The sequence below is a fragment of the Pseudonaja textilis genome, chromosome 14, assembly GCF_049901715.1.
Source record: "Pseudonaja textilis isolate UNSWEBS1 chromosome 14, rPseTex1.2, whole genome shotgun sequence".
Taxonomy (NCBI): Eukaryota; Metazoa; Chordata; class Lepidosauria; order Squamata; family Elapidae; genus Pseudonaja; species Pseudonaja textilis.
In genome coordinates, this window is record NC_142003.1 from 4,164,750 (window position 1) to 4,398,825 (window position 234,076).

General features: G+C 44.1%; 8 protein-coding genes across 32 annotated transcripts; 3 read left to right on the forward strand and 5 right to left on the reverse strand.

Moving 5' to 3' along the window:
- Positions 1 to 4,671: 4,671 nt before the first annotated feature.
- TNFRSF13B (TNF receptor superfamily member 13B) lies at positions 4,672 to 13,625 on the reverse strand. Its single transcript, XM_026704311.2, has 5 exons — positions 13,531 to 13,625; positions 8,308 to 8,451; positions 7,179 to 7,295; positions 5,890 to 6,117; positions 4,672 to 5,757 (listed from the first exon to the last, which is right to left on the reverse strand). The coding sequence occupies exons 2-5, from the start codon at positions 8,411 to 8,413 to the stop codon at positions 5,486 to 5,488; spliced, it is 723 nt and encodes a 240-aa protein (XP_026560096.1). The 5' UTR covers positions 8,414 to 8,451; positions 13,531 to 13,625; the 3' UTR covers positions 4,672 to 5,485.
- An 8,851-nt stretch (positions 13,626 to 22,476) lies between these two features.
- LOC113439006 (cytochrome P450 2W1) lies at positions 22,477 to 37,094 on the reverse strand. The gene is made up of 9 exons (XM_026704640.2): positions 36,817 to 37,094; positions 34,064 to 34,226; positions 33,120 to 33,269; positions 31,944 to 32,101; positions 30,550 to 30,723; positions 29,131 to 29,272; positions 26,614 to 26,798; positions 25,688 to 25,829; positions 22,477 to 25,273 (listed from the first exon to the last, which is right to left on the reverse strand). The coding sequence occupies exons 1-9, from the start codon at positions 37,015 to 37,017 to the stop codon at positions 25,083 to 25,085; spliced, it is 1,506 nt and encodes a 501-aa protein (XP_026560425.1). The 5' UTR covers positions 37,018 to 37,094; the 3' UTR covers positions 22,477 to 25,082.
- Positions 37,095 to 47,456: 10,362 nt separating this feature from the next.
- On the forward strand, positions 47,457 to 50,717 carry COX19 (cytochrome c oxidase assembly factor COX19). Its single transcript, XM_087942020.1, has 3 exons — positions 47,457 to 47,656; positions 49,251 to 49,362; positions 50,291 to 50,717. The coding sequence occupies exons 1-3, from the start codon at positions 47,578 to 47,580 to the stop codon at positions 50,391 to 50,393; spliced, it is 294 nt and encodes a 97-aa protein (XP_087798146.1). The 5' UTR covers positions 47,457 to 47,577; the 3' UTR covers positions 50,394 to 50,717.
- A 3,901-nt stretch (positions 50,718 to 54,618) lies between these two features.
- On the forward strand, positions 54,619 to 78,293 carry ADAP1 (ArfGAP with dual PH domains 1). Its single transcript, XM_087942021.1, has 11 exons — positions 54,619 to 55,163; positions 60,103 to 60,233; positions 62,550 to 62,641; positions 63,216 to 63,298; positions 66,961 to 67,073; positions 69,220 to 69,366; positions 70,393 to 70,476; positions 70,946 to 71,008; positions 73,421 to 73,492; positions 74,997 to 75,225; positions 75,931 to 78,293. Exons 1-11 carry the CDS (start codon positions 55,079 to 55,081, stop codon positions 75,957 to 75,959), a joined length of 1,128 nt encoding a protein of 375 aa, XP_087798147.1. The 5' UTR covers positions 54,619 to 55,078; the 3' UTR covers positions 75,960 to 78,293.
- Positions 78,294 to 81,443: 3,150 nt separating this feature from the next.
- Positions 81,444 to 96,847, reverse strand: GET4 (guided entry of tail-anchored proteins factor 4). Of its 2 annotated transcripts, XM_087942024.1 has the most exons (10): positions 96,604 to 96,847; positions 93,967 to 94,068; positions 88,920 to 88,998; positions 87,540 to 87,621; positions 87,246 to 87,395; positions 86,345 to 86,483; positions 85,415 to 85,555; positions 85,201 to 85,276; positions 84,135 to 84,207; positions 81,444 to 83,082 (listed from the first exon to the last, which is right to left on the reverse strand). In XM_087942024.1, exons 3-10 carry the CDS (start codon positions 88,992 to 88,994, stop codon positions 82,994 to 82,996), a joined length of 825 nt encoding a protein of 274 aa, XP_087798150.1. In that variant the 5' UTR covers positions 88,995 to 88,998; positions 93,967 to 94,068; positions 96,604 to 96,847; the 3' UTR covers positions 81,444 to 82,993. The 2 variants fall into 2 exon arrangements, with proteins under 2 accessions (XP_087798150.1, XP_087798149.1); XM_087942023.1 differs by lacking the exon at positions 93,967 to 94,068.
- A 1,132-nt stretch (positions 96,848 to 97,979) lies between these two features.
- On the reverse strand, positions 97,980 to 131,280 carry SUN1 (Sad1 and UNC84 domain containing 1). 23 transcript variants are annotated; one of them, XM_026723730.2, is made up of 23 exons: positions 126,264 to 126,469; positions 119,700 to 119,796; positions 118,348 to 118,539; positions 117,017 to 117,207; positions 116,001 to 116,027; positions 115,717 to 115,911; positions 114,986 to 115,108; positions 113,336 to 113,419; positions 112,372 to 112,482; positions 110,713 to 110,811; positions 108,508 to 108,601; positions 108,098 to 108,156; positions 107,789 to 107,934; positions 106,930 to 107,166; positions 106,313 to 106,396; positions 106,055 to 106,098; positions 105,290 to 105,428; positions 104,753 to 105,007; positions 103,405 to 103,489; positions 102,577 to 102,692; positions 101,825 to 101,992; positions 100,521 to 100,613; positions 97,980 to 100,032 (listed from the first exon to the last, which is right to left on the reverse strand). In XM_026723730.2, exons 2-23 carry the CDS (start codon positions 119,774 to 119,776, stop codon positions 99,919 to 99,921), a joined length of 2,733 nt encoding a protein of 910 aa, XP_026579515.1. In that variant the 5' UTR covers positions 119,777 to 119,796; positions 126,264 to 126,469; the 3' UTR covers positions 97,980 to 99,918. The 23 variants fall into 23 exon arrangements, with proteins under 23 accessions (XP_026579515.1, XP_026579514.1, XP_087798153.1 ...); XM_026723729.2 differs by having other exon boundaries at positions 119,700 to 119,821; XM_087942027.1 differs by having other exon boundaries at positions 126,152 to 126,469.
- Positions 131,281 to 133,481: 2,201 nt separating this feature from the next.
- Positions 133,482 to 160,382, reverse strand: DNAAF5 (dynein axonemal assembly factor 5). Its single transcript, XM_026704305.2, has 13 exons — positions 159,679 to 160,382; positions 158,247 to 158,431; positions 157,962 to 158,086; positions 157,242 to 157,357; positions 154,372 to 154,604; positions 151,249 to 151,461; positions 150,164 to 150,307; positions 146,236 to 146,404; positions 145,065 to 145,212; positions 139,707 to 139,857; positions 135,474 to 135,621; positions 134,718 to 134,909; positions 133,482 to 133,749 (listed from the first exon to the last, which is right to left on the reverse strand). Exons 1-13 carry the CDS (start codon positions 160,223 to 160,225, stop codon positions 133,604 to 133,606), a joined length of 2,517 nt encoding a protein of 838 aa, XP_026560090.1. The 5' UTR covers positions 160,226 to 160,382; the 3' UTR covers positions 133,482 to 133,603.
- Positions 160,383 to 162,612: 2,230 nt separating this feature from the next.
- Positions 162,613 to 224,297, forward strand: PRKAR1B (protein kinase cAMP-dependent type I regulatory subunit beta). 2 transcript variants are annotated; one of them, XM_087942042.1, is made up of 11 exons: positions 162,613 to 162,993; positions 164,376 to 164,591; positions 175,984 to 176,154; positions 177,325 to 177,416; positions 190,070 to 190,131; positions 191,251 to 191,297; positions 200,113 to 200,271; positions 207,328 to 207,388; positions 208,128 to 208,249; positions 221,731 to 221,812; positions 223,017 to 224,297. In XM_087942042.1, the coding sequence occupies exons 2-11, from the start codon at positions 164,403 to 164,405 to the stop codon at positions 223,187 to 223,189; spliced, it is 1,158 nt and encodes a 385-aa protein (XP_087798168.1). In that variant the 5' UTR covers positions 162,613 to 162,993; positions 164,376 to 164,402; the 3' UTR covers positions 223,190 to 224,297. The 2 variants fall into 2 exon arrangements, with proteins under 2 accessions (XP_087798168.1, XP_087798169.1); XM_087942043.1 differs by lacking the exon at positions 162,613 to 162,993 and adding an exon at positions 163,371 to 163,495.
- Positions 224,298 to 234,076: the final 9,779 nt, after the last annotated feature.

Here is a 234,076-nt window from a genome sequence, read left to right on the forward strand (position 1 = left end):
GTACTTTTGTTCGTTTTCCGCCCATAAGAATGAAATTCATAATTGCAACCATCAGTAAAATGAATGAATTGGCATGTTTATACTGTAAAAAAAAAAGTAGTCTTGATTATTTTTTTGTGGTTGGGGGAGCGGGTGGGTGGTTTGGATGTCAATAAGGCTGATCTCTGGGGTGGAGGGGCTTGTTGGGGGGCGATTGTTTTCCCCATCTTCCCTTTCCAAAGAAATATTGCCCTCCTGAGACCCTTGGCGTTGAGAAACGTGCCATCTGCCACTTTTGAGGGCTGGGTGCTGTTTTTTGAAACCAGACTCTTCCTAAGCAAAAGACTTCCTACCAACTCTGCTTTTATTGGTCTCTTAGTTCTCTCTCTCCCATTCATCTCTCCCTCTCTCTGTATACAAAGCCTTCTGGCTTTGTCCTTTCTTCCTGGAAAATGGGAGCATGTTTGCTTTTGTTTTTTGTTTGTCAGAAATACATTTATTTTCTCACTTTCTCTCTCCCCTCTGCTGTCTAGAGACGGCCAAAGCCCATATGGGCTGTATATTTTATCAAGAGGCGGGGGCCACGCTTTATTTGTCACTCACGAAGAAAATTGCTTCTTTGCCTTGTTAAAAAGAAGAAAAATAAATAAATAAAACCCCCTTCAGGCTGCACCACTTAACGTGTGTGCGGCCAATAACCGCAGGGAAGTGGTTTTGTCACACCTCTTTTATCTGTACAAAACAAGTTTACCTTTCTGTGTGGAGGAAGGACATGAAGAATTAAAAGATCCACCCGTGACTTGAATACCAGCTGGATTTCTGCTCAGCTAACAAAAGCTGCCTTTTAATATCTATATATCTCTATCTATCTATCTATCTATCTATCTATCTATCTATCTATCTATCTATCTATCTATCTATCTATCTATCTATCTATCTATCTATCTATCTATCTATCTGTCTGTCTGTCTGTCTGTCTGTCTGTCTTTCTATCTATCTATCTATCTATCTATCTATCTATCTATCTATCTATCTATCTATCTATCTATCTATCTATCTATCTATCTATCTATCCTCTGCCTTTAAACTAAGCAAGTCTCACCGCTTTTTCAAAGCTCCTTATGTCCTAGGAGTCTACTGGGTATTCTAGAGATGGCCGACCCAGTCTGGTAATTTTCCACCAGTTAAAGAGTCAAGAGAATATACTGATTTTGAGACAATTCATAACGTGCAGAATTTAACCCTTGTCAAAACATTTGTCTGGTTGCAGAGAGCTCAACTTGGGCTTCCTGTAGGCTGTTCAGAGGCCTTTAGATGTCCCCCTGCCATTCAAGGCAGACACTGCTTAAGGTTCATTATTTTTTAGCATAAAAACAAGGATATAACGGTGAACAGTGTTTAGTGACCGTTCAAAGTTACAACGGCACTGAAAAAAGTGACGCCTGTTTTGACCACGTGATCAAAATTCAGGCGCTTGGCAACTGACCTGTATTTATGACCATTGCTGCATCCCAGAGTCATGTGAGCACTTTTTGTAATCTGACAAGCAGTCAGCCAAATTCACTTAACCAGGTTACCAACTTAACTGCAGTGATTCACTTAACAACGCTGGCAAGAAAAGGCAGTAAAATGGGTCAAAACTCACGTAACAAATATCTCACTTAGCAACAGAACATTTCTGGCTCAATTGTCATAAACTGAGGACTGCCTGTAATTCTCATAACATGCCTCTTCTCCTCCCCCTTCCCCCGGGGCAGTGTGGCCTGCTCAGAAAATTTATCATGGTGAATGAGAGGAAATTCAAAATTACGATGGTGGATCTACTACCACCCTGCGGGAATATTAATTGAGAAATTTTGTGGAACACGGACAACGTGCTCACGAGGGTAGCTGGATAATCCTATAATCTTACCCTTGTCTTGCATCTATTCTAGATCGCTCTCCAGAATCTTTATTGGTTGGTCAAGATAAATTTAAAACCAGTATTTACATGGAATAAAACAGCAATTTGCTAACAGCGAGCCAATGTGGCCACATTATAGCTGCAGATGAAGCAGGCGTTGTGAGTGTGATGATTGTTATCTCCCTGTTTCCTTTTAAATAATGTAAGTGTGCGAGGAAGAGGAGCTGGCCTTTTCTGCTTCATGACCCCGAAATTCAAAATTCTTTCTCAAATGGAATTATGGCACCCTCTTGTGGCTGAACTCCGAGTAATGCTATCTTTTCTCTCTACCTCCCAAACCCATTTCCTTTTTAATGTTAGATGCCAAAAAAAAGAGGAAAAAATATTTTTAAGAAGTAGTTATTATAACTGTTAACCCTTTTTTGTTTTTTGGGGGACAAAAGGGCTTGATAGGTAAGCTTTCTGGAACAGATTTAAAAAAAACAAAATGTCCATTAAAAAGAAATTTCCATCAATATATGGACCCAGATTTAGGGCATTTTGATCCAGAGTGCTCCCAAGTTACTAATCAAATTAAAATTCAGATCATATAATTGTTGTTCATAATCTCTTGGCCTAAAACTGAAACATGTTTGTCCATAGCTGTTTACAGTGTTTGTGTATATTTTCTCTGCTTTTTGTAATTTAATCTTGGAATAGGTTTATTTGGACCGTTATTTTCCTCTGTGTTAATGTTAGAATTGGTCACTATTATTCTTCCTTGGTTTTAATTATGCAGTGGCTTTTTAAATAGTCTATATAATTTTATTGAAATGTTGAAAAGAAGATAAAAATTTAGCACAAACTACAAAAAAAAAGGAACACAAATAATCCAAGAAAAAAGTTGAAGAAAACCAGAGAAGAAAGGAAGAAAATGCAAAGAAGTGGCTTCCAATAATCTTCAGAGCAGTTATATTTTAAGCTCACTCTTTTCTTTCAATAATCTATGCAGCCTGGTCATCAGAGCTCTAAATCATAAATCATTTGTATGCAAAACCTCCATGAGATTTTTCTAGGCACCAATCAGATGGTTGTCTTCTTCTCTAATGAAAGCAGCTAATTCATCCATCTCAACAAGAGCGATCAGTTTTACCAACTTTCTAATTATTTTTATCTATTAGTCCTAAAAGGAAAAGCATGTCTGGGTCACTTCGAAACCCATGTCGCTTTCTTGCTTTCTATGGATTTCAGTGCTTCTAATTTTGCTTTTCCGTGTAAGAAGATACATTGGATTTGCTCTCTTCCATTCTTTCGGCTTTCTCCTCTTCTCTCTTTTCTCTCACCTCTCCTTTTCCTCCTTTTCTCCTTTCCCATTCTCTCTTCCCTTCCCTTCTTCCCTCCCCTTCGCCTTCTTCCTTCCTCTCCCTTCCCTTTCTTCCTCCCTTCTCTTCCCCTTCTTCCTTCGTCCCCCTCCCCTTTCCATCCTCCTCTTCCTCCCTCCTTTCCCTCCCTTCCTCCTCCTTCCCCTCCCTCTCCTTCCCTTCTTATCATTTGAAGGCAATTCCAGAAACGTAGTTTGGACAATTCTGGCTTTGCTGCATCCTTGTCATCCTTTTCCCGCGATGCTGTCACAGAAGTGCTAAAGAAAGCAATTGGCTCACACGGAGGGGCAGAGCTTGTGCTGTGGTTGCTAGGTAACCAGAGGAAGGCCTGTTTGTGGGTGGGTGGGTGGTGGACTCTGAATTAAATAGCATCTCGATCATTTTGATGTTACTTGCTGTGGGAGGGAGGTTGGGTATGTCTTTACTTTGACCAGTGGCCGACATTATTCATTCATCTGAAGATTTCAGCCAAAGACACATCATGTATTGTAACTGGGCTGTGATCAGTCTGCAGCCATAAGATCCCATTGATCTCATTTGCTTTTTCAAAGCTCTCTGTGTGCTGTGGCTTAGAGCCAAGCCGTCCTTAAAATGTGGCCCTTGGAGATAGTCCCACTTTCCCCTGGTGGGTCTCCCATCACCATCTTGGTCAGGAAAAGATCCTTCTCAATCCTGAGATCCTAAATCTAGAACCTTGGGGGTGGAGTTGCTATAATTATTGATTTTCTCAGTGGTAGATCTCTTTAAATCTTTTTCATCCTTCCCGGGACAAAAAGGCGGCGGCGGGGGGGTAAGTGGAATTCTACCTTTTCCTTGACGAAGTAAAAGATTTCGAAAAGGAAGCTGACTAACAGATGCCTGGTTAAGAAGGCTCTTGGGTCATTTTTGACGGATAGGCGGAGAGGACAAACGAAATGCAACTCCGTGTAATAGGTTTGCTTAAGTTGCCAGCGATCATTACCCACTTGTGAACAGCATTTTCCTCTGAAAAACGTGGAGTAAGAAGGAGCAATGCATGCTCAACCCTTCTGAATTTGTCAGCGTCAAGTCATTGAGACAGTTTTCCAGGATGGAAACGTCAAATATGAAGAGAGAATAAGTACTTTTTTCTTCCCTTCAAATCACATCGTATGGTGTAGGTAGGGTCTGCTTGAGAGGGGTGGGGGGGCTGGACTAGATGACCTACAGGGTCCCTTCCGATTCTCTTAATCTCTATCCATCTACCCTTTTCCAGGAATCCATTTGGGGGACTTCCAAAGGCTTAAAATACTGCATTCAAGCTCTTACTTTTGTGTCTGCTCTCTACCGCCTTTAGAAAGCAAGAGGCTTTTGCAACAATTCTTAGTTCTTAACGTCTAAAAAAAAATGAGATAAACAGAGGAAAAAGAATTGGACCATAGAAATACCGCCTCCCCGGAGATCTTCCTCTCAATAGTTTATTGAAAATACCAGGAAAGGGCATACGTGTACACGCAAACAACCATTCGTTTAAGCAAACATACCCCCCAAAAATAAAGTGAACAAATACAGCAGAAAATAGCTAGCGAGACAAATTGCAGCATACAGGTAGTTCTGCTCTTACAACAGCTCCATTTAGTGACCGAAGTTACAACGTCACTGAAAAAAAGTGACTTAGGGACCATTTTTCACACACTGAATGACCATCGCAGCCTCCCCATGGTCACAGGATCAAAATTTCAGCCGCTTGGCAACGGAGTCACATTTATGGTGGTTGCCGTGTCTCCTGGGTGTGTCATGAGATCCGCTTTCACGACCTGACGAGCAAAATCGACGGGGGGAAAGAGCCAAGTTCACTTAAGGACCGTGTTGACTAAGTGAAGAACTGCCGCGAGCGATTCGCTTAACGATGGCGAGAAAGATCGTCGAAAAGGGGGCAAAGCTCACTTAGCAACTGTCTCACTAAGCAACTGAAAATTTGGCCTCCGTTGTAAGTCGAGGACTACCTATATAATGTTTTTTTTTTTCCCTCGAGGACTTTTTTTTTTATTTTTAAGCATTTTTATGTTGGACCGTTCACCAGGAACTGGGAATTTTATGCCCACGAGTGAACAATCTGGCAAAGATTAAAAAATAAAAATAAAAAAATATCACCGCTCGGTTTCCCTGTAAGGTGAGCCCTTACCGTTCTAGACCTCAACAATGCAAGCAGCTTTTGGTGGGGAGGGGGATGTCGTGCTCCTGTTCTCCCCCCCTCCCCCACACCCCCTCCGCTGTTTATGGCTTAGCTCAACGGCATCTTTTCTTGGGAAGGAGAACATATAATTTGGAAGCGGCCGTCTTCGACGGAAGGAAGTACCGTCCCGCCCTGGACAGCGGCGGCAGCAGCAGCATCGTCTTCAGCCAGCATCTCTATCTGGTATGGGCTTGGGCAGGCTCGTGTCTCCTGGATGGCAGGGCTCACTTCGGGGAAACAGAAGCCACAGGTTTCCACAGGGTCTGGAGTTTGGTTGCCGCCGGAGTCGCTTCCGAAACTTCCCACTTCCATGAGACCATCTGGAGGGCGGGAAAAGGAAAAAAAATAACAACAACATGATTTTGATACTCCTCCTTTGAGCCTGTTTGCAAGCACCCGAGGAAGGGCTGTTGCTTCAACTGGAATAAGGGTGGGGAAAAAAAGGTGTGTACCTTTGGGGAGATCTCCCTTTTTATGGCAAGATGCTGAGCCGGCTCGACAAAACCTCTCGTCCCCTCTTTTTTGAAAGTAAATCCAAATCAACAGCAAGGAGAAAACCAGGATGCAAAGGGAGAAGACCAGAGCCAGATATAGCAGCACCTGTTGTTCATAAGTAGCATCCAGTTTTTGCTGCAGGGGCTGGAGAGCAGCCGGGGTTGGTAAAGTGGCAGGAAGGGACCCTGGGAGTCAAATGGAGCGGAGAGAGAGAACGAAGAGTTAATCGAGGTTTTATCCCACAGCCCGACTTATTTCAGGACCAATTCCGATGTGTGGCCTCCGGATTTGATCTTTGGATGGAAATGGATATCTGGGGGATTGTGTGGTTCCTGGTGCTCTCTGAGCCGGGTAGTTTTCTTGCAGGCGTTTCATTACCAAACTAGGTAACATCATCAGTGCTAGAAGGGGGTGGGGATTGTAGAGAGGAGGAGGAGGAGGAGGAGGACTAGAGATCCTTGGTGTTCTCTGACTTGGTTGTTTTCTTGCACATGTTTCATGCCCCACGAGGCAACATCATCAGCGCTAGGAGGGGAGCGGGGTTGCTACAAGCCGCCTTCTAGCATTGATAATGTCACTTATTTGGGTCATGAAACGTCCGCAAGAAAAACAAGCTCAGACAGCTACCAAGAACTCCACAGCTCAACCCTGAGTTGCAAATATTTTCCTGGGGAACTTAACTTTCTGAGCTGGCTACCCAAGCAAAGGTTCGCGATGGCAGACGGTGACAGGATTTGCATTCCAACAATGCTTTTCTTTCATCCATAACCAGAAAATTAAATCAAAACCAAACACAGTGAAGTAAATAAATGCAATAAATCACCCACAGAATGTAACACTCCCTTCTTCATGACTATATGAATGAAGCATGATAATGTGTTGGATGTCCACCAGGAACTGGGAATGTAATGCCCACGAGTAAACAATCTGGCAAAGATTTTTTTAAAAGTCCCTGCTGGGTTTCCTTGTGGCGTGTGAAAAATAATAATAATAATAATAATCCTCAAGAAATGCAAAGGATTTGCCTCTCAGGAGGTGACCCCATGTTTCATCCCTGGGCGCAAGTTTTGTGACCGATTTTTCTGCCCATTACGGAGGGTAACGTTACTAAACTGGGGGGGCTGGTGGGGAAGATCTCTGGGTGTGCTTTGCATTCCGGGGTGGGGAAGAAGAAAAAAAAAAGGAGGAAAATTGAACCCTCCAGATCCAGCTGGCTGTTTTGAAAGGCTCCGCTTTCAGCTCTTACTTCTGCAGAAAGGCGCGCATTGTTTGGGGTGCTGACCGCAGATGCTGAAGCATTTGACGCATTCTCTCAGGAGCTGGTCGTAGTAGGAGCCCTCTTGCTTGCTGCACTCCAAGGAGCCTAAAAGTAAAACGAAAGAGTTTGTGCAAATGGGAGACGCACCTGCCCGCCTCTCTCTCTTCTCCACCCACCAAGGGACCATCCAATCGTTGGCTGTCCTACAGCTCATTGGCTATCCCATCCCGTAGCCATGGAAACAGCAGCATCCTAATGCGGCAAAAGGGGATGTGACTTCCCTCCCTTTCCATCTCCTGCATCCTTGAACATCTCTGGCTTGTCGGGGGGTGGCAGAACGTTCTTCCAGCTGTTGGTCAAGGATGGCTGCTAAGCTCTGGAGGCTGGCAAAGGGTGGGTAGTGGTCACAGCGCTTTAGAGCAGAGGATGTCCGACTTTGGCAACTTCAAGACTTGTGGACTTCAACACCCAGGATTCTGGGAATCGAGGTCCATAGGTCTCGAAGTGGCCAAGGTTGGACCTCTCTTCTTTGGAGCATGAAAGCCAATTCAGGAAACAATTTGGGAGTCGGGGCTGTAAAATAGATCTTTCCTTATTTGGCTTTCCAGCAACCCACCTTCTGCAGATGTGCAAAGGAAGTAGTTCTAGCACCAACAGAAGTCCACTTCATACATCCCTACCTCACTAAGTACCACCCACAGTCATCCAAGTGCTGTAGAGCAGAAAAGCAGGTTCTCCATGGGTTGCTGAACGTCAAATTCCCACCAACCTTATGGCAGCATGGCTAATGGTCTGTGATGCTGAGAAGTGGGATTTAGCAACATCTAACCAGCCATACACTGACCATCCTTGATCAGAACCTGGCTACCGTTAAACTTCGATCGACCTCCTCCAGAAAACACCTGGAGGTCAATGGGTTGAAGAAGGAGTCTTGCTAAAGCATTGAGTGGCATGGTCATCCTGCTGGAGCTGACCAACCACATCTGCAGCACTTCTACTGGTGCTGGAAGGGCCCCAGTTCTACCATGATTCGTGGACTGTTTGCAGGACCAAAGTGGTTGAACAATACAACGATTTCACAGTGGGAAACCATAGAACTTCATTTTCAGATGCTTACTACAGACATCGGCGCATCCTTGGAACTTGAGTGGCTGACAAGCATATTTGCACGACACACAGTTACCCAGAAGGCCATCCCAATACTGGTCCTTCGAACACTGCATGATCCGTTGAAAATGCACGTCTGAATCCAGGGCGGTCTCTAAAAACAGAACAACAGGTTGCAGGAAAAGAAGTCTGGTAGAGTTGGCTACCTAGAATCAGAGAGCTGGAAGGGGCTCTGGGAGATCTTCTAATCCAGCCCTTTGCCCAAGGCAAGGAGTCCTTATACCACCCCAGACAAATGGTTGTCCAGTCTATTTTTGAAAACCCCTGGTGACGGAGCACGCACAACTCCAGGAGGTGAGTCCTTCTACCGATATAATTGTTCTCACTGTAGGAAAATTCTCCTTAGTTTCAGGTTGGATCTCCCTCTCATTAGCTCCCACCTGTTGCTTTTTGTCTTTCAGGTGTTTTGGAGAATATAGCAATAGCACTTAGACTTATATACCGCTTTATAGTGCTTTACAGCCCTCTCTATGCAGCTTACAGAGTCAGAATAGAGTACTTCTTTTATTGGCCAAGTATGATTGGACACACAAGGAATTTGCCTTAGTGCAGATGCTCTCAGTGTACATAAAAGAAAAGATACACTCATCAAGAGTCAAGAATCATCAGGTACAACACTTAATGATAGTCATAGGGTAGAATAGAATAGAATAGAATAGAATAGAATAGAATAGAATAGAATAGAATAGAATAGAATAGAATAGAATAGAATAGAATTCTTTATTGGCCAAGTGTGATTGGACACACAAGGAATTTGCCTTGGTGCAAATGCTCTCAGTGTACATAAAAGAAAAGATACACTCATCAAGAGTCAAGAATCATCAGGTACAACACTTAATGATAGTCATAGGGTAGAATAGAATAGAATAGAATAGAATAGAATAGAATAGAATAGAATAGAATAGAATAGAATTCTTTATTGGCCAAGTGTGATTGGACACACAAGGAATTTGTCTTGGTGTAAATACTTTCAGTGTAAAAGAAAAGATAGTCAAGAGTCAAGAATCATCAGGTACAACACTTAACGATAGTCCTAGGGTACAATCAACAATCAAATCCTACTAGGAAACAGTCCATATAAATCGGAAGGATACAAGCGACAAAGTTACAGTCCTACAGTCACAAGTGGGAGGGGATGAGTGATAAGAGGTGATGGGAAGATTAACAGTAATAGTAATGCACACTTTATAAATCATTGTAAACAGCCTCTTGCCCCCAACAATCTGGCTCCTCATTTTACCCACCTTGGAAGGATGGAAGGTTGAATCAACTGGTGGGATTTGAACTGCCAACTTGTAGGCAGCTGGCTGCAGCAGAAGTAACTTGCAGTACTGCACTCTAACCACTGTGCCACAGAGGCTCCCTTCTCTTTTGACAGTTTTCCCACTCCTGATTTCTACCTCTACTGTCCAACCATTTATAAAACAAGCCTCATGTTCGAAAATACTTTGTAACTTCTTTATGTCAATTCATAAAATATTTCTATGATCTTGTTAGAGTTGCCCACAGAAAGGGACTGGGGAGCAGTGCAGCAGTTTGCAAAACTGAAAGTGCATTCCATCAATGTTTTTCAAAGATAGTTTCTAGGTGACCGAAGTTTCTGCCACACAAAATTCTAACTGGGGAACATGATTGATGACTCTGGGATATGGATGTGTCCCACTGAATTATATGAATTATGATACACCCAGGGGATGGTGGGAAAACCAGGGTCAAGGGTGACAGTGAATGATGTGCCTCAGAGTTGGCTACACCCAGGCAGCGCCGGCATGTTTACTCCTAATAAATCCTTTTGAAGTTCTGGAAATTTGGCTCAAGACTCATGATTTAAAAGATTTTTCTTTTACTTTTAATGTCAATCTATCTATCCATTTCTGCACAATCTCTCTCTCTATATATTTAAATTACCTCATCTCCTGGGCCTCTTTTTTGTATCATGGCGACCAGAATTGGATGAAGTTATTCCAAGTTATTCCTCACTACTGCAATATAGAGCGGTGCTATCACAAATATGGTTTCTTTTTCTCCCCTGCAGTGTTGTGTGTATTCAATTCATGTGGGGCATGACTCATGCGTTGTGCAACTGTGGTTTATTCAATAAACCACAGCCAAAGAAATGGTGACTTAAGAGGACCATGTTAACGCTCCAAGATGGAGAAATTTAAGGTAACTTTACATCAAAGACTCTAAAGATCATCCATAGAAGCTGATGCATTTATGTCTGGTTCATACATCACTCCAAGGTGTGGTTTGTTTTAACCGGGTTGTGTTGCACGAGTCAGAATGGCCCGGTTCGTCCGCAAAAGCTTTGTACACCATGCTTTGGAAACTGTAATGGCTGACCCGCCTGCAATGACTCAACAAAACTGACACCGCAACTTAAGCAAAAGCAAAGTACAAGTTGCACAGTGTTGTGTGCGATTCCACCATCTTTACGTTTTCTCCACATGGAACTTTTATGTTCTCGCAACCTCAGCTGCGTAGAAATAAACTGGCTGTAATTGACATTAGAAAAATCAAACTGCGCGGAAAAAGCCCTGCGAAAACCAACTGAGATATTTTTTTTAAAAAAAGCGTCCTCCCATTTTCGGCAGGCTGATGGGCCGGTGATGGGCACAAGTAGAAAATTCCAAAGTTTTGCCGTCTTTGGACTTAATTGGAAGATGGATGTTGCAGGTTGAATGCAGCAATTGCCTGAAAGAATTGCAGCATACTCCTCCTGTAATTTTTAAAAACACGAAGCTTTCTGCGACTCTGATGGGTCCCTTCTTCGGGCAAAATGCCCAGGTTAGAAAATATAACTGGAGATAATGTTTTTTAGGGGATATGCGAAAGATAAACATGTCAGTGAAGGCTGCGAATCCAAGCTCTTAAAAGAAGAAGCTTGTATTCCAGCTCTTCTAAACCTTTTTTCCCCCCTGCTCATTTATTGGATTAAAACCTGTCTTTTCTCATTTCCCTCTACTTGGCTTCCTTTCCAGAGGGCAAGAAATTATGGAATGGAAAATAATCAAGGAGAGAAGCAACCTAGAACTAAGGAGAAATTTCTTGACCGTGAGAACGATTAACCAACTTGCCTCCAGAGGTTGTAAGTAAGTGCTCCGTTCACTGGAGGCTTTCAAAAAGAGACCGGAACAACCTTTCGTCTGAAATGGCTTTTAGGGTCTCCTGCTTGAGCAGGGGGGGTTGGACTAGAAGACCTCCAAGGTCCCCTTCCAACTCTGTTATTATGTTATTTATTTATTTATTTTAAAACCAGAAGGTGAGCAATTGAGGGAGCTTGGTGCCTCTAGGTCAACAAAGAGAAGGACAAGGGAAGACATGATGATTTCTTCCAATATTTTGAAGGGCTGTCAGAACAAGAAGGGACCTACCTGTTCTGCAAAGCCCCTGAGGACAGGAAAAGAAAGCAACGGATGGAAGATTATCAAAGACAGATCCAACCTAGAACAAAGAGAAATTTCTTTCTTCAGACGTTGCGTGTGCTCCATCACTGGAGGTTTTCAAGAAGACCTTGGACAGCCATTTGTCCAGAATGATATAGGGACTCCTGTTTGAGCAGGGAGTTGGACTAGAAGACCTCCAAGGTCTCTTCCAACTCTGGTATTCTATATTATTACTTTCTAGATCAGTCCTTTCCGGAGGAGGAGGAGGAGGAGGAGGAGGAGGAGGAGGAGGAGGAGGAGGAGGAGGAGGAGGAGGAGGAGGAGGAGGAGGAGGAGGAGGAGGAGGAGGAGGAGAAGAAGAAGAAGAAGAAGAAGAAGAAGAAGAAGAAGAAGAAGAAGAAGAAGAAGAAGAAGAAGAAGAAGAAGAAGAAGAAGAAGAAGAAGAAGAAGAAGAAGAAGAAGAAGAAGAAGAAGAAGAAGAAGAAGAAGAAAAGAGGCCAGAGAAAGGGAGATGGCAGAAGGGTTAAGGGCCTCTGCCCTACCCAGTCCTGGAGGACACCTGCAGCTGGGTTGTGTATCAGAAGAAAACACCAAGGTTGAAAAACAATTATGGAAAGTGGAGTTTCAGAAAAGACTAGAAAATAACTTAGTAGCTACAGTTGGGAGACTGAACTGAGATTATTTGCATTTGCTGCAGAATATTCCTGGAGGCACTTGCCTCAACACTGAGAGAGAGAGAAAAGAGAAATAGGCATGTTCTTAGGAACCATGAAAACCAACTTTTTAAAATTCCTTAGCAATTCTTTTTGTATCAACCTGCAGGGCTCATTCTTTGAAGCCTTTTAGCAAAAAAAGTAGAAAAATAGCAGACCCTCCTGAGGCAGATACAACTTCGAAAAGACAAGACAAAACAAGAAATGAAAAAAAAAATGGAGGAGGTGTGCAAATATGTTATTCACTGGCTTTTTAAAAAGAGGCCGTTCTTTAAAAAAAAAAAAAGAAATCTGTTACCATTGTCAAATCTCACAATCGAACCTCAATATTTCGGCAATCGATATTTTGGCAATTCTCCCTGAGTTCGTAAAGGTAGGTTGATTTCGTTATTTTGGCACATCATGGCGCCTAGACAAGATTGCCCAACCTTCACTCTTACTGGGCTTTCAAGACTATTATGAACGAAGGCAGGATTACTACACACACACACACACACACACACACACACACACACACACACATATCTAAGTTGGGCGGCCATTTTAAGAAAATAAATAATACCAATGTAAAATAGAGCCAAGCCAGAGATATTGCATCCAACCCACACCAATGATTTAAGGCAGTGCTCAACTCAACTGAACCAACTCAACTCAATCCATGCACCTGGCAGCTTTCAGCGGTTTAAACTTCTCCAGACTTTGAACCTGGAGAGCAAAGCCCACCATAACAACATCTACTGTTTGTTTCCATTGCAAGCTACTTTTTAGAAAACAATTTGACTTCCGACCAGCTGGAATTCTGCATTCCAGAAAGGAAATGTGAGTGGGCCTTCAGAGAAAACCTCAATGTGATTTGATTCCACGCGCCCTTAAATTGAATTAAAACATAAACCCTGAAATTATTCCCCATACATTTCATCATTTCCCCCTTTGGTCATATTTAAATTTACAATTGAGTAGCAACTTTTGTATGCCATCTGAGGCTGGACCCAAAGTTTCTGGAGGCCATCTATGATTTCTGAAGGGGTGAAATGATATCTTTTTGATTTAAAAGAAAATCAGGTTTTTACTTACATTTTCCCCCTTGCTGCTGAACCGAGCTGAATTTCTCTTTGCTGATGGTCATCTCCTTCATGTCATCTCGATGTGTCCCTGATCCTTACTTCTGGGGTTTATTATGAGTCCTTCATTTGATTAGAGTCTCTCTGTGTATTTCCTGGGGATTTCCCCTCCTAAGCTTTTGATGCAAACCAACTCAACAAAATCCGAACCAGAAGGAGGTCCTTCTCTGAGTCTCCCTCCCAAGGGACCCTCAAAAACTCAACTTCAGTCATTTTTTAACCTCTCTTTTTCCAGAAAAAGATTATTCAGTTTGCTTTGTAAATTTCAACTGGGTGTTGTTGTGGAAGATGCCACCTCAGACTTACCCAGAACTTTTGAGAATGAGGAAATTCTTCTGGGGTGGGTCTTTTACTGCTACCCCCTCATTGTTTTTCCTGATAGATGATTTTACTCTGGAAGATAGGTCATCATCTCTTTCAAGACCAATGTCTCAGTCCTTCAGCCAGGGCGGTGGCCTTGATGCGACAGGAGAGAATCTTGTTCGCTTCCGACCCAAAGATTCTAATTTCATGTTGCCTCCCTCGGCGTCTTTTGGAAAGGATCAGCAATGAAGGGAAACTAATCAAGGAAAGAACCAACTTAGAACTAAGGAAGAATTTCCTGACAGTTAGAACAACTGAAGCATTGGGACGACTTCTCTCCAGAAGTTCTGTGCGCTCTCCAACACTGGAGTTTTTAAAGAAGAGATCGGACAACCATTTGTCTGCAATGAGGATGTAGGGTTTCTTGCTTGAGCAAGGGGTTGGACTAGAAGACCTCCAAGGTTCCTTCCAACTCTGTTATCCTGTCCTTGACAAATTTAGGTGGTTGTTTCTGTCCATGGGGACTATTATTTGGAGCACAAACAAGAAGATTAGACAGACATTTTTATCTTTTCCCCCAAAGTCTAAGGGTTAATCTCAAGTTTAGGACCATCTTCAAATCTAAAACTCCACCAGATACTCTGGTGCTAGGTCTAATTTAAATACTGTATATTTAAATATTGTATATTGCATACTTGTACAACCAATAGTGGTGTTCAAATGGCCTTACATTCTAAACCTTGTTCTCGGCTAGAGTTTGAATTGTCTATGGAGGTGCTCAGTCATACATCAGGTCTTTCTTTGAAGACGTTTCGCTTCTCCTCCAAGAAGCTTCTCCTCTGAAGAAGCTACTTGGAGGAGAAGCGAAATGTCCTCCAAGAAAAACCAGAAAGTCCAGTTGCCTCTTGAAAAATAGATTTGGATTGGCTCTCGACTTGATTTTGGGTTGTTGCCCTTCTTGTGACAGTGGATTCTCCATTTGAACCATAACCCTAACCTTTGCAGAGCTGTCAGTCATATCTCACTTGCCACCTCTGGCGTGCTGGAGATGCACTTCTTCATTTTCTAGCTTTCTGTGTCAGTGGCTTCGAGCTGGAATTTACCCAGGGGCTGCAAAACCAAGAACCCCACTTTCTGTACTGTCCACAGGGAGAAGAATATCCTACCCACCCCTCAAATGGATGGAAGGCGTTTTTTTAAATGGAAAAGTACCTTCGATATGCCTGTTTCTTTCTTAGACACGTCAGCCATGGACAATCCTGAATAGGATTCACACCTCCCATGACATCTGTCAGGACTTTTTGTATGAATCCTCCTCTCAGTGTGAGTGTGGGGTCCCTTGTCAAAATATAGACCATGTTGTGACCAGCTGTAAGCTGAGGACATAGTAAAAACAAAAATCCAGTATCTGATTTTTTTTAAATATAAGTGATGCTGCGCATCAGTGGCTAGATGGTATTCAAACTTCCTCACGTTTATTTCTTATTGTGTTTTACTAATCTAGGTGAAATGTTAATATATATTGCTGGTCCATCTATGCTGTGCCATACGCTAAATAAATAATCTTAAAGGAGCACAGCCTTAAACCACTTTGTTTGACTTCTCTTTTGTGCTAGTTGGTTTGCGGGCAGTGGATAAACCACAGCTAGTCCTTGAATTACAACCACAATTGTGCTCAGAATTTATGTCGTTAAATAAGACATTTGTTAACCTCACTTAACAAAGAGAAATTTTGTTTGTTTACCATCTTTCTTGCCTCTGTTGTTAAGCGAATCCCTGCCGGTGATCAGTTAGCAACCTGGGTTGTTGAGTGAATCCAGCTTCCCCGTTGACTTAGCTCATCTGGAGGTCCCCAAAAGAGAATGACGTGAGCTTGGGATACCACAGCAGTCATAAGTACAAACCCGTTGCCAAGCATCCGAATTTTGATCACATGGGGATGCTGCAAAGGTCGTAACTATGAAAAACGGTTGTATGCAGAGGTGGTAATCAGCTGGTAGCAGAGAACCGGTAGCGGAAATTTTGAGTAGTTCGGGGAATCAGCCAATCCCACCTCTGACTGGCCCCGCCTCCATCTATTCCCCGCCTCCCATTGAGTCCCAGCTGATTGGCTGGGTCTTCTTTGCTTGCCCTGCACAGGAGAACGGAGCTGGAAAGCAGGTTATTGGGGTGGGGATGGGAATGGGATTTTGCAGTATCTTTTCCCCACCACGCCCACCACGCCCACAGAACTGGTAGTAAAAAAAATTTGAATCCCACTGTCAACTAAAAAGAGACTCCTTTGGTCTTTTTAGCTGCCAGAAAAGGGGGAGTGGGGGAAAACATTCCTTAAGTGCCTAGATAATCACCCTGGCAGCCCAAAGTTGTCGGAGTGCAAGAATATTACTGGAGAGCATGATTGAAGACTCTTGGCTATGGGTGTGTCCCATTGGAGAATATACATCCGGGAGGGTGGGGAGAAGGCCAGGGTCAAGGGGGAAATGAATGATGCATTTTAGTATCGGCTGCATCTAGCTAACACTTCAAATAAACCAATTTTCTTTTCTCTGAGATGAGGCTAGAGACTTATGATTTGAGTGGGGGTGGATTTGTTGGGAGTCCTGACACCCACCACTGGCTGTAAGTCATCTTTTTCAGTGCCCATCATAACTTTGGACGGTCACTAAACGAACTGTTGTACGTCGACGGCTACTTGTGCTCCCAGCTGTGGGGCAATGGGTAGAAGGACTCACCCTTGGGGTTATGAAACTATCATCTGCTTCAGGAGAGACTCGCAAGAGTCAATTTTCTCTGTTTTGAAGTTCATCTACTTGAAAGTAGCAGGTTTGTGTTTTTGGCACAAAGCGGGCATCTGTTGTTTCTCCTGGTCCTTGCAGTCAACAAGCTGAGATCTGGTGCTCCTACTAACTTTCCCCAAGCCAGACCGGTTGTCTTCTTGCCTTCTTCTGGCCACCAACACCAAAACTGGGGAGAATGGGTGGCTAAAATGCAACGTACGTGGCAAGCACAGATCGGATGCAGCTACTGAAGTTCAGGGAGGATTTTAGGATGAGTGTCAGATTTAGAAATGCCTTTTTTCGAGATGAATCAAGTCGATTCCTCCCAGTGGCATCTATTGTTCAGTATTAGAACAATGAACCAGTGGAACAACTTGCCTCCAGAAGTTGTGGATGCTCCAACATTCGAGGTTTTAAAGAAGAGTCTGGACAGTCATTTGTCTGAAATGGTCTAGGGTTTCCTGCCTGAGCAAGGGGTTGGACTAGAAGACCTCCAAAGTCCCTTCCTTCTATTCTATTCTATTCTATTCCTGTATTTCTACACTACTCTACTCTACTCAACTCTACTCTACTCTACTCTACTCTACTCTACTCTAATTCTACTCTATATTTTTATTCTATTCTATTCTACTCCATTTTCTATTCCATTCCATTTATATCTATTCTATTCTATTCTATTCTATTCTATTCTATTCTATTCTATTCTATTCTATTCTATTCTATTCTATTCTCTGTTCTATTCTATTCTATTCTATATTCCATTCCATTCCTAGCACAGTTCCTTGCCCACAGTGCAGAAATGATGTATTTTCGTCTTATTCTAGGATGTTTTTTTGGATTTTCTAGTCTAGCCTCCCTTTTAACTAAACGAAAATTTGAACGCTTGGCAACTGACTTGTATTTATGGCGGTGTCCCGGGGTCACACATTCCGCTTTTGCGACCTTCTGACAAGCCCAATCTACGGGGGAGCCAGATTCACTTAAGAACTGGGTTACCAACTTAACAATGGAAGTGATTCACTTAACAACGGTGGCAAGAGAACGCGTCAAATGGTGCAAAAATTTACGTAATGGACAGCTCAGCCACAGAAAACGGGCTCAATTGTGGTTGTAAGTCAAGGACTACCTATAATTGTGAGGGAAGAGGAATTCTCGTTGGCCTGTTTAACACCGCACGTTCGGTAGTATTTTCTTAAATCTGAGCTGCTAAATCCCCCCTCCCTTTCCTTTGAAGTTACAGTGACTCATGCTTTTTTTTTCCTTTTTCTTTTCTGATTTATGTAATCAACCAGAATCTGTTTCCCCTTTAAAGAAAACCTGGGCCGGTTTTGATTTAACTGGCTCCAATTTGCATGTCAAATAAAAACACGTTCGGTTTCTGATTTTTGTTTTCGGCCAGGCATCAGTGTGTGTGTGGAATCCTGGACCATTTTGGAAAGGAGCTTTTTCTCCTTTTCGGGAGAGAAATTAAAAAATCAGTCCAGGTTTTTGAAAAACAAAATAAAATAAAGGTTTTTTTGTTTAAAAACCATCAATGAATCTGAGCTGTCGGATTGGACCCAGAGCACCTTGGTTAGTGGAACAAACTTTTTTAGACACGTTGTTGCTCTTGATGAGTCAGTGTATTATCGCAAGCTGTTGTGGTTCACTGGCAGCAGGTGTGGATGGTTGAGGTCTCGGAGAGCGAGAACTCCAACAAGGGTCCTGCGTGTGATGCAGGGATGGGGCCAGGACCATCAGGGAGTGGAGTGCTGCCTTCGGAGATGGTGGAGGCTGGCAGCAGTGAGGAACAGTTCCCTGAGGAGCCTGTGCCCAGTGCCTGTGTGTGCAGGGCTGCTTGAAGGAAAGAGCAACTGCAGCAGCATGGGTGACTCAGGAGTAAGGCTGTAAGGTAATGGCCCCTCCCTTCAGAAATAAAAGCCAGCTGAGAAACCGGAGTTCTTTGCAGGAAGCAAAAAAGTTTTTGCACTCAAGCCTTGTGGACGTTCAGAATATCTGAGTTGGTGTTTGGAGACTCTCTGATTTATTGTTTAGGAATTTTATCTGTTGTTTTTTTGCAACCTTGCAAAAACTTGGCAAGGCTCTTTCTTGTCGGAGCTAATTAGTTGCAAACAGCCTTTTATCTGTGAAGAAACAGGATTCGTGAATGAAAGAGTAAAAGGCTGTGCTGTTACCTTTGTCTTGTGTTTACTCTCTTGGAACCATTCAAGGCCTTGATTTGCAAAACAGTTTCCCCTTTTTAAAAGTTTGCTTCCCTGGGGGTGGGAGCAGGAGGAGACTTTTGGTGTTTTTTTAAAAAAATATCTTGGCAATAGTTTGAATATAGGTAATCCTTGGCTCACAACCATTCATTCAGTTTAATGATCAATTACAACAGACCTGTAAAAAGGGACTTATGCCTTATTTTTCACACTTACAACCATTGCAGCTTTCCCATCGTCACAAGATCAAAATTCAGGTGCTTGGCAACCGTCTCGTATTTATGACGGTTGCAATGTCCTGCGGTCACGTGATTTCCTTTCACGACCTTCCCAGCTGGCTTCTGACAAGTCGACGGGGGGACGAAGCCAGACTCGTTTAACAAACGTAGGATTCACTTAACATCCGCAGAGATCTGCTTAACAACTGTGGCCAAACAAGGATGTAAAATGGGGGCACAACTCCCTTTATAACTGTCCCGCTTAGCAACGGGAAATTTGGGGCTCCAGACACTCAGATGGAGTGAAGACACTCAGATGGAAAGAAACTTGTTCTGTGTCATTGGCTAAGTTGTTTGTTCTCTTCTCCAATTGTTGCTGCAAAATCAGGTTTCAGTGATACGTTTTGAAAAAAGAAAGAGAGAGGTTTTGCTGGGCAGCTGAGCTGGGTTCCTTGATGGATTTACAGTCCAAGAATTGTTAAGCACGTCATCGTACATCGTTGGAGTTTCCCTCACCCTCATAAGGAAACCAATCCCAAAAGAGCTTCTTGCTAACTGTAGTAGAGAAGATTGCAAAAGCAGCCGTTTGCTACCTAAGTACTGTAAACCTTGCATTGTTGTAACTAGGAGTTGTGGAATAAGCTATAGTAGCTTGCTTCATCCAATGAGGTTTACAAAATATAAGACAGTTGAATTTAGATACTGCCTTAAGCTGAAACTGAAGAGACTGCCTTCTGGTTTAGTGTTTGACGTTGAATGTTGCATGGTGCATGTCTCAGTTCAACTAGCTCTATGTTACTTACACTGATGGACAATAGTTCTCCAAGGAATCAAAAGAAGTCTTCTCCAGCCTTACCTGGGGATGCTGGAGATTATAAAACAGGCACCCTCTGATTAAGCTATAGGTTCTCCTTACAGGTAAATATGAAGTTTCCAGTCTCCCCATCCTAAACAAAGGCCTGATTTCACCAAGAATTTAGGAAACTATTTGGTACCAAACCAGACTCCATTGCACGAAATGCCACTTTCATTGCATGGCACTTGAGACGGACACTCCATCAGTAGAATTGTCCATTCAGATGAAAGGCCTAAAACGTTTACAAGATCTAGTGCAGTGGTTTGGTGCAGGGAATTCTGCAAGCTGAAGTCCACGCATCTTAAAAGTGAAGAAGGTTGCTCTATTGCCTTGGGCTGAAGACAGGAACCAACTGTTGGAAACAGAACCGATGTCCCCAAAATTGCTAAAGTAACTCAGGAACAATCGGTCCCATTTTTTATTTTTTATTTTTTGCAAATATCCGAACCCTTCCTGTGTATTTGCCAGTGGTCATTTCAGGCATGATCCCCAAAGCTTCAGTGGTATTGTACTGGGCATTTCATCTCAGATAATAGAATATTCTCGGGGACAATCCACCACCGACCCAGCCCACTTCCTCCCGAGCACTTGCAGAGACACAAAGCTTCGGCATGAGAAAAACTGAGCATTTTCTGATTCAACCAAAGAAGGCAATCAGCCGTGTCAGGGAAGCCGGAGACTCTAAAAATTGTCACCTGAAACCCCCAGAGTATTGAGATGGCCCTCCAGGGGAGGCTGGAACGGAAATTCCTGTGGCTGAAATTCAACAGGAGGAGGAGGAGGAGGAGGAGGAGGTGGTCTGTAGGGGGCGTGCATAAGCGCACCAACGTGCCTACTGTCCCTGTCCTATTGTTTCTTTTTATTTTTCTTATATGTATCCATTTCATGTAGTCATAACTAAGTTTATACTTATACCTGTTATCTTATCATCGCTTGACAAAATAAATAAAATAAAGAAGGAAGAAAGAAGGAAGGAGAAGAGGAAGAAGAAGAAGAAGAAGAAGAAGAAGAAGAAGAAGAAGAAGAAGAAGAAGAAGAAGAAGAAGAAGAAGAAGAGGAGGAGGAGGAGGAGGAGGAGGAGGAGGAGGAGGAGGAGGAGGAGGAGGAGGAGGAGGAGGAGGAGGAGGAGGAGGAGGAGAGGAAAGAGAAGAAGAAGAGGAAAAGGAAAAGGAAAAGGGAGAGAGAAAGAGAAAGAGAAAAAGAAAAAGAGGAGGGGGAGAGGAAGAAAGAAGAAAAAGAAGAGGTGGAAGAGAGAGGAAGAGAGGAGGAAGAAAGAAGAAGACAGGAGGAAAGAAGAAGAAGAAGAAGAAGAAGAAGAAGAAGAAGAAGAAGAAGAAGAAGAAGAAGAAGAAGAAGAAGAAGAAGAAGAAGAAGAAGAAGAAGAAGGAGGAGGAGGAGGAGGAGGAGGAGGAGGAGGAGGAGGAGGAGGAGGAGGAGGAGGAGGAGGAGAGGAAAGAGAAGAAGAAGAGGAAAAGGAAAAGGGAGAGAGAAAGAGAGAAAAAGAAAAAGAGGAGGGGGAGAGGAAGAAAGAAGAAAAAGACGAGGTGGAGGAGAGAAGAAGAGAGGAGGAAGAAAGAAGACAGGAGGAAAGAAGAAGAAGAAAGAAGAAAAAGAAGAGAAGGGAGAGATGCAGGAGGAGGAGACAAAAATCTGTTTTCTACCTTTGTTCCAGTTCTCAAAATCATTTACAAGAATTTGTCTCTGCTACTAGCAGAAAGGCATTTTGGAAAGGCGTTTGCAAGAAGAAAACTATACCTGTATACTATATACATTTGCTTGGGGCTGTTCTGTTCTGACTGCACTGGTCAATCAGGGACGGTCCCTAACGAGACAGAATTAAGTTCGTAAGTTAAATGAGAAAAGTTTGTCATGGATTCCAAAGAATGTAAGAAGTCCCCAAGGACTGGATCAGGCCTGAGATCTCACTAGCCTAACTTTTAGGGTCACGCCCAGGTATGCTGGAAAAAGAGGCAGGTGTTAGGTCATCCATCCTTGCAGATGCAATCCAGAAAGGCTGACTAAGGAATTCTGGGAGTTGAAGTCCACATCTCTTCGAATGGTTTTAAGGTTGAAAACACTGCTCTGCTGTGTAATGTTGTTTCCTAAAGCAAGGGTCTTCCAACTTGGCATGTTTAAGACTGGCGGACTTCAACTCCTAGAATTCCTGAGCTAACATGACTGGAGGAAGAATTCTGGGAGTTGAAGTCCACCCGTCATAAAGCTGTCAAGTTTGAAGACCCCTGTCCTAAAGTCAACCCTACTAGGCACAAAGACTAAGAAACCAGTGACCTGTAGATCAGGATGAGTTTTATCGGATCAAGTTGAAGAATTTTGCAGGTCTGGATCTCTTTTCCTTTCCCTCTGTTTATCCTGGGATGAACAAGAGAGGGGCTCGACTGAACTATTTTCACAAATGTGTTTCTGGCTCTCTGGCCCTGCTTATCTGATCACTGCCTTGAGAGTAGCTGTTCCTCCTGTCTCTCAAGGCCATTCCCTCTACCCCTAGTAAGTTCCGGAGTGAAATGATGGTCCAAACCTCTGTTTACCTGCAGGAGGAAAGTAAAACTTTATTTCCTTTCCTGGAAACTAGCTGAGGAGGGAAGCAACTTGGAATTAAGGAGAAACTTCCTGACAGTGAATCAACCAGTGGAACAGAAGTTGCCTCCAGAAGTCAATCAATCTTCAATCAGAATAGAGCTGAAAGGAACCTTGGAGGTCTTCTAGTCCAGTGATTGCCAACCAGTGGGTCAGGGACCACTGGTGGTCCAAGAGAAAATGTTGGTGATCCACAGAGAAATGTCACCCCCAAAGCAGTTAATCTAGGCTGTGCAGGAACACAAGGCTTGCGTCGCTTGCATTGCGAACACCACGAGGTAGTGAGGGGAGGGGGAGAAAGGGCGGAGGGGGGAGGACTTGCCCCACTCACCCCACGTGCTGGCCTGGCCACTGGGCTGCTTCTTTCCGCTTCTTCCTTCTGCTTTTGGCTGCGCGCAAGGAAAGCAGCAAAAGTCTTTCTTTCTCTCCCCCAAATTTCACCAGAAATGAGTCTTTGGGACCCTGCGAGGCCTCCTGCTCCAAGAGGCTGCGCCGGCAAAGACTCATTTCTGGCAGAGTTTGGGGGAGAGAAAGAAAGACTTCTGCTGCTTCTGCTGCTTTCCTTGCATGAAGGCAAAAGTCTCTCTCTCTCCCCCCCTGCCCCACCCCTGAGAATGGAGCTGGAGATGGTATCCTGTGATCCTAAATAAAGAATGATCGGTCGGGAGGAAAACGGGGTGTGGAATTTTCCTGCAGACTTTTTGGGGGGGTTTTCCACAGGGTCTCTGGTCCCCTCTGGATTTAAAATTATGAGTTTGGTGGCCCTTGAGGTCCAAAAGGTTGGCGACCCCTGTTCTAGTCCAACCCCCTCCTCAGGCAGGAAAGCCTATGCCATCACAAAAAATGGTTGTCCAATTTTTTCTTTAAAAGCTCCTGTGATGAAGCACCTACAACTTCTGGAGCCGTTCCATTGATGAATTCTTCTAACTTTTGCCTTGCATGGTATCCTATAACACTTCTTCCCATCCTGACTTAGCTGGGTGTCTTCCCATATCTCTACCTGATATAGAGCATTGCTGATGCTTTTTCATCCACTGCAACCTGCAAGGTGCTTCCTTCCATCAAGGAAGAATGGATGGAAACTGATCAAGGAGTGAGATTCAACCTGGAAATACGGAGAAACTTTCTGACAGTGAGAACAATCAACCCATGGAACACAAGTTGCCTTCAGAAGTTGTGGGAGCACCATCACTTGAGGCTTTCAAGAAGAGATTGGACTGCCATTTGTCAGAAATGGTGTAGGGTCTCCCGCTTGGGCGGGGGGGGTTGGACTAGATGACCTACAAGGTCCCTTCCAACTCTGATTATCTGTTATCTGTTTGGTTGCTCCAACCAGGAAGCAGAAAACAAAACCATGAATAAGAACCCAGGCGGAGAGAGAGATGAATTGATTTGAAAGGTTGCCCGGATTATACCAATTCATCAAAAAGCAACGTGTGGACGCCTCTGACGAAAAGCCTGGGTTTTGAAGCAGCGCTGAGGTGCTGTACCAGGTGTCAAATGGAGAGGATGAGCTAGCAGTAAAAGTCAGGTGAGGCTTCAAAAAAGAAAAAAAAAGATTTGCTATGATGCAGACCAGCCATGGAGAGGCAGTCGAGGCGCTGAATTAGAAACGGAAGAAGAGGAAGAGGCCGCAGAGGCAAGAAAAGCCGGTTTTGATTAAAACAGCAGCTGCCAAAAACAAGCCAACACAGTTCTAGGCTGCATCAGGAGAGGCATAGAATCAAGATCACGTGAAGTGTTAATACCGATTTATAAGGTCTTGGTAATAAGGCCACACTTGGAATGCTGCATCCAGTTTTGGTCGCCATGGTGCAAAAAAGAGGTTGAGACTCTAGAAAAAGTGCAGAGAAGAGCGACCAGGATGATGAGGGGACTGGAGGCTAAACCATACGACGGACGGTTGCAGGAACTGGGCCTGGCTAGTCTAGGGAGAGAAGGACCAGGGGAGACAGGATAGCGGTCTTCCACTATTTGAGGGGCTGCCACAGAGAGGAGAGGGGGTGTCAAGCTATTTTCCAAAGCACCCGAAGGCCAGACAAGGAATGAAGGATGGAAACTGATCCAGGAGAGAAGCAACTTAGAACTAAGGAGAAATTTCCTGACTATTAGAACAATTAATATAGTGGAACAACTTGCCTCCAGAAGTTGTAAATGCTCTAACATTGGAAGTTTGTAAGAAGAGATTGAACAACCTTTTGTCTGAAGTGGTGTAGGTTTATCTTTCCTAGGCAGGGGGTTGGACTAGAAGACCTCTAAGGTCCCTTCCAACTCTGTTACTCTGTTCTAAAAGCAGTAAATCTTCTGTCCTCCCAAGATAAAAGCTTCACAGAGGAAGCAGGCCCTGGCTGGAGAATTCTGGGAGTCGAAGTCTGCACCTTTGAAAAGTTGTCGAACTGAGAACTACTGCCCTAACATGTATATAATATAAGTGTACAGATACAGATGACCACGTACACACACACACAGCTATACACCCAAAGAGCATGCACAGAAAGAATGCATAGCCTGTAGGAGCGTCCTTTCCCCTCCTTTCGTCTCATGTGACGTATTCTTCACTCCCGGAGGATGGCCCAGGTCTGCTGTGGTTGTGGTCTTAGGGTGAAGGTCGTCTTAGGGACGTTCAGGTCCAAATCTGTTTCGGTAAGCCCAGGCGGAGGCCGGAAAGTGAACTTCTGCAGCAGGCCGGTGAAGAAGAGAAACAGCTCCATTTTGGCCAGGCTTTCGCCGATGCAGTTCCTGCGTCCTGTTGAAAGAGAGAGAGAGAGGAAGAAAAAGGAGGAGAAGGAGGAGAAGAGGAAGTGGAAGAGGAAGGAGGAGGAGGATGAAGAGGAAGAGGGAGAAGAAAGAGGAAGAAGGTGGTGGAGGAGGGAAAGAGGAAGGAGGAGGAGGATGAAGAGGAAGAAGGAGAAGGAGGAGGGAGGGGAGGAAGAGGAAGGAGAAGGAAGAGGAAGAAGGTGGAGGAGGAGGAGGCGAAGAGGAAGAAGAAGGAGAAGAGGGAAGGGTTGGAGCTTCCAAACTGGGAAAAGGTGTTCTGAAGCGTTTCCCAACCTGTGCAGGAAAACCTGTCGGTGGAAGGAGGTCTTCTTCACCGCAGTTATTGCCATGTAGGACCTGGGCCTTTCCCAACACCCAAAGTCTCCAAGGAGGCCTGAGTTACCTAAAGAGTAGGGCACGAAGGCGTCCTTCTTGACGAAATTCCCACTGGGATCCAGGAAGTGGCTGGGGTTGAATTCGTGGGGGGTTTCCCATTGGCTCTGGTCAAGCAGGACCGAAGTCAGCGATGGGATGACCATGGTTCCCTGGAAGGAGAAGATGAGAACGGGAGCCTCAAAGCTGCCTCTAATCTTTCTTCAGCTGGTGGGCGTGGGGGTCACCTGGGGTTAAGACTGACTTGTGGGCACCACAAATATGGATCCCTTAGTAGGGATCCATCTATTTTGAAGAACGCCGGCTGGGGAAAGTTAAGTAGACCTCCTTCCTCCCAAATGGGATTTTAGGGATTAATGATGAGCCAATAAATAATTCTATTCTATTCTATTCTATTCTATTCTATTCTATTCTATTCTATTCTATTCTATTCTATTCTATTCTATTCTATTCTACTCTACTCTACTCTACTCTACTCTAATAACCCTATGACTATATTAAGTGTTGTACCTGATGATTCTTGACTTTTGATGAATGTATCTTTTCTTTTATGTACACTGAGAGCATTTGCACCGAGACAAATTCCTTGTGGGTCCAGTCACACTTGGCCAATAAAAGAATTCTATCTACCTTCTATCTATCTCATCAAAATTCGGACGCTTGGCAACCGGCTCATATTTAAAGTGGTTGCATTTTTCCAGGGTCATGCAATTCCCTTTTGCGACTTTCCAACAAGGAAGCCAGATACATCATGACCATGCTATTAACCTAACAACCATCGCATTTTGCTTAACGACCGCATCAAGAAAGGTCGTAAAACAGGGCAAAACTCACTTCCCCCACGTCTCACTTAGCTGCAGAAATTTTGGACTCCATGGGGGGTGGGGGGGTGATAAGTGAGGAGTCCCTGTGCCTGTGGGGGGGGGGGGCAGTTACCTTGGGGAGGAAGTAGCCTCGGAAATGGGTGTCCACCGAGGTGCTTCGTGGGACGTGGGGCAGGAGGGTGATGAAACGCTGCACTTCGTGGATCACTGCGTTGGTGAAAGGCATGTGGCGCCGGTCTTCGTAAGTGGCCCAGTGGCCCGGCTTCACTATTCGCCCGAGCTCCTCCTGGACCTTCTCTGAAGCCAGCCCAGCAAAAAAAGAAAAAAGAAAAAAAAGGAAAAACCAGAGGTGGTGAATTCAGCTGGTTCTGACCGGTTTTGGAGAAGCGGTTGTGGAAATTTTGAGTAGCTTGGAGAACGGGCAAATACCGCTGCCAACTCATAAAACATTCCTAGGCATGTTTTAGTAGTTGCCATAGAAAAAGGGGAAGGACAGAGGTGGTATATTCAGCAGGTTCTGACCAGTGAGAACCGGTAGTGGAAATTTTGAGTAGTTCAGAGAACCGGCAAATCCCACCTCTGACTGGAGATTTTACAGTATCCTTCCCCTGCCACGCCCACCAAGCCACGCCCACAGGTAGTAAATTTTTTCGAATCCCACCACTGGCGGGGCGGGAGGAGAAAGGACATCTAGAAGAGCAGAGCATCAGTTTGGAAGCGGAAGTACATTCCAACTCTTATCTTTAAAAGATAGTAACTAAAATACCAGAGCTTTTGCCCACGGGAATATGTTTAATTGGAGAATGTGATTGATGACACCCAGCCCACATACGTGCTCAGTTGGAGAATGTGATTTATGAGACACTCGGGGGGGGGAAGGAAACAGGGTCACAGGGGACTGTAAATGACATAGGCCAGAGTTGGCTTCATAACAGGGCAGGGCCAGTATGTCGCCTCTAATAAATCGTTTGAAGTTTTTTGAAGTTGGGCTCGAGAATCATGATTTAATTAGGGTGATTGCTGGAATCTGGCCAATCCCACTTCTGACTGGCCCCGCCAACCCCATCTCTTCTCTGCCTCCCATTAAGTCCCAGATGATCAGCTGGGTCTTCTTTTGTTGCCCTGCCCAGGAGAACGGAGCTGGAAAACAGGTTAGCGGGGTGGGGAGGGAATGGGATTTTGCAGTAACCTTCCCCTGCCAGGTCCACCAAGCCACGCCCACCAAGCCACACCATACCCACCAAGCCACGCCCACAGAACCGGTAGTAAAAAATGTTTGAATCCCACCACTGGGAAAAGCAAACACCGTCTGCGGCAAAGCCAATCTGTCCGTTTCAATTTCACGCCATTCCTCCTCGTCCTCATTCATCCACACTTAATTCCAGCCCATTTCTACATGATTTTGTTCTCTCTCTCTCTCTCTCTCTCTTTTTTTTAAGTCTCAGCCACAAGCCGCCCCTGTTTTAATATCTTCCTGTACTCGTGTTTTGCTTGTCATGCGAATTCCCTTTGATAGAATGCATGTTCTATTCTAAGTGTTTTGGTACCCCCTTTTTTCTTAAGTTAGTCTTTTGTTTTTTAATGCAGAGGTTTGGAGCTATGAGAAGTCTTGTAAAACTTCTGAAAGTTTCACTTCTCACAGGCAAAGATGTTTTGGTTCAAAAACTGGTGTAGAAAGTGTTACCTGGTTAAGTTCTTATTAAAGCCAGTTTCTTGGTTGCTGTAATCATCTTTCCCTTTCCTTTCCTTTCCTTTCTTTCTTTCCTTTCCTTTCCTTCTATCCTTTCTTTCCTTTCTTTCCCTTCTTTCCTTTCCTCCTTTCCTTTCCTTCTTTCCTTTCCTCCTTTCCTTTCCTTTCCTTCTTTCCTTTCCTTTCCTTTCCTTTCCTTTCCTTTCCTTCTTTCCTTTCTTTTCTTTTCTTTCCTTTCCTTCTTTCCTTTCCTCCTTCCCTTCCCTTCCCTTTCCTTTCCTTCTTTCTTCCTTTCCTTTCCTTTCCTTTCCTTTCCTTTCCTTTCCTTTCCTTTCCTTTCCTTTCCTTTCCTTCCCTTCCCTTCCCTTCCCTTCCCTTTCCTTTCCTTTCCTTTCCTTCTATCCTTTCCTTTCTTTTCCTTCGTTCCTTTCCTCCTTTCCTTTCTTTTCCTTCTTTCCTTTCCTCCTTTCCTTTCCTTTCCTTTCCTTTCCTTTCCTTTCCTTTCCTTTCCTTTCCTTTCCTTTCCTTTCCTTTCTGTTCCCTTCCTTTCCCTTTCCTTCTTTCCTTTCCCCTTCCCTTCCCTTCCCTTCCCTTCCCTTTCCTTTCCTCCCTCCCTCTTAAGAGATCTTCCCTTCCCCTCCGTCCCTCCTTTTTTTTTTGCTTGCTTGCTTCCCCCAATCCATTCTCTTCCACTAAATTTGCAGCTAGACAGCCCTTCTCTAATTTCCTAAGACAGACCCCATGAAATTTCCTGTCCCTTTTTTTGTCTCTCGTCTTTTGGAGTTTATCACTCATCTTTTGACCCAAACAAGCCCCGAGAATTGAACCCCTGGACTTGGTGGGAATCCTCACCATACTACCCTTGAACCTATGCATACTAGAAGAGTGGAAACCAACAACAACCACCGCAACCCACAACAACAGAAAGCAACAACTCACTTTGCATCTCCGGATATCTCATGGCCAGCAGGACAGCCCACTGCAGAGTTGTGGCTGTGGTCTCGGTCCCAGCCATGACGAGATCCAGAATGGACGCAATTAAATTATCTTCATGGAAAAGGTTCTGTTTTTTGTTCCTGTCCTAGACAAAAGGGCACAAGGTAGAGGATGAGAAGACAGAGGAGGGGGACATGATGGATGTTATGGATGCAAAACCTCTGGAAGTTTTAAAAAAAGATGTTGGACAACCCTTTGTCTGAAGTGGTGTAGGGTTTCCTGCCTAGGCAAGGAGTTGGTCTAGAAGACCTCCGAGGTCCCTTCCAACTCTGCTCTTCTGTTCTATTTCAAACAAACAGATGTTCAATCTCTTTTTGGAAACCTCCAGTGATGGAGCACCCACAATGTCTGGTGGCGAGCCATTCCACTGGTTAATTGTCTTCACTGTCAGGAAATTCCTCCTTAAGTTCTAAGTTGCTTCTCTCCTTGATTAGTTTCCTTCTGTTGCTTCTTGTCCTGCCCTCAAGGAGCTTCGGAGAATAATTTGACTCCCTCTTCTCTCTGACAGCCCCTCAAATATTGAAAAACCACTATCATATCCCACCCCCCATGCCCTCCTGTTGTCAGATTAGATATTCCGAGCTCCAACAAAGAGAAGCTGTTGGGTCTACCTCTGTTTTCCTCTGTCGTTCAGACCAGGGGTCGCCAACCTTTTGGACCTCAGGGACCACCAAAGAATGATTTTAAATCCCACGGACCAAAGACCCTGGGAAAATCCCCCCAAAAAGTCTGCAGGAAAATTCCCCATCCCAGTTTCCTACCAATTGATCATTCTTTATTTGGGATCACAGGATACCGTCTCCAGCTCCGTTCTTTGGGGGTGGGAGAAAGAGAGAGAGAGAGAGACTTTTGGCTTCATGCAAGGAAAGCAGCAGAAGCTGCAGAAGTCTTTCTTTCTCTCCCCCAAACTCCGCCAGAAATGAGTCGTTGTGAGAAAGAAGCAGCCAGGTGGCCAGGCAAGGTGCGTGGGACAAGTGCGGCAAGTTCCCCCCTCCCCCTTTTCTCCCCTCCCCCTTTTCCCCCCTCCCCTCACTACCTCATGTTGTTCACAATGCAAGCGACACAAGCCTTGTGCACCCACAGACCACGTGGGCAGTGCAGCCTTGTGTTCCCACGCAGCCTGGATTAATTGCTTTGGGTGTGACATTTCTCTGCGGACCACCAAAATTTTCTCGCGGACCACCAGTGGTCCCCAGCCCACTGGTTGGCGACCACTGGCTCAGACGTATGAGGTCAATCAATCTAAGATGGTAGTCACCCTGGGCGATGCACCTAATGTGGCCTCCAACTTGATTTTTTGGGGGATGGCATCCAGCTGCTCACACCCTGCTTGTAAGCTTTGTTAGTTGTGCCAGAGCACACCTGTTCCTGCTTGAAGACCAAAGCTTCTGTGTAGCTCCTGAAGCTGTTGGCATTGAGATCTTGTCTGCTGCTCCTGATATAATCTCTGATAATCACTCGGACCTCTTCGATCTTCTGAAGCAAAGTCTTGTGAACGCTGAAGAGAAATCCCAGGAACGGATAGAAGTTGAACAGCTAGTCGGGATCAAAGGAGAGGAGAGAAATATAAGAAAGGAGAAACACGATACATCTTTGCTTGCCAAATATCCAACTAGAGAAAGGCACTCAAACGCCGGAGGCCTTCAAGAAGAGATTGGAGGCCACCTGTCAGAAATAGTGTAGAGCAGGGGTCTTCAAACTTGACAGCTTTAAAAGTCTTGTGGACTTAACTCCCAGAATTCCTCCTCCAGTCATGTTAGCTCAGGAATTCTGGGAGCTGAAGTCCACAAGACTTAAACCTGGCCGAGTTTGAAGACCCTTGGTGTAGAGTATCCTACTTGGGCAGGGGGTTGGGCTAGATGACCTACAAGGTCCCTTCCAACTCTGTTAATCTAAAGAGATCTTTAAGATCCAGAATTTGCAGATGCCAGACTTTGGCTGAATGTAACTCATTCCAATAATACTTTTTTCCTAACTTTTTCTAGTTTTTTTCCCCCTTATTATTCTTGTGTTTTGCTTTTCACTCCATTCAGTAGGTGGCCCTTGCGTTCTCCATTCTCTTTCACGATCAATCAATCTCCCCCAAATATTCTTTCATGCACAACATTTAAAGCAATTTATTCCCCCTCGAAACAAATAGGAACAGTGGGGTGAAGAGACGGAGTGGGGGGAGAAAAGTCCAGAAGATTTGGGAGAAGTCTTTATTGGTAATAGCTGAAAGGAAAGCCTCTGAAGTGAATAACTTGCTTGCTTTAAATTGGCCCAAGAATTTCATCTTTGTAGTTCGGCAAAGGGACGTAGCCGTTGGCCAATTTCCATGGTGCAATCACAGCCATCCTTTTGAATGTGTTAAATTTGTTGGAGAAGAGAAAGGAACTCCGGGGGCATGTCAGGACTCCATCATGCACCCCCATTCAAATCGTAAGTCTCTAGCCACATCTCTCAAGAGTTAAAAAGATTGATTTATTAGGAGTTTACATGTTGGTGTTCCCTGGTTGCAGCCGACACTAAAATACACCATTCATTTCCCCCTTGATCCTGGTCTCCCCCCCTGGATTCTCCAATGGGACACTTCCATAGCCAAGAGTCATCAATCATGCTCTCCAGTAATATTCTTGCGTGCCAACAGCTTTGGGCTGCCAAGGCGATGATCTGAGGCATTTAAGGAATGCACTGATTTCCCCCATTCTCTTTTCTGCTGGCAACTAAAAAGACCAAAGAATATTTTTATTTTTTTTAGTTGACAACCCGCTTACGTGTAAAGCAGGAGAGCCAAGGAGACACATCACTTCGTCGATGAGTCTTAGAAGGGTGAGAAAAATCGGGTTGCTGTACTCAAAGCGTTCCCCAAACAGCAGAACAAAAGTGATGTTGGTTGCAGCGGCGTTGAACGTTCGCAGGTCAAAAGGTTTGCCTTCAGGGTAAAAGAGAGGATAACAGGTATCAGTGGAAACAGTTGTGGGGGTTCCAACACTAGAAGTTTTTTTTAAGATGAGATTGGACAACCGTTTCTCTGAAACAGTTTATTAGGTTTAGTTTAGTTTAGTCTACTTTATTGTCATGGCACCTCGTACAACGAAATCAAATACCATCTTCAGTGCACATCATGACCATGAAAATAAACACAAACACACACCCCTCACATTCTATACATTGAGTTGAAAACTCCTGGTATTGCATGAATATCGCACTATACAGTAGAATTCAATAGAGCTCCTGCCCTGGGATAGAAGCTGGTTTTCAGCCTATTTGTCCTTGTTTTTATTATTCTGTATCATCTGCCAGATGGTAATAGTTCAAAAACAAGGGTTTCCAGGATGAGATGGATCTTTGAGAATGTTTTGAGTTTAATTTTGCAGCTGCCAATCTGATACACACAAAAGTGTTGACATTTTAGGGCACTCTGAGAAATGTATACAGCTTCCCTCTGCCTGGACATTTTTCCATTATCTCATGACCTGTAAGGTTCAATTCTCACCACTTGTTAAGGATTTGGGGCCTGTTTTGTAAAGAGACACCTGTAAGCCCACCCATCACCACTGAAGAGCCCCACCTATTCTCCAGTTGACATAAAAGCACCATTAGATACCAGAATTATAAAAGCTTTGCTCTGACAACTTAGAATGGTATTTCCCAACCTTGGCACAGCCTTCAGACATGTGGACTTCAACTCCCAGAATTCCCCATGCTGTCTGGAGAATTCTGGGAGTTGAAGTCCACCCATCTTAAAGTTGCCAAGTTTGAGAAACACTGTCCAAGAAGACAACATGAATTGTTTCTAAGAAATAGCTGCGTTGCAGACATTCCGGTAACTATTCCTCTTGCATCAATAACTCTTGTTAAAGAAGACTGTGGGATTTGTGCCTGGAACAAGGATTTACTTTTGTGAGGTCTTAGATGCAGCTGAATAGTTCTCCCTTTCCTGAGCTCACCTTGGAAAGAGTTAATATTCTCTATCAGAAAACTGAGCTCTTCGTGGATGCATTCCTCAATGTGTTTTTTCCCCATCCCAAGGTTGCGCATGGTGGACACCGTAAATCTTCGGGTAGTCCTCCATAGCTCTCCGGTGGAGAAGAAAACCCCTGTTGGGGAAGACAGAAGATACAATTGAAGAAGAGTTGTTTATATTCCAAGATTACTGTCCAGGGCAAAAGATCAGGACCACCCATTACGTGGCAGCATGGAAGAATTATTCAAGATAAATAAACCTTGAATCTGCTATACACATGAATCTGGTCAACTAGAGTTCAACACTAAATTGGCACCAGATAAGGACCGATGGAATTCAAGAGTAGTTGGACTGTGATCACTTGCAGCAACTTAAGGACTCTAGGCTGATGACATGCTTAACTCCACCCCCAGTTCTGCCTACTCTTCTCCTACAGCTACCTTCTATTGCCATGGAGTTTAAGAGATTCAAGCATTCAAACTCCACAGACACTTGCAAGAAAATAACTCAGCTCTTGAGAGCAGCAAGGACCCCACCAAGTCCACAAGGAGGAGGGAGAAATTTCAGGTGAGAAGTCGACCAAGGTACACCTTGGATACAAGCCATTCAAGTGCAAGAGTAGCCAGGAAATTGGGATTCTCCACTTATTGATCAAAACTATAACTCCCAGGAGCTGGAACCCAGCTCAGCTACAGTTGGAAAATGCCCACCGGTGGTCCCTGGCCCATCCCTGGCCCACCACTAAGAGATGAAGTAAGAGATGAGAAGCACACTTGTGCATGCTACTTTCCTGGGAAGGGAAGGGGGTGTTGTACCCCTTTTAGATGTTAGCGATAGCAGCAGCTGTAAACTGAGCTTAATGTGTTGCTTATTTTAACAGAGTCTAGGCTAGTTTTCCTTTTGGAGGGTGGGGGGGCGAGCATTTACCGTTCCCATGCTGAATTTGCTCAAATATAGGTATGGAAGGCCTGTCCACAAATTCGTCGGTGAAGTTCACAAGAGCATCTTTCACTGCTTCGTAGCCTGTCAACACCACCACTTTCTTGAACCCGAAGTGGAAAGTAAAGACAGGTCCGTATTTTTTCGCAAGCTGAAAGAGAGCCAACGGAAATAGAATGATCGTGTCAAAAGGAAGCAAAAGGAAGTCCCAACAGTCATCGGGGCCTTGGGTACAACCCCGAACCAACTGGATCACCACGTGAACACCCGTCGGCATTGACCGAATCCCCACCAGTCAATTGCAAAAGGCAGCTTTGCTTGGAACAGCTTACATCCTTCGACAATAGCTGTAACACCATCAAACATGCACATCTGTTTATCCCAGTTCCTTGGGAAGAAGTGGGTAGACAAAAATACCAAGAATCCACTTTAAACATCTGTCTGGCTGTGAGACCAACCCGGATAAGATGTTTATTGATTACTCTGCACATATCTTAGGGGGTCATTTTTAAAGATGGGGCCACAAATACAATACTCAGAAATTAGGAAACAGCAGTTTCACCATGATGGCCAGATCTGTCTTTGGGTTTATCAACAGTTAGAGTTTACTTTATTGAGTAACCTTTGGGATATATCAAAGTGCAGGGTTCCAGACACAAATTATTACTAAAATCTGATAAAAACAATTTAAAATGGAATTGGAATAAAATATGATTTAAAACAAAATTGGAATAAAATATGATTTAAAACAAAATTGGAATAAAATATGATTTAAAACAAAATTGGAATAAAATATGATTTAAAACAAAATTGGAATAAAATACAATAATTTAAAATATAGGTAAATAAAATACGATAAAATTATATTTTGGTGTCACCCCTACAATCTACCAAATAAGGGTCTATCAAATAAAACCCAGAAGGATTTCACAGAATCTTGGATGCTTTGGCCTAATTTGAGACAGATTTGCAAGGTTTATTATCCAATGGCAACTGGAGGCAGAAATTAGCTTTTTCAAATTCTGACTAATTAAAGGCACTCAATTCACCAGCCTTGGGGGCCAACAAATACATTTATTTACTCCCATTGCGGTTTATGAAAGGGGCTTAAATATGCAATGCCTGTTCAAGGCCAACTCTCTGGGTTGTGTGCGAGAGTGTGTTTGTGTGTGTGTGTGTATCTCTGTGTGTAATGCACACAGGTCCACATGCTTGCAAAAGCCACACCCTTTCCAACCACTTTCAGAAGTCAATACTGGGAGGCTTGTAATTTACTCCCTTTAGGGTGACTGCCCTGCCTTGAGTAGCTGAACTTTAGAACAATACTGATTATTCGATTCCAGCTCCCGGGCATGATATCCACTCCTTCTTCTTAAGAGCAAACAGGTTTTCTTGGGTTAATAAATATATATTATCACATCCCACGGTGGCATTATCAGAGTCAGCCAATAACCACCCCCATCTAACATTGATAGACCAAGAAGCTGAGCTCAAAAGAGATTTATCTGTTGCTCTGGCAGCCCTTCCAGCCTAAAAAAAATACCTCTGTGTGTGTCTTGGCACTCTATAAAGGTCGTAGACTACAACTCCCATCCTAACCTGCCATCAAAGTCAGTAGAATTGTGTGCAAAGTATATTGACCCAGACAATGCACTGTCCACCAAGCACTTTTGGATGTTAAAGAAAAAACCCTAAATAAAATTATATATATATATAGTCAGTAGAATTGGAACGAGCGCGATTGCAATTGGGAAGCAAGAGAAGAATTCTCTGCATTTATGTCAAGCCGAATTGTATTCATTGCTATTTCTACCGGCAGAATTTGCATCTTTCGCATTAACGGTTTCTCACATGGAAATTGTGGTGCCCTCCTAACAAACAAACAAAGATCCTCATGTGTAAATCCCAAGAATGCAAGCAAGGCATTCATTTTTAAGGAATTTCCAAGTCAAGAGTCGAAGGAAATGCACACAGATATGCACGGACAAAACCACCTGTTTTGTTCTGCATCAAGCAAAGCTTGACGAATAGCTCAAATAAACATCGAACAAACCTAGATAAAATTTACATTCTGCATTCTGGCAGGGTACCATGGAACCCACTAGTTTTAAACTTGGCATCCTGGGGGAAAAAAAAAGATCTTAGCATCCTAACAAGGGGAAACTCTTAAATGTGCAACGGGGAGCCTGTCAGCCTTCTTTCTTTCTTTCTTTCTTTCTTTCTTTCTTTCTTTCTTTCTTTCTTTCTTTCTTTCTTTCTTTCTTTTCTTTCTTTCTTTCTTTCTTTCTTTCTCTCTCTCTCTCTCTCTCTTTCTTTTTCTTTCTTTCTTTCTTTTTCTTTCTCTCTCTCTCTCTCTTTCTTTCTTTCTCTCTCTCTCTTTCTTTTTCTTTCTTTCTTTCTTTCTTTCTATTTCTTTCTTTCTATTTCTTTCTCTCTATTTCTTTCTCTCTCTCTCTCTCTTTCTTTCTTTCTTTCTCTCTCTCTTTCTTTCTGTCTTTCTTTTTTCTTTCTCTCTCTCTCTCTCTCTCTCTCTTTCCTTCCTTCCTTCCTTCCTTCCTTCCTTCCTTCCTTCCTTCCTTCCTTCCTTCCTTCCTTCCTTCCTTCCTTCCTTCCTTCCTTCCTTCCATCCTTCCTTCCTTCCTTCTTTCTCTCTTTCTTCCTTACTTTCTTTCTTTCTCTCTCTCTGTCTCTGTCTCTGTCTCTGTCTCTCTTTCTCTCTCTCTCCCCCACCTCTCTCATACCTTCAGCAAGGACTTGTCCTGCCTTTTAAAATCGAGCAAGTGCAGGTTTCCGATGACGGGAAGCGGCACAGGGCCTGGCGGCAACTTTAAAGATGATTTTCGGAAGAGAGCCAGGAAATAGGAGGATGCGAAAAGCAGCAGGAAAAGTAGCAGGACGAGAGAAGAGGCGGGGAGAGAAAAAAGGGAATTCAGCAGAGCCATTTGGAAAAAAAGAAGAAATGAAACGTTGGCTCAGGTGTGGCTGAAAGGAACCTGGGCATCGGCTGGCTCGTTTGCTCAACCCCTTTGCCAGCGCTAAAGCTTTATAAGTCGGGCGGCAGAAATGTGAAGAGAAAGACAGTTAAACCCCACCCACTTCTGCAGAATGTAGTTTAAGCAGTTTGGGATTGGAGGATAAAAGCAGTTTTAAGTTACCAGCCCCGTGGGTCAAGCAGGTAAAACAATCATCAAAACTATCCTTTTGAACCCAATCCGGTTTTGGGATCGAATTCAGGAGGCAAAGGATTATTTTCCGCAAATGGGGGCATGTGATGGAGATACGGTGAGTGGAACAACCTGATAGTATCCATCAGCCAAGAACGCTGGGTACAACCGATTGGCCAGTGAGCAACACTTCTTCAGGTCTTCCTCTAGCTAACCTTGGTTTCACACCTCCATAATGGTCGGTGGTCCCCGTGAAAGTCCTACAAGGGCTTTTGGGACACCGTTCTTTGAAAGATTATCTTTTCTCATCTCCTCAACTCAGCAGACCAGGGAGGAAGTAATGAAGTCATGTTAGTTCAGGGATTCTGGGAGTCGAGGTCCACATGTCTTAAATTTGCCAAGTTTGAAGACCCTTGATCTAGAGCAGGGGTCGCCAACCTTTTGGACCTCAGGGACCACCAAACTCATCATTTTAAATCCAGAGGGGACCAGAGACCCTGGGAAAATCCCCCCCAAAAAAGTCTGCAGTGAAATTCCCTACCCCGTTTTCCTGACGATCGATCGTTCTTTATTTGGGATCGCAGGATACCGTCTCCAGCTCCGTTCTCAGGGGAGAAAGAGAGAGAGAGAGAGACTTTGGGCTTCATGCAAGGAAAACAGCAGAAGCCGCAGAAGTCTTTCTTTCTCTCCCCCAAACTCCACCAGAAATGAGTCCTTGCCGGCACAGCCTCTTGGAGCAGGAGGCCTTGCAGGGTCCCAAAGACTCATTTCTGGCGGAGTTTGGGGGAGAGAAAGAAAGACTTTTGCTGCTTTCCTTGCGCGCAGCCAAAAGCAGAAGAAGAAAGAAGCGGAAAGAAGCAGCCCGGTGACCAGGCAAGGTACATGGGGCGAGTGGGGCAAGTCTCCCCCGCCCTCTCCCCACTCTCCTCACTACCTCGTGTTGTTTGCAGTGCAAGCGAAGCAAGCCTTGTGTTCCCACGCAACCCGGATTAATTGCTTTGGGGTTGATATTTCTCTGCGGACCACCAAAATTTTATTGCGGACCACCAGTGGTGCCCAGCTCACAAATTGGCGACCACTGGACTAGTGTGACCAAGACGAAGGACCTTCTCTGTGGTGGTTCCCTCCTTGTGGAACATCATCCCTGCAGAAATAAAATTGACCTCATCTTGACATCCTTTCTCATTCTGACGACATAGTCCTGGTGGCCCCAGGTTGATACGGGGACCCATCAAGTAATTGGTTTGATTGTCATCCCTGGGGAGCGTGTGTTCTGACCCAAACCTTGTTCCAAGGAAACAAACACCAAACAGAGGTAACAGCACAACCTTTAAATGCTTCTCTACGAATTCTGTTCATACATGGTTAAAAGGCTGTTTCAAACTAATTGTCTCTGATAAGAACGAGCCTTGCCAAGATTGTGCAAGGCTGCCATGAACACCAGATAAAATTACTAAGAAATATTTGAAACAGAAAGAGTCTCCAAACAGAAACCAAGATATTCCAAACCTCCACAAGCTTGAGTGCAAAAACGTCTTTGCTTCCTGCAAAGAACTCCGGTTTCTCAGCTGGCTTTTATCTCTTAAGGGAGGCGACATTACCTTGCAGCCTTACTCCCGAGTTGCTTGTGCTGCTGCAGCTGCTCTTTCCTTCGAGCAGCCCTGCGCGTATGCGCACTGAGCACAGGCTCCTCGGGGAACTCTTCCACACTGCTGCCAGCCTCCACCATCTCTGAAGGCCGCACTCCACTCCCTGATGGTCCTGGCCCCATTCCTGCATCACACGCAGGCCCCTCATCTGAGTCCTCGTTCTCCGAGACCTCAGCCATCTGCACCTGCTGCTGGCGAACCACAACAGCGTGTGGGAATTCAATGAGTTTTATATTTGGGTTTTTACTTCTGTCAGTTGCCCAAGTCTCCGTGAGTGTATTGGGCGGTTATATAAATATTCCTAATGAATACAAATAAAATAAATAATGGATTATATTGGGTATCAATGATACTATGGGTTCTCACAAACCTGGGTGACATTTCACTGAAAACAAGTCTCAACCCTTCAACTTAATATTTCTGTCGAGTTTCTTCCCCTGGCAGGTGAGCTGCAGCCTCTGACTTCTCCTCTGCAGTAGGTGCTCCAACCAGGTAGAATATATTTCTTTGTGATGCTTGACTGGAAATGTTTCATCAAGAATTGAAAGCCGAGGGCAGAACCTCCCCCAACCACCATGTCTGTCCCGCTTGCAGTTCTCTGAAGAATGCAGACCTACCAAATTCCTGGCTTTGTATATATATTTTCTTTCAAAGTCTGGAATCATTCATCAGCAGTTCCCCAAAATTCCATCTTGGGGTTACCAAAGGAACATTGAACCATAAGGTTGGTATTGCACAAGGCAAAGGAAAATAGACTCGACATAGACCAGGCCCAACTCAGGCAGATTTTCTTCCAAATTCTCTTCTCTCTTGAAAGGGGCAAAAGAGAGAGTAAATTCTCATGGAGTTATGGAATGTTAGGGATGGAAAGGACCATGGAATTCAACCCCCCTGGCTAAAACAGGAGTCCTTATTGCATCATGAACAATTAGTTGTCTGATCTTTTCTTGAAAACCTCCATCGTTTGTCAAATAACAGAATAACAGAGTTGGAAGGGAACTTGGAGGTCTTCTAGTCCAACCCCTTGCTCAAGCAGAAGTCCCCATACCTTTCTGGACAAACCAAAACCAAAACTTCTTTGCAGTAGCATTAGCTGATGATGAACCAACCATCTCTCTGTGTGTCTCTCTGTGTCTCTGTCTGTCTCACTCTGTTTTTGTCTTTGTCTGTCTCTGTCTCTGTTTCTCTCTCTCTCTGTCTGTCTGTGTATGTGTTTTTGTTTCTGTCTTTGTCTCTCTCTCTCTCTCTCTGTGTGTCTCTCTCTCTCTTTCTCTGTCTCTCTGTGTGTCTGTCTGTCTGTCTCTGTCTCTGTCTCTCTCTCTCTCTCTCTGTCTCTGTGTGTGTGTGTCTCTCTCTCTGTGTCTCTCTGTTTCTGTCTTTGTCTCTGTCTCTGTCTCTCTGTGTCTTTGTTTCTGTCTTTGTCTGTCTCTGTGTCTCTGTCTCTGTCTTTCTCTCTCTCTCTCTCTGGCTGGCTGTGTCTCTCTGTTTCTGTCTTTGTCTCTCTGTCTCTCTCTGTGTCTCTCTCTGTGTCTCTCTCTGTCTCTATGTGTTTCTCTCTCTGTCTCTGTCTCTGTGTCTCTGTCTCTCTCTGTTTCTCTCTGTCTCTGTCTCTCTCTGTCTCTCTGTCTCTCTCTCTCTCTCTGTATCCCTGTCTCTCTCTGTCTGTCTCTGTGTCTCTGTCTGTCTGCCTGCCTGCCTGTCTGTCTGTTTTTCTCTCTCTCTCTCTCCCAGGCTGACTTGACATGTATTATCCCAAAGGATTATCGCTGCACTGAGACACACCTCAAGGTCCCCAAAGGTATGTGTGCCATTGCCCACCGAGGTTGGCCCTCTGCCCACTATTGACAGCATGTTTTCCATTGTGAGCTGAAACTATGTTGTATAAAAGTCACCGCTTGCTGAGAGCAGGGGTGGGAATGACCCGGTGACGCAGGTTGCTTCTCCAGAAGACGCTTCTGTTGGCTTCGACCTTCTGCCTCGCAAGTCTACGTGCTTCTCTGGTCGAACACAGCCAAGATATGATTTTGATTTTTTTCCCAGGTGATGCCTTTCTTCCATCCAAGCACGTGTAAGAGCTTTCAAAATTGGTCTTCTGCTGAGAAATGTTCCCCGCACTCTCTTTATATTCCATAACTGGCTGGGGAATTCTGGGAACAGAAGTCCACAGGACTTAAAGTTGCCAAGGTTCGGTGGCCTGATTTAAACTTTTCCTCTTCCTCCTCTTCTTCCTCCTCCTCCTCCTCTCCAATAACCCCAATCCCTTCTAACACTGATGATGTTGGGTAGTTGGGTCATGAAAGGTTTAGAAAAAAACAAGCAAGCTCAGAGAACGCCAAGGACTCCACAATTATTCTTCTTCTCGTTCTCGTTCTCCTTCTTCTTCTATGCTCTTTAGCGGATAAGAAGATGCTCCAGAGAGTTATAAACACAGCACAAAAAAATCATCGGTTGCTCTCTTTTTTCTTTGGAAGAGATTGCGAAGACCAGACTCCTCTCTAGAGCACTAAAAATCTCCACAGACCATTTTCATCCCGGACATTCATATTTTGAACTGTTACCACCAGGGAGACGTTATAGGTGTCTTAAAATGAGGACTGTTATAGGTGTCTAAAAATAGATTGAGAAACAGTTTCTTTTCCAAGGCAGTAATTGTCTTGAATCAAACAGGGCATTTGTGATTTAGCCCTATTATTATTATTACTATTATTGTTTTAATTTTTAAAATGCTGTAGTGTGATTGTGATGTGGTGTTTGGTGCACTGTGCTGGAGTAACTTTCAAATGTCATTGTATTTGTGGAATGCAGTGATAATAAAGGTATTCTATTCTATTCTACCTTCTCCTCCTCCTCTTCCTCCTCCTCCTCCTCCTCTCTACAAATCCCACTCATTTCTAGCATTGATGATGTTACCTAGTTGGGTAATGAAATGCTTAGTACAAAACATCCAAGCTCAGAGAGAACCAAGGACACCACAATTCATTCTTTCTTTCTTTCTTTCTTTCTTTCTTTCTTTCTTTCTTTCTTTCTTTCTTTCTTTCTTTCTTTCTTTCTTTCTTTCTTTCTTTCTTTCTTTCTTTCTTTCTTCTTTCTTTCTTCCTTCCTTCCTTCCTTCTTTCTTCCTTCCTCTGTCCTTCCTTCCTTCTTCTTCTTCTTCTTCTTCTTCTTCTTCTTCTTCTTCTTCTTCTTCTTCTTCTTCTTCTTCTTCTTCTTCTTCTTCTTCTTCTTCTTCTTCTTCTTCTTCTTCTTCTTCTTCTCCTCCTCCTCCTCCTCCTCCTCCTCCTCCTCCTCCCTCCTCCTCCTCCTCCTCTTTTTCTCTCCTTCTCCTTCTCTTTTAATAGAACAGCGCATTGCAAATACAGTTACAGGGGTACAGTTCCCCCCCGCCCTCAGCTGGATACAGTAAAATAATTTGCTTGTTTTAAAAACATCTTAGCAATCTTATTTTTCAACACTGGTTCCTCCGCTCATGATGGGAAAGCTGGTGCATCTCACCCAAGGAATTAATAATACCTGTCAGCGACATACCTGGTTCCTGCCTGAAGGCAGGTCAGCTCAGAAGATGAAGGATGTGCCTTGTGTCTTAGCCCACAAGTACAACTTGACAGCCAAGCGTTCCTGTGATTAGTGCTTTACTTTTAAGCCTAAAAATGTGGGCTGGCTTAGGCGTGTGTATTGTAAACCATTTTTAAAGACAACTCTTAAAAGCCAAGAGATTAATCTCATTCAAACCCAAGCCATTAAAGCATTGCTCTCCTGTCAAACACCAGTGGGGTGAAGCTGCAGGTGTACGGCAAAAAAAAATAAATGAGGAAAAAGTTAATGCCTTTTCTTCTTCTTTCCATCCATGATAGGGGTTTTTTCTTCATGGGGCTTTTGTGTTCAAGGTTTTTATGCCCTGGGATTTGTCTTCTAGGCGTTTTTCTTGTCACCACAAAGGTTAATATTTGCCTGGGGCCCTGTGGAAAAAATAAAAAAAAGGCTTACCACACCCCCCTTTTATGTCGCTCGCTCCTAATGGTAACCATTGTTGGGATTTTTATCTGGTGAGGTTTTCTGGCTCCGGCGGTCGATTGATGAGACTTTATGAAAAAAAATTTAAAAAAAAATCTTTGGGCGTTTTTATCGTGCTGATAAGCAATAAAAATAAAGTGCTCTTGGAGGGATCCACGAAGCTGGAAGAGGGTGGCTGAACGCAGCTCTCCAATTGCAAACTGTTTTTGGCAAACCTGCTTTTTAAAAGAAAAATTCTAAAGTGGACTAAAATATATTGTTTTGTAAGGAATAAAGAAGTCACAGAGCTAGTGTGATAGATAGGAAGGAAGGAAGGAAGGAAGGAAGGAAGGAAGGAAGGAAGGAAGGAAGGAAGGAAGGAAGGAAGGAGGGAAGGAAGGAAAAGACAATAGACTGATGAAAGATAGATGATAGTGTGATGACCCAGGGCGTGGCACAAAGGCAACACAGTCATATAAGTAAGAAGAGTCCCTTTAGTACCTTCAACTTTGCCACCAATGTCCAAGTTACCTTCGGCTGGAGAAAAAACTCTCCCAAGAACAGTCTTTAAGTGGAGGAAATTCAGTCTGAAAACAAAGTACATATGAACTGTAAATAAAAATCCACACAAACCACGCTGCATCAATTAACAGGGCAGGATAAGGAATTGCAGACTTGAAAGGCCAACAAAAGACACACAGTTGGGAAGACTCCAGGAACCCAGATAAGCCTTGACCATAAAAGATAACTCACGATTTGCTCCCAACAAGTTGCTGTGCGCAGCTTCCCTTTTTAAACCCTGTGTTCCCAGCTGCAGCTAATGAAGGTAATCAGGGCCCTTTCCTCCCCCGTGAGCCACGCAACTCACATTGCTCCCTTCTCCATTCCTCCCTGCGGTGCCCTAGGATGAAGAGCGGGTGGGCCTGGGTCTTCCTCTGAACTCTCTCTCCCTTGTTCTACCTCTCCCTTTCTTTGCCCAGCTAGACTTTGCCCTGCCCCCGTTTCTTCCACACCCAACGGAGCCACACTCACACTTCCTGTCAGCTGCTCGGCCTCCCCCTCCGAATCAGACTCCGACAGGGGCATGACAGATAGATATAGATGGATTGATGATAGACAGACAAACAGACTCTTATCACACAAGCACCAAATATTAATGACAATTTTAGGCAAGTCGTCTATTCCAAGAGAGAGGAAAATAGCAAGAGATTGGTGACAATTTCTCAGTTTTGTGTGTGATTTCATCCAGTTTTCATTCCTGGCCTGTGAGTCAGCTCGTAATTCTGGAGACAATTAGCCCTATCCAAGATTCCCCCACCTTTAACGTCCTCCAAATGATTATCCTGAAAAAATACCGTTCATCAGACGTTTTCATTGAGTTCCTCTGGTGCATTATTAAATTAGCAAAAACAGAGATTAACGTCCAGAGAGTGCCAAAGATCAGATTGCATTCCTTCATGTCTCTGCAAATTACTAAGATTAGGGATTAAGTCTGTCAGGGCTCGCTCGATGCTGACCACTTCCCGTCTACTCATATTTATATATATTTATGTAACATATTTGTGTGCTCAATTTTGTTTAACTCTGGCTTTACGCAACTCACAATTCCATGGGGCTGAGAGACCAAGACAAAGCAAGGTTGAAGCCACCCATGGATGTAGCTCCTATAAACCCTCACCATTTGTGGTGTGGCTTATGGAAGTTGGAGTGAACCAACATCTGAAGAACCTACCTCTGGAGTGGAAGTGTTACACTCTGTCTTTTGAACCAGTTTGGTCTAGTGGTTAAGACACCGGGTTAGAAATCAGGAGACGGTGAGTTCAGGTCCTGCCTTAGCCCTCAAATCACCAGCTAAGTGATTGTGGGCCAATCACCAGGGGATGGTGAGTTCTAGTCCCACCTTAACCATCAAAGCCAGTTGGATGACTTTGAAACAATCACCAGGCAATGGTGAATTCTAGTTCTGCTTTAGGCATAAAAGCCAGCTGGGTGACTTTGGGACAAACACCAGGCAATGGTGAGTTCTAGTCCTGTTTTAGGCATGAAAGCCAATTGGATGACTTTGGGACAAACACCAGGTGATGGTGAGTTCTAGTCCTGCCTTAGGCATGAAGGTTGGCTGGGTGACTTGGCCAGTCCTTCTCTCAGCCCAGAGCACCTCACAAGGTTGTTGTTGTGGGGAAAAACAAGATGAACATGTTTGCCATCTTATTTGTAAAACTAATAAAGGTGGGATACAAATTAATACATAAAACCAAAGCCCAATGCTCTAAATTATTATTTATTTGCATCACCAGTGGCTGGGGAAGATGGGAATTGTCGCTCAGCCCTTCCACTTGCCCAAAAGCATTTGGTTTGACCCCCCCCCCTCTTTCTGCCTTCTTGCAACGGTTTTAAGTGCATTTCAATACACTTTGGAGAATCATCCAAGGACCTTGTTTCAGATGGCATGGCTAGTCTAGTGAAGAGAAGGATCAGGGGAGACAGGAGAGCATCTTCCAATATTTGAGGGGCTGCCACAGAGAGGAGGAAGGGGTCAAGCTATTCTCCAAGCCACCTGAAGGCCAGACAAGGAACAATGGATGGAAACTGAACAAGGATTCAACCTGAAAATAAGGAGAAACTTTTTGACAGTGAGAACAATCAACCCATGGAACAGAAGTTGCCCTCGGAAGTTGTGGGAGCACCATCACTTGAGACTTTCAAGAAGCGACCAGACTGCCATCTGTCAGAAATGGTGTAGGGTCTCCCACTTGGGGGGGCGGGGGTTGGGCTAGATGACCTACAAGTTCCCTTCCAACTCTGTTAATTTGCAAGATGTCCAGCTTGAAGTTGGGTGGAACATCTAGAGCGGAAAATATTTCTCCTGGTCTCATATTCTCCTTTTGCCACAGCTCAGCTCACGTGTCGAGGAAAACAAGTTGGATCAAGAGGTTTTGTTTGCGTTACCACCAAGAGTCATGTATTCACAATCCGGGCAAAGCCTATTTTTCACGCTCCCTGCCACAACATAATACAGATTCATATTTCCAGCCAGTGGTTATATAACCATCCAGGTGTTCTTTCCCACTTACAATCGCAAGAGGCAGAGTAAGGAAGCTACCAGAAGCACAAACTGAGCACGGCCATAAGAGAAGGTTTTATTTCTTGTGGTCATGCCAACGAAACGGGTTTTTAACTCGCTATTGTTTCTCTGTTAACTGTCACGGAGACGAAAAAGAAATATTCCCACTCTTAAAAATCATTACAGGCAGTCTTCGACTCACGATCAAACCCAAAATTTCCATTGCTATGTGAGACAGTTGTTGAGTGGCAACTCATTTGACCTTTCTTGGCCCAGTCATTAAGTGAAGCAGTGCAGCTGTCAAATTAGGAACACGGTTGTTAATGAACCTGGCTTCCCCATGGAATTTTGGCTTGTCAGGTTTGCAAAAAGGGAGTCATGTGGACACTACAACTGTCGTAAATGAGTCAATTGCCAAGTGGCTGAATTTTGATCACGTGACCTTGAGGAGGCTGTAATGGTTGTTAAGTGTGAAAAATGGTCATAAGTCGCTTTTATCATTGCCACTGTAACTTTGAAGTCACTAAAGAGAACTACTTGTACTTATAAAATAATAATAATAATACCACCAGGTTCCAGGTCAACCCAGCCTTCTTCCGAGGTGGGTAAAATGAGGACCCAGATTGTTGGGGGCAAGAGGCTGACTCTGTAAACCACTTAGAGAGGGCTGTAAAAGCACTGTGAAGCGGTATATAAGTCTAAGTGCTAGTGCTATTAACGGTGGCCTAATAGCCAGAGGGGACATATAAATTAATAAATCAAATGTAAAAATAAATGGGTGGCATATAAATTTATATATATATGTGTGTGTGTGTGTGTGTGTGTATAAGATAAATATAGCTAGCTAGATAATAGTTATGAATAGATCTATAGATGGATAAATACAGTAGATAAAGATAGAAACACAATAGAGATATATGATAGGGATGATATATGATACATACAGATGAATAAAGACACAGATAATAGATGATAAACAGGATAGATGATAAATGATATAGATGATGGACAGAAAAGATGATTGACAGATGATAGATGATAGGTAGACAGATGATAAATAGATGATAGACATAGATAGATGATAGCTAAGGGGCACCCAATATTGCAACCAGCACCCAAGAATCCAAGCCAGGGGAGGATTTAAAAGGGTGTATTACAAAATGACACCCACTCCCCAGGTCCAACATCTGGGCAGGGAATCCCAGCCCTTGTCCTGCTCACATTTAGGTCTGAAACCTGGAATGTTAGGAAATGGGGGAAACCCTGTTAATCGTGGCTTGTTGCACACACACACACACACAAAAGCTTCCTTCCAGGGAAAGCCCATCTTTGCCCGACAGACTCCTTGGGCCAAAGGTGCAAGCAAGGATTTAGGAGCATCTTTGCTTAACCCCACCCCATCGTGGTTTGCCCGGCCAGCCCGGGTTTTCTTTTGGCTGCAACCAGCGTTCTCTGCGCACGCGGCAGGTGGCGCCGCCAGCGTTCCAAAGGGGCGGGGCTGAGCGTTTCCCGATCGATTCGCTCGGTTTTCCCCTCGTCTGGCCTAGCTCGGCGCTCCCTCATTCCGGAAGTGGGGGAGAACCGCGATCGTAGGCAGCGTCGGGCCTCGTCCCGCCGGTTCGTCCGTCTTCGGTCATGTCCACCATGGTTTTCGGGGCGAAAAGCTTCAAGCCGAGGGCGCCTGACAAGGGCGCCTTCCCCTTGGATCATTTTGGTGAGGGGGGTGGGTGGGTTTGGGGGGGAAAGTGCGCATGCGCGGCTCTTCAAAAGCGCGATTCCGCCCAGAGACTCTGTCCCGGCGATGAGAACTCCCACCATAGACATGGCAAAAGCTAGAGCGTCGCCACCTTCTCTCTAATACAGGGTTTCTTGGTGGTTTTAAAGCGGGTGGACTTCAAGTCCTGTCAGCCATGTTGGCTGATGGCTTCTGGGAGTTGAAGTCCATACACATTTAAAGGGGCCACGTTTGAAAAAAATTACTACATGTAGTCCTCGACTTACAACAGTTTGCTCAGTGACTGGAGGTACAACGGCACTGAAAAACGTGACTTACGACTGTTTCATTATTCCCCTATGGTCACGTGGTTTATATTCGGAGGCTCAACAGCCGACTCACATTTATGACGGTTGCAGCATCCTGGGGTCACGTTTTGCGACCTTCTGACAAGCAAAATCAAAGGGGAAACCAGATTCACTTAACAACCGTGTGACTAATTTAACAACTGCAGTGATTCATTTCACCGCTGCGGCAAGAAAGGCCGTAAAATGGGGGGGAAATTCACTTCACATCTGTCTCACTTAGCAACAATAACATTGGGCTCAATTGCGGTCGTAAGTTAAGGACTACCTGTATTTTAGACCAGGAGTCTCCAAATTTGGCCAACTTTAAGACTTGTGGACTTCAACTCCCAGAATTCCTCAGCCAGCAAAACTGGCTGAGGGATTCTGGGAGTTGAAGTCCACAAGTCTTAAAGTTGCCAAGGTTGGAGACCCCTATAAAATTTAGACTATAGGGAGATTTCCTTCTTTTTCCCTAACAGAAACTCCAGCTCTGTGAGACCCCTGAATATTTTCCTTCTGATGCTTTGGGACTACACCTTCCATAACCCCCAGCCTAAAGATGGCTGAAGATAAGCACCGAGCTTGCAAATCCCCCCTACATATCGGATCCAATGAGACTTTCTCCTGAATAAATCCATTCCAAAACTGGACGCAGCCACTTATGTGAATCACTTTCAACAATCGTTGGCCTGCGAATTGCCTGTCAGACTGCAACTCCCATTATCCCCAGCCGGCGCTGGCCAGCAGGGATGAGAGCAGCTGCAGGAAAACCAGGCGCGGGTTTGCCAATTGCATTGCAAAACAGAGTCAAAAATTTGCATCTCGGGATGAGCCACCATGTAATTTGGGGTGAATGTTTTTAGTAAGCCATAGTTTGTGAAAGAATTAGGATTAGAACAGAAGAGAATGCAGAATAAGGCAATTACAATACTATTAGGCAATTTCTCCTTAGTTCTAAATTGCTTCTCTCCTGGATTATTTATCTGTTGCTTCTTGTCCTGCCTTCAGGAGCTTTGCAGAATAGCTTGACTCCCTCTACTTTGGGGCAACCCTTGAGATATTGGAAGACTGCTATCATGTCACCCCGTGTCCTTCTTTTCATCCTAGAACTTTCATCCTTTTTCCAGACTCCTCGTCCTGTCTTTGGCATACGCTGTTCTTTTTGGGGTACTCTAATTTCAGGCATATTTTACTTTTTTTTCTTCTAAACGAAAGCTGTTTTGTTTTGGTTTTTTTTTTTTGTGCAGGAGAATGTACGCTCTTCAAAGAAAAATTCATGAAGTGTCTGCAGGCAAATAACTTCGAGAACGGATTGTGCAGACTGGAGTCGAAAGAATACCTAGAATGCCGGATGGAGAGGTGAGCTGAAGTTAATGGATGTTTGGCTCGCCCTGCATGAGTCCAGATTGGCTAAATTAGCTCTTTAGACGTCTCTGATCTGTGCAATCTCAAGACAGGAAGGCAATTTCTCTCTTTCTTTCCTTCCTTCCTTCCTTCCTTCCTTCCTTCCTTCCTTCCTTCCTTCCTTCCTTCCTTCCTCTCTCTCTCTCTCTTCTTTCCTTCTTTTCCTTCCTTCCTTCCTTCCTTCCTTCCTTCCTTCCTTCCTTCCTTCCTTCCTTCCTTCCTTCCTTCCTTCCTTCCTTCCTTCCTTCCTTCCTTCCTTCCTTCCTTCCTTCCTTCCTGCCCTCCCTCCCTTCCTTCCTCCCTCCCTCTCTTTCTCTCTCTCTCTCTCTCTTTCACACACACTTACTTTTGTCCTCTGGGGAAAATAAAGCTACTTCTTCTCCAAGCGGCCTAGAGTTAATGTGAGTTTTATTGGCACGTACAATACATTTAATAAATACCGTAATAATAATAATATAAAAAGCCAACATTGCTTTAAGAAAAAGGTTAACGCTCTTAAGCAAGGGTATTTTGTTGTTGTATAGTTGCTGTCTTGTGAATCATTGCCTGCCAATGGTTAAATATATTTTTATTCACAGCAGAAACAGAAATGTACCAATTAAAAGTAAATGCTGGGGTTTGTAGGAAGCTAAATTCTCTTGTCCTGCACCATGTGCAAGAGCCTTCTTTATATATTCTAGAATTTATCGTATCCACACACAGAGATACACACAGAGAGCACTTGATATAATCCTTTGGGGCATGTGTGTGTGTGTGTGTGTGTGTGTGTGTGTGTGTGATTGCTTTTAGAGAGATTAAATTATTCAACAATGGAAACGAACATGGCTAAATGTGCAGCCTTGAAGCCTTAACGATTTATTCCCTCTTGTTTGATTTCTTCAAGGGAACTGATGGCCAAAGAACCCCTGGAAAAACTGGGTTTTAAGGACCTTAAGGAAGAGAAACCCAAAGACCAACCTGAGACAGTGCGACAAAATCCCTCCTGACCCTCAATTTTGACCCCAGAATCTGCAGCCATCTACCTATCTACATCTACATGTATATATATCGTACGTGGTCTCGTTTGCGTTTTGTTTTAAGAGATTCTCGAAAAAGGTCACAGAAACTTAGCAAATGGCGGATTTGTAGGCATTCACTCCAGAAGTGAAGGATGGTGAGGTTTGTTTTCCAGCTGTTTCCATAGTTTGGGGATGTTTCTTTTCCCCCCTTAAAAGAAAAGGAGAAAAGACACGAGATGCCTTTGGATAGAATGTTTGGACTTGGGTTTGAAAACTGATATTAGAACATTAAATTCAGAAGTTGGGCTGTTAGATTTTTTTGTCCCTCTGAACTGAGTTTTTATTCAAGGTTTAGCCTTCATTTTTCTCTGTCCTCCTGTGAGGAATTTTAGCCATGCAGGATTCTGGCTGCAACAGGACGTGTATGAGTGTGCTTGGGGGCGACCGGCTTGGTTAGCAGCTGTTCACAGTCATGACGTTGGGGAAAACGTGAATTTGCAACCAATTCCTTCCATCGATAACCTTCACAGTACAGCAAAAATGGGGAAAGCTGAAAGGGGTCAGAATCTTTTCAGACCCACGGGCCAGGCATTCTGAAACTATGCAGAAACTATCTCTTGGTTGTTCTTGGGGAAAACAAACCACCTTTTCTTGTTCTGAAAACGATTATGCGGAGAATTCCGCTCCAGGCAGTCGCAGAACCCGACAACGGTGGGAAGAATCCGGGCGTCACAATGGCTCCCTTTGACCAAGGATGTCTTGCTTTGCCGCAGCCTGGATAATAAATGAGGAGAAATACTTAAAAGCCCATCCACCCCACCCCATCCTAGGTCAATCAGAGGAGGGGAGGGACAAAAATCCAGAGGCTCGCCCTGTCTCTTTTTGCTATCGCTCAAGTACAAGACCAAAGGAAAAGGCAAAAGGAATTGGCATTGCACCCGATTGGTTTCCCACCCAGCCTCCCAAAAAGGACCAAACCTCTGCCCCCTCCTCTGCTTCCCCCCCTCCCTCTAGTGCAGCAACCAGGAAGAAATGAGAAGCCAGCCTCAACCAGTCCAATGTGGTTGTATTATCCAAATTGGGGGTGTTTAAGGTTTGTTGAAAGACAACCGAAGTCTCCTTGTGATTTTGTGTGTGTGTGTGTGTGTGTGTGAAGAACCTGTCTTTATGTTCATGCATTTTGTTGTGCATTTAATGTTGTAAGCTGCCCAGAGATGTACACAGCTGCCCGGCTCTCAACAATAGGCGACTCTGGGCAGCTTACAACATTAAAAAAAAAAAATCTACGATGTAAAATCCCTACAACAACAATGGGTTGAGCTGGCTATTGTGACTACAGCGGGACTAGAACTCACAGTCTTTGGTGATCCGGCCAAAGTCACCAGTTGGCTTTCATGCCTAAGGTGGAACTAGAACATACAGTCTCCTGGTGATTGGCCCAAAGTCACCCAGTTAATTTCTGTGCCTAAGGCAGAACTAGAACTCACAGTCTCCTGGTGATTGGCCCAAAGTCATCCTGTTGGTTTCTGTGCCTAAGGCAGAACTAGAACTCACAATCTCCTGGTGATTGGCCCAAAGTCACCCTGTTAATTTCTGTGCCTAAGGCAGAACTAGAACTCACAATCTCCTGGTGATTGGCCCAAAGTCACCCAGTTAATTTCTGTGCCTAAGGCAGAACTAGAACTCACAATCTCCTGGTGATTGGCCCAAAGTCATCCTGTTGGTTTCTGTGCCTAAGGCAGAACTAGAACTCACAGTCTCTTGGTGATTGGCCCAAAGTCACCCTGTTGGTTTCTGTGCCTAAGGCAGAACTAGAACTCACAGTCTCCTGGTGATCAACTCAAGGTCACCCAGCCAGGTTTCATGCCTAAGGCGGGCCTGGAACTCAAAAATCTCCCGCTTTCTAGCCTGGCGCCTTAATCACTAGACCAAACCAGCTTCATTGTAATATTAATTAAATTAATAGATTCATTTTCTAGCGGGAGAGATGCTGATGGGGAAGCAGGAAAAAGGGATGAACTCATTTTGAATCATGCTGTCTTTGCCGCCAAGCCAGTTCAGAGAGAAACGCAATGATGCAAGTGAGGGCACCAGGGACACTCCTGAAGTAGGAAAAAGCCGATGGCGCTACTACTCTGTGTATCTTGGATCGATTTCAGCTGCTCTCTTTCTCTCTTCCTGATCGTTACGCTCCCCGCTCCAATGTGATGGATTTCCCATAAGTTTGCAACAATGGGAAGATCCATTCTTTTACGGATTTAGCTCTCCTGCAACTCATTTACCCAACCAAACCTGAATTTGCAAAGGTTTAAAAGGAGTCTTTGGTTACTTTACATTATGCATGTGAAATGGTTTTCCTACATAAAACTCTACACCAGTTTTATTTTATCGGTTGACTCATTTTATTATGGCTCCTGCCACTCAGCCTCAATCAGGACAGGGCAGATTGTTCAGTATTATTCAATAAATATTGCTCAATAAATACTGTTCAATAAATACTGTTCAATAAGTCCGATTGGTCAGTCCCGTGGGCGGGGGGAGAAATCATTTAAAAGCCCCACTCATTCTTTTATGCCGCAGAATCTGCTATTCTGTCAAAGATCGAATCTCCTTCCGTAGAACTTCAGTTGGCTCAGAAGCATTTCGTTAAAAAAAACAACGAATTTCAATCACATTCTTTTTAAGGCAGCGCAATAATGTGCCTTTAAAAAAAAAACCAAACCAACCCTTCAGAACAAGCCAGTCAGGTTAGACCGTTCGGAAAAGTCACTTAACCTGCAGACGTGGGGTGTGGTTGTGTATGTGTGTGTGTGTGTGTGTGAAATGTAGGTCAAAACACAAGAGCCACGTGTATCAAACGCCATTGAGGGAAGGCGAATTAAAAATAGAAGAAAACGTGGAGTTAAATGTAGGAGACTCACTTGGAGCTGAGTCCCATTAACAGCTTGTGTGCCCTAGTTGGGTTTGGTTTTCTACCTTCTCACTCCCGTTCCTTTCCTGCCAGTTCCTTTTAGGTTAAAAGTCTGTCGAGATTCTCAGCCATACTGATCGTGGTTGTCCCAAAGGTGCTTTTTTCAGGAGGCAACTGGACTCCCTTCCTTTTGAAGACGTTTCACTTCTCATCCAAGAAGCTTCTTCGGCTCTGAGTGGGGAGTCGAAGGATTTACATTCCTTGCAGGCAGAGCTGGTCGTTTGCATCCTTTTAGAAGGTCGTTAAGATAAACCTCCAAGTGGCCTCAACGACTCTCTAAAAAGGATGCAAACGACTAGCTCTGCCTGCAAGGAATGGAAATCCTTCGACTCCCCACCATCCACTCAGAGCCGAAGAAGCTTCTTGGATGAGAAGTGAAAAGAAAAAACAAAGCAGTTTTTTGCCCCTGAAAAAACTTTCTTTTATGTTTGCAAAGCCTGGGAATGGGTGGGTGGGTGCAGGAGTGAGATTCTATAGAAAATATATGCATAATGGATGGATGGATGGATAGATAGATAGATAGATAGATAGATAGTTGGATAAATAGATAGATAGATATAGATAGATATTGATTAGATATAGATATATATAGATAGATATATAGATATATACAGAGATATATAGATATACATACACACTCTATCTATCATCTATCTATCCATCCATCCATCCATCCATACACACACACACACACCACATATACACACACACATACATACACACATACATACATATAATAGCTATATATCTATATCTCTTTCCATTTCTCTCTCTCTCTCTCTCTCTTTAACATATGTATTAAAGGTGTCTTCTTTCTATTGAAAATATATACATAATTTTTCTCCAGTGCCTGGATTGCTAAACCCGGCTCCCCATCACCCCAAACCATGGCTTGCGTTCCCCCTAGTTGATCACCTGCCGGGCTCATGGGGGGCGGGGGTTATGAATGTTGGGGCGGGGGCGGCGGCCAGGTCCTCCCCTTCCCAACCCTGCTGGACTCCGCTGAAAGACCGGCACGTCCTTTCCTTCCTTCCTTCCTTTCTTTTTTTTCCGGGAGGGAAAAGGCGCAGGAGCCCCCCCACCGCCCCCTCTCTCTCTCTCTCCAGCGGGCGACCTTGGCAACCTGGCGCGCCGCGTCTCACCTGGGCAGCCAGGCGGCGGCCCGGTCGATCTCCGCGGCGGCCAGCAGGGGTCGCGCTCGTGCCGGGCTCGGAATAGGTGCGCGCCTGGCCGGGAGGCGGCGGCGGGGGGGCGGCGCGCGCGGGGGGGCGCCAGGATCGGAGAGTTTCGGAGTTGGTTGGCTTTGCTCTCTTGGCTGACTGGCTCCGCTTCGGGGCCGGAGAGGCCTGCGGAACCTCCCCCCCGCGCCGCCCCCCCTCCCCGGGCGGGGATGCTGACTGAGCCGCCGTCCGGCCTCGGGAAGCCCCTCCTGGCCCTCCCCTCCGGCTCCCCAGGGCCCCTGGAGGAGGGTGGGGGGTCTCCCTGAATGAAGCAGCCCCCCCCCAGCCCCCAGCCCAGGCGGCGGTGGCGGCGGCGGGGAGGCGGCCGGGAGACCCGGCGCTGCTAGGGGCCGAGGGGCGAAGAGGGCAGGGCGGAGGAGAGGGAGAGGTCGCCTCGGACGCCCCCCTCCCCTCCCTCCCTCCTTCCCCGGGACGTCCTCCCCCCCATCCCAATTCCTCCCCCCCCCCACCCTCTCCCCACCATGGCGAAGGAGAGGAACAAAACGGCGCTGCTGGAATTGCTGCAAAGCGACGGGAACGGCCGGTGCGCCGATTGCCAGGCCAGCGGTGAGTGACATATGGGGAGGGGTCCTGGGGTCCTTTTGAGGGGTGGGTGGGAGAGGACTGGGGGGGAGAGGGGCGTCAACTAACCCCCTTCCCGGCTCCGGCAGGTGCAGGGCTCCCGGGACCTCCTTTGCCTGCCAGGGAGGGAGGTTTCTCCCCCTCCCTCTCCTCTCTGGGGTGGAATGGATGGGGTTGGGGGCGGCTGGCGGGCTGCGTGGTCTACTTCTCCCTCCCTCCCCCCCGAGCAGTGGCGCAGGGTTTGGGGAGTGCTTTAGGGAGGGGAGGGCTTCCTCTCCTTCGCCGGCCTCAATTTTCCCATCCGCTGCTTCTGGGCTCACTTTGCGGGGAAGGGACGGGCGGGGGGAGAAGAAAGAGGAAGCGTTGGGCGCGGCGGGCGTGGGGTGTTGGGGGAGAAGGGGGTCCCAAGGAGGGAGGGAGGGGGAGAGAGTGAGAAAAAGAGAGAAAGAGAGAGAGAAAGAGAGAGAGATGGGAGAAGGAGGGAGGGACAGAAGGAGAGAGAGAGAGAGAGAGAGAGAGAGAGAAAGAGAGAGAGAGAGATGGGAGAGGGAGGGAGGGAGAGAAGGAGAGAGAGAGAGAGAAAGAGAGAGAGAGAAAGAGAGAGAGAAAGAGAGAGAGAGAGAAAGAGATGGGAGAAGGAGGGAGGGACAGAAGGAGAGAGAGAGAGGGAAAGAGAAAGAGAAAGAGAGAGAGAGAGATGGGGAAGGGAGGGAGGGAGAGAAGGAGAGAGAGAGAGAGAAAGAGATAGAGAGAAAGAGAGAGAGAGAGAAAGAGAGATGGGAGAAGGAGGGAGGGACAGAAGGAGAGAGAGAGAGGGAAAGAGAAAGAAAGAGAGAGAGAGAGAGATGGGAAAGGGAGGGAGGGAGAGAAGGAGAGAGAGAGAAAGAGAGAAAAGAGAAAGAGATGGGAGAAGGAGGGAGGGACAGAAGGAGAGAGAGAAAGAAAGAGAGAAAGAGAGATAGAAGGAAAGAGAGATAGAGAAAGAGAGAGAGAGAGATGGGAGAGGGAGGGAGGGAGAGAAGGAGAGAGAGAGAGAGAGAAAGAGATAGAGAGAAAGAGAGAGAGAAAGAGAGAGAGAGAGAAAGAGATGGGAGAAGGAGGGAGGGACAGAAGGAGAGAGAGAGAGGGAAAGAGAAAGAGAAAGAGAGAGAGAGATGGGGAAGGGAGGGAGGGAGAGAAGGAGAGAGAAAGAGAGATAGAAAGAGATAGAAAGAGAGAGAGAGAGAGATGGGAGAAGGAGGGAGGGACAGAAGGAGAGAGAGAAAGAAAGAGAGATAGAAGGAAAGAGAGAGAGAGAGAGAGAGAGATGGGAGAGGGAGGGAGGGAGAGGAGGAGAGAGAGAGAGATGGATGACGGGGTGCAAAGCATGGGTTGCCTCCCCCTCCCACGAAAAGCAGGGGACCCCACCCTCCCTAAATCCTGAAGGGGGTTCAAAGTGTGGGTGTGTGAGAAAGACCCTCCCCTGGATTTCTCCCCGCGACCAACTCAGCCAAAGTTGCCAACGGAGGCAGGGAAATCGGGGGGGCTCCCTGTGCGCTTCTCGGGGTGCCTTTCCCAGCAACTCGGCTGGCAAGAGATGGGCAGGTGAAACTCTTCCAACGCCCCCTCCCCTCCTCTTCTGGCTGCCTCCTCCCCTCTCAAATCCAGGGAAGATCCTGGGACCCCCACCACCCCTCCAAAAGGGAAGGTTTACTTCCTCCTCCCCCAGAAGGAAAAGAAGAGACCGGCCTGCTCCCCCTCCCTCCTCCCCGCATGGGGACCCCTCCCCATTTTCTCTCTCTCTTTTGCCCCCCTTTCTCCAGCTGACGTAACCAGCGGTGATGTCATCGCCCATGCCAAGCGAGGGGCTCGCCCCGCTGCAAACTGCAGTGCAGATCAGCGGCGGGGATGCCGGCTTGGGCTGGGCGCCGAGGGGGCTGGCTCAGGGTTTTTTTGGGGTGGGGTGGGGTGGGTTGGGGAGAAAGGAGCAGAAGGGGCTTGGCTGGAGTTCTTCTGGCCCTAAATTGACCGTTACAGCTGGGTCTGGTCAGCTAGCTGGCTTGGTTTGGGTGGGGTGGGAAAGCCAGCCTCGCCTTTGGCACACACAGCCGAGGTTGGGGGGGGGGCGAGAGGAGAGACCTTGAGGGGGGCATGTGTCCCCTCCCCACTTTGGAATCCCCTTAAATGGGGGTGATGCGCTGGGTGCAACGCCCCCCTTCTTGTAGGGAGCTGCTTCTTGGAAAGGCAAGGGTGCGGTTTCTTTTCTCTCTCCCTGGATAAAGTGGGTTGGGAAATAGCTTTGGGGCTGCTTCTGTATTCTCTTTCTTCCCCACTTTTTTTTTTGGGGGGGTGGGGAAGGGGGAATTCAGCCCCCAATGCAGCCGGTAGGGATTGTTACTCTGATGCCCCCACCTTTTTGGTCCGCTTTGTAGTAAATGTGCCAAGGAAGGTCTTTTTTTTCGAAATGCCAAATAGTGTATCGGACGCTTTTCTGTCTCCCTGAACACACGCACTCAAGCATGGATTTATTGCACATTGCATTTATTGTTCTTTTAGGGGATGATATATAATTAATATAGAGAGAGATATAGATATAGATACAGATATATATAAAGCAAAATATCACTCATGCTTCATCACAAAAGCTCTAGAACTGTAAAGCCTACAAACTTGAAATTTGGCAGGTAGGTTTCGAGGTGCTCCCTAAGAAAGGATTTTTCAAAATGACCATCAGAGCTTTTAGAGTATTTCCTATATTATTATTATTATTATTATTATTATTATTATTATTATTATTATTATTATTATTATTATTATCATGTTCTGATGCTAAGGTGTTCTATTCCCCCTCCCCACCTGAAAAGAAATCTGTTCCAAATGCAAAACACAAGCAGAGGACTTTCAGTTTCACAACAGCAAGCAGCTTTAGTACAGAACAGTTGAGCTAAGCCACGCCCAGGCTCCTTGCTGTCTCCTTCTTGCTCACACAGCAAATACTGTTTCAGTTTCCAAACATCCCTCAACTCTCTCTCGATATAAAATAAACACATTACTACATGGATAATCAGTTTGCTGGTGATGGCAGCTTAGGCACTTCAGAGGGGAATTGATTCTTTGCGCAGAATCCTAAGGTCTAGAATCATGCTTTCATTTTAGGAAACTTGGGAACTTGGCATATTTTTTGGCATGTCAAAAGGAAGAAAGGAAGAAAAGGAAGGAAGGAAGGAAGGAAGGAAGGAAGGAAGGAAAGAAAGAAAGAAAGAAAGAAAGAAAGAAAGAAAGAAAGAAAGAAAGAAAGAAAGAAAGAAAGAAAGAAAGAAAGAAAGAAAGAAAGAAATAAAAGATCCTGGGTTTTAATCTTAGCATTCCCAGGAAATGGGAGTAAAAACCAAGGAAATATCTTCTTTTATTATGGAGCATGGCTCTTCATGTTTACAACCCAAATCCTTCCACTGATGAATTTTTGCAGGGCGTAGAACATTTTCCTTTAGTGACCGCAACTGGGACAGGCAATTCCATTGCTAAGCAAAGCAGTTGCTAAGTGAAACTATTAGACAGCGCTTGTGATCTAATCCCAGCTGCCCTGCCTGCCAGGGTCGTATTAAATGTGTGGATTAGTTGTCAAGTACTTTTAAAATCCCTGTCATAATCGCAAGTGGCCGCTTAAATGAGGCAGTCACTAAACAAGGACTGTCCCTTCCTGTATCTCATTTCCCACAGCTGCCACTTCCTGGAAACCTCATATATCTTAATAAGGACACCACAATTCCTAGACTCTTATTCAGAATCAAAGCATCTGTTCTAAAGTGTGATACAAGTGTGATTCTTGACTTATGACCACAGTTGAGTCCAACATTTCAACGCTGGGAATTATGTTCATTCCCAGCCCGTAATGAGTCCCAAACAGCCCCTCGAGATAAGCACCTACCTTTCTCTCCTTTGAATGGCTGCCGACAACAAAAGTGCCAAATTAACTGTAAAAAGCCAAATGGAGTATAAAGCCCACATAGAGCTTCAAGGTTTAATCCAAACAGAGCGAACAAAGTTGCTTCCTGCAAAGGTTCCTGTCCCTTTGCACATCCTTTATGTCTTATGGGAGGGCTAATCACCTCCCAGCCTTACTCCCAAGTCGCCCCTTTTGTTTTAGCTGCTCTTGCCTTCTAGCAGCTCTGTGCATACGCAAACTGGGAACAGGCTCCCCTTGTTCTTCTGCCTTGCTGCTGCCAGACTCCAAAGGCTCCGGAGTCAGCACCTCACTCCCAGATGGTCCTGGCCCCATCTCTGCATCGGACACAGGACCCTCCTCCCTGACTGGTCCCCGTTCTTCCCCACTGTCCCAATTCCTTTGCTGAATGCACAGGCTGCCGGCGTACCACAACACGAACTACAGGCAGTGGGCAGAGTCAGCCTGCAATGCTGCAACCCCTGTGCCACCATGGCTCGTAATTAATCCCTAAAATCCCATTTGGATGGGAGGAAGTCTACTTAACTTTCTCCAGCCTGGGTTCTTCAAAATAGATGGATGCCCCAACCCGATGATCCCTACTAAGGGATCATCGTATTTGTGGTGCCTACAATTCCCTAGACTCCCGGACTGGCCCGTGTTCCTCCCTGCTGTCTGACTCTGCTGCCAGCTCCACAGGCTACTGGCAGACTATAACAGCTAAATGAACAAGTTGTAAGTTGAAGACTACCTGGATTGGACGGGTGTGTACATGACAGCAGGGCGGTTGGAAACCCCGATCAAAACGGCTGATTGTGATCTGAGCATCACCTTGGGTGTGACAATAACTTCGCAGTGATATCATATATATTACATGCTGCTCTCGTAAAACCGCCTAACCCAAATTTCCCCTCTCTCAGCGCTAGGCGTTTTTCCCCCTCACGCCTGACTCACACGCTGCTGCGATGCTTGCTTTCTTCCCTCCCATGTTTGTCTCCGCAGATCCGGACTGGGCTTCCCACACGCTGGGGGTCTTCATTTGCTTAAACTGCTCGGGGATCCATCGCAACATCCCCCAGATCAGCAAGGTGAAATCCGTCCGTATGGATGAATGGGACTCGGCGCAAATTGAGGTAACGGATTGCTGGAAGATGAGATAGATCAGATCAACGTTAGGGCTGCGTTTTACGGTGGGCACACGTTGAAAATGAAATGCTGTTGCCTGCTCTCAAAAGAAAGTATATATCAACCCATAAACAACACACAAATACACAAGCTATACAAATACACACCTCTCTATATCTCTATCTCATCTCACAGATATAGATGAGATCTCTAATATTTATCATCTATCATCCACCATCTATTTGTCTGTCTATATCTATCTATATATCTATTTATCTATTTATCTATCTATCTATCTATCTATCTATCTATCTATCTATCTATCTATCTATTATTATCGATCATCTATATGTCTATCATTTCTTTGTACCTATCTCTATCATCATCTTTCTCTTTTTTAATAATTTTATTAATGAACAACAAACAGAAAAAAACATTAAAAACAATAAACATGGTGCATACATAACAAAAAATACAAATTTACATGTATACATAAATATTAATCATCTTTGCTAGAGTTACTCCTTTTTTTTCAACCAGTATTAAAACTTCTCCCAAATTCTGTAATAATCAAATTCAGTCTTATCTTTTAATTCTTGAGTTATTCTATTCATTTCAGCGCATGACCAAAGTTTTCTAATTATTTCCATCTCTTCTGGCATATCATTTCCTTTCCATCTTTGGGCAAGAGCTAGTCTCGCAGATCATCATCTTTCTCTATCATCATCATTATCTACCATCTATCAATCTGTCTGTCTATCATTTCTTTCTATCTATATCTATCATCTATCTCTATCAGCTACTATCTATCTATCTATCTATCTATCTATCTATCTATCTATCTATATCTATCTATCTATCTATCTATCATCTATAGAATAGAAAGAATAGAGTAGAATAGAATTCTTTATTGGCCAAGTGTGATTGGATACACAAGGAATTTGTCTTGGTGCAAATGCTCTCAGTGTACATAAAAGAAAAGACACATTCATGAAAAATCATAAGGTACAACACTTAATAATAGTCATAGGGGAGAAAGAGAAGAAGAGGAGGAGGAAGAAGAATAATAATGAATGAATTCTTTATTGGCCAAGTATGGTTGGACTCACAAGGAATTTGTCTTGGTGCAAATGCTCTCAGTGTACATAAAAGAAAAGATCCATTCGTCAAGAATCATCAGGTACAACACTTAATAAAAGTCATAGGATACAATAAACAATCAAATCATACAAGGAAATAATAAAAAAAATGTTCAGATACAAGCAACAAGGTTACAGTCCTAGAGTCATAAGTGGGAGGGGATGGGTGAAAGGAAGGATGGGAAGATTATTAGTAATAGTAGTGCAGACTTAGTAAATAGTTGGACAGTGTTGAGGGAATTATTTGTATAGCAGAGGGATGGCGTTCGGGGAAAAACTATTCTTGTATCTAGTTGTTCTGGTCTATCTGTCTATCATCTATCTATCTATCTATCTATCTATCTATCTATCTATCTATCTATCTATCTATCATCATCATAATCTTCTATCTATCTATCTATCTATCTATCTATCTATCTATCTATCTATCATCTATCTCACTGTCCATCTTGAATACGTAAGTGGTAAGAGGAAACGTGAGAGTTGATACTATATGGAACAAAACTGGAACAAAAGAAAGCAGAGAGGTCCCTTAAATCTGTGGCCCCTCCAATTTTTGGGAAGTGGAGACCAGTTCTGTGGAGTGGAGCTTTTCCCATGGATGGGTGGGGGTTTCATGTGCTGAACCCCATAAATGGGGCTTCGTTTGTTTGTGTGGCCCGGTTTCTGGCATGCCGGAGGCTGGGGACCCTTGCCTTAAATCATTGCTCGAGATGGCTAATGGGTTGATCAACTGATTTGAAGGGATCTTGCAGCAAAATCTTACCGGGTGAGAAATGCCACTGTTGGCCCTGTCTGCGATCCCAACTTCAGTTGGTCCTTGACTAACAACCATCGTTTAGCGACCCAAGCCATGCGATCAACATTTGGCTTCCGACAAAGTCAACAGGGAAAGCTGGGTTCACTCAAGGACCCCATGATTCACTTAATAACTTCAGTGGTTTGCTTAACCACTCTGGCAAGAAAGGTTGTAAAAATCAGGCGTGACTCACATAACCACCACCGTGCTTTGCAATGGAAATTCTGGTCGTAAATTGAGCATTACCTTTATATGCTGAATCTAAACAGATCATCGGATAGATCTATAATCGGAAGGGATTATAGATTGTCTTTGATTGTTTTGGGTCAAGTGAATGAATTAATAATAGACTTTCAAAATATATATCTATATCTATTTACTTGCAGTTCATGGCTTCCACAGGGAATATTGTCTCCAAAGCTAAATATGAATCCAAAATCCCACCATTTTATTATAAGCCAACTTTTCAAGACTGCCTGTAAGTATCCACCTTTTTGCTCAAGCATTTTGAGGATAAGTATTTTCCAGGCACGCCAGAGTAACTATAATCTTCATCCTGCTGGCTGGGTTGAGCTGATTTAAAAAAAAAAAAAACACCTGCAATGAAATTGGATCAATTGAAAACTCTTAAAAAGTCATAATCTGTATTGGATTATTTTTTCAGCTCTTGGATGTTACTGATGAAAACAATAGCTGTTTTGCTTTTGTTGTTGTTGTTTTAGATAATGATTGCATTATCTGTTGTCACGAACAACACTTCCAGGGTTAAACTCGTTTGTAGAAAAAGAGGAATACATGTTTATGTGTGAACGGAAACTAGACATGAATCACGGAATTCATCGCATGTTGATTGAGTTTATAATGCTACGTTCATAAAATGGGACAAAACTCACTTAACTGCCTTGTTTAGCATCGGAAATTTGGGGCTTAATTGTGGTCATAAGCTGAGGATTGTCTGTATTGCTGGAGGATATTGTTTTGGGTAGAAAAAAAATCATCATTGCAGTGCTTTTTAAATCAATCCTTTTTCTGGTTTTCTTTCTTTTTGTCAGACTGTTACGAGAACAATGGATCAGGGCTAAATACGAAAGGGAAGAATTCATTTTCACTGAGAAACAAGAGCCTTACTCTGCAGGTAATGGAGAAATATTTTTTTGTAGGTATGAATCTAAATGTTTGCTGTTCAAAGTTCTTATTGACTTAAGCCTCTGGGGGAGGCGGGGGAAAACTTTTGTCATATTTACTTCCACTTTTAAGCATAGTTCTGTGTTTGGTCCGAAACGGAGTTACTGATTACAGTGTTCAAGGATTATATTGAATCCTGATTTTACATATCAGTTTGTTCGCACTTGACCAGTTAAATCTGGGATTCTCAACCTGTTCATTTTGACCTCTGGCTTGTGTTCCAGTTATGTTGGTTCGTGATGCTTTTGCCATACAGGTGTGCAAAAGAGACTTCTGTTTCCTAAAAGAAAAAAGAAGAAGGGGAAAGTACACCTTTCGCACTTACTAAAGAGTAATTTTGATTTATTTTTAGCTGGCCAAACAGGATGTGGACCACTTGTTTAGAAGGAAGCCACTATTGGTTTGAGCTCAGGGCAGTCTTAAAATTAGTAAGACACGTATTCATTTGGAAACTGATTGTTTCTTTTGTTTCATTCTACCTGTGAATGTTTTAAGAGATTGGCCTGTGTGTATGGAGGAAATAAATTACAGGTATGGTGAGAGTGGCTAACATAAACTTAAGTCAGACTTAAAAGTTAAGAAGACTAGTTTGTTCTAGTGGTTAAGACACCAGACAAGGAAGCTGGAAACGGTGAGTTCTAGTCTCACCTTAGATATGAGAGCCAGCTGGATGACTTTGGACCTATCACCAGGAGACTGTGAGTTCTAGTCCTGCCTTAGATATGGAAAACAGCTGGGTGACTTTGGGCCAATCACTAGGAGACCGGGAGTTCTAGTCTTGCCTTAGCCACGAAAGCCACCTGGGTGACTTTGGGCCAATCACTAGTACACTGGGAATTCTAGTTCCACTTTGGATACAAAAGCCACCTGGGTGACTTTGGGCCAGTCTGTCCGTCTCAGCCCTGCCCACCTCACAGGTTTCTTTCTTCTTGTGGGGGAAAAGAAGAGAAGGAAGATGTGTGGGATATAAAAGGCAGGATGTAAATAAATAAATAGAATTAACACAGACACTCCTTTTTGGAAATGCCAATCACAAATCCCGTTGGGACAAAATACAAGGTTTTCTGATGCCTGAGAAATACTGGTTACAGGTCAGCATAACAAAAATCGCAAAGCACCAGGAAGTATTTGCTTCTAATAAATTTTATTGTAAGGCAATAAGCTTTCATCAGCTGTGGTTTTCTGACTTTCTTCCTCCTGCCAATGTGTACTAACCAGAATTTCAATGGGACGGGCTATAATTTTGCTTTGGGGGGGTAGACGTTAATAGAATTATAGAATAACAGAGTTGGAAGGGACCTTGGAGGTCTTCTAGTCCAACCCCTCCTGCTCGGGCAGGAAAACTTATTACCGTTTCGGACAGATGGTGGTCTAATTGCTTCTTAAAAAACTTCCAGTGTTGGAGTTCCTACTAGCCTGCCTTTGATTTGCAGCTCCAACAGGCAAGCTGTTTGCTTCCTGATTCCTTGGGGCTGGCAACGGTGTGCAGAAAATGAGAAACGCTGGCACCCCTTCCTTACAAGGACAAGCAAGAGACTCTTGCAGGAGGGGGAGAGCGAGGAGGAGGGGAAATGTTAGCTAGAGAACAGCCGGAGCAGCAGAAGTTATAATATGACGAATGAGTGGACGCCGAAAGAGTGTCACAACACACAGGCAACGTGGCTTCGTAAATCACCGGACAATCTGGGGGCTGTTTGGTTTCACTGCCCATCCCTGCCTTTGAGGACGACTTGGTTCCCCCCAAAACAAGCCACGATGGTCAGACATACCAGGATTTAAGGCTTTTGAAGAAGCCCAATTTGTGAAGATGGTCCTCCCAGAGATTTTGGCCAAGAGGACTTTCCTGAATTCTTCTAACTCAAGGACTAGAAGTGGGTGATGTTCTAGAGATGATTGATTATGTCTCCCATTATCGAAAACCATCGGTCGTGTCAGGTGGGGACCATGGGAACTGGAGTCCAACAATGTCTGAAGAGCGAGAAGATCCCTAGCATTTTTTTGAAGGGAAGAAATGGAATCCCCAGCCTTTGGAGACACCGGTCACTTCGAATTAAAGGCTTCCTGAAAGGTGGGATTTCAGAAGTGAGTTGTGGGTTCTCCCAAGAGGCTGTCATGGACATCACAGCATTGATGGAACTGTCTAGAAGATCCAGGCTGAGGTGTAGAAGCTTCAGAGAAGATGTTTGGTGCTCATGATGTGGAACACAAAAGCTACACAAGGCCCTCTTTTCTTCTTGACTCCGAGGAAAATGCATAAAATAAGCCTCTTTCATGCCTGGCCCTCAAATCTTTCCTTCTGTGCAGAGCTCAACAATAGCATTGTTGTTAATAAAACAGTGGGTGTGTGGTGGAAACGGTACAGCTGAGACCGTGATGGTTGCAAAGCTGGGGTCATGGGTAAGAAGGCGGTTTTTTGGGGGGAGTGGGGGCAACACCCAACAGCTTTCACGGTGTCCTTGAGAGAACTTTGGCATTTTTTACTCCTCATTGTCTCAAGATGGAACATACAAACTCTTGTTTTCCTCCTCAGTTGCACTAAGGAGCTTGGGAGTCGATCCATCTGTCCTTCCTTCCGAAGGAGACTAAAAAGCAAATTATGGAGAGACCAGTGCAGAGATGAAGGAAGCCCTGTAGAAATGGTGTCCATGATAAAAACAGAGAAGAGAACATTGAGCTATGTTCTCACCAACGTGAGACTCGAGGGTGGGTTGAAATGGAACCAAGAAGAAACAAGGGAGAAGCTTGAAGGCATCTTAAAACATGAACGTGGATACAAAAGGAGGTGTGGGTTTCTGACCCAAATCTCCAAGATCGTTTAAGGACGAGGAAAAGTTGAGGTTGCCAGGAATTGTGGCCAAATTCAGGTGTTATTTTTTTTTCTTTGTTTTACAAGATGGATCTTTTTCTCAAGTAGGAATGTAATTTTCTTGGCAAGGAGTTGAACCATTTCAACTGGGTTTTGCAGGAGCATCGAAACTAGTATCACATATATAGTTCTAGACATTTGGGATATTGAAATTATGGTAGAATAATGAGTACTTTAAAAAAATAATAATATGCACATGACTTAATAGGGGATAACAAATACATGGTGAAAAGAAATGTTATTTATGCTTAAATGAATGGAAACAAATGAGAAAGAATTATAAAGAGATAATCATATTGTTGTAGTTGGAAGATTAGGATTTTATGTATATACTTATTTGTATTATCATTATTAGCATTGTTTAAAAAGGACATTGACCTAGTCAATGTACTGTCCACAAAATATGTATGATGTGAAAGGAAAACTGTAAATAAAGCATGAATTATTAAAAAAAAACCCACTAGTATCTTAGATTTTAAACAGGTCCTGAGGTCCCAACTAAAATACTTCTATGTCATATGAACAGATCCCCAGAAATGATACTTGGAATTCCTTCTTAGCACTTTCTTTATTGTTGTTGCCTACAGACTTGCCAGACTAAAACAGAAGATGGATTTTTTTTATTTCCACCAGGAGATTCTGGATGAATGTTCACAAAGGAACAATCTAAGTTTCATCTTCTTTTTTACAAAGTAATCATCTGTTTCCTGTAGAAAACATTGCTGTTTTTTGCTGTTTCTCCACAGGCTACCGGGAAGGATATCTGTGGAAGAGGGGACGTGATAATGGGCAGTTTCTGAGCAGAAAATTTGTCCTTTCAGAACGGGAAGGAGCCCTGAAATACTACAACAAAAATGATGTAAGAGTGATGGTAGTGGTTGGTGGTAGAGTAGGTCCTCTTTTGAAGAATGGGCCATAAGATAACCTGCCCGGTCTCTTGTTTGTAGATTTTAATCTATATATATAAAAGTGAAATACCACTCACGCATCATCATAAAATCTCCAGAACCATAAAGCCTACAAACTTGAAATTTGGCATGTATGTTCCTCCTGGCTTCTAGGGGCTCACTGAGAAAGGATTTTGTGAAATGACCATCAGAGCATTAGTATTTAGTATTTTATTATTATTAACACACTTTGATGCTGAGGAATTCTACTCCATCCCACCGGAAAAGAAATCTCCTCCAAATGCAAAATACAAGCAGAGGAGTTTCGGTTTCAATTTTAGTTTCAGTTTCAAAGCAGCAACTAGCTTTAGTTCAGAACAGTTGAGCTAAGTCCCACTCAGGCTCCTTGCTGTCTCCATCTTGCTCACATAGCAAATACTGTTTCAGTTTCTAAACAGCCTCACACACTGACAGGATGCTAGCCAAATGAATACCGATGGATGCTGGTAGGCAGAGGCAGTTTTTTTTTTCACTTATTGTCCTCCCCGCAAACTAAGCCCCACCACATAGTTTCGTAGTGAAGCATGGGAATCGAGTTAGTTAATGATATGGTACATTACATTCTGGGAGAACATGAGAATAAGACTGTGTTCCTAAGTTCTCACGGGCCTTGTACTAACTTGGGAGTGAGTTAATGGTTCAATCTGTTGAAGGAACACCAAAAAGAGATCCGCAGATCCTATCAGCTAACCCCAAAGAAACTAAATTTAGCCCCCAACAAAACCAATCACACACAGCTTCAATCACTTGACCCCCTCAGTTGGGTTACCGAATCCCAGATCCATTTTGCCGTACCATGCTTCCTTCCCAAGCTGCACACTCGGTGGGAGAGGACAACCACTTCAGATAGAAGGAGAATACCAGATTTCTGATGGTAGGTGTGGAAGATTGGCGTTCTCACCATGTTGGGTTGAGCTGAAGGAGGTTGGGATGACGGTAGCATTGTTTGTGGTAGGAGCTCAGTTGTTCTGGCGTTGAACCTGGTCATCATCATCTTCCAAGACTTGGTGGATTTGGTAGGACTTATCCCACCCTATAAATACAAACATGGTCTTTTGATGTATTAATTGGCTTTATGTTTAGCATCTCAAGTGAATTCAGGCGAAAGACAAACTATGGTCAATGTCTGGTCAAGAGGAAGGAGTGGCCAGGTTCTCCCTTCGAGTGAAAGAACTTCGCTGCACCTTGAGTGGAAAAGTGACTAGTTCAACAGGATCCACCAAAGCAAGGTTGATCAAATTTGACAGCTTTAAGATGGGTGGACTTCAATTCTTAGCATGCTGGCTGGGGAATTCTGGAAGTTGAAGTCCACAGAGTTGCCAAGGTAGAATAAACACTGCACTAGAACGTCTCAGGCAGAAGGCCATCTATAAGGAAGGGTCTAGCCCACTGTTTCTCAGACTTGGTTACTAGAGATATGTGGGCTTCTACTCCCAGAATTCCTCAGCTGGCATCATGGCTGGTGCTGTCCAAGGTCCTGATAGATCCTAAGACAACTGCTGGGTCATTTCTTCATAGAGATGACTCAGCTCCTTCCTACGGTTGGCAAAGAAATGAGGATTGTGACGTCATGGTTGCTTCTGGATCTTCTGGAGATCCGGAGCCAGAAATAAGAGCAAATGGGTGTTTATGCACCTTTGAGCATTACGTTTGAGGAAGCGAGAATTCATAATTCATAATGCTCCGAATGAATGATTTTTTTAAATATTTTTTGGGGGGGAGTTTAAAAGATTCTGCATATTGCTGAGGCCAGTTGCAATTAAAAACAGAGGCAACTTAAGCTGTCTGGGAGCTCTATCCGCCCATGTCCACTATTTCTTCTGTATTTACTGAATGTGCCTGGGAATTCTGGGAGTTGAAGTCCACAGATCTTAAAGTTGCCAAGGTTGGTGACTTCAATTTGAATCCCGACCTTATGTTAATTCCTGATGGATTACAGAACTGCTTCTCCCAATTTTGTTTGGGGTGAGTGCTTGTGTACCCGATGCGCCACAGATATAGCGAAGCCCTCCAACATTGCAGCTGTGGTTGATGTGCTGTGGTGGTTTTCCTCGCCAGGCCAAAGAACCCAAAGCGATTATGAAAATTGAGCATCTCAACGCCACCTTCCAGCCCGAGAAAATTGGAAACCCTCATGGGTTGCAGATCACCTACTTGAAGGACAACAGCACAAGGAATATTTTTGTTTACCATGAAGATGGCAAGGTGGGAGCCCCGAAGTAAGGAAGGAAGCAGCTCCAAGGGTTGGTTTGCATGGGGCCAAAAGGAGCACCAAGTAGAGACTGTGTCTCTGTGTGTTTGTGCAGCCCTTCTGACTTGTGGTGGCAACAAGGGTGGCTCCAGATAATTGCTAAGACAATTGTCCACCCAGTATTATTCTCTTTGTCGTCCTATCCATCAATCATCTCTCTCTGTCTCTATCATCCATCCATCCATCTAACCTATCTACCCACCCATATCTATCTATCTTTCTATCTATCTTTCTATCTATCTTTCTATCTATCTATCTATCTATCTATCTATCTATCTATCTATCTATCTATCTATCTAATCATCTATATCATCTTATCTATCATCTATCTCATCTATCATCTGTATCTATCTATCTATCTATCTATCTATCTATCTATCTATCTATCTATCTATCTATCTATCTATCTATCATCATCTCTATCATCTTATCTATCTATCATCTATATCATCTATCCCATCTATTATCTACCTACCTACCTACCTACCTACCTACCGCCTATCTTACTACAGGGTAATGTCTCTTCCTTCCTGAAACCTCTTGAAATTAATTTGAAATACAGATTATTTCTGACTCAAAATACTTTCTTTTTTAAACTGCGCGTGAAATGGAGAGTAAATGAAAATTAGCGATTAGAAAATTTAGATCTAAAACCAGCAGTTATTCTTTTGCGATAAGTGGCTGCCATTTGTAAACTGAGCTGCCCAAAATTGGTGACAAGATGAATGGCTATATACATGGTTTTTTTTTTGAAAAATAAAAAAAATAAACTCAGTTTAAGAAAGGGAATGCAGAGAAACTGCCACTGAATGAAATAGTATTATTTTGAAAGTGGAGCCTGGAGAAATGAGATTTAACCATTGTGGGAAGAGCTGCATTTAAAAGCCAATCCTAGCCAGCTCTAAGAAAAATCGTAGCGAACGCCTCTGAAGGGTGCACTGGTGCATGTTCATTTACACAACCATTTTCTTGCTCTTCAGGAAATGGTGGACTGGTTCAACGCCATCCGTGCCGCGCGATTCCATTACTTGCAAGTGGCATTCCCCGGAGCCAGCAATACTGATGTGAGCTTGGCATTTCTTCTTTCCTCTTTTTGTTCCCTGGAATTATTTATATTAATGTCTCTCAAACTAGGCAACTTCCAGCTGTGTGGACTTCCAACTCCCATAATTCCCAAGAAAAAACCAGCATGGTTGAGAATTCTGGGAGTTGAAAGTCCACACACCAGGAGAACGTCTCGATTGAACAGCAAGCTGGCTGGGGAATTCTGGGAGTTGAAGTCTACCTATGTTAAAGTTACTAAGATTGAGAAACACTGGTTTAATGTCTGTTTATTTGTGTCAAATAACTGCACAAGCCAGCTTTCCTCGTTTTATCCTCTCACTGCAACAATTGATGGCTAAAGAGCTTTTGGGAGGCTGATGCAATTTTATTCTTCCTGAAGAATATTCTTCCTGCTTCATTTCTCCACTGGCACTGCGTAGTATTTCTGTCTTCTGACCTCCTTCCTCTTCTATCGTTTGAACGTTCTAGCTGGTGCCAAAACTTTCAAGGAATTACCTGAAGGAAGGCTACATGGAGAAAACTGGGCCAAAAGTAAGTCGAGTTTAATCTTTTCGGTCAAATGCAATTTGACAATGTTGGGTGGGAAAACAGGATGACCTTATAAATCCTGGTCTCCGTTAGTATATTGCGCACGAATCATGGTGATTTGGATGACATTTCAAGTCCCCACGTTGCTTTTTTTTTTTTTTTCAAGACAACCAAGTCCTGATGACTGAGAATCTCCATAGATATTACCGTTCAAGTTTGGTTATTGCCTTCCTTCAAACGTTTCTGCCAGTTCTGCTCCATAGCGTGATATGTTGCGAGCTACAAAGAGATGGTTGAAATACGTCCATGGTGGTTTTGTACTGGGGTTAGGGTCGGCTTGGAGACCCTGAGATCCTATGGAAAGCATTAAAAGCAGAGGTGGGATTCAGCCGGTTCTGACCGATTCTGGAGAACCGGTAGTGGAAATTTTGAGTAGTTCGGAGAACCGGCCAATCCCACCTCTGACAGGCCCTGCAAACCCCATCTATTCTCCGCCTCCCATTGAGTCCCAGCTGATCGGCTGGGTCTTCTTGGGTTGCCCTGCCCAGGAGAACGGAGCTGGAAAGCAGGTTAGTGGGGTTGGGGAGGGAAGGGGGATTTTGCAGTATCCTTCCCCTGCCACGCCCGCCAAGCCACGCCCATCAGGCAACACCACGCCCACCAAGCTACGCCCACAGAACCGGTCGTAAAAAAATTTAGAATCCCACCCCTGCTTAAAAGCCTGATCATATTCAAAAGGAATTTTGATTGGCAACTTTAGGTTGCGCTAGAAAGCTGATATTTCGCATATATTCTGAACCCTAAAGAAATAGGACCTTGGTGGATCTTTCTCTGGAAATGGCTAACTATAGATGATATCAAAAGTCCTTGAAGAACTAACGTCGGGTAGCTTCCTTAAACAACCAAGTTATTTCTATGCTCGACGGACCAGCTGAATGTCTTCTAATAGACCATCCCATAATAGCGGAGTGAAAATTACTACCGATTTGGGAATTTGGCTGGCTACAAGTCTTTGGATGGGAGGAGGCCGTTCTCATCCTCGCCTGTCTTGAACAAGATTACAGCCATAAATATTGTGCCTTCCCAATTCAAAATGGAGTTACAGCATCCCTGAGGAGGATTAGTGTGCCTGCGTTTATTATTATAAGCTATTATCTTCTTCCCAAAAAATATGGCTCATTTTTATGGTTTTCCTCCTTTCTTTTGGCTCCTTACAACGGACTTGCAGGGTTGATTAGGCAGAAAATTTGGGATTTTTAACCTGGCTTTCTTCAGTTCCAGATGAACATTTTATCTGACTTCTCTGCTCTCCAGTCAGCTTTTGAGGGGGAAAACCATCTTTATTCTCCCCCATGCATTGCAGTTTCTCTCTCTCTCCTAATTAAGGTGAACCAAGAACTTAATTATTTTCTTGCTGTTGTGAGCCAAGGAGAGTTTTAATCAAGGCCTCAGTCTCTGTGCTTAACCAATTCATTAAATACAAATTAAAACAAGCCTAAGGTTTGCATCAGATTTTAACTGGAGCTGTCTTTTAAAAGAAAAAAAGAGAGAGAGAGAGAGATTTGTATAAATTGGCTGTTGCTGCTAACAATTTAATCCGATCAGCACAATCTAAATTATGTATTGTTTTTTTGCAAGATGCTTCGTTCCCTCCGCCCTTTCTTGGGACCCCAAGGGAAATTAAAATATCAGAGTGTGGCAGAGATTCAAAAGGAAGGCAGAAGTTTAGGTTTATATTCCAATACTCAACATTCCTGCTTCTTTCAGGGTAGGAAAACGCATGCAGAACATTTCCCCAGCTGTCAGGATTGATGCAAGCATGAACCACATATACTTCCAGATGCCAAAGGGACTAGAAACTTGTACTTTTGAAAAAAATTTTTTATGGATGTGGCTGTTTTTAGGGATCTGTGGCCAGCATTGTATTCTGCCTTTTTTAAAAAAGTAGATAAACTGGAAGAATAATTATGATTGCCTGCTTATCATAGCTGGAATTTGAATCTGTAATCTGTTCTCTTTGGTCGTAGCTCTCTGTGTTGCCTGAATACACAGACACAAATAAGCCGTGGTTGTAGGCTTTTTATAACCTGGGAATCCAGCCAATTGTGACTTCTTTAATAAACTCTTATTTTTAGGAAACTATGGCTCCACAAGTCACGAGCTTAACCCTTTCACCTCTTCTTCATATGTGGTCTGAAGAAGTTTCAAATAAGCAATATCAGTGCTGAATTTTTTTTTCCTTTTTTAAATTATTTAGTAAGTTCCTACATGCGCAATTAACCAGACAATCTTTAATGTGAAAAATATATTTTTTTTAAAAAAAGGAAGGAAAATAAAAATATCTATCTTGCATTTTAGATAAACATGTCGCTGGTTTACCGATAAAATTTTTCTTTTCCATTTTTTCCCTTTTAGCAAACAGAAGGCTTCAAAAAACGCTGGTTTACCATGGATGATAGAAGATTAATGTACTTTAAGGATCCTTTGGTAAGTTGTCCTCCTCCTCCTCCTCCTCCTCTTTTACATCTTTTCAAATACACCAGCAGTCTTCAAATAGTAAACATTCCAGCTCCTTGGAGTCTTTGGACAGGGCTTGGTTTCCATTTGCCTCACCATCTTGGTAGCCTTCTCTAGTACCTCAACTCCTTGCTGGATATCACATTCCAAGTGGCATCTGACCAAGGCTGGGAAGAAAGGGACGATTTGTTCTCTAATTCCTTCCACGATAGCATTTGCCTTTTTTTTAAACAGCTGCCTCGCACTCTTGGCTCCCCTTCAAGGTCCGACGTACCAGAACACGCAGATCCTTTTCACGGGCCCTCTTGCCAAAACAGACGTACCCCATCTTGCAACTGGGTCTTTTTTCTTCTTCTCTGTCTAGATGCAGGACTCTCTCTTTGTGGTCCGTTTCACCCTGTTGGCTTTAAGCCTCTCTAGATTTGTTTCAGTTCCCCCACCCCTCTTGTTTTCTTCTAAAATAATTCTTTAGCTTTCTCCTTCTGGTTTGAAGAGAGAGAATGCGAGCTTTTTTTCTTTAGCTCTTTCTTTAGATAGAAATAGATACAGATAGATCGATAGATCAATATAAGTAGAGAGATAGGTAGATGATAGGTAGATAGATAGATAGAGATAATTAGAGATAGAGATAAGTAGAGATAGAGATAAGTCGAGATAGATAGATGATAGGTAGAGATGATATAGAGATAGATGGATATATAGATAGATACATAGAGATTAGAGATAGATGATAGGTAGATAGAGATAATTAGAGATAGATAGAGATAATTAGAGATAGAGATAAGTAGAGATAGATATATGATAGGTAGAGATGATAGATATAGAGATAGATGGATATATAGATAGATACATAGAGATTAGAGATAGATGATAGGTAGAGATAGAAAGATAGGTAGATATAGATAGATGGATATAGATACATAGAGATAAGTAGAGATGATAGGTAGACAGAGATAGAGAGAGATAATATCTCTAATCTCTATCTACCTATAGAGAGATAGATGGATATATAGATACATAGAGATAAGTAGAGATAGATAGATGATTGATAGACAGATATAGAGATAAGTAGAGATAGATTATAAGTAGAGATGATATAGACGGATATAGAGACAGATACAGAGGTAAGTAGAAATAGATAGGTAGACAGAGAGATAGGTAGAGATAAATATAGATAGATGATAGGTAGAGGTAGGTAGATAGATAGATAGATAGATAGATAGATAGATAGATAGATAGATGATAGATAGATAGATAGATAGATGATAGATAGAGATATAGATAGGAATATTTTTCCTCCTAATTGTGACTTTTCATGGAGCCCCAGTTGAGAAAGGGAAGGGAAAGACTGTTGGTTTGGGCTTCAGATCTTGTCTTGGTCATTAATTTTCAGAGCGATACAGAGAAAAAAAGCAACCAGGTTAATCCAATTCCTTTGTAAACATGGAGTCCTTCCGCTTTGTCCTCTCCTCAGGATGCTTTCGCCAGGGGGGAGGTTTTTATTGGGAGTAAAGAAAACAGCTACAAGGCTCTGGATGGGCTCCCACCGTCCACCCAGGGAAATCACTGGCAATACGGCATCACCATCATCACCCCTGACCGGAAATTCCTCTTTGCCTGTGAGACCAAAAGCGATCAGCTGGAGTGGATCTCTGCTTTTCAGAAACTGATCAACAGGCCGATGCTGCCCCAGGAATACGCAGGTGAGGCTCCAGCGCTCGGTCTCGGGGGAGGAGCCATCGCTTGTACGATGTCGACGGAAGCCTTCATCAAAACTGGGACCGGTGCCGTTATAATCTCAGTCGCTAAACAAACCATTGTAAGTCGAGGACGACCTGTAAAGAGGTCATCAGGGTTCCAAGTAACCATACCCGTAGCAAACAAAACTCTGAAGCAGGCAAATTCTTCAAAGAATTGGTTGATTGGATATGTCATATTGGGCACAAGCTGGTGGAAAACGGACTCTGAATATTCCCGTGGTTTTCCACCTAGTTGAAAGTGAAAGTTGGTCACTTTTTCCAAGCGATCAGTCACATGGTCCAATCAGGATGCTGTCCAGTTGCTAGGTGACTCCAGTCCCCTCCTTCCAAGCACCTGCAGGAATGTCCTTGGTTCCCACGAGAAAGCATTTTGTTTTGACTACAAACCCCAACTCTCTCTATTCCTCCCTATCCCTCTTCTTCAGTGTCTCAAATGGCCTCAGTCAGAGGTAGAAATTAGGATTTTAAAAAAGTATTGCTATGTAAGCAACTGACTCAGATAGTACGCTGTACACCAAGCACTTATTGTATGTAAAGAAAAAATAGTTAAATGACAAATAAAATGGCCTCAGTCAGGCCAGTTTCAGGGCTGACAAGCAGCTTCTTTTGATGATATAATTTCTTTCTTTTTTTCTCTTTCCTTTCCAGTGGAAGCCCATTTCAAGCATAAACCCTAAGCGATGATATGAAGCAAGATCGGTTTACGACCCGCAAGGACATTGGTTTCGTTTTAAGTTTTTGTTTGCGAGGCTAGCAATGACCAAAAAAAAAAAAAAGCAATTATATAATTAGCGAATCATTTTAGACCACAAGGTTGGGACGTGCAATTAAAATGCTTGAGTTGCGGATCATGGTGCTGTCTGTCTGAAGGAGACCGAAACCGCAGGCAAAAGCAGCCTTGCACTTTCCTGAGATTGTCATTCTTGAACACTTACGGGTGAATAACCTGGACACACTAGTGAAAGAATCCGTGTGTGATGTTTTTGAAGAATCCTGACAGAACATCCTTTTCTTTTCTTCTGCTTGGCTCTTGGCTGAGCTATTATGGTGATGTCCTTGTGCAGAACATGTTCCAAGAAGGCATGTTCAGAAATTGTAGCAGAACCTAGAAACCATCCATGGAAGGTATCATCCGTAACGCTCTAACTCTGGTCTGGGAGGAGAAGGAGGGAGGATAGAAAGAGGTTGCACATGGTGAAACGTGGACAATGGACCTCCGTCATCTTGCTGTCAGATGTGTGGTGGCATCTTCTAATGCATCTGTTCCGCTGGCCCAGCCTTAAAAGAAGAACAAGTTGGAAGGGACTTCGGAGGTCTGCTAGTCCAATCCTTGCTCAAGGAGAAGATCTTATCCTATTTCAGATAAATGGTGGTTCCATCTCTTCCTGGAAACCTCCAGTGATGGGAGCACCCATAACTTCAGGAGGGAAGCCATTCCTCTGATTCATTGTTCAACTTGTTCTCCGGGAATGTTGCTAACTACAAAATCGGGGAGCAATGACCCTCCAATACTTCTTGAAGATGTTTGATGTGGAGAGGCTGGGTTTAGCCATTCCTTCGGGTTGTTTTGCTTCTTGTCACATTGTGGTGCTTAAAGAATGGAGCCCTATCATGACATTTGAGCAGGGAGGGACCAGCTAAGAAAGGAATGGAAAAATACCAACCCTCAATTTTGGAACAAGACAGGTCTGCGTGACTCAATAAGGAACCGAAAAGCTTGATTTTTCCCATCTCTGAACTCTGTAAGAGCATCCATGTTACTATCCCCAAGAGTCAAGATGGTAGCTGTGATGGAACATTGCAAGCATTATCCTCACTCAGAAGAATTCAGGATATTGTCACCCAACCACCATGACCAAGGTGAACCAGGACAAACTATTATCCCTTGACAATAGCCCATCCATGAGTGGACTTTTGCAAAACAATGATTAAATGCACACAAAGCACTAAACTATGGTTTGCTTCACCTTTAATGACTTAGCCACCTTTGAGTTCGCATCGTACGCTAAGCCTAGCACAACCCAACCCAATTCACGGTGAAGTGGGATTGTTTTCACCAGTGAAAACTACTTTCAATGACAGAAGTGACTTTTCCAAGATGACTCCATGCTAACAACAAGCCTTTAACCCAGGGGGTGGGCAATGAATTTTTCCCAAGAGGTCACAGGAGAAATTAGGTCTGTTGTGGAGGGCCAAACTAATCGAACTGTGAAGGTGTGTAGATTTTTTTTTTTTTTAAACGGGGCTTATCTTCAAAATTAAAGCAATGCACCTATTTTGCGTGCCATTTGATTTCTAATTTCGGACTGATGGCCCAGGGGCCCGTAAAATACCCAGGTCTGCTCAACCTCAAAGCATCTGTTAAAAATGTTCGTCCGTAAAACAGCTTAAAAACTAACCGCAGCGCAAGTAGCCCACAAGTTAGAAAGCAAACCATGGTTTGATTCAAAGCTCCGTTTACTTCAGGTGGCAAGAGATTTTCTGTTTACATTTTTGGCAAGTGGGAGCCATTTCGGAATTCGCTGCACGAGGGACTATCGTTGACTAATATCGGATTTTAATATTCCTTCTGTTTTCATCGTGTTTAGCCACCCGGCAACTGGCTCGCACTTCTCTCTCTTCTCTAAAGCCAACTTCCCACTGTTTGTAGCCATACTTTGAACTGATTGTCTACTTATACTGACTGACTCAGCAGGTTAATTCACCCGTTGGCTGAAATCTTTCTTGTCTTCTCTCTCCTGGATGGAAGATTATATTAGTTCTTGCTCCTCCTCAGGCTGGGTTCCGGCCTTCACAACTTTTTACAAGTCAGGTACAAAAGAATTCTTCTGAAGAGTCCAGGACTACATCTGAAGACAAGTCTTGATTTAAACTGGTTTCTTCCTCCGTTCCAACGTTTCTGTAAGAGCACGTCCATCTCATTCATGCATACGTTTGTTAAGTTTGATGGTTAAGACAGTTGTGGAACTAACTATCACCCACCCCAATAAATTATTATCCTGTTGGCTTGATCAAGGCCTGTCTGATTAAATTCAGGGTGGAACACAAAAATAGACATTCTCTGGTTTTCTCGTTGTGCAATATTTGAAGCTTTTCTTTTTTAAAAAAAAAAAAAGCTAAAATGAGGAAGAGCATCTTTAGAGCTTTTAAGATTTATTTTTAGAATGGAAAATTCCCTGCTTCCAAGAAAGGAGGCAGTGAAAAATTGCTTCTTAAAAGGTTGACAGTTCAAATACAAATGAACTCATACAAAGATGCGATGGACACCATCCTTAAAAGAGGAACCTGGGAAATAAATGAACCATACAGTGTTGTATGCACACAAAAAAAGCACCCTTTGGGGGATTAGTGCAAGGGGGGGGGTAAATGGGGACAGTTGGCTGCATTTTATGTATATCAGCCCTTGTGACATGTTGGGCCATGGCACGCTTCTAAGTTGATCGATCCAATTGGCACAAATTCTAAACCTCTAAAACAGAGGTGTGTCCAACCTTTGGCAGCTTTCATTGTTGTGAACTTCAATGCCCAGAATTCCCCAGCCAGCAACTTCCTGCTCTAAAACACGATTAAGGTTGTAAGGCCAGATTCTCCTCTGATCAACCGGGCAGATTGACCAAGTTCTTAACACGCAAAATGCTCCCTTTGTGTGTTTCGCCACACGTCTTTCGCAAGTCCATCACTCCCCAGGAAGCGTGTCGCAATCTCTAGAGGAAGTACCGTTTCATTGGTTTGCAAGTCCTTCCTTAGAAGAGGGTGTTTGTGGCTCAGGGTTCAACTGTGTGGGGTCTTTTGGTGCTGTCTTCCTTTTTTTCCATGTACTTATTTGTCAAACGTATGAAGCCGCCCTTGTCTCACAAAACTAAGTGACTCCAGTGAGAGGATCTAGGTGGTGATAAGGAGAACCTCAAGAGATAAAACCACCGGGCCCTTTTCTGGAGGTTGGTTAGGTGGCTGAAGCAATCCTCTTTGGGTATCTGTATGGAGAAGTCAGCTCTTGCCTGCACCCATCTAGAAAGGGAACACCGAGTGGAGCCAGGCTGAAAGAAACTGGGAAGATCTAACTTAACAGAAAAGAGGATGAATGTTGACCATATAGCACTTAGACCTATACGCCACTTCACAGTGCTTTACAGCCCTCTCTTAAGCAGTTTACAGAGTCAGCCTCTTGCCCCCAACAATCTGGGTCTCCTCGTTTTACCCACCTCAGAAGGCTAAGTCAGCCTTGAGCCGGTTGGGATCGAACTCCTCGCAGTGGGCAGAGTTAGCCTGCAATACTGCACTCTAACCACTGCACCACCATGGTAGTTAACCTGCTTAACAGCATCTTAAGAGACATATTGCCATTGTTGGCTCTAGTCTAGGGCAGGCTTTGCCAAACTCGGCAACTTTTAACTCTCAGAATTACTCAGCCATAGTGTGGATGGCTGGGGAAATTCTGGGAGTCGGAATTCCAACAAGTCTTGAAAGCCGCCAAGTTTGGAGAGGCCTGGTTTAGGGAGTTAGTAAAATTGGGACTTTAAACCCAGCAAAGTAAATAACGGGAAAGGCACGTCGCTCGGGGCTGCCTAAAATATGATCTTGATAAGCTGCTAATGTTTTTTTTTCAGATGGATCAAAGGGAGAAATCAAAATCTATTTCCAGCTGCTCAATTTACCTGGGATGAACTTTGGATGATCTTCCACCCAATAGCAAGGAGTATGTTGGGATAAGGATGGCATTAAAGCCATGCTCTCCAGAGCTCCAGCATACATTAGCATCCTAATGTATATAAAGTATATATAACCAACTCTTGGTTCCCCCCCACTACCAGAAAGGACCATATCAGATCATAAAACAAATGGGGATCCACTAAAAAACAACCCATCCCCTACCTCAATGCACTTTTCTGGCTGTCAATTATCTTCCAGCTTTGGGATGGGGATTCTTTTTAAAATGTCGAGGCTTAAAAAGAGACTTTTCTCTATCCAGAAGGATCCTGGACTGTGATCCAGCCAGCTGTTAAAAATTCCCTTTTTATTTTTGGGAGAAACCCTTTCAGGCTCATGATCTCATGTTTGCACAACGGACACAAAGCCGATTGAGGGAGCTAACCACGTTCCATGGACATCCTGGTCAAGGCAGATGCAGGGACCTGGTGGAAGTTTGGCTCATTCTGGTGAAAAGGACTCAAAAGGGAAGCGGGGGAGGAGGAATTGGATCATAGCATCGTCTCTTCATTCTTGTTGACCAATTAGGAGCCTGGTTTTGGGTTGGGTTTGTGTCTGAAGATGTCACCAAGACCTTTTGTTTCTGAATGGGGGGATTTTTTTTTTTGTTATATATCTGAGCTTCAGCACCACCTAGTGACTTAAAAGGAAGCAGGAAAATTAAAACTGGGTGAAGAGTGGAGATTTGGCTTGGGGCTGAGCAGCAGGCAAGTTGCCTGAAATGTTCTCTCTACAGTTGCTAAACGTCAATTCAGAAACGAGGAGGAATGTGGGCAGAGCAAAAATATATCCAAACCTGCAAGTTTATCGTAAAATAGGTTTGCGGACTGCTGTGTGGACTGCAATCAATACGTTCACGTGCTATGACCGTTGTTGTGTCCCAGGATCACATGGTCCTCTTTGGTGACCTTCTGACAAGCAAAGTAGGAAGCCACTTAACAACTGGGTTGCTAGTTAAGTGGTTCACTTAACAACAGAGGCTAGAAAGGTCGTACAATGGGGCAAAACTCACTTAGCAAATGAAGCAAACAAAAACTGGTGGGACAATCATCATCATCGTCTTTTAATGACCCCATAATCCCTCGCAGGGTGGAATCCGGGCAACTGAATGGAGCTAGCGGAGTGTTTTAATGGCCGGATGCCCTTCCCGTCACCAATGAGGAGTTTTGTTCAGCAGATATCTCAACCCAGAGAGACAAATAGCTGCCTCTCCCTAGGATCCAACTCACAGCCTTCTGACTGAGAGGCGAGAGCTTCACCTCCGGTCCCGTGCACCACTCAAAAGCTGGTAGCAGAATGGCTTGAGAAAAATAAGGTCTGGCAGAAAGATCCCAGGCTGCTGAGGGGAATCATAGCTAGCTGCTGCAGAAAATAAAAGCATCGTGGCTTAAGGCTCTCGTCCTATAAAATACAAGTGATCCTCACCTGTGCTCCCCAGGTAAGAGCAGCACACATCCGGTATAAAGTATTTATTTTATACTCAACAATTAACACAAATCCATCCTTTGTTTTTTTTTGTTTTTGTACAGTAAATAAAAACGTAATATTCCCCTTTCATGCATGATCGCCGTATTAATCTGAGCCTTTTTTTTTTTAATGTGAAAAAATAAAACGTCCCCTCCTCCATTTTTCGTTTCTTTCTTTCTTTTGTACGGTTTTTAAACTTCTGGTGTTGATGTGCGTTAACGGAGACGAGGATGTAAGAGTTACGCGAAGCCCGTTGAGCGGTTTTTGTAAAAGCTACTTATCGTTTTTGTTCTTTCTTTGCACACGAAGGGTTAAAAATGGGATCAAATGGATCATCCCATCAAAATAAATAAAGAATCTGAAAGGTCCGCAGATCCCTCTCACCTAAGGATCACTTCTTGCTTCTAATATGTGCATGCTTACCTTCGCCAGCCAAAAAGGGGAGATATTTTTATGGTATTTTTTTTGGAGCAGGGCTGCAGATTGCTGGATGTTTGGACTAATAAACCATCTTTCTAGGAAAAGAACCGGATTTTAGCTGTAGTTCATACCCCTGGAGGGCCGAAAGTTCTCCTCTGACTAACCCTCCCACATGTTGGGGTTAAATGACGTATTTTTAGAAAGTTTACCTGAAGTTATGCTCGGCCTGTTATCTTGCTATCATTACTCAAATGGATCATATTTTTTTTTTCCCTACGATGGACAGGAATTTGGTATAAGTCCTTGCTTGGGGTTTTGTTTTTTTTCAATCAGTAGCAATTTTTTCTTTGGCTCATCTGAAAATTCATTATTACTACTACTACTATTACTATTATTTTGGCACCAGTCTACAGGACGCTTTCTTGAGCAGAATTGCCTGAATTTTCAGCAACAACTCCACCCTGTTTTTCTTCCCTCCCCTTTGACAATCAAAATCCTTAATTGGTGACATGAAACGGTAGCCTTTGGGGGAATATATATATATATACACACACATACATATACATACATACATACCGTGTGTATGTGTGTGTGTGTGTATTTTATATATATATATTCGTAGATTTTCACTGGTACAGGTATGTAGGTCTACGTGTGTTCGGGTCTTTTCCTGTGTAAGATTTTATATATATATATTTATATATATATAAAATCAATCAAGGTGTGTTCTGGTTTTATTTCGTGGGCCTGGAAAGAGGAGGGAAATACTGCTCAGAAAAACCACAGACAAGGCGCCTTTTCCAATCTGCCGCCAGCGTTAAGAAAAGTCCGCTAATGATCGCAACAAAATCGGTTTTTCTCCTGGCTACCAAAGCGCATTGGGTGATGTTTTCTTTTTTTAAAAAAAAAACATAAATAATATAGACCAAAACATTATGAACATCTCAGCAAACCTTCTTCTTTTAAACATAACAGAAGGGCCCCCTTGAACCTGTCGAAGAACGACTGCAGGATCCGTTCCCAATGTCTTTTTTTTGTGTTTTTTTCTGTTTTGTCATCGGCGTGGTGGGAGTCTCAGGTGAGCGCAGGGTGGGCTTCCGTGGGGTTCAGGAGGAGCTCAATCCAGCTCGATGGGGCTGCTGTTTTCCTGCTGCTCTTCCGTTTCCTCCTCTTCCCCGGCTACCATGAGGCTGTTTAAAAGGTTGCCTAAGGGAAGAATCACACGAGGAGGGAAACCCCCCAAAATGTTAGGGACGCTCACCTGAACGATGGGCCCTGGACACAAATTCACCCAGAGTTTCACCTTAAGATGGACGGCCTATAAAATTCTTATGAACAAGTAATAAAATTCTGCTCCCCAGTGGTGGTCCGAGCAGGTCGAGGGTTAACGGCGGCAGCTGGCTCCCAAAAATAAGCTAGGGTAACCCATCCGCGAGACGCAGATCTTAATTAAGATTGCGCATGGTTTATCACAATACGACTGCCAATACGATCCACCGAAGTTAGAAAATGAACAGGTGGCCAGCGTGATGACACGGGACGGGGGGACTCCCTCTTCAAAGGCCAGGGTGAAGAGCAAGGGTGTTTCAGCTCCTTTGAACAAGGGTGAGGGGAGTTCTGGATCGGGGTGGGGGTGGAGGACCTCCTTCCAAAGGGTAGGCGCCGATACGGAGAAGGTGGGCTTCAGGGCTCCTGACAGATAACACCGTGGAATCAAAAGGAGCCCAGAGGTTAACAACCATCCAGTTGTTACCTTTGGAAGCCATATTGAGACCAGATGCTCCCACGCTGCCACATTTCGAACCCGGGAAAGTGGGAGGGGGGAATTTCTTGGAGTCTATGTAGTTACACATAACATTCTTTCTCAAATTCAAGGTCATGTCATTTCTCCACCTGGGTGAGGGGGAAGTCTCAAGTTGGGACGGAGGGTGATTGGGCCACGTGATGCGATGACGGGTGCAGCTGGGGTGGGTTTGTAGTTTCTACTTATTGCGAGGAACCCCAGGACTTTCAGGATTCCCCAGATGTGCCACTTTACTATCCAAATAAACTTCTGAGAAGATGTCTGTCTCGGGAGTTATTGGCTGGAGGTTTGCTGGAACGCTGACACCCGTAAGAGGTATTTCAACTCACGTGAAAGGTGATGGACCCACGCATTGCTGCCCTCCCCACGGCAACCCAGCAGCCATCGGCTAAAAAAACAAGCTGATTTTTTCTTTTCTGGAGGCAAGAAGGTTCGCCCTGCGTCTTCAACTCACCTAATAGTCCTCCGTAGGATGACGTTTGTTTTGGGGGGACACCAAAGAAGAGCTGTCCTATTCTGTCTAGGTACTGAAGAAAGCACAGGGGGGAAAAACAGAGACGTTACTCGCGGCTCTTAGGCACCCTGGACTAAGCAGGGCTCAATGCTCTGCCTAGAGTGTAATTATTTGCGATTCCTGTTTGCTGGGGCGTTGACAATGGTTCAGTGTTGCTCTAGGTGGGATCTCCAGGCGCATGTCCTCTACAAGTGGAGGACTGGTTTTATAGAGAAGGGACCACTGGGATGGTAATGGCAACCCGAGTTCGCTTTTTGGATTCCCAAACAACCTGGGAGCGTGCCATTTTTCCCTGCTCGTCCTAGTAACAGGTTGAAACAATTCTCATTGTGCAGAAGAGGCCTTTCTCAGGGTTGAGGCACAGCGTCTAAATTACTCCCTGGTGGAAGAACTATGTAACACCCTTGCTTCCCACATCTTCAAACAGTTTTTCTCTCAGCAATATTAATAGATATGGGGTCCTTGGTCCTCTCTGAATCTGCATGTTTTCTTGCAGACGGTTCATTACCCAACTAGGTAATGTCACCAATGCTAGAAGGGAGTGGGGTTGGTGGAGAAGTGGTGGTGGAGGAAGAGGAGGAGGACTGTGGGATCTATGGTTTTCTTGCAGACATTTCATTAGTAAACTAGGTAACATCATCCGCGCTAGAAAGCAGCAGGGTTTGCTCTCCAATTTCCTCACTCCCTTCTGACACAGATGATATTACCTAGTAGGGTAATCGAATGTCTGCAAGGGAACAACCCAGCCCAGAGAGCACCAGGGACTCCACAGTGAACCCTGAGCTCAAAATATTCTACCATTAGTACGAACAGATTCCCAGAGTATATTAGGATCTCGTTTTTAAACAAGCCTATAAGTTAGTTGCCTATTTTCATCCCACGTTAACCATTCCGGGCGCATCTTGCATAGCTAGCCGGAAGTCGCACTCTCAGATTAAAATACGGGCAGAGGAATAAAGAAGGGAAAGGTGAAAAATATAAAAATCCCGCTCGGGATAAAACTTACTTCATTATACATGGGGTCCCGTTTCAGCGAAGGCTGATATTGTTCGCATAATACTGTAAATACGGTCAGTTTTCCTCTAAAAGAGAAGAGACAGCCAACACACACACACACACACACACACACACACACACACACACACACACGTACGTTTCATGTGAAACTTGAAGAGTTTGGAAAAGGGAGCGTGTGTTCAGCAGCTTCATGGAAGGCTTACCCGTCAACCGCCAGCAGCAGAAACCAGATGAAGTTAAGCAAGGGCTGTACGAAGGGGGGCCCGCTTTCTATGGAAGGATGCTTCTCCGTGTACGTCGTGAAAACCACCAAGGCGCTAGTTTTGTTTTTCAAGCAGAGGAATCTAAAACGGGAAATGAACGACAAACTAATAAATAAAGATTCTCTTGTCATTCAGATTACTGCTGTCTCAAAGAGGCTGGTGTGGTTTTTTTTTTTTTTCAGGAGGAAGAGGAGGAGGAGGAGGAGGAGGAGGAGGAGGAGGAGGAGGAGAAAAAGGAGGAGGGAGGAGGAGAAGAAGGGGAAGGGAGGAGGAGGAAGAGGAGAAGGAGGGAGGAGGAGGAGAAGAAAAAAGAAGAGGAGGAGGAGGGGGAGGAGGAGGAGAAAAAGGAGGAGGAGGAGGAGGAGAAAAAGGAGGAGGGAGGAGGAGAAGAAGGGGAAGGGAGGAGGAGGAAGAGGAGAAGGAGGGAGGAGGAGAAGAAGAAAAAAAGAAGAGGAGGAGGAGGAGGAGAAAAAGGAGGAGGAGGGAGGAGGAAGAAGAGAAGGAGAAGAAGAAGGGAGGAGGAGAAGAAGAAAAAAAAGAAGAGGAGGAGGAGGAGGAAATAGTAGTAGTTGTTTCACTTCTCATCCAAGAATTCTTGGATGAGATGCAAAATATCTTCTTCTTCCTCAAGGGAAAAAAACCCAGTCCAGATGCCTTCCTGGAAAAGTACCTTTGTGACAACTCTTAAAGGAGACAAAAACAGCTTCCAGAGAAGATCAACCTAGCTGGTTGGTTGGGAGATCAGTCGAATTTCTTACAGCCCTCACAGCCAAACAGTTGAAGGTGTGACGCAAAACAGTCAAGCCATCTTTGCTCAGATAACACGCAAACGTTTTGGCTGAAAGATCCGGCGCAGAAGGGAACACTTACTGTAACACAGCTTGCGCCACAAACATGTCCACTTCACTGCGATATCCCTTGGCCGAGGAATATTCTACCAACATATTTGCGCAGCCTTCCCCGTCCGTGGAGTGCAGGAAGTGATAGCGAGATTCACAATAGTTCTGCTCTAGAAGAAAAGTTACATGAAAGAAAGGGTCAGCCTGGGAGGGCTGCTTCTTCAGCAGAACCGTCAAAGTGGGTCTAGGTGGGTTCCGGCCTCGCATTTAGCCCAACGGGCTTCCCGTGCTGCGCGAGGGCAGCCATTGGGGGTTGTAAATTACGGCTTCTTGGCTGATGTGGGATTCCAACCACTTCTGGGTTATGGAACAAGCCAAAAAGTCAACTGACAAGTGAGGTCGCTATTTTTATGGTTTATTTTACTTTGGGAAAAATACAGCAAGAAGTCCGAATCGGGTAAAAATACGTCAGTGTGCCACAAGAAATTGTAGTGTTATATTTTAATTTGGGGGTTCTTGTAAGTATAAAGGATGCTTCTTTTGACTTAGGGATAGCAAAACGGCTGAAGGTCTGTCCCCATCTTCCTCTATACCAGGGGTCTCCAACCTTGACGACTTTAAGCCCAGTGGACTTCAACTCCCAGAATTTCTGGGAGTTGAAGTCCGCCAGTTGGAGACCCCTGCTCTAAACTAGTATTTCTCAGCAATGTTAAGATGCATGGACCTCCAACTCCCCAAATTCCCCAGCCAGCATGACCTCAGAAGGAATTCTTAAGATGTATGGACCTCAACTCCTCAAAACTGATCTCAGAAGCAGCCTCATGGGGGGCAGGGCAGATGTTCCCTCACCCAAGATCCACTGCTGTGTGCAACTCTTAAGGGTACAAACCAGGCACACTGGAGGAGTGAGCAGCTCAACGCGGGATTCCCACCTTTCCATAATGTGATAGCCAACAACTGGTGTAGTTTTGGATGTCCCAGCTTCCCTGATCCACCGCTGGACCATTTCAGGGCTCTGGACACAAACGCGACTCTTTCGGGCGAGTTTTGATCCATCAGGCTGAACATTTTTGCCAGGTTCTCTAGAGGCAAGTCGAAGAGGCAATGCTTAAGACAACGTGAAGGAGACTACAGACTTTTTTTAAAAATAGACAATGCGGGCCAGCCACGGTAAAATGGAATTGCAAAGTAAGACATCACAAGTCTCCAGGGTGGAAAACACTCACCTAATAGCTCATCTGTCACTTTCGCATCTGATTTCTCTAAGGACTCCAGAACGAGCATGGAGAGATCAGCTGCGCTGTTTTGCTAACAAAACAAAACAAAACAGAAAACAAAAATTAAGTGGAAGCGTTGAAATGAATTCCTAGGTATCAGGGGAAAAATAAAAGGCTGGTGAGGCTGGCAGGAAATATTTTTCCTGGTTTGTCAATTGAATATTGCTTCTGTTAAGAGTGAAGGGCCGCAAGACACTTAAAAAGATGGCAGAACTGGGATTTTGGAAGCTTGCAGAAGGTAATATGGTAAAAGGGGTGTGTGGGGGGGGGAAGCAGATGAGCACCAGAGAAACCAGGCTCACAGAAGGGGATTTTTTGGGGGGCGGGGGGAGAGATTAGAAGCCAGATGGAGAAAGGGAATGTGTGAACCACCCACTTAAAAGACGTTCGTGGCTGAAGAAACCGCTCCCAGAAGGTCAGACACTTCCTCCCAAAGTTTATTTCCGAGGCATCTGGGCCCCAGAAAGTATCCCAGGGCCTCCCCAAAGGTGAAGATACTCGCTACACACTTTAGTTCACAGGTACATAGGTATGTACCTATGTATGAGCAGTTATGCCAAGCCTATTTTGGGGCTCAGTGCATTATGAGGCATCCTTGGTGCTCCCTGAACCTGGTTTGTTTTCTGGCAGACGTTTCATGACCCAAACTAGGTTACATCATCAGTGCTAGGAGGAGAAGGGTGATGACTGTGGAGTCCTTGATGCTCCCTGAACCTGGTTTGTTTTCTGGCGGATGTTTCATGACCCAAACTAGGTTGCAGTAATGAAGTTTCCTAGTTTGCGTCATGAAATGTCTGTAAGAAAACAAACAAGCTCAGAGAGCACCAAGGAGCCCACAACCCTCCTCCTGCATTCCCCAAACCCCACTCCCTTCTAGCACTGATGATATTACCTAGCTGGGTCATGAAACGTTTGCAAAAAAGAAAGAAACAAACAAACAACCAAGTTCAGAGAGCATCATGGATCCCACAGTCCTCCTCCTCCTCCTCTCCCTTGTAGCACTGATGATGTTAGCTAGTTGGGTAATGAAACATCTGCAAGAAAACTACCAAGCTCAGAGAGCACCAAGGACCCCTCGTGTCAACCCTGACCTTCAAATATTCTCCTTCGTTGGTCAGTGCATTATCTTAAAATAATTTTGGAGTGGGCCAGTAAGGCAGCCCATTTTCAAACTTCAAAGGGCTCTTGGGAGAGATGGTACACACCCTGGAAATGTGTTATCTCGCCCTCCTGGCTGCCAACTGGAGATGGGCATCTCCTTTCCCAACCCGACTTCTCCCTGCTGAATGTTTCTAGAACCATCTTGACACCATGTTAAATTGGTCTTACTTGATTATGACTGAAGAAGAGCAGAGCCCCTGAGTACATGAGCTCTCTGGCTTCCGTGTGTTTGCCCTGCGACATGTACCTGTAAGTGAAAAAAGATTTTTTTTAAAAAAATTCCAGCAACAGGAAGAAGGAAAGGCAACCAGAATGCACCACGAAGGGACAAGCTCTGAGAGGCTTGGGGACTTCATACGGAGCCCATTTCAGAACTGCAGGAGGCAGAACAAGGAATCACAGCTTGCAGAAGAGAGTTGGGTAAATCTGTCGGATCAGAATAAATAGCCTGCCTCTCTCAGCAACCCAGGTTGCTCATTTACCTCTTAGCGGAAGGTAATACGTGGATTTGAGCCCTGGCTTTTTTGTTTTTTTAAAAAAAAGACCCTTCTGAAGAGACAAGGTGCTATTGCCATGGCTCTTCTTCACAGACTCAGAGGAAAGATGTCATGCCCCTGTTGGAATCTGATTCGGAGGGCGAGGCCAAGCAGCTAAGAGGGAGTGGGGATGTGGCTCCGTTGGCTGTGGAAGAATCTGGGGTCAAGTCCTGCTGGGCAGAGCAGGGGAGAGGTAGAGCAAGGCAGAGGGAATTTGGAGGAAGACCCAGGCCCACCCACTCTTCATCCTAGGGCACGCAGGGAGGTATGTAGAAGGGAACAATGTGGGTTGTGTGGCTTACGGGGGAGGAAAGGGCCCTGATTCCCTTCATTAGCTGCAGCTACATGGTTTAAAAAGGGAGGCTGCACACAGCAACTCGTGGGGGAAGCAAATCTGAGTTATCTTTCGTGGCTGAGGCTTATCTGGGTTCCTGGCGTCTTCCCAACTGTGTTTTGTTGGCCTCTGAAGTCTGCAATTCCTTATCCTGCTCTGTCCAGTTAATTGCTGCAATGGGGTTTGTGTGTATTTTTAGTTACAGTTTATATGTACTTTGTTTTCAGACTGAATTTCCTTCATTTAAAGACTGTTTTGGGGAGAGTTTTTTCTCCAGCCAAAGGTAACTGGGCATTGGGGAAAAGTTGGAGGTATTAAAGGGACTTTTCTTACTTATGTTGTGCCACGCCCTGGGTCATCAAAAAAGATGTGATTCCTGTCCATCAACCAGGAGATTAAAGAGCTAACTCTCAAGGCACTAGAGTTTCTCAACCTGCCCCATTTAAAGATAGGTGGATGACAACGCCCAGAATGCTGAGAGTTGATGTCCACACCTCTTAAAAAGTGGTTGAGAAACACTGCACTGGGATGTCCATATTCATCACAACAAAGTGAACCGCAATATTTACAAACCTCCTTCCGAACAGAAAATTGGCTGTTTGGTAGAATCTCTAACTGCTACTGAAAATAACTGATTTCTTTAGGTAACTTTTCTCCCTGCAAGGTTGAAGGCTGCAGCGGTCAAGATCAGCCTGGGAGCGGAGGAAAGGAACTTCCTTTTTTTTTTTGAAGGCCAGTGAAGAATTGGGACCCTCAATTCGGGACCAGGGTTTGTCGAACTGCCTGTTTCCTGTCCCTGGAAAATTCAAATTCTCCAAGTAGCTCGGCAAGGCTACAATAATGTACTTCAACAATGACACCTATAGGCAGTCCTCGGCTTACAACCACAAACTGATCCCCACATTTATGTGGTTAAGTGAGACCTTTGCTAAGTGAGCTTTGCGCCCCGTTTTACCAGTTTTCTTGCCGCAGTCGTCAAGGGAAGCACCGCAGCTGAAAAGCTCGTAACCTGGTCGCTCAGTGAATCCGGCTTCCCCAATTGACTCTGCTGGTCAGAAATTCAGAAAAGGGGAATCACGTGACCCAGCAACGGTTGTAAGTATGAACCTGTGGCCAAACACCTGGATTTTGATCCATGGGCAGGCTGCAAAGGTCGTAACTATGAAAAACGGTCCCGAGTCACATTTTTCAGCGCCGTTGTAACTTCGAACAGCACTAAGCGAACTGCTGTAAATAGAGGACTACCTAGATCGCGATGGGGCTGCCTCTGTACTGTTGCTTGCCCCTCTCAAACACCAGGGCAAGGTGACGCACGGGGGCCATTTACAGATGCCGAAAGTTGACACCACAGCAAGCCAAATCATCTGACAACTCCGATGGGTTTTCATACCCTCGGCCGGGCGTAAAACTGGCAAAAGGCAGCAGAGAAGTGGACGCCTTCGCTTCAGAATGCATTCTCTTTCTTGGTCTCTTGGCACGTGGCTCCAAGGAAGCTCTGGCTGGATGGAACATATGCCCACATAACTGTGCGACTGTTACGGAGGGAAGGGCAGGAGGAGACACACCAAATGGTCAAAAACAGGAGGACCGGAGAGATTTGCAGGCCGAATAGGTTTGCGGAACTGCTGCTTGGACACACCCTGAGACAAATTTAAGAGCCTGTTTCGCCACAGGATCAGTCACGTTTGTTCTGCGCACTGCACATGCGCTTCCCATCCCTGCAACGATGTACTTATTTACACGAGGGATTATAATCCGTGCAATTTTTAGCTCCAGGGATTCTAGAGTAGCAAAAGCTTTTACAGACCAGTGATGGGGGACTACGGTATTTCTCTTTTGACTTAAGCCTTTAACTCTCTACTTCCAGGCCTCTAGAATGAGGGAGAAACGTAGAAAAGTAGTAGTTCCAAGGAATGAGAGGATTTAGAATCCCACCTGCAAAATTTAGCAGGAAGAGAACCACAACTCTTTAAAAAAAAAAGCAGAGAGAGAAAAAAAATCTAATTATGTCCATTGTACTACTAACCAGAAGAATTTCTGATGGAGCCAGTTTTAATCCTTACAGCTAATCACCCTGCTGATCAAAACCATGTTTTTTTTTTTTAATTTCTCCTTCTGTTTCCCACAACATATCTTTCTGAAATATACATATATTTAAGCTTCCCAACAGATTCCTTTTGCTCATTCTCAGCCCAATAATCAGAGAGCTAAGCGTTTAACAGGCAACAGTGCCACAAAAACTAAGCAGGAAGGATTATGGAAAGATTATGAGATTATTGTCACTATTTCAGTCATCCCTGTTTTTATTTCCAAAATAAAGACGGCCGTGATTTTCAAGGGGGGGAGAGTCCACTTTTGCTACTTAATTCCAATCTTCCCATATTTCTTTACGCACCAATGCCTCAACTTTAGGGCCACGCGCAGAATAAAATTGTTTGAACAATATCCCGTGAAACCAATCTCAGCCAGGCAGGAAATGGCATTTTGCCCGTTGCAATCAGTTCCAAGGTGCAGAATTACTCGAAATCAGCACACAAAATGCGTTTGTCATGTTCCATTTAAAGGTCACTCAATTCCCCTATTTTGGCGCAGAATGCGTGCAGTGCATACCATTACAACTCAGATCACAGGTTAATAATAATCTTGACGCTTAAGCGTTTAAACAGTGAATAATAATTCACGGCTGCTCGGGGATATTGAGACAGCTGAGGACACCAAGGCGATTTTTGGGTTTTTTTTGGTCTCAAGTCAGAAGCTCATGTCTTTTCAGAGCTCTGTTTTAGGAAAGAAAAAGGGAAAAAAAACAACAACCCAAAGAATAGCTGTCTCCAAACTAGGCTGGGAATATATTCCCCAGAACTTCCAATTAACAAAGACGGTGACCAACACTACCAAGAAAATACAAAATTAGGGAAAGGAGGCTAAAAAGTAACGTTGAACTTTACAGGCAAGTCCTCGACTTACGATCACAATGGAGCCCCAAATTTCTGGTGCTAAGTAAGGGAATTTTGCCCCATTTTGTGACCTTATTTGTCATGGTTGTTAAGTGAATCACTGCCCTTCTTACATTAGTAACATGGTTGTTAAGTGAACCTGACTTCCCCATGGAGTTTGCTTGTCAGAAGGTCGCAAAAGAGGATTATGCGATCGTCATAAATATGAACCAGTGGCCAAGCACCTGAACTTTGATCATGTAACCGTGGGAGGGCTGCAGGGGGTTGTTAAGTGTGAAAAATGGTCATAAGTCACTTTTTTCAGTGCCGCTGCAACTTTGAACAGCCACCGAATGAACGTAAGTTGAGGACTACCTTTAGGACTTTAGATTCTTGGATCTTGCTTAGAAGAACAAACACAAATGCTACAGCTATTGTTGTCCTTTAACACATCACAGATGATACCACACAAGAAAAGCCAGTGTTGTCCAAACTCAAATGCCTTTTTTATCAGACTGGCTACAATGAGGCCTACTAATTATTTGACTGCCAGCACCAATTCAAAATAATTTCAGAAGTTCAACAAAAGAGAAGCTGGTATCACTCAACAAGAGGACCCTGAGAAGCCAACTTTCCAACCCATATCAATATTCAAGAGGGATTTTGGAATCTTTTTTTTCTTAGACCATAAAAAAAATCCTGTCTTTTCAGTCAGACCACCAGGTAGATAACCATACCCCGTTGGACTCTGGTTAAAAAAAAAAAAAGAGAAAACTTCTGGTTTGGAAAAATTACTTCCAGAAACCACCGATCCAAACGGTATGATTTGGAGTTCAAATATTTTGGAAGTTTTGACCTATCCCTACTATATTTTCACTGAATTTACTGTCAAACTTTTGCCCTGTTGCTGATTCCTAACAAGTTTTCTTCTATTTGGTGTGACAGGTACAATGACTTTTGGATCCTTAATCCATTTTTCAGCTTGCCACCAACCCATCCATTTAGAATTTCAAAAATGTCCCTTTTTCTACAACTCCTTTCACTCCATAATGAATGCAAAATGTGTATAATTATCCATGGTTTTAATCTTATGCGAATGACAAACAATAAAGACCATGCAGACAGAAGTTTCAACTCTCTTCCAGGTTCATCAAAAGTCCAACTATAAGCATTTTTATGACTACTTAGGCTAACCTGTATAATGGACGGTTGTGAAGACTTTTAACAGCACAAAGGGTGTTATAATTAGGTGCCTTGTTGTTATTTGCTATTGTTGCATATAATAGGTTGACCGACCGCTGTCCCAAAAGGAGGACGCTAAATCTGTCATAACACAATCCAAGAATTCGGAACACCATGATCCCAATTCGGCTTATTCAGAATTAAATAAGGCTGCTTTCAAAGGGACTTACCTCCAAAGAAAGACTAACAGATTTATTGTGGCAGGAATTTTGACAAGCTGGAGTCCACTTTGTCAGATGCCTCTGATGAAGTGAGATCCAACCTACAAAAGCCTACAGAACAACAGATTTCTTAGCCTTTTAAATCACTTGTGTCTTTCCCTTTTCAAGTATCATTAAGACAGCCGTCCTCAACTTAGTGCTCTCCAAATGTCTTGCACAAATGTAGGAATATTCAGCCAATACCACAGGCTGGAAATCTGGAATCTTGTAATCTCAGCATAACAGAAGAACACCCGTTTGGAGCATTATGCATTATGCTGTAATTGCCACTGGGCTGAAAACAGATATAAAATCAGCAAAATAAATCTTGCTTGATCACATCAATTTTTTGTTTTGGCTGAAGTGAACAGCAGATAAATAGGATTTTCTTTTGATTTCCCAAAAATCTATTCCTTGGGGGGCATCTTTCTGAAAAAAAGAAGTCAATCTTTTTCAAAACCGTTTAAGAGTGGCACCAGCTACTATATGTTATTTTTTGGCATATTCATCACCTCTAGGATGAAACAATGTTACTACCTGTATTTTGATAGATTCTTTATCTAATACTATCCACAACCATTTGGTGACTTAAAAGGTAGCATTGCAGCATGGAAATTTCTAGAACAGCAGGCAAGCCAATCTCTTACTGTAAAGATGCTCAAGCTTTGCACAGATGTTGCGCTTTTCTGTTCTTTTTCAAAGCCTCTTCACCTCACTTTTCATTCTCCTCAGCTTTTAGGCATTATATACATATATATTTATAAACCGAGGGCCATCACTCAGCAAAGCAGGTTCTAGCGCACACAAGAATTTTCTGATGTTATACATTTTTAAGATGCTATAAAATCCACTTGTGTGTTTGTTTGTAGATCCACCCACTAGATTGGAATGTGTGCCATCTGAGCTCTGCACATAAAAGTCGCAAACAAGCCTCTTTTGGTCCTACCGTCAAAAATGAATGAAAATATATATATATATTGCAGCTAATCATAGCAAGGAGTGGAGAGTGGGCTATTTTCAGGTTTATTGCTCTTTAATATGGACTGTTTAAATCATCTAGTTGAACAGTTCTTTTACAAGCCTATTTCTGTACATTCCAGATTAGCTTAACCTCCTTTTCAATCCTATTTTTGCTATGGATATGCAACTGCTACTCAAAAGATTTTTGGGTGCACGCCTCGAGCGTCAACTGCCCCAGCGGTAATGGTCAACAGAAGAATCTCTGAAATTGTAACCTTAAAATGAGAGCAGGCTAGCTTGCCCAGAGTCGCGATGGATGGTGACACGGGTGAGATATGAATAAATAAAATAAAACTAATGAGCAGGAGAACGAATGCTTCAACCACAGCTGTGTTACAGGTCTAAGAAGACAGCACAACCGGTCAGGCTTACCCAAGGCAAGAAACCACCCAAGGGGAACAAACTGGATTCCTCCTTGGGTTCAAACCTGCCTCCATCCCCACCCCAAGCAACCAGCCTAGCGTCTGTCAACCCAACCTTAAACTCACCCATTTGTTCCTCCATATATACACATGCATCAGTCCTACATCAACATGGATTCTCTATAGTTAGTGCAGTGTTGGTGCGGCGTCGGGGGTTTTCAGCTCAATGTGTGGAGGGTGAAGCATGTGTGTTTGTGTTTATTTCCATGGTCATGATGTGCATAGGGGGTGTGTATAAGTGCACCAAAGTGCCTGCTGTCCCTGTCCTATTGTTTCTTTTATTTGTCTTCTTTGTACTCATTTCTGGTATTCATAACTATGTTTATCCTTATATCTATTATCTTGTAAGCGATTGACAAGTCAAATCAAATCAATAAATAAGTGAATGGTGTTTGGTTTCGTTGTACGAGGTGCAATGACAATAAACTAAACTAGGAGATCTAGAACAGACCATCTCATCTTTTGTCAGCCAAACCTTGCACAAACTGGAGGCTTTCAAGAAGAGATTGGACTGCCATTTGTCAGAAATGGTGTAGGGTCTCCTGCTTGGGCAGGTGTGTGTGTGTTGGACTAGATGACCTACAAGATCCCTTCCAACTCTGTGAATCTAATCTAATCTAATTCCTGGCAAGCCTCTGCATTCCAAAAACCACCTCACCTTCCCCTTTGTAAAAAAAGGAAACTCCCCTCGGGCTTGGACTACTAGGGAGCCTGTCAGTTTGTAGAATAAGCGTCCATGTTTGGGTCCAGATGTCCCTTTAGGGGCCCTGGAGCTGCTTTGAGGATGGGTGGACTTCAACTCCCAGAATCCCCCTTGGGAGTGGAAGCCCACCCCTGGCGTTGTGCCATTTCACCCCCCACCCCCCATTCCTATGGAAGGGGTCCCTATTACCCCTCCCTACCCGATACGAAGCGCGGCCATGGGAGGGGAGAATGGGCTTAGGAGTACTTCCTCTCCCTCTCTTCTCCCTACCCTCCCAACAGCACCTCCCCCCCGCCTTTGCCAGTCCGGCGTGCCCGCTCCCCCGCCTCCTCCTCGACCAATAGGGCTTCGAGGGCCAGAGAAGGACAAGCGGCGCAGCCAATAGCGTGCGGCCGGCGCTCGGGTGCGCCAATGGAAGCGTCTGGAAGGAAGATGAGGTGGGCTGCTCTCCCCTTTACGTACCTGAAGAACAGAGTCCGGTACATCTGGTGAGCCTCGTAGTAGTCTCCCTTCTCCACGCTGGCGCGGAGTTTCCCCTCAACGCGCTGGACGCCTCCCCGGTTGCGGCCGCTGTTGCCACTGTTGCCGCCGCCGCCGCCCTTCAAGGCCTCCTGCTCCGCCGCCATGACTGCGGGGCGGGGAGAAAAAAAACGCCGAGGCGACCCTGGCCGGAGCTACCTCACGCGACGTCACGCACGCACGCACGTCGGCTTCCGGCGCCGCCCACTTAACAATGGGGCGACGGCGGCCGGCGAGGGACCGAGGCGTGTGGCGCGCCGCTCTCGCGGGAGGGAGGGGAAAAGGAGTGACGTCACGTGACCTCCATCTGCGGGCGAGCCGCGCGGAGGCGGTCCCCGCTGGCGTCTCCTAGGCGACGCCGCCAAGGATGCAGCAGCTTCTGGACCAGAGCATCCTTCAGGCTGTGTGTGTGTGGGTGTTGGGGGCGGTTCTTGCAAGGCCGACCCAGGTGAATGGGGCCCGTTTTCTTTCAGCAAGCCTGTTGGGTTTTGAGGGATGCTTGGGGAAGGCCAACTTCTTCTGGAACAAGGGTTGAAGGTGGGAAAAGAGGACAAGCCCTCCGTCTTTCCAGGGCCCACAGATGTGGTCCTCTAAAGCCCATCTAGGATTTGGGAAAGAGAGCACTGCGAGGGCAAGCCGCCAACGTGGGGTTTCAGCCCCAACCAGTCCGGGTGTTGCCTAGTCAAGCCACTTTAACCACGCCGAATCATGGAGAAGAGACCTACTTACGGCAATTGTTGAAAGCAAACCAAGGGATGTTTCATACTCTTGCGTGAGGACGGAAGCAGGCAGGCAGCCAAGGTCTCTGGATGCCCCAGTAAACTGGTTCCAGTTCTATTAGTTAGGGACGATTTTCTGAAGGTGACTTATGACTTCTAAAGGTTTCTGTTTCTCAGAGAAAGAGGGCTGAGGCAGCCAGCTTGATTTGCAAGTCTGATTTGCACCCACATGCATACTGTGTCAAGGATCTCTTTCATTTCTACCTTGTTTTTAAGGAAAAACAATCTTTCCTTGGGCAGTAGTTCTGACTTGTCATTCTAAAAGCAGGAAAGGCAATACTGAAATATCAGCTTTGGGTGTCCTCTACTGTTCTCTTTCTTGACGATACTAACCACATGGAAATCAGAAATAATGGATGTACTGTTACACTTGAATATTTCGACACAGTTCCCTTACATGCATTCTTTTCATGGAGATTTCTGTATAACAGAAAAAGAATAAGGGTTCTATTTTTGGTTTTGGCCACTCCCTATATTTGCTAATCCTTTTAAGGAGTCTGATCCCTCTCCAACCACATATATTACGAGAAGCATTCAGTATAAATATCCAAAAGGAAACTTTATTCTTATTTCCAAATATTACATGCACTTTCAAAAATTAAAATTCTTAAACTTTTTTTCGATAGCTTCTGGTCAGTTAGGAGGCAGCAAAGGATACCAGAGACAAATATTTTGAAAAAGCATTTACAAAAATACATTGCACAAAGTCCTATCTCATTTTTTTAAAAATAAGTTAGTGTTATGCAAAACAAACAAACAAACCCTGCCCTCCCCTATCTGGATTTATACAGGATAATTTGGAATCATTTTCTTAAAACTCTTAACAGGTTTTACTAAGCTTTTCTCAATAGCCACTGGTTCTACTGTAAGCTAAACTCAGCCGAACAAGTGGTATTCAAGAATAAAACTTGCTTTTATAAATATTTGAGGACTCTTGTGCAACATATGGAAAAATTAAAAAAAAATCAGCATGTCTTTTTTTCTGAAATCAAAGTTTACTTTCCAAAAATCCAGGACTCAAAGTACCATTTTCATAGGGGGGGGGGGGAAGGGGGGGAAAGCTTTTTCTGAGCCAGATCCTGACATTTCAAAATTAAATTTAAAAAAAGGAAGCTGAATAGCCAGGGATTCTGTTCAGTGACTTTAAGGGAAATTCCCCATAGAATCTAACAATAGCTCCAGGTGCCATCCTGAACTTGATGGCCCATTTTTTATTATGTGCATATGCATGCTTTAAAAAAAAAAAGTGAATATACAGATCCTTTTTTCTGTTTTTGGAGAACCGATTCAAAACGGCGCCTTTTGTGCTATTCCATATATTCAGCCTTGTGAAGTTTCCCCTGAATTTTCAGAGATTAGCAGCAATCCCAAAGGACAGAGAGAACTCTGAGAAGGGTAAACTGCACAAAACCCAAATGTGAATAAGCTCCAGGCCTGAATTTTACTGGCAAACTACTTTCTTTGACGTTTAGTGTTCCTGCTTTAACCTACACCTGACTTCATCTCTACATTTTCTTTTCATTATCTCCCATCACACGGTAGCCAACTGCTATTATAGATCTAATTCAACTCTATCCAAACCGTTCTCAATGTAACAACGTCCTTAATCCACCTGCCTCGCTCAGTGCTAACACATGGGGATATTTTGCCTTCAGCACTTACCAATTCACTCTATCCCTATTTCTTACTAGAACCCATCAAATTAGATTCAAGCCCTTTCTATGTTAAACAATCACTACTGATATTCATTTGGATATTAAAACAAAGGATATTTTTTGTTTACTAATATATATTTAAGGGAAAAAACCTGGAAGATGAACATAAAAGCAAACAGGTTGAAATCAGAATCTTCAACATAAGAATTAAATGTTGCATGGAAATGACTGGAACTGATGAAGTAGCTTGAAGGATGAGCTGCTAAGCAGTTTCGCCAAGCAAAACTGTGCAGTGGTAACAGATCTTAGTTTCAAGGCTTGTGCTGGAATTGCAAACAAACCTTCATCTGATTGGGAACTGCATAAACAATAGAACATGCTAAGTTTCATCAACTGTCCTTATCTTAATCATATCCAGGTGCAAAGGAGAGTCCCAATATTAAAAAAAACTGATTCCTAATGGTCAAAAGGAAAAATTTAAAAGCTTTATCTTCTGACTTATTAAAAGAGGGGTTAGTGATTTGCTAATTGGGCTTAGGAATGAGAACTGTTGGCATGCAGGTTTTTCCCCCTCCTTCAAAAAGAACACATCAAAAATATAAAGCTGTCTGGCAGTTACAAGCTGAGCATCTTGAGCAAATAACCATTAGGTTTGGGATACAATTTTGTTGGCAGTCTTCTACGTTTAGCCAGGAAAGAGTAACACAACCTGTTGGACATCACACACCTTCATCTTTGAAAGATTCCAGTGTTCAAAATTTCCCTTTATAAACTTAAAAACAGAAATGGTGGATATAACCAGAGTAGGAAAATAAGCGTAGCATTCATTCAGCAGTTCGCCCATGCACTCTGAAGCGATAGAGGCACGTATATTCTGCATGGCCCCAGTTGGAAAATATTCTTAGTTCCACTATTTGGAATGCTTTTTCGGTTGTCTCCTAAAAGGAGAAAAACAAAACAAAACATTTATTAGAATCCACTAGAGGGAATCCTGTTTTATGACCACCATCGAGCCCAAAATTTATGTTGCTAAATGAAACAATTGTTAAGTGAGTTTTGCCCCATTTTACGACCGTTCTTGCCATAGTTAAGTGAATCATTGCAGTTGTTAAGTTGCTAAGAGACTCTTGGCTTGATTTGTCGGAAGGTCACAAAAGGGGAATCACGTGACCCTGGGACACCATCAAAAAATAGGAGCCAGTTGCCAAGGGCCCGAATTTTGATCATGTGACCAGGGGGAGGCTGCAGTGGTTGCAAGCATGAAAAACGTTGATGAGCCACTTTTTTTCAGTGCTGTTGTTAATATCAAATGGTCACTAAACGAACTGTTTTTAAGTCAAGGACAAACGTCTACTGTTTTCACGCTAGAGGTTTTTTATGCAAAGCATTAAAAAAAAAGGGAGTTTCGTATGAAATGTTGACCTACCGAGACTGGAAACATCTGTAATGGTTCACCATCCTGATCGTATGTATACTGGCCCAGAAGTATTCCCTCTTCTTGATACTCATTTTCAAGACCCTGTCAATACAGATACAGATAATCAAGAGTTGGAAGGGACCGTATAGGTCATCTAGTCCAACCCCCCACCCAAGCGGGAGACCCTACACCATTTCTGACAAATGGCAATCCAATTTGTTCTTGAAGGTCCCAAGTGATGGCGCTCCCACAACTTCTGAAGGCCACTTGTGTTCCATGGGTTGATTGTTCTCACTGTCAGATACAAATGGTTTGCGTAGCTCTGAATTCTTGATAAAGAAGATGAGCAGATTGATTTTAATTTTCAGACTCGCTGGCCTTCAAAAAAGATGATTATTATACTTTTATTGATTAAACGTCTATGCTGCCCATCTCACTTAAACCTTTCACACACTTTTGCACCCCTCGCCTCAGGTGAACAATCATTTCCACATCTGTAGAATTCAAACCAGCTACTTTATTGTTCTGTGCCTATTTCACAGGAATCTTCTCAGACTGGCAGCCTTCACAGGGGAAAGACTCGATAAGGCTCAAAGGTATTTGAGGTTTGTGTGTGTGTCAGACCTTGCCCTCTTACATTTATAGAGAGAGACAGTAATTCCTTGCCAGGGGCGTGATTCAACCGGTGTAACAACTGGTTCAGTGAGTGTGTCAAACGCATACTTCGTGTGCGTGCAGAGGGTTTGTTACTGACCACCTCCTGCAATCCTGCAATCTCCCTGTGTGTTAAACAGCTGATGCGCAGCAACTTGCTGTGCCGCGCGAAGCAGCCGAGCTTGAAAACCAGGAAATAAAGGTCAGAATAGAGCTGGTGCAAGTGGGTGGGCCCAACAGCTGATCGTTGGAGCCAACAGGTTAGTTCACAGACGATCCTTGGAGTTACTGGTTTGGTTGAACTAGGCCGAATCGGTAGAATCTCACCCGTTCCTTGCTTGAGCCCTCCTAACTGGGAGGACTGGATGGTTCTCCAACAGACTTAATTAAAATAAAAGACTTTAATTTCTAGCTCTCCTACTCTCTGTAACTGGTGCTTGTTTAACTTCTCTTTATACCTGTTTTCTTATTTAGATCAATCTGCCACATAAGCCTGAACTCTTCCAGCAATTAACTAAGGCATGACCTAACCTGGGAAAGATTCTTTTTTTTAAAAAAAAATATGTACAGCTATTAGAAATCCTTTTAATCATTACTAGAAACCCTGAAGCAGCATTAGTTGAACCTAAGACAATATTCCTTTCATTTTCACCACTTACGTATACTAAGAAATCCTTTGGGGCGCTGGTAATGTTGCCTGTGGGTGAAAGCGATTTCGGAATGTGTTCCAGGCAGAAAGATGTTGGATAAATAGTCATCGAAAGCCTGATCACCAGATAACCCTGTGATCCTTTGAAAGCCCAGCAGTTTCCAGGATACATGTCAGGCTGTGGATAAGATCCAGAAGTTGCAAACAAACAAACAAACAAGAAAGCATATCAATAAAAACAATTGAGAACCAGTTTGGTGTAGTGGTTTAGCTACAGGCTGGAAACAAGGAGACGGTGAGTCTGAGGACTATTCCTATGTGTAGTGCTTGACTTACGACAACTGGGTCCAAAACTTCTGTTGCTAAGCGTGACATTTGTTAAGTGAATTTTGCCCCATCTTAACGACCATTCTGGCCACAGCCATTAAGTGAATCACTGCAATTGTTAAGCTAGGAACACGGTTTTTAAGGGAAACCCACCTCCCCCTTGACTTGTCAGGAGAGGATCGCACGACCCCGGGAGGTTGCAACCGTCGTAAATAGGAGTCAGTTGCCAAGCGTCTGAATTTTGATCACGTGACTGTGGGGACGCTGCAACGGTCGTTAAGAGTGATAATGGTCATAAGTTGCAACTGTCGCAATTGAAAAACGACCCTAAGTTTTTTTCAGTACCATTGCAACTTCAAACGGTCATTAAACGAACTGTTGAGAATCGAAGACTACCTGAAAAAGTGCTCTCGAAACCCTCCCTCTCCTAATTACCTGGATCACCACGCGGGGCGATTGGGAGAAATACCACAATGGAATTCCAAAGAGGCTTAGCAGTGCCGTTTTGGTTTCGTAGGTCTCCGAACAGCGCGTGCTCAAAATGCTGCCACCTTGAAGGAACACAGAGAGAGGGGAAATCTTTTAGCTTTAAAAATAAGACCTTCGGAGTAAAAGAGAGGATAAGTGGCATCAGTGGAAACAGCTGACGCTGTGGGGGCTCCAGCACTGGAGGTTTTTAAGAAGAGGCTGGACAACCATTTGTCTGAAATGGTATAAGGTTTCCTGCTTGAGCTGGGGGGTTGGACTAGAAGACCTCCAAGGTCCCTTCTGACTCTGTTATTCTGTTGTGATTCTGTTTTCCAGTTCAGTGGGGACCTGTTTCTGAGTAAACATGAGTAGAATTGCACTGCTGGGTTGTTTGATGAATGCCAAATGGAGGTGTGAAACATCCAACAAACCATTGCACTGAAATTGACACTGCAATATCATTGTGTTGATACTGACTTGCCCTATTGAATTGACTTACCCTGTTGATATTGAGTTGCTCAATTGAAATTGACTTGGCTTATTGAACTGAATAGCCCTGGTGACACGGAGTTGCTATATTGAAATTGACTTGCCCTGTTGACATTGACTAACCCTGTTGATATTCAGTTGCTCGATTGAAATTGACTTGGCTTATTGAACTGAGTAGCCCTGGTGACACTGAGTTGCTGTATTGAAATTGACTTTCCCTGTTGACATTGAGTTGCCTTGTTGACTAGGTTGGACTAGAAGACCTCCAAGGTCTCTCCGGGAAGAACCAAAATAAATCTTCCTTACCTCCAGATTCCAAAGCAAAATCCACGATGCCTGTTTTGTCTTGAGAGTAGAGCCGCAGGGCATTGTTGACAATGACCTGCGCTTGCTGCGAAGGGAGAGAGAAGGACAGAGATTCCAGGTCAACATTTCAATAAATCTCTGATGACCAAACAGTTCCTTTTGCTACCGAAAACGTCATCCGTACTTCTTAACCTGCTTTTAAAGGGGAACATACAGCACCTAGCAACCTGAACACACTCTCTCACTAGGAAGAAGATCTCAAAAAGATCTAACAGGCTACTCTGAATCTCAACCTATGCTCTGCAATATCTAAGAAAGATCTTTTTCTTTCTTTTTTTAAAAATAAACTTTATTCAAATGTCAAAAGTGTTAAAAGTATAAAATTATATACACAATTGTGTCAATGTCAAGTCATTGTTTACATTTCCTTATCTTATTTCTTATTTATCACATTACAATTACATATTCTTTCCATTGTTCTTATTCCAAGTTTATATCACATATTTTCATCATACATTTCTATTTATTCTACATTTAATATATATGTATAATTTCTTATTCTTTACTTAATCACATTGTTTTTCTTCCTATTCTTAAGCCATGCATACCAGGCATCCCAGACTATATATTATGTCGATTCCTCTTTATCTTTTAGTTTTAGAGTCAGCCTGTCCATTTCAGCACAGTCTAATATGATTAGATTAGATTAGATTAGATATGATTTATGATTGCTCCCTCTGATGGTCTATTTCCTTGTTTCCAAGAGAGATCTTTTCATTAATTGGAATAATGGTTGCATCCCCCGAAGAATGTCATGAGAGTTACTTCTGAGTAGGGATGTACCTGCCTTATTGAAATACTGAACTCTAGCTTATTGTTGCAACAGAATTATATATCAATTACATGATGCATCAGTTGCTTTTTTTAAAAAAATGAAATGTACATTGCACTTTATCCTATCGCAAGTCTGGCTCTTCTCTAAATTAAGCCAAGATAAATATCACAGCTGATAAACGAAATGCCATTCCGTATTCTAGTGGGCGTACCAAAAGAACTCAACACTTTCCACCCTTGACCTGTAAAACCACTCATTTATGGCATCGGCAAGCTTTATATTTAGCTATATTTTAAGTTATGGCTGTTTTGCCCTGCAGGAGTGAAACCTAAGATGTTAAATCAGGGCTGTCAAACTCGCAGCCCACGGCCTGGATGAGTCACAGCTCGCCACGCCCATGCCCACGCCCGGTTTAGCGAAGGAGAAAAAAAAGTCATGATACATCACGTGACGCTGCTGTGACGGAGCAAGTTTGACACCCCTGTGCTAAATCAATAGCGTGGAATACCTTACCGCTTCCGTGATGCCTACAATCCCAGCTTCGTTGACGACATTTGTCACTATATCTGTGGTGACCTTGGAACTTGCAATCGATCTCTGGAGAGTGATGTTCCTGAGAATTTGCATCTCCAGATCTCTCAACAAAACCTGTAGGTCTGTTTTGGTCACAAATCTGGAACTTAGCCATTGAAGCAAGGATTCTGGAAAATCCCCTTCTAGCTCGGCTGAAAACATAACCCGGATCGATTCTTTAATCTGGGCATCAACCTAGGAGTAAAAAAGAAAACAACAAAACATGACAATTTAACAACTGATTTCAAAATAAAGGCACAATTGGGTAATACATCTTTATTTTGGGTATGTGCCAGCCCGCCAGATGGAACACACACATTCCAGTGGTTAATTAAAAGTGGGTAATGTTGAAACAAGTCAAGCAATCAATTCTTCCTTCCCAGGTCAGTGGCTTTCAAAAGTTAACCCATCCAGAACATTATGTCAGAACAAGGCGTGCTAATTCAGGCTTGCTCAGGCGTTCCCTTCTGAGCTCACCTTTTGGTGAAGGGCGTCTATCGTCTTGCAGCAGCTTTTCACATCCTGTAAACTCAGCAACTCCGTCTTTAGACGCACCAGTTCAAGTTCTAGGTGCTTCATCTTGGACAAAAGGCTCTGGCTTTGCTCGTCCATGTCACTGAGAAGCAGAACAAAGAGCAACAGGTGTCAAACTCTGCAGGTTCAAGTGAAAACAGGAGCATTTGTGTTTTTACACTGGAGTAAAAAAAGGGAGCATTATTACCTTAAATAGTGAATGGAGGGGTGCATTTGTGATAAAATTGGGAAATCTGCCTATGTTATCTGTCTGTACCTGTTCTTCTATCATCTATCTATCTAGTTTGTCTATCTCTTCTATCATCTATTTTCTGTCTGTCTGTCTATTTATCTATCTATCATCTCTCTCCTGTCAGTGTTCCAATTAAAATCTTCTGTCTAACAGAATAACTGAGTTGAAAGGGATCTTGGAGGTCTTCTAGTCCAACCCCTTGTTCAAGCAGGAGACCCTATACCATTTTAGACAAATGGTTGTCCAATCTCTTGTTAAAAACCTCCACCGTTGAAGCACCCACTCTATTGGTATAGGTATTATGTATGTCTGTACCTCTGTATATCCATCCATCCATCCCAACATACCACTGATTATCATTAATAAAAATCCTCCCCCATTCTTTTTTTTTTAAAAAGAAGAAATACTATCAACTTCATAGAAAGTTTTGTAATATTTAATGGTTCCCCAATTCAATATACAAGTTGCAGCCATACCTCATTGTTTTTGCTTTGGTTAATTCAAATTCTTTCTGGAGGTCCTAGAAAATAACACAATATTAGTTTCCTGAATAAATTGCTCCACCATACTTGGAATGATTGAGGAGAAAAAACAGAAACTTTCTGCACTGCAATCTGCAAATATCATCTATTGGAGAAGACAAGGTTCTGTGCCTGAAGCACAGACGGTATTGCAGTTTGACGCAATGGTCAAATTCATAAAATTATTACAGAAAAAAAAATGTTTACTGATACCTCTGATTTTTCAGAGACTTTTGCCAGAAGACTTTCTAAAGTTGCAAGGCGCCATTCGTGCTCTTGATGCAAAGTCAAAAAATGCTTGAAAGACAAAACAGAATTTTTGTTTAAAAAGTACCCTTATAATGAAAATGTAGCGCTTTTATCATGAAAACACTGAGGATTCTTTGTGTATTTAAATGCTGCCCAGACAGATAAACATGCAAACAAAAATGGCTATCTTTAAACTCTTTTCACCTTGAACCTCTATAAATAGAAAGACAACGATCCATTTAGGTCAAAGTAACAAAATGACATTTTCCAAATATTCACATGCGAAAAGTACTTTTTATTCTTGATTTGGATCTATGTTGAATCTGGCAACTTTATAGATTTGCATATTTCATCTGGTCGAATAATTGAGTTAGCAGAGGGCAAACAACTATAATTTACTAAACTATTACTTTACTGTGCAAAAACAAATAACAGATTCTCAGCTCAAACAAATTCTAATTTCCCCCTTGAATTTTTGCCCTAGAAAAAACATCTTCCGCCAACGAGCACACTACTTAATAAGTTTATACCGCAATATTTCCATTAAAATCAGCGCAGAGAATTATTCCGCAGGAGTCTACCTCGGAGTGTGCTGTTCCTTCTGATTTGGCCTTTGTAAGATGCTGGCTCACAATGTTTTTGACGAGTGCCAACATTTCACTTCGGTCGTTCATTTGGGTGACTTGTTCCTGAAAGCTTTGGACCAGAAGTAGCATTTTGCTGTATTCTTCATCCTGGTGACGCCACCTCTCAGATAACTGGGCCATTTGTTTCTCCAGCTCACTCACACGATCTGCATCAAATAACTTCATAGTCACCTAGATTGGTGTTTTTTTTTTAAAAAAATAACAATAAAAAAGGCTTATTTATTTTCACTGCCTCTGGCCATAAATAAACCCACATTAATGAAATCACTTCACCAGAAACTAAAGGGTCACTTGAATGAAGCATTAAAATGAAACAAAAACAGATTAAATAAAGCAACAAATCCCAATTAAATTTAGATAAATTTTTCTGATATAAAAGCAGAGTTATCTACCACCTAAAAGCAGGCAGTGACAGTGTAGTTTTCTTGAAGGTAATTCCAGATTGTGGAAATTCTGTTGTGGAAAAATAGGATCTAAAGCTTTTCTAGTCAAAATCAATGGCCCAATTCAGACCTCTTAGGTTTATTTAGGTACATATTTATTTATCTACACAGTGTTTATACCATCCCATCTCTCAGCATGGAGCAGTTAACAACAGAGCCTTAAAATAGCCATCCATCCATGGGAACTCAATCTCTTTGAATCAAAGTAAAATATCCTTACCCCTGTTTGAAGTTATGATGGGCTCAAAAAAAAAAAAAAACCCTCTAGCAACGCTGCAGTTTCCCTAAACCTCTTCAGACGTTACACCTCTTTGAAAACCAAAGTCGGGGGTCAGATTGGCCTAGCTTACCTCTGGAAACTGATCAGCGTGGCCTGAATGAGGTTCAGGTGTAACTCTCTTTACAGAGTCCTCCCACCTGGGCATTCTGAGTAAGCTTGTCCAGTTCAAAGCTGGTAACAATGAAAGGAAATCTTCGGAACCCCAGCACCATAAACCTGAAGCAAAAATGCAGTTAAGGGGAAACATTCGTGAAGTTTGGGTAAGTCTAAGGCTACCTATATTGCAAGAGTTGTGGGGGCTGATGGAACACAGCCCTAGACCTAAATTGTCCTCACAGGTAAGATATTAGAGTCTTTTTCTCAATACCTGTTTACTCACCAAGCAGTAAAAGTAGGGGGAGAAAGAACAGAAGCAACCTGAACATCTTTGGAAGACATCTGGAAAACAAATTGCAAGAACTGCACTGTAAAATTGTCCATTACTGACATTAATTGTCTCAATATTTTATGTACGGTGGCTTAATAAATAACAGTCAAGTCAGTGGTCCTTCCCAAAACTTCCCAGTGCTGCTCATTGGAGGCGCCTCCAGAAATGAAATTTTATTAAATTTAAATCAAACTTAGTTTTGTAGCGAACGGTCCGTCCCACCCCTCAAAACCCACTGGAGCGCATTCTCATCAGGATTAACTGGAGTTTACGATTAGAAGCAGCGTGTGGGGTCTGCAATGAACCATTTTTTAAAAAAATCCAACGCACGAGAACCTGTGCCTTACAAAACGCTTACAGACCTTGTAAGGAGAAAAACATTCAGCAGAGAAATTAGGGTCACGAGCTGATACCATCCAGTGCCAAGCCACCAGAACGCCCTTGTGGCTGCTTTCCCTAAATGAAGAGGAAAAAGCCTAGATGAGCGAGAAATGCCGAGGATCCTTCAGCGCAGTTGTTTTCAAAATGTTTTTGATCCTCGGGGAAGCTTTTCTTGATCAAGCCCAACGCTGTCCAGGAGGAGCCATGAGGTGCCGCAACCAAATCCGGGCAGGGATGCATCCATAAACGGCTGCGTAGATGGCAAAATGGTGAGAGGCAGGTGTGAGGACATCGCCATGGAAACACTGCCTTGATGTTCTGGGGTTCTAAAAGTGGACTCAGGTATGTAAGTCATAGGCTTTGCATTGTGATGTCATGGACTGTTTCATCGTTCCCCTGCCTGCTTATTTTTTATTAATTTATCTCCTTCCTTTATTTTTACAAATAATTCAAGGTGGCAAATATATACAACGCACCTTCCATCTTTTCCGTACAACAACAACCCTGTGAGGCAAATTGGGCTGAGAGTGTGTGATTGGCCCAAGGTCACCCAGCTAGCTTTCAGGGCTAAGGTGGGACTAGAACTCCCAGTCTCCTGGTAAATGGCCCAAAGTCGTCCAGCTGGCATTCATACCTAAGGTGGGACTTGAACTCAGAGTCTCCTGGTGATTGGTCCAAAGTCACCCAGCTGACTTCTATGCCTAAGGCGGGACTAGGAATCACCATCTCCTTGTGATTGGCCCAAGGTCACTCAGTTTGTTTTCATAGCTAAGGTGGAACTAGAACTCCCGGTTTCTAGTTTCATGACTTAACCACTAGATTAGAATGGCTAAGCATAGACCAAGATGTATTAAGGGCACAGCAATGCCAGCCGGCTCTACAAGGTCTCACTGCCATCCAGGTTCACCCAGGGGTTTCTTTGGAACATGACCAACACATTCTGCAGGCTAATGGCCTACGATGGCGGACAGTTGGATTGATCTTTTCGCTCAAGCTTCCCTGAGATACAGTTTGAAAACAACTGGCTCGGGAGAGGAAGAAAGAAGAGAGGAGGGTTAAAGAAAAGGTTATTAGATGACAGAAGTTTCCAGAGAGAAGGAACATTTTTGTAAGTGACGATATACGTGCAACTGTAAGGAAAAAAACAACACCAATTCATAAGCACGTTTATGCTGTTTTCTGCATTAGTGGCTCAGAACACTCCCGACACAGATATAATAAAGTCATGCAGCACGGAATTTGGTTTTAAACATTAATTTAGTCGTTTTAAATTAGCAGCGCAGGTTGTTGCATTCGCAGTAGAAGCCCGTCTGACAGAAGGTCAAGCTGGAAGAAATCAGATTGCCGAAGCTTTTGCAGAATTTTTTTACTCCCTCTCCAAATTGTTGGCAGTGAGCATTTGCTCCCCGTTTGGGAATACAGGAAGCCCACGGATTGTTATAAGACATTATCTGTTGTTAATTAGGGCGAAGAGAAATGCGTCCCCCTTTTTCGGTATCAAGCAAGCAAGGACAGAAAAGCCAAAAAAAAAAAAAAAAAAAAAGAGCCGCTTAAAACAAGATGCATTTCCTACCCGCTAACGCACATGGAGGGAAATGAGAAAACTGCAGCGGTCTCCATATAGTTTTTGTATGACAGATAATCTTCAACTTACAATCACAGTTTCCGTTGCTAAGTGAGGTAGCGATGAAGTGAGCCGTGCCAGATTTTATGACCTTCCTCCCACCTCCAGGGTTAAGCAACTCACTGCAATTGTTAAGTGAATCGTGTGGTGGTTAAACAAATCCAACTTCTCCCATTGACTTTACTTGTTGGAAGCCAGCTGGGTGCGCCCGCGCGCGTGTGTGTGTGTGTGTTTGTGAGACCAAACTGGGCTGAATTTATGCAGGAAGATCAGCGGGTAGCTCTCCGCAAAAGGGGGTTCTATTCCACCCCTTCTGCCCACCAGAAGGGCATCTTTCTCCCTCTCTCCCTCCACCTTGTCCCAACCAGGTGTGTCCTGACAACACCCAATGGAGAAGGCTTGCTGTCAACATAGGAAATGCACTGTTTGAAGCTGCGCCAAAGCCCGTGAGCTCAAGTTAATCAGCGGTTCACATCTCCCGCAAGACGCCGGGATCAAAAGGAAGGCTATTCATGCGAAAAGCTTGCGTGCGCATCCACCCACACACGCACACAGGAGTAACCTGGGGCCACAACAGCCAGCCAAAGGAGAGAGAAAATCTTCTGGGTCACAAGCCATCCTGCTGTCCTCATTCTTTGCAACATATGGAGTAAGAAGTAACCTGGTACGACACAGATGGGGTGTGAAGGTGGGCCACAGAAAGGGGATTTCAGTCAAAGCCATCCCTCTGCACTTCCACACGCCCAATTAAATCCACGTTCAAACAAAAAAATGACACCCGAGCAGCTGGGCAGAGGAAAATGAGAGCTAACATTATTAACAGCCAATTTGACAGGAACACTCTCTCCTCTTTGTATGAAGTTACACCTTCTGGCTCTTAAAAAATACAAAACAGGTTTTGAGAGACCCCCTCCCCAAAAAGTTCTTGCTTGCTACAAATTCTAAATTCTTCTTAATGGCAAGAAGCCCTATAACCCCACTACCCACCTCCCTAGAATTCAATCTTTAAATGTAAGGATGCAATAATAACCACTTTTTAAAGTATGTACCAAGATAGGCGGCAGCACCCATTGATTTTGCTTGATTTAACAAAAACATCAAAATAACCAAGGTCAGACTTTGATTTCCGTCTAGGATAACTCAGGGATAGAAGATCACCAGCAGCTCCTAAGTATATTTTAATCGGATAGAAGGTAATGTTTGTAGCTGAAAGTGTTGAACCGTGGGGGGGGGGGGGGGCCTCGGTGCTCTCTGAGTTGATGGTTTTCTTGCAGGCGTTTCATTAGGTAACTTTCATCTGTGCACTGATGCTGTTACTTAGTTCAGTAATGAAATGTCTGCAAGAAAACTCTCAAGCTCAGAGTGCACCAAAGACGGCGCACATATTATTGTCCTGTTTCGCTAAAAGCTAAATTCCTCTGTGCTTCCTCTATGCTTTTCGTTGGATTCCCTTAAGCATTACTTTATTTTTAATCCTCTAATGCATTATTTTATTTTTAACCCCTCTGCGGAACCATTGTTTGGCTTTCTTATGGTTGAGCAACATATGTAGACTAAGAATGACCTTGCCTCACCAATAAGGCTGGGGCTGTGTAGGTTTGTGTAAATTTACAGTCAGAGTTGGCAGGCAGCTTCTGGGGAAATGGCACAATTCTCAAGGGAAGCTTCGATCTAATCTATGCAAATTTAGCCATGCAGAGATTCAGATGATGGTGAAAATCCAAAAGTAGCAGAGGGAGGTCCTCCTGACTACAAACTTTATTAAAAGGCACAAGCTTTTCTGAAAGTGAGGCACATCATCAGATGCATGGAGTACGGTAGTGATGAATCCAGGGCTCGGTCCATGGAGATTCTCAAACACCCAGGTCGTGGTTGTCCCAACGATGCTTTTTCCAAAAAAAGCAAATGAACTGGTTCTAATTGAAGAAGGAAACGTAAACAAAACAGAAAACAAAAGAAAACAAAACAAGGAAGTCCAGTTGCCTTTTGGAAAAAGCACCCTTTGGGGTGATCTAGAGCTCTTGCCCCATGCATCTAATGAGCAGCATCTGCAGCTTGTGACTTTTAATGAATTGTATTAGTTGGAAAAAATGCTACTCTTGAGGTATTTGGCTGCTTTAGATTAATGTTGGGGGGGTGGGGAACAGCTTCTGCAACATTTATGAGGGCAAAGAGGCAAAAAAGGAAAGAAAATGATAAAAACCAAGCGGTGCAAATCAACCTGGGTAAGAAAAGATGTGCCACAAGCTTCTTGCTATCCTTTTGGACCGTGAGGATTGCAAGTGCGCTGTTGTGTATGTTTCAAGGTGTATCTTCCCCTTACAGTCATCACCTGCAGGTTGGGGGGGTAAGAGGAATGAATAGAGAGCACATTCATCAATCAACTGTGCAATGCAATATGGCGAGACCAAACTTTCAGTACAGAATATGACTGCGGTAAGGTGGGCGGGCCAATACATTTGACTGATAAATAAATCAATGGAATTTCTTTCCAAACAGTCCTTAAATCTTAATGGGGTGTGTATGTGTCTCTGTGTGTGTGAGACACGCATGGCCAGTTGTCTATTGCTGAGGCAGTGTCACACACTGCATGTGACTGGACAATCGATAACCCCTTCCCAACCCGCCAGTACATGTTGCCAATACAGGAGGTAGCAAAGGGGTGCAAAACAAGTGGAAGTGTTGAATTTGAGTTGCCCATCCAAGTTTGAATTTTTGTGTGTGTTTTGTTCCAGGTTTGAAACAGCTGTGTTGCATTCAAATCTTGTTTTTCGTCTTGAAATGGGGATTAGGAACGTTGAAGGCCTCTACCCAACTGGGGATCACAATGGCACGGAGGACGAGCAAGCAGGAGTCAAAGCCTTTTCCATCCTGTGTAGGCCTATCACAAATTCTGCTTCTGGGTCACTGACAGCCTCTGTGCTTCAGGCTGGCAATCTTGGCTTCGGACGTTCTTTAAAACTAAATCTCACAGATGGCTGCATGTCTATTGAAAAACCCTGCTTTTCCGAGTTGTGCATGAGACGAACCAAGCCAATAATGGAAGCTCCCTGAAAGTACAACGTGCTGAATTGCAACCAGCATGCAAAGTTTTCCCAGCTTCCACAAGACCAATGGGACATGGATGCAACGTCTGGAATTCTAACCAGGGCTTATTTCTGAAAACAATGGGAAGCTCTACTTACACATGGACTCTCCGTTCATACCCAAGTGGCTTTCATCCCTGAGAAAGTCTTTTACATTCATGCTTCCACAGTAATTAGAGTGAGCTGCAACAGAGATCAAGAGAGAAAATTGAGTCTAAATTGTATTGTGTGCTAGAGGAAAAAAAAAAGAGAGAGAAAGAATAGCCTTGAGGTAAACCCAGTATGTTTTTTTTAAAAAGTTTTCCTTTTAATGTTCAGAAGCAAAGAACAAAGTAGCAGGGAAAGCAACATTATCCATCAAAGCGATTTGCCACCCAATACCTGAGAAAGGAGTGTGTTAAATTAGGTCTCACCTGGTCAAAAGTAAGCAACCTAATACTGTATTACGTGATGACTGAAACAAAGAACAGAGATACTTTGTCCCCCCCAAAATAGTTCCTAGAACTCTTAGAAAGCAGGGTGTGGGGGGGGAGTTAAAGAAATTTGAATATCCACTATAGTATAAATAGAGCTTGTGCTTGATAGTCATTGGAATTTTTTTATAAGGGCTTCACGGTTTTGCTATAATAAATCTTGTTCGAGCCTTTATGTTTATTGAAAATATATTCTTGCAGTATTTTGCCTTGTCAGCCAACAGGGTTCTGACAAGGAAAACGGGATGACACAATCCTTTTATTGGAAATGGGGGGGAAATCCTATTAAATGTGAATATTTACATATCTAGATTGTACTTGTATAAGCACCTGCTGGTTGCATGAGGGAGGTGCTTATGGGATAGCTGGATGAAGTGGCCTCGTATAAAAAGTTGTGTTTTTCCCAAGGAGAAGAGTCCATTTTATACAGGGCCCCTTTATGTTAAAAAAGAGAATTTTTTTAATAGGCTCCTAGTTCCTGCAGACAATTGATAGCAAAAAAGGAATTAAATTCATCTTGAAGGAAACAAGTGATTAAGAGGAAGGCAAAGCGAGACTTAAAAGACCCTTTTCAAGCACTTGGCCCAATCAAACAGAATTTGCAAAACGACCATGCTATTTCTTCCGATATTCTTCCCTGCAAAGCAGCAGCTAGTAAAAAAAAAAACTAATTTGAAAATGTTCATGGATATTAAGGACATAATTCTTTGGATTTCTGCCAAATGAGACGTCGTGTTAAGAGAGTGCTATGCTTGTTGCTTCAAGGGTTCCAAGGTATCCCAATCTATGTCCACCGAAAAGACACAAGAATCAAAGCCACACATATATCCCTTCTGGGAATGTGTGCCAAATTTAATAGATGCACGTTTAAAAATGTAAGGGACAAGCAAGTAGCAGGTCGGGTATGGCTAAAGTAAGCATATATATTATAAGCACCCAGTGCAAGACACCAAAGAAAGAAAATCCAGGATTTAAAGGTGAAGAGAACATAGTTGAGGAGTTAAGTGACCAAGTTCCATAAACCAAGATTCCTCTTTTTGTTCCAAGCCATATCATCCATCACTGCAAGAAAGAAATGGAGAGAAGGAGGATCCAACACCACAGTGCTGCATAGTGTTACTTCCCGAGAAAATGAAAGGAGTGCAAAAAAGCAGCCAGCATCAAAAGATACCCTGAAGTTGTAGGTGCATATCTGAAGAGACACTACGGAACCGTTTCCTTTGAGGTGTGCAGGGTGGATGGAGAGAGCTTAAGGAAAGCTTAAAACTGAAAGTACCTGTACAATCATAGCCCAGTTTCAGCAAGACCATCTGAAACAGCTGTACTATGAGATATATGAAAGACGTTGAGGCGTGCTTGGCTGCTCGCAGGACCTTACTGCTGTAGTAAAGGAGACCCCCTATTGAAAAAGCATCGGGATATATGATTATTTTCCTCTCTTTATCTAGTGACGGAGAAGGTGGGAGGGGAAAAAGGAAATGCAGCCAGTGCAGGATGCCAAAACTGACGTGCCAAATATCGTGAGCCTGCAATCCTGTTTGGCAGAGTTCGGTAACAGAAAATGAAGTGGGAAAGGAAGGGGAAACAAACAGGAGGTTAAGGGTTCGTCTGTAGCTCTTCTTTCCTGTGTTAAAATATAATTCTGGAACTGAACAAATTTGAAACTTCTTCTGGATTTGAAAGACTAGCAGAAGTTACCTTGTTGAATTTAAATTGAAGAGTCCTTGGTGCTTTCTGAGCTTGGCTGTTTTCTCACAGACGTTTCATTACCCAAACCAGATCACAACACTAATGATACAAGGGCAAACCCCACTCTCTTCTAGCACTGATGATGTTACCTAACTGGGTAATGAAACGTCCGCAAGGGAACAACCAAGCTCAAGAGAGCACCAACTTCTCATTTCAAGCCTGAGCCAGAAATATTCTCGTTTCTTGAGTTTAAATTCACATGACTTTATCACTCTGCCAATACTTTATTTATGTGCAGCGGCAAGAAGGAATACTTACTGGATTTGTATTTTTGGCTTCGATCCCTAGAATAAACTCTTGAGGTTGGCATGGAGGATGATGAGTAGGCTGTAAGGGCTTCCTTCCTCTCGGAAAGCATGCTGCAATCGTTGCAGGTGTAGCCATTGCTGAGTTCAGCCTGGTTCTCCATTGTTGCAATATCACCATTGGCCTGGATGGAAGTCATATCCCCACCTGTTGAATTGCAAAAGCACATCTACCAAACCAAATCCGCTGGCGTGGGAAGAAAAGCCATCAAAGTGAAAACAGAGAAGCCGGATTACCTTTGAGGTCTCCATCGTCATCCAGACCTAAGAAGAGACAAATGGTTTGAGTCCAAGGAGGTCAACAAGCTAACAATTTCTGCTATTTCTAAAAACACAAAATGAGAAGCAGAGGTGGAGAATTTCATACTTTGAGGGCAATAGCAGGATGGTTTTAAGATCATGCCAAACGTAGCCATTATGTTATCTAACAAGTTACATTTCCTGATGGAAAAGCAACACAAATCTGTTTATTTTGCAGTGTGACTTCTTGGGAGTCAATCTAAGGAAAAGCACACGTTTTGTTACCTTTTTTTTGCTGTAACAGTGACTCATAATAGCAGACTTGTAGTTAAAATAAACTTTAATCTACACTACTAAAGATAAAATGTATCTCTCTAACCGACATAAGGGAATCCTACACCTAAGCTAGAGGCATATTAAAGCATTTCCTCCCCTGATGATTTAGCAACAATTTCGTAGAGATTCTGCAGACTGGTAATTAACTCCATTCCTGCACTTTTTACACTGGAGGAAGTAGGCACTGGGCTGAACAGGGCAAACCAGCCGGAATGTTTTCAGAGTCATGTAGATGCCCTTTAAAACCATGGCTTGATCCTGGGGAAAAGATGACTTTGTAAAAGATGATTTTGCTTTCGGGAGCTGCAGGCAGAGCTAAGTCTTGTGCGTTCCAAAGCACATTTTCAAGATAATGTACAAGTGATGTTGTCAGCCTTACTAGATAAGATCAGAGAACGTCGGAAAGGTGATAAGCTAATTCTACTTTATTGTAAAATCACATCAACAGAATCTTGCACGTCTGAAAGTCTAATTCTCCCACAGTCTTTTTTGCAGCCCAAGAAATTGGGGAGGGTCAATTTTGAGCCTCTTGCTCCATCTGCCCATTATGCAGCTGTGGGCTACCATCTCTCTTAGCTGACCTTTCCCTAGGAAGCAGTTCTTTGTTCCATCTCCCAAGGTCTTTCACACATGCCATTATAGCTGCGCAGCCTGTTGTGCCAAGAGTCGGTACCTACCCCAGAAATGGTCAACAGCTGTTTGTTCCTGTATTGAAGACTCATCCAGTAAGGTTGAGACATAAGACCCATCACTTGTGCGGCTGCTGAAACTACTGTGGCTGAAAGCAGCAGAGCCCAGCATTTTTCTCCTTGAGGTGGATCTGACCGAACTCGTCTGCTTCATTGTAGTTTTATGCTGCTTGATCATCCTTAATAGAAAAAGAAACAGTGAGATGCAAACAGGCAAAACCCAACAGGTTTAAAATGCAGGAAAATAAAAACATTTGTGAGTACAGGAGAACTGAAAGAAGCAGTAGAACTGTGTAGCACTCCCAATATAGCATCACATAAAAAGGGATTTAGTGTTCGGACAAACGAGCACAATTCAAAGCACGCTGACAACGTCTCCTCGAATGGTGATGAAACGTTTGCAACCAAGATGCCAAACTCGGAGCTCAGATCAACAGCCCAGCACTCCTAATACTATATAGCAAGGGTCTTCAAACTTGGCAACTTTAAGACTTGTGGACTTCAACTCCCAGAATTCCTGAGCTAACATGACTGGAGGAGGAATGCTGAGAGCCCACAAGTCTTAAAGCTGTCAAGTTTGAAGACCTCTGTTGTATAGTGCCGGTGTTGCTATGGATTTTTCAGGAAAAGAAATCACAAATCAGTATTTCCTTCTTGCTCTTAATCTTTTAAGGGTCTTAGGCATGTTAAGTTTCTACTGCTGGAATAATGTGGAAATATAAACCAGGGTTTGGATTCTGCATTTTAGTGTCATACTATGAAGGGAATCTTGGCTCAATCAAACATAGTGGGAACCAATTATGGCCTGCGGTCCAAAAGGCAAATCATGACCATATATACCATCGTCATCCAGGAAGTGAGCATCTCCATAGAAGCCATCAGAGATCCAGGTACTTGTTGAAATAATGCTAGAAAATGTTGGGGCTCCAGTTCTGAGCGTCCTGAATTCTAAACATAGAAGTGAGGCCCACTAAAATCAGGCAAAAGTCACTTCTAAATCGGGAGTGTCCGACCTTGGCAACTTTAAGGCTTGTGGACTTCAATTCCCAGAATTCCCTGGACAGCCCTGTTGTAAATTAAGGAGTATCATCTGAGATTAAGCTCCTCAAAAGTCCCAGGACTTCAATGTGTGTAAACCTTGCCCCACTTTTATGCCCAAACCACAGTGAGATGTTCTAGCACACTTTCCCAGAAATTCGGAGTGCTGCACAGAAACCACAAAACATGCACAGTGCATTACATACATACATAACATTCGGTGGCAGAGGACTGAGGAATTGATAACGTTAAGAATGGTCGGTAGCAAACAAAATGCTTACTGGGGTGACTGATCTGCAAACATCTTTTTCCCAGCATAGGTGCTGCCACTTCCGAAGAGACCATCGTCTTTAGCACCCCCATATCCCGCTGCAGACAAACGTAAGCTGCGCCTTGACATTCTTGGCGAGTCAAACACGGGGTCTAACTTGTGCGCGGTCTCGAACTCGAGAGCGGTCAATGAGTAACTTGAACTGCAAGAAAAGACAGACATGTTTTGCGTTGTCTGTTATGTACGATTGCAACCTGCATCTCACCAGGATCTATATTTGTTGGTTCTTTCGTAACCATGGCAGCTGATATACTACACTACTGTATCCCTGCGTATTACCTTCCAACATAGAACTATAGGTTCATGTATTTATTTAAATTTATTTAATATTAGCTACTGCAATATGGAAGCTGCCGAAAATAATTAGAAGAAACAGGAAGTGGCAAATGTCTATCACTATTCCAAGGAAGTTTTAATTTTAAAATTTTGTGGTTCATCATTCCTGAAGGCTTATTCTGGCCATTACCTTGGTTTACTTTAAACCATGGTTGTCCAGCCTTTTGGCCTGGTTTGTACCATCTTTGGTTTGTGTTTATCAAGGTATTATTTGGTTTGTGTTGAGTGGTGGACCACCCAGACTTGCCGGTGTGAAAATGAATAAACAAGCCACAAGCAAACAAATAAATAAAGCCCTTGTGATTTTTAGCGAGGATGTTAAGAATTGTATTGTTACAAACAATATACTATTATTCATCAAATTGAGAGAGCATCCTTCTTATCCACACAGTGACTCCCTGGTGGTGTACAGTTAAAAACTGAAAAGTCATCAAAAAAGCTTCCAGCTTATCTTTAAGGCAACCAAGAGAGAGAGAGGTTCGTAAGACCTCAAATTTAGCTTTCAGATGATTCATAAAGCACGGATTGCCATTTTTATTTTTAATGGTTACAAATAGTTCCCAAATGGTATGATTTTTAATCTGTAACGCCTTGATTTATGCAACTGCTCTGCAGGGACAGTTAATTGTTTTATTTTCCATTTGGTTTTATATAATGTCCACTCTCTGGTTGTTTGTGCATGCCTTCCTCCTTGCGCGTACAACTCAAACAATGTTATTTGGGTGTGGTCGCAAAATTCTTGATTTATGGTGACTAATAAAAGTCTTTCTTAATCATAGCTTCTGCTTCTATACAATCTACTGTAAAAATATACACATCCCCAATTACTTTCCTTCGATTCTACGGAAAGCACACGGACGGTGCTTTGCGATCAACTTTGGGAGTTTCATGCCTGGGTTTGAAAGGTACCACAGAAGCCACAAGACACAGAACAACACAAGAATCCTTATAGTTCAGCTTTCTCACCTGAGGGCATAAGTATAGCCAGTGTTCTCTGGCAGGCACTGGGGAGGGTTATACATGTGAAGCCGTGAGAAATCCATGGTTGCTATTTCAAATCATGCTGCAAAAAGGGCGAAAACCCAATGCTATAACAGTTCAAAAGAGACAAAGAGAAAAAAGAAAAGCTCTTGATTCCTCCAGCCTTGTTTGTGTTTGGGGAAGGTGAAAGGGGGGAAAAATGCACGCATGCACACATGACACTATCTGAAAGAGCGTGCCTGTTTTATATGCAACTGCCAATGTTAGATATTCCTTATCAACACTCACAGGAATCTCAACATTCTTTTCCTTTCTTATTTCTTCTTCTCCCTTTCTTCCTTTTTCACTTCTCCTTCCTTCCTTCTCTCCTTCCTTCCTCTTTCTTTCTTATCTTCTTTCTTTCTTTCCTCCCTCCTAATGTTGTCTCTTTTCTATCCACTCTATTATAGAATAATAACAAGCCATGCTACAATCCTGGCTATATTTTGCATTTATAATCACTAGACGGTGGTGCTCTGAAATTCCCCAATTTGGCACTCCTTGCTAAAGAAGATATTATTTTCTAAATATTTATCCAAGCATAACATTACTGAGATTTTATTTTCCACATCAAGAAACTGTACCAATCAAGAGAGCTGTGTCAAAAGAAAGGGATGGTGTATTTTTTGAAAGGCCAAATTGTTTACAACTTTTGCTTAGCGCCCGAAGAATAAACAGACAAGGCGCTGGCTCAGCTTTCAGTTTTAAAGAGACAGTCCCACCTTGCCAGATCCACATTTTTTTTCACTCGTGCTCTGGAAAAGCATGGAAGATCTCACCAGAGAAAGACCAAAACACTGCCAAACCTGTATTTTAGAAATTTGTTTCAGCTTAGGATTTCAATGGCCTGAACTCTGGAAGCTACCTTTCAAGATGAGAACTAGTTCATGAAGTATTTTCTGTTTGATTGGCGCCCGTGAAAACTCTTCAAGGCAGTGTCACGCCCTGGATGTAATTGAACAGCCTTTTATGGCTTCAGACTTGATGTAACACTGAATATCAGATCTCATTTATCGATTACTGCACAACTATCAAATATCATCTGAGGTGCAGCTTGAAAACCTAGGGCAAAATGTTAAGCCAAACCACTGACTTTTAAAGCTTTGACTAGCAAAATCTGCAAACAACTAAAGCAGCCCACTCCCAAAATGTTTTTTTTTTTTTTAAGTTGTGCATTTGCTGTGGGAAATTGGCTCCTCTTAGTCCTTGGGAGAAAAAGATATCTTCAACGTTTGTAGAGCGGGGGAAAACTGTTTTAAATGCTACCAGGAATACAACTGAATTGTGTTTTTCTGCTCCTTAGGGTTTGTTTTATGTATATATGCTGCTATTTTAATTGTTTACGCCATAGGAAATGGCACTGGTCATCGGAGGAGAGTACAGATCCCAGTTGGGAATTCTCATTGTGTGAATTAAAACAACAACAAACTTTGGAAGAAAATGGGAGAGAATAGAGCTACACATTCCAAAGGATTAAAACAAACTGTACCTCAGTTAAAGTGTAAAGCATTAGGAAACAAATACAAATATATTAAATGTTATGATGGAAACATGCTGACACTTTGAGGGACAGTTTTATCTTCCATAAATTTCTCAGGCATCCTTTAAAAAGAAAAGGAAAGGTTGATTTAATTTTGAGCTGTAAGAATGCAGCTCCTGAGTCTTTCTGCATTTTAGTCCTGAGTAGTAGTTTGAGTAAGGGGTTCTTAAAAGTGTGGGTCATGGCTTTGAAAGGAGTGGTGGGCATTTTACAAAGGCCTCACAAGATTTTTGTTAAAGCTGATCAAATTTGCCCAGGCAAATGGGGAATGCTATCAGAATTTGCTCCCAAAATTAGTTTCAAGAGAAGGATAAATTTACAAATCTAGCCAGCTAGCCATTTAGTTTTGGCTAATGCCAAAATCACCCATCCACCACATCAGTTTTCTTAACTTTTAGTCATTGAGCAGTTATGCAAAGTTGCTGATCATTTTAGGTGGTTGCGGTATCACAAAGTTTGAAGTCCCTTGGCTTTGATTTGGGCTTAGCATCAAACTTAGATTTGGGGCTTGGCGGTGTGACGGTAACTCATTATGGTTATATCCAGTGAATAATTGTGAAATAAATGGAATGTGTAATGTGTAAATGGACTCAATAAAGACAAATGCAAATGAGGTTACACGCAAAGAGAAAAATAAAAGCTGCACAGGACAGTTGAGTACTTAAAAGGGAGAACTACCATTGTGCAAATAATTAAAGTCCCAAGAGTAGAGTAACACCCCTGACCTCCTGTTCTGCACTGGAACCAGGGGAAAAATTATCGTAAGGGGAGCATACACACCTAGTCTAAAGAAAATGGCATTGAAGCGAGAGGCCAATTTTCATCTTCAATTTGAAAGCAAAACTAGATATTTGGAGAATCTGAAAAGTCTCCATGATGCTTTCACCAGCATGCCAAGCAGGCTGCAAAACCCATGATTAAGAAAACAACATCACTCCCCGTTGTTCTAATTTGGTCTCAGAAACGGAGGTGTTCATTGGAGAACAATTCAATTTTTGTTTCAGGCATCACAGTGGGGAAAAAGATCCATCCTTGCCATCTGTCCTAAAACTGGTGAAACAGTACAGCTTAATAGCATCTTTCAAACTCTGCTTCGGTTACAATCCAGGTTCATTATCTTCCACCCAACCACAATTTTAACAAGGGGAAAATGCAGCTTTCCAAATGCGATGGGAGTGGAACAAAACGCCTTTCAGGAGGCTGTGAGTTCGATCCTAGGTTGAGGCAGGTATTTTTCTCTCTGGGCACAATGAGAATATATCTGCTGCACAAAACTCCACATTGGCGACTGGAAGGGCATCTGGCCATTAAAACACTCTGCTAGCTCCATTCAGTTGCCTAGACTCCACCCCGCAAGGGATTATGGGGTCGTTAAAACAGGATAATGATGATGTGAATCTGTCCAAAGGACAAAGCTCAAATCACTTCCAAAACTAGGGGCAGATTTTGGTGCTCAAACAACAAGCCAAACGTGGCTTAAATTTTGTTTCAAATTTATCAGGTCAGCAACTTGGAGAACCTGTTTCTAAATGTACACTGGTCAAGAATTCTACAGTAAAATTATAATAACTTGCATGGCTGTAATATGAAAATATTACACCTTACCCTAAGCTGGATCTTCTCTATCTTCAGAGAAATAAACTTCCTAGAAGTTTTGGAGGACCCAGTAAGTCATACTAGATAGGGAAGACTGGAAGACAGAGTCCCAAGAGATTTGGAGGTGGCCAGGTTGGGAAAGGCTGTTCCTAAGCAAATATATAAATCTTCTAATACTTCAGCTACAAGAATGATTTCAGCATCATTTCTAGAAAGTGATATAAAACACTTTCCCGCCCAACTGGATTATTTCTTTCAGGTTCTTCAAAACTCAAGAAGTTTTGGAGGAAGCAGGCCATTGTTTTGATATGCATAAAGCAATGATCTTGCAAAACAGCAAATCTACAATTAGCAAAATTATGTTTTTAAAGAACTAAAGCAGTTTAAGATGCACCACACAGACATAATAAGAGACGCTTCCTGCAATCAGGCCTCGAACAGTTCTCCAAATTAACGCAGCAATTGGAAACAACTTCCATATCTGCTGGGTACACCAGCTTAAGTTCTGCCTGGACCTGTGTTACCACTGTTACTACCAAAGTTGCTCTGAGTTGAATAGTTTTGAAGTCATTATCACTTCTGGTTTCAAATCAAACTAAAGGACCAACAGTAACTGGTTTCTTCGAAGAGGCCTTCAAAACCACAGGGATGAAGGGAAGTCACGGGGAATGGGTTCTGAAAAGAAGGCCAATATTACTGACTTTCACAAGGCTGGAAAGCAACATCCTCCACAAGTGAGCCAGGAATATTAGAAACAATGGTAATATCTGGTTTTTTGCAATGGTTCCCTGGAGCCTAAACATAGCTGTGAGACACGGTTACTTAGCAAACAAAATGGCATCAACAGATCTAATTTGGACTTGGATGCTCGACAGCTGCTCCCTTCTTCTTGGAAGCCCACATATGAAATATTAGGCTATGAAGGAATGTTTTTTTAAATTGGCAGAAGCACAAACTGTAGATAGGGACTGAGCTCGTAGCTATTATTTGCATGCAAGCTGTTTAACTATTAAAACTGTTTTCTTACTGTAAGAAATTGGGAAGCTGCCAGGAATCCAAAACAAAAATATATTTCATTCTTTTTTTCAATCTGGCAGTTGAACTGTGTATACAGAGGAGTTACTGGCAGTCCCCATCAGCTGAAGCTTTCACCTTTTGTGGTAAGTATTGACTTCCATTGGAGCAGTGGTTGAGTTACGGAAGACAGAGATCTTACATGTGGGAAGTTATGGAAGAAAGGGGGACTACGTGAACAATCATACTACTACATAGACTATCCCAAGTTGACTCGCCAACTTGGGATAGTCAAGGAGAACATCCCCTCAGCTAGCAACATTATGATGTTAAGACTACAGAATCTTTTTTTTTTTAAAGAATATAAATGTGCTGTCATGGAAGTCTTTCTGAAGATGTTGACATAAATATGAGAAGCCTGGATTTTAGGTCATATTCCCCAAACTGACATCAACTCAATTTGCTGGATTACAGTTTCTTTCATCTCTGGCTGTTGTGGTCTTCCCCCGTGAGACTCAATTCATCCTGGTTACAAATAAATTGATTGGTCCAGATTACAACCACGTCATGTGGAAAACAAAGGATCTCTCAAAATTTGCACGGATTGCGCTGATTAATTGTTCTCACACTTAGGAAATTCCTTCCCTAGTTCTAGGTTGGACCTCTTTTTGATAATATGTTACTTCTTGTCCTTGCCCTCAGGTGCTTTGGACAATAGGTTGTCCCCCTCTTTGTCACAGGCCATCAGGTTCAAGCAATTCATTTGCTCAAATCTTCAAGGGAGAACTGCCCCAAGGGCCAGCATTTGACAGAGCTCACTTTGTCCGGCAAAGAATTTCTATTTCTTTTCCGTATCACCATAATAGGCAAATAATGCAGTAGGTCAGCTTTGGGGACTAAATGAGGCTTTCCAAACCCAGAATGGTTGGTTCACACATGGCAGTAGGCCCAACAAGCCATTTTTTTTTAAAAAAAAAAAAAAAGAGGGGAAGCTTTATGTGATAAGTTTTTCTACTCCCAGTTTTACTCTCTAGGTCTGGGTTATTGGGAAAAAAGTAATCAAAAGCACAAGCGGAATATGTAAAATATAACCAAGTGGTACAAAACTATCAACAAAACTTATGTGCTTCATTTCAGAGCCGTTATAAATCTGTTAAGTTCAGAACCATGGACATCCTTTTCCGTCCGTGTTTCACTGCAGGGGCTGGGGTAAAACACGTGAAAACGACACAGCTGTATGCATAATCACAATGCTGAACTAAGAAACAAATTCCACTTTCCTTGCACTGCACAGCTAACATCTGTTTTATGGGAATACCTAATACTGCACATCAGGGTGTCTCAGAAAATTGAAAATAACTTAATTATTGTGGCTCTGCTTGCTGCAATAATACAGAATGTAAGACTAAGCAGTAAAGCTTGATTCCATTTGGAAAGTGGAGGAAATATTATTACTGCAATGATCAAAGCGCACCACCGGTTTTAAAATGTATTCTTGAAAAAAAATGTGGGTGTTTTCAAAGTGTGGTACGTCAAGCATGCATCCCAAGGCAATCCTCAAGTTCAACCAAATTATACAGCACATTAAAACAGAATTAATCCAAACAGTAACAAGCAGCCTGCAATTTTGAACCTGGCTGCTATTTTAAGGATATACTTGACAACCTAATTAATTTCTGAATTCTATTTATTTATTCAATACATTTATTTAGCCTGAATAACTCACTTCCCCAGGCAGATGCCTCAATAGTTCTTAACAAGACAAGGAATATCTAACATTTTGCAGCTGTTTCACACATTGTTGTGTGAAATGCTATTAATTTACAACAGGCTGAACAACAAGAGCTTAATGCAAAGCAGAACAATCAATTGAAAGCATGAACACAACCATCCAAAATAAAAAATAAATCACATGTGAATGGACTCAAATCTAGCACACAGCAAGCTTGATCTGCATTATTCCCTGGACTTGACTACCCAATGACAAAACACCTTCCGACACATAAGATGCCTTTTAAAAAAAATATTCCAAACTTAAGAGTTGCAATTCTGCTCATAATGCTAGCAACAGAACCTGGCTCTTATAAACAACTCGTAGTATCGGATGCACACGTTAGATAAATCCTGTCTGAGATAGGATTCTCGCAAGCCAGTGTGATTGACACAATTGTCAATTGTTTTATGCATCAAAGCAGGTTCCCGATTGGTTAAAAACAAAAGGGCAACCTGCTCACCAAGCCTGGCTAACCTGAGCAAGCAAATTAGATCCTTGCTTTGACAGGGCTAAAAAGAAGTTGCTGGAGGAGAGATCAGTTCTGCCCAGCCAGCAGTAAACTGCAGCGGGCATCCACAGTTCAAACCTGAAACTTTTCCAAATCCAGCATGGTTCCACCCTGGCAGAAGGCACCGGGGATGCCTCAGTGTGGCATTTTTTTCCTAAAGCAGAATTTGCCACAGCCGGATCATTGAGAAGAAGTTTTGAGAGTTGACAGCAGGCTCAGACTCCTGTATTCCACCCTGCAGAATCCCAAAATGGCTTCCCAGCTTCAACAAAGCCTGAAGGATCAAATCTAATTTAATCCAGCCTCTTGAACTCCTCCCTGTCAGTCACAGCCAGGCTTCAAATTGATTGGCCTGAGTGAGGTGGGCCAGCCTACTGCACTTAACTCTTTCATTCCCTTCCAGCAACGCAAAGTCTAGAAATTGTTTGCTAAGGCTGTACTTATAGCTACAGAGGTTTCCATAGGGCTTTAATTTGGTTTTTAAAAAAATAATAATGATGATGATGATGATAATAATAATAATAATACAATAATAATGGGTTAAACCTGTATGCCGCCTGACTCTCAACCACTCTGGGCAGCTCACAACCAGCAAATAAATTGCAATAAAATTGAAAAATTAATAAAATCAATTGATGTGGAAAACTCCTAAAAAGATGAAGAACGTACTGCCACAGATCCTATCAACCCTTCTTGCATTTGTTATTGATTTAGTCCTGTTGCAAAATCCAGTGATTGCAATGTTTTGGAAAAGAGGGGAAAAATTAGCAGGGCAAAAGGATTATATCAGAACCGTTGCTGTTTTTGATAAAACATGTGATTTTTCCCATTTTGGGAGTCCTATGAAATACAATTCCATTACACCTTCTATGACAGAGTCACTTTGAAAGGATCCCCTTGTTAAAATACAGAGTCAAATGCTGATATGAGGAAAGGGTTTATCTAAATAATCTCCAGACATTGTCATCCATGCAAATCACCAAAAATTCTCCATTTTAATCCATGTAAATTGCCATTTTAATGTTAGGAACACTTTCTGCCCACCATACATTTTGGAACTATTCATTTTTCTAACTCTTTTCCTAGTTGCACAAACAGGAGCTGGTGTTAGACAAAATGCTACAGCTAAATTTTAATATTTAAATATGGATAGGGCCATCGTGCTTCACACAACGAAGCTCCTGAACTCAGCCAAGGTGTGGTGCTTCATTCCAAAGCCACCTTGTGGTTTGTACAGACTACTCTATATCTTGTTGTGGTAATGAAAAAAACAGTTTTCCGGAGCACACCTCTCACTTCTGCCACCTGTTGCTCACCTGGTGAAGTTTTTCACCTAGTCCCAAAGAAGCTCCGCTTTGCGACTCTCTTGCTTTTCCTGACTCCTAAAAGGATTCTGAAAACCTTTTAGAAAAATCAGCTATTAATACGGCAGAAATCGCCATGTGTCGCCTGGCACAGATGCCCCATCTTGGCAAACTGCCTTTTATTCACTGAATTATGCCAGCAGCGACCAGCAAGATGCCAAGCCAAGGTTGTTGCATCAATGCTATCAGAGGCCTCGTTTCATTTGAAAATCCCCAAGTACAGATAAACAGAATGCTGTTTTTGTTTACCAGCTGTCTGCCCCCAGCCTGCTCTGGAGCAAAGACATGGAGACGCGGAGGTACAGATAAGCGTTGGTGGTTTTTTTAGTGGTGTGGGCATTTATCTGCCAAGGAAACAGGAGGCACCAGCTGTTGCTATTCAGATCAAAACACTAGTAAAATTGTGTGAGCCTGGAACAACTTTGCAAGACTAACAATCCCCCACATTCTCATGTGAGGGGGAGCAAAGGATAAAATAACTTTCCTGGTTTGTTTATCAAATTTAGACCCTGCCCATCTCATTATCCAAGTGAATCTTGGTGGTTTATTGATACAAATGCTAAAACCATAGTTGTGGGGGGGGGAATAGAATGTAAAACAGATTTAAAACACAGCCAAGGATAAAACAAGAGCAGAGTTAACAAAAAGTTACAACGTTATAGACCCTTTTCAAGAGTTTTGTTTCTTTGTTACACCGCAAGGAAAAATTAATATAAACTGCATAGCTACGAAGGATTATTCAATTATTTTTCTTAGAAAACTTCCTTTTGACTGACTTGATAAAATCTCCTATTTCTTATCTTTCATATCATGTTCTATTAGTAAAACAAAGATGCTCCTTAACAAAAATAAAGTGAGGGTGCTCCATTTCAGCTTGGGTATTTGTCAGAGGTTATTCCGCTGCAAGACTTTGGGGTGAATAATAGAAAACCAATTTTTCTACCCATCACTGGCTGTTATATGCTTGCTTGAATAACTAAATCTGACACCACTTTTGGAAAAGATACACATTCTGCCTTCAGGCTATGTTTCCAACAGTTTTTATTAGAGTTATTAAACCAAGCACATGAATTCTTAACAATATACTAAATTTTGGGGGGCTTAAAGTACTGGGTACAGCTGGACTGTTTAAGCAGTTTCCAAACTAATATATTTTGCAAATTTTGTGGGTTGATAACCAGTTTAAGTGTGCTGGTTGTTAAGTGCAAACTGTGACTTTAAAAAAAAACATGAATTGAGAGAAAAGTTTGTTTAGGATATCTATAGTTTGTTTGAAAATAGTTTATAAAACTAAAAAGAACAGAGGTAAATGTAGGCATGTGTCCTTTTTCAGTAACACAAGATATAAAAGATAAATAATGAGCCAACAGGCAAAACCAGAACCATCATTGTTACAAATCTTAAATAAATGAAAAGAAATGAAAAGTTGAAACTTTAAAAATATGTATCAAGCGGGAAAAACAGGATTAAGGGAAAAAATAAACATGTTAACATATAGTATGTACATTACTGAGATGCATTAAATTTGTTAACATTGTTAGTCCAAAAAAACCCCATATATTACAAAAGAGAGCAAGAAAAGAGAAATGGAGGAGGACTAAACAGCACTGAAATAACTTCATTGTTGTTTAAACGTAGAACTCCCACAAACCTTTCAGTAATCCATAGGTTAAAAATAAATTAAACAAAAGTGAAACATATCAGCATGAAAGCCTACAGACAAGGCATCATAAATCAATAGTAATCGATTATAACATGGTCAACAGAAGAAAATGGATGTATGCATTACAAAGAGCAAAAGGGAGAAGTAGGCCACAGGAGGTAGCAAACATATATTAAGAAAGAAAATGAATTATTCTTGCTTCCGTCACAAATTACCTTGAAACCCTCAATATTTGGCAGTGCAGTTCTTTTAATGGATAATCAGATAGCAAATTCTGACCCAAGCTGGAAGAGGGATTATGTTGTAAATTGCCTATTACCAGAGTCCTCTGGTAATAGGTTACCTATAATGCATAATTAATTAAGCTAAATGGCAAGCAAAAAAAAAAGAGATGGCAAATAAAGAGAGAATATACACTTTCATTTATGCCTCTAAAGGTAAGTAATGTGTATGTGTATAGGAATATAGATGAACACATGAAGTGCATTGGTGAGTGTTTCTGAGTCATACTTTGCTTGGAAATATTTGTCAGAAGTTTGCCACTCCACTTCCTAGGGCTGACTCATGTGTGTGTGTGTGTGTGTGTGTGTGTGTACAGATAGTCCTCAAATTACAACCACAACTGAGGCCAAAATTTCTGTTTCTAAGTGAAACATTTGTTAAGTGAGTTTTGCCCCATTTTACAACCTCACTTGCCACAGTTGTTAAATGAATCATTGCCGTTACTGAATTAGCAACACGCTCGCTCAGTGAATCTGGCTTCCCCATTGACTTTGCTTGTTGGAAGTCGCAAAAGCTGATCATATGACCCTGGGAGGCTGCAACTGTCGTAAATGTGAGTTAGTTGTCAAACATATGAATATAAATCATGTGACCAAGGAGCTGTTGCCGTGGTCGTTAAGTGTGAAAAACAATCCTAAATTACTTTTTCAGTGCAATTGTAACTTTGGAAGGCCACTAAATGAACTGTTGTTGAGGACTACCTGGTCTATGTATATATAAAAGGTGCGTATGTGGTGTGTGTGTGTCTGCATATATACCTTCCGACGACCAAAGTCAATGGGAAAGTCAGATTCACTTAACAACCATGTTACTAACTTGTCCACTGCACTGATTCACTTAACAACTATGGCAAGAAAAGCCATCAAATGGGACAGAACTCACTTCACCAATGTCTTGTTTAACAATAGAATCTTTAGGCTCCATTGTGGTCCTAAGTTGGACTCCCTGTGTGTTTGTGTGTGTGTATACACACACACATGCGCATATGCATACACACACATATATATGCATATGCATATGCACATACATACACATATATATGTACACACACACACATATAGAAATGGTGTAGGGTCTCCTGTTGGGCAGGAGGGTTGGACTAGATGACCTACCCTTCCAACTCTGATTGCTATTATTTATATATATGTATGTATGTTTGTGTGTGTGTGTGTGTGTGTACATATATATATATATATATATATACATACATACATACATATACATACACACACACACATTTTTCAGCTGTATTACGCATACCTCTTTAGGTAATAGGACAGGTATCAAATATCCACACCTGCACACGCCCCTCTCGCTCACCTGCAGGTATTATTTACTCTCTCTCTCCGTGAGGGAGGGGGGTCTCCTCCTTCCCCCTCCGCCCCCAGTCAGGATCGGGACCCTCCTCTGAGGGAGAGGGGGACTAAACCCACTTTATACGCCCCCTCCCCACCCCCGCCCGCCCGCCCCCTCCCCGCCTCAGCCTTCGCAGCTGCTCCGCCTTCTTCATGGCGGGGAACCGGTGGCCGCGCCCCCCCCCACCCCCCTCCTCTCTTCGCGCGGCCACGGCCGACCGAGGCAACAAGTGAACCGGGAGAGAGCGGGAGCGCGCAAGCCCCTCCCCACGTTACCTGACGGGCCGGCCGTGCGCGTCCCCGCGCCTTTCGAAGCGCCGCCGCGCTCTCCTGAGGGGAGGGGAGGGGAAGAAAAACGTCGGCGCGTGCGCGCACGCTCCCCGGTGCGGCCGTTGGGTTTCGAAAGTGGCTCGCGCTGCGAGGGGAGGGCCACGCCCACCGGCCTCGGCCACGCCCACCCCGCTTGGCGAAGCGAGCGGCTGCCGGGGGATGTTGGCGCTGGGGATGATGGGCGTGGTAGTCCGCGAAGGAGGCGGGATACGCCCTTCTGGGGCTGTAGCCACAGCTGGGGTTGGTGTCACAAGCCAGGATCATCCTGTGAAGGCTACCGGGATCCCAGGGCAGCTTAGCACCACCTATCCTGGTTAGCGAGAAGCCACGATGCTCTGCATAACCTGGACCCTTCCACTGTCTTCACAAAGCCGAATAGGTGCGATCTTGGTTTGTACTCTGTGCGAAGCGGTAGTTTGGCTGAGTTTGGGCAAGGATCCTATCCATCAGCCAGTGTTTCTCAACTTGAGCATGGACTTCAACTCCCAGAATTCCCCAGCTGGGGAACCAGTGGCTGCCCTCAGAATTCCCAGCTGAGGAATTCTGGGAGTTGAAGTCCATGCTCCTTCCGGTTGCTCAGGTTGAGAAACACTACTGATGGGATAGGATCTTCTCCCAAACTCAGCCAAATGATGGCTTTGCACAGAGTACAAACCAAGATTCCCCAGCTGGGGATTTCTGGGAGTTGAAGTCCATGCATCTTTTGGTCGCTCCGATGGGCAAACATCACCTTAAGTCCAGTCCTCTTCCATTTGCTCAGGGTGAACAAACGTCACCTTAAGCCATGATTTATGACTCACAGTGGCTGCTCTACATTTTACACCAGCACCATCCCATGATTTGGTTCAATTCACTTATAACTCCATACTTCACTTAACTGCAGTGATTCATTGAACTGTGGCCAAAAAACCGTCATAAAATCAGGTGTGAGTCACTTAACCTCACTTAGTGAAGGGAATTTGGGTCCCAATTGTCATAAGTTGAGGACTACCTGTATCGTTGTGCCAACTTCCTCCTAGGAGGTGTTAGCACAGGCCATTTTAACTAAGGAATAACTCTTTCTGATTAACGGATTCAAATAAAAAACAGCATTTAGCTTACAGATAGTTTGAATTCTCACAAAGGGCGAGTTCGAAGCCTGTGGGTTTTTTTTTTCTCTTTAAACAAACAGCAGAGAGATGTCAGCCTTTTGAGATTTACCAGAATTTTGCTGTGCTCAATTTTGAAAGAAACACAAGTTATAACCTCTCCAGATACCAGTACCTCTATTTATCATCCTTTGGCAGTTCAGGTGATTCTGTCACTGGGAATTTCTTCTGGAGATTGCAGGTACTGATAATGTAAGGGCCTGACTTTCTATTTTTGTTTTTCCACTGAAAAATCTTGGTTTTTTTTTTTTTACAAGAAAATTCAGCCTATTTTATCATCATCTGGGTTTGCATTTATGCACGGTTTAAAATCTTTGCAAAATGCAAAGCAAGAAAAATAGGTCCATGCTGGAAAAGGGAAACAAGTAAAGGAATTTTCTAAAACACATAGCAACACCTCAGGGCCTGAATACATAAGAATTTATTGGTGGTTTAAATGCTTAGAAATCTCTTGCATTTAAAAATATTGCTACCTTCTGAATGTCTAGCTTGAAATGCAGAAGCCAAAATCTCTCCCCTCCATCTCTGAGACACAGTTTATGCAGATGCACTTATTTTATCACAAAATGTAAAGCTGTATTAAGAAACCAAATGGCAACGTTCAAAATATCGTAAAAACAAAGCGAGAATTAAAATCAAGAGCAATTAGTGAAAGCATAACCAATGAACACCGAAACTCATAAAGACTCTGAAAAAAGAGTATCTTCATTAATAATCCATTTGAAACTTCTTATCAAAACCTGTTCTCGAATTATGTTTATATACAACACTGCTCTTATTTCATCATAAATCAAAGTACTACAAAAACATACTGAGTTTGGTGTTTAGATTTGATACACGCCATGAATTTTAAGACAAAGATAAATTCCTTGCCTTTTGCTCCTGTGGCTATCTAGTATCACATATAAAAATGAATTCAATCTACTGTTAATTTAATAAAAACTATCCATTTTAACAATGTTTGCAGAATAAAAGAGCTTTCACTCTGTTCGATGTGGGTCATTCAAGCTACATATCAGCTTGACCAGCACATTGCCATTTTGTTATTTAAACTTAACCGCAAAAACGTTAGTTTTAGGATTGGCAGCAATAAATATTATTGAAGGGTTTTGGGTTTTTTTTTGCAGTGTTCACATATGCAAGGAGGATATGAATTTTAGCCTCTTCCAGCTTAAAATGTCTCTCTTTATTGAAGTGCCTGTTTTCTGGGGAACAGATGGAAAGATTTCCATTTTTAATTAATTAAGGCATTATTAATCAAGGCACACTGAGGCATTTAGGACTCAGAATAGCTCCATCCTGTTGATTCAAGGTGCAGAAGTAGCTGGTCACAGTAGATTGGAGTGCGATGTTTGTGTACGACTCCTTCAATTTCCTTCGCCAAGAGGTCTGGATAGAGAACGCCCCCTTCTTTCAAAGTATCTACAAAACAGAAGTTGCTGGAGTTATGAAAATGGCTCAGGGTTCAGGGCATACAATTTCTCAAAAACAATTTCGGAACACCAATGAGCCGTAATTATCAATTATAACTTGGTCCTCAACACCAGTAAGACCAAGGAGCTTATAGTGGACTATAGAAGGAACAGATCAGACATCCAGCCCTTGCTTATCAATGGAGACCGAGGGGAGCAAGTGGCCAGTTTTAAGTTTTTGGGTGTTACCCTAAAAGAGGACCTGACCTGGGGTGCTCACATTGCAGTCCTGGTCGAAAGGGCCCAGTAGAGATTATACTACCTTAGACTTCTCAGGAAACAACAACGGAATGAAAAACTGCTGGTGACCTTCTACCGCTGCACCATAGAGAGTATCTTAACTTACTGCACCTCTGTCTGGTTTGCCAATTGCACAGGGACAGATAGGACAGCACTCCAGAGGGTTAACTGTCATTGCCCAGAGGATCATTGGCTGCCTTCTCCCCTCTTTGGAAGAGCTTTAAAGCTCCCGCTGCCTTAAGAAAGTTCAAAACATTCTCAAAGATCCATCTCATCCTGGGTACCCCTTTTTTTGAACTATTACCACCTGGCAGACAGTACAGAATAATAATAAAAACAAGGACAAATAGGCTGAAAAACAGCTTCTATCCCAGGGCAGTAGCTCTGTTGAATTCTACCGTATAGTGCAATATGAATGCGGTGTCAGGGGTTTTCAATTCAATGTGTGGTGTGTGAAGGATGTGTGTTTGTGTTTATTTTCATGGTCACGATGTGTACTGAAGATGGTGTTTGATTTCACTGTACAAGGTGCAATGACAATAAAGTAAACTAAACTATTTCCTGAGAGCGTGCCACTAGGAAGTTGGAAGCAATTATCAAGCAACGTCAAAGTAGTTAGCGAAATTTTATTTTTTTAAAATCTCAGGGAAATCAGAGCTTACTGAACGGCATAATTACCTAAAACAGCCAATTGGATATTTTGGTCAGGGTCATCCAGGTGAACTAACAACTCTTGGTAGAGGACCTTGATGTTGGTTTTCAGAAGGGCTTTTGTCTCCGGGTCATTTATACATCTGAACCAACTGGTTAAGGCATCAGCAGCTGCCAAACGGACATCGTGCGAGACGTCATCCAAGCGCTTCAAGATTTCTGAAGAAAGAAACTGTGGGGTCATTTCCCGGACTTCGTGAATATGACAGTTTACCTCAGCTTTAATTCTTTCGTTTTCTAAAACTGCCTAACTTTAAAAAAACACAGAAAAAAGGTTATGCCAATGACCATCATTCTTAGTTTAAAAGGTTTGACAGAATGATTTTCTGTTACATGATACATTTTCATGTATGAATTAGTCACTGTTTTTTTCTCATACGTTGCTTTATATGTAGGAAATTAAACCAAGACACTCTTGAGTTACCACATGCTACTGTGAATATTGCAAGAAAAATTATTTGATATGTTTGGCTATGATAACAATGTTGTCTCCATTTAGTCCTTCCTATATTTTGTTGTTACTTCGTCCACAATTTAGCAGACCAGAAAAAGAAAAAAAAAAAAGAACGGGGGAGAGGAGGAATGTATCTAGAAACTGGACTGTAAATCTGCGTGTTCAAAGCTGTCAAGTTTGAAAAAACACTCTTCCTAAACAGCCAGGTTCTCATTCTAGGGGAAGTTAAAAAGACTGAGCCACCCCTGCCGTTTATCCCTCTAAAATACCTGGATAAATTTTGCTGAGTTCGGGCTGCTTTCTGCAGTTGTCTAAAAAAGTCCTGATAATTTGGCAAGATATCAAACGGGTCATTTTGGAATCTTCCTCCAGCGTCACAATGATCTGAGGCATCAGGGCATCTCTGACATTTTGCAACTGTGAAAGCAAGAAATCACCAGATTTAGGAAAAAGACCTTCATTAAGTAGCTTGCATTTGATGTTTGAATCATTATCTCAAGCCAGATCTGTTATAGAGAGAACACCACAAATCCAGCTGAAAAGTAAGAATGGGGGCAAGGTTAATCAAGCAGATAATAATTTTTTTAAAAAAGCAAGCATCCTTTTAGCAGCCATCTCTCTGTGATTTTATTTCTGAATTATGTATTTTTGTTTATGGGCAAGATGTGGCAGCATATAGTATAATTTTATAGGTTCCTCCTCGTTTGAAACAACATTCATCTAAAAGTTCCTTGTTTTCACGGGCAGGAAGAGATTTGCAGAGGATACAGGAAACAAAGGGGAGAAGCATGCAAATTAGCTAGCTTGTTCTTCATCTTTAATTGGAATTTTATTGCACTGGGCGTCCCTGCTGCTTTTTCCCCCCGCTGCCCTTCCACTTTGTTTAATAGCTGTAGAAAGTTCAACTGTGAAATGACAACACAAGGTCAGAAGCACCGCACAGCCCCAAGAGAAGGGCTTACAATTATATTTCTCAGATTGCATCAGTCACCTGCTGCAAAGATGACGACTTTGAAGCAGAGAGTTTTAAGAACAGCGCATAATATAGTGCTGGAAGGTAAGACAAAAATAAAATCTCCCACTAATAATATTGGAGTAAATAACTGAATAAACACAGGCAAGACCTTTGCCTAAAGTAACTCTCGGCATCCAAGGCACTCCTCACGGTCCAGAATTTTCTGGTTTTCTCAAGAGCTGCCCTTCCCGCATTCTGAAATCCAAACCACACTCATTTCTGCAGGTGGTGCGTTATTTTGTAAGCAAACAAAGCTGATTTAATAAGAATCTTATCCACTGCCCGTTGGGACAGGTTTGGAAAGGGTGACAAATTGGTTCAAGTTAGCATTTCGTTCTTGCTCCAGGAGATGGTGCTCCTGTCCAAATTTCTGTGCAACGTCCCACCTCAATCTTGCCTTGCCTACACGAGCAATCAGAACGTAGACTTGCCGTTTTTCCCCCCTCTCTCTTGCCTCCTCTGCCCATCTATATTCGGCCTGCTTTGTGTTCAAATTGATTCAAAGTTCCGAGTAAGAAATCGAAAATTTGTACTAATGGAAAAACCTGAAAGCTGTGCTGCGTACCTCGTGGGGTTTCTGAGCCTAAATCTTCCAATGATTTAGTCTGACAGTTAAGTCGATATTACTGTCTTGGCTGTAAGCAGCCACCATATCCAAGTCTCAACAGCATCACTGCGTTCTTCAACAACAGACCACGCAAATCACGAAGGAGAAATTCCCCCTCCACATGCTTTCTACTGGAGTTGGAGGAAACCATTTCTATAATAGCTACAGGATTTGCAAACCTGCTGTAGTCTCTCTTGGGACTAGGTTTGCAAAAATACATGAAGGGTTGCCGCAAGGAAGAGTGGGTCAACTTATTTACCAAAGCATCCACAGATAGGATAAACGGAAAGCAACGGATGGAAACTAACCAAGGAGAGAAGCAAACTAGCCCTAAGAAGAAAGTTCCTAATGATGAGAACAATTAATCAGTGGAAAAAACTGCCTTCGGAAGTCGGAACTGGAAGCTTTTAAGAAGAGACTCCACAACCGTTTGTCTGAAATGGTATAGCGTTTCTTCCTTGAGCCAGGGGGTTGGACTGGAAGACCTTCAAGGTCCCTTCCAACTCTGTTGCTCTTCCTGGCCCAATTTTTATTTTTATAGCCATTAAAACAATAATCAAAAATTGATTTGAAGGGAAAACTGGTTTCCCTTCAGACATGCAAGTACTACCTTAAGAACCTCTTAAAGCCAATGTTTTCCAAACTTGGCAATTTTTAGGATGCAAGGATTCCAACTTCCAGAATTTGCTGGCTGGAGGATTCTGGGAGTTGAAAGTCCACACCTCTTCAAGTTGCCCGGTGGGAAAGTCACTGCCTTAATCAAGCAGGATCTTTTTTATTTTTTATTTTCTGGGATTTAGAACCATGAGGATGGATGGGAAGCTGGCACGTACCCCTTCTGAAAACCCCCGGGTGTTTGGAGACTGGGACCCAGCCTTAGATTGATGGATTTGAAGATCAATGTCCCTGATTAAGTCTACTTTCGGGCCTGGCCTTTTCAAAGCCTAATGGGCAGAACTCTCCCGTAAGAATCCTAGAGGTCAAAGCTTGCCGTGGATTTTTTGACTTTAAGTTTGAACCAGGCCCCCTTCAAGACCTTGTCCTGCTGCAAATCACTTTTTTGTCCTTTTGAATCAGGATCTCTCAGCGGTCCAGGTCTGTTTGGTCTCTCCTGTGTGTTAAAAGATTGTTTTCAGCTGTTTCGTGTCTTTGAAAAATACGGAATGTTTCAGAGGGTTTAATTGGACGAGATGTGTATCAGTCAGCCTAATGGTCCGGACTCATTTCGCCAGACGTTGAAAAGCGAGAGCAGGTTGACTTCTCACTGAACAATGGGATAGAACCAGCCCGAGCCTTTGAAGTCAAAAGGAGATTAGAAGCTTGCATTTCCCCCCCTCCCAAACAAAAAATGCTCAAGTTTCAAACAACTCCCCCCGCCCCCAGCCCAACACATCTGAGGGTTTCAAACTTGGGGGTGGAGGGGAGTTAAGACACCGTTCTTTCCTTGTTGGCTCACCGCTGACTCCTTTTCACCTCTAGCATAACTTTTATTTTTGGGCAGGATCCCAGGCTAACCTATCCTTCCCAAGCACTAGTTTGGCAAGGGTTTAAAAAACTCTTTTAATTTAATTTCGTAAAGCTCACGTGTTCCCCAGCTTATTGTAGATTCCAGAAGGCTTATAGTCAACCCCCTAAAGAAAATACGAATTAAAAGCAGTATAACAATAACCTCAAACCTCATCTCAACCCTGGAAGAGCCAACCCCCTGTTTGGCACCTGCTTTAAAATGCCACCCCCTGCACTGAAAAAGGCTCCTTGGAAGAGCATGGTTTTCCTGCTCCTCTGGAAAAACAGGAGGAAAAGGCTCAGGGAGGGAATGGCTGACCAGACTCAGCTATAAAGCTTGCTTCTGTCCCTCTCTCTTCCTTCATAGCCTGAAGTTAGGGGCTTTGGGGGGCAGTTGTTCTCAGCTGGGATATTCTAGATCAGGGATGTCCAACCTTGGCAACTTTAAGACCTATGAACTTCAATTTCCAGGATTCTGGCTGGCTAGGGAATTCTGGGAGTTGAAGTCTACAGATCTTAAAAGTTGTCAAAGTTGCTGGCTGGGGAATTCTGAGAGTTGAAGTCTACCAGTCTTAAAATCGCCAAGGTTGCTGGCTGGGGAATTCTGGGAGTTGAAGTTCACCAGTCTTAAAATCGCCAAGGTTGCTGGCTGGGGAATTCTGGAAGTTGAAGTGCACAAGTCTTAAAACCACTAAGGTTGCTGGCTGGGGAATTCTGGGAGTTGAAGTCCACCAATCTTAAAATCGCCAAGGTTGCTGGCTGGGGAATTCTGGGAGTTGAAGTGCACAGGTCTTAAAACCACCAAGGTTGCTGGCTGGGGAATTCTGGGAGTTGAAAGTCCACCAGTCTTAAAATCGCCAAGGTTGCTGGCTGGGGAATTCTGGGAGTTGAAGTGCACCAGTCTTAAAACCACCAAGGTTGCTGGCTGGGGAATTCTGGGAGTTGAAGTGCACCAGTCTTAAAACCACCAAGGTTGCTGGCTGGGGAATTCTGGGAGTTGAAGTGCACCAGTCTTAAAACCACCAAGGTTGCTGGCTGGGGAATTCTGGGAGTTGAAGTGAACAGGTCTTAAAACCACCAAGGTTGCTGGCTGGGGAATTCTGGGAGTTGAAGTCCACCAGTCTTAAAACCACCAAGGTTGCTGGCTGGGGAATTCTGGGAGTTGAAGTCCACCACGGTCGCCACGGTTGGACACCCCTATTCTAGATGGCTAGATTCAACCCGGAGCAGCCTTAAGACGAAGCACAGCTTGTAGAGCTGACCTGCATTTCGAGGTGACAGTGTGTTTCCTTGCTGGGTTTTCACTGAGGCTGATCTGATGTGATGTTTGCGGGGAAGGAGCGGTGTTTGAGGTGGGGGCACAGGACATTTTACCTCTTCTGGAGAGAGCAGTTCGCTGCAAATCAGCGCCCAGAGGCAAGCCACAGCCGTGGTGCGGATGGCAGCTGCTGTTCTTCCCGCCTGCCACTGGAGATTAGGAGACAGGATGTCTTTTATCACGATCTCAAGGTAGTTACCGAACTGCCTGGAGCCAAAAACAAAAGAGGAGCCGAATGAAAAAGCTTTGTGCAAACGTGCTGGAATGACAGGGAGGATGAAAAGGCACATTTTTAAGACTTTGGAAAACAAGAGAGCCCGAACAGGAAGAAGGGTGCGGGAACAAGAAAATGGGGAGGTTGGGGAAGGAGGGGGGGGGGAAACGAAAATCCTCATCGATGACAGGAGACGTTAACAATATTTCATTACTTCGGATTTTTTTTAGGGGAAGGGGAGCAAAGGGACTTTCTAGAAGCAATGTTTCAGGAAGAGTGGAAAGGAGGAAGAAAACCCCTTTCCTCTTCCTGGACCGCTTACTCTCAGGTTGGACCCACCCCAGGTTAACCTGGAGGAGTTTTCGGTTTAAAAGTATCTTTTTTGGGGGGGGTGTCCCAGGGCTGGCGGCCACAAAGGATGCTCCTGAACAGGAAAAGGGGGGCTGAGATGACGAATGGTGTATATTAATCGCATTGATTAAAAGTGTCATGAGGTACACACAGGTAGCCCTCGGGTTATGACCCCAGTGGAGCCTAAAATATTGGTTGCCAAGCGAGACCGTTTGTTAAGTGAATTTTCCCCCCGCCCCATTTTATGACCTTCCTTGGAAGAGTTGTTAAGGGAATCACTGCAGTTGCTTAAGTTGGTAAAACGGTTTGTGAAGTGAATCTGGCCTCCCCATTTGACTCGGCTCGTTGGAAGGTCGAGAATCCCCGGGACACTGCAACTGTCAGAAAGGTGAGTCAGTTGCTGAATGTCTGAATTCTGATCACATGCCACCGTTGTAAGCGTGAAAAAACTTTGAATGGCCACTAAATGAACAGTTTTAAGTTGAGGACTACCTGTAAATCAGTTTAATTTTCATTTTGAGCTTATCCCACACGTTTCTTAGCAGCTGGCCTCTAACGTCTCTGTCTCTCTCTCTCTCTCTTTCTTTTTCTCTGTCTCCTTCTGTCTCTCTCTGTCTCAAATGTCCCTGCCTCTTTCTCTAAGTCTCTCTCTCTCTTTCTCTTTTTCTGTCTCCTTCTGTCTCTCTAACGTCTCTCTTTCTGTCTCTTTGTCTCAAACATCTGTCTCTCTGTCTTTCTCTCTTTCTAAGTCTCTTTTTCTCTTTCTCTTTTTCTGTCTCTCTCGCTCTCAAACGTCTGTCTCTCTCTTTCTCTTTCTGTCTCTCTCGCTCTCAAACGTCTCTCTTTCTCTTTCTTTTTCTGTCTCTGTCTCAAACATCTCTGTCTCTCTTTCTAAGTCTCTCTCTCTCTCTTTCTTTGTTTCTCTCTTTCTGTCTCTGTCTCAAACATTTCTCATTCTCTCTTTTTCTATTTCTTTCTCTCTCTCTCTAAGTCTCTCTTTCTTTTTCTCTCTCTTTTTCTCTGTCTCTCTCTCTCAAACATCTGTCTCACATTCTCTTTCTTTTTCTCTGCCTCTTTCTGTCTCTGTCTCCAACGTCTCTCTCTTTCTCTTTTTCTGTCTCTTTCTGTCTCTCTCTCTGTCTCAAATGTCTCTGGTTCTCTCTTTTTCTCTGTCTCTTTTTGTCTCTGTCTCAAACGTCTCTATCTCTTTTTCTCTCTGTCCAAGTCTCTCTCTCTTTCTTTTTTTCTCTCTCTCTGTCTCTCTCTTTCTCTCTCTCTCTGGTAAAAATACATTTGCTGCAGGTATAAATTCGCTTTTGATGAACCGACAAAGCTTGCCAAGCTTCCAGCAGGACGTGATTCAGTTAAGAAGCAGAATTTTTCCGATGTTCCAAGTCAGGGAGGACAGATCTTTCTTATGGTGCCTTCAGTCTTAGAAGGGACGTCTGGAGAAAGTTCCAAATACGGAGCTAATAAATATAGCAACTGAACAATATCAATGCTCAACCGACCGAATTAAACTGGATGTTCTTTCTTGCTCCACTGAGGACAACCTTCCTATTTTCCTAGGACACAAGGTCACTATTCAGATCCTCTCTCCCCACGGGACAATTTCAGCCTTGATCACAGGGGGGAGTGGGGGTAGAAATGCTGAAGTCAATACTCAGGATGGTAGGAATGATGCAATAAATCACCTCGTTCTGACAAGAGCTTGTACGAGGTGCATTATTTATTCATTATACATTTAGAAATATCTCATTTCTAAAATAGTCCCAGGAATACACGTAAATAATTTATAATGCAACTTTGCTCGGGTCTTGAAAGAAGTTCTTTCGCATTCCCCCATTTTTTAAATGGCGACCTTTGGTTAAACAAAGATGGCTCTTCAAAGATGTGTTTTCATTTGGAATAGATGTTGATCCCGATTAGGAATCGATTTCTTGCCTGCCTTTCGATGAAGGACCCAATCTAACACTGCCTGGAAAAATGATTTTGCTGGTCTTCTGCTACCCAAAGCTTGCAGGATTGGCCATTTTGCGGGGTCGCAGTAAATTAACGTGAAGACAGCAGTTGACCATTATGGATGGCGCTCTTTCTATAAGGGAGTCCACAGCATCTTCCTATACTGAATGTGTGGCTTGGCTAATAGAGTTGGAGACCCCTGTTCTACATGCTCCCCTCTTCCAGCAGGTGGCATATAAGAACCAGCTGCCAAAAGGATGACAGCTCTACACTCAATAAAATCATACCACAAAAGCCAGGATGGCTTTGCTCCCAGATGGCTAACTAAATGCCTCTCATTGTTAGAAAAGCAGAGTTGGAAGGGACCTTGGAGGTCTTCTAGTCCAGCCCCCTGCTCAAGTGGGAGACACAATACCATTTCAGACAAGTGACTGTCCAGGCTCTTCTTAAAAGCCTCCAGTGATGGGGCACCCACAACTTCTGGTGGCAAGTTGTTCTGCTGGTTAATTGTACTCACTGTTAGGAAATTTCTCCCACGTTTGGAAGAAAGCACTATGGACAAAACAATTGTATAGATATTAGGAGAGTTATCGTATTTCCTGTATAATGTTCCAATTGTGGGACAGGTTGCAATTCTGGAGGGAAGCCTTCTGGAGTTCGTGACCTTGTTTTCAAGCTTCCGAAAAATATTGCAATCTATTGGGCATGGTTGAATAAAGGCTGGCACGTGGCCCTTATGATGCAAGGGATGGATTGGTTTGCATGCTCTGAAAACGTATCCCTCTCCTTCTTCTTACACAGCACGCAAAATATAAATGCACAAAACGGTACATCACAAGGCCGTTTTGGTTTTTTTAGCCAGACAGTTATCGTGCTTTGCAATCTCCTCGGAGAACCATCATGCAGACCGGAAACGTAATCAACCTGAACCAACTTTTCAAAAGAAGACTATTTACTCCATTATTATTTTTGTTCCCTGTGAAAACCTACACAGCTGTTTTCTTCTTCCAAGTGATTTCAGGCTCCGGTTTTGGCTTCAAGGTGGTCTGGGCTAAATGACCCATGGGAACTCTTCACATATTTCCTACCCCCTCCCCGTAATGGGTTGTTTTAATCCCTTAAATAAAATGTGTCAAAACCACAAAAGGAGGGCTTTACAAGAGCCGCTCACTTTGGAATGTCTTCCGGGAAAGCGAATCACGTTTAAAAAGTGCAATTTTTTTTAAAAAAAAAAATTGGAAGAAAAGTATCTCCATTCCCCTGCCTCCGGCGACTTTTGTCTTTCCTCAAGAGTCAAATCCGTCCTATTTCAGATGTCTCTCCCCTCATTAATCCATCCTGCCTCCAGGACCTAGTTGGCTTGGTGGTCAGAAAGATATTTCAAAAGTCTCCTTATGCAATAAGATTGCAACACGTGTGTGTGTGTGTGTGTGTGTGTGTGTGTGTGTGTGTCTGCCTCGTGCAGCGAGGAACTTCAAACCAGGGGCACGGATTCAGATTCAGAGCACCCCGGCTTTCTTTCATTTTAGCCAAACTCTAGAGAGGAAATGTTCCTGAAGAGAGAGAGAGAGAGAGAGAGAGAGAGAGAGAGAGAAAATATCCCACCAAAGCTGAAAGTTTTAGGAACACCTTTTCTACATAAGAAGCTTGCACAATCGCAAGCGCGGATCTGAAATCATAAACAGAACCTGGGTGGTAAAATCAACATTAAGCTGAACTCTGTTGACAAGGTTTGGACGGTGCCACCTGGACGTTTCTAGGCTTCTACGCTCCTTAGGACAACCCATTCTTCTGGCATGATTTTCTCCTTTCTGTCAGGCTGCTTTGTTATCGATTTATTTATTCCTCAAATTTGTAGGGCCGTCCATCTCACACAAAGTGATTTTAGCACTAACACTTAGACTTATATAACCAGGATGATGAGGGGACTGGAGACTAAAACATATGAAGAACGGATACAGGAACTGGGCTTGGCTAGTCTAGTGAAGAGAAGGACCAGGGGAGACAGGAGAGCAGCCTTCCAATATTTGAGGGAGGGGCTGCCCCAGAGAGGAGGAAGGGGGTCAAGCTATTTTCCAAGGCACCTGAAGGCCAGACAAGGAACAACGGATGGAAACTGAACAAGGAGAGATTTAACCTGGAAATAAGGAGGAATTTTCTGACAGTGAGAACAATCAATCCATGGACAGAAGTTGCCTTCAGAATTTGTGGCAGCTTCATCCCTTGAGACTTTCAAGAAGAGATGGGACTGCCATTTGTCAGAAATGGTGTAGGGTCTCCCGCTTGGGCAGGGGGTTGGACTAGATGACCTACAAGGTCCCTTCCAACTCTAATTATCTGTTAACCACTTCGTAGTGCTTTTACAGCCCTCTCTAAGCAGTTTACAGAGTCAACCTCTTGCCCCCCAACAATCTGGTTCCTCCTTTGACCCACCTCGGAAGGACGGAAGGCCGAGCTGACCTTGAGCCTGCTGAGATTCGAATTGCCAAACTGCTTGCAGCTGGCGGTGGGCAGAAGTAGCCTGCAGTACTTGCATTCTAACCATTGCGCCACCACAGCTCTATTTGGGGCAATAATGAAATAAAGCTGAAATAAAAATTGTAGCTTAACTGGCGCTTACCTGGGACTCAATCCCATTTGCCTGAGATTAGTATAACGGTGAAAAAACTAATTTACATCTCGTCTTTAGACATCAAATGCAAAATCCAACGGGGAAAAATGTCTAAAGGAGCGTTTTGCCAACCTGGCTGACTTTTAAGAGGTGTGGTGTCCAGTTCGCAGAACCGCTGGCTGGGGCATTCTGGGAACTGAAGTCCACACATCTTTAAAAAAAAAAAGCCGGCCAGGTTGACAGACACGGATCTTAAAGATATGAAATCAGGCTTACCCTTTTGAGTTGACTGTCTCGCCTGGGTTCTGAAGCAATTGGGATAAGATAGAAAATAACTTCAGACGCATCCGAGGGTCCCTGGAAGTCTGAAGGCAGGTTTTAAGGATGGAAATGAAATCCTTCAGGACTTCAGCAATCACAGGCCCTAGGAAGAGGAAGTGGAAACAGTGGAGGTTTGTATCAAACGAAGTTAGCCTCTGAAAGAAGCCATCCCCTAAAGAGGGTTCAATTCGGGCAGTCAACTCTTAGTTGGATAAGCTGAATCACGAACAGACTTCTGGGTGAGCAGCCTCGCTAGGACGAAATAAACGACTGCGTTGTCCCATTTAACAGAAGAGTTAGCAAACGGCTTCAAGAGGAAGCTAGGCACCTCCAACCTCCTCTGGGGTCTCTCCCTGTGGAACACCATCCCTCTGGAGAGACGACTGCCCCCCCTTTGATACTCTTTCGTAAGACCCTGAAGACCTGGTTCTGCCAATGGATGCGGGGATCCCAAAGGGATAGAGAGACCATCCAGGGGTGGGCTGCTGGGGGCTTGCAGGGGTTCGGGGGAGCCCCTAGCTAAGGTCCTGTGCAGCTGGGAGAACCCTCAAACCCCACTCCTGGCTGGCCTCACCCACCCCTTCCAGGAGTCCCCACATGGCCCGTTTTGGAGGCAGGTCAAGTGCCGGGCGCATGTGGAGGTTCAGGGAGGGCATAAAACGGCCCTCCTAGAACTTTGGAAAGGCCCGAAATGGGCCTGTTTCCAGCTTCCAGAGAGCCTCCGGAGCCTGGGGAGGGCAAAAACGCCCCCCACCTCCCCTGCCCTGCTGCAGGAGGCCGGCTAGGCCACGCCCACCATGGCCACGCCCACCATGGCCACGCCCACCATGGCCACGCCCACCCGGCAACCGGGAAGAGAACCGCGTTGTTAACATTTTTTTTAAGCCCAGCCCTGAGCCCATGGAGTGGCTGGTCGGATTGTTGTCACTAGGGAGGTTGTGGTTTTCTTGGGTTTTATACTGGGGCTTTACCTTTGTTAAGGTCACGTGGAGTCACCGTGAGTAAGTTGGGCAGCCAAATAACATTTTTCTTACTAAATAGATAAATAAAGCTGCCTTCATCTCTCTCGGTCCAGGGATCCCAGAGCGGAGAGGTCCAGTCCCTGCCCGCTTCCAAGCCTTCTCACCTGACTGAGTAGCAATGACATCCAGCTGCAGGAGTTCAGGGGAGCAGCAGCTCCAGCCGTCGTGGGTGGAGGAGAGCCATCCCATCAGCTGGGAGATGTGCTGCTTGTATAGGCCAGTGACATCCCGAATGTGCTGGACCTCCGCCAACGCACTCATCGCGTCCTCCAACTGTAGGAATGGGGCAGAGACAGGGAGAATCAACGCGGGGAGCCCTCGGCTTACGACCACAACGGGGCCCAACATTCCTGTCGCTAAGTGAGACGTCCGTTAAGGGGTTTGCAACCCTTTCTTGCCTCAGCTGTTGAGTGAATCACTGCGGTTGATAAGCGAGCAACACGGTTGTTAAGCGAATCTGGCTTCCCCCGTTGACGTTGCCCATCAGGAGGTCGCAAAAGGGAATCACCTGACCTCGGGCACAGCGGCGGCCATAAATACAAACCAGTTGCCAACCGTCTGAATTTTGATATCGTGATCACGGGGGATGCTGGAAAACGTTTTTCAACTGTGAAAAACGGTCTTCCTTTTTTTCCAGGGTTGTAACTTGGAACGAAAGCGACAGAATATTTTGGATATGGGATGCAACATCGGGAAAATTATGGCATCTTTCACTTAAATCCCCCCAGGAAAGATCAAAGGCAATTGAGGTCCAGGCAGAAGAACTTCATGGCTTCAAAATCGAAGGGATTGGTTTAGACAAAACTCAACAGCATTTTTTTGTGTGGCTGTTGATAAAAACAGGATCGCCTACATGATTGCCAACATCTGATGATGGATATGAGAGGAGGAGGAGGAGGAGGAGGAGGAGGAGGAGGAGAAGAAGAAGAAGAAGAAGAAGAAGAAGAAGAAGAAGAAGAAGAAGAAGAAGAAGAAGAAGAAGGAGAAGGAGAAGGAGAAGAAGTAATTGTAATGATATCTTGTATTAACAAGATATCATTACAATTACTTCTTCTTCTTCTTCTCACTTTCTGCTGAAAAGTGAGACTCTATTTAGGCCTCACTATTGAAGGATTCCCAGAAAAATACAGCATCCTTCACTTAATCCTCCAGGGAAAGAAGGAGAGCATTATGGCTTCAAAATCGAAAGGACCGGTTCGGACAAAATTCAACAGCCCTTTTTCACCTGGATGTTAATAAAAATAGGATCGCCAATGTCTGATGACGGATAGGGCACAAGGAGAACAACTTTGGTCACTAAACAAACTGCTGTATGTCGAGGAATACTTGTAGATGGATAGTGACAAACATGTGGCCTCCACAGTGCTTTGGAATCGAAAGAGAACTGGCCATTGGAACATGCCAGATGCTCAGTTGGGAGTTTCTTAAAGCAGCCGCATTTTAGTATTTATTTGATTTGTCAATCGCTTACAAGATACATCCTGGGAAACACACACCTGTATGAGGCCTATCCACCTTCCCTCTGAAGCATAATTATCTGCCTCCAAAAGAAAATATAGGAGATGCTTGTGGTACTAAATCAAGTGATCTGGTCCCCAAATTCCCCTTTTGGGGGTGGGCGTGTTTCTTTCCGGTGAATGCCTATTTGAATGCTTTTAGCGATTTAGGACTTGCCTGATGAACTTCCTTTCCTTTAAACCAGATTTATCCAGGAATCTTTTTTTGTTTTTGTTTAAAAATCAGCATCCTAAGACCAAATGCTTAGATTCTCTTCTTCCTGAACAAGTCTAGGCATCCGGATTCCACAAGGCAAAGTACCCTTTTGACCCCCTTTTTTTTTGTGCGTGCATAAAATACTATTAATGTTAACCTGCGTTCGATTTTACAGTTTTAAAAGTTAAAAATTATGGCTGGTGGGGGGGCGGTGGGTGGAGAGAGAAATTGCCTGTCGGTGGCAAAGAGCTGTAAATCTCAAGGTAGTTTATTGTGCCTAGAAGCAACCGAACAGGAAGCCGAATAGCCATTAAACGAAGGAGTGAGTCTGGGAGCAAAGTTTGTGTAGGCCACCAAAGCCTTTCCATGAAAAGATGGCGGCCTGATTTATCTGCAGTTTGATGGGAGAAGAAAGTGATTTATAGCATCATGGATAGTCCTAAACAAGGGGTGGGGGCAGACATCCATTATCAGAGGCATCTCAGGTGCTGGCCTCCAATTTTAAAAGGGTGCCTCAAACTTTTAAAGCTCAGCATTGGGTTGGGGGGTGGAGGTGAAAAGGGCAAGTACCGAAGAAAATACTGAAAGAAAAAGGATTTTTCTTCCCTGATCCTGGAAAGGGCCAAGAATCTGGAGAGAGTGAAGTGGAATCAAAATGCCAATCTAAATTACAACTGATTTGCTCATGGTTTTTGCAAAGCCCGATACACCTAGGCTATATTGGTTCACTGGGCTACATACAGATCATCCTTGATTTAAGGCCACAATTGAGCCCAAAATTTCTGTCGCTAAGTGAAACGTTTGTTAAGTGGGTTTTACCCCATTTTCCCACCTTTCTTGCCGCGGTTGTTAAGGGAACCATTGCTGTTGTTAAGTTGGTGACGTGGTTATTAAAGTGAATCTGCCTTCCCCACTGACTTCGCTTGTCATGAGGCAACCGTCATAAATATGAGTCCACTGCCAAGCATCCGAATTGTCAACTCATAAATTTGATCACGCGACTGTGGAGATGCTTCAGTGGGTCGTAAGTATGAAAAATGGTCACAGGTCACTTTTTTCCCAGTGGTGTTGTAACTTTGAACTGTCACTAAATGAACGGTTGTAAGTCGAGGACTACCTATACTAAGGGAGTAACTCTGATTCTGATTCCGAGGTGCTGCTTTGATTTGGGCTATGGGCGTCTCTACCCTGTATCAGCTTTGGGGGTTAACTTTTGAAATCTGAACTCAAGACAAGATCCAGGATGTAATTAGCCGATAAGGGTTCTGGCCTGGGCTTCCCAAGATAATGAAGCAGGCTTCTCGTCCCGTTAAACCCTTTTTATTTAGGTTAAAGTGAATTCCTCTCCGGCAAAGCCCTGCCAAACAGTCTTTCACGAGATTTCACAACTACAGACCTTTATCAGGCTTGGAGAGCTGCCAGGCCGATATCTTCCAAGCACCACTCTGTAGCAGACAATACTTGGCAAGAAGTCAGGAACAGATCTTCACCCTCATGAATTGAACTAATTGTCTCCTGCAAACCCCACTCCCCTTTCGCTCCTCTTTATTCCCTCTGGGAGGGGCCATTCACCGCCCACCTGTGCCCTTACTCCCGAGTTGACCCTTGTTCCTTAACTGTTCCCTTCTCCTGGCAGCTCTGCGCATGCGCACACTGGGAACAGGCTCCAGCTATTCTTCTTCCCCACTGATCTCTTACTCCGAAGGCAGCTGATAACTGTCAGATGGCCCTGGTCCCATCTCTGCCTCCGATGCAGAGCTCTTATCAGAGCCTTCCCCAGAGTCCAGGACTGGCCCAGGTCCCTCCCCAACCTCCTTACTGTCTGAGTCTCCTGCCAGCTCAGCTGGCCACTGGCAGGCCACAACCAATAGTGACTCCAATTTTGATGTTCAGCTTTTTATCTGACAGCTTAGAGGAACGCCAAAGCTCAGGGCTGCACCACATGCATTGCATGAAGGAAAATGAAAACCTAATTCTCCACCTGGCATCCCAATTACAAAGAAATTAGAGGGCCAGATCTGGCTGAGGACATGACTGAAAGTGTCCTTAGCTGTTACCCATGAGGCAAAATACTGATTTGTTAGAAGGTTTATGGTAAAGGAAATGCTTTATAGGACCAGGAATCTAAATGCGGACTCAGCGTTGCTAGCCCAGTAATTTGCATATGTGTGGCTATTTTTTTTTTTGAATTCAAGTAGCTTCTGCTAATCAATTCTGGGAATGCGAAAAGGCGAAGATTCATGTAAGAGCTCGTTCCAGATGTCGAATCACACCCTGCAACAAAAGAACCTTAAGCAGACTGGCATTCAGGGTTGTTACCTTTACATGTAAATGCCCAGCGGTTGGTATTGCCATGATGGTCACCAAAACCTTGGTGAGCTGGAGGCTTATTTCTTTGCAGTCTTCCTGGCACAGCTCAATCAGACTTTCCACACAGCAAAGCAGCTGCTCCAGATAAAAGACCTACCAAAAAGATCAAAAAGAAACCGTTATGCCATGTTTCCCAGAAGGCAGAAATGGAATTTCCCTTCCTGGTTTGCTCCGCTTGCTCAAGCGATCCAGGGTGGGCTGTTCGTAGCCAAGGAAAACCTATCTGCCTCTTCCTCTTCCATCTCCAAAGGAGCTTTTCAACAATGTACCTGCAGAGGTAAAAACGTCTGTCATGCTTATACAGAGTTCCTTGGGAGACAAGCATTACTTAAAAAAAAGGGGGGGTGAGTGGGTGGGTTTAATGGACCAAACCCCACAATTTCTTTTAAACCTCTTGTGAGAGGCTAAGATTTGGGAATGAGATTGTAGCACCTCCCAAGGCCTGGCGATCGCATAAAATGTGGGAGTCCTGCGAGGGTGGTGCCCGCAGCTTCGAAAGTGGTCGACCTCCGAGTGTGCTACAAGGCAGTCCTTGACTTACAACGGTTCATTTCATGACTGAAGTTACAAGCTAAAGGTGCTAAACAAACTTCAGAGAAAAGGCGTCTATGGACTGAAAAATTGGCTGCCCTCTCCCTTCTTTGGAAGAGCTTTACAGCTCCTGCTGCTTTAAGAAAGTTCAAAACATTCTCAAAGATCCATCTCACCCTGGGCACCCTTTTTTTGTTTTTTTTTAACTATGACCATCTGGCAGACGGTACAAGAGAATAATAGAAACAAGGACAAACAGGCTGAAAAACAGCTTCTATCCCAGGGCAGGAGCTCTTTTGAATTCTACTGTATAGTGCAGTGTTGGTGCGGTGTCGGGGGGTTTTCGGTTCAATGTGTGGAGGGTGAAGGATGTATGTGTGCATTTATTTTCGCGGTCATGACGTGCACTGAAGATGGTGTTTGATTTCGTTGTTGTACGAGGTGCAATGACAATAAAGTAAACTAAAGAGGCCTGCTTCGTTCAGTTGGGGTTTTCTCCTCACCTCTTCCGTCCGTTGACTGACTTCAGGGTTGCAGAGCGCGTTGCCAAGGGACACCAAGTGGGGTTGCAAGACTTGGCGGGGAGATCCCTGGATAACCGCCGCCAGGATCGTGAGGTAAGACGCCATGGGTGCTTTTCCGAGATCGGACAGGATTAATTTCAGAGAGACCGCTGGGCTGACAAAAGCTCCAATCAGCTTGGTTGCTTTCAAACACTGTTTAAAAAACAAAATACACAGAGAGAAACTGGTTGTAAGATGCTAAAGACCGAATGAACTCAGCGGAGCTTTTTTTTTTTTTTTAAGATGAAGAATGGAGGATGACAACTGCTTTCTCCCTTTTCTCATGCTTGAGGAATTGCCTCGCAGGCCTTCAGTTCCATCCCTGGTTCACAATTAGGTGCACGGAGGAGATGATTTCATTCAGGTGTAAAAAACATCTCATGTCAGCCCCCAAATTAAGCACCCCGTGTCTTCTTTCAGCACGACCTCTCCAACTTCCCCCCTGGATGAACGGAAGATCTCAGTCCCTCTTAGACAAAGGCCCCCACGGGATTTACAGTATCCCTTTCACACAGCTGTTCCTCTTGCCAGCTTTGAAGAAACAAAGAAAAGGTTCTACCTTAGGATGATGGGTTATGGGCTGTCTAAATTGTTCTGGGGGGAAAATATGCCTTGTTTGCAATATCTCAGGGGCTCAAGCTACTCTCCGAAGCACCCGAGGGCAGGACAAGTAGCAACAGATGGAAACTAATCAAGGAGAGAAGCAACCGAGAACTAAGGAGAAATTTCTTGACAGTTAGAACAATTAATCAGTGGAACAACACTGGAAGTTTTTTTTTTTAAAAAAGATGTTGGATAACCATTTGTCTGAAGTGGTATTCTATTCTATTCTATTCTATTCTATTCTATTCTATTCTATTCTATTCTATTCTATTCCATTCCATTCCATTCCATTCCATTCCATTCCATTCCACTCCATTATTCTAATTTTAATTCTATTTATCACTGGAAGTTTTTAAGAAGAGACTGGACAGCCACTTGTCTGAAATAGTATAGGGCCCCCAGCTTGAGCAGGGGGCTGGACTAGAAGACCTCCAAGGTCCCTTCCAACTCTGCTATTCTATTCTATTCTATTCTATTCTATTCTATTCTATTCTATTCTATTCTATTCTATTCTATTCTATTCTATTCATTTTTCTTTCAGAGAGGAATGGGGACGGGGGACAGCCAAGTCTGAACTAGAGGTCTTTTTCTTCTTAGCTGTTAAGAGGGATACCAAAAAAATGGGCATCTTAGGAACCTGCATGCTTGGATGCTTGTTAGATAGAAGCCAGGATTTATTCATCAAGAATCCTGGTCACAGCTCCCAGTTAAGCCTATCGTTATGAGACAGGAATAGGAGACGTTGTTGAATAGGGAGTCCATTTCAGCCTTGTCCCACTGATCCAGAAGGGTTCTCCAAGGATTCAGAAAGGTATTTTTTTTAAAAATAAACTACAGGTAGTCCTTGGTATACAACAGTTCATTTAGTGACCATTTGGGGTTACAAAAACGACTTAGGATTGTTTTTCATACGACCATTGCAGCATCCCCGTTGGTCACGTGATCAAAATTCAGGCGCTTGGCAGTCGACTCATAGTTATGACCTTTGAAGCATCCCGGGGGTTACGTGATCCCCTTTTGTAACTTTCTGACCAGCAAAGTCAATGGGAGAAGCCAGATTCACTTCACATTCGGGTTACTAACTTAAGAAGTAACTTAAGAAGAACAGTTGTTACTAACTGCGGTGATCCGCTTAGCAATGGGGGCAAGAAAGGCTGTAAAATGGGGGCAGAACTCAACTTAATAACCCTCTAAATTAGCAACAGAAATGTGGGGTTCAATCGTAGTCTTAGGTCGAGGATTAACTGCAGTTTCTAACTGGAGATGCTTAGGGGTTAAACACAAGACTATAGAACTCAACGCTTTTAAAGTTTGGCCTCTTTCTATTTGCAAAGGTCAGGAGATGCCGCTGCCAGTGATATCATTCTGCTGACAGATAACAATATCTGGAGAAAACTGTATTTTGCTTGCTATCTTTGTTGCAAGCCACAAAAGGAACTCATGTTTTTTCTAGACAAGATTAAGGGAACCAGCAAGATGGGAGCACGTAAGTCTCCAGAGCCTGAATCTTCATCCAGGGATACACATACCTTATTACTGTGGGAGGATTATAGGCAGGAAAGGAGAAAGAGATAATGTGGTGAAATTAACTAGAAAGGTTGTGAACTACGCATAACTTGCAAATGGAATTTATCCCCCAAAGGCATTTTACATTTTAATCTCCTGCTGATGATTTTTAAAAGGCTCTTACTACTCCACTTTGGCCAGCACCACAGGTGAAGCACAATTTGTACAATCTCATCACTGATCGGTACAATAATCAAACGGAAAGTAGACTTTGCTGAACAGTAACCGTATGGAGCTGCTATGGCTCGGATAGGTTGATTAACAAAATTAATGCCCTTGTGGGTCAACCCCAATACATTCTAAAAGCAGGAGGGAGGGGAAAGGGTGAAGTGGAATTTGGGGCCCAGAAGATTTTATTATCAATCACGAGCCGTCTGATACTGTGACATGGAAAAAATCTCTGGAAACTGTCAGGGAAAAAGCCGGTTCCACATCTTTTTCGTCCTACTTCTGTGCATATTGAATAAAATTAATAATCACAGCTCAGGTCACGTTACCATGGGTGTTATAGTCAGTGTTACATGTTGGGCTGGTTACTTGGGCAATCTGCCTTCACTCTTGGGCTGAGAAGAAGTGACTGGTGATTGGCCCAAAATCACTCAGCTGGCTTTCATGTCTAAGATAGGACTAGAACTCACCATCTCCTAGTGATTGGCCCAAAATCACCCAGCTGGCTTTCGTGCCTAAGATAGGACTAGAACTCAGTGTCTCCTGGTAGCTGGCCCGAAGTCACTCAGCCAGTTTTCATGCTTGTGTCTAGAACTCACAGTCTCCTGGTTTCTCACCTGGTGCCTTAACCACCAGACCAAATAGTCTCCCTAGATCAAATCTCTGTCAACTTTAGGCTAGCAGGATCTCCTTTCCCCAGCAGGGTTTCGAAAGGAGCACACTTACGTTGCTAATCACGCTACTTTCTTCATCAGAGCACACGCGGTACAACGTCCGCAGGAGGAGTTCCATGTGTTGCGTGATGTGATCCTCCGCATGCTGTAACAGTATAAACAGGAGCTGAGATGCCTTCACTCGGGTGCCTTTGACCCAGTCGGTGATATCGTGGCAGAGGCCGGGAAGTATTTTGAAGATGTTTCTGGTTACCAGCTCTCGACATCCCAGGTCCGGACGAGTTACTAGGTGAAAAAAAAAAGGAAGGAGGAAAGAATTCAGGGAGAGGCAGCAAAAAAGTCTCAAGCTCTTCTAATATTCTCAGTTTTAAGTCTGAAAATGACACCTGGGTAACTAGTACGAAGGCTTGGGGATATTCCATGCCAGCGAATTCCTGCCCCCAAAATTCACCCTAAAATGTAGGTGCCAGTTTCACAAAGTTGTTTTTTTTTTGGTCTTGTTTTTATTGACCCAAGGATGAAATATATAAACAACTGTTACACAAAGACGTTGATTACTACAACTGAAGTTTTTGTTGTCTTTTTTAATATGGTTTTTATGGTTCTGTTTCCCTCACATTTCATCAAATGTTTTTCATTTGCTGCTACTTTTCCCTACCACTTTGGAGAGTTTCTCTCTCTTAATTTTTCTTAGAGACACACACGAATATGGCGATGTGTGAAACCTACACTTTTGGGAAGTGAAAACACAGGAAGTTACTAGATGATGGGGTTGAGGGGGAGCGGGAGCCTCGGAGCCTCTCAGGGTCTCGCCTGTGGCTCTCTGCTTGTGTGGCTAACCCAAGGCAAAACTATAATAATATGCAGGAGTGTTTGTGAAGCACCTACTTAAAGGGAAGAATCTTCAAAGGTACTCTGAGGTATGACTTCTTTTTGTCATGGAAGAAAAAGCATTGGGATTATAGAAACTGACAGCAGGCAACAAAGAGGTCAAAGACAAAAATCTGAGAAGATGAAGGTGAGAATGGCATCCCTTTTGACCAGAGGCGCTCTTTCCCCCCCTCCTCCCCCCCCCCACAGAAAACAATTCTGACTTGCCCTTTTCAACAGTTCCCTTCATTCCTAATGCGCAAATGCAGCTATTTCATCCCGCAGGGCAGGATATCTCACCGCTGTCAAAAGCTCCTCTCTCCCCACCTTTCCTTAACTTGTCTGCACCCACAGCCTGAGGCGGTGGGGTTTTTTTCTCCTCCCCCCTCCCTTTTTTTTCTATAGAAAGTCAGTCTATTGTTAGGGTGGCTTTGAGCTCTTTTCTCTCCTTCTCCCAATGACCTGCAATCTCTGTCAAGCAGAGATCAAAGAACAAAAAGAGAGAAGTGTCAGGTTCATTAGCTTGCAGCTAGGAGGAGACTGGGGTGAAAGAGGATCCTTGGGGGAGAAGCCGGGGACGGGCAGGGAAACTGACAGGTGGGCCTTTTAGAGGTAGAAGACTCCGCTCTTTCCCAGTCCACTAAACAAACAGCTGATTGATGAAAAAATACGTTGTTAGAGGCAGATGTTGGAAATCTAGGTGGAATCAAAGGGCAGAAAAATTAGCGCAAACGACATTAATAGGCAAGTTAAGTTGCACCTGACTTCCTGTGACTTGTTTTTTTTTTGTACTGGCCCCCAAAACAAAGTAAAATAGCAATAGCACTTATAGACCGCTTCACAGTGCTTCACAGCCCTCTCTAAGCGGTTTAGAGTCAGCCTCTGGCCCCCAACAATCTGGGTCTGCATTTTACCGACCTTGGAAGGACAGAAAGCTGAGTCGACCTGGAGCTGGTGAGAACTGAACTACTGGCAGTTGGATGGAGGGCGAATGGTATTTTTAAAATATGGGTAAAGCCAGCTGCTTTCAAGCATTGGACTGTAGACTTCGCTTCTGAACTTCAAAGCCATAAATGAGACTCTTAAGTGAATGCAAACACACTCTCGCATCCAACTTGGGCCATCTTCTGGTTGCATGAGAAGATATGTGAAATGGAAGCCTAATCCCCCGGCCTTCCTTAGAGGCCTTTTGTCTTTCTCCAGTTACTTAAAGAATTGTTCGTTTTCCAATTCAGTCTGGGAGGAAGATGTAAGGGCACTAACAGCAGCAGTAATACAAATTGAATTTAAAAGATCTTGAAAGTGGAAGACAGCAATATTGTCCCATGTTAGGATTCAGCTTCTCAATGAACTTATATGTATATTATAATATATAGCATGCTGATATACTGAAGTGGCCATGAAAGCAATATTGTTTCACATTTAGTCTTGAACTCTAGCACGTTTGCCAAAAAACCTGCCCTACCATGGAAGGCTTATCTGCCACATCTTTAACATAGGGAAAAAGAACCACATCAGAAAACAATCTGAAAAGTCTTAAGAGAAGGGGGTGCAAATTTAGTAGGTCAAATTTCTAATAGACCACACAATTATCTGTTAACTTTTGTTACTAGAGATATAATCTAAGAATGTCACAATGCTTCTAAATCAGACAAACCCCAGTGTAAATAATAAATAGATTGAAAAGTAGCAGATTATAACAGGGCTTGTTCCTTAACAATAGCAAAATGTTGATCAATCTTCTGGTAATCTGTGGGGGTTCTGGTTAGGAGCTGGAGCAAATACAGTATTTAACAAAGCACATAACATTAAAAAACCTGCTCAACTGGGCAGATTTTAGATTAAATTTGTGCAAACTGACAGGGCTATCTTAAGGAAACCATTGTTCATTTGTGAAGGGAATGAGAAACTCCAAAAGTCCTTTATATTTTCTCTTGAAAATATTCCAAATGCCCTATTTTTAAAAGTTATACAATAAAACCTTGGGGAAGTAATTTGCAAAAAAAAAAAGAAAGTAAAATTTGCACTATGAGCGTTTTACACTGTACTCACATCCTGGTGGATAATAAGAAGGCTCAGTATAAAAATCGAGTTTATCCTTAATATCGTCTTCATTTTCTTTTTCCCACTGCAACCCCACTTTCTTCCAGTAAGTTAAAGCCAGCTCCCTAAACACAAAGCAAAATGATGACAAATATTGTCGATTCTATGCAAAATACATATCCTAAAAAAAAAATGGTTGCATAAGAAACTAAATCTGCTACGTTTTTTAAAAAAAGAACCCATTCCTTGGAGGTGATTTCTGATTAAAGCTAATCCCAATTGTGCTTTTAAGTCAAAGACTATACATATACAAGAATGCTTCTTCACAACTGCACAGGGTTTTTGACGGTATGGAATCTTCCACATTTCCTTTTTTTGTCGATGTTAGGTAGACAAGGCTGAAAGATGTTAATTCTTTGCTCAATGCAAGAGCTCTAACGTCTGTATACAAGTTTAATGTCACACATGTTGTATCATCCAGTCTGTTCATGCTAAGAATTCTGGAAGTTGCTATCCAAGACATCCAGAAAACAGCTGGTATAGAGGTATCTTTGCAGATACAACAGGGCAATCTGATGTTTTATTTTATTTATTTACAAGTGTGCAAGGCGACACATTTTAAAAAGGAGTGGGAATTCAATTGCCCAATTGTGCCTGGCACTTTGACGTCCCTGACCATCCTCATAGACAAGAGCTCTGAGAGTGTAAAATAGTTCGAGTTTGACTTACTTATTCTCATGCATTTCATCAGTCAGGCCACTGAGTAAGAGAGGGATTAATTTATGGAAGTAGGAATAGCGATCCCGCAGGTGCAGCAGCCATTCACCAACAACGCTTATAACAGCCTCTCTGACCTGAATGAAAAACCGGGGGAGCGGGTGGTGGGGGGATGAGGGGTAGAGAGAAAGAAACCATGTATCGTGCATTTTGCAATTCCATCCAAATCAAATGATTTTGCAGCAAGACACTTGAGTTTACAAAAAAGGAGTGAATTTAAACTCAGGCCAACGTTACCTGTGGAATGTCATCAAAACATCGCTGGGCGAGGTGAGAAAGCACATCATCCAGCGATTTGACGTTGCCGAATTGGATCACGGACCCCGTGGCATGAATGACAGCAACCCGGACCTTGTAGTGTTGATGGGAAATGGCTTGCATTAAGGGGTTGATCAAGCTTTCCGACTGCAGGTGAAAATGATCTGGAAGGTGGAAAGGTTTTATTTAGCGACTGGAAATGCTAGAGAAGGGCCCACTCAGTGCAACGGGAGGGGGAATGTAGGTCTTATTTAGGGTTTGTTCTAAGCCAGGCAGTGCTAACTGACCTGAGGCTGATGCCAACGACATAAAACAAGGCTGACCTTAAACGGCTTTAAATCTACTAAATGCTTCCCCTGATGGGGTACACTTGCAATGTGCTGCAATCTTTTTCCAACAGCGCGTTACATATACCCACAGCATTGTATCTATGGTTCCATATATGTATTATGTGCATGTGGTTTGATATATACTATGTGGTATGTGTGGTATGTGAATGCATATGAATATGTGATACATTTTATACACACTCCCACTCACATATATGATACATATATACACACACAGAGTTGCTCAATAACGAGAGGGTGGCATATAAATGTAATAAACATACATACAATAGTTTTTATGGCCAATATATGTACAGATTATCTGTCTGTCTGTCACCTTATCTATCTATCTATCTATCTATCTATCTATCTATCTATCTATCTATCTATCTATCTCTATATCCATCCGTCCATTCACCTACATACCTACCATCTGTCTGTCTGTCTGTCTACCTATCTCTATATCCATCCATCCCAAAAATCAATCAATCAATCAACCAACCAATCTAATCTACCTACCTATCTTGTCTGTTTATCTGTCTACTATGCATCCACCTATCACCCTTCCCTCAATATCTATCCATCCAAATCTATCTACCTACCTACCCTCCCATCCAGCCATCCACCTACCTATCTACTTACTTGCCTACTTACCAGGCATCTTTTAAGACGCGTGAATTTCAATCCCCATCATACCCTGGCTAGCTCTGGGAAATGACACCCACAAATCTTAAAAGTGGTCAAGGTTGGACACCCCTGATCATGTCAGGTATGCCTGTCATTGAATTTACTGGCCACCCCTCTTACCGCAGGGCAACTGCGGGCGCCGTGTGTGTGTGTGTGTGTGTGTGTGTGTGTGTGTGTGTGTGTGTATGTATGTATGTATTGTATATTCTATATATATAAAATATAAATTCACACACACACACATTTACGGCGGGACAAAAAGCTCATCAGAATCGTAACCCCCCCCCGCCAGGAAGCCCGCCCTCTCCCTCCCCTTCTCCGTGAGCCGGGCATCCCAGCTCCCATCCTCCCCTGCCGGGCCCCGGGTGCGAAAGCTGCGCGGCCGGGGCCCCCACCTGGCAGGGCGTAGGCGGCTGCGGCGGCCGCCTGGCAGCCCTCTCGCTTGGCGGGCGGGAAGGGGTCGAGCAGGGCCGCTCGGAGGATGCCCACCGCCTCGGGCAGGAAGGGCGCCAGGGCGCGGCGGTCGCAGCGGCGGAGGAGCTCGGTGAGCAGCTGGAGGAGCCCGAGGCGGAGCTCCTCGCAGGCCTCGCCGGGGCCCTGGGGCAGCCCGAGCCGCTGAGCCAGCGCCGGCATCAGCACGGGCAGCGCCTCCGACGGGTGGGCGCCCTGGCCCAGCCCCAGGCGGAGCAGCTCCAGCGCCAGCTCGCGGCACCGCTCGGCAGGGTCTCCCGCGAGGCAGCGGGTCAGCGGCCGCAGCAGCGCCGGCCCGAAGACCTCGCGCACCGCCGGCGGAGGCCCTTCCGTCATCAGGGCCCTCAGCGCGCCCAGCGCCCTCAGACGCGCCGCCCGAGACTCCTCCTGCAGCCCGGGCAGCAGCCGCGACACCGCCTGGCCGAGCTCGGTCGCCGAAGCGCCGCGGCCCTCTTGGTCCGGCTCGGCCATGCGGAGGGGAAAGCACGCGTTGCTAGGCCGCCGGGCCGTTGCTAAGGGCCCGCGCGGCGGGTTTTTGCGACAGGCGACGCGCGCTCGACGGCTCCCGCGCTTGACGGCTCCCCGCGCCGGAAGGCCGGGAGAACTTTTGCCTCGGGCTTGGGTGGGAGGGGAGAGGGACTTCAACTCCCAGCATTCTCTAGGACAGAGGTCTCCAAACTTGGCAACTGCATAGCTGGCTGAGGAATTCTGGGAGTTGAAGTCCACAAGTGTTAAATTTGCCAAGTTTATAGACATCTGCTCTAGGAGAATAAACATATCTGTATTAGGCCGTCCTGGATTTACAACAGTTTGTTTAGTGACCACTCAATGTTACAGTGGCTCTGAAAAAAGTGACTTAGAACCACTTTTCACACTTAAAACCATTGGACATGGGATCAAAATTCAGGCCCTTGGCAATGACTCATATTTACGATGGTTGCAATGTCCCAGAGACATGTGAGCCCCTTTTTACGACCTTCTGACAAGCAATGTCAATGGGACCCTTAACAACCATGTTACTAACTTTAACAAGGGCAGTAATTCGCTTAACAACTGTGGCAAAAAAGGTCGTAAAATGGGGCAAAACTCACATTTCGGGCTCCACTGTGGTCCTAAGTCGAGGACTGCCTATGTACATTTCTATCCCCGTTGGTAAATTTTGAGGAATTTGCTGCTCAGTTTTGCTTAAAGTAAAAGAAAACGAAGTAAAATTTAAAAGATCAAGCAGTTTTAATGCTGTGTTCAAATCCAGTGTGCAAGTATTGCCAGGTTCCTCAAAATGTTTGCAAAAAAGCAAACATTCTGGTTTTCTGTGGTGTTGGAATGACATTTTTTTAAAAAATAATTTGAATTTTTAGCATGATGTCCAGGAGGAGGATGACTCTGTTTATGGATTGCAAATATATTCTTTGGCACATCTAATGTTGCAAAATGTGCATTGTTTTTTTTCAGAAGAACTTTGAGTGATACAATATATACCAATCTAAATAAATATCTTTTTTATATTTATACAACTACATACATTCATATCTTTCAAGAACTGCATCAAAAATACTCTGCTTTTTTATTATTATAGTGCTTTTATTTAAAACAAAGTTATATATTTTTAAAAAGATACTTATGAATAAATTACTGAGGTCCTGCAATTATTACTCAATAGGAAACTTGTAAGGGTTTTCTATTCAGTCATGTTTTGTGATATTATTTGAGTACAATACCAACAAGTCTATTTCAGAGTATCAATCTTTTTTCTTTTATAAGTCAAACTGGTCATCTCTGCCATTTATCCAAACTGAGTTAATTTTTTAATCTTCCACTCATCGTTTCACTGCTTTTTCAATTTTTGTTTGCCTATCTTGCCTCAAATACAACAGTGTGAATTTCCCATATTTATTTTCTAATTCCTTGTCCTTAATTCCCAGTAAGAATAATTTTGCTTAAATCATGACATCCATCTGTAATATCTTCTGTGCCATTTGCACCCATTTCTTTTGCTTTTTTTTCCCCACAAGCCTACAGTGTGTTGGAAGAAATATCCTTCTGGGTTCAGTTCCAAGTGGGGAAGAAAGACACTGGAAACATGGTGACTGCTTGGAAAGATGGTTTAGTGGTGGACAGGATCACATGCCTTGGGTGAAGAAAGAAGGGCTGAGATGCTGAGAGTGCAATTGTTTTATACCCTCTGTTGGGATTTGAATTTGAGCTTGTATTCCGATTGGTTGTCAAGCTCCCATGGGGCCATGCAGGGGCAACTCTGTAGGCTATCCTGAATCCCAAGCTTGGTTGAGCCTTGCTGGATGATGATGATGTAATGAAAGGGCTTTGGGCAATTCCTATTATAGCTTTACCTGGAGTAGATCTTTGTTATGTAAAATAGACTGGCCTAGGCCAGAGTAATGGTCCATTAGCAAAGGCAAGGGTGCGGGGCTGAGTTTCTGCCTCTCTGAGTTTTTTTTTTTAAGGGGAAATATTCTGCCTTTTTAGTATATCCTAAAATATTTCATTTTCCTAGGAGAGGGGTGGGTTTTAACGTCCAACACGTGCATGGTAAAAAATCCCCTCTTCCTTTTCATCCTTCCAAGCCTGGCTTGATATTCACCGATACGCTTTTTTTGTTAAGAAAATAATAATTTAACTGGTGCCACACATTACAGGGACACACTCCAAAGCAAAACCAATCATTTCGTTTGGGGGAAAAATTGTCCACTGCCCACCCTTGGATCTTCATTCCCCCCCCCTCCCTCAAAGGATGCGATTTCCCCCCCAGTTGGGAATCCCCCCACTGGACCTCATCCAACCGAGCTTAGAGCTGATTCCTTTCCAGCTGGAGTTTATTTTTTCCCTGCAAGGGAAAAAAAAGAGAGAGAGAAGAGGCTGAGCTTGGTATGACGGGGGTAACTTTCTGCGCAAGGAATGGATGTTGGAACCAGAGATTTTTTTTTTTAACGCTTTGTGTGAAAAAAGAGGGGAGGGGGGAAGGGAAACACACACTCAGAAGGGGAGTTGGGGGGAAAATAGACAGTGAGATCATCTAAGGACAGGGGCGGGGGGATGACTGCCTGACTCCATTGTCTTTTAGCTGGGGACTTATTTTTTACCCCCCTAAGAAGATACCCAGATCATTGTGGGGAGAAGGAAATGTAGCCCCCACCTCAAACCACCTAGCAGCTGGAAGAGATTTCTACTGCGAATAACAACGGGAGGAGCTGGAAGAAGCTGCTGGCTGAGCCAAACATCAGGTATTTATACACTCCCTGTCCATCCAAGCCTGCGCTTACCCCCCCCTTCTCCTTTGTGTATATTTGCATGCTCTCTCTCTCTCTCTCTCCCTCTCCATCCTCATTCCCTCCTTCTCCCAGCAACAATGGCTGAGATTTTAATTCTGCACAAAAGTGCTATTGCTGATGGAAGTACAGGACCAAAGGTTTACAGGAGGAATGCGGAAGGTTTCCCGCCCCCCCCCCGCTTTCTTTTCCATGGATAGCCAGGGAGAGAAGGAAGCGTGCTGGAAGCAGTGGATGGAGGATTTCTTACCCCACCATTTCAAAAAGAATGCAATAATAATCAGGCATGGCAATCCTGGGATGCTTTTTGTTTTTTTGTTATATGAGAGAGAGAGAGACAGAGAGACAGAGAAAGAGAGAAACAGGGACCTCCCTACTCAGCCCTCTTTGACGATAGCAGAGAACCCCGGAGTCGAAAATTTAATTCTGATTCTGCCTTCGAAGATTCCGTGGGAAGGTACGCACTATTATTCTCTGACTGGGGAAGATGAATTTGGGTTTTAATAGCCCTGACCATCTTCCAAAGATAGATTCTTTGAGGTAGGGATTCCTGTGAGCCAAAAGCCTTTGGAATTTTGGACCCCAAATCCATAAATGAATGATGTTGGGGGAATCTGCTTTCTTGCTCTCTCGCAAATTCCAGGGGATGTGACAAAACCTTTCTGTTTCGGTTGAACCTGCCATCCAAAACGTCGCAAAAAGATAGAGAGCACTGGTAGAAGAAACCCATGTGAGAAATCCAGCTTTGCTGGCTCCAGTGAGGAAGAGGTGGCTTCCTTCCCATGAGATATGAAATAATAAACCATGTTTTCTCAGGAGGTAACCCTAGAACAGGAGGTTGGGTCTGCCCACCCAACGGATGCAGGAGGATACTCCTGAACGGTTAAGGATGTGATGGCCATGCAGCCGGTTTGAACCACAGGGTGGATTTTGTGGCCTCAAAGGGGAAAAACAAAATTCCAATATCTATGAGCCCCTGTTCTTCTATTCCCCAATTTTCAAAGACAAACCTGTCTCACAGGAAGGAGTGATGCCCACAAGGGTTCTGGGCTTCCACGCTGCAGGAATGAGAGAAGCTTGGAGAAATAGAGGCTGCACTGTTTTTTTTAAAAAATAATATCTCGAATAAAGAGATTTGTAAACCGTGGAGCATTTGCTGGTGCTCCAGCCGGAGGACATCACGCATGATGCGTTCCAGACGTTTTCAAAGAGCTGGGGGGGGGGGGGCTTTTCCCTTGGAGGAGACGTTCTCCTGTTCCGGGAAGCATTTGAAGAGGGATGTCATCCCTCTTCTCACATCCCACTGCCTCCTTCTCCTCCTCCTCTTCTTCGTCCAGGGTTGTTATCCGTTGACCCTCAGGAAGATGGCGGCCGCTTCCTCCTCCTCCTCCTCCTGCAATGCAGAAGAAGATGAGAGCTTAAAAGGATGTGAGCTCTACGTTCAGAAGCACAACATTCAGCAAATCCTGAAGGAGTGCATTGTGAACCTCTGCATTGCTAAACCCGACCGGCCGATGAAGTTTTTGCGGGAACATTTTGAGAAACTGGAAAAGGTAAAGGGGTTTTCAAACAAGGGAGATACTGGGATGCTTGTATTTATTTATTTTTTTCATTTTTGTAAAAAAGAAGAGTATTCTGATCTTCAGAAGCTGCTTCCTAGGGAGTCAGAGCACAATTCAACTGTTTTCTAAGGTTGGTGGCAGGACCTAGGCCAACCTTAACTGGAGACACCAAAGTTTGAATTAGGGGCCTTTCATAAGCAGGTTGAAATTGTTCTACAAAGAGCTTACACTTTTTTTAAAAGCAGACTTTCTGTCTATATCACCTCTATGGTTGACACTGATTGGCAGTATTTCAAATAGGATGTCAACTCATAAAATATGTCTATGGTCTTTTTAGAGTTGCCAACAGGAGGGGAAGGGGGAGCCATGGGCAACTTGCATTCCATAAATGTTTTTAAAGATAGTTTCTAGGTGACTGAAGTTTCTGCTGTGCAAAAATCTAACTGGAGGACATGATTGATGACTCTTGGCTATGGATGTGTCCCATTGGAGAATATGAATTATGATACACCCAGGGGGTGGGGGGGAAACCAGGATCAAGGGTGACAATGAATGATGTGTCTCAGAGTCGGCTACACCCAGGCAGCGCCGGCATGTTTACCCCTAATAAATCTTTTTTAAGTTTTGAAAATTTGGCTAGAGACTTGTGATTTAAATGGGGGTAACTACCGGAGCCCTGACATAGGAGTCTTTCTAACCCTTATGTCAAGGATTGAAATTAGAGTTGTAGGAGATGACCAGGCTGAGCTCAAGGGAGGAGTCAAATGCGTCCTAAGTCACGAGTCCATGCATGCCCAGAAAAGATCTAAGTCCAGCCAACTTTGAATGCCTTTCTTATATCCCGCTCATTTCCCTTGACTATTAGTTGGCCAGATTCTTGTAGAGAGCTTCAGCTTGCAATAAATCTTTTGTACTTGTTCGAACTGCCTGAATCTCCTGATTTCCTCCGGTGTTTGACAAAAGTCTTTGAAATGCAAAATATTTATTAATATGTATTAATATCCTGGTGCAGTTAGTCCTCGACTTACAACAGTTCATTTAGTGACCATTCAAATTTACAACAGCACTGAAAAAAGTGACCAATGGTCATCACACTTATGACCATTGCAGCATCCCCATGGTTACATGATTTGCATTGGATGCTTGACAACTGACTCACCTTCATGAAGGTTGCAATATCCCGAGTCCTATGATCCCCTTTTGCAACCTTCGGACCAGCAGAGTCGACGAGGAAACTAAATTCACTTAACAACCGTGTTACTACTTGAAGAACTGCAGTGATTCACTTAACAACCATGGCAAGAAAAGTTGTAAAGGGGGGCAAAGCTCGCTTCACAAATGCTTCACTTAACCACAGAAATTTTGGGCTCAATTGTGAACTGTGGTTGTAAGTTGAGGACTACCTGTATAATGCTAAGTACAATGGGGGTTCCTTTGACTGTGGATATTGTGGTTTTTGCATGGGGCTTTGTTTCGTTGCATGGTTGTGCACATTGTTTTACGCCTTGCTTAATTTTAACTTGAACTTAATTTGTGAAGTTCTAACTCTGTCTGAGCGCTACTGAAGCGCTACAGCAAACGGTAGCAATTCAGACCAGTCATTTGGCTGATAGGACACATAGCAGCGTAGATATTGTTCAATTGCTGCATTAGTTCATTCATTAGTGCCATTCGTTCTTGGGTGATAAGCAGTACTTAACCCCTGTGATCAACCTATCAACTTAACCCCTGTGATGAACCTATCAACTGCCAAAACCGAGCAGTAAACTGCAGCCTTCGATCTGATATGATCCCTCTTGGTACCCCATGCAATCGATATATATTTTTAAGAAATAGGGTAGCCAACTTCCAGGCAGATGGCAGACATAATAGATGGCTAGTTACGTTGCAAACAGGTGTCACGGGATCTGGTTTATCTCTTCTTTCTATTGGAAAATGCTTACCTGATTGTCAGCCTACCTTTTACTTTATTGTAATCTGTTGTTTGCTTTGCTGTTCTGCACTTAATTTTTTAGTTAAAAAAAATAACCATATTAATAGTGACTGTCTTGATGCAACGGACTAGCATGGCTTAAAATGACAGGCAGATTAAACCAATCAGTTAAAACATAATTTTGAGAAGCTGTAGGATGTCATGGTTGAAGGGGTTTGATTAGGACTCTGAATGTTCAATTTTGCAACATTTTCAGAGGGGGAAAGGGTGACTTTATACCAGAGGTGATATTCAGTCGGTTCTGACCAGTTCTGAAGAACCGGTAGTGGAAATTTTGAGTAGTTCGGAGAACCAGCAAATACTGCCTCTGACTGGCCCAGCCAACCCCATCTATTCTCTGCCTCCGATTGAGTCCCAGCTGATCAGCTGGGTCTCCTTTGGTTGCCCTGCACAGGAGAACAGAGCTGGAAAGCAGGTTAGTGGGGTGGGGAGGGAATGCAGTATCCTTCCGCTGCCACGCCCACCAAGCCATGCCCACAGAACCAGTAGTAAAAAAAATTGAATCCCACCACTGCTTTGTGCCATAGGAAATATGGGAGGCATATTACGTGAATGAAGGAAACCAGTGGCTCCCAAACTTTTGGGCACCAGGGACTGGTTCCGTGGAGAGAGGTTTTTCTGTGGGGAGTGGTTTCAAGTCCTGCCTGCATCCCTCAGATGGGGCTTAACTTGTTCCCATGGCCCAGTTTCTAGCATGCCGTGGCTCCTTGGTGGTCCATGGACTGGGCGTTAGGGATCCCTGATGTAAATAACAGAGGAAGTGAGTCTATGGAGATTTTCAGTCGCCTCAAGTTATGATTATCCTAAAGCTTCTTTCTTTCAAACGGCAACTGGACTTTTCTTGTTTTGCTAGAAGTCGTTTCGCTTCACATCCCAGAGGCTTTCTCAGTTCTGGCTGGATGGTGGAGAATGGAAGGATTTATATCCCTTGCAGTCATCTGGTCTTTAGCATTCTTTCTGAGTGTCATTGAGGCCATTGGGAAGGTTAACTGTGCCCTGCAGACGACTGCAAGGAATTTAAATCCTTCCCCCATTCAGTCGGAACTGAGGACGCTTCTTGGATGAGAAGCGAAACATCTTCTAGCCGAACAAGGAAGCAGTCTCACAAATACAACCCTGAGCTGTTAGATATCACTCTAAAAATAAAAATAAATAAATCTGATTTATTTGGTTTAGCTTTTGAGGTTTGGAATCTATAATATGTGACTGATGTGGCAATAAGGCACCAGGCTAGAAAGCAGGAGTCTGTCAGTTCTAGTACTGCCTTAGCCATGAAAGCCAGCTGGGTGACTCTGGGCCAATCCCTAGGAGATGGTGAGTTCTAGTCCCACTTTAGCCATGAAAGCTTTCCCTCAGTCCAAGCCACCACACAGGGTTATTCCTGTGGGGAAAATAAGAGGAAGAAGGTCTGTTGGATATGTTTGCCACCTTTGAGTTATTTTGCAAAAATAATCAAAGAGGGATACAACAAATAAAGAAATAAAAACCAGCTTATGGATTATTAGGCAAGCGGTGAGTTTCATTATGACTTGACCTCTCACCTAAGAACCTTCAGCCAATCATGCTCCAGGCCCATCTGGCTCCATTAGGAGCCTAGGGAGGTTGGTGGGAGGTTGTAACTTGGACTATGTGACCTCCAAAGGCAAGAACATCTGCCTGGAACATCACAAAAAAAGAACGGTACCCAAGACTCCAGAGTGTCATGGTAACTTGAGGATTGGAGAAGCCAAGCAGTGGACTGGTTTCTGTTAGGCAGGAAGGAATGAGGGCAATAGGAGTAGCTCTCCTCTGTCAGATAGGATGAGGTCCAAGCTGATCCATTCACATGGGGATCAGATTAACAGAGTTGGAAGGGACCTTGTAGGTCATCTAGTCCAACCCCTCCACCCAAGCAGGAGACCCTACACCGTTTCTGACAGATGGCAGTCCACTCTCTTCTTCCAAGCTTCCGGGGATGAAGCTCCCACAACATCCGAAGGCAACTTCTGTTCCATCGGTTGATGGTTCTCACTGTCAGAAAATTCCTCCTTATTTCCAGGTCGAATCTCTCCTTGTTCAGTTTCCATCTATTGTTCTTTGCCTGGCCTTCAGGTGCTTTGAAGAATAGCTTGACCCCTTCCTCCTCTCTGTGGCAGCCCCTAAAATATTGGAAGACTGCTATCATGTCTCCCCAGTTCCTGCAACCGTTCATTGTATGTTTTAGTCTCCAGTCCCCTAATCCTCTTGGTTGCTCTTCTCTGCACTCTTTCTAGAGTCTCAACATCTTTTTTATAGTATGGTGACCAAAATTGGATGCAGGTGTGTACCTTTGCAATGCATCACGGTCATACTTTTCCTTTCCCCCTTTTCCTCTGAGCCACTCTGCCAGTCAGCCTTTGGGTTGATCAATTTTTCCAGCAAGAAGAATCAGATTGCTGGTGGCACCAACCTGTTTTTTTTACCAACTAGTTCTTCTTGTTGATTAGAGGGAAAACATTCAGGGGTCCTGACCCTATTTTCATAGCTGAGGATTGTTTGGTGGGTGAGAATGTTGTAGGAAAGAAGGTGGAACTACCAGAAGTAGATTAAGCAATAGGTGAGGAATACCTCTACCTCAAAAGGCTTTTAGTTTGCTTAGAGTCACATCCTTCTGACCTAGAGAGCCTGGGAGAGCCATGGTGGCGCAGTGGTTAGAGTGCAGTACTGCAGGTTCCTTCTGCTGACTGCCGGCTGCCTGCAATTTGGCAGTTTGAATCTCACCTGGTTCAAGGTTGACTCAGTCTTCTGTCCTTCCGAGGTGGGTAAAATGAGGACCCAGATTGTTGGGGGCAAGAGGCTGACTCTGTAAACTGCTTAGAGAGGGCTGGAAAGCACTGTGAAGTGGTATATAAGTCTGCTATTGCTTGGGAAGGAAGGAAGGAAGGAAGGAAGGAAGGAAGGAAGGAAGGAAGGAAGGAAGCCTGAGTGGTGCATTTGTTGCAATGCAGTGTGCAGGCTAACTTTGCCCTCTGCCACGAGTTCGATCCTGCTGGATCAAGGTTGACTCAGCCTTCCGTCCTTCCGAGGTGGGTAAAATGAGCACCCAGATTGTTGGGGGCAAGAGGCTGACTCTATAAACCGCTTAGAGAGGGCTGTAAAGCACTATAAAGCAGCATATAAGTGCTATGGCTATTTAGGGTTCAAATCTGTGACCAGGATGACTGAGAATCTCCACAGATGTTTCCTCTCTCCTCTTCTTTTATTTCTCTTTATTTTATGCATGCGTTGTGTATCCCCTGGCACCTTCCTTTGTTCCCGGGAATGTCAAGTCTTGAAACTCAGCCTCCCAGCATGAAACAGAAAGAAAGATGTCGAAAACTAAGTCCAGGGAGGCTCCTGCCAAGCCAAAGGAAGACAGTGAGAAAATGCTTGAGGGCTCCATCCAGGTCAGCGGAGCAGCTTACGGGGACCCAGAAAACACAGTCACGGGGTCCATGAACATCCAGGGCCCGGCCAGCAGCTACGCAGGGAAATCCGTGATGGGCTCTATGCACATCAGGGGAGGCAAGACACTGATGGGTTCCATGCATATCCAAGGACCAGCAGATAACATCTCAGGGGCATCATTGACAGGTTCCATGAAGGTCAGAGGACTGGCGAACGCTCTTTCAGCGCAGGAAACAGAAAATGGTGTAAGTTTGCTGAAATCATGACAAATCAGGGTTTTGTCCTGGCCTCTCTTATCACCTTGTTGGAAAATCCCCTTAGAGCAGTGATGGCGAACCTTTTCAGCACCGAGTGCCCAAATCGGAACATGCATGCATGTCTGTGCATGTTAAGGTGACCCATCGTCCTCCTTTAGGGAGGACAGTCCTTCTTTTGTAAGTTCTGTCCTCTCTCGAAAAGTGTCCTCCTACATGTCCTCCTTTCTGATATTTGAAGATTAATCTGTAAATCTCCATATTTGATCGAGGCCCAGGCCGATCCGTTGTGTGTGATGTGACGTATTTGTGTTTGACACGATGATTCGTCAAGGCTCAGTACAGTGCATCGAGACGCGATTGTGAGATGCATGCGCTCTACACGGGAGAATTGTTTTGAGAGAGTGTGCCATGCGCAAGCGGCTTTGTTTTTTTTCTTCAATTTATTTGTGTCCTCCTTCTCATTGTTAAAAAGTTGGTCACCTTAGTACATGTGCATGTGCCAGAGCGCTGGAAAACCGAAGACCAGCTGGCCGGTGCGTGCATGCTCGCTTTTGGGGCATTTTGGGGGCCATTTTGGGGGGGCTTTCCCAGCCATTTTTGGCTTGAAAAAAGCCCCCCAAACAGCCTGAAAATGACCCCAAAACGGCCCTGTTTCTTGGCCGATTTTTTGGCCATTTTCCAGCACTCCTGCACCCACGAAGACCAGCTGGCAATGGCGCACATGCCCACTGAGAGGGCTCTGCAGGGCACCTCTGGCACATGTGGCATATATTTGCCATCCTGGTCCTATGGCCTGTGTCCAGGTAGTCCTTTAGGGACTTAACGACCCCCAACATTCCATTAATAAGTGAGACAGTTAACCAAGCTCAGATCATGAACGCTTCTGACCATGACCAAATCGGGTTCTGACCAAAACATTCACAATTATTATTATTTTTTTATATGATTTTTTTTTAATAACAAAAAACAACAGATAAAACCTTTTTTCAGTTATACAGTGTGTCGGCTGGGTACATATCATGTGCACAATATTTATACATTTCTTCTTGAGTTTACACTCATATTCTAAACAACATTATACATCATATTATATCATTATTACATCATCATTAGATTTTTTTATTTCAGTTTCAAGCTATCCTTAAAGGCAAATCCCAACTTTTACTAAATTATATTCATGTTGTAACTTATTCAAAGATAATCAGTTATAGTACTGTATATCATTATTATTGCAATATCCTTTCATTTCTTACTCTACTTTCTCACCATCCATAAAATAAACCCCAAATCTTATAATACTCCTTGCTCTCCAATTGCTAACGTTAATCTACTCATTTCTGAACATTCCATTATTTTCTTAAAAAACCAATTATTTTTTTTCATGGCTGATTTTCCCTTCCACGCCATTTTTTTGGGGGGTAAGCGTCAAATTTCCAAAATGAGGTTCGGGTGCCTGACCAAATCAGGTTGTGACCAACATTATGGAATGAATTATGGTCATGACCGGAGATTCTACTTCTGGTTCTCAGTGTACGACCACAATGGAGACCAAAACCTCTGTGGTTAAGTGAGACGTTGGTTTAAGCGAGCGTTGTCCCATTTTACGAGCTTTCTGGCCATGGTCGTTAAGTGAATCACTGCAGTTGATGAACTAGTAACCCTGTTGTTAAGGAAATCTGGCTTCCCCATCGATTTGTCAAAAGGTCGCAAGAGATCACGTAACCTTGGGACGCAGCAATGGTCATAAATATGAAGCATCCGAATTTCAATCACACGATTATGGGGACACTGCAAAGTTGTAAGTTGTAAGTGTGAAAAACGGCCATGAGTCACATTTTTCAGTGCTATTGTAACTTTGAATGGTCACTAAATGAACTAAATGAATCTTTATTTTCATTTAGAGCAGGGGTCTTCAAACTTGACAGCTTTGAGACTTGTGGACTTTCAACTCCCAGAATTTCTCTTCCAGTCATGTTAGCTCAGGAATTCTGGGAGTTGAAGTCCACGGGTCTTGGACTTGCCAAGTTTGAAGACCTTGATTTACAGTACAAAAATGAGATAAACTCTAATTAAACAATGTCGGAAGTTGAGGACTGCCTGTATATAACTCATAAAGTGAGCTAGATATTCTTGCCTACTACAAAACTCCAATTTAACATAGCTGGTGGGATTAGTTCAGTGTGTCCATCGCACCCAGGAAATGGAGTAAACCTTGGGTAAATTAATCCCAGGAACACGTACAATGGGAACGAGATCGTAGCTAAAATATATCAGCTGAGTCCACCCACGGTCTAATGGTCATGTGATTTGATTCTTCAAGGGTTTGGGTGACTCCAACCATTGTGTTCTCTAAGCTATGGTGGATGGCCATGTGTTGTGGTGTGACTCCAACTAATGTTGGTCAATTGAGCAAACCCAGGTTGAACTAGCTATGGCTTAGCATAAAATATGAACCTTTGTAGAACCTCAGGCTATGATTTAAGGTCTCTCTCTCTCTCTCTTCCCCTGTGTTCAAGGAAGTCTCTGGTGTTATAAAAATTGCCAATATTTTCTTGCTTAATAAGATGGTGAGAAGGTTGAACTTGCTGTAGGACTTCCCATATCTTGAATCTGCTGAATCTCAAGGCCACCTTGGCACTCAAAACCAGCAGGGTTTGGGTTCATCCAAGCATGTTCCAGGAGTGGAAATTCATCCTCCATCATATCTGTACTTGTGAATGACAGATGTCATTCATTCCTGCAGAGACACGGGATGTCATTGCAATGTCATTCGCATGTCATGTGAATATCTCTCTCTCTCTCTCTCTCTCTCTCTCTCTCTCCTGTGTGTTTGTGAAGGATGGGTGACATTCCACTGACAAGGAATTTTCTGGAAAGATTTGCAAGAATTCACTTTTGAGGAATGGCCTTTTCAAAGGGCTGCTTTCGGAAAAGGTTTAATTCATTATTCCTTTCCCAAGACTTCGTACATTTACAATTTGGGGGTGAGAATGAATGTATCTGTGATGGCAAAAGGCATGTGTATGTGTTTAAAGTCCTAAGGAATGTTCTTTTTTTAAAAAAAAAAAACTTATCTGTGGATCCTGGTGTATACTTGAGACTTGTGGGCTGGAAACATTTAAGAGAGCAGTTCTGATGCCTAGCAGTGAATTAGCAATGCATAGAAATGCTAGCCTGTCTCTTATTTGCACCAGCTGACAGTGGAGTTGTGTAGCAGAGATGCTCTTATAAAGACACAGAGGAAGAGAACTATATGGTAACTTGCTTGTGCTTCTATTTCCCATCTGGAGTGGGGTGGAGGTTGAAGAGCGAGCTAGGGGTTAATCGTGCTGCAGCTTCTAGAACCATTCTCCTTTCCTTCTGAAGGATGCCCTCTGCTATTTCACCGGTGCCTTGTAAGAACGAGCCATTGATTAATTCTGGTTTGAATATGTTTATTTCAAGCTTTTCAAATTCTCTTTAGAGAGGCTGAGGTTTAAGCTCATCCGTCTCAGCGATGCATGTTATCGAGGGAGGATCTTGCAAAGCGTGTTTTGAATCTAAGGAAAGGGGGTGGGGGTGTAGGAGCTGGGGATATTGATCATCAATTGATCGCCGAACAGAAGGAAGGACATTAGCAGAAAAAAGTCCTTGAGGGTCTTTACAAGGCAACCTTCAGGGAAGGCTTCAGAATTTGAGGTCAAAGTATGTATGACATGAGGGTGACTATCCAAACGTTAGCGAGCCAGAGGTGAAACTCTGCAGTATTTTTCCACCTGGGAAACCTCCTATGCAGAACGGGGACGTTTTGCTTTTCCTTGCGATGAACGTTGGCTTCTCAGCTTCAGGGAGCTGGTTGAAAACCTCCTGCATTTCTGACTCGTGGACCCAAGCCAGCTGAATCCCGACGATCCCGTCCTTCCAATGGTGACGGAGCTGCCTTGACGGGTGGGGAGAAGAGGGGATGTTTTGAAGATGAGGAGGCGTGTTGCCGTTTGGCGCTCTCGCATGGCCTGAGGTGGGCAAGGCCCTCCCCTGGGAGGAAATCAGGTTCCCTATCTCTCTGTTCTGCTGTGGTTTCTGGGAACATGTTTGATGTGGCAGGTCAGCAATCCTGAACGGCAATGATACAGGTATGGCTTTCCCACTGCTTCCTCAGAGCGGGTGCTGTGGTGTCACACCCTTGGACTTCTTAGAGCATTGTGTGTGCCTGAGTGGGCGACTCCGTCATTGGTAGACCCGTACTAGCGGTGGTGCTGAGATTTGTGCTTCTCACAAGTTTTCTTCTGTTGAGCGAGAGGCTCCTAGTTTCCGACTTCTGTCTTGGAGGGTTTGGGAAGGCCTTTAGGGTTTCCACGGGGACAGTTTGGGCTGACTTACTTGTTGGATGGGGTTCTACCATGGTGTTCTGTTACACCTCTTTTTTGTTTTTCCTGGCTTCTTCTGGGTTGCCCAACATTCCTAGAAGAGAATTGTAGAATCATAGAACGATGGCGTTGGAAGAACATTGAAGATAGAATGGGAGGGCTAGAAGGGACCTTGGAGGTCTTCTAGTTCAGGGGTCGCCAACCTTTTGGACCTCAGAGACCACCAAACTCATACTTTTAAATCCCGCAGACCAGAGACCCTGGGAAAATCCCCCAAAAAGTCTGCAGGAAAAATCCCCACCCCATTTTCTTACCAATCGATCGTTCTTTATTTGGGATCGCAGGATACCATCTCCAGCTCCATTCTCGGGAGGGGAGAGAGAGAGAGAAAGAGAGAGAGAGAGAGAGAGAGAGAGAGACTTTTGGCTTCATGCAAGGAAAGCAGCAGAAGCCGCAGAAGTTTTTCTTTCTCTCCCCCAAACTCTGCCAGAAAGGAGTCTTTTGTGCCGGCACAGCCTCTTGGAGCAGGAGGCCTTGCAGGGTCCCAAAGACTCATTTCTGGCGGAGTTTGGGGGAAAGAAAGAATGACTTTGGCTGCTTTCTTTGCGTGCAGCCAAAAGCAGAAGAAGAAAGAAGCGGAAAGAAGCAGCTCGGTGGCCAGGCCAGGCGCGTGGGGCACATGGGGCAAGTTCCCCCCCTTCACTCTTTCTCCCCTTCTCTCACTACCTCCTGTTGTTCACAATGCAAGTGACCCAAGCCTTGTCTTCCGGCGGGCCATGTGGGTGGTGCAGCCTTGTGTTCCCGGCCCACAGGTTGGCGACCCCTGTTCTAAATAGTCTCATTCATTCCAGCTAAAATATGCAAAGACTGACTTGGCTAAAGCTTTGTTTTGGAAGAACTGGAAATGAAGATTGGACGGAACGATGTATAAAGTAGTCCTTGACTTACGACCAATCATTCAGCAATGGTTTGATGTTACAAGGGCACTGAAAAAAAGAGACTTAGGATTGGTCCTTGCATTTAGGATTGCAGTATTCCCATGATCAAAATTTGGGAGCTTGGCAACATGTCCCAGGAGTCATGTGCAGTCACGTAATCGCCATTTGCTACTTTCCCAGCCAACTTCCAACAAGCAAAATCCATGGGGGGAAAGCCAGATTTGCTCAACGGCCATGTGATTCGCTTAATGGCTGCAGTGGCTCACTTAACAACCGTGGGAAAACCGGTCACAAAATCGGGCGTGACTCACTCAACAGTTGTTTTGCAGAGCAATGGGAAATTCTGGCTTCCAACTGGGGTCAGAAGTCAAGGATTCCCGTGTGAACTTTATGGCTTTATGGCCACAAAAACCAAATCTCTCTGGCTTTCTTTCGCCTTCCCAGGAAGAAAGCAAACAGATCCAGGCTTGGCAGAAATCCAGCTCTCAGTCAGATTCTCATGATGATGAGGTTTCTCCTCCACCGCCCAATCCAGTGGTCAAAGCCCGACATCGAAGGGGAGGGGTCAGTGCTGAGGTCTACACAGAAGAAGACGCAGTGTCTTATGTCCGGAAGGTAACACTATATTGTTATTCTTGGATGGTTGCTATAAATGATGCATGGAAATTGTGTTTCAGGAGACATCAAAAGCTAACTTAAAGCAGGAAACGTGAGTTCTAGTCCTGCCTTAGGCATGAAAGTTAGTGAATGACTTTGAGCTGATCACCAGGAGATGGTGAGTTCTAGTTCTGCCTTAGGCATGGATGTCCTTGATCCAGTCCTTTTCTCTCTGCCCTGGGAAGGAAGCAATGGCAAACCAGTCCTGAAAAACCTTGCCAAGAAAACTGCAGGATCTTTTCCAGGTAGTCTCCAGGAATCCAAAACTGCCTGGAAGGTACATTCATACATCAAAAGACCGACTTATTTAGCAAAGCTAAATTTTCTTATGGATCAGGGACCCCTATTAGCCTTTGAATGTTGGGCTGAGATGTTATCAATTTGTGTTTTTATAAAAGAAGAGTACCCAGATGGTCTCCAGAACATCTGCCCCAAGAAAGCTTGGTCGGGTCCCCAAAAATAGCCATTAATGCCCAGAAGGATTTTTACGGATAGTTTCTGTGATGTTCGCTCCTGATTTTTTAATACCAAATCAAATCTGTATTCTGTCCCAGCATTTCAGTGAAGTAAACCTGGCAACTGCCCAACTTTCAGAACCAAGTTCAATAATTAATGCATCTCGCTGCTTAAGATGCATTTGAAGAAATAATATTAAGTTCTGCCAGATGCTGAATTATTTGCTATTCAGCCTTTAAAAAAAAAACATTCCCATTAGATACGCCTTACAAGCTAATTCTGATTTGCTTCTGGCCCACCCCCGTTGGTTCAATTACGTTAGAAGAAACCCTGATAGGTTAAATCAGCATTTTCTAGATGGATGTTTGATGCTCATGGCACCGTTGCCTTTTATTTGAGATGAAGCAATTTCATAATTCTCTCAACGGTCTCTCAAAGCCATTTTTGGAAGCTTAACTCGGGTTTGGAATTATGGAGTGGCTTTGGGATCGCTTTTCTTTGATTAGTCCAAATACAAAACTCTGAATTAAATGTCTTAATTTCTGGCTGTTGTACATTAACATGGCTTTCCTACAAAGATTGCAACCGGAGCCTTGGACGGATCTCTTACTAATCATCTGGAGTTCTGCTCGCTCCTAATTTTGGCTTCTGCTTTTCCCTTTTCCATCCCAGGTTATTCCAAAGGACTATAAGACTATGACGGCTCTAGCTAAGGCCATCTCCAAGAACGTCCTCTTCGCTCACCTTGATGACAATGAGAGAAGGTATGACGGGATCTAGGATGTTAGACTGATGACCTAGTTTGGTCATGAAATATCTGCAAGAAAATAACCAAGCTCAGAGAGCACCAAGGACCTCATAGTCCTCCTCCTCCTCCTCCTCCTCCTCCTCCTCCTCCTCCTCCTCCTCCTCCTCCTCCTCCTCCTCCTCTTTGCAAACCCCACTCCCTTCTAAGACTGATGATGGGTATCAAATATCCAGATCGGCTTTCATCCGGAACATAGATTGCATCAAAACTCTTGCCCCAACAAAATTTTCTCCCTGCAATGAACATTTGATCCTATGCTTCACCTCTCAATTCTTTTCACCTGTCCAACGCGCTCTAAAAAAAATTCATACTTTATTATTATTATGATTATTTTAAAGGGCAATGCATTTTTACATTAATCCGGTCAATCCAGCTGCTGGTTCGTGTTAGTGGATTTACAGTATTTTGGAAGAACATGGTTGCCTTCCTTTTTTTTTTTTTTTTGGACCCAAACTGCTTTGCATTGTGTGAAACAGCTGGTTAAGTCTCATCCTTACCAAAAAGTAACCGTTTCTAAGGTTTCCAGAAACAAAGGTGGCCTTTGAATGGGCTACAACAGCTGGAGAGATCTGTTGCGTTTGGCGTCTCAGCTGCCCCCATGCACAACGGAGACGGGCAGTAATAGAATATTTTAAGCATTTAGTAATTCCAGATTTGTCATGTTTTAGAAAGATGTCTCATTTTTAAATTTTTCATTTTATCTTATACAAACAATCCATCTTCCGTTTAAACAAGCGTGTCGCCTGGGTACAAGTATCTTGTGCAATGGCAATTACACTTAATTCATTACTATAATATTAATATTCTATTCTTACTATCTAATTATTATAACAACCCCCCATCTTAGCATATCTTTTAGAAAGACGCCTGTGTCTCGGGAGGGAAGGGAATATTGTAGAGGTCACCCTTGATTGACAACAGTTTATTTACCGACTGTTCAAAGTTACAATGACAACGAAAAAAAAGGGTCTTATGACCAGGGATGGGATTCTACCAGTTTCGGTGGACCGGATGTTAAAGTTACAGCTGGTTCACCAAACAACTGGCCCCTCCCCTCCCTCCCCTCCCCTCCTAGGAGTCGCTATGCAGCCCATTTTCGATGTAGGTAAGTGCAGGGTCCGCGCGGAGGCTCTGGGAGGGGGAAAAACAGGCCTTCTGGAAGTCCCGAAACAGGCCTGTTTTCCAGCTTCCGGTGAGCCTCCAGAGGCCAGCGGGGGAGGCCGTTTTCGCCCTCCCAGAGGCCCGGGGGAGGCCTCTGGATCCTTGGGGGGGTGAAAACGGCCTCCCCCAGGCTCTGGAGGTCCGCCAGAAGCCGGAAACAAGTTCTAATAGGCCCCACCCACCATGGTCCCGCCTACCCAGCAACCGGGCCGCGAACCAGTTGCTGGGATTTTTGAATCCCATCCCTGCTTACGACCCTATTCCACCCAACCCTTGCAGCCTCCCCAGAGGTGGTCTTTAGCCGTTTCTCACCAGTCCTGGAGAACCGGTAGCAGAAATTTTGAGTCGTTCGGAGAACCGGCCAATCCCACCTCTGACTGGACCCGCCTGCATCTCTTCTCCACCTCCCATCGAGTCCCAGCTGATTGGCTGGGTCTTCTTTGGTTGCCCTGCCCAGGAGAATGGAGCTGGAAAGCAGGTTAGTGGGGTGGGGAGGGAAGGGGGATTTTGCAGTATCCTTCCCCTGCCACGCCCACCAAGCCACACCCACAGAACACCACGCGCACCAAGCCAAGCCATACCCACCAAGCCGCACCCACAGAACTGGTATTAAAAAACATTTGAATCCCACCACTGAGCCTCCCACATGCATCACGCGATCAACATTTGGACGGTTGGCAACTAACTCATACGTATGACGGCTGCAAGTGTCCCTGCGGTCCCAGGATCTCCTTTTGTGTCCTTCTGACCAGAAAAATCAAAGGGGAAACCAGATTCACTTAACAACCATGTTTTAGTAAGGGTGACTTCTGGTCAGCAGAGAGTGACCATTTTACTCCTTGCCAGCTGGTGTCACTGTATTCAAGACCATGTTTTGTATTTTTAGAATATTTCCAAAAAAAAAAAGAAAAAAGCAAAGGAAAAATGTATTTGGAGATACCTACCCGCAGTCACAAACTCCAAACACGCGGCTAAAACTTTTTAGTGTGGAGGTCAGAAATAGTCCTGGTGAGAACATGTGTCGTTGTTTTGTTAATACATATGTTTACATTCAAATATATATTTTTTCATTTTCTAATCATCCATTGTTTCACTTTATCATTTCACTGCTAATCATATTTTTATCCATGTTTAATAATACCATCATTCAAGCTCTCATTTTCCAATTAATGCTTATTCATAATTTTTCCATCATTCTCCTATTTCATTCTTCACATTTATTTATATTAAAATATTAAGGGTTCTCCTTTTTGACAACGCACTACGAAAACTGCTGATGGCTTTATTTTTATTAATTTGTAGGCAAAGTTCTCATGTGTCTTGCTTCTAACCAGTGGTGGGATTCAATTTTTTTTACTACTAGTTCTGTGGGTGTGGCTTGGTGGGCGTGGCAGGGGAAGGATAGTGCAAAATTTCCCTTCCCTTCCCACCCCGCTAACCTGCTTTCCTGCTCCGTTGTCCTGTGCAGGGCAACCAAAGGAGACCCAGCCAATCAGCTGGGACACAATGGGAGGCAGAGAAGAGATGGGGGCAGAGCCAGTTAGAGGTGGGATTTGCCAATTCTCTGAATGACTCAAAATTTTGCTACCGGTTCTGAAGAACCGGTCAGAACCGTCTGGATCCCACCTCCAGGGGGGATGCTTTTGTGAAGGCAGAGGGACAGATCTACGGCAGGTGGCGAGGAAGAAGGCAGCTGGCAGTCACATCTGGAGAAATACGCTCTCCGCTCTGCATTCCTGCAGCTGTTTGGCCTGCCTGGTTCTGTTTTTAACATTCGGAGCAGTAGCCTTTCCTCCCACATCATCTGCGATTCTTCTTCCTCCCCGACCTGTCGTTCCAAAGCGAGCCGGGTGGCGTTTTCTTCTGCAGACACCAGGCATTCAGATTAATGGGGATCTCCCCCAGGGAATTGGGATAGAAGCTTGCCTGCATCCTCTTCTTCCAGGTGAAGGCTTGAGAACATTGCTAAAACAGATGGGAAGAATGCCTAAATGTCCCCTTGAATGAACGAGAGGAGGAGGAGGAGGAGGAGGAGGAGGAGGAGGAAGTGGTGGAGATACATGGCCCCAAAGAGGTTGATTTTGGCCTGGAACTTTCTCCCAGATGGGGGGCAGAGGGAAAGGGTGTTGTGTTAGCTAAGACCTGGCTGTAGCAACAAGCGTCTGCCTTTTTTTTTTTTGGAAATAACATAGACTTTAGGAGAGGGTCATCATTGGATAGGGCACCAAACTGCTTTGTGAGCGTTCCAGATTTGAAATCTCTTAGAGGGGCAAAGAATGGGAAAAGGCTGGTCTTGAAATATTTTTTTTAAATTAATTTTATATCGCAAATTCCATTTCTATATTGAACAGGGTGTTTTCTAGGTATCAAAAGTGTTACAGTATAAATATCATTCTACTTAGTGGTGGTATTCAATTTTGTTTACTACCGGTTCTGTGGGTGTGGCTTGGTGGACGTGCCAGGGGAAGGATACTGCAAAATCCCCATTTCCCTCCCCACCCCACTATCCTGCTTTCCAGTTCAATCTCTTCTTAAAAGCCTCCAGTATTGGAGCATTCACAACTTCTGAAGGCAACCTATTCCACGGATTAATTGTTCTTCCTATCAGGAAATTTCTCCTTAGTTGTTGGTTGCTTCTCTCCTTGATGAGTTTCCATCCATTGCTTCTTGTCCTGCCTTCAGGGGCTTTGGAGAATAGCTTGACCCCCTCTTCTTTGGGGCAGCCCCTCCAATACTGGAATGCTGCTATCAGGTCACCTCTTGTCCTTCTTTTCTCTAGACTAGCCATATCCCAATTCCAATGATGTACCATAGTTAATAAACTAAGCAGGATCTGCTGCTGCATGATTGTTTAAAGAATTTTCCTCCACTCTTCTGCGTATCAAGGATCAATGTATAAAAATTTAAAAAATTGGGGAGATTTGGCCTTGTGTTGTTCTGCTTTGTCAAGGAAGGTCGATGTTGGGTGCTTATGGCTAACTCCCAAACTCAGTTTCGGCTGGCTGTCCCTTGCAGCAAAAGTCAACTTGAACAAAGTCTATGAAACCTCGGCGAGCGGTTGAAAATATCCCTGTGAATCATTTCCTTAAAAATCTCACGTCTAGAATCTTATTTCCGTTTCGCAACAGTCGGGCTTTTATTGCTGGGTTAATCACTTTCTATTTTTTCTCTCGGCTTACTACGTTCTGAGAGGCTTCCTTTTACTGTAAGTCGTCGGCGGTCACAATGGGAGGTGGGACCTTGGCGTGACCTGCACAGATTTTATTTGGATTAGCCCATTCTGGAAGGAGATAAGTGCCCTCTTGGGAATCGTAGTTACCTTCCAGCTTGGTCGCAGAAAGCCATCATCGCTTTGAAAAAGCCCTATATGGCTTGAATCTGAGTTATTCCCGAGAATATTTTCCTGTGTCGGATTTTATTTCCTGGTTTCTTTCTTTATTAGGTTTTTCTTTTACCGTTATTGCTTTGTAAGTAACTCAAGTTGGCGAACTACCTAATAGCAATAGCACTTAGATTTACATATACCACTTCACAGTGCTTTCCTGCCCTCTCTAAGAGGTTTACAGAGTCAGCCTCTTGCCCCCAACAATCTGGGTCCTCATTTTACCCACCTCGGAAGGATGGAAGGCTGAATCTACCTGGAGCCGGTCAGGATCAAACTGATGGCAGTGGGCAGAGCTAGCCTGCAACACTGGATTGTAACAACTGCACCACTATGGCTTCCTTCCTTCCTTCCTTCCTTCCTTCCTTCCTTCCTTCCTTCCTTCCTTCCTTCCTTCCTTCCTTCCTTCCTTCAATACTGCATTCTAACCACTGCACATCATGGATGGATGGGTGGATGGATGGAAGGAAGGAGGGAAGGAGGGAAGGAAGGAAGGAAGGAAAATAGCAATAGCACTTAGACTTATATACCGCTTCACGGTGCTTTCCAGCCCAATCTAAGTGGTTTACAGAGTCAGCATCTTACCCCCTCCAAAATCTGGGTCCTCATTTTACCCCCCTGGGAAGGACGGAAGGCTGAGTCAACTTTGAACTGGTCAGAATAGAACTTAGAATTAGCAGTAGTCTGCAATACTGCATTCTAACTGCTGCGCCAATGCTTCCTCCTCCTCCTATTTTAGCCACAATGACAACTGTGTGAGGTGGGCTAGGCTTAGAGAGAAAGAGACTGCCCCAAAGTCCCCCAGCTGGCTTGCCTGGCTCAGGCAGGACTAGAAACTCACCATCTCATTTGCGTTTCAAGTTTAAATTCTTTGGTTGGGATCTCTTGACCGCCCTGTGGACTACCTGTGAATCCACCCATTGACTGCGGGCAAACAACAGCTTCGAGTGACATGTGAACATAACCATTTCCTAAAAGATTGCCATTTTTGTCTAGTCTTCGGAGAACAACTTAGATTTTTTTTTTTTTTGACAAAGTGAATCCAACTTAGCCCCGATTGTCCAGCCAGGAAGTGAATCACTTCACTTGTTTTGTAATTATATGAAAGGAGACTTGTGAACCTCATCCAGTGGAGGATATGTACAAGCAGGCGCATGGATTTATGGAGAAATGGGTGTAGTCTACACAACTAAGGGCTAAGAAGGCAAATTGTTGATGGGTGACAAGAACGACAGAATGAAAACTGCTGGAATAATAGATGATAATATTTGTAGCTCAGAGTTGAACTGTGGGGTCCTTGGTGCTCTCTGAGGTTGGTGGTTTTCTTGACCCAGCTAGATAACATCATCAGTACTAGAGGGAGTGGGGTTTGTGGGGAGGAGGTGGGGGAAGGGGAGGAGGAGGAAGAGGAGGAGGAGGAAGAGAATTGAGGGGTCCTTGGTGCTCTCTGAGCTTGGCTGTCTCCTTGCAAACATTTCATGACCCAGCTAGATAGCATCATCAGTGCTGGAAGGGAGTGGGGCTTACGGAGAGGAGGAGGAGGAAGAGGAGGAGGAGAATTGAGGGGTCCTGAGTGCCCTCTGAACTTGGTGGTCTCCTTGCAGACATTTCATTACCTAACTAGGTAACATCACCAGTAGGGAGTGGGGTTTGCTCTTATTTTACATGCTTCTACATTATATACACTGCATACATAGCCACATTTAGAACTACTACTATTACTCTTGCTACATTTTATATGCTTAATGTTTAAAATGAGAGCAAGCCCCACACTCCCCGCTAGCACGGATGATGTTACCTAGCTTGGTAATGAAACATCTGCAAGAAAACAACCAAGCTCATGGACCCCACACGGAGAGAATTGGTGGAGGTAGCCAAATGTTTGTTTGGCTGTTCAGAGTTCTATCTTAGAATAGCCTGAGGTGGAAGTTGGAAAAAAAAATAAATAACGCTAGTTAAAATGAGGCCGTAAGTTGTCAGTTCCAAAGAAGATTGCTGTTTCTAGCGTGGTCTTTCTTCCTTGAGTTGTGTTGTCACAGTTGGTAGCAGAACTGACCATTTACTATTTCCTTCCTTTCTCACTCCACACCCCATCACTCTTTTCCCCCCCCCCGCACCCTTCAAGCGCTACCCATAATGGTATCAATGCTTGGGGTAGCTACCTCTTCTCCCTGCAGGAGAGAGGGGAAGTCCTCACTGTCGTCAACGCAGGATGTTTACATTCCTTTTATCTTCCACCTGAAACAACAGAAGTTGAATTCCCCCCCCCTTCCCCTTTGACCTAAGGGCTCGAGAAAGGTTGCATCATTTTTAGCGGTCTTAACCTGTCCTTCATCTTCAGTACCGCGCAGTTTAACATTCCTGGTTTAGGAAAGTCAATCCAACTGTCAAGAGGTGCCTGTCAAATCCTTCGGTCTGAAAAGGCCGATCGTAGAACAGAGGTCTCCAAACTTGGCAGCTTTAGGACTTGTGGACTTCAAACTCTGTTAATCTGCATCTGACCTAAGCTTTATTTGGCAATTCAACCACAAGCCTGTCCATTTTGGTGGCTTTATAAGTCTCACAAACACATACCTTAAAGAAGCCGTGTCTTTGGATAATGCATGAATGCATCCCACAAAGTTAGAACTTGGAGTGAAAGTTCCATTCTCTTTATGCCTGTTAAAACTTGCAATTCCCCTTTGATCTCTACCGCCTTCTTCTTTGTGGGGTGGGGGTAAATCAAATGTGATTTTCTTAAGGAAGGCACCTCAGTTCCCTCACCCCACCAATTATCCCGTCAGCAAAGCGTTCATGTCTGAACAAATTCTTCTGCTTTATTCTCTTATCGCTTGAAACACCGCGCTTCCCCTGAACACGAAGGCAGTTGTCCTTCCGTCCGCCCACAAGTCCAATTTCAAAGCGAGATTCATCCCGATGAAGCTTCCCATCCTCAAAAACGCATCGCGCTTCCTTTAAGCGGGGCATCGCGCTGCCGCTCCCGGTTTTACGATCTCCTTCTGGAGCCGCCGTTAAGCAAATACGGCCGTCGTAAAGCGGAGCCAGCGGTGGTTATCGTGGTTGTTAAAGAAACCCATCGTCTGCAATGGGCATTTGTGTGTGTGTTTGTGTGTGTGTGTGTTTGTGTGTGTGTGTGTGCATGTGCTGTGAACAGGAAATAAATCCCAGTTCTTGGCATAATAATAATAATGAGGACGATGAGGATGTTGGAAATTGGGATCACGTAATCAAGTGCCGTAAATGCGGGCCGGTTATCGAATCCCCAAATGTGATCACATGACCAAGGGCCCTAGTAACTTCAGGTCTGGGTTGTAAGTCTCTCTTCTTCTTCTTCTTTTTTTTTTTGAAAGTCTATAATCATTTTGGTTGCTAAGTGACCTGTTGTTCGGACCAAGGCTTCCTGAGACACCAATGAACACACGCTAAATCGAAAACCCTTTTATTTTAGTTAATGGCTGTGAATTATCATCATTCACAGCCTGTAATGAGTCTCAAGCAGTTATAAATCGTCCCATGGAAGTCTGCCAAAGTCCTTTTGGGAGAAGTCTGATAAGAACACACCTTTATCTTTCTTGACTATTTAGAGAGGGCAGTAAAACCCCGGGAAGGGGTATATAAGTCTTCTTTTGCTTGGGAAGGAAGGAAGGAAGGAAGGAAGGAAGGAAGGAAGGAAGTCATAATGATGTAGTTGTAACAGTCCAGTGTCTCAGGCTAACTCTTGGGGGCAACTGGCTGACTCTGTAAACCGCTTAGAGAGGGCTGTAAAGCACTGTAAAGCAGGATATAAGTCTTAAGTGCTATGGCTATTGCTATATTTCAACCTTTCTTTGACGTGGTCCTCCATTGACCGCTGCAAAGTCCTTCAGCTGGGAGAACAGGGCAGTCAATAAAGAGAAGAAATAACAGCCTCAGCCGTGAAATGCGATGCATCCTGTTGTGGGCTTTGTGATGCATTTTTCTCTCGAGTTAATACAAGTTTAACGGAGCAAGGAAAATGCCAGGCACCTGTTTCTTCTCCTGAGCCGTAATCGACAGCTTAGGACGGTCCTTAAGTAATGCATTTGTGACGGGCCTTTTCCCCCTTTTTTCTCCCGAGCTAAATATTGCCCCTGTTCCCACCCTTCCTTTCTCCTTATGAAAGCGAGACCGAAGTTTCCTCTAAAACTACAGCCTCTTTCAGAAGGATCCAGGAATTGATTTCTAAGCCCCTGCGGATCGCTAAAAGGCCCCATTCAGGCACTTTCCGACTTTAGGAAATCTTTCTTTGCCAAGAAATCTTTGCATTTCTGCCAAGAGGAAAAAAATTGCCATGGGGTTGAAGATTGGAGACACTTTTCCTGGGATGGTTTTCCCCTAAACTTGGTTGCTCGGGAGGTCAACTCCCATCGTCCTGAGCGGCGAAGGAGGGGCGAGGGCAGAGACTAACATAACCCTGCTTAGCCCCAAATAGAGGGTTTCCAAATTTTAGAAGTCAGGACCCCTCGCGTAGAAGCGTCCAGGTAGCCCAAGATTCATGCTGCTAAGTGACACATTTGTTAAAAGAGTTTAACCCCCCTTTTTTGGGCCTTTCTTGTTGTTAAGTGAATCACTGCAGTTGTTAAGTTGGCAAATTGTCAGGATTCCGGCAGTTACCCGCAATTAAATCACGAGTCTCGAGCCAAACTTCCAAAACTTCCAAAGGATTTCTTGGGAGTTAACATGTCCGGCACTGCCTGGGTGTAGTTGACAGAGATACATCATTCATTGTCACCCTTGACCCTGGTTTTCCTCCCACCCCCTGTGTCAGGGCTCCAACCAATCCACCTTCATTCAAATCAAAAGTCTCTAGCCACATTTCAGAGAGAAGTAAATTGATTTATTAGAGGTTGCCATGTTGGCGCGTGGCTGGGTGAAGCTGATACTAAATCACATCATACGTTTCCCCCTTGACCCTGGTCTTCCCCTCACCCCCCTGGATGTGACTTCTCCAATGGGACACATCCATCTCTAAGAGTCCTCCATCGTGCTCTCCAATAACCTTCTTATGCTACGACAACTTTGGGCTACCGGGGTGATTATCTAGGCATTTAAAGAATGCCTTGTTTTCCCCCAGTTCCTTTTTCTAGCAGCTAAAAAAGACCAAAGGAGTCTCTTTTTAGTTGACCCCCCTGGGTGTATCGTAATTCATATTCTCCAATGGGACACACCCATAGCCCAGAGTCATCATCAATCATGCTCTCCAGTTAGAATTTTGCGTGGCAGAAACTCCAGTCACCTAGTTACTATCTTTGAAAGCATTGGTGGAATGTAGTTTCGGTTTGCAGGATGCTGCACTGCTCCCCCACCCCCCCTTTCTGTTGGCCACTCTAAAAAGACCATAGGAATATTTCATGAGCTGACAGTAGCATGCATGTATTAATCGGGTATATTTGCCTTTCTGAACTTGAAATGCAACTGCTGGGTTAATCAACCTGGATCTGACCATGGCATTGGAGAGTGGACTTCAGTCCTTTGATCATCCTCTTCATCCCAACTAGGGAATCTGCAAGGCTCAAGAAGAAAGATAAGACTAATATTTTTTTCCCCCGGTCTCCTTGATCTTCAGCCGAACACTCCAGGGATGAGGGATCGGAGATGTGTAGGTTTTCGGAAGTTTCCAAACTACAAAAGGCTACCTTTGGCTGGAATCATTGGGAGTTGTCGTTCCGCAAAATTTGGGCTTAGCCAAACCCTTGGACTAAGACCAGGGCAGGAGTCGGGAACCTTAAACACTCAAAGAGCCACAAAGGCCCTAACCGGAAGCCCCCCATTCAGTCCTGGAGCTGACCGGAAGACCCAAGGTTGTTAAGCGGGAAGAATCTGGCTTCCTCATTGGCTTTGCTCATCAGACAGTCGCAAAAGGAGAATCCCATGATCCCAGGAGACTGGGAAATGCCATAACTACGAGTCAGGGGCCAAGTGCCTGAAATTTGATCGCCTGATCATGGGGAGGCTTGCAATGGTCACAGGTGTGAACAGTGATCCCAAGTCACGTTTTTTTCCCAGTGATGTCGTAACTTTGAACGGCCGCTAAATGAACTGGTGTAAGTCGAGGATTACCTGTACAAGGGGTTGGAGCAGGGGAAGCAACCCGGTTCTCTTCAATGGGTTCTTTTTGTGAGGTACCCCATCCCACAGCAGGCCAGCTTCTCCCCACCCCCACCCCACCCCCTCAACCTTCCTGAGTCTTCTTGCAACTGGGGGTTGAGCTAGAAGACCTCCAGGTGCCTTTCAACTCCCTCCTTCTCTATCCCAGAGTCCCTCCTAGGTTTGTCCGTGAATCACTCTGAGCCTTTGTCCGCTGATATGATAACTCTTCAGGAATAAAGAGAATGGCTTAAATTTATGACCGGGTGTTTCCTAGAATCAAGGCCTGAGTGGGGTTTGGAACTGCTGGACAGGAAATAAGCTAATAATGGGATTTTTGCAAGTTTTCCCATATATGGGAGCGAAAATTGCCGTAGGTTACACACTGACCTCCCTGTGTTTGGGTGAATCTTTTTCAAAATGTCTTTATTCTCCTTGCTCATGTCACACGTGCGCGCACACACACACACACACACACAGAGGGATGGAGGGAGGGAGGGAGGGAGAGAAAGGGGAGGGGGGAAAGAGAAAGAAAGAAAGAAAGAAAGAAAGAAAGAAAGAAAGAAAGAAAGAAAGAAAGAAAGAAAGAAAGAAAGATGCTGTTGTACAACCAGGCTGTGCACTCATTGTGAAGGTCACTTTCACATTTTTATTTACGTAGTCACGGCTGTTGTGTCAGCACACAATCCACAGGCAGTATTTTTGTGAACCAATTTGTCAGTGGATGCAGTTGGTTTAGCCTTCACTGTTTCGTCTTTCAACATCTGCAGAACTGCTGCAGACCTTTGGAGAAATTTTCTCCCTTAAACTCTTCTTTCTTACTCATCTCTCTTTTTTTCCCTTTTTCTTTCTTTTCCTATTTTTTAAATTTGTTTCAGAAGATCAAAAGGCCAAATCCAAAAGAGGGGGGGAAAAAAAAGTGTAATAGAGACGAAAACAAAACTAGACGACATTTAAAAAACATGCAAAGTTAAAAAAAAATACCCAAAGACAAAAAACACATATTCCTTTCCCTTTTTCTTGCCCACATTAAAATACAGGCAGTCCTTGACTTACGACCACAACCGAGCCCCCCCAAAATTTATCTCGCGAAGCGAGACGGTCGTGAATTGTACCTTGCCCCATTTTACGACCTTTCTGGCCACAGTTATTAAATGAATCACTGCAGTTGCTAAGTGAGTCACACAATTGTGGAAGTGAATCTGCCTTCCCCATTGACCTGGCTGGTCAGAAGTTTGCAAAAGGGGATTGGCGTGACCCCCGGCGACCGTCATAACTATGAGTCAGTTGCCACGCATCTGAATTTTGATCACATGACCACAAGGATACTGCGGCGTTCATAAGTGTCAACACATAAAATATTTCTATGGTCTTTTTAGAGAGGAGGGAAAGGGGTTTGAAAGGGCAGTGCAGCAGTTTGCAAACCGAAAGTGCATTCCATAAATGTTTTTCAAGGATAGTTTCTAGGCGACCAAAGTTTCTGCCATGCAAAATTCTTAACTGGAGAGCACGATTGATGACTCTGGGCTATGAATGTGTCCCATTGGAGAATATGAATTACGATACACCCAGGGGTAGGGGGGAAAACCAGGGTCAAGGGTGACAATGAATGAGGTGTCTCAGAGTTGGCTACACCCAGGCAATGCCAGCATGTTAACTCCCAATAAATCCTTTTGAAGTTTTGGAAGTTTGGCTCGAGATTCATGATTTAATTGGGAGTAACGGCCGGAATCCCGACAATAAATATGAAAAATGATCATCAGTCGCTTTTTTTCAATGCCGTTGTAACTTCGGTCACTAAATGAACTGTTGTAAGTCCAGGACTGCCTGTATAACCTTATAATAAAAACAGAACTGGTATTTTTTTGTCCTTCTTTGGTAGACTGCCCCAGAAGGGTTATAACCACTTCATGCTTCACCCACCACTGCTAAATCATTGCTTCTTTTCTCTCTCTTTGCAGTGACATATTTGACGCAATGTTCCCCGTCACCCATATTGCTGGAGAGACTGTGATCCAACAAGGTGAGCTTCCTGAGTTGAAAGAGGGCGCATCCGGGGGTTGGGATTCTACCAGTTCGGACCAGTTCTATAGAACCGGTTGTTACCATTCTGTGCAATTTGGAGAACTGGCAAATTGCACCACTGGCTGGCCCCGCCCCTCTCCGCCCACCCCTCCTGCCCCACCCAGTCGCTCCTTATCTCGCATGCATGCCATCCAACTCTCCTGCGTTGTGCAAGCAAATTTTGTGTGACAGACTCAGGCAGCAGATTGCAGAAAGGTAGATCTCTGAGTGAATCTGTGATTCTGCGAGCAACTCAATCTGCCTGCCTGCTTTGCCAGACTTTGGGTAAAAGTTGCTCTTATTTTTTAATATATAAAATATTCAATATTTACATACGTGGTGTTGTGAGTTAATTCTGTGAGTTTGCTTGCTAGCAAATTTTATTTGCTGCAAGCAAGTTTTATGTGACAGATTCAGGCAGCAAATTGTAGAAAGATAGAGAAAACCTTACTTAGGGTTTTATAAAGCTTAATTCATACCTTCCCACTTAGTTTTCACTGGTCAAGTATTTTCAAAGCTGGTACAAAGTCACAATCTTAGTTTAAAGTAATGAAATCCCTATAGATGAGAATGCGATTAGGAAAATATTAGAACGTGCAGAAATGAATAGATTAATGCTTGCTATAAAAGAGAAAGAACAAATGGGATATTATATGACATGGGAGCTCTTTTAGGGATGGTTGGAGAATAAAAATAGAAGTGAGAAATAAATAGAGATTAGTAAAATAAAGAATAGATGTTAAAAATAGAGATGTAAACAATACGATGGCTATTATATCTGATTGTTAAGATGATCTTACTCAATATAATATCATATTTTCATTAGAAGATATGATAAGAGGGAGAAATGAATAGAGTTATAATGCTGGTTATTAATATTGTAAGATTAGAGGGTTATTATCAATGTAATGAATATTGTAATCTTTGATTGTAATTGCACAAAGACATTTGTAGCCAGACGACAAACTGTTTAATGGAAGATGATCTGTTCAAGTTTTAAATTTTTTAAAAAAAATGTTTAAAAAAATTCACAATCTTAGTTGACGGGTTCCTGATTTGTTTTTCTGTTCCCCTGTAGGTGATGAAGGTGACAACTTCTATGTGATCGATCACGGGGAGGTGTATGTAAGTTGTATTTGAAGGATTTGCTTTTCCTATAGTGCAGGGGTCCCCAAACTTGGCAACTTTAAGACTTGTGGACTTCAACACCCAGAATTCTCCAGCCAGCTTTGCTGGCTGGAGAATTCTGGGAGTTGAAGTCCACAAGTCTTAAAGTTGTCAAGTTTGGAGACCTCTGCTTTTAGTGTCTAGAAATTTGTTGATGTTCTGGCTAAGATATGAACAAGAGAACTTCTGACTCCTCCTTATTGGTGACCTAGAAAAAAAAAAAAGGAATGTGTGAACCCTATTCATAGATTGCCCAAATGTATGAAAGCGCCATTCCCCGGATAAGTCCTCATCCCAAAGAGGCCTGGAGGAAGCTGAGAAGGCATTTCAGGAACAACCTTCCCATGGATTGCCATCAGGGGCCAAGCTTATTTGTCCGTATAAAGCGGCCTAATGGCATCTCATCAGCCAACAAATTATTATAGGTTGAGAGCCTTAGAGTAACCACGCCCGTAGGCCATGCAATTTACTGCTAAACAATCTCAAGATGGAAGGTGATCAAGTTGGAATGCGCCTGAAGGGTTGGGTGAAACTGGAGCAAACTGTTTTGGCTTAATCATCTAGGATTAGGTCATCTCATGCCTTCCGCAAAGAGCAAGTAGGGAGCCGGGGGCAAGCTCAGTTTTCATCTTCAAAAGATTCAATTTGTTTTCCCAAACTTTGCTCTGAAGGGTTGAAATCGTGCCATGGGGAGGGAAACCTGAAAATGACAGTGTCACGCCCCAGCTGGAGTCTGACTCCGAGGGAGAGATGGAATAGTTTACAGGGAGTGGGAGTGTGGCTCCGGTGGTTGTGGAGGAAACTGGAGAAGGGCACAGTCTGGCTGGGCATTCAGAAGAAGACCCAGGCCCATCCCCTCTTCATCCTAGGTCACGCAGGGAGAAGCGGATAAGGGAGAAACCTGAGTGGCATGGTCTATGGGGAAGGAAGGGGCCCTGATCCCCTTCATGGGCTGCAGCTGGGAGGACTGTTTAAAAGGACAAACTGCACATAGCAAAGTTGCTGGAAGCATTATTCTTGTCAGAGCTTATCTGGGTTTTGGCTTCATCCCAACTGTGGTTGCTGCATTATCTGGTAGAAGTCTGCAATTAATCATCCTTGCCTGCTGTATTAATTACTTCAGCATGGTTTGTGTTGGTTTTTTTGTTTCTAATTAACTTTACTTTGGGTTCGGACTGCACTACTCCCTCCGTAGACTGTTTTTTTCAAGAGTTTGATATCCAGGCGAGGATAATTGGACATTGGGGCCAAGTTGGAGGCATTAAAGGGAATGTATTTTTATTTTTGTGACTTGGTTATTTTTGTGACACGCCCTGGGTCATCATAGACAGCTTACCTCCAGGTGGCTCGGGTAGGCCCAGAAACAGGGACTTTGTAAGGAATTTGTAAGGAAAATTATGGCACTGTTGAGAACAAATTGATTTCTTTTTGGAGTGGGGGAAAGCAGCATTGATTTTGTATCTAACAAAGTTTGAAACAGAAAGGGGAATTTCAGAAGTCTGAGTCTGCAAGTGGTCCTTGACTGATAATAGTCCTTTTAGTGACCATTCAAAGTTAGAACAGGACTGAAAAATGTGACTTATGACCAATATATTGCAGCATGGTCACGTGATGCTTGGCAACTGACTCATATTTATGACAGCTGCAGCATCCTGGGATCACATGTTCCCCTTTTACGACCATCTGACAAGCAAAGTCAATGGGAAAGGTAGATTCACTTCACAACCGGGTTCCTAACTTAACAACTGCAGTGGTTTTCTCAACAATGGTGGCCAGAAAGGTCGTAACACCGTGCAAAACTCAGTTAACAACTGTCTCACTTAAGCAACATAAATTTTGGGCTCCATTGTGGTCGTAAGTCTACCTGTACTTGGTTGTACACAGTGAACTATTGATCTTTTACATTTCTCACTGTCAGAAAATTTCTCCTTATTTCCAGGTTGAATCTCTCCTTGTCCAATTTCCATCCATTCTTCCTTGTCTGGCCTTCAGGGGCCTTGGAAAATAGCTTGACCCCTTCCTCCTCTCTGGGGCAGTCCCTCAAATATTGGAAGGCTGCTCTCCTGTCTCCCCTGGTCCTTCTCTTGCCTAGACTAACCAGGCCCAGTTCCTACAACTGTTCATCGGTATGCTTTAGTCTCCAGTCTCATCCTGGTTGCTCTTCTTTGCACATTTTCTAGCGTAGCTGTGTCATCAGATATCTCAAACAGAACAGAATAAGAACTGGAAGGGACCTCATAGGTCATCTAGTCCAACCCCCAGCCCAAGCGGGAGACCCTACACCATTTCTGACGGATGGGAATCCAGTCTCCTCTTTGAAAGTCTCCAGTGATGGCGCTCCCACAACTTCCGAAGGCAACTTCTGTTCCATGGGTGGATTGTTCTCATTGTCAGAAAGTTTCTCCTTATTTCCAGGTTGAATCTCTCCTTGTTCAGTTTCCATCCATTATGAGGGCGAGAGAGCTCTTTCTGTGGCTTCCTAGATCGTATCAAAATAAAATTTGGCAGTCTTTCCCCACTTGGGTTCTATTTTAAGAAGCAGCTGGCATATTTTTAAGCCACCCAGCAGCGCCTGACAGCTATTTAGGGAGACATAGCCTCTTTTTATGGCAAGCTCTTGGTGTGTCAGGAGGTCACCTAATTAGCATTGTTCGGGCGTCGGAAGCCGTCCCCAACTCACCGTTCCCTCAAGATACTCCAACTGACTCATCCTTCCGACTGGGGAAGCGAGGATGTCTGTTTGAAGCCTGCCACATTTGCAGGGCGCCGACAGAGACGAAATATGGTTTTTAGCATCATCGCAAGGATGGCGATGAAGATCGTTTTAAGGTGCACCCCCACACGCACTCAGAGGTGGTCTTCAGACGGTTCTGACCAGTTTTGGAGAACCGGTAGCGGACATTTTTATTATATGTCACTTTTTAGTTTAGTTTATTGTCATTGCACCTTGTACAATAAAATCAAACACCATCTTCTCTGTGGCAGCCCCTCAAATATTGGAAGGCTGCTCTCTTGTCTCCCCTGGTCTTTCTCTTCCCTAGACTAGCCAGGCCCAGTTCCTGAAACCGTCCGTCATAAGTTTTAGCCTCCAGTCCCCTAAATCAGGGGTCCCCAACCACCGGTCCCTGGACCGGTACCGGTCCGTGGAACAATTTCTACCGGGCCGCCAGTTTGCTAGGTGCCGCCATCTTGTTTTGATGAAAAAGGGCTTCCGGGGAGCTTTTCCTGGGTAGAAAGCGGCGTTTGGGTGCTGAAAGAATCCTCGCGCCTTAGTTTCATCGAGGGGGGGCGCAGCTTAGAACAAAACTAAGGCGCGAGGATTCTTTCAGCACCCAAGACAAGGCGAGCCGAGCGACCATCCCGAAGCCGTCGCGAAGCCCATCGACACAGGTACAAAGGAGGAGTTGAAGGTGGCGGGGAGAAGCGGGGGACGGCTGGCTGGCCGGTCGCTCGGCTCGCCTTGCCTTGCCATGCGTGCTGATGCTGGTACCGGGCCGCGGATTATTTTGTGATGCCGGTACCGGGCCGCGGCACAAAAAAGGTTGCGGACCACTGCCCTAAATCATTCTGGTTGCTGTTCTCTACACTTTTTATAGAGTCTCAACATATTTTTATAGTGTGGTGATCAAAACTGGATGCAGTCCTCTAGGTGCGGCCTTACTAAGGCTTTATAGAGTGGTATTAGTACCTCCCCTTGATCTGGATTGTATCCCTCTATTCATGCAATTTAGGATTGCGTTGGCTTTTTTGGCTGCCGCCGCATGCTGCTGGCTCATGTTGTGTCTTAGGCCCAGCCTGTTGTGGCAGGCTTACAGGGCCACTTCTGAGGCTGCAGGAAACAGTCCTGCTTTGGGCTAGCTATTGTCTTATCACCCACTTTCTCTCCAAAATATTTTTCTCAAAACAAAAGCCGTCCCAGGTCTCTATTTTGAAAATTCCAGCTGACCACGCTTGGGGGTGTTTTTTAATGGGCGAGCAGAAGAGGTAAAAACAACAACATCCATCTGCAAAGCTTGTAAAATGAAAATAACCACTCAGGGTGGGTTTATATTTAGAAGGACGGATTGGGAATTTTATTTTGATTTGATTTCCTCTTTTTAGCCAGTCCCACAAACCCACACTTCCCCGGAGCAAGGTAGTTTCAACCTTTGTTGTTGTTTTTGTTGTTTGGTTTTTACAGGAAGCTTGCTATTTCTATTTTGACCCCAAACGTTTTTTGGGCAGGCTGCCTGTTTCCACAGCTACCGAAGCCGTCCGCCTGGCCGCAAAAAACAAAAAAAAACGGAACAGATCTCTCCTATCTGCTGGAACCATATTCCATATTTGGAGTTTCTGACTCAGGAATAACAAGCCGGGTCTTGTTACAGCTGACGGATCAAATGATATAATTCCAGCGAGGCAGATTTCCCAGAGGGAGCAGCAAATGGACCTGCGAGCGGTTTCTTTCTTAGAGACAAGGAAGGTTTTTATAAGGAGATGCTTTCTCTCCGTTTCTTACAGACAGACCAGGGCTGGGAGATCTGGGGGTCAGAGGGCATACAGCCCCCAGCCTCCTCCTTCTGAGGACTAGCTTCTCCTCCTCCTTTTCTTGTTCTATTCTATTCTATTCTATTCTATTCTATTCTATTCTATTCTATTCTATTCTACATTCCAATATTTCTATTCTATTCTATTCTATTCTATTCTATTCTATTCTATTCTATTCTATTCTATTCTATTCTTAATAGGTTTGATCCTATCCTATCCTATCCTATCCTATCCTATCCTTAATAGATTCTACTCTACTCTACTCTACTCTACTCTACTCTACTCTATTCTTAATAGGTTTGATCCTATCCTATCCTATCCTATCCTATCCTATCCTATCCTTAATAGATTCTACTCTACTCTACTCTACTCTACTCTACTCTACTCTACTCTACTCTACTCTACTCTACTCTACTCTACTCTATTCTTAATAGCTTCTACTCTACTCTACTCTACTCTACTCTACTCTACTCTACTCTACTCTACTCTATTCTTAATAGGTTTGATTCTATCCTATCCTATCTTATCCTATCCTATCCTATTCTATTCTATCCTATTCTATCCTTAATAGATTCTACTCTGCTCTACTCTACTCTACTCTACTCTATTCTATTCTTAATAGATTTGATTCTATTCTATTCTATTCTATTCTATTCTATTCTATTCTATTCTATTCTATTCTATTCTATTCTATTCTATTCTATTCTATTCTATTCTATTCCATTCCATTCCATTCCATTCCATTCTATTCTATTCTAACTATCTCTTCATCTCGTGGAATATCTTCTTAATTTTCCCAGTATTGTGCAAAAATAATCCTCGCTGCTATTAAAGATGTGTCATATCTGAGGCATATTTTTTCCTAAGTTTTTTTTCTGATAGTACACCTAATAAAAAACATTATTTTTGTAACGGTCACTGAATTGCCGTTGCTTGCCAGAGAAAGGAAGAGGGGGTTAAGTGGGACCTGTTGGGAAGAAGGCCGTGACTCATATCAAAAGAGATGGGAAAAACAATAGAAGCTCAGAATGTTTTTGATCTTTGCAAAGCTGCAGGCCTTTGGCAGAATCATAACTCTTCATATTTGGGTATCTCCAGCTCCGCATTCCTTTGCAACAGACATGAAAGAGAGAAAGCGAGAGAGAGAGAGAGAGAGAAAGGGAGGGAGGGAGGGAGGGAAGGAGGGAGAATAAGGGAGATCTTTGGCTACTGTGTAGATGGGCTCAGCCGCTCCAGCCATGGAAAAGGAATGTTGGCTTGTTTTTAACCCACGTTTGCAGAGTCCCATGGATGGATACCTCGGCTGAGCTGACCTATTAAACTCCGAGTTGGAAGTTTTGTTCCGAAATGGTTCCTAGGAGCTTTCTTAGGTGGATCCCTGCAGAGAAAATAAAACTGTGGACCTTTAGTTAGACGTCTTTCTTCATCCTCCCGTGATACCTTTTCACACAGGCCAAGTTTTGCTCTGGTCATTGGAACAGTGAGGTTAATAGAGACACACTTGCTTTCCTTCCTTCCTTCCTTCCTTCCTTCTTTCCTTCCTTCCTCCCTCCCTCCCTCCCTCCCTCCCTTTTCTTCCTTCCTTCCCACCCTCCCTCCCTTTCCTCTCTTTCTTTCCTTCCTCCCCTCGCTTTTCCTTCCTTCCTTCCTCCCTCCCTCCCTCCCTTTTCTTCCTTCCTTCCCACCCTCCCTCCCTTTCCTCTCTTTCTTTCCTTCCTCCCCTCGCTTTTCCTTCCTTCCTCCCAGTCTCCTTCCTTCCTTCCTTCCTTCCTTCCTTCCTTCCTTCCTTCCTTCCTTCCTTTCTTCCTTCCCTCCATCCCGCCCTCTTCCTTCCCTCTCTCCCTCTTCCTTTCTTCCTTCCCTCCCTCCCTTTTCCTTCCTTCCTTTCTTTGCTCCCCTCCCTCCTTCCCTCCTTTCCTCCCTCTTCCTTCCTACCTTCCCTCCATTTTCTACTTTCCTTCCTTCCTCTTTCCCTTCCCTTCCCTTCCCTTCCCTTCCCTTCCCTTCCCTTCCCTTCCCTTCCCTTCCTCTGCCCAGAGGCAGATCACGCAAGTAAACTCAACAGAGTTGAACTCACAAGCAGAGGCCAGAATGACAGGACAGTTTATCATCAACCTATTTTCTCATCATCATAAAATGCCGGGTCGAAACCCTTAGGACTCTGCGTTCTCCTCTCTAGCACACTGGGCCTTTTTGTGGAGGTGACCTTTTCCCTCTTTGATAGCCACGGAGACTCCAAAATTGGCATTTTCATCCGGGAAGCAACTTGTCAAACTCAACAGAGGGACAGAAGGATAATTGCATGTCCTCCTGGTAGCCCTTTTTCGTCCTCCCCTTTGCTTCTGGAAAAAGGCCGGCTCCTCTGGATGGACCTCCTGACTGAGGCAGATGAGCTACAGTTGCCATAACCCCTCGCTTGCCTGGCCAGGGGAAGGATCATGGACCTTGTAGTCCAGGCCATCGGGAGAGCGTTCGGTTTAGGGAAATTGGGTGGCAGAGAAGGTGAGCAATTTTTCAGTGGAGAGAGAGAGAGACAGCAAAAGATTGCAACCTTGAAGGCAACTTCTTCCTACCTCTGAAAGAATTCTCCGCTCTCTTTGATTTTATTTTATTTTATTTTGATATTTTTTACTAAGTTGTGTTTTCTTTGGCCACAGTTCTGTAGTTGTTTTCTCTGGTTATCTTCTGTGATTTTTCGTTTTCTGTTTTTCCTTTTTTCTCCCTTAAATGTCCCTTGTTCCGCCTACAGCCCTGGACTTTTCAGGGTGGTCTCTTTGATGGAGGGTTTTTATTTTTATTTTATTATTATTATTATCTTTGAAACCAGACTTTAAGTCAAGGCCACATTCAAATAAAGGGAGTTCCTTCCAGCCGGCTGAAAAGGATTCTAAATCAAGAACGCAGGAAGGGAAGAGAAGAGACCTGGGGTGTGTGTAGAATCTCAGATTTTATGTGGGCTTCCTGTAGGAATATAAGCAGTCCTTGACTTATGACCACAGTTGAGCCCCAAATTTCTCTTGTTAAGTGAGGCATTGGTTAAGTGACTTTTGCCCCATTTTACCACCACCTTTGCCACAGTTGTTAAGTGAACTATTGTATTATGAAGGATTTTTTCCCCGGGTTGCTTTCCCCAAGAAAGTCCCTTTGCCCTTTGGCGAAACGGATGGCCGAGAATCTCCGTAGCCTCTTGTATGTGTCGTACGCTTGTGATCCGGGGTGGCCTTCAAAAATTTTAGCAAGGGGATTTCTGCCTGGTGGGCGTGGCCATGGTGGGCATGGCCTAGTCAGCCTCCTGCACCGCAGCAGGAGGGGGGGGCGTTTTTGCCCTCCCGGACTCCGGAGGCTCTCTTGAGGTTGGAAACGGGCCCATTTCCGGCCTTCTAGAACTTCCAGGAGGCCCGTTTTTTGCTCTCCTGAGCCTCCACACACGCCCTGCACTTACCTGCCTCCAAAATGGGCCATGTGGGGACTCCTGGGAGGGGCGGGAAAGGGTGGGTGGAGCCAGCCAGGAGTGAGATTTGGGGGTTACTTAGCTAGTGTTCTGACCCAACCTGGTTCCAAGAGAGTAAACACAAGACAAAGGTAACAGCAGAACCTTTTACTGTTTCATTTACGAATCCTGTTTCTTCACAGATAAAAGGCTGTTTGCAACTAACTAGCTCCGACAATAAAGAGCCTTGCCAAAACTTGCCAAGAACAACAGATAAAGTTCCTAAACAATAAATCAAAAAACACCAACGAAGATATTTTAACATCCACCAGGCTTGAGTATCAAACTTCTTTGCCCTCTGCAAAGAACTGCAGTTTCTCAGCTGTCTTTTATCTCTTAAGGAAGGGGCCATTGCCTTCCAGCCTTACTCCCGAGTCGCCCGTGCTGCTGCAGCTGCTCTTTCCTTCAAGCAGCCTTGTGTATACACGCACTGGGCACAGGCTCCTCGGGAAACTCTTCCTCACTGCTGCCAGCCTCCACAATCTCCAAAGGCAGCACTCCACTCCCTGATGGTCCTGGCCCCATCCCTGCATCCCACGCAGGACCCTCACCTGAGTCCTTGCTCTCCGAGACCTCAGCCATCCACATCTGCTGCCGCCAAACCACAACAGCTAGGCGCTCTACCAAACCCCTGCGAACCCCCAGCAGCCCTCTCCCTGCATGCGATGTTCGTTTTGGAGAGGATTTTTTTTTCCTTTGTGCTCCGTCCTCGCTTCTCTCAAGGGCTAACCTTCTTTCTCCCTTTCTTTAACGAAGGTGTACGTGAATGGAGAATTGGTCACCAGCATCGGAGAAGGAGGCAGCTTTGGAGAACTGGCTCTCATTTATGGCACACCACGAGCTGCGACCGTCAAAGCAAAGACGGATCTGAAACTCTGGGGGATTGACCGCGATAGCTACAGACGCATCTTGATGGTGGGTTTAAAACAAAACAAAAAAAACCCAAAACCAACCAACTTGGAAGCCCGCCTCTTCCAAGGCTTCCCCTCGCTGGGGCAGTTGGTTAATGTGGGGAAAGGTTCTTGAAATATACTAGGCCTTGTGGGGTGTATATAGGGCCAGCTGTCTTCATAAAATGAAACGCATCACGGCCCGTTAGTACTGCATACGATTTATGAAAGAGGAAAGCCTCCAAAATGAGACAAAACTCTATTTATGGGCATGAAAGGCCTTGGATTCTCCCTTTCTTCTGGAGAAATTAAATTAGGTTCATTTTGGGGTCACAGAGAGCTACAGTACAACCACATCCGAAGGCGCAGTTCTGCTGACCGAAGAAAGGCTTGCAGGCAATGAACTTCTTAATATTTATCCCTTCCACGCCGGAGGCTTCAAAGCAGCTTCGTTCAGCTGCCCACATCGGATGGGTTGGAGGAGAAACGTGGCGTTGGAATTATACCGACACACACCGGGCAACGGAAGGTTGAATTTGGTGGCCGGCTTTCGGTAGCCTGCCTTCCTCTTCGTCATGGGCAGGGATGTAGGGACCATTTGAAGTTATTCACTGAACAAGGGTGACAAGAAAGGTTGTAAAATGGGACGAGGCTCACTTAAGCGACTGTCTTGCTTACCAATAGAAATGTTGGGCACAATGATCGTGGCCCTAAGTGAAGGACTTAGCTCTAGACCTACAGAACTTGTAGACCATGGTTTCTACGATCTTGGGAGCAGAGAAGCAGAGAGATGCCGCTGAGGACAGCTTTCCCAAAGGGGTGGGTCTCGTAAATAACCCCTGGAGTCCCTTAAAGAGACCTCTTTAATGCCCAACTACCCCCCAATGCGTTATGGATGACGCAAAACCCGATGGAAACTTAAAATGGCAACACCCAACTCATTCATTCGTCCGAGTGATGCTATTGCATATTTTGGGGGAGTGAGGAGCCCAGAAAGATAGCGTCTAATCCAGGGGTGGCCTTCTAAAATTGTAGCAAGGGGTTCTCTGCCCGGTTGCTGGGTGGGCGTGGCATTGGTGGGCGTGGCCTAGTCGGCCTCCTGCACCACGGCAGGGAGGGGGGCTCCTGAGGCTTTCCCCAGGCTCCTATCAACAATTTCCCCTCTTCCTTTTCCTATTCTCTTCCTTTCCTTTTATCCCTTTCAGTGTCTTGCTTTTCATTCCTGGGACTCTCCTAGCCCTTCTCCACTCTCTCTTTTCTCCAACTTCTCTTGGAAATAACTTTAACGCTTCCAGTCCAGCGCCAAGAACCTGTTTTCCAGCAGCTCTTCAAAGGGGAAAAGAATTGAAAAACAATTCCCAGGCCGCTCAGAAGCGTCCAACTTTGTCCTTTAATAGAAGAAAAATATGGAAATATTTGAAGCATTTTTTTTTTCCTTCAAACTTTCAAATACATTGTGTCTCTTGGCTGGGGATTTGTGATTTAACAAAAAAATGGTTTTTAAAAAAGTTTCAAAACCTCCTTTTTTTTAAAAAAAAAAACACCACTTGGGGTGTTTTTCCCCACGGTCAAAATTCAGATGCTTGGGAGTGACTCGCATTTACGACAGTTGCAAAAGCCACCCCCCCCTGTAATCCCCGTTGGCAACTTTCTGACAAGCCAGGTCAACGGGGAAGCCAAGTTCACCGAACAACCCTTATAAAATAGCAAAAGATTGTAAAATGGGGTGAAACTCACCTAACAACTGTCTTGCTTAGTAGCAGAAAGGTTGGGCTTAATTGGGGTCATAAGTTGAGGACTACCTGCAGGTTGGAGTCAAACTTGGAGGCCGATTCAATGCATCTCCCGTGTCCACAAGGGCTAGTGATGGGACCTTTGTTCCTTCTCACTTGAGGAGTGTGTCCTTGGTGTTGTTGAGCTCAAAACTTAAAAGTCTGTTGCGTAGTTCAGCCTAGATAGAGATGAAAAGAAGCCATTATCTCTCGTGGGGAGGTTTTCTTGCAGAACTGAAGACCGGCAACCTTGTACAATGGGCCTTTGTCGCTTTGCCCTCTGAATTCAAGGTCTTTTTTTGGGGGGGGGAGTAGGGTGGAAGTGGCCAGTCGGACCGAGAACAGGTGCCATGTCTGGGAGATAAGTGGGATGAATGGAAAGGAAACTTGGAAGTAAAGAGAGGCCGAAAGGGGGGGAGAAGGAGAGAAGATTGGCTGGCACCATGAAAGGGGTTGCAAAAATAAATAAATAAATAAACAAACAAATCAATCAATCACATGGGACAGAGTGGGGGGAAGGGTGGAGAAACCTGGGGGAAGCGATGGAAGTTTGGAGGCTGCAGAAGGTTTAACTCTGCCTGAGAAGACACAGAATTACTTTCCACAATTGTTGCTCCTTCCTTCCTTCCTTCCTTCCTTCTTTTCTCCCTCCCTCCCACAAGCAGTTATTGCTCCTTCCTTCCTTCTTTCCTTCCTTCCTTCTCCCTCCCTCCCTCCCTTCTTTTCTCCCTCTCTCCTGCAAGCACAGTTATTGTTCCTTCTTTCTTTTCTCTCTCCCTCCCACAAGCACAATTATTGCTCCTTCCTTCCTTCCTTCCTTCCTTCCTTCCTTCCTTCCTTCCTTCCTTCCTTCTTTCTTCCTTCCCTCCTCCCTCCCTCCTGAAAACACATTTAGTGCTCCTTCCTTCCTTCCTTCCTTCCTTCCTTCCTTCCTTCCTTCCTTCCTTCCTTCCTTCCTTCCTTCCTTCCTTCCTTCTTTCCTTCCCTCCCTCCCTCCTGAAAACACATTTAGTGCTCCTTCCTTCCTTCCTTCCTTCCTTCCTTCCTTCCTTCCTTCCTTCCTTCCTTCCTTCCTTCCTTCCCTCCCTCCCTCCCTCCTGAAAACACATTTAGTGCTCCTTCCTTCCTTCCTTCCTTCCTTCCTTCCTTCCTTCCTTCCTTCCTTCCTTCCTTCCTTCCTTCCTTCCTTCCTTCCTTCCTTCCTTGAAAGCTTAAACCCAGAACCATAGACCTATGGAATTTAGGAATGTGCGTATTGACAAAAAAAACCCAACCATCCACATTAAAAAGACAACTCGAATGCATTTTGGGGACGTTAACATTTCTAACCCAACCGTCTGTGTTGAGGCTCTCCGTTCCCCTAAACATTTAAGCACCCCCCCCCAAAAAAAGACAAAACCACCGAAAACCCATCACGGTTTCTTAAAATCCGCAGCTCTTCTCATCCCCGGGTTTTCCTGCCATAGATCATCCTTACCTCAATCCCAAACTCACCACCAACCAGGAGCGAAGGGGGAAATCACCCCCTCCCTTTAAAAATGAAGACATCTGGGCTTGAGATTTTCAAGGGCAACCAGGGGGGGTAGAGAAAGAAGTCTTTCCAACTCCCCTTATCAGTATTTCTGAGCTGAATGAAGCTGGCAGTTGGCTCTGCCTCCCACGGCTACGCCTAATTGTCCCCCCAAGGCGAGTGAAAAGGATGGGGCAGGAGGTAAGGAACAGGTGTTTAATCTTGGATTGGCCACAGAGCGAGATTCCTGGTGCCAGCACCACTGAACAGCATTCAGATAATCACTCCCTTTGGCCTGGTTTTCGAGCCTTTGGACCGGGAAGGCTTTTGTTGCCAAATTGACTTGGTATCCTCTCTCCTGTCTTCTTTTATTTATTAATTCTCCCCATTAGCACTGTTTACTGAGCTTAATCGACCATCTACCGCCTCCTTCCAACCTGGCGCATGTACTTGGGTCATTTCCCTGCAGGGACATTGATGAGTCTTCTCTCTTTTTGGGATGGTTGCCCGCTAGATCTATCTTCTGATATTTCCCCCTCACCACCCCCCGCCCACCCTTGGCTTCTCTCTCGGTCCATGTCAGGCAAAAATATAAAATAAAAATCCATCTAGCTTGGAGCAGAAGGCCTTAGAAAAGCAGTAATAATCCCAAAGCTGAAAAGTACCTCGACTCGGTCCATAAATCACGGTGGAGGGATTTTTTTTTAGTCCTGCATGAACTTTTCGGTTGGGTTGGTTGGGACCATCTTGGCGATGGGATGACCAGACGGAGAGAGCACAAAGGCTGCAGGTATGATGCTTTGTCAAAACCAGATGACTTTGGCTGTCACTTTCCTGGCCCGTTGCTCAGGTGATGTGTTTGCAAGGACTAATTGAAATGGCATTCACGGTTTATTATTTTTCGGTTGCGTATCGAGTTGCAAATTCTGGACTCGCTGCCTGCCTGTAAATCTTTTATTTTCCAAGCTGGCTTGGCATTGCTTTCCTCTTTCTTCTTCTACTGTTTTTTTTTTCTTCTTTTCCTACAGAATATGTGTGTTTCTTCCTCCCTCCCCCGCTTCGTTCTTACCCTTGTCATTTTATATATCTAAAAAGTCTCTCCTCGCAGCTTAAATGCCCGCTAACATTGTCCAGACTTTTGGAGCAGATTCCTCAAAGCTGAAGCTTTGCAACAATGGAAGGTGCCTAGGTCATTAATCCGTTTTCCCCTGGGTTAATTGGTGTGACATCTTGGCATGTCTACGGAGATTCTCAGCCATCCAGGTCATGGCTGTCTCAAAGGTGCTATTTTCAAGAAGCATCTGGACTTTCTGGTTTTTCTTGGAAAACATTTCGCTTCTCCTCCAAGAAGCTTCTTGGCAATTGCATGATCCCATGGGGAGATCCAGCGGCTTTGTAGATTTTCACAGGCTGCATACTTTCAGTTGAGGTTCTCCAGATTTAGGGAGAAGGTCTACTAAAAAGGGTGTACAACAGCACCAGGCTATTCCGATCCCAATGCTTAAAACGTTGTCTTGACCGTCGGGCACACTTGACTTCAAGACCACTCCATCTCTTGCAGCGACTTTAAAATTGATTTCAGATGCTGTGGGTGACCTTGGAGAGAGAGAGAAAGAGAGAGAGAGAGAGAGAGAGAGAGAGAGAGAGGGAGAAACACACAAAATTTGTTCCCTTCTGTGTACTGCTTCGGTCAGAGACACATGTACAATCTGGAACAGGATCGCCCCGAGCATGTGATTTAATGGAGTTGTCTTGGGATCAGAGACGGTAATATATAACAGCCTTTGGAAGAGGATCAGTCCCTTTACTCCATTGGCCTGTTATTTACCTTTGGCATGACATTTTCCCCTTCTGTACATCACTCCAACCAACCGAAGGGATCGCTTTCATTTCCTTTTTACGACTGGTTAAAAGAAAGAAAGAAAGAAAGAAAACAGAACTTGGAGTTTCTTAAGGGGTCATTTGGCCATCGGCTGCCCCAAATCTGGCGATTCTGTGTTGGCATTTGCTAAAAAGCAACAGGGAGATTTGCAACTTTGAGAAGCCAGACAGTGGAGTTTAATTTGATATGCTGGTCCTTTTCACGCTCCCTCCTCACCGAAACCTAACCTATCTCTGCTTTTAATTACCTCAGTGGGTTGGAGAGTGCCTCTGCTTGGGGATTATTGCTTCTTAAAATTTTTGGGCAACCCACAGATGGTTGGAAGGCAGGATGCAACCTCCGGATCGGTTCCCCTTACCCTCCCCCCCACACACCCTGGCCCCATCGCAGCCCGTGGGCGTGGGGCAGACACCTGCCTCTCTTTCTCCAGCTGTCAGTGTCTTCTGGCCACTGGCAGCTTCCCAGCCCGGATTGGTGTGGGAGGTTGTCCAATTTTTCCTCCTTGGTCTTGTGCTGAGCTGTCAGTCTTTGCTGTCTGAATGTCTGGTCATTCCAGGGCCCTGGAAATTTCCCCCACCCCCAATGTCAAAATGGGCTTTGCAGTTTGGAAAGGAAAAAAAAAAACCACCTGGATTTGACCACAGTGGTGGGATTCAGCCGGTTCACACCGGTTCAATCGAACCGGTTGTTACCTTTCTGAGGAGTTTGGTGAACTGTTTTTTTGGAAGAAATCATTAGGATGGAGAACCGGTGGTTAAATTATTTGAATCCCACAACTGTTTCACCAGCAATGGACTTGCTGCTTGCGAATCCTGGGGGTTGGGTGCACGTGACTCTCCAAGCAAATCGGGTGGAGGCTGGGAAAAAAAACAGAAATGAACTGAGTAAGGTACAGTAGAGTAGAGTAGGAGTAGGAGAAGAGAGCTGGAAAGGACTTTGGAAGTCTTCTCGTCAAGCAGGAGGCCCTATCCCATTTCAGACGAGTGACTGTCCAGTCTCTTCTTAAAAACCTCCAACGATGGAGCACCCACAGCTTCTGAAGGCAAAGCTGCTCCATGGATTAATCGTTCTTGCTTTAGGGCAGCCCCTCAAATCCTGGAATACTGCTACCCTTGACCCCCTTAGTCCTTCTTTTCTCTAGATTTAGCCAAACCCAAATCCTGTAACCATTCCTCAATATGTTTTAGTCTCCAGGCCTTTCATCATCGTAGTTGCTTTTCTCTGCACTCTGCGGTCAACATCATTTTTTTTGGCAATAGGGTGACCCAAACTAATGTGTGTCCCCCATGATGCTTTTCCTTTCTCTCGTCCGGCCAGTCTCATTTCTTCCTCCCCTCCTCGAATTGGCACTCACCCCTCTGAGGGGAATATGGGTCCTTTCGCCCTATTTTGTAAGCAAACATTCCTGTTTGTTTACAGCTCAACCATCCAAATTGGGAAGAGGGGGAAGCCCCCCCCCTCTGCTTTTGGTCTTCCTAAACTGGCAAGGAGAAAGCTGGGAAGTGTCCGATTATCTGCTTAAGTCCAGGTCCTTTCAGATGTGCGATGGCGGGCTCTAATCGATTCTTCACACTCATTAGGCCATCAAGATGTGGATCATAGCTGAGTTTTTTTTTTCCCTCTTGTTTTGAAGCTGCTGGGAAGGGAAGGGTGTGGGTCATTGTGCCCCATCCACCAATGTTAAATTCCACCCACTGAAAAAGACCTGATCCAATTTAGGAAGGGCGAGGTTCGCATTTGGTGGGAACTCCGTGGGCTCAAGAAAATGGGGAGGATTAGTTCTTTTTTTCCCTCTTGCATTGCATCTTGACTTTTAAGATCTTCTCTGAGGTTGGCAGCAACGCGTGGGGGTAGCATTACTTCTTCTCACCCCCCCCTTGTCTCTTTTTCTCCCCCCCCTCTTCTTTTTCTCAACAGGGCAGCACGTTGAGGAAACGGAAAATGTACGAAGAATTTCTGAGCAAGGTTTCCATTTTGGGTGCGTTGCTTTGTATTTTGGGGGGGCTGGGGTGGGGGTTGGATTGTTTTCTTCACCTGGGCAGAGTCTAACGGGCAAAACGAGACAATGATCCCTGGGGTGGGTGGTAGGGGGAGATGTCAATCATAAGCACAAGGGTCCTGGTTGAGCTTTTAGTCTTAAAAATTGGAAAAGAAAACACCCTGGTTATGGTTTGTTCCAGGATTGTAGTATGGTGGAACCATGGGAAGGTTTGGGGCCCAAAGAAGTTTTCATTGGGGGTGATTGATAGATTAATAATAATCCCACCTCCCCCTCATTTATCCTCCTCCCACCCTCCCTCCCTCCTCCTCTTAAAGTAGTGTGGCCGAGTGGTCTAAGCAGCTGGATTAAGGCTCCAGTCTCTTTGCGGGGTTCGAATCCCACCATTGCCTGATCCCTCTGCCCCAAAGAAGAGGGAGTCAAGCTATTCTCCGAAGCCCCTGAAGGCAGGAGAAGAAGCAATGGGTGGAAACCAATCAAGGAGAGAAGCAACCTAGAACTTAAGGAGAAATTTCCTGACAGGCCAACCAAAGGAGCAGCTTCCTTCCATCACTGAAGGTTTTCAAGAAGAGACTGGACAGCCGCTTAGTGGAAATACTGAAAGTGCCGAAATGGCCCCATTTTTCGGCTTCCTGAGGCTGCAGGGGCTTCCCTTGAGCTTCCGGGAGGGTAAAAATGGCCCCAAATTTCACTGTCCTGGTGCTCTTTCGTCTCTTAGGATCGCTGGACAAATGGGAGCGCCTGACGGTGGCCGATGCGCTCGAGACGGTCCAGTTTGAGGATGGACAGAAAATCGTGGTCCAGGGGGAGCCAGGGGATGACTTTTTCATCATCACAGAGGTAAAGCCTCTCGTTCTCATGGCAGTCTCTGGCCCATCAAATGACCCGGCCTTCTCCTCGATGCGGCCATCACTCCTAATGGTTAACCACTGTTGGGTACCAATTGAGATTTCAAACCTTAGAAGAACAAGGTGCGCCTGGTTGCATGTCCTTTGGTCAGCATTGCTACTACCTCTCTCTCTGTCTTTCTCTCTCTCTCTTTTTACCCCTCCTCTCTCCCTCCCTCTCCCTGTCTGTCTCTTACATCTCTGTCTGTCTGTAAGTCAGTCAGTCTGTCTGTCTGTCTATCCATCCATCCATCCATCCATCATCTATTTGTCTGTCTCTGTCTGTCTGTCTGTCTGTCTGTCTGTCTGTCTGTCTGTCTGTCTATCTATCTATCTATCTATCTATCTATCTATCTATCTATCTATCTATCCTTCTATCTATCTATCTATCTATCTACTATATCATTATTTATCTATCTACATCAACATAATTATCAACTATCTGTCTATCTAATCTTTCATATATCTTTCTTCCTTCTCCTCCTCCTCCTCCTCCTCCTCCTCCTCCTCCTCCTCCTCCTCCTCCTCCTCTTCCTCCTCCTCCCCTCCTCCTCCCTCCTCCTCCTCCTCCTCCCTCCTCCTCCTCCTCCTCCTCCTTTCCCTTCCCCTCCTTCCCCCCCCTCTCTCTAATCTCCCTCGTCTTCCCCTACCCTTCTGCCTCTTGTCTCAAGGTTTTTTTAAAAATTATATCATGCATTCATTAACACATAATCAACAGTTCAACAGCTTCCCCCCCCCACAAAGAATCCTGGGACTCGTAATGTCTCCAGCCACAGAGAAATCTCTAGGAGGGACACTTAACCTCACCACTCCCATGTAAACCCTGCGATTCTCAGGGCTGCCTGTGGAGAAGCCAAATGATTGATAACCTCATTTTAAGTCTCCAAGGAAGGAGTTGCTCCCGGACGACCGGCAGTCTTGTTTTTCTTTTTCTTTTCTTTTTGGTGTTGTTTTCTGGTTCTCCTGTCGGTTTGGGGCTACAGCTTAAAGGGTCATTTCTGGAGGATTTACAGCCATAACATGCCATGAGAATTTAAGCGCTCTGGGTGGGAATACCGGGAGGTCCCCTTCAGTGGTGGGATTCCAATTTTTTTTTAAACTACCGGTTCTGTGGCTGTGGCTTGGTGGACATGACTTGGTTTGGTGGGTGTGGCTTGGTGGGTGTGGCAGGGGAGGGATACTGCAAAATCCCCATTCCCTGCCCACCCCACTAACCTGCTTTCCAGCTCCGTTCTCCTGTGCAGGGTAACCAAAGGAGACCCAGCCAATCAGCTGGGACTCAATGGGAGGCAGAGAAGAGATGGGGTTGGCGGGGCCAGTCGGAGGTGGGATTTGCCAGTTCTCTGAACTATTCAAAATTTCCGCTACCGGCTCTCCAGAACTGGTCAGAACCGGCTGAATACCACCTCTTGTCTCCTTGTTTCGCATAAACAGTATATATTCACCGGCCTGCTTGCTTCCTGAGAGCTGTGCTGGATCTGTCATACAGGGAGAGGTGTAAGAAGTCTTGGGGCAGGGCAGAGCAGAGAAGGAAACTGCAAAAGGAATCCAGCTGTTAATGGTCTGCGTGCTAAAAGATTCTTTTTCCTGGCGTCTCTTAAACCCGTTACATTCTGTTTGGTGCACTTGAAATTTCCTGACAGTGAAAACAATTCACCGGTGGAACCACTTGCCTCCAGAAGTTGTAAATGCCCCAACAGTGGAAGTTTTTAAGAAGAGATTGGACAGCCATTTGTCTGAAGTGGTGTAGGGCTTCCTGCCTAGGCAGGGGGTTGGACTAGAAGACCTCCAAGGTCCCTTCCAACTCGGTTCTTCTCTTTCCCCACTTAACATTTTTTCATTAAGTTATAAAGTATTATAAAATACAAAATACAAAAGCAAATAAGAGGACAGTGAGGGGGAAGGGGAAAAGGGGAAATTAAAAGGGAGGAAGGGTAGTGAGAGAAAAAGAAATATTGACTTCCGACTCCGTGACAAAACAGGGCGATATGTTAAAAAAAATGTCACAACTTTTCGTTTGATCAAAATTCGCACGAACCAGGTCGTTCCTGCAAAAGCCCATCTGTCAAAATGTGTCAAAATCTTGGTTTTTTTTGCAGATTTGGACCCATTCCATTCTTCTCTTGCCCGCAAAACCAACCCCTGCCTTTTGCACATGTCCGAAATCCCCCTTCCTATCCAGCTTTTCGCTTGACGCCAGGTTTTTCCCAGACTGGACAGATGTGGAATGCATCTGGTGGATTTTTTCAGGTCATGGAATTATCCCCGTTTGAGATTCCTGGCACTCAGGCTGGAGGACCTTCACAGCTCTGTGCAGGAGCGACTGTTGCCATGAAGAATTACGATTTGGCAGGAGGGACGCTCGGCAGATGCTCGGCTCCACAATAACAAATGTGTAGCCCTATCGTAAACTGGGCTCCGTGTGCTATGGGGAGCTTTGCCTTTTTTAAAAAAAAACAAAAACCCTCAAATTTGGTGGTGTGTTTGTGTGTGTGCGTGTGAAGGCGCTTGTTTTTAAAGAGCCAGGCTGGGGGTTTCTCCGTTTTCCAATCTAGACTAAGAGAAGTATTTTGTCAAATGTTTACAGACTGTTTGCCTGAAATGGTCTAGGGCCGTGATGGCGAACCTATGGCACAGGTGGCACGCTTCCTTCCTTCCTTCCTTCCTTCCTTCCTTCCTTCCTTCCTTCCTTCCTTCCTTCCCAAGCAATAGCAGACTTATATATCGCTTCTATAAGCAGTTTAAAGAATCAGCCTCTTGCCCCCAACAGTCTGGGTCCTCATTTGATCCACCTTGGAAGGACGGAAGGTCGAGTCAACCTTTGAGCCTGGTGAGATTCGAACTGCTAAACTGTAGGCAGCTGGCAGTCAGCAGAAGGAGCCTGCAGTCCTGTCCGCTAACCACTGTGCCACCATGGCTCATAAGCCGCAGCTTTGGAAGAAGCTCTCCTGATTGAGATGTTGGGAATGGATTGAAGTTCACAGCTGGGCTCAGCCAGCCTCCGGCCTTCTTCTGCTCCCATTCTTCTTCTGTGTCTGATCCTTTAGCTACAGTGAACAGCAAGTCCCATTTATGGCCAGACCTGTTTGCGTGGAACGCTTTCCAGAATGTGAAGCGAGAACTTCTCCCGCCTTCCCTGCCTTCCTTTCTACCTTGCAATATCAGTTACACGCGGAGAGTTGGATTAGCCCTTGGGCTCGGTGCCACGATGTGGATGGGAAGGCATTCCAACAGCGATAACTTGCAGATTGGGAAGAGAGAGAGAGAGAGAGACCAAGAGAGAGGAAACACACACAGAGACAGAGAAAGAGACACACAGAGAGAGAAAGAGAGAGGGTGAGCTGGATGCAGGGAATTAAAAAAGAAAGGAAGAGAACCGTGCCGAATTATTTCCGGGATTTGGGTAGGGCCGGTCTAGAGAAAAGAAGGACTAGGGGTGACATTCCAGTGTTTGAGGGGCTGCCACTAGAGAAGAGGGAGTCAACTGACTTTCCAAAGCACCAGAAGGCAAGACAAGAAACAATAAATGGAAACTAATCAAGGAGAGAAGCAACCTGGAATTAAGCAGAAACTTTCTAACAGTGAGAACAATTAACCAGTTGAATAGCTTGCCTCCAGAAGTTGTAGGGCCTTCATTCCTGGAGGTTTTTAAGAAGAGACTGGGCAGCCACCTATCTCCTGTTTGAGAAGGAGGTTAGACTAGAAGACCTCCAAGGTCCCTTCCAGGTTTATTCTGAATTTGAAAAAACTATTCCCACATGTGGTTTGAGCTCTTCTATCTTTTCTGAATCATCTACACGCGAACATCTAAGGAGGTCCCTAAAGGTATGCACCAGCTGCCTTTAAATTTGGGGTGCGTCACCTTAGATTCCAGGTTACCTGTGTTTCCTCCAGTTTAAGTGTGACCTTCAAATGCTCTCCTGGAATTGCCAACTCGTAATGCTGCAGGAGGAGAGAAACAATTTAATACATGGGGAGTAAGAGTAATTGCCCTCATATTTAATCGGTTTCCGTTGAATTAAAATTAAATTAAATGAGCAGAACTTTAATTCCAAAACCTGTCATTCCTGGGCATATGCTCACCCTTAGCCAAGTATTAAAATAGATAAGAATATTAATCCAAAATTTCTCAGGGGAAAGGGGAATAATACATGCTTTGCACATCATCAGATATTTTTTGGGTGGTGGTGGTGCAAATATACAGTTCTCAGGTTTTCAAAAGCGATATTTGTGTAGCTTATAACTATATCATTTGGGGGCAGCTCTCTTGAGTAAGGCAGATTATAAATCTGGGTTTTTCTTGTCTCCAGTGAAGTATGAGGTCAGATGAGTTTGTTAATATCTACGTGGTCCTGGGTATGTATGGGTGATTATATCCTGTTTCAGATGATAATACAAAGAAGGAAGGAAGGGGGGGAAGGTCAAGAGGATGGAGAGAAAAGGAAGGAAAGAAGGAAGGGAAAGGGAAGGAAAGAAAGAAGAAAGAAAAAGAGGAATGGACAGAAGGAAGGAAGGAAGAGAAAAGGGGAAGGAAGGAAAGAAAAAAAAGAAGGAAGAAAAGAAAAAAAGAAGGAAGAAAATAGAGGGATGAAGAGAAGGAAGGAAGGTCAAGAGGATGGAGAGAAAAGGAAGCAAAGAAGGAAGGGGAAAGGGAAGGAAAGAAAGAAGAAAGAAAAAGAGGAATGGAGAGAAGGAAGGAAGAGAAAAGGGAAGGGAAGGAAGGAAAGAAAAGAAGAAGAAAGAAAATAGAGGGATGAAGAGAAGGAAGGAAGGTCAAGAGGATGGAGAGAAAAGGAAGGAAAGAAGGAAGGGGAAAGGGAAGGAAAAGAAGGAAAGGAAAGGGAAAAAAAAGACAAAGAAAATCGAAGGATGGGGAGAAGAAAGGGAGGGAGGGAGGAAAGAAGGAAGGAAGGACTTTATCTTTCACAGCCCTCTTAACATTTAACCCAAGCCTGTAGTGTACCAAGCCAATCTGTAAATCTCAAACAAACATTTATCTGGGGAGACCAGCCAAGTCCGAGCCCACCTCACGGTTCTCTGTTCGAGGATAAATCTCTTGAGGAAATAAAGTGGGATTAATGATTAAACAGGAAAGATGAACACGATTTCCAAAGCGCCAGTCAGAAAGCTGTTTCAGACCCCCTTTTTTTTTCGGAAGAGGAAGGGGGGGCGCTGCCAACTCCTCAGGAACCCAGCAGCCTTTCAAGTGATCCTTACATCCTAAGTCAACACAGGCCCTCCTTAGATCAGATATCGCAACTGGCCTCTGTTTCCCCCTCGTTTCTAGCACTTGTCCCTAGTAAATGATTTCCTGTTGTGCCCTTAGATTTGACTTTTGAGAAGGCCTGGATCACTCCCCCCTCCCCCCCCTTTTTTTCTGTAAGGGATGTGAGATGTTTGGTTTAGGTTTTTTCCCAGGGTCTCCCTAACCAAATTATTCTGGGTTATTTGGATAACCCATCTGGCCTGTCCCGGCGCTGTTTTCCTAAAATCCCTGTTTCCTCGTCCAGTTTCATAGGGACAAATCAGGCTGTTCTTCATTGATATAGAAGGATGATTCCAGATGTGCAACGAAATTCCAGGAAGAGAAGTTGTGGAGACCATTAAGTCCCCAAGAAGAGAAGATGAAGTAAAGAACGAGAGTTTAAAACCAGAAGTGTCCAACTTTGGTGACTTTAAGCCTGGTGGACTTCAACTCCCAGAATTCTCCAGAAAGATACTACGGATCGGGGGTCTCCAACCTTGGTGACTTTAAGCCTGGTGGACTTCAAGTCCCAGAATTCTCCAGAAAGATACCATGGATCAGGAGTCTCCAACCTTGGTGACTTTAAGCCTGGTGGACTTCAACTCCCAGAATTCTCCAGAAAGATACTACGGATCAGGAGTCTCCAACCTTGGTGACTTTAAGCCTGGTGGACTTCAACTCCCAGAATTCTCCAGAAAGATACTATGGATCAGGGATCTCCAACCTTGGTGACTTTAAGCCTGGTGGACTTCAACTCCCAGAATTCTCCAGAAAGATACTATGGATCAGGGATCTCCAACCTTGGTGACTTTAAGCCTGGTGGACTTCAGCTCCCAGAATTCTCCAGAAAGATACTATGGATCAGGAGTCTCCAACCTTGGTGACTTTAAGCCTGGTGGACTTCAACTCCCAGAATTCTCCAGAAAGATACTACGGATCAGGGTCTCCAACCTTGGTGACTTTAAGCCTGGTGGACTTCAACTCCCAGAATTCTCCAGAAAGATACTATGGATCGGGTCTCCAACCTTGGTGACTTTAAGCCTGGTGGACTTCAACTCCCAGAATTCTCCAGAAAGATACTACAGATCAGGAGTCTCCAACCTTGGTGACTTTAAGCCTGGTGGACTTCAACTTCCAGAATTCTCCAGAAAGATACTATGGATCAAGGATCTCCAACTTTGGTGACTTTAAGCCTGGTGGACTTCAACTCCCAGAATTCTAGACATAAAGTCTTAATTTTAGACTTAAAGTCACCAAGGTTAGAGACCCCTGCTTTGGATAGTTCCTACTCCACACACACCTTCTAAGGAGGCCTTGATTGTGGATAATATGTCTCCAACTTGCTTGGATATCATCTTTGTTGAAACATAGCACTTGATTCCTTCTACTGGTGGTTTTAAAGTATTCCTTTCTTTCTCCCTTGTTTCTCTGAAGGAAAGCATTTTGAGTAAGTTGGGAGAGTCATCCGCAGAGGTCAAAAGCTTCAGAAAGTGGTGGTCATCCAGCAATGGACAGTGCCACAAATGACTGAAACCATCCCTTTTCTCCTTTGCTTCCAATCTGGTCCAAACGATGATCACCAGATGTCCTTGGAAGTTCTCCATCCCATTTCAAAGCAATGCCATCCCTCCATTCTCCCCCCCAACATCTCAGATAGACTTTATTCTTTCTGAAAGGGCAAAAGGCCTTCTTTTCATTCCAGCCATTGCAGATTGGGACGTCCCCATGAATTCCGTCCAACCAGCTTACCTCACCCGGTCCAAAATATCATGCGTTTTTGGTGCCCAACCCAGCGAAACCTTGGCCAACCAAGAGTGACGAGCTCCATGGCCCGTCCACAGCCGGGCCCTTGTGCCACCGAGACTTATGAGAGTTTTTCTCATCCACGCTCAGGGTTGTCTACCCAAAATTGGAACTTTATTGCAGCTTTTCCATGACTGATTTTTCTCCGTGGAAGGAAGAGGGAGCTGAGATGTTCTACTCGGCTACTTTTAATAGTGGTTTTTTTTTTTATTAAAAGGAGTTGCCTTCCAATTCTTCACATTCAGCCTTGCTCCCTTGGCGTGGGGGTGAAGCTGGCAGCTCTCGTGCAGCGTATGCACTCCGAACACGGTAACGGTGAAGGTCAGTTCCAACTCTGAAGAGGCGATGATGAATACGCTATTCTTGTGAACAACTTTCCCCCCCTCCCCCCCCCCTTGCCATTTCTTTTTCAATGTTGACTCAGTGGACATTTCCTGGCTTCAGAGAAAACCCAGAGAATGGGATGCTTTGTCTCGGGCAAAACATCTTTAAAATGCAACATTTCCATACTGCCGTCCCTTGGCCCTCCCTCCCTGATTTTATGGCCTTTGTTTGCTGGCATGTGTGAAGGAGGGACTTTTCCTGGCCTAGGGCCACAGGCTTGGCATGGAGAAAAAAAAATCTGTATCAGGAGACACGTGAAGATGGTTGTTCGGGGACTTTTTTCCCTTCAAAATCCCTTCAAGGACTTGATCCGCAGTGTAGAAGGAGCCGAGGGATTTGGCGTTTGCTTGTTCCCCAACTTTATTCACCAGCTCTGGTTTGGAGGCTGCTGCAAGATTTTATTCCAAGAAGGGTTTCCCTCTGAAGTGGATTTTTTTTCTTCTTCCTGTTTTTCGGGGTCCAGGGGTTTATCCCAAACAAAAGCACCCAACGGAATTGATTTGAGAAATCAGCGGGAAGTTGAGATTGAATGGCAATCAGTTGAGAAGAGAAGAGGAGAGGTGGGATGGTGGGGGTCTCTTTTTCTTCCCTTCAAGATCTTCGGTGGAACGAATATTGCTGCAATTTTTTTTTTAAAAGGAGATATTTGTCATTTGGTTTCCTACCTGGGCGGTGGGGTCCAACAAATGGGTTTAGGACAACTCGCTATGGCCAACTCAACATGCCCAACTTGCCATGGCCAACTGTTACACTAAGGAATGATGGAATAGAATCTTTAAAGAAAGGATGTAAAAGGAGGGACAACATGAAACGCAAATGATGCAAATTAACATATTCTAAAAATTATTTTAAAAAAATTAAATTGAATGGTTGAATCATCCTGCAGTGAGTTGTCCTGTGGGGAATTGGCCATGGCGAGTTGGCCATGGTGAGTTGGCCATGGTGAGTTGGCCATGATGAGTTGGCCATGGTGAGTTGGCCATGATGAGTTGGCCATGGTGAGTTGGCCATGGTGAATTGGCCATGGTGAATTGGCCATGGCGAGTTGGCCATGATGAGTTGGCCATGGTGAGTTGGCCATGGTGAATTGGCCATGGTGAATTGGCCATGGCGAGTTGGCCATGATGAGTTGGCCATGGTGAGTTGGCCATGGCAAGTTGTCCCATTCAGTCTCATTACAGTAGCAGGCCAGTTTCCTTCTCCTTCCCCTTCCTTGATTTGTAGTGGGGAAAGGCATTTCCTGGTGATTAATAGCCTGTGGGGTGGAATTGTGCCAGAGCAGTAACCCTGCCCTTTCACGGACCTTCCGGAAATGCCCTGTGGCTGAGCTGTTTTTGCTACACTCCAATCTTGATGTATTGTCATCTTGAGAGGCATTTCTCCCTTTTCTTCCTTTTCTGTTCTGGTGGCTATTTCTGTGCCCGCCCCCCTGCCCCCAAATAGACCAAGTGAGCTAGCTCTTTTGCTTTGTTCCCCTTCCTCCCAAGGGAGTTGGCTTTCTCGCAAGACGTCCTCCTAACAAAGATTGGAGAGGATGCAGAAGAGTGGTTGGGCCAGGCTAACCTCCTGGTTAGGCAAGATGCAGATAGACTTCACAAACTACCTTCTGCTCCTTCTTCCTGTTGGTTCATCCAGCAAGTAAACTGAGTCAGAAGTTCTTTCAGGGAGTTGAGGAAAGGTCACTTGACTAAATCTGGTCAAAGAGAACCAGCTGGCTTCTTTCTTTCTTTCTGAATAACAGAGAACACAGAGTTGGAAGGGACCTTGGGGTTCTTTTAATCCAACCTCCTGCTCAAGTAGGAGACACTGGACCATTGTGTCAGGAAATTTCTCCTTAGTTCTAGATTGGGTCTCTCCTTGATTAATTTCCAACAGTTACTTCTTCTCCTGCCTTCTGGTATTGTTGAGAATAGGTGGCCTCCCCTCTTCTCTATGACATCCCCTTAGATATCAGAAGACCTCAAATCCTCTTTGTTGCTCTTCTCTGCATTTTTTCCAAAGTCTCAACATCTTTTTAATCATGTGATGACCAACCATGGATGTAGGATGCAGTTTCTTTGCCCTTGTCTTACCTGTTGGAGCCCCTATCCTATCTTTGGAATTGCAGTCCTAAGTGTTACTACCATCACTGGGACTACTTTGGCCTCTACTTTCCACATCTTCTCCAGTTCCTCCAGTTTCTTATACTTCTTCTTCCTGATGTTACTGTCACTTGGTACCACTATGTCTATCACCACCACAGTCTTCTGGTCCTTGCTACTACCACTTTGTCTGTATATATACCTGAGTGGTGTATAAATAAAACATGAAAACTATATAAAGTTTGAAAAGAGTCGAAGAAGCTTTTAATGGGGTTGGACTCCATTCCCCCCAAAACACATGCTGGATTGCATTAAACACAGCCATTGTTCAGACATTCTTCTTCCTCTGTTTCGTGGTAGAGTCAAGATGAGCTTATGTGGGCTCCTTAGAAAGCCTCTGGAAGAAACCAAGCTCTTGACTTTTCAAGATCTGACAGGTATTTTAGAAAGGAACGTGTGGTTATCCAGAGCCGCATAATTTATATTTTAGTGAAGAAATCAGCCATTCTTCCTGTTGCTTGAAGCTGGTCCCTCTCCAAGCCAAACCAAGTTTCTTTCATCCCATTATGGTCCAATTAATGTTCGCGAACCAAGAATAGCATGAATGGATTGGTGGACATCGCTCCAAGAAAGGGCTTATTTTTGAAATCCAAATCCTGAGGCCCATTCAGGAGGGTCTATTCAACGGGGGTAATGGATATTGCAGGCCAAAACTAGGAGCGTGTTTGCGAGCAAAGACCTGCGAAATTGAACTGAAGGGGCTCCAAATTGCGCTGGTGTAGAGTTTAAATGAAAACCAGCTGCTCTGTCTTTCAAAAAACATTTTTAAATGGTTTTCAAAACATCACCTTGAGGTTGGGTTGAGTCCTGGAGCATCTGCTGGAATGATTAGGGTGTCTCAGTTCCCAAACTTGTAATTTTGGTGGCTCGAGCTTCAGCTACTTGTAGGAATCAAGCTAATCGTGATCATGAGGCTGAATGTCGGTCTCATCCATTTCTGGTAAATTATCCGGCACGTGAGCGAAAAGACTGAACATTTGCAAGCTGGATGGGGTGGGTTTCTGTTGTTGTTCTTGTTCTTCTTGGATCCGGTCCAGCTGCTACAGCCAACAGCAATTTCCATTGGATTTGATGTGACTTGAAATTTGCTTCTGCTTGGCTCAAGCTAAGATAGAATTGGGCACTTAAAAAAACCCACACAGCTTATTTTCCATAGTATGTTTAGCCAATTGTTCAGTAATAGAGAGCCACGTGGTTTGGTGTTGAAAGCATTAAACCAGAACTGGGGAGACACGGATCCACCTGTAACCCACACAGAAGTTCCTTGGATGACTTGGAAGATGCAGGTTTAAGTCTACACTTAACCACACAGAAAGTCATTGGATGACCTTGGGAGATGCAGATTCAAGTCTGCCTTCACTCCTTGGATCATCTTGGGAGACACAGATCCAAGTCTACCTTCGGTTCTACAGATGCTCCTTGGATGACCTTGGAAGATGCAGATTCAAATCCTCCCTCGGTCCTACAGAAGCTCCTTGGGTGACCTTGGGAGATATAGGTCCACCTTTGATTCTACAGATGCTCCTTAAATGACTTTGGGAGACACAGGTCCAAGTCCACCCTCGGTCCTACAGAAGCTCCTTAGATCACCTTGGGAGACACAGGTCCACCTGGTTCTACAGATGCTCCTTGGATGATTTTGGAAGATGCAGATTCAAGTCGACCCTCAGCCACATAGAAGCTCCTTGGAAGATCTCAGGAGATGCAGGTCCAAGTCCACTTTCAGCCACACTGAACCTTCTTGGAAGTTGGATCTGAACTTCTTCCTCAGCTTACCTACTTCACATTCTGGAGGGAAAAAAAATGGCAGGAAAAATGATACCCCCTTGAACACCTGGAGGAAACTCTTCTAACCTCCTAGGAGTAACTCCTTAGTTGGCTGAAAGGAGAAATAAATATGCGACAGTGCCCAAATTCACAAATTCTACCCATCTAAAAAAGAGTTTTACTAGGGTAGAGAGCCCAGGGTCATTCAGCCTCCTTCATTACTAACCAGGTTGACTGAAGTTTTCTGAAAAACTCCCGACTGCTCGTTCCTCCTTGACTTCAGGTTTTGGAATTGCTTTCTTAAATCTGAATGCTAGTGAGCAGCCTGATCTTAAGAGATGTTGAATTCACATTATTCAAATTCTTGATGTCTTACTAATTTCAGAAGGCGATTTGACCTCGCAACAGCTCTTGGGCCAGAGTGGGGAATTACTCCTCAGGCTAATAAACGTTTGGTAGTCAAAGCAATAAATCTTCCCTGATCCCTGGAATTTCTAAAAACAGTTCTTTGGGAACTGTTATTATTTCCACTTCTGGGCTGAGCCAATTTGAGCTCCGGGTGGTGAGAATGACAGGAGCTGACCTAGAAAAAGCACTCTGCCTTAGCCGCTGATTCTGGATTCAGAATCTTTCTCTGCCCCAAACTTTCAAGGTCATACTTTCATAACCAGACAGCAATCTCACAAGATCCCTAATGATTTGCTGGTACAGTCATGATACTGTGTGCAAACAATAATATTGTCATAATACTAGAATTATCATTATAGTAGAGTAGAATAAAATAGCATAGAACAAAAAATAGAGTAGAGTAGGAGAGGAGAGAAAAGAGAAGAGAATAAAGAACAGAAATAGAAGAGAGGAGAGAAAAGAGAAGAGAAGAGAAGAGGAGAGGAGAGGAGAGGAGAGGAGAGGAGAGAAAAGAATAAAGAACAGAAATAGAAGAGAAAAAGAGAACAGAATATAGAGAACAGAGTAGAGTAGAGTAGAGTAGAGTAGAGTAGAGTAGAGTAGAGAAGAGAATTCTTTATTGGCTAAGTGTGATTGGACACACAAGGAATTTGTCCCCTGTGCAGAAGCACTCGGTGTACATACAAACAACAGAGTGATAGGTCATACATCATAAATCCGAGTTACAATCATTAATCATAAGATACAAACAACAAGTGATAAATCACAAGATAGCAATATGAGAAGAAAGTAGGAAAGATGAGAAATGAGAAAGATAAGAAAATATAAACGATAATAGCAACACAGCCTACTACATGGGCAAATATATTTAGGCCAAAGACAGTGCTGTGAGAATTAGGTGTTCAAAAGCGTGATGGTATGGGAGAAAAACCAACTCTGTGTCTGGTCATAGTACTAATACCTGACGCCACGCTGAGAGTACTTGAGAGGAATTGAAATGTCTCCCTTAGGAATTTACAACCCCTTTTCAAGTCACATGATGCATTTTACAAGGCAATAAATATTTCAGGTGTGCGGTATGTAGTGTGTCTGCCTGTATCTATGTTTCAGAGATTGACCCACCAGATGAGAAGCAGATCCAGTGTGCCTCTTATTCTCCCGATTTCCCCGGGATTAACGATTTCGGTAGTTGGCAGCCAATAAAGCTTATTAAGGGTGCGGATTCCAGCTTTTCCAATCAATCTGGAGGGTTTGGAGCTGTTTTTTTGGAAAGGAGACGGGTTCCTCCCTGACTTAGTGCAGTTTGGGCTGGCCGATGTGTTGTGAAGCAGACGCAAGCATTATTGAGCAGGTGGAGTGATGAATTAGCAACCCCAAACTCTGTGTCCCTGGGAGCCCATCTTAACAAAGACCCCGATTCCTTGGCCTGGAGCTCCGCTATTTAGGTCAGGACAAAAGAGAAAATAAGAACCAAAAAGACCTCCATGTCTTTTTGGACCAAGTGCTGATGGTTCTAAGCCAAAGACTATCTGTCCTGTTTGACACATCTTTTCATAGAAGAGCCCCAAGACCTTCTGCAAAGCATGTCTGAAAGGCCCACTTCCCAAAGGTAAGCAAAGGAAGAGAGTAATAATGCACCTTATTTTGGGGCGATGGGCAACTGATTCTTTTGGTCTTCTCTTCTAGGGCACAGCTTCTGTCCTCCAGCGTAGGTCTGACAAAGAGGAATATGTAGAAGTCGGACGCCTGGGTCCATCTGATTATTTTGGTAAGCTCCATGGAATGGGATGGTTCAGAAACACCAGGAAATATCAGCATTTATCATCCAATCTGCCAAACATGAGCCTTCCGGGAAGTTTGGGAAGGCCGGAAATGGGCCCTTTTCAGGCTTCCAGAGAGCCTTCGGAGCCCGGGGAGGCTTTGGTGGCGCAAGAGGCTGACTAGGCCATGCCCAACATGACCACGTTCACCCGGCAACTGGGCAGACAACCCCTTGCTAAAAATTTTGAAGCCCACCCCTGGTACAAGGTGATGTTAGATAGGCATTCTTTGATGTCCTTTGGGTAGATTATGATCAAACAAAATGTTGATAAGGAAGCAATTGAGGAAAAATTGAGGGGAAGACCTTAGCACGGACGACTGAGACGAATCAGATTGTTGGATCAGAAAGGAAAAGGGAAATAGGTGACCACTTTAAGATGAGCGATCCTTGCAGTCTCAAATTATCCCACTTGTTCTTCCTGAGTATATTTTAAGGATGATGTTGGTGTCTGGCTTTCTTGTCCGATTTGCCAAACAGGGCAGAATAATTGCATACTAAATTCCTGATCTGGAAATCTATACATATAAAAAGCGAAATACCACTCCACGCATCATCAGAAAATCTCCAGAACTGTAAAGCCTACAAACTTGAAATTTGGCATGTATGTTCCTCTTGGCTTTTAGGGGCTCCCTAAGAAAGGGTTTTTTGAAATGATCCTCAGAGCGTTTAGAATATTTCTTATATTATTATTATTAACATGCTCTGATACTAAGGAGTTCTACTCCCCCTCCCCACCTGGAAAGAAATCTCTTTCAAATGCAAAACACAAGCAGAGGAGAGGAGTTTCAGTTTCAGTTTTAGTTTCATAGCACAAAGCAGCTTTAGTCCAGAACAGTTGAGCTAAGCCACGCCCAGGCTCCTTGCTATCTCCTTCTTGGCTCACACGGCAAACACTCTTTCAGTTTCCAAACAGTCCTCAACTCTCTCACTCACTGACAAGACGCTAGCCAGATGAATACTGATGGATGCTGGTAGGCAGAGGCAGAATTTTCCCCCCTTATTTTCCTTCCCCAAAACTACGCCCGACCACATAGCTTTGTAGCGAAGCAGGAGTATCGAGCTAGTAGCTAATGATACGAACTGAGATCAAAGCTAAAGGCTTCTTCTCCAGAAGCACAATGGTGACGCTACGTTTTCTTCCCACTTCCAGGGGAAATCGCCCTCTTGCTCAACAGGCCCAGGGCTGCTACGGTGGTGGCCCGCGGGCCCCTGAAGTGCGTGAAGCTGGATCGCCCACGCTTCGAACGAGTCCTCGGCCCTTGCTCCGAGATCCTCAAGAGGAATATTCAAAGATACAACAGTTTCATCTCCCTCACTGTCTAAAGTCCTCTTTGGCTCCTCTTTTACGTTTAAACTTGTGCACTTAAAAAAAAAGGAAAAAAAAAAAGAGGAAACGATCTGTGGTGTTTCATAGCTTTACGAAGGAAAAGAGAGGCACATTTATTTTACGCAGATGTTTTTCAGTGTTGACGTCTAGTGTATTAGATATCCAATCACTGTGTATTGTCAAGAGGACAGCAGGTAGCTGGCTGTCCATTATTTTATGGAATCTTAGATTTTATTGTTTTGCACTTTGAGTTCCATTCCAGATTTATGCGTCTCTGGTTTCTCCAAACCTCTTATCATGCAAGGTAAAATGTCCAGATCTTTATGATGGAGAACCAGCTTGCTATGTGCTTCAACTTTTATTTATCCTGGTTGTGCTGACAAGCTACATCCAACTCTAACTTCTCTAGAACAACGTAGGGTACTCGTTTTGAACATCTCATCTAGTGAGACTACATAACCCATATTATAACTGGGGATTGATGGCCCCATGGCCCCATGTAGCATTGCAGAACTAAACCCATTAAGACTTCCAAACAAATAGCCATTTTAAAGGTGACCTAAAGTTAAAAAAATGATGAAATGCCCAACTGGTAAGAGTAAAATGTCCTATCAACTCAGTTGAGTTTGAACTCAAGATAAAGTCTACACATTTTCTTTGATGGTTTTTGTCTTGGCACAACGCTCCCTGCATGCTGCTCACAGGCTATTTAAAGTCTATTGAAAGCAAATGGTGAGCTTTGACCTGGAAGGAATTGTGAAGCCCCGTTGGGTATCAAGTTATCCGTCGTCCATCTGGTTGACAATGACTTGAATAAACCATCATGGCCACTTGAGATACTCAGCTAGCATCAAATCAGTGTCAAATTAGTGTCAAGTGGTTGTTTTTCCCAGCTTTTAAGATGTGTAGGCTTCAACTTCATACTGGCTGAGGGATTCTGGGAGTTGAAGTCCACGCACCTTAAAGTGGCCACGTTGAAGAACATTGGTATACCTCAATCAATCAGCCAATCAATCAATCAATCAGCCAATCAATAAGTCAATCAGTCAATCAATCAATCCATACACAATAATGTAAAATCTGTTTTCTATAAAACGTGTCAGTATTCTATTCTCTGTGTATTTTTAAAGAGACCTTTTCTTTGCAGTTAATGTTTATTTACATGATTCATTTTGCTTATCGTATTGTGATACACAGGGGAAACAAAATAATTGTGACTGGAGAAATATGTAGTAAATCTTTGATCACTGCCATATGTTTGAGGGCCCTTGGCCTCAGGGTATCTAGAGTCTAGGATCTCAGGTCCAGGACTAAGTTTTACAGATATTAAAAGATATTGCAATACAACGATGAAAGAAGGGATACTACCAAAATGGATGGGACTTGCAAAATTAAGTTGTGCAAAATCCACACAAAATTATTCAGGCATCTCCTCCCAATCCTATTGCATTAGAATTGCATTTTCAAAATTTTCGGCTGGCTGGTGATATCCAGTCAGGGAACATTTAGAGGGTGCCAGATGATGGTCAACAGGATGAAATATCCAGGTTGATGTCAAAATTCTTGAGCTGGCTGGGTATCCATCCTTCAGATCAAGAGAAGAACAATTGTCCATGGAATGTAATTGTTCAACTTTATTCGGCATTGGGTCTATCCTTTCAAATTCTTCGTCCAGTTCTGCATGCTGCCTGATCCCCCCCAAAAGATTCAGAGAATAGGTGCAGAGAAGGGAACCCTAGATGATCGAGGGGACAATAAACTTAATTGGCCCAGGAGAAGTTGAGGGAACTAGATGTGTTTTCCTTCTGAAAGGATAACGGGAAAGGGATAGTAATCTTTTTTTTTAAGGACGCAGGAAAAAGTCTAAACTCTGTCACCTTAAGAGTATGGAACATGGAATCATGGATAAAATTGAGAGGAAAACCACTTCCCAGTTGAATATTAGAACAAACTTCCTTCTAGTTGAAGATGGGTACCAGTTAAGGAAAGAAGTGATGGGTTCTCCTTTGCGCTGGATTTCAAATGGCTCTTTCTGGACCTATAAGTAGGGCGCATGGTCTCTTGAACCCTTGGATACAGTTTTGATTGGATAGTGCAGTATTTTTTTATTTCACTGTGATCTGGGCATGCTTATAATCTTTCGTGGGTTGCATCTGTTCTTTGGCCCAGATGACCTTGTAATTGTCATGATAATTCTTCTGAGGGAGAAGAAGAAGCCCCTGGAAATGAAACAGCATTCTCTGGTCTTTTTAAGGTGAACCGAATGGGGACATGAATAAAATCCCTGGAACTTCAGAGTTGCTCATAAGTTTATTCAAAATCAAGAAATGCCCCTTAAGGGATAGAGGTAGTTGAGGACACACAGGCTTCATTCACAGGAACAAAGATGAGTTTAGGAAATGTGAGTCCTCGTTCTATGGCGTCAAATGCAAAACACCATCCAAGAGGTGAATTCCATGATCCAACCTGGGTTGGTCACCAGTACCAGACTTTTCATCTTTTAAGCTTTTGGACTTTTGCTAGAGCCCATCTTCAGGGAACTTCTAACAGAGTGTGTGTTGTTCTGTGTGTAGAGCCTGCTATATATGGCTTTTTAGATGTTGATTGGAGTGTGTTACTTTTAAGTCATTGGCTGTGGATCGCTCATGCTGTCCAGCCCTAAGTACTTGATGGTCTGGTGATAAATCAGCAGTTCTATTGACTGATGAGGGTTCTGTTTCCAAAAGCTTGGAAGACAAAACCTCTGGTCCAACCTAGATTGGATCTTTCAACATTATCCAGGGACACATTATATTCGCCTTCATTCGTGGGTGAATTCCATGTTGGTGGTTGGGACAGACAGCTGAAAGGTACAATTTGACTTCTGCAGCCAACCCCTATCTATCTGTTTGCACAGAAGGAACTCTGGCAGGATGGTCTGGAGGAATAAAGTTCTAGATGTACTTTCATTTGGTTATCTCAGGCGGGTTGATGTACACTCATGGCCTCATTGTTAGGAGAAACAAACATGAATATAGTAGCAGTTCGGTTAATGGAATGCTTCTGAACTTCTCAAGAACTTCTCAAGAACATCTTTGTAGGTAGAAGAAGACAGTAGCAAATGGATCTTCTATTGGATCATGTATAATCTTCTTTTCTTAAGGGTGTTATTTCAGTTGGACATAGTAAGCATGTAAAGGGACTCATCTGATCACACTACAACGTTAACTTATTATTATGGTTGGTTGTACAATCAGGCCACCTTTATCCACCTATCAAATCCTGTCCAAGGACCCGGGGTAGGCAGTTGTTGATGTCTGATGGTGTTGGAGGAATCATTGCAGGATGTAAACTATTCTAACTCAAGCTGCCTTTTGCAATTGACCAATGAGCAGATTGTCAATGCCAACAGTTTTCAAGTTGTTGAATAATAAATTATTACTATTATTATGGCTTATCACACAGTCAGCCAGAAGTTTAGATTACATTTGGCATTTTTGTCCACCTATGGAGTCCTTCCCAAGGACCTGGAATTGGCATACGTGGTGGTTTGATGGTGTTCAAGTTGTCATCCACAGGATGTAAGCTGTTCCAAGCAAAGCTGCCTTTTGCAATTGACCGATGGGGATTTTGTCAATGCCAATGGTTATTATTTTACAAAAATTGGTTGGTGGTTCTCCTCTGTTCTTATGGAGCTTGGGAATTTTCTGGTCAGTTTGGGTTGGGGGAACAGCAAATGGAATTCTGGCTGAGTTTGGTAATGGATCCAAGCAGCTTCTTTTCAAGAGCCCTGAGGAGAATGTTTTCTTGATTGTTCGGCTGAGGGAAAGACAATGGCTTTGTTAGGAGCACACTCAACCTTGTGTTTCCTTTTTGTGGGTTAAGCCTGAAAGAGCTGGTTCCGGGAACGGAGCCATTACATTGGGTGAAGGAAGACCCTTTTGAGAAATGTGGGGTGGAGAATTGTGAGGAGGCCAATGTGTTATTCTCCAGGCACAAGGCATGCACCTGCCAAGCCGTGAAAATGTGGAATAATTACACTTGTGAGAAGAATGAAATGCTACCCACCTTCCAACATCGGTGGCTTGGCCAGACAGCAGTGAAAATCAGGAAGAAAAGACCTATTGATATGCAAACTTTGCTTCCCCAGGAGCAGGTGCCTCCAAACTTGGCATCTTTAAGGCCTGTAGACTTCCGCGTCCAGAATTCCTCAGACAGCCATGCTGGCTGGGGAATTCTGGAAGTTGAAGACCATAAGCCTTAAATTAACCAGGTCTTGGAGACATCTGCTCAAGGGGAATGCTACTTCTCTGGAGGACATCATCACCTCAAAATATTGGAAATAATGTCAACCGTAGGAATTGGATCTACCCGGCACCTGAAGAGGATGCTCAAAAATTTCATTTCTGCATTTTCAATGATAGTGCAATAAAATCCAGATAGGCACGTCTTCTTTGGCAGGTGAGTAACTAGAGTCTGAGAAAGAGGTTTTCCTCTGGCGCTCACTGGGAAATAAAAGTGAATTTCAACCCTTCCAAAGTCTTTAGGTAAAGAATGGCAGGATTAAACAAGAAGTCAGCTCGTACACTTGCAGCTTGCCAAGGAGATTTATAATAAGATTAGCTGGATTTTCTGCATCAAAAACTCGGTGGTATTGATTTTTGAGCATTAACCACAAATTCTGCTTTTCTTCGCTCCTGATATCAATAATTGCCCCAGGCTAAGAAGAAATTAATCCAGAGAACTGGATTACTGGGTACGGCAAAATTACTTGAGAAGGCAACTTTTAGTTATATAGTATATTTAGTTATACAGTATAAATCCTCGACTTACAACCACAGTTGAGCCCAACTTTTATGTTGTTAAGTGAGGCATTTGTTAAGTGAACGTTGTCCCATTTTACAACCTTCCTTGCATCCATTGTTAAGTGAATTGCTGCAATTGATAAGATAGTAACCCAGTTGTTAAGTGAATCCATTACCTTTGCTTGTCAGAAGGTCTCAAAAGGGGATCACATCACACCTGCGCATCGCGACTGTCATAAATATGAACCAGTGGCCAAGCACCTGAATTTTGATCATGTGACCACGGGGATCCTGCCAAAGTTGTAAGTGTGAAAAACGGTTGTAAGTCACATTTTCCAGTGCTGTTGTAACTTTGAACGCTCACTAAACAAACTGTTGTGAGTCGAGTATTACCTGTGTTTATGCCCAGAAATTTCTACCCAATGAGGATGACTCAAGGAGTGTAGTCTTATGTATCTGAGGTCAGCTTTTCAAGGAGGTCTCCTTTGGGTAGGGTGGAAGCAACGTACTTCACCCCACTTCACCTTCTCTTTGTAGGCCTGGCAGAAACTTCTCTTCATGTCATGAACCTTGGAGACCAGAAGATCCATCAAATGCCATTGCGTGACACCAAGGAGAGATCCAACCTAGACTTAAAGAGAAATTTTCTGATAGGGAGAACAATGAATCAATGGACGAGCTTGCCTCTCACAGTTGTGGTTGCTCCATCACCGGAAGTTTTCAAGAAACATAGGAACGGTATAGGGTTGGAGTTGGACTAGATAGAGGACCTCCAAGGTAGCTTTCAACTCTGTTGTCTATGGAGATTCTCAGTCCTCCAAGTCATGGTTGTCCCAAAGGTGCCTTTTCAAGAGGCAACTGGATGTTCTGGTTTTGTTTTGTTTTTGAAGACCTTTCACTTCTCATCCAAGAAGTTCTTCAGGTCTTGGATGAGAAGCGAAACGTCTTCAGACAAAAACCTGGAAATTCTAGTTGCCTCTTGAAAAGGCACCTTTGGGATTTCAACTCTGCTATGCCGTATTCTGCCTGATCAATCTGTACCTGGAAGACCCAGAGATCTCAGAGAGTGGAGATGTAGGACCAGAGAAGGAGTGGATAAACTCTAAGAATTTTTGATCTGTGCATTCCAACTCTCTCAATTCTTGAGGCAGCCGTGAGTTGAAGTCCGTAGGCCATAATTCGTCAGAAGCTCCTCTGACACCATTTCAGGAACCATAAAATGTTGACCTTAGAAGACTTTAAATAAATACTTATCAAAAGATGGAACGATAAGCAAATTGTACTACAAGCTTCCATCCTGTTATCCATTTACTTGGGAGGGGCTCCCATTGAACAAGTCTCAATAGCTCTGGGCCAACACAAATACATTCTCAGAACACAATAAACCATTAAATTAAATTCCTGTCTGAAGTGAAAGGGGAAAAAAAAAAAACCTCCCAGAAATCCTGTGTGATACCATCTTTTGACCTCCTTGAAGTTTATTTAGCTTTTTCCTAAATATTTTGGAGCACGAAGAGTGAGGAATAGCCCTCTTGAAGAACACGGTCACATTATTATTTGGAAAACTGCCACTGGAAGCTTCCAGTGCCTGTTGCGCTCCTGTATCTTTGCAAATTGTGCTTTCGTTGTGCAAGTTAGACGCCTCCTTTCCTGTTGAAGAAAGAATGCAGTGCCGCTTTTCTCCAATAAAACAGAAGGAAAGAAGGAAGAAAGCAAGGAGGGAGATGGGAATGAGAAGAGGGAGAGGGGGGAAAAGAAGGGGGAAAGGGAAGGAAGGAAAGAATTAGGGAGGGAGAGAGATGGGAATGAGAATAGGAAGGAAGAGAAGGGGAAGGGAAGGAAGGAGGGAGGGAGGAGGAAGGAAAAGGGAAGGAAGGAAAGATTGAGGAAGGAAAGAATGGGAAAGGAAGGAAAGAATGAGGAAGGAAGGGAGGAAGGAGGGAGATGGGGATGAGAAGAGGGAGAGAGGGGGGAAAGAAGGGGGGAAAGGGAAGGAAGGAAGGAGGGAGGGAGGGAAAAGGAAGGAAGGAAAGAATGAGGGAGGGAGAGAGATGGGAATGAAAATAGGAAGGAAGAGAAGGGGGAAGGGAAGGAAGGAGGGAGGGAGGAGGAAGGAAAAGGGAAGGAAGGAAAGATTGAGGAAGGAAAGAATGGGAAAGGAAGGAAAGAATGGGAAAGGAAGGAAAGAATGAGGAAGGAAGGTAGGAAGGAGGGACATGGGGATGAGAAGAGGGAGGGAGAGAGGGAGGAAGGGAAAGAGGGAAAGAGAAGGAAGGAAAAAACGAGAAAGGAAGGAAGGAAATATTAGGTCAGATCAACTCAGGTTAACCTTTGCAAGTTCTGTTCTTCCTCCTTTATCCAGAACATCTCTTGTCCTCATGGAACTTGGTACACCTGATCTTTTTCTGGTAGATGGCGTCTGTCTTTCTTTCTTTCTTTCTTTCTTTCTTTCTTTCTTTCTTTCTTTCTTTCTTTCTTTCTTTCTTTCTTTCTTCCTTCCTTCCTTCCTTCCTTCCTTCCTTCCTTCCTTCCTTCCTTCCTTCCTTCCTCTGCCCACCACCCCACCTCCAACTTTCTGGCTTCTTCTCTAGTGCCTCAATTCAAGATGCAGAAAGAGCCTCATCCCCCTTCCTCTGTCTGGCAGGCATCCATCTTGGCTCAGCCCAGCCAAAGGAGAGTCACGAGTCCTGAGCCAGAGGGGTGTGTGTGACTCCTTTGCGTATCTTATTTGCACATTATTTACATACCGTGGGCACGGAACCACTTCGCACCAGGCGAGAGCTGGCAGATGGACTGCAGGGCCCATGCCACACCGCCTGTAGCATTGCAACAGCGTCGGGTGAGAACAGTTGCTGTTTAAAAAAAAAAACGTTTGGAAAGGACCCTGGTTCAGTGGTGGATTAGCAAAGGAACTCTTTAAAGCCCAGAAAGGAGGGAAAGCGTTTTTAAAAGCAGCTGATTTATCATTCAGCACACTGAAAACACATAAATATTGAGTAGAATAAGTTCTGCAAGATCTTTGATGAACGTCTCCAGTGGTGGGATTCAAATTTTTTTTGACTACCGCTTCTGTGGGCGTGGCTTGGTGAGCATGCTGTGGCTTGTGGGGCGTGGCTTGGGGGACATGGCATCGCTTGGTGGGCGTGGCAAGGGAAGGATACTGCAAGATCCCCCTTCCCCTCCCCACCCGACTAACCTGCTTTCCAGCTCCGTTCTCCTGTGCAGGGCAACCAAAGGAGACCCAGCCGATCAGCTGTGGGTGTGGCTTGGTGGGCGTGGTGTTCTGTGGGTGTGGCTTGGTGGGTGTGGCAGGGGAAGGATACTGCAAGATCCCCCTTCCCCTCCCCACCCGACTAACCTGCTTTCCAGCTCCGTTCTCCTGTGCAGGGCAACCAAAGGAGACCCAGCCAATCAGCTGTAGGCGTGACTTGGTGGGCGTGGCGTTCTGTGGGCGTGGCGGGGGAAGGATACTGCAAGATCCCCCCTTCCCTCCCCACCCCACTAACCTGCTTTCCAGCTCCGTTCTCCTGGGCAGGGCAACCAAGGAAGACCCAGCCGATCAGCTGGGACTCCATGGGAGGCAGAGAAGAGATGGAGTTGGCGGGGCCAGTCAGAGGCGGGATTGGCCACTACCGGTTCTGTAGAACCGGTAAAAACCGGCATGAATCGCACCTCTGAATGCCTCCTCCAGGCACGAGGGGAGCCTTTTCCCCTTATGTCAAAGTTTTAATAAAGTCGAGAGGTGCCCCAGAGGCAGGAGAAATCAACGGTTGTGCCAGAGGGAAGATAAATAACCACAAGACAAGGGCTGGCAAGAGAAGAAGATGAGGGTTTTCTGACTTTGAAGTCCCGAATCTTGCTGGAGAAAAGATCGGGGAAAAGGGCAACGTTCCGGCCAACGGTGAGGAATTTTTTACATCATGCGCCCTGAAGATTTATCACTCCGGGCCAACTCCGAGAGTCAAGCTGTGCTATTTGGTTCTCTCTCCACATCTGATCCTTTGGGAACAGGCAGAAGAACCACCGCTGGGCTTGTGGGACAACAGAGAGAGCCCTCAAGAACTTCCTCCAGCAAAGTCCAAGAAAGAGAAAACCCTCTGGGAAGGGAATGGGACGGATAAGTCTGGGGTCCTCTCTTGTTCTTTCCTTTTTGTGTGTTTGTTTTTAACCTGATATGGGTTTCTTGCTCTCCAGATGCCCAGCCAGATGTTCCACAAGGCATCTCTGACAGGGAAAAGTCCTGGCACTTCACTTTGTTCAAATCCAATTTCCAGCATCTTGCATAACTTGGCCTGGGAGTGTCCATGGAAGATGGTCGGAAAAGTTAAGGGAGAGATGGCAACAGCGCGATCAAAGTTCTTCCTGATATTTAGGGGCATTGCAATGCGCTCCTTCCTTCCTTCCTTCCTTCCTTCCTTCCTTCCTTCCTTCCTTCCTTCCTTCCTTCCTTCCTTCCTTCCTTCCTTCCTTCCTCCCTCCCTCCTTCCCTCCCTCCATCCCTCCCTGACTTATAACTAGATTTCTTCCTCCCTCCCTCCTCTCTATCCTTTCTTCTCTCGATCTTTTCTCTTCCTTCTTTCCTTCCTTCCTTCCTTTCTTCCCTCCCTCCCTCCCTCCTCTCTATCCTTTCTTCTCTCAATCTTTTCCCTTCCTTCCTTCCCTTTCTCTCCTTCCTTCCTTCCTTCCTTCCTTCCTTCTTTCCTTCCCTCCCTCCCTCTCTCCCTCCTTCCTTCCTTCCCCGTGGCCAGGCCAGGTGTGTGGGGCAAGTTCCCCCCTCCACCCTTTCCCCCTCCTCTCACTAAACCTTGTGTTGTCTGCAACACAAGTGACACAAGTGACACAAGACCTGTGTTCCTGCAGGCCACGTGGGCGGTGCAGCCTTGTGTTCCCGCGCAGCCTGGATTAATTGCTTTGCGGGTGACATTTCTCTGCAGATCACCAAAATTTTCTCGTGGACCAGTAGTGGTCCCCGGCCCACTGGTTGGTGACCAGTGGACTAAAAGACCTCCAAGATCCCTTCCAACTCTTCTGGTATTCTGTTGGGGTATCTTCCCCCCCACCTCCCAAATATGGATCCAAACAGTGTCCAATCTTATCTGAAGCAGAGCTGTGGAAAAACTACACGCCACTTAATCTGCCTCCTTCTGAGATTCTGGGTTTGCTGTTTCAATTTTCCCCTTTTTGTCGGAGAATAAAGATCACTAGTCACCCAGCGCCTCTTCCTCTCTGAGAGAAATGGCTTTTCAAATTTAATTTTCAGCCTTTCTGCGCACGACACAAATGTAAGATAAAAATGTTCCTCAGATACACCGAGGAGGGAAATGCTATCTGGATGACACCTCGGCAGAACAGTATCTGGTGTGTGTATGTGTGTGTGTGTGTGTGTGTGTGTGTGTGTGTGTGTGCCTGCCACCCCCAATCTCTTTGCACCATGGAAACCCAGAATTGGCACTGATTTACGTTGGGCAAATTTTCAATTATGCCTCCTTGGCAAAATTTAGTCGATCAGCCAAGGTGGCGTGGAGAGAGGGGGGAAAGAGAGAGAGACAGAGAGACAGAGAGAGAGAGAGAAAGAAATGGAGAGAAAGACAGAGAGAGAGAGAGAAAGAAATAGAGAGAAAGACAGAGAGAGAGAGAGAGAGAGAGACAGACAGACAGACAGACAAACGGAGAGACAGATGGAGAGACAGAGAGAAACACAGAGAGGCAGAGAGAGAGAGAAAGAGAGAGAGAAAACCATTGAGTTCTGCCCTCTGAACAATTGGGATTTTTCTTGAAAACTGTCAATCATATGTCTGAGCTTTCAAATGAAACTTTGGCTTTACCTCCGCAGTCATGAGGACTAGAAGCACCAAAAAGTGGGATGAGTCCATAATATGTCTCTTCATCCTCTCTTTCTCTCATTCCTTATGCCTATGACAATACTGGGAATCAGTGCAACAACAGTGCAATCAGTGGATCCTCTGAGCTTGTTTTCTTGCAGATAATGACAAGAAGACACGGCACGGCTTGGTGGGTGTGGCTTCGTGGGCGTGGCTTGGTGGGCGTGGCAGGGGAAGGATACTGCAAAATCTCCATTCCCTCCCCACCCCACTAACC

Excerpts from the sequence above, each read along its gene's own strand:
- TNFRSF13B (XM_026704311.2), bottom strand. The coding sequence starts at position 8,413 with ATGCAGTGTTCGAAGGACCAGTATTGGGATGGCCTTCTGGGTAACTGT. Across the intron at positions 7,296-8,307 it reads AGGATGCGCCGATGTCTGTA|GCTCCTTGGAGTGCAGCAAG; the intron begins GTAAGCATCTGA and ends TTTTACTTTTAG. Across the intron at positions 6,118-7,178 it reads ATGCGCGCCTTTCTGCAGAA|GGTCCCTTCCTGCCACTTTA; the intron begins GTAAGAGCTGAA and ends TTTGACTCCCAG.
- LOC113439006 (XM_026704640.2), bottom strand. The coding sequence starts at position 37,017 with ATGGCTCTGCTGAATTCCCTTTTTTCTCTCCCCGCCTCTTCTCTCGTC. Across the intron at positions 33,270-34,063 it reads GCAAATTCAGCATGGGAACG|GGGTTTTCTTCTCCACCGGA; the intron begins GTAAATGCTCGC and ends CTTCCCCAACAG. Across the intron at positions 30,724-31,943 it reads TTGGCTCTCCTGCTTTACAC|CTGTTCAACTTCTATCCGTT; the intron begins GTAAGCGGGTTG and ends GATCCCGACTAG.
- COX19 (XM_087942020.1), top strand. The coding sequence starts at position 47,578 with ATGTCCACCATGGTTTTCGGGGCGAAAAGCTTCAAGCCGAGGGCGCCT. Across the intron at positions 47,657-49,250 it reads CTTCCCCTTGGATCATTTTG|GAGAATGTACGCTCTTCAAA; the intron begins GTGAGGGGGGTG and ends TTTTTTGTGCAG. Across the intron at positions 49,363-50,290 it reads CTAGAATGCCGGATGGAGAG|GGAACTGATGGCCAAAGAAC; the intron begins GTGAGCTGAAGT and ends GATTTCTTCAAG.
- ADAP1 (XM_087942021.1), top strand. The coding sequence starts at position 55,079 with ATGGCGAAGGAGAGGAACAAAACGGCGCTGCTGGAATTGCTGCAAAGC. Across the intron at positions 60,234-62,549 it reads GGGACTCGGCGCAAATTGAG|TTCATGGCTTCCACAGGGAA; the intron begins GTAACGGATTGC and ends ATTTACTTGCAG. Across the intron at positions 71,009-73,420 it reads TGGAGAAAACTGGGCCAAAA|CAAACAGAAGGCTTCAAAAA; the intron begins GTAAGTCGAGTT and ends TTTCCCTTTTAG.
- GET4 (XM_087942023.1), bottom strand. The coding sequence starts at position 96,767 with ATGGCGGCGGAGCAGGAGGCCTTGAAGGGCGGCGGCGGCGGCAACAGT. Across the intron at positions 85,556-86,344 it reads GTGGCGCAAGCTGTGTTACA|ATTCCTCTGCTTGAAAAACA; the intron begins GTAAGTGTTCCC and ends TTCCCGTTTTAG. Across the intron at positions 84,208-85,200 it reads GGGACCCCATGTATAATGAA|TACCTAGACAGAATAGGACA; the intron begins GTAAGTTTTATC and ends TGCTTTCTTCAG.
- SUN1 (XM_087942025.1), bottom strand. The coding sequence starts at position 126,250 with ATGCCCGCTGCAGTTTACTGCTGGCTGGGCAGAACTGATCTCTCCTCC. Across the intron at positions 107,935-108,097 it reads CCCCCTACTTTTACTGCTTG|GTTTATGGTGCTGGGGTTCC; the intron begins GTGAGTAAACAG and ends TTTTTGCTTCAG. Across the intron at positions 105,008-105,289 it reads TAGACGCCCTTCACCAAAAG|GTTGATGCCCAGATTAAAGA; the intron begins GTGAGCTCAGAA and ends TTTTACTCCTAG.
- DNAAF5 (XM_026704305.2), bottom strand. The coding sequence starts at position 160,225 with ATGGCCGAGCCGGACCAAGAGGGCCGCGGCGCTTCGGCGACCGAGCTC. Across the intron at positions 150,308-151,248 it reads TCAGTCAACGGACGGAAGAG|GTCTTTTATCTGGAGCAGCT; the intron begins GTGAGGAGAAAA and ends TCTTTTTGGTAG. Across the intron at positions 139,858-145,064 it reads GAGACAGTCAACTCAAAAGG|GCAGTTCGGTAACTACCTTG; the intron begins GTAAGCCTGATT and ends TTTTGGCTCCAG.
- PRKAR1B (XM_087942042.1), top strand. The coding sequence starts at position 164,403 with ATGGCGGCCGCTTCCTCCTCCTCCTCCTCCTGCAATGCAGAAGAAGAT. Across the intron at positions 164,592-175,983 it reads ATTTTGAGAAACTGGAAAAG|GAAGAAAGCAAACAGATCCA; the intron begins GTAAAGGGGTTT and ends TCGCCTTCCCAG. Across the intron at positions 177,417-190,069 it reads CTTGATGACAATGAGAGAAG|TGACATATTTGACGCAATGT; the intron begins GTATGACGGGAT and ends CTCTCTTTGCAG.